General features: G+C 39.6%; 2 long non-coding RNA genes across 3 annotated transcripts; one reads left to right on the top strand and one right to left on the bottom strand.

Annotated features, from left to right (window-relative positions):
• Positions 1–15,257: 15,257 nt before the first annotated feature.
• On the top strand, positions 15,258–18,501 carry LOC124992418 (uncharacterized). The gene is made up of 3 exons (XR_007110122.1): positions 15,258–15,439; positions 17,159–17,688; positions 18,095–18,501. It is a non-coding gene; the product is annotated as an uncharacterized LOC124992418 (long non-coding RNA).
• Positions 18,502–138,877: 120,376 nt separating this feature from the next.
• LOC124992417 (uncharacterized) lies at positions 138,878–275,304 on the bottom strand. Of its 2 annotated transcripts, none has more exons than XR_007110120.1 (5): positions 275,193–275,304; positions 251,771–253,086; positions 244,973–245,093; positions 174,625–174,726; positions 138,878–138,964 (listed from the first exon to the last, which is right to left on the bottom strand). It is a non-coding gene; the product is annotated as an uncharacterized LOC124992417 (long non-coding RNA). The 2 variants fall into 2 exon arrangements; XR_007110121.1 differs by lacking the exon at positions 275,193–275,304 and adding an exon at positions 257,586–257,724.
• Between the last annotated feature and the right edge of the window lie 13,054 nt (positions 275,305–288,358).

Raw genomic sequence — 288,358 nt, 5'->3', positions numbered from 1 at the left:
TCAACTTAAAGGAGAAAAGATTTATTTTGGTTTATGGCTCAGAGGTTTCATAGTGGACCAAAACTGCTCACCTCATAGTGGTCAGGAAGCAGAGAAAATGAGAGGGGTACCAGGGACAAGACATAGCCTTCCAGAGCACTCAACCCCCACCCCATAACCTATGTACTCCAACTAGGCCCCACTTCCTACAGTTTTTGTCACCTCCCAATAGTCCATTCAGTTATAACTCCCTTGATGGATTGATCCAATAAGAAGGTCAGAGGCCTATGATCCAAACACTTCCCCAAAGTCTCACCTCTGAACATTGATGCTTTGGTAACCAAATCTTTAACCCATGAGTCTTTGTGGGGGGCATTTATGATCCAAACTATAACAGGATGTTTGGTGACTAAATAGAATCTCTAATTTGTAATATCAAGATTAAACTGATGGATTTCTCAAGTAATAATAACTGCAAGTTTCTAAACATATTCTTGGCTTCCCAAAAGGACTAGCTAATTCCACTAAAAAAATCCTCAGTGAATATTTCATAAACATTTTAGTTACTTAGAGCTCATTCATTTTTTAAACTACACTCTAATCCCACTTATCAACATATAAAAAATGTCATCAAAATGAATGGAGGGAGGCCATAACCATAGATTGGCAAGATATATACCAATTTTTCCCTCACATTTTATACTCGTGCATTTTAGTTGTACATACTGATGGGACTTGTTACATATTCATACATGCACATAATACACAATATAACAATATAATATGACCAATACACTCCCCCAGAAATCCTTCATCCCACCTCTTTTTCTGTCCCTTTCCTCTACTGATCTCCCTTTGATTTTCATGAGATCCACCAGCACCTTTCTTTTCCTTTTTTCTCTCTAGTTTCTGCACTTGAGAGAAAACATATGACCCTTAACCTTCTGAGTTTGACTTATTTTGCTTAACATAATGGTCTCTCTAGTTCCATCCATTTTCCTGCAAATGACAATATTTCATTTTTTTATGGCTAAATAAAACTCCAATGTGTATATATGCCATATTTTCTTTATCCATTCATCTGTTGATGGATACTTAGGCTGGTTCCATAATGTGTCTATTGTGAATGATAACTTTAATTTTTCCAGATAAATACCTAGGAGTTGTACAACTGGGTCATGTAGTGGTTCCATGCCTTATCTTTTGAGGAAACTCCATACTGATTTCCATAGAGATTATACCAATTTACAATTCCACCAACAGTATAAAAGTGTTCCTTTTCTCTACATCCCCTTCAACATTTATTTATTTGTACTTTTGACAATTGTCATTCTGACTGAAGTGAGATTAAATCTCAGTGTAGTTTTGATTTGCATTTCTCTAATCACTAATGATATTAAACATTTTTTCATGTATTTGTTGGCCTTTTTTATTTCTTCTTTTGAGAAGTATCCATTTAATTCATTTGTTCATTTATTAATTGAGTTACTTGATTTTTTGGTGTAAAGTTTTTGAGTTATTTATATATTCTAGATATTAATCTTCTGTGGGAAGAGTACCTACCAAAGACTTTCTCCCATTCTATTGGTTCTCACTTCACATACCTAATTGTTTCCTTTGCTGTGCAGAAGTTTTTAAATTTTATGTTATCCCACTTATTGACTCTTGGCATTATTTCCTAAGCATTAGGGACCCTATTGAGAAAGCTGTTGCCTGCGCCTATATGCTGGAGTGTTGACCCTACATTTTCTTCTAGGAGTTGCATAGTTTCTGATCTAATTCCTAGATCTTTGATCCATTTTGAGTTTATTTTTGTGCAGAGTAAGAGATCAAGGTCCAGTTTCATTCTTCTACCTATTGATACCCAGTTTTCCTGTTTAAAAGGCTGTCTTTTCTTCAATGTATAGATGTGTAGGCATGTGGGTTTGTCTCTGTCATCTCTTCTGTACCACTGGTCTATGCGTCTGTATTTACGCCAGTGCCATGTAGTTTTCGTTCCTATAGCTCTGTAGTATAATTTGAAACTGGGTATTAATGATGCCTCCAGCATTGCTTTTTTGGCTTAGTATTGCTTTGGCTATTCTGAGTCTTTTATTCTTCCAAATGAATTTTAGGACTTTTTTTTTCTAGTTCTGTGAAGAACGTTATTGGTATTTCGATGGGGATTGCATTGGATATTTACATTGCTGTTGGTAGTATGGCCATTTTAAAAATATTAATTCTACGTATCATGAGCGTGGGAAGTCTTTCCATCTTCTGGGGTCTTCGATTTCTTTCTTCAAAGTTCTGTAGTTTTCATAATAGAGATCTTTCACCTCCTTGGTTAGATTTATTCCTAGGTATTTTATTTTATTATTTTATTTTTGAAGCTATTGTGAATGGAATTGTTTTCCTGATTTCTTTCTCAGCAGATTCACTGTTGGTATACAGGAAAGTCGTTGATTTTTGTATGTTGATTTTGGAAACTGTTACTTTGCCAAATTTGTTTATTAGCTCTAGCAGTCTTTTGGTAGAATTTCTTGAATCTTCTAGGTATAGAATCTTATCATTTGCAAACAGTATAATTTGATTTCTTCCTTTCTTATTTTTATCCCTCTTATTTCCTTCTTTTGCCTAATATAGTGCTAGAATTTCCAGCACCATATTAAATAGGAGTGGAGAGAATGGACATCCTTGTTTTGTTCCAGATTTTCAAAGAAATGCTTACAATTTATCCCCATTTACTATGAGGTTGGCTTTGTATTTTTCATATATCGTCTTTATGATGTTAAGTTAGGTTCCTTCTATACCTTCTTCAGAGTTTTTCATGAATGGGTGCTGAATTTTGTCAAAGGCTTTCTCTGCATCTATTGAGATGTGTAAGTGATTTTTGTCACTAATTCTATTTATTAATTTGTATTTGTTAAATAATCCTTGCACCTCTGGAGTAAAACCAACTTGCCCATAGTGTACAATTTTCTTAACATGTTGTTGAATATTATTTGTTAATAATTTATTAAGTGTTTTTACATCTAAGTTTATAAGAAATATTGGTCTATAATTTTCTTTCCTCAATGTGTCCATATCTGATATTGGTATGACTGTGATGATGTTTTCACAGAATGAATTAGAAAGTGTTCCATCCCTTTGTATTTCATGTAATAATTTGTGAGGCATTGGCATTAATTCTTTAAAATTTTGGTAGAATTCAGCTGAGAATCCATCTGGTCCTGGGCATTTTTTTGTTGGAAGACATTTTATTACTACTTCTATCTTATTGCTAGTTATTGGTCTGTTTCAATTTTCTATGTCCTATTGATTCAGTGTTCAAGATCATATTTGTCTAGCAATGTATTCATTTCTTCTGAGTTTTACAATTTATCAAAATATAAAATTTCAATGTAACTCTTAATGATCCACTGGATTTCTGTGGAGTCTGCGGTGTCTGCGGTGATTTCTCCGTGTTCATCTAATTTGAGTTTTCTCTCTTTTTCTTATCTTTAGATTGGCTAAAAGCTTATGAATCTTGTTTATTCTTTCAAAGAACCAACTCTTTGTTTAATTGATCCTTTGTATTTTTTTTTTTCATTTTCATTGATTTCGGCTCCACACCTAATTATATCCTTCTACTGATTTTAGAATTGGTTTGTTCTTCTTTTACAAGGACTTTAAGATGCATCATTAGGTTGTTTATTTGGGATCTTTCTGATTTTCTTATGTAGGTACTCATAGCTAAAAACTTTCCTCTTAGAACTTCTTTTAATAGAGGTTCTGATATATTGTATCCTTCTTCTCATTTGAGTCTAAGAATTTTTAAATTTCCTCCTCAATTTCTTCTATCACCCATTCACCAAACATGTATTGTTCAATCTCCATATGTTTATATAGCTCCAATCTGTATGTTTATATAGCTTCCATAGTTTTGTCATGTTGATTTCTAATTTTATCCCATTATGACCTGATAAGATGCAAGAAATTGCATCACCTATTTTGTTAAGAGTTGCTTTGTGGCTTAAAATATGGTTTATTTTGAATAAGATTCCATAAGCTGCTGAGAAGAAAGAAACACCAAATCTTTACAGTGGTTATCTTTGGAAGGTGAGATGATGGGTAATTTTATTTCTTAATTGGGCTTTCCTGAATGTTCAAATGACCTACAATAAGCAAGTATGACTTCTGCAATTAGGAAGAAACATACTTTTTATTTACTATAAGAACAATGCCATGTTAGGTGATGAATGAAATATAAAATTGCAATTCAGACCTAGAGGTCATCATGCAAAGCAAGAAAGGAGAAAACATCTCTCTAGAACCCTTTTGCAAATCCCTTAAGGACTCTGCCTTCCAGATCATTCTTCAAGGTTACTGCAACAGAAGATTCTGAGGGAATCACACAGTCAAATGTTACTCCTTCCTCAACCCAGTGCAAACTTCAGTCTAACTTAAATAGACTTTTTAAAGTTGTTCTGTACTATTGCTTACTTAAACTCCGTATTTGAGAAACTTACTCTTAAGACAGAAATACAAGCAGGCTGATGTCAGATTTGGTGACAGGTACATTGTATGCCAGGAAGTTATGGAAATTCTGAAGAGGTGTAAATAGAGCAGGTACGGGGCAGTGAGATAGACTGATGCAGAAAGGAAGTAACAATGATATGGACTTTACCCAAAGCCTTCTGCATGCCTAACCTCTCAGGGCAAACCCACAGTCTTCCCAGGTCTCCTATCTCCCACCCTTCCTTCACTTTTCTCCATTCTTTTCAATCACCCTTTCTACTTCTGCCCTTTGTTTCTATCCTAGCTTCCCTTGTCAAGAATCGTAAATGAGGATTTATTGTGTCATCTCAAAGACTTTTAAGGGCCTATAGTGCTAAGATATAAATCCAACGAGAACAGACTTGTGTGCATAAAATATGTCTTTTCCCTCAGAAAAGGGAGTGGTATTAAAAAAAAAAAAAAAAAAAAAAAACTCTTTAATCAGCAGAACTGTTTCCAGCATCACTGCATTCTAGAAATCAGGCTAGAGGAAACAAGTTGGACACTTACTTAACAACCCTCACCAACAATGGCTTCAGAAACCAACAAGAAAGAGTGTTTTGTTTTATTTTGTTTCCAGTCTTCCTTGTCGTAACTACATGAGGTGGGTTTTCCAATATCCTTTCTGCCTCTACCCTGAGTCCTTACCTCATTTTTCCCTCACCTCTGCTTCTAAGTGTTGGTGTTAAGTCTCTCATGTGTGATTACTGGCAAGCTTTCTTGTATTCATTAGTGAAATACCATTTCCCATAATGCCCACATTTTGAATTATTTTACATATCTGATTGTAAAACAGATAGGTTTGAGCTTGTTTTAAAACACTGATGCTATACAATGGAACTATTTTGGATGGGATATGCAGTCTTTAGTACTACATGATGATGTCTTACCTAGCCAACTCAAATTTATATATATGAAAAAATTAAGCCAGACTCTAAGTTCCATGAGGACCATTTCTTTCCATCAACTCCAATGCCTACCTAAGCCAGGCCTGGCACAAGCAAGACATCAATAACATTTGAAGCATTGAAATGGAAGTTCAATGATACCTCCAACCTAGATAAGACTGTGGTATCACTAAAAGCTGAATCCCAAATCATCTAACAGGTTCAGAAAACCCTGTGGAATGGCGACTCATCTACACAGGGTACACAGATGAGTGCACTGACCAGAATGAGAACAGGAAAGGGTGGATTTGCCTCTGTGAAGACAACAGAGCTGGCACTCTCCACAGCTGGGTGTGAAACCTGGTGCAGTTTGGCAGTCTGTCCTAGCCAGGGGGAAAGAAGTCATTCTATCTTTGAGGGCAGGCTTTTTGGAGAGACCGTTCTCAAAAGCTCTCAAAGACTTGATCCGTCATCACAAATCTGTCCTTCGCTAAAGGAACTCCAAAGTGAAACCAGGCATAAGATGAAATACAGCCCAACTCAGGTGTGGAAATATTGCCACAGGATATTAGTAAAGGAATCAGGGTTTGCACCTCATGCCTGGAAAAAGTTCAGCCTCATCCTCTGCTTCAGGACTGAAGCACAGCAGTCTAGGTAAGTTAAGAGACTAGGAGCTGATTTACAAAAGTGTAAAGTTGGGGTAATTCCCTTATCTCAATTTCCAGCTGGGAGCACTTTAAATGCCCTCTGCCTCTTACGATAAAGGTAAAAGAGTTTACACCCCGAAGTTCTCAGGGTCAAGAGAGGTCCTGGGGAGACAGTTAATGCCTTTTAAAGGCAGGACAGGGTAGCCAGAAAAGAAGCTTCCCAACCCTGGAGCAAGGGACCCACCCTGCTGTGTCCTAAAAGCTTTTACATATTCAACAGTCTTTTTCAAACAGTAGCTCCAGAAAGACCTTTTTGTTTTGTTCTATTTTTTCCTCTCTCCCTCCCTCTTTCTCTCTCCCTCTCCCTCTCCCTCTCTTTCTTTCTCTCTCTTTATAAAGATCTTTTGCCTGGGCTGGCAAATGAAGTCATCCTTCATCATTTTAATGTGTAAAACATTTTCAGCCAAAATGCCATTGAGCAATGCCAGAACAAAGGTTCCAACAGGATTTTTCCAAGTCACTGAGAAAATAGAGGACTGAGCATGAGAGAGCAGAGGCAGGATGTGGTCCCCTATATGTGTACAGGGTAAGAGAAGAGGGTGAAAACCTAGGAAAAACAACTCCGGAAGGAAACAAGAACCTTCAAAGGCCCAGGGAAGAATAGTGAAGTGCTGGGGAAGCCCCAGAGAGCATCTTATTAATGATGAGTGGCAACTGAAGAAAAGCAAAAAACCTTTAAGGAAGTAGAGGACGCTAGAAGTCAACAGGAAATGGACTGTGGGTTATTGAAGGTCATCTGAGAGCTAAATGTGCCCTAAATGTGACCCCAGTAAGGGAGGAAAGGTCTCTATAGAGGATACTAAGAGATTGTCTGCCGGATGCATTACAATGGGTCCCGGAGTTTCTTGTCAATATCTAACCAGAATCAGACCTGAGAAGGTGCCTCATCCAACCCCATAAAGCAAAGCTGCACACTGGCCCACTGTTCGAAAGACCTGTAGATACACAGATCCTATCCCACGTCAGCCTGGGTGTGTTTCTAATGGACTTCTCACAAGCCTCAAATGGCAATGTTCCAGCCATGAAGCATGAGGCTGGAGAAGAGCTTTTTTGTCTTTAGAAACCAAACATCCATTTCCTGTGAAGCTAGATAGATAATTAAGGGGAAAACAAAACCACATTTCAGGGTCGTCAGTCCAGCTTTGCAGCTTCTAAACAGAAATCAACGTCGTGAGTCAAAAAAAGGCTTGTCTGGATGTGCCCCAGTGGGAGTGGCGAGATTCCACCTGGAGCGTTCAACAATGTCTGGGTCGCTTTTTGAAGCCATCACACAGGAAAGACCAAGGAAACCACTGTGTGTGGATTTTCACAAGAGTTAAATCACCAGGCTGTTGAGTTTAAAATGGGGTAGGTGAGCCAGAGTACCATTCTGAATTTGCCTAGGCAATACCAAATTCAGCTCCACTGTAACCCTCTATTGCCAAATTTCTGGAAACTGCTTAAATTTTCTCTTGTCAGAACACAAATGCATAAAGTCTTCTCCCACTTCCTGGGCAGGAACCAGTAAACTGGGATAGCTTGGAGCACATTGAAACACTGCAAACCACGATGTCTAATTTACCCTGCCAGGTGAGTCCATCCAGTTCTAATCTGAAATGTGCCCTGAAGCGATGCAGACAGAGAGAACAGAATTACCCTGGTGTACTTAGCAGCATGGAGATCCAGTGTGATTAAGACTAATGGATGTGCGTGTGAGAGATGTCTGTGTGGGCAGAGGAGGTGTGGCTTTTGATAGAATCTTGCTTCTTTGGTGTGGAACATTTACACCTCTGGTTCTTATTTGCACAAAGAAAAAAATCAAAAGAAGAAACAACAGAAAACATGCCTTTGGATGCTTCTGCCAACATCTTAGCCAAACTTTAAGGAGATTCCAGGCAATAGAACTTGGCATTGTGTTTCACAAGTTGCTATACAAATCTTGATGCCAAATGTTATCCCTATGGCTGTGTGGAAAAACTGGCAGAGTCCACTCCCTTGAAAAGGGGTCTTCCATAGTGCCTTTGCCTTGAAATTGGATGGCATTCCATGCCACTGAGGGCTGGCAACTTTTCCTGGCACAGCACCATGCTCTGTGCTATATGAATATATCCAAGTGTCTGTCCTTAATGAGCATGCACTCAAATTCTATCTGACTCTCCTAGATAATAGGGTTTGGGAAGTTGAGAATATGTTGGGGCAATCATAGCATGGTCTTAAGACAAAAGAAGAGTTTGTGTTTCCTGGAAGGACTCTGGCAGTTGAGTACTACATGAAAAACATCCCTGATGGGGCCAAGGTCTGAGTCAAAGCTAGTGGCCTATATTGGTTACCAGGCCCCCATAGCCCCTGGATGACTTCACTACAGTTTCCCTTGGCAAGTGAATTGCTCCTCTCCCACCTCAAGCAGGTTATTGACCCTAGCCAGCAAATCTGCCCTACATCCATGTGAGCATGCATGTTCATTTAAAAACCAAGAGGAGGGATAGTAGGGAAGAAAACCCCAAGATGATGCTAATAATTGGCTTTACATAAGGATGCAATTCAGGTGCAATTAAACTCCAAATTGGGGTTGGGGTGATAATTGGTTTTCATCTTCATAGAAACAGACAGTGTTACTGCTCATCCAATTAATCATTGATATAATATAGGAGTCCATCACCAAGGCTCATAGGAGAAACTATACTCCAGTGTCACTGATCTCAAGGAACTTTTGCAGTCATCACAGGACATAATACTTGCAGAGATATTTGGCATGTTACAAATGCTTTTGTATATATCAGCAAGGAGATAAACAAGAGAGGCGTCACCTAAATGAAAGTAAAGAACAGATCAAATGGGTAGTACTAACAATTACCACTGCAATGTCAGTGGGGAAAGAGCTGCTTAAGACCAAGAGGAATGGAAGATTTAATGGGACAGAGAAAACCTGAAGGAGGAAGGAGAGAGTGCATTCTTACTGGAGAATATAAGCATCTTTTCTTTTTTTTCAGTCAGATAATGAACTGTTTTTGAGTCTTTCTCTGTTCTAGGCACTGTGCCAGGTGCTGGCTTTGCAGCAGTAAGAGAGAGGCAAAGTCTCTGCATTTCCAGTGGGCAAGACAGACAATGTGCAAGTAAACAAGTAAATAAGCAAGATAATGAGATAATGTGATAAGGATTGGAAAGGGAAATAAGCGGTGCTGGGTGATGTGACAGGCTATTTTGTTTTAGTTCTCTTCTGTGTGACACTCTGGACATAGCAAGTGCTCAGTTAGTTCAAACTAATTACACACGTGATAACACCAAAGTGCATAGCCCTTCTTCAAAATAAAAGATTTAATGCCAAGTTCACCAACTCTTCTGCAGTCTGGAATCCACCAAGCATAAACTGACTTTGACCTGCTACTTCTCCTCAAAACTGAAATTGCACCTCTCCTCACCCAGTGTTCTGAACCAAATGTGCAATCAAATTAGAACAAAATAATGAGGGTGGAAGAGTCAAATGATGAATAAAAAATGAGTGAAACATCTTTCTATTCTTGTTAAGGGACAAAGTTATGATTTATATGGAAAATTCCTTATATGTTCTCTAGTCATGACTTTGAAAAGGCAGAAAATGATGTTGGAAAGACAACCAAAAGATTGTCTCCCTCGAGTCAGGGTGCAACTTCCTTCCTGAAAAATGGAAAAATTCAAATGAAATAGTAGTCATATAAGCAGGTACATAGTACCAAGAAAATAATTTGGCTGCTATCTTGTCATTAATTGATTGGATAAGATAATTTTATTTGCAGCATATGGTCACAGTCCTAGTGTTGACACAAGGGACCACATTTATTGAGATATACGAGACCTGGGAAAGAAGCAGGAATCAGTGAAAGGAGTCAAGGTGTGCTAACAGGGATCCCAGTAGGACACATACTGATGTGCTTCCTGTCCTGGCTGAGTGAGGCTTTCTTCCAAGGTAACGGTGAAGACCATTACAAACAGAAAGCAAAGAGAAAACAAAATCATGTTCAGCTTCTGACATTCAAAATAGGATTGTTTTTCACCAAGGCAATAAACTTGAAAGCAAACTACGTCAAGAAATAGAGAGAGCATATTCTATAATTTAATAGAATATCAAAAAGTAAGCCTGAAGGACTCAGGTCGAGTAGTATCTTCTACAGTCAGAAAATAGAATCCTTTGATCTATGGATAACTAGGCTTCAAGCCCAATACTTCATAGGGAGGAAAAAAATCTGCAACCCTTTCCTACTGTCCTGAAAGACCCTCAGAGGGCTCTCTTCTCCCTCACCAGCTACATGGAAATCAAGCAGGAGATTACTGCAAGGAAGCCCTGAGGCAGCACTGTCTGGTAGAACTCTCTGTAATGATCTGATGAAGATTCTTTGCTTGAGCAAACTTTAGTCAGGCACCTGCACAGTCTCCTAGGCCTATATATGCACTTTCCTGTAAAAATTAGTTTTAGCAAGAATTCTGCTAAACTAGTTTAGCAAGAATCCCACCTACCCCCTCAACATCTGATCTCTCTTGATATCTGACCAGGTTCCTCAGTCTCCACCATCCCTCAGGCGATTGATGTGTTGGCCTGGCCTGTCTTCAGCAAAAATTATTTTAGGTATGTTTAGACAGGATCTTCCTTAACCCTGATGTTACCTCTTAGAGAGTTTCCAGTCACCTACCCTCTACCCTACTCCTTATCTTGGAGTTCCTACTTGCCTTGCTATATTTGAAATTGAGTCCCTATATCTTTCTCAATAATCCCAAATAATATCTTCCTTACATTGCTTGAATAAGTGTCATTAAATTAATTTTTCTTTAATGGAAAGACACATGTTCTATGTGTGCTGTTCGATACAGTAATCACCAGACACATGTAACTCACAAGCAGTGGAGGTATAGCTGGTATAAGTGACTTTTAATATATATATTTTTTATTTAAGTTTCAAAAATTAAATGTGGCTCCTGGACTACTGGAGAGCACAACACTAGGTGGGGATGATGAGGTTCCACAATAGAAGAGGTCTAAGTCCTATCACTGCTTGGAACAGAGCCACCTAGAACCTTGTGATGCTTGTTGACTATGCTATAAGCAAGAAATGACCACTGTTCTAAGACTTGGGAGCAGATAGGGTTAATTACCTAAATAAAACTGGTAGGTGCTCTTACTCTAACCATTTTACAGAAAAGGAAACTGGGCACAGAGAAGTCAATTAACTTGCTCAAAGGCACACAACAACTGCATGACAGAATTAGGAGAGAGCCAGGCAGTCTGACTTGAGAGTTCACTCATTCTCTTAAAATCTTTGCTACAGCTACTCTGCAGTCTCAGTAGAGATGTGAGCAAAAGAAAAGGGAGAGTTTATGGTCCAGACATCATTGCTTTACATTTCTTAAAAAATACATTTGTAAGTTTGCTAAATTATCTAATCCCTTTTCCATGTGAGTCACAATAATCAAATCCTTAGACAGACTCACCAATTACAAAGACGGCGTGCACATTTCTCCAGCAAGCAAAACCTGCTGTCTGGTTTCTTTGGAAATGACAAGACACTCTGCCATAGGAACACAATGAAAAGTGAGTCAGTTGTGCCCAGACTGAAAGAACGAGAAGTTCTGTAAACGTGAAACAGATGGGGTTTCCGGAGCTGTTCTCATGTGTTTGGGCAGTTTTCAAATGAGCTAGGTTTTTCAATCCCATTTCTTTCTTTCTTTTTTTTTTTTTTTTTTTTTTTTACCAGGATCGGAGTTGATTTGAACCGATAACAATGATCCAGGTCTCTAAAGCTGCCCTCAGGCTTGCTTGTCCTTCCTGTCCTCCACACCATAGGTACACTCATCTCCCCTGGGAGGAACTATAATTTAGCCTGATGGCTCAATCAGAGCCCTAACTTATGCATTGTCCTTGAAGAAGTTTCAGATTTAGCTTCCTCTTCCCTGAGGTCTCTTCAGTACTTGTATAGTAAGTTTACAACATGATAATATCCTCCAGTTGCCAGTTCATCACAAAAACAAAGTTGGTCCTGGTTATTGAGCATCAGTTGTACCAGGTAAGTTACTGGTGTCATGTTATGTAAATCTGAGCCAAAATGAGGAAACAATATAATTATCCACTGTTTAATGTTAACAACAAATGCTTGTACAGTCTTTCAATGAATAAGTTACCTTTCCAAGTGAATTAAAATTATAAACTTGGTCTTCATAAAAGGGATTTGAAAAGAACTACAATCATCCTCCCTGTTCCCAGCTTGGAAACTGAGGTGAAAGGATGTTTAAAAAAAAAAAAAAAAAAAAAAAAAAACTTGTTTAATAATACAGGGTGAGAGAGCTGGACCACCTCTCAATTTTACAGTTAGGAAACACTTGCTAGAGCTGGTCACAGTGGCACATGCCTGTAATCCCAGCCACTCAGGAGGCTGAGGCAGGAGGATTCCAAGTTCAAAGCCAGCCTCAGCAATTTAGCAAGACCCTAAGCAACTTAGCAAGACCCTGTCTCAAAATTCAAAAATGTGGAGGGGAGACTGGGGATGAGAGTCATTGGTTAAGCACCGCTGGGTTCAAACCCCAGTACCACAAAAAAAAAAAAAAAAGAAGAGAAGAGAAAACACTTGCTTAAAAAAACAACGCTAATGCAGAATCAAGCTGGGTTCAAAACTCAAGTTCCAGTGAGTCCGAATCCCAGGTTCTTTTTTCCCAGCAGAGTTTCACCAAATGCCCCTTGTCCTAAGAATCCTTCCCATGGTTTCTTAATAGAGAGCCTAAGCCCTGTCAGGCTTTCTGCTGTGGGACACAGGAACTGCAGAAATTGCACATCAAAAATGAAGTGTGGGAGATCCCCAGGTTGGGGATCACTGCCCTCTTCCACAGGACTCCCTCCTTTAGTTGCTGAGCTCCTCACAGGGTTGCACAGTTTGACGCTGCACTAGCGTGGGAGTGGCAGTTTTTGTGGGCTTTCATCCCCAAAATGTGGGTGTGTCTGTACATGCCCGGTAAGCATGTCTCTCCATCTTCCTGCTGAGCCACTTCTCCTGTCCAGTTTCACTTTCCCGCCACAGGGCTTGTCTGTTCCCTCTTTGGCCTCCTACCCTTTGTTCTTCTCCATTACCAGATGTCGGGAACTTGCTCCATCAGTTACTACTAGTTAGTACCTGCCAATGTCTCAAGGGCCAGAGGTGGGGCCTTAAAACTGACAAACCCTCTGGTTCCAGGTGCCTGTGTGAGAGGGAAAAAGAGGAGACAGCTGGTCCACCACCCTGGGCCATCCCAAGGGTGAACTTGAAGTATTAAAATTCATCACCACCTTGACTTAGTCAATGAAACTGTTATGTGTTGAAATAAATTCTGTTCCCTCCCATCCCTGCCCTTCCAGAGGTTTTTGTCAAATCCGGAGCACTTTGAGATCCTTGTATGTAGAGAATGCCCCAGGATATGTATGCTGGGAACAACAGTGCTTATTTAGAAACAAACAGATGGATGTAGCCAACTGAGAGCATCAGAGGAGTCAAGGACAAACCTCACCAGCAGGAATCAGCATGGAAAGCGATTTTGAAAAATCAGTCAACTGGGAATCAGAAAATTGGGCCCTCAGACCTGACTCTTCCACGGACTGGTTCTGTGACCCTTGACAAGTCAAATGTGTATTCCCTCATTTCTTAAGAGGGACCTGGATTGTTTAATCTCCTGGTTCTCTTCCAGTGCTAATGTTCTATTTTTAAAAGGCAAATTCCATTAAATATGGAGTGCTAATAACAACCGAAAAAATTCAAGTGCAGCATAATTTAAATAAGACAAAAATTCTTGAACTTGAACTAAGAGCTCAGTAAGTTCTGCGCCAGAGTGCAGATAAGTACCAGGGAAGATTGTGGCAGCCAGGCATGATCTCAACATCTGCCCTCAAGCATAGCAACCTCAGTCTTGGCCTCTCTACCTTCCCACCCACTCCCAGGACAACATCTGACCTAGATTACAAGGAAGCCTTAGAATTTGCAACCTTATTACCTAGTAATGTGGCTAACCATTTCCAGAAATATAAATATCAAACACTGCATGACAGGTCAGAGTTGAGTCAGCCTACAAAAGAATCACACAATTGCTAGGGCGGGGAGGGTCACAGGAAACCCTGATTGAGAAACCTGAAACCTTTTGTCCACATCTCTCTCTCCTTCTCTGTGGATTCAGATCAGAATTGGTCAAGCCTGGCCTTGAAGTGGACAGGCAACTAATTCTCAGCAGCTGAGCTCAGTTAAAATGAGTCTGACTGGCCTGGCAGAAAACACAAAGCCCCAAAGAAATTGCCTAATAAAAAGGCCTGGCCCTGAAAGCATAGATTTAAAGAGTTAGAAGGGAACTTAGCAATGATTTAGGACAAATGCTTATGTCAGGGATGAGAAAGAGTCCCAAGCACCCAAAAATATACATAGAACTGCATCTTGCTAAGCCTTGAAATGTGAAATATCATTTTATATGAAATCCAGAATCTTCCTAATCCGTCACCTGGGTGCATCACGGGTGGACTTTGTTATGTATAGAAAAAAATGAAACTATTGAATCGTAAAACCTAATATCTCTATCACATTCTTCTCATTATAAAATAACCCCATGTAAAAATCTCTTTTGAAGCTGGATGTGGTGTTCACATTTGAACCCCAGCTACCTCCAGAAACTGAGGAAGGAGGATCTATTAAACCTGGGAGTTGGAGGTTAGGTTGGACCACCAGCAAGATTCCCATCTCTTCTAAAAATTTTTTTTTAAATCTCTTTAGAACTGGACTGAAAACAAACAAACCCTATGAAGTGAGTAGAACAATTTTCCTTTGGAGATGATAAATCTGAGATGGAGTTGAACAGCTTGGAAATGACAGAGTCAGAATATGAATGGAAGTTGCAATCCCAGATCTTTTCTATTACCCCATAGCTCCTACTACAACAATGAATTGCACAAGTAACAGAACAAAGAACACGAGGATCTGTTAAAATGATTTACCAAGATCAACAGAGCCAATATTCACTCTTTGGCCAGACCAGTTGTTTTCTGCTTGCATCCATTCTGATGAGGAAGAACCAGTTGCTAAATATTCTAGGTATCAACCCTGTTATTGCCAATCATCAAGGTAGACTCATGCCAGGTAAATGAGTAGGTAGGCAAGGTAAATGAATACCCATGTGCACTGGGTTTTATCTCACCCCACCCAGGTGCAGACAGCTGGAAACCCACTGCCTGCTAAAATGTTCTTTAGCATCTACTGGCTGTTGACACTATGTTGTGAAGGAAGGATTTGAAAGCTGAGCTTTGACAGGAAGGAAGGAAACACAAGTTTCCTGGGGACCCGCAGTGGGGAAGGAAGAACTGACAAAGCAAGGAGACAGGGAAGACTTGGAGGAGAAAGCCAGGTAGGTACTGATATTCACTGACTCCTTTCAGCTCTAAAGTTTTCAGAGGTGGATGCTTTCTCATTCATCATTGAAGATTTATTGTCATTATGACCCTGTGACATTGATATCATTCCCATATTACAAATAAGCAAACTGAGTCTCAAGTCTCTCCTATCTCACACCTGTGTCACAGATCAACCTTTCAATTTTCACTTCCTAAAAAGTATTACTTTTGATAGTCTTCATTAATCCCACAAGTCACCCCTACAGAACGTACTGAGTAAATTTAATGTCTTGCTTTATAGGTAGGAAGTGAGACAGTGAGACTATAAGATATAATCAAGTAAGGAGGATGAGCAGGCATCCTAAGAACCATACCTCATCTCGCTAATATTTCAAATTTTTCTGAGTGCTACGTAACCGTACGACAGTTAACTGTACGACAAATGCTGTGCTGTCATTAGAAATAATAAGGTGTACGTGAAATAAATCCTCTGAAAGAGAGCAATGGAAAAGTAAGGTATTTTAATGATGCCAAAAGGTCCTCTTGGGGTAAAGAGTCACAGTTTGACAATATGAAAATGTAACAAAAGTATATTTTGGCATCAATAATACAGGACTCTTCTCCTGGGCTGATGAGTTAGGAATAGTTCTGATTAGGTACTCATTCAAACAAATGTAAAGAAGCAAATTTATGCTTACCTCAAAAAACAAAACACAGAAACCCTGAAACCTTTCCAAATGTGTGTGCTTTTGTATTGCTTTATTAAAGAATCATCTTAGAGAAATGGCTTTGTATTGGAATGTCATAGAATTTCTGAATACGTCTCACTATGTAATAAGTTGATAGGCATTTATTAAATACTATTACTTACTTTGTTCTTCTCTGCTCTGATCCGATCATTCCTAAGGCATGTTCCCAGGACCATCTAACTTAACATGAGGGAGAAGAGGTAACTGGACACCTAACTCTGTCATCACCACCATGCTTTAGAAAAACAGCCTTGTAATGACCTGTTTTTATTCCTTAAACTTTTGAGAAAATAACTGGTCAGCTGCAATGTGCAAAAGAAAAATTTAAAGAATAAACAAGCAATGAGACAAAATGAAACAGAAACACTCTAATGAAAAGCTATAGCATTTGTACCATTTTTATAATTCCTAGAGGCTCAGGGTAATAGAGAAAAATGGGTAACTGAATTCAGAGAATCTTATTAAATTAAAATTCCTTGGAACCAAAAAGCTTTCTCTTGATTATGGTGTAAGTTACCATGAAAGATAAAGTCTAGGAGCCAGGTCTAGTCCACAGGTGGCTTGGAATCCAGAGGATTCTAGGAAAGTAAAAGTTATTACCCACTGCCTTTCATCTCCCCCTGGTCACATATTTCCAGTGAGTTAAATTTGGGCTCCATTTATATTTTTTTCCAGCAATGTACACCTGAGAGTTTTGCTACAAAATTATTTACAGTGGGAAGTCTCAAAATTACTTAGCTATTTAAAATTTGAATGTCTGTCTAAATGCATTCTTGATGAGAATGTCTTTCAGCATATAATACAATGCCTTAGGTTTAGTAGGTATTTGATAAACTTGTTGAAATTAAATGGAATTGTCGATTTGGTCAGACCCACCTCCAATTATTTACTCAGAGCTATGGCAGCTCAGTCATTGAAGGAAATAGAAATTAGAAATACATTTCTTAAATACACAATAACTGTTGATACTGTTTGATATGACAGGAGACTCCATTAAATTAATTGGATAAATGAGGAAATTATTCACACAAGAAGAATAAGGAACAATGAGAGGAGAAAACAACAACAACATGGAAAGATTGGGGATATCGCTGATTCTCAGCAACAACTGGAGCCAGAACGAGACCCTCAGACAATGCTAGTTCTCTCTCTCCAGCATTCAGTTCAGTTTCTCTGCCCTAGGTTCATTCTCTCAGCCCATGCTGACTTCCATCATAGGGAGAGAAACATGGATGCCACCAACAGAAAACCCTTCACCCCATGCCTTAGTCTTCAGCATAGATTTACTTCCCAGTCTTAGTAAGAAAATCCCAGAAATATTCTGAATGGATCATCCAGGTTCAAGGGCCCGCCCATCAGCCCAGCAACCACACCTAAAGGAGGGGCATTCCTCCAGTATCCTGGGTTAGAGGAGGAGAGAACAGTTACCAAAAGATGGAAAGTTCTTCCCCAGAAGATAGGAGGAAAATGGTGTGCCACTGGCAAAGTACGTGCTGAAGATAAAACCAAAACGGGTGATTCAGTGGTGGGGTACTTATCTTAATTATTACTATTAGAATAATAAAATGGCAATGTGAATGTAGGCCTGCCAGGCATTATAAATAGAACTATAACATGTTCATGTCTCTGATTTGTTTATTAAGGTATTATATTTCAGTTGAAATACAATAAACTACAGATATTTAACAACTGAAATACAACCCATGCAACCAATGATCTCCTTTCTGCCACTCTACTTAACCATTTCCAGAAAGTTGTATAAGTGGAGACATAGAGTATGCAGTCATTCTTGTCTGATTTGTTTTATTCAGCATAACTATAAGGTTCATTCATGTTGTAGCATGTAACAATTTTTTTCTGAGTAGAATTCCCATGACATAGTGTTATATAGACTGAATTATGTCCTTCCAAAATTTCTAGGTCAAAGCCCTAGAATCCAGTCTACCAGACCATATTTGGAGATAAAGGCCTTTAAAGAGAGAATGAAGTTAAAATGAGGCCATAATCCAATCTGATAGGAGTCCTTTGAAGAAGAGGAGTCTAGGACACATAGAGTCATTAAAGTCATAGGCACCAAGAAAAGACCACCATGCATGGGCACAGCAAGAAGGCAGCCAGCTTCAAGCCAAGGGGAGAAGCCCCAGAAAAAACCAAACCTGCCCACACCCTGTTGTAAGACCTTTAGCCTCCAGAACTGTGAGAATATAAATTTCCATTGTTTAAGCCACCTGCTCTGTGGTAATTTGTTTTACCACAATTTGTATATTCATTACTCTGGTGATAGACATTTGGGTTGCTTCTAGTTTTGGACTATTACAAATAAAGCTGCTACAAAAATCCATGTACAAATCTTTGTATGGATCCCAGCTATCACTTCACTTGAATAAGCATCTATAATTTGTGGCTTTATCCTATTGTAGGTGGTGTAAATGTTACAATGGTTTGTAAATGTTACAAACAGTTTTTGAAAGTGGTTGTACAATGTGGAGTTCCTGTTGCTCCATATCCTCACCAATATTTAGTATCAGCATTCTTTTTAAATCTTGATATTCTAATAGGTATGCTTTGGTATCTCATCGTAGTTTTAATTTGCATTTCTCTAATGACTAGCAAATTGGAACATCTTTTTTTAATTTACTTTTATTATAAACAAATGGGATACATGTTGTTTCTCTGTTTGTACATGGAGTAAAGGCATACCATTTGTGTAATCATACATTTACATAGGAACATCTTTCACAAACTTATTAACCATCCCTATATCTCCTTGGATGAGGTGACTGTTCAAGTCCTCCACCCAATTTTTTAATTGCCATGGTAATTTTTATCAGATGCCTCACATTGTAAATTTTACCTTTCTAGGAACTGAATTTTTTTTCCTACAAACTTCCTTGATTTTTATTTTTTGGGGGATGCAGGTAAATTATGTGGGAAAAGTTTAATCCTTTTGGAGCTTGCTTTTAAACTTTGTTAGGTCTGGGACTGTTCTGCCCTACTGCTAGGGCAAATCCCTCTGAGTACTCTAGCAGATGGCCCAGGCATTATGAGGTTCCTACTCTGGTGGAAATAGGCACTATTCCCAGTTCTTCCTGCATTAGCTACGGGGATTGTTTCCTTGCACTCTCTTGAATGGGTCGTTCCTCACAGTCAGCTAATTTCCTCATATAAATGTGCTAACCAGTGCTCAACAGGTTATTTGTGGGGGCTCTCCACCTCTCCAGAGTTCTAAATATGGCTCTCCCAAACTTGGACTCCTCAGGTACCTAGCTCTGTATCTCTCCTCCAGTTGGAGAGGCTGCCAGGCCCCAAGTGGGTCCCCTCAGATGCACCCATGTGCACATGCACACACAAGGCCTGGGCATTCTCCAGGCAATGGGCTGGGTGAGCACACAGCTCACCATTTGCTTCTCATCTCTCTGAGATCACTGTTCATTGACTAATGTTCAATATCTTGAAAACATATATTTAGAGGCTTGAGAGTTTGTAATTGTTTTAGATCAAAATGTAAAGCCAATCACCATGATTCCTTTTTTTTCTGGAAGTGGAAATCTATAGTCTTTTTTTTTTTTCAACATATTTAAATTCATTTGCATCTGAAAAGTTATTTGTCATATGATTAGAAGACTATATATCTGTCTAGGATTCAAGGTCTCTGTCATAGGAAATCTCTATATTGGTTTAAACAGGAATCAGCAAACTTTTTCTGCTAAGTGCACAATAGCAAATATTTTAGACATTGTGGGTCACCTATGGCCTCTGTCGCATATTCTTTTCTTCTTTAACACTTTTAAAGTGTAAAAAGATTTAAAAACCTCCTCATGGGGTTATACTAAAACAAGTCAAGGGCTAGATTTGACCCAGGGGTCATAGTTCGTTGAACTCTGGGTTTGGATAATAGTCTCTGAACAAACAAAATCAAAATCTTGGTAAGCTAAGACAACAGACATTTCCCACATGTGTTCAAAATAGGGTTTTTGTTTTGTTTGTTTGTTTTTTGGTACAAAGTACTGAACCCAGGGGTGCTTAATCACTGAGCCACATTCTCAGCCCAATTATTTTTTATTTTGACACAGGGTCTCATTAAGTTGCTTAGGGCCTTGCTAAGTTGTTGAGGCTGACTTTGAATTTTCAACCCTCTTGCCTCAACCTCCTGAGCTACTGGAATTGCAGGTATGCAACACTGTGCCCAGTTTAGCTCTTCTTGGTTATAGATTTTTATTCTCACTTTCCAAGTTATGATCCAAGCACACAGATTCCTTCTATCTCCTGCCTCCTTCGTTTTCACATAGAACTTCTAAGATGGTGTCCATGGGCGAAAGGATAGGGAGGATTTCCTGTGGAAGGTTCTTATAGGCAACTCCTCAAGGTTTGCATTACTTCTAATCACCTTTCATTATTCAGAAGTCATTTCCATCAGCACAACTAACTGTAAGAGACGCCAGGAACCCTAGTTTTGCTGTGTATCTGAGAAAAAGACGAAATAGACTTGGGGAGCAGCTAGTTACTAAGAGGCCAATGAATCAAGTAGTCATGCCCCAACTATCCGAAGCATGCACCTCTTCGCCAGGATATTATCCACCCTGTCTGTAGAGTGTGTACCATACCACATGAAGAGTTACAGGAGTCTCTGGGATAATTGTATCCTATTATCCTTTCAGCCTCCTCTATAGCTCCCAGCTCCTCAACACAAGATTCACATTCCTACAGAAGCAAACTTGACGCATTGTCTAGGAGGCCCCATCTCCCTTTCTCACTTCCCCATTCTTCTATCAAAGAACCCATTACAATGGGACTGCCAACCTCATTTCCTTATTTCATGCCAGGATTTCATTAAGAATTCAGACTTCCTGTGGCTCACTCCTGTAATCACAGTAGCTCAGAAGCTGAGGCAGAAGGATCACAAGTTCAAAGTCAGTCTCAGCAAAAACAAGGCACTAAGCAACTCAATAATACCCTATCTCTAAACAAAATACAAAATAGGGCTGGGGATGTGGCTCAGTGGTCGAGTGTCCCTGAGTTCAATCCCTGGTACCCCCACAAAAAAAGAAGAATTCAGACTTCCTTACCACAGTGATTTTTCTATACTATCCTGTTATTTCTCCCACAAATGTTAAGATGGCTCCTAACTGGTCTGTGATCTCTTTTAGGAGAGAATGTTTGCCTTATTCTTTCTAGGTGGTATCCAGCACATAGCTAGAAGCTCAAAAAAATTTCTGTTTAAATTAGTTTTGTACCTACAAATGATTGATCCACTAAATTCCTACCCATGAAAGATAAGTCATACTTCATTTTAAGAATCTGTTTTTATTAGCTCAGATTCATTTATAATCTTCCCATTTCCTCTAAAAATCTATAATGGCTCTCTTCCTCTATAAAGGCTATTGCTATCATCTCTGAATTTTTTAGGTGTCTAGATGTGTTAGTTTGCAAATTACCAAAACAATGAATATTTCAATTCGACTAAAGCATGGACTTCATGAAAATAAATAGTAACCATTTCATTTGTTAATTTATTTTTTTAAAAACCCTCTGATATAAGGTGTCTTCTGCCTTGGAGCGATAGGTAAGATTGACTCAATAAATAAGATTGACCCAATCCCCTAACACACACATCCCATTCAAATCTGGAAGGAGGTCCAAACCCTTCTCCAAACTATTAAATCATGAGAACTTGCCTTCTCATGCCAACTCCCTCACCCCCACTCTCGGTTCCCACATTCACATGTCAGTAACTGCCTCTGCCTTGCTTCTTCTCAACCCAGACGTTGTGTTCAGTCCCTTCACTATTTCACATACAATTTTTTTGTTATTCTTTGTTTTTAAATTTTTAAAATTTGTTCTAATTAGTTATACATGACAGTAGAACACACTTTAATACATCATGTATAGGGAGTATCATTTCTCATTCTTCTGGTTATACATGCTGTAGGACCCCACTGGTCGTATAGTTATATATGTACATAGGGTAATAAAGTCTGATTCATTCTCTTGTCCTTCCTACCCCTTTACCCCCTCCCCTCCCTTCACTCTCACATACACTTGTAACACACCAGATCCACAGATGTGAATGGACCATGAAGCTGATGAGCTCATGAAGCTTAAACTGCCAAGCCTTCCTTTCATTTGTGCAGGCCCTTCCAAGATTCTGTTCCTATTTGTTTCTCTTGGGACTTTATGTTCTTTTTCAGAAAGAAAGCCTCTCCCAAAACATATCTGAAAAAAAGTTCGTCATCTTTAGCAATTAGGGACATGCAAATCAAATAAAAACTACACTGAGATTTCTTGTCAGTCCAGTTACAATGGGAACCCTCAAAAGTACAAACAATAAGTAGTGCCGGAGAAGGTGTGGGGGGAAAGGAACAATTTTACACTGTTGGTGGGATTGTAAATTAGTGCAACCACTATGGAAATCACTATGGAGGTTCCTCAAAAGACTAGGAATGGAAGCACCATATGACCCAGCTACACTACTCCTCAGTATTTATCCAGAAGAATTAGAAATCATCATACTATAGTGATATACACATACCCAAGTTTAGAGCAACATAATTCTTAATAGCCAAACTATGGAACCAGACTAAGTGCACATCAACAGATAAATGGACTAAATACACACACACACACACACACACACACACACACACACAGAATTTTTGTAAGCCATAAAAGAGAATGAAATTATGTCATTTTTAGGAAAATGGTGGAGTTTGAGGACACATTTTTTTGCAGGGTGGAACTGGGGATCAAACCCAGGGCTTTAGGAATGTGAAGCAAGTGCTTTGCCACTGAGGTACAGCCCAGCCTGAGAACACTATTTTAAGTGAAATAAACCAAATTCAGAAAATCAAGGGTTGTGTGTTTTCTTTCCTATGTGGACGCTAGAGAGGAGAAAGGAAAAGAAAGGTGGGGGAAGTCTCATGAAAATCAAAGGGAGATCAGTAGAGGGAAGGGGCTGGAGGGAGGAGAGGAAGGAAAGGGGAAATACTGGGGAACCATATGAACCAAGTTACATTTTTATATCACGTGCATGTACAAATATGTAACAAGAAATCCCACTATATGTATAGTTATAATATACCAATAAAAAGATAAAATTTTAAAAATTAAAAGAAAAGAAACTTCTTGGTAAAATACATAGTGAAAAAAATGCTATGAAATTATTAACATTTAATTAAATTAGATGGTGAATATATGGATGTTTGTTGTACTATTGTGTATGCTTTCCATAATTAAAATATTTCATAAAAATACATTTTCAAAAATTCAGTGCCATTGCTTTCTGAGGTACCCAAATTCAAGAGGCTATCCACATTCCACAATCCGCCAGCCTTCCTCTTCCTCTTTCTATTCCTTCTGTACCAGGATTTAAGATCCATGACTCTTTACTCAACTACATTTCCCAATTTCTTTCTTCCCTCCTAGAATTATAATGGTATGGTATTGTTTTGTGTTCCTTTCAATGTAAATGCAAAGTCTTTAATAATGAATTAAATAGATATTTGTGAACTCATGAAAGGAAAGAAGGAAGGAAGGAAGGAGGAAACAAACCTCCCCATGTACACAGCCTCAGGCCCCACGCAACAGGGCTCTCCTCACACTCTTGGCTGTTCAGTGGACATTACTGGTAGCTTCAGGAGTTTGAAATCACCAAATTGGCTGAGAGTCTGCTGCACCCCTCCCTGTTGCCCCACCCTGTTCTCCTATTTCCTTTCACACCTTCTTTTTCATCTCTTCCTCTCTTCTTGGAAAGGGGTGGGAGAAGCCTTTCCTAATCAGATGGACGGAATCTTTTGTTTGAGCACATCCCTGACACCTCCATCTCCACCCTAAGCAGTTTAGAAAAATATATTTTTTTTCCAAGTCAACTCTTCACCACATCATCACCCACACATCTGCTGAGAAGCTACAGGCTGTACAATCTCACCCTGCTGTGTAAGGAAGAGCATGAGCCTCAGAGTCAGACCAGGTTCAGTCTTGGCTAGGACCTGACGAACCAGTTGACTGTGAACAGAACAAACTCTTGCAGCCTCGGTGTCTTCATCTCTAAAATGAGCAGTTGGTCTCACGTCGACTGAATGTAATTGAATTTTCTACTAAATGTAAGTTCCTTAAGGGCAGGACTCAATCATATTCACTCTCTGACATAAGCCAGATGGTCAATTAACATGGGTAGAGTGACTGGCTTTAAAGTTGAAAAAATAGTAATATCACAGACATTTTATAATGATTAAATGTAAAATGAGACACACTCACAAAACACAAAAGTTATCCAATTAATGAACCCAGTCCTCAGCCTCAAATATTTCATACACCAGCTGAAGAGAACGAAGTAATAAAGCTCTAAAAGAGAAGCAAGGACAATAAAGATGAGGGTTGAATTTTGCCTGCAAATCTCTTTTATTACAAAATAATATCTACCTCCTAAGAAACTCTAAAATAATTTAGTGTCATTGCCTGAAATGTCAATTGGGAGGTATAAACATAACTGAAACTAGGCAACACAATAAAAAGAATAAGATGAGGATTTTAAAACGGTATTCATGGCAGTTGGTATCCAAATAATAGTGTTCTTTTCTTAATTTATCCAAAAAATATTACTTTTTCAATTTAAAGTATAGATACCATATGTATGTTATGTAGTGTGCATATATATATGTGTGTGTGTGTATATATGTGTATATATAGTATGTTATGTAGCATACTATATATAGTACTGCTTATATTACATTTTAAATCTTCCAACAACTGGTTCCATCTCTCATGGTAGTATTTAATCTAACTCTGGGGAAAATCTGACATTTTGCATGGGAAAACTTTTTAAAGAGATTTCTGACCATGAAAGAATGGAGACAAGGCCGAGAAGGAAAGGTGAAGTCAGAGAGTGAAGCTGCCCATTGAGGAGGATTGCCTTTCTCAGGGACAAAGAGAGTCATGGTGCTGTTGTGTGGCCTACTCTGAGGGGTGTTAGAGGCAGGGGATCTAGAGTCCTGAGGACTTAAGGAGGAAATCTATAACAAAGTGAACTTCGATTTGAGGAGGGGGTCAGCCCCAGGAACAAAGCTTCAGTCTAAGGTTGAGGAAGGAGATGGTCCCGTAGGACCCTAAAACAAGTCATGATAGGCTTGGGGAGCAGAGACTCTGAGATCCACTTTCCAATTTTCTCATGCTGTTATGCTCCTTGGTCCCTGGAAACCATGAATTAAGTGTATATCCCACAAGGATAAGGGGTCCCTGGTATCCATACTTGGGACAGAAGGACAGGTGTAGATGAATAGCTCTATGAAATGGCAAGAGGCAACCATAAGCAGAACTTCTCAAAAGCTGGTATGGACGTGAGTTCTTGGGAAACTTGTTAAAATGTGATTCTGACTGAGAAGGTTGGGTGGTGCCAGGAAATGACCCTGAATAAAAAGAATCTGTAGAATTGAGTCTAGAGCAGCACAGAATATGAAGTGGGAGATAGGGGCCTGGGGACAGTGGCCCATGATGATCAAGAAAGGAAAGTTCTGTCCAGGAATCTTCAGACGGTCCACATGGAACTGAATTGCTCACAGAACAGACTCAATATAGAAAATCTAGACTGGGATTACATAAATCTTCACATTTTTTTTTAAATTCAGTGCCTGCTACAGCTTGTCTATGAGCAAATTAGCAGACATCAAAAAGGAAATAGGCAGCAAACACACATTAATAGAAAAAAAATACATATTTTGTTGCATAGCTTGGGTTATTTCCATACTCATGGTCATGGTTTTATAACACAAGCATATAAGATAGTCATATTTCTTGCCAGTAAAATTGTTTGTAGTCTGTGTAATGGAACCAAGTACATGCCCACATCACTGCATTCCACAAATAGCATCAAGCCTCCCAAATGCTCTGCACCCTGAAGGTGTTGTAGCATTTTAGGTCATGGTGGATATTTGTATTCCTAGGGAATAAAAGGTTTTAATGTTTCCACAATTTCTTTTCTGAGAGTTTGGGCAACATATGTCAATATATTTAATGTGGGTTTACTTAAGTAACATAACTAAGATGTTTAAAATCTCATCTGTTTACACATACCTCTTCCATCAGACATTTATCACTCTCTGCATAGACATAAAGCACTAAGCTCAACACACTAACACCACAAAAAAATCATTCTAATTCCATGTTATCCACTCCTGAGACCATTCCCAATCTCCTGGCTATGTCAGTAATCGATCCTCTGTAAAGTGAAACACAGACAAAAGAAAGAATGCCTGTTTCAGGAAGAAAGTGTGGACATTCACATCATTACTATACAGCATGCACTCCGGGGGTGGGGGGGGTAAACAGAAGAAGTCATACGATTTATTGTTTGCTAAGCAACTGGCAATTTTCTGACCAATTTTAAACTGGTGGACCAACTGTCCATCACTAAATTGATATATTTTGCATGGAATTAGCTAGTTTTAAAAAAGCAGAGAATATTGCTTGGCAAAACCTTCAAAGGTCACCTAATTTGAGAGCTCGGCTGATGTTATAGTACTCTTTTAACCAAGCAGCACGGAACCTGTGATCCACTACATCTAATAAAGGGTGGTCTAGTCCATTTGTTGGCACTTTCCTTAAGTAAGACCAAAATCTGTCCTCCTGTGCCTTCAGTGCATTGGTTCTAGTTCACCCCTTGGAAACAGTTAAAACAATCCAATTCACCCTCTTTTACATGATAGTGTTTCAGATGTTTTAAAATTTTATTTTTTCTGCTTATTAATTTTCCCTTCTACATTGTAAATAGTTCCTCCTAAAGTCATTCTCTGAGCCTCAAATGGCCCTGTGTTAAGTTCTTTGTAATTCCAGGTACAGAGATAACATTTTCTATGGTATGAGTAAGGCTAACCCAAACTCTAGTTCCATGAGATGTTAGCAGAGGGACCCTGAAAAACCAAGCCCCATGATCAGATAAACTCCACAGCAAACTGTTAAGTAAAGCCAAATAGATTTCTTTCTCCAGGAACTTTCGGTCTTTAATATTCGAATATGCCTTGTGAAACTTTAAAAGGAGGAAACAATGTAAAATTCTTCCCAAACATACAACTATATAACTTTCTTTAAACACAAATATTTGGAAAGAACATTGACTTTCATGTTGGTCAGTCTTGCATTCCCTACTTTTCTATTTCCTGACAATGTGACCTTAGGGAAATTCCTTAATCTCTTAGAGACTTATTTTTCCTCTCTTATGAAATGCATAATAATCCTTACCTCAATTGTGAAATGGATAATAATCATTACCTCACATGGTTGTTGAGAGAAATAGAGTTGCAGTGAGTAACGTACCTTACATGATGAAAGTTAGTCCTTAATTAGGGGTAGTAACTGCAGTATTTCATATGTTCCAATGAACCCAGGTGCTTCCCAAATTAATCATCATATCAAATATAACCATTTCCAAAAGTATAGAATAAAGAAGATTCCTCTAAGTATTTGCATTATATTCTTGCTTTATCCTTCCTTAAATGAAATATACACTCAAAAATCTTCCCCTTCTCAAAGCAAGAAAATAAACTTGTGTTGCAGAGCATGATGGGATTGACAGAAAAGAGAGAAGGAGGGATGTAAGAAGACTTTAGAGGGCTGTGTCTATTGGATCAGTACCAGAGTTAGACAGGTTGCCTCCCAAGGGCAGTATCTACCATCCCTTGGAAACAAGAAGCAAAAAGAGAAAACAGGATCAAGTTTGATAAGAATAAATATGTATTTCCCAAACTTGGTCTTTGTAATTTACTGTAAGTTATTTTTAAATGGATCCTTTTGTTCCTGGAGTATTTGGAGGAAGAGTAAAATTAGACTTAGTAGCATGAAAAACTGGTGGATCATCTTTAGCAATGAATAAGAGTTACTTTAATGGTTACTGTAATGATTAAAAGAAACATAAGCCTTTGCCAATTGATTTGGTTTTAGGTACTCTTGGTTCATCACCATAGTGCCTCACATTGCAGACAAATGGGAAGCTGGAAACTTGGCCCCATATCATTGTAAGGCAAGTCACCTGAGTTACAAAAGGTGCTGGCCAAGTATTAGATACTGTACCAGCTCTGCCCCCATCTAGCTGGGTGACTTTAACCAAGTGGTGTTTTGAGGTCCTCAACTTCCTTGCTTGTGAAAAGATCTCCACAACTCTTTCTACCTCTAACATGCTGACCTCAGAAACATCTGTACCCAGGTACTGATTGTGAAAGGCAGTGATTATTGTGTTTGGTATCAGGGAGGGAAACACTGATGACAGGGAGAGGGAAGAAGAGCCAAGTTATGGGTGGCTCCTCAGCTGGTGAGCTCAGAGCAGGAGACAGGAGTTGCTGGGAAAGACCAACCTGGGGCAAAACACCCACACAGGCCATCCTCCCCGGAAGTGCCCCAGCTGCCCAGGTGAACGTGCAATTCCTTTTAGTCTTAGCCAATAGCTTGGTTCGGTATCAGGCAAGAAAGCGAAGAATGTAAGCACATACTTCATAGTTACAGAATTGTCTAAGCAGGTTTGCCACATAAAACTCAAGATGCCTTAAAATTTGAATTCCAAACACTGAAATTCTTTTTAGTATAAGTATATCCCAAATATTACATAGGAGATACTTAAAATTACAAATTATTCATTGTTTCTCTGAAATTTAAATTTAGTGTGGCACTTTATAATTTTATTTGCTGTATCAGGTAGCCTGGAGGACAGAGTTAGCTGCTCACAAACACAATATGCATAGATTTTATACAGGGGGAAGAGGGAGATGAATCTCACCACTGAGAACTTCACACACTTGACTTGCATCTCTGGAAGCATCAACTTTATTTGACACTTGTCAGAGTCAGGGGTCCCAGGACAAAACATTTGAAGAAGATTGTGTGTGAGTCCAAAAATTGCTTGTCTTCCCTGCTCATGCAAACAGCATAGTTAGTAACTGAGTGAATGTTTTCAGCATTTAACTGACCTGAATGCAAATGTTTGGTGACTCAACATGTGTCTTTATCCAAGATACATATGTTTCATTAGCCTCATTTCCTTCATTTGTAAAATGGGGACAGTAGCATCTAGTTCACAGGGAAGTCTCACCTAGATAACCCAAGTTCTCAGTGTATAACAGGGAGTAAGGACCCAACAGGGTCATTAAGATTATTTTGTGTATGTATGCATTAAATCATCTGTCTCACATGAATGATTAATTTGGAAGAATAGAATAAATATGTTTGTTCCTTTCTATTGTTCATTTTAGATGTACATGATAGTAGAGTATATTTTGACATTACACATATATGGAGTATAACATTCTAATTAGGATCCCATTCTTGTGGTCGAACATGATGTGGAGTTATACTGGTGGTATATTCATATGTGAATATAGGAAAGTTAGGTCCAATTCATTCTACTGTCTTTCCTATTCCTATTTGCCTTCCCTTCCCTTCCTGCTCCTTTGTCTAATCCAGTGAACTTCTATTCCTCCACCCCACCATTGTGTGTTAGCATCTACATATCAGAAAGAACATTTGGGCTTTGGTTTTTCAGGATCAAACTTATTTCATTTAGCATGATAGCCTTCAGTTACATCCATTTACCAGAAAATGCCATAATTTCATTCTTCTTTATGACTGAGTAATATTCCATTGTGTGGTGTGTGTGTGTGTGTGTGTGTGTGTGTGTGTGTGTGCATGTGTATCACATTTCTTTATCCACTTAGTCGTTGAAGGGCACCTAGGTTGATTTTATAACTTAGCTATTGTGAATTGAGCTGCTATAAACATTGATGTGGTTGCATCACTGCAGTATGCTGATTTTGAGTCCTTCAGGTATATACCAAGGGGTGGGATAATTGAGAGTGTTTCTTTTTAACCCCATTCATTCTCAGACAGGATGATGCAAACAAAACATACGTGGCCAGGTGCAAGATGCAGGTGATCACAAGGTTAAAGAAACAACTGAAATGGTGGATGTAGCAAGGAGAATTTCCAACTGGGCAATTTGCTTCCACATGTGGAGAAAGTGAAGAAAATACCTGGGTTTCTAAGCTGTTTTTCAGCTTCAGGAACAGGAGAGGGAGAAAGACTAGCATCCAGCTCACTTCCCCTTTCATTCCTGTAGGGAAAGACCACCTTCTACTTCTTGACCTTCACAGTAAAAAGAGTTGGTGGATTTAGTAGACATCACTTCATTGTCCTCCATTATGACAACTATAATATGAATTCCTGTCCATAAACTTAATCTGAAAAAAAAAAAAATTGTAACTTTATTTTTTCTTAAATCTGCCTGTTTCTGCTCTTGAGCTCCTATGCAACTGTGCCAGAAATTTAATCTTTCACCCCAGAGTTTTGTTCTTATCTCCTCTATTCCCAGAGGCTGCCTCTAAGTTGCATCCAGGGAATGTAAAAGAAGCCAAGGGGCTGGGGGACAGGGAAGGTGCCATCAGGTTCTTGGTCTCCCTCTGAACATTTAGGCCCCTCTGAGACTGTCCTCACCTGCTCCTCCGCAGTCCTGTTCCACTTCAGCTTCTTGCTTCGCAGGTTATAAAACCACAGAGCATAGCAAAGAAGCGATTGAATGTTAATTGAATATTGATAAAGGAGGATGGGGAAAGTTAATTGAGTTAATTAGTTGCTAAGGTAACTTTTCCCCCAGTTGGAAAGAAATTGTTTCCGGATTTGAGCCAGCCTGGAGAGAAAGAGCTGTACTCTCAGCGATTCTTGTTCTGTGTTGGAGCAAGTTGGAAGAAGCAAAGCAAGGTGGAGTGGAAGGAAAGGTCCTGGGCAGAAGGGGCAGTGCAGAGCTGGGTGCCCAGAGCAAAGGGAGGTGAGCCCTAGAGAGCCATCAGCTGTCTCCAGGGGAGGGCGGAAAGTGAGGGAGGGGCCCTCCCATCCTGCTGGGCACTGGAGACTGGAGCAAGAGAAAGAGCTACAAACATCTTAAATACTGAAATGACATGCGCCTCCCAGGAAAGCCCAGGGGAAGGACCAAGAGAAAGTAGATGTTGTCAAGAGGACTGAGGGGCATAAAGTTGCACTGGGTTGAGAGGATGCTGGCAAGGTTAGAGAAAGTAGTACTTCATTAGCCTTTTAAAGTGTTTATGTAAATCTTGCTCCATGATGTAAAACAGAACAGCAATGAGAGATCGGGAACTACCCTGTTACTTTAGTGAATTTTTTAATGGAAAAATTAAAATCTGTTAAATTGTGTGCTATTTCTGTCCCCTCAGTTAATCATGTTTTCCCATCGCTGCAACAAAAATTAAATTAAATTTAAAAAATAAAGATAGAACTCAAAAACAACACCAAAAGGACTAGTAACCCAATCAATAAATGGGCAAAAAATCGAAAAAGATATTTCTCAAAATAAAAAAAAAAATACAAATGGCTAACAAATATGTGAAAAGAGTTTCAACATCCTTAGCAATCAAGGAGATACAAATCAATACTACACTGAGATTTCATCTCACTATAGTTAAAGTGGTAGTCATCAAAAATGCAAAGAATAATAATTGCTGGCAAGGATGTTGGGGGAAAGGTACACATAGGCATTATTGGTGGGACTGCAAATTAGTAGAACTCCTTTGGAAAGCAGTATGGAGATTCTTCTAAAAGACTACGATGGAACCAACATATGACCCAGCTATTTCACTCCTTGGTATTTATCCAAAAGAACTAAAATCAGCATATTCTAGTGATACATGCACATCAATGTTTATAGCAGCACAATTCACAATAACCAAGTTATGGAACCAACCTAGTCAACAGATGAATGAATAAAAAAATGTGATATAGATATATATCTCACACATATACATGCATATATACATATATACACATGTAATATATATAATGACTTTTACTCAGCCATAAAGAAGAATGAAATTATGTCATTTGCAGGTACATAGATGGAACTGGAGAGCATCAGGCCAAGTTAAATAACCCAGACTCAGAAAGAAATCAAGGGCTGAATGTTTTCTCTCATTCAAGCTAGAGAGAGAGAGAGAAGGAAAAAAAAAATTTTAAAGGAACATTTTTAAAAAGGGGGGGTCATGAAAATAGAAAAAATAGAGTAGAGGAAGGGGAATAAGAGGGAGGGAAGAGAGGAAGACCTGGGAAGCACTGGGGAATGAAATCTACCAAATTGTGCATGTCTATGTACAGATATGCCACAAGGAATCCTGTACATATATATATAAAACTATAACCACTAATTAAAATAGCAATAATAGAAGAGTGATTAGTGAACTAGAACAAGAAGATCAGAGGAGCAGGGAAGGGAGGGAAAGGAAAGGCACAGGGGAATTAGATTGATCAAATTATATTATGTGCATGTATGAACATGGCAAAATCAAGCTCACTATTAGGTGCACTTACAATGCACTAATAAAATAAAAATTAAAATTGAATAAAAGACTCCATTCTGGAGGCCAGTGTGCCAATTAGCAGGCTCCCCAGTCTTGTTCATTGGTGGCTACCACAACGATAATTAACACGGCTAGTAGGAAATGATCTGCTGTGTGTTGTAAAGCCTGCTTGGAACCCCCAAGGCCCCGAGACCCTACCCCAGACCTGGAAAGTAGAGACTGGACCCTCACCCAACCTCTTTGTTCAGTTTTACATTAAAGTGTTAGCAGCTTCCCACAGGGCCCTGTGTAGCCACCTGCCTGCTTGACCCCTCCTCTTGGATGTCTTAATGTCAATTCAAACACAACTTCTCTCTTAGTCTCCCGACCCCAAACCCATTGGTCCCCCAGGACTTCCTCACACAGCAGTCCTCACCAGCCTTCCCAGGCCAGGAGTCTTCGTGCCTACTCGGCAAAGTTCTCACCCTATCCCGTCAATCCCTAATTTCTATTTGTTTTTTTTTTTCCTCTAAATCTTTTTTGGAATCTTTCCTCTTCTATGATCTCCAAGCTCCACCCCCCCAGTCTGAGCTGTGTCATCTTGCATCTGCTGGAGCTTCCTGTCTGATTGATGTTTATGCCACCTGCATTGCCTGCCTGTCCACACTCCAGCTGGAGTAACAGTTGAGAGGTGCAGATCCAGTGAATGGCCCTCTGCATGAACCCTTCAGTCACTCCCTACTTCTCTTATGAGTAGGATACTACGCCTGGTGCTTCTCTCCAGGCTCCATGCTGTGATGATGGGGAACCTCTGGGGCATTAGTCACCCTATTCACACCCCTGGGCTCCTCCATTCCAGTCACACAAGTTTTTGATGTTCTAAGCCTTCCTCTCCCTTGGGACACTCACATGTGCTGATTGCTCTGCCTGAACCTGCTCCTCCCTCTAGTGCTCCTGCACCTATTTAATACCTATTCAGTCAAGCATTACTTCCCTGGAATCCTGACCAAGTCTCATCCCCACTATGTGATCTGCTCTCTCCTCTATGGTCTTTTTCCCTTTGTTATTTTGTGCCTGTTTCTTTAATTACTTAACTGTCTGGCTTAGTAGGGTAAAACCTTGGTTTGTTATGGGTTGCACTGAATTCCCACCCCCAGCCCAAAAGAAGAGATGCTGAAGTCCTAACCCCCAATTCCTATGAATGTCCTTATTTGGGACTATGGTCTTGGCAGATAAGCAAGTTGATGAGTCTTTAGGGTTCTTCCAAGAAGAGGGAAGTTTGAACACAGAAACTGATACACAGAGAAAGACTTTGGAGACACAAAGACACATCATTTTTTAAAATTTTTTTATTTGTTCTTAATAGTTATACATGACACTAGAACGTATTTTGGCTTCCCATTCTTAACTGAAAATCCATATGTAATAAAATAAAATTAGACCCATATCTCTCACCCTGCACAAAACAATTCAAAGTGGTTCCAGGACCTAGATGTTAGACCCTGTGCCTACTAGAAGAAAAAGTAGGCCCAAATCTCCATCATGTCACTTAGGAACCAACTTCCTCAACAAGACTCCTAAAGCACAAGAAGAAAAATCAAGAATCAGTAAATGAGATGATATCAAACTAAAAATCTTCTTCACAGCAAAGAAAACAATCAAGAACATGAAGAAAGAGCCTACAGAATGGGAGAGAATCTTTGCTACCTGCACTTTAGAAAAAAGCATCAATCTCCAGGACATAGAAAGAACTCAAAAAACTTAACACAATCATTGCGGGGGAGAGCTTCCCTGGATTGGACAGGAGGGAACAGGGGGAAGAGAAGGGAGATGGGAGTGGGAAAGACAGTAGAATGAATCGGATATAACTTTTCTATGTTTGTATATGAATATATGACCAGGGTAACTCCCATCATGCAAACCACACGAATGGGAATTTATACTCTGTGTATGGATGATATGTCAAAATAACATTCTACTGTCGTGTATAACTAAAAAAAATAAAATAAAATAAAAAATAACTTCCCATTCTTGTGGTTGTATATGCTGTGGAGCTACGCTGGTCATGTATTCATATATGCTCATAGGAAAGTTATGTTCAATTCATTCTACTGTCTTTCCTATCTATACCCAACTTCCCTCCCTTCCCTTCATTGCCCTCTATCTAATCCAATAGGTTAGAAAACTGGTGGAGCTATCACTGAGTATTCGTGCCTCTTCAGGAAGCCTATCCCACCTCCATGCACATGTCATGGAAACATTTTAATAAAAGAAAAAAAAATGTCCCCTTCTTTACAAGGTTTCTATAGCAATATCACCTGAGTTATTCAGACAGGCCTCCCTCCTCTCCCTGTGCAATTAGATGGGCATTATATAATTGTCTACTTTACTTCAGTTGTACAGATATTTGGCTCTGCACATGGGTATGGTCTAACTGGTTAGTGACCATGGAGCACAAAACATGTTGCAGAAAGGACTCCATTTAAATTAAACCGAACTTATGCCCTGCGTTGTTGGTTAGAAAAAAGCTCTAAATGGTCAGTGACTGAGTGCCGAGAACTGGGAGATAGTGCTGTAAACCTAGTTGGGGAGAGAAAACAAGAATACATAAAATAGGAGCAAATACAGGCCTTGACCATGGTCACAGGAGCCAGATTCATGGCAGAGAGCAGAAGTCCTGTGGGGCTCAGAAGGCAGGACTACTGAAGTCATCTGCTTTACATTTTTTGTTGTTGCTACTTTTTTTAAAGCATGCACAAGTTATGATACAGTGTGTTAATGTGAACCTCACATAAATAAACATTTCTAAGTCGAATGAAGTCAAAGTTCCTATACATGTGCTGTATATTTGTATAATCATCAAAGTTTAAAATTAGGAAAGTATATGAAGGCATGTGGGTGAGGGAAGAGAAAACTTGAGAAGACTTTGAATTATGTGACCTGTACCTATATCACCTGAACTGCTAAACAGAGATGACTTGTTTGCTTATTCAAGTAACTGAAATTTAAAAATCACAAACAACAATAAAATAGTAAAACAAATTAAAACATTTAATCCCACATTTAGTCTCTCAAAATGAGACTAGTCTAGGTGACATTTTGGGGGTCTATCAATCCTTCTATTATTTTCTCTCAGGTAAGGAGAATTAAGTCCAGGGGGAATCTCACTCATTCTGGGTGAGAGGCCCCAGCTGGCCACGTGGGGTGGAGAGAACCTCTCTGCAAATGAGGTGGGTTTCATCACACTGGCTGCACTCTCTGCTCCTCAAAAAATAAATACATAAATAATACATTTGGAGCCAAAAAGAAAATCCTATCTCTCCGATTCAGAAGTGTACATTTAGCAGAAGGCTGCCACGGTGTGCAGTATCTAGGTGGTTGGTGAGGGTGACTACAGTCTTAATGTATCTGATAATGCCACGTGTAAGGAATGAGTCAGAGCTAGGCTTGCAAGCAGAGCATTTTAATGATTTATTGAATTTCTCTTAAGGTCAGTAGTTTACGATTTGCCATTTTAAAAATGCACCAAAAAAAAAAAAAAGATGTATATTTTCTTTACAGGAACTGAACAGTTTTCTAAATGCATTTTTTAAGAGAAGAAAATTAGTACAAATAGCCACTGCCAGTATATCCCATGTCTAAAGTAATCATAGGAACTCCGGCCCAGATAAGAAGCTTTCTGAATGTTATTGGTGGAAATACAGTTTTGGGAGGGTAAAGAGAACATCCTTGCGTCAGGAAGTTAGTGTTATCAGCTGCAACATTATTCCTGTCGTATAATTTACCTTGGAGACCATTATTTCACTTCAAGAGGACTGGAAAGTCACTGTTAGACTAATCAGTCATCTCAGGGAACTTCAAATGCATTTTTTTCATATTCCAAGGTGCCTGTGTGACATTTACATTTTTTCCATAGTAGTTAGGGTCACAGGTAGAAAACATGAGAGTTAATCGCGAGTGGATGAGAGCTACCTCCAGAAGCCCAGTTCTCAGCCAGGATCCCCTGACGAAGGACCAGACTCCCATTAGGTGTGACCGCTCATCTAATATGGAAAAGTAACGTGAAGTCATCAGTAAAAATCAGACAAGGAGTAAGAAAAAAATTAAAAAGAAAAAGAAAAAAGAAAAAGGGAAGAAACTCACACCTCTTGACTGCCATTAGAAATTTCTGCCACAGACCAGCCCATCTTCTAATATTTTTTTTAATGTATTTACCATTTAAGTGAACATGTATTAGGTGCCCACCATGTACCAGGAGCTGTTCTAACTTCTGGGAACATGATGGTGCATAGGCAGATAAGGCCCGTGTTGATGAAGCTTGGTATCTTGACAGGAAAGCAATTTAAGAGCAGTGACATGTGCTGTGACATGACAGAGGAGAGGCAGGATCCACAGCAGGGACGGCAACACCATGCTAGGGAATATCAAGTCTGACCCTTAAGTAGGAGTGCACACACCGTAGAGGAGGGGGATTTCCAGAAAACAAAAGCCAAACCTGTGACAGGTCCAAAAGCCAGAGAGAGCCTGGAGCCCTAAGGAAATGTGAGGACTCTGGTATGGGTGGAACAAAGTCTATGAAAATAGAAATGGGGACAGGCCAGCCTGGAGAGGAGAGAAAGATGCTGGAAAGGTTCTGGAATCATGCCTAAAGACAACTGGGACAACCGTAGTCGTCACCAGTAATCTGTACAGGATCACATTTGCATTTTAGTAAATGCTGTCCTCAGTATGAACACCAGATTAGAATGATGCATCGTAGAAATTCAGAGGAGGCATTAAGAAAATTAGGAGAGATAGGGAGGGAAAGATGTGTACAGAATCAACTGATATTTAGGAAAGAGAAAGACTTTCTAATGGCTCCAACGCACTACAGAAATAAAAAGGAAAAGCCAAAACTAACTCCCATATTTCTGCCTTGGTCACCAGGGTAGAGAGATGGCATTCATTAACATGGGGAACATACCCAGAGGGGTTGAACTTGAGGCAGAAAACCAGGTTTACATTTGTGTTAACAGGATGCCCAAGGAGGAAGAATTTTAAAACAATTATGCTACTCTTACCATCTGGAAACAGAAGATCCCCTTGGGGAAGATTTTGTTGTTTTTCTTGGAAGAGTAGCTTGGCCTTCTATAAAACTTAAAGTTAAAAGGCACCCCCTTGTCCTCGGGAAAGGAGGGTTAAGAAATTTCCCCCTAGAAGAGACTTGGGGAAAGTAGTCCCTCCCCAACACACTCAATTTGTGTGATAAACCCAAGAATCCAGATGCCTTCTCAAAGAATCTTACTTAGATTTCTGTTGGGTATTAACCCAAAGATCCAGACACCACTGGGCACCAACTGGCAGCCATAACCAAGGGCTAGTAAAAATAAGAACTTGAGGATCCCAGAAGCAAACCCAGCAGGAATGGGGGCTGCAGTTTAACAATCCATCACGGTGACCCAAAGACCCCTTGAAGTGGCTTCCCCAAATAATGTTGAGCTGAAGTTGAAAATCACTCCATTCTGGCTTGAGTATTGGACAACAGTAACTGAGCATGTGAGCTGGAACCCTGGAGTCCAGGACAAGACCAACTGAAGGTGTCGGACACAGTAGGTCCATCACTGGGACAGTTCAGGACCAGCTTTCAATGTAGAATCCCTAAGGACATCAGGAATTGACTCTCTTTGGACCAAGTGAATTTTGGAATATTTGGACAAATAAGTGTTAAAAGAAGGTCCCAGAGAGATGTATTAGAATTTATTTTCATAAAGGTGAGTGAGTGTTCGAGCTACTAAATTACAAAGGAGGAGATTTGACTACATGCACTAAAAACTAGTGAAGCAGGGCACACTGCCTACATGTTTGCTGTATTTGTTAACACAATGGCTTTACTTTTTTATCAATATTTCAAATCTACAGCAGAAGGAGAGAAAGCAGTCAATGCTATACATTCATATATCGTTACATGATTTCTCAAAGCACTTTTGTAAATGTAGGAAACATTTACTATTTCTGCCAGCTCATTATCCCATCTCCTTTATTCTGATTACAAAACTGCTCTTTTCTTTTTGCAGCCCATTCAATGTCATTTAGATGGAACTGATCCTGCCCAGAGGGCTGAATCTGATACTTATTTGAGGAAAAGACAGGATATGTGACCCAAATCAATATGAATCTTCCCCATAACGTTTCTCACCTGAGTATGGGGGGGTGGGGCATATTAGTGAGTTTTTCATTGCTGTGACCAAAAAATACCTGGCAAGGACAACTTAAGAGGAGGAAGTTTATTTTGACTCACAGTTCCAGAGGATTAGTCTGTAGTGGGTTGACTCTATCACTCTGGGCTCAAGGTGAAGCAGAACATCATGACAGAAGGGCATGTTGGAAGAAAGTTGCTACATTCATGGTGACCAGAAAGCAGAGAGAGAGGGGGGTAGGTGCCACGGGAAAGACAAACCCTTCTAAGGCATGCCCTCCCCCAATGACCCCCATGCCCCACCTGCCTACAGTTATCACCAGTTAGTCCATTCAAACTAGGATGAACTGATAAGGTTATAGATCCATAATCCAATCATTTTACCTCTGAACTTTCCTGTGCTAACACAGGAGCTTTTGGTGAACACCCATGACAGTGGGTCTCTAGAATCATGACCTAATAGAATATAAAAATGTGGAGCCTGGTACCATGTGGGAGTTCACGAAAGGTTGTAGTTTGAAAGGTGCTATCATTCCTATCCCCAAACACTGGAAACTAGTAGATTAAGAAGAAAAGATCAGTTTTGGAGGGGACAGCACTGGGCTGAAATATCACCTGTTTCCCTCAGGGGAATTAGCTGGATGGTGAGAAAGGGAGGTGGAGGGATAGCATCCTCTCTTCTTTCCCCTTCTTCTTCAGGGGTATTACCTTCTTTCTGAGATTCTGGCCAAGTGGGAAGCCAGATCTCCTCCTGGAAGGAGAGTTCCCTTTCTCAAGTTTGAGAAAGAAAAACAGAATCCTGAGTAAATGATGCAATTAAAATGGCGTATGTCTTGGCAGAAGATCCTCCACCAGTGATGCGTCAGAGACAGACAAGGAAGCAAATGAGCTCATTCATTTCCTGATTTTATCTTATTATGAAAATTTCTTTTTTATTTTGTTAAAGTTTCTTGCAGATATTAATGCATTAAAACTCATTAGATAAATGAAAAAGTGCTTTCCACAAGTATGTTTTATTATACAAGTGACCACACATTTTAGAGAAGGACCAGAGACTAAAAGGACTCTCCAAGTGTAGAGCCTCAGACAAATAATAATCCTTTCCTATAGAAATAGAGACTGAAGCCTGATTATTTGACTTGCTTTTCCTCTGCTTTAATGGTGTGTTAGTCAGCTTTTCACTGCTGTGACAAAATACCTGAGATGAACTTAAAGGAAGAAAGATTTATTTTGGTTCCTAACTTCAGAGGTCCCAGTCCGCAGTCCCAGGGTCCCATGGCTTTGGACTTCTATGGTGGCAGAACAGCATGGCAGAGAGAACAAACAAAGCTTCTCCCCTCAAGGTGAAGGAAGCAGAAAGAAAAGATGGGACATGGGTCCCAATATCCTCTTCAAGGTCCCCAGTGACATAATTTCCTTCCACTAGGCTCCACCTTCTAAAGATTCTACCATCTTCCAATAGTGCCATAGGCTGGTGACCAAGCCTTAAATATACCAATTTTGAGGGATATGATATACAAATAATAATAAGCCATAGTAAAACAGAGATATTGTGCATACACATGTGCCATACCCACATTTACACATACCTTAGCATGTGGGGGATGTGTATTATATAAGTATTCGTGATATTCACATATTTGCATATATGAATATATGAACAGCAAGTGAATACATAAATGTTGTTTAGCTGGCAATAAGTATTAGACAACACACAAAAATCACCTAATCCATAACTCCTTTTTTTGCTCCAAACTACCTAGTTTTCCAAGTTTACTATGAAGCAGCAAATTAGCTTTTGTGTTTTGTCACCACTTATTTTTTCATCTTTCTCCCTGAGGAGGTAGAAGTGAGCTATAAAGTAGTAAGAGAAAAAAGAGCAATAAAGATCCTAGCTAATCCATACACTGGATAATCCCTTTCTTGGTAATTGACTTAATATCCGATATTTATGTAGCAATCAATAAACAAGTGCAACCAATTAATAGTAGATTATCTATTCCCTGAGAGCAGACCCTGCCCTTCCTCATCTTTGGTGAACAGTCCTACACCATGTCCTATACACAGTAGACACTTAATACTAGTATTTAATTAAATTCCACAAACGACGTGACCAATCTTGTTACTTCACAAGCAACTTGAGTATCTCAGTTGACACTACAGCTAACAACGTCTTTCTACCCACCTCCCTGGACTTCCAACATCCTCACTGTCAGCAAGAATTATATCTGAAAAGGTTCTACTCATTTGCAACCCTGAGGCCTAATGTCTCGATGATTCTTAAAATAGCATGCATAATGGAGCAACTGTGTCCATGATTGGTCATTGACAGAAACTTTAGCATGCTCAATAAAGCAGCAACTAGAGGCAAACCCTTGAAATTTACATTCATTGTTATAGCAGCTAAATTGTGTTAAACTCCAGCAAAATTAGAGTTAATTTTATTTAGTAAAAATAGTCTTAAAAATAGCCTCCCAAGTTAGCATAGGTCTGCAATTTTACCATCCCATAGTGATAATGAAAAAATACTGTTCGTGAATTTTCCTCTTTCATTTGGTTAAAACCCCCTCCTTCATGTAAAATTAGATTCTATACTGATAGTATAATTACTGTATAATAGAGTTTGCTCAACCACTCAACACAAAATGCTTTGCTTTCATAGCATTTTAATATGAGCAGCATAATGGGCACCAGCTTGAGAATCAGCATGCCGAGAAGGAATCTAGGACCCCAAACGAGCTGGAGTTTGTAAAATTTGGTTCAGCTGTTCAGTAAACTAGTTAATTCTAACTGACTTGACATGTAGATATCAAAAATTTTCTGTTCCCAATCATGTGTCTTGGTTAACGAGAAAACAGTTTGGCTTCAGACCCACCAAATATCAACATCTGCCCTATGGATTTTCCAGGGCAGGAAAGAGTGAGCCTCCCCAGTTCACATGCAGCAGGAGAATCTTATCAGCTCCACATTCACGTCTCCGAGGTGCTGAGATTGAAAAGTCAGAGCTCCCCACAATGCATCAATTTTAAATTAAATTAGAGTTTTCTATTTCTTCCACTAAATACTGCTTTTATGGACTTAATGGCTGTGTTGTACACTATACACTAAAATCATTTACTCCTTTGGGGATAAGAGATTAACACAAGTAATATAGTGAAACCCCCTATTTACATAATTGTAATTTTCTTCTGCATAATAGTCTTTTTTTTTTGACCTTTTAAATGTCCACTACTGCCAAAGTGAGCATAGTTCTCCCTACAATCTACTTCATTCACTAATTTCTCTGAAATACCTAGATCTCCTTATTGATTACTGAGACACTCATCCTAAAAGGCAACCAATTTCTTTTACATACTTCCAATAAGTACTATAGAAAGCCCCTGTCAGATTAAAACAATCTGTACATGAACCCAGGTAAAACCATAGGGAGTGGTGTGTATGTGCCAAACTGCCTGAATACATTCCTCTTTCTTTGCTGTTATTGTTTGATACATATTGATCTGGCCCAAAGAAACACTGCTGGGCTAACACAGTTCCTACTTCAGCACTTCCCCAAAAGAGAGTACTCCAAAATATAGACCATCACCTTTTAATATATTTTCTGAACTAAAGTGCAAAGGACAATAAAGTGCTAAACATAGGAAATCTCAGTATCTATCACTTGGGAATTTTGGTGTCTGGGATAAGGAAATTTCATGGAACTATCTTATTTTTAAATGTCTTATTGTTTGTGCTGACTTGAGATTACAAGAAACATCCTGGATAATTGAAGAATTTCTCTCTATCTGAATAACATATTTGCAATATTTCCTATCACCATTGTTCCCAAAAGAAATAGAAGGCATTTGTTGAATACACATATACAAGCATAAACGTGGAGCTCACAGGAATCCTCATCAAATATCTTCCTATACACACTTCTTCCCAGCCCCCTATGTCATTAGATAGGCCCATGTAACTGGCTCTGGTCCATCAGCTGTGACAGAAAGTGGCAGGTGCCTCTTCTGGGATGAGGCAGTGAAAAGTCTTGGAACAGTGTTCTAGTATCTTCCCCCATCCCTGGCAACAGAAAGGGGCAGATTGCTCCAGAAGTGCAGGTACAAGATGTTGAGATCTACAATAGTCAGGTTTTGTGAGCGACTGTGAAAACACATTTACTTCGTTTTTCATTGTCTTTTTGAAAAGACAATTTCAAGTTTGGGCTGCCATACCAGAATACCTGTGACTCGGTAATTTGTAATGAGCAGAAATGTATCGGCTCACAGTCTGAAGGCTGGGAAGTCCAATATCAAGGTGCTAGCATCTGGGGTACTTACTTACTTCTGTATCATCCCATGCCATGCCAGAAGACACCACAGGGTAAAAGGGCGAAGAGAAGGGAGAGAGAGCAAGAGGGAGGGATAAGGGTACCAGTTCATCCCTGAGGGAAGAGCCCTAATGGCCTCATCACCTCTTAAAGTTCCTACCTCTTCATTCTGTTATAATGGCACTTAAAATTCAAAAACTTTTGGAGGGGACAAATATTTGAACCACCCATAAAAGTCAGTAAGAAAGAAACTTCTACTATATGAAGCATTGAAATTGGGGTTTTTGGTTTGTTTTTTATCATTAAAATATACCTAGCCTAGCTGAATTAAAGCAATAATCACGCATCTTGGCAGTAGTAGACTCCTTGCCTAAACTTCATTGGGTCCCTTCTAAGCCCTGAAACTTCCTTGCCCTTGAAGATTATTTATTGGGCCTGCATCTCCCAGTTTGAGCAAGAATCCTGCTGAGTCAGTAGTCAGTCCTCTCCCTGATCAGCCTGGTCTGCCTTCAACAAGGATCCTGTTAGGTCTATTTTACCAAAATCCCTCCTTGCTCCTATTCCCTCTGGGTGTGGGGATTTTCCATTCATTGACTCCCACCCTGCTCCTTGGCCATAAATCCTCACTCATCCAGGCTGTATTTGGAACTAATCCCAGCTCTACAGTGAGATCTCTTTTCCCCTGTTACACTAGCTCCCGAATAGTCCTGTTTTGGCCACTCTATTATCAAGTTCTGTTTTTTCTTGAGCGGGGGTGATTCTCTACACAGTGTCTCTGTCCATTTGCCCATTGCACCCAGTTTCACTCAAAACATCTAAGCTGGATCAATACATAACCACAATTGCCCCAGCGATTCTGTGAAGGACAATTGTTATGAACCTTTCTGCTCTCCCAAATTTGTTTATCTATATTAAATCAAATACAGAAACCCAAAGTGAAGTTTAAAGAAAAATGTTGCTTGAAATTGACTTATGGGAAAGAAAGCAAATAGTTTTTCTCCTTAATATTCTACATATAGTTCTGAACTGCCAATCTTAATATACAATATTGCACCAGCACAGTAATGATTAATTATTACTTTATTAGGAGCACACATATGTTCATCATTGACACACTAACTACTAAGTGTGGAGGTTTGATTGATTTAAGAGATTAAGGGATAATTTTGTTTTCAAAATGCAATCTTCCATGGAGGCAGTGTCTGTGTGCTCAGGACACTATAGGTGTCTCCTGTCATTGTCTTGTGATGGATGAACACTCTATTCATAATTCAAACTGCCTCCCCATTTGTTCATAAGAGCTGGCGTTACAGACAGTTTTGCTGAAAGAGCCACAGAAAGTGAATTCCAGAGAAATATAGAACAATATGACAGTTCAGTATTTGGGCCAAAAATAAAGCAACCAAATTCAACAAATCTAGAAGGGAATATATTTTTTTTCTTTTTAGCCAAATACTACATTCAAATGTAGATTCTAACTGCAAGCTTGCTGGTTCTCCTGTCAGCAAAAAATGCTAAATAGGGGTTAAGTTGTCTTCCTGGAGGGTGGGGAGAATAGTCAAACTGAAAAGCTGCTTGAAGTTTGAACCAAAAGCCAATTTAGATCAAGCTGAGCAAACAGACAGGTCCACTGGCCAATTCAAAACCAAGTCATTAAAAAAGAAAAAAGTATAGAAGTACAAAAATACTTTATATGCCCAGGAAAACCCAGAGAGCAATTTCATAGACTAATAGCATACTTCCCATTCAGATCCAAGGCCCGGTGTGCAGCCTGGGGCAGTTCCCACTGTGTTTCCCAGCCCCCATCTTTGTTCTGTACTAGTAAATTCAGAGCAAAATGAAAGTCAAGGGCAGCTGAGGACTCCATGGGCTAGGGAGGAGGGGCAGTTCCACCCACTTGGCCCAGGTTAAAATGGAGGCTGTTACTTTCTGAGAACAGATTTGCACTCTCTCTCTTTTTTTTTTTTATAACCACCAGCTGAGCCTCTCTATTGCCCTCCGCATTGAGTTGCTAACCAGCCACTGGGTGTGGGATTCTGGCAGCAGTAGCTCTTATCTCTGACATTCCCTACCCCTGCCTCCACCTGCTCCTTCCTTTCCCTCCAATGACTTTCTTTGATAATGGAGAAAAAGAACTTTGAAATCCCTTTAGCAGTTCTGCACATTATTTACAAATGATTATTTCTGAAGGGGCAAGGAGTATTTGCAAAAGACAGTTAGCTATGTGAGATCTAAAGCTTTATTAAATGTATTTACTGCTGTACAAGATGCATGCATATGAGAAATGTAATTTTGCAGAAAGGGAAAGTGTGTTTTTCGTACTTCCATCATGTGTTTATTGGAAATGATAAATTGTGCTGCATTCGTGGACATGACAGTGGTATTTCTTCAAAATTTATCTTCTCCAGGTTGTTGCTATATGTTCAAATTTCTAATTCTAATGTTCCAGTGAAAATGCACTGTACTGTATAGGAACAAAATAATGTATTTTCTTTTTTGAAGACATGACTGCTATCAGGTAATTCAGCATTTCACAGCTTCCTTCCTCTGTAACTATGGCTCATAAGATGCAGCTAGATTTTTCTTACATTTGAGGGAAGGTGTACAACCTGCAAATGCAGTGAGGTCTCTAGATCTGAATGTCCTTATCTGCAAAAAGAAAGTTGAGCTCCAAGTACACAGCTCTGAAAGTCTACAGATGGAAAACACCATACAACAAAAAGAGAGCTAGGTAATTCAGTAGGGTCCAAAAAAAAAAAAAAAAAAAAGAAAATCACTAGATTTGGATTAATTTGGCAAGCAAAAGCAAACCTTAAATAGATTACTCAAAAGAACCATTCTACAACTATTGACTTCTTATATGATAATGAACAATTATGTATGCCTTTCTCCTTGAGCTAGATTGGAAGTTCCTTGAGGCTAGGACAGTGTTTTTTAAATAAGAATGAAATTTCCCAAAAGAAAATCAGAATGCATCTCTCATCCTACTGGACTAACAACACAGATGTTAGATCCACCAAAAAGGACTTAGTTCTCAGAGTTCCCTGCCCGGAGCTTGTTTCTTTATATTAAAATGTAAGAAGCCCCACAGGACACAATGTAGGAAACAAAAATAAAATTTAGGGGAAAGAGATATGACAGCATTGTAATAGACATGTAATGTAAGGATCCTAAAACTTTGGCACTGACTTTTTTTTAACCAGTTTTTTGAAAGAAAACACCCCTACCCACGCCTGCCCACAGGCCTCCTTGCACTTTAAGAGGTGGAGACCTGGCTGGTGGGGCGAGTTCCCTGATATTTGTGTTGAAATTCTTCCCTGACAGAGCCTGGTGCCTGGTGGTGCCCAGGTGAGCATGATCTGAGCCAACTGGGCTGGCTCAGCGCAGTAGGGCGACTCCGGGCATGGACAGCAGCACTTTGGAGAGGATGTATGCCCCTTCCCAGTTTGCCATTCTATTTTGTCAGAACCAAAGGGAAACAGCAGGTTCTGTCTTGGCCACTTTTCCAGATGATTTTACCCAGGCAAGATACAGAAGGATGAAAATTTGCTTGACAAATGCAACAAAGAGGGAGAAATACATTCTATTTTCCCATTACTTTTAGCTGGGATGTGGTCTATGAATTATTTTCAGAAAACTATGAGCATAGCATTTCTGTTTCCCTGTTATCTGCTAGCAGCTGCATCTAGTCTGAGAGTCTCAGACTGGCTGGAGGAAGGATTTTCATCCCATCACCACCATCTTGGCTCTGGACTTCCCAGTGCTTCACTGTGTCTATCTGTAATGTCATTTTTAATTCTTGTCCTTCCCTACCTCAAACGGATGCTGTGAGGACAAATGAGATGGCTCAGTGTTACCTCCTTCCCTATCCATCTGGCTCTCTGATTTGCAAGGACCACATTGGGCTCTGGACTAGAAAACAATAGGGCTGTGCCAGAAATGAAAGGAGCCAGAATGGAGCCAGGCGGAAGCCCCACAGGATGCAGAGGCAGAGGGCCAGGCCAGAGCTGGAACATTGGACTGGCCGCAGTTTCGCATATTAAGGTTATGCGCAGGTCCCTTAAATAAATACTTTTGTGGTCTTTCAGTCATTGAGTTACTGTTGGAATTCTGAAGTGCAAAACGATGGGACCTCTACAACCAGGATTTCCTTCCTTTTCCAATTGAGTATTCCTAACTAGTGTAGATCAGGCCTTGAGACCCTCCTTTGTTGTTGAAAGTCCCAAAAGTCCATTTGAGTCGAACTAATGCATTTTTGCAGCACTTCTTAGCTTCGAGACATCCAACAGATTTAGGCAGCCTGGCAACATAAATACAGTCGTCCGAAGGTCTGAACAGTGCAGGGTCCACCTCCCTTTACACCTGCTCCTCTCTCCCGACTTTCCAGACTAACTCATCTCCCCACAAGTTCCCAGACAACTTCTTTGCCCTGGACACCCACAGGGAAACAAATAGAAGGAGCAGGACCTGGAGTGATTCTGGTCTTTGTTAGTGTTAATTGTGAGCCAGTTATCTGATCTGCTCTGACCTGCTCTTTCTGGAAAGGTTTGCATAATTTGGCAATAGAATTCCAAGATTCTCATTTATTGCAAATTGTACGTTTGCCAATTGCTTTTGTCAGGACTCCCCATTTCACCTCACATCTCTGTTCTCCACTTTTGCAAATGCACTGATCTGTGAAAATGAATTAAACAGATTAAAAAGCAGCTTTTCTTATTCATTGGAATAAAAATGGCAAATGCAGACATGGTACATCTTCGTACATAACTCCATGAAAAAAAAAATTATTTCAGACAAGAGTATAGCCTGGCTCTAGGGGAAACAAGTCCACAAAATGCTCTGAGACCAAGTTAGACCACGCCTCTAATCCAGAGTGATGTTCTACTTAATGTCAGCCCACAATGATAATCCAATTATCAAGCTCTCAACAAACCAATGCCATAACGACATCATACTTTCTTATAATTAAAGTTGATCTTTTTATAAAACTGTTCCCCTTTTTAGAGGGAGAAACATTTATAATGTTAAGTAAATCTTGTCTTACAGACCTCTTCCAGCACATAAATGTGTAAAGAAAAGTCTACTCGAAAGAAGATAAGCATGCAGATGTGTGTTATCTGCAACACGTAAAGGGTCTAGGTAGTGATTTGACTCACCTGCCAAACCAGGGCTAAGCTAAAAGCAATCTCCATCGCAGGTCTGGACCATGAATGCCCCAAATCATCACCATGGTACATCATGGGGGTGGTGTAAGAGACTATCAGTTTCAGACAGGTGCTACAGTTGATTTCTGGGGCTACCACATTGCACTACTTCATTGGGCACCACTCACAAAATAGTCCTCATAATTGGTGACATCAGGAGGTGGAAGGTGCTGTGTGTGTGCAAACTAAATTGGTGGCCCTGAATGCCTTTACTAAAGGGGAGAAATTTTGGTTTTCCTGTTTTTTTGATGTTGTTTGTTTTGAGCAGAGGAAGGGCAAGTGGAGCAAAGTGAAGACAGGAAACACATTCTGTTACCCAAGCAGTAAACCACCCTCACACCACTTGCAGACTTTGACTCTTGATTCAATGTGAAATTGGCAAGGTCTAAGAACCAAGGTTTCTTCTTCTCTGCGTTGGATAACCCCAGTTTACTCCCAGGTTTGTTGGGAAGAATAAATGGGATGATACATGAAAACCTTGTGACTCTCTACCTAGAGAATAGAATGTTCTTTCTCAAGAGTAGTTACTAGTGTGGTGATTACCAGGATTGTTTTCTTAAATTGGTGTATGAAAATGAACTCATCTGCCTTTATTTTAGCAGGGAAAATTCTCCCACTTAGGGGCTAGGGGTGCAGCTTGGTGGTAGAGCATTTGCCTATTATGCCCAAGCTCCTGTGTTTAATTCCAAGCACTGGGGTAAAAAATAATATAAAAATAAAAATAATAATAATAATAATAATCCCTCTTACAAATGTAGGATAGCTGAAGCAAGCCTTATAGTAAAGAAACCACTCTCCAACAAACCAGCACAACACTCACCGTAACATTAACTCTGGGCTCCTTTTTGTTCATTTGCCATTTTAGACTTCACAGAATGTTCAGATGTTTGCAGTGTTTCTCATTGTGGATGGCACAAGTCATCATGGTATGGAATTATTCTGTGCTTTGCAGGACATTCCACGTCCCTGGCCTCTTCCGCTTAGTGGATGCTAAATGTCTTTAAACTCACAAACTAAGTAATACCCGGCTCATTTCCAATTGCTTCATGGGAGATAAGAACTGCCCCACTTGAGGGGTTTTAGCAGAGAAAGGATTGTTGTATCTACTTTATAATTGGGGAAACTGAGGCATGGAACAACTACCCAATTTAATCTGAAAGCACAGGCCATAAAAGCAAATAGCAGCTGACTTATAGGCCATAAACACTGATTATCACATGGGGAAGGGCAGTTACTCAGAAGGGTTTTCTAACTATATAAGAACCTCAGTGGACATTCACCTCAGTGAAAAAGCACTGTCATAGTAGAATAAGAAAGAAAAAGAGCTCTTTTGCATATTTTCTTTCTGTGTGTCTGGCTACCACACTGAGAAGTAAAGGGGAGAGGCAACTGGCACAGGAACGAAGCCCCAGGTCCAAAGCCCCTGAGTCCAGGGAAGGCCAGTCTCTGAAGGGACCCCCCCTCTAATACCATCCTCAGGGTTTTAATACCTTGCCCTGGTGATGACTTCACAAAACGATTCATATAGATTAGCATCCAGTTATAGTGCTTATAATTTGTAATTCTTTTAAGTAATACTAACATCCCTATTTCTTCTCATTTTATCAAGTGGTATTATGGCCATTTAGAGGGCTACTTTTTAGTTGGAAGGTATTTTCCACTGTTTATTGAAACCTATGAGAAAGTACAATTCTACATAATGAAATCACTATGCAGCCCACAAGTGTTCCTAAACATGTGTTTTGAATAGGGAGAGACATCTGTGTTCAGGTGCACACCTTCAACTTTGCCTGAAGAGGAGTCCTCGGGGACCATGGCGACTGCACAGAGAAGACAGCTGGTTTGGTCCAGTGCTTTATTTTAAGCCTCTGAATAAATTTTCTAGCTTGAAAGGAAACTGTGGCTTCCGCTGTGCTGCGAGCTCAGACTTTCTTTTGTGTAGGTCTTCAGAGCCAAAGCCAAGATTGACCTAAAGAGCTCAGAGCCTTGACTCTTTCCTGTGTATTTTGGATCCTACATATAAAAGAACACCTGAGTCCTTGCAAAGGCAAATAGAGGCTTCTGAATTCCTTTGTGTGCCAGAGAAGGTTCAGGGGTTCAACTTCCTATGCAGGCGCTTCTAATATTAGGCTAATTTTTCCTCCTCACCTCTTCCCTCCACTACCTATCCTTTTCATTGCTTAAGGGGAAAAGATTCAAAAATATCTAAAATTGTAGATGTAATACTTAGAATCATAGAAAACTCTTAGAATGATTTTCGGCTAATTTACTGCACACACATGCACACACACACATACACACACACACAGGAACAGAGGAAGAGAGGGCGGTAGTAATGCCTTCATTGAATTCTGAAATTTAAAAATAATGTTCTAAAATCACATGCCTCATTTTCAAGTCAAGAAATCTTTCTGGAATACTAACCATGTGCCAGTCACTGGGCTGGGAAAGGGAGCTGGAGGGTACAAAAAAGATCAAAGGCAATTAACACCTTTCCTGAAATAGGCAAGGCATGGTGCATCCCTGCCAGGAAGGGCCTAGAACCCCTCTCCTATTTCCTCAGGTCTCCAGGAACCTGCTGGCTAGCTGAAAGATAAGAAACAGAAGGAGAAGAAACTTCGAAAAACAAACAAAAAGCACCTCATAGACAACAAGGTATAAATGGGAGACCAGAGGAAGTCATTTAGGACATCTAATGTTCAGCAGCCCTTCAGGAGGACCTAATATTTAATGAGAAAGGAGTCAAATGATTTTTTAAAGCGGGAACATGCACCACTTTATTATAGAAAATCCTATATTCATTCATTTATCAGTTATGAGACACCTACCATGCCAGGCACTAGAGGGACACAGATACATCTGCTCAGGTCCTTGCACTCAAATTACTGACTTTATAGATTGTGTATCCTTCCCAGGCTTCACTCCTCTCTTGTGGAAGGAATACATATCCACATACTTCACCATATGACCAGTTATAATATGGCCTTAGAGTAAGTGGATTCTGTGTCTTCACTTCACTGATGTTCGGTTGGGCCTTATGACTTGCTTAAGCCAAATGTTAGTGCATGTGGCATGAGCAGAGACTTTAAATGTGTTTGCATAATTTACCATGCCCTCTTGTGCTTCCCATTTCTACAAGAAGAAATTGTCCCAGAAAACATGAATGAAGAATGAAGAAGCATATGGAGGAGGCTTGGATCCAATTTTCAAGTTAGAGTCCAGCTGAGTCTAGCTTTGATCAACCAAGCCACAACAGAACTGCAGAGCATAAAAGGAAAAATGTTTGTGGTTGGAAGCTGCTAAGATTTGGGAGTTGGTTTTACACCTTTATGATAACAAAGCTTTTTAACACACTGATCGAAGGTATGAGTCCTTAGCAAACAATGAAGCATGCAAAATTTTGTCAGTGCCTTCTTGGGTGACAATATTTCCAGTTTGTCCAAGTCTGTTCTGTTTTAAAACTGAAAGTTTTACATCCCAAGAAATCTGGGACATGGTCCTCCTAGGGCCTTCCCACCTCTGGTTTTAGAATTCTTTATCCTGTTAGTGGTAGGATTTCCAAGGACCTAGGTTACCTCTGATTCTTCCTGCTGGCCCAGAGCCCCACCACCATTTCTGTAGGTCCCTTATGTCTGCTTTCGGTGAGCAGTTTGCCAAGTGCCAGACTCATGTATCTTATCTCTCTTCAAAATCACCTATCTTCAGATGTTACTAATTGCTGGTAACATTTATTTACCTCGTGTTATTAATGGTGATGTAATATTCCAAAAGAACCTTGGAATAGCAATTCCTTAACCCAGGGGTCTCAGATATGGGTCCTCCTATCTCCAACCTATATCCACGAGCTACATCAGCAGTCAATTTTGACACTCTTTCTCATTCAGCCCAGACGTGGTTTCAAAATTCTGCTCTACACATGCCTTCAGTAACCACTTCCAACATGTAGAGTTGGATCATAAAATGAATCCTGTATGCCAAATGCACCTTGGAACAGAAAAAAATTGTAACTCTAATGGTGGGAATTTAACCTGACTTCTAAGAGGCAGGTATAGCACCAACAGTAAATTGGAGATCAGGCAACAAGGTACCATTCCTGACACTCTGATCAAGTTACTGAAATGTTCCTGGCCTCAGCTTCCTCATTTGTATAGTACACACACACATACATACACACACACACACACACACACACACACAAACACACACACACTAATTCCAGGTTAAGATTTTTCTCTCTGAAATGTTACAACTTAAAAGAAAAAACTTTCTCTGGCATCTTCCAGCTCTACAGGACTGTTTCTATGAACAGATATCAGAGGGTTTCCTTTAAATATGAAATATCAAAAATAGCAAAATCAAGAAAATCAAATGAGATCATGATTTTAAAATATTTTTGTTAGTTGAAATGTGTTCTAGAAAAGAGAAGGGAAGTGACTTTATGTTGCCATTTGTCATCATTATCGACTCCTCTTAGCTACATTCTTCCTATGATGGAGAGAGGGCAATTGACTGTCTTTGGGCCAGAGGCAGGGAAAGGTCATGAGGACGATTATTCTGTTGTTCCATGAAATAAATGGGAAAAACTTTGGAAAGTTCAATTGCTAGGGTATCAAAAAATAAGTTTGAAGGCAAAAAGGATATAGGAGCTTGGCAAATACCTTAAACACTTTAAATTTCTACTTATGAATCTTTAAAATTGCAAAATCACACCTCACTTTCAGTAAGACCTCAGAGAAGAAAAAGGCTAATTCATTATGCTATCATGGGGCTCACCAATACTTACCTCAAGCATTTATAATGTTGCCTGTCACATTATGAATGGTATACAAATTACTGTAGCAATTGATAGTATTAATACATAATCTCATCAATTGTCTTGTAAACTATCTTAAGACAAACCTCATTCTATAAGGAAGATGGCATCCATGGCCTCTAGGAATAGGACAGCCAAAGAGAATTGTCTACCCCTGTGTACTGGAGTTGTGTGCCCTTGTGAGAAGGCATGGCCACTGTGTTTTCCTCCTGGATCAGCACCAGCTAATCCACCTTGCCCAGCTACCTGATTGTGGCTGCTCCCACTCCCTTCTGCTTGTCTCCACCTGGGAAGGATGCTCGACACAGGGTAAGCCAGGGAGTGGGCCTGTGGTGGATGCAGCTGCTCCAGAGAGAGTGTATGTGTGTATCCAACTCCAAGGGCACTGGCAGTTTGGGAATTTTGGCCCGCCACTTCCATGTGAGTGGCCCTGTACTAGGTGGTCCCTGTACCAGGATGATCCCACTACTTCCAATGGCAAGCAGGCATCCCTCGGGACACCCCTGCAAGGTTTCATTTACAGGGCAGTCTGGGAAGCAAAACTACAGAAACAAATAAGAGAGATCAGTGTGACTAGAGGCTGGGACCAGGGAGGGGACTGAGAGATAATGGACACAAGGGAACTTTCTGGTGCTGATGGAAATTGTTATAGTCTTAAGTTTGTGTGCCCTTAAGTTCATGTGTGAAGCCCTAATCTCCAGTACCTCTGAATATGACTATTTGGAGATAGGACCTTCAAAGAGGCAATCAAGCTGGTTGTGCCCTAGTCCAATATGGCAGATTCCTTATAAGAAAATGAAATTTGTTCCTGCAGGAAGATACCAAGGGATGTCAATGCACAGAGGAAAGGTCAGGAGAAACTCAAAACAAATCTGCTGACATGTTGATCTTGAACTTCTAGCCTCTAGGATTATAGAAAAATAAATTTTTGTTGTATAAGTTGCACTATGACATTTTATTATGACAACCTTAGTAAACTAATATAGGATTTTTTTTATATTTTGATTGTGAAGGTGATTACATAATTGTTTATGTTTGTCAAAACTCATAGAACTAAACACCCACGAAGGCTGACTCTTTTGTTATTGTTGTTGCTGGGGTTGAACCCAGGGACTTTGACCACTTAGCTATATCCCCAAGCCCTTTTTTGAATTTTTTATTTTGAGACAGAGTATAATAAATTGCTCAGGGCCTCACTAAATTGCTGAGGCTGGCCACAAACATCTAATCCTGCTGCCTCCCGAGTTGATGGGATTATAGGTGAGCGCCATCATACCCAGCTCAAAGGTTGAATTTCCCTATTTGTAAATCATAGACATCTGATTTTAAGATATACTACTCATTAAAAATTTTAAGTTTGACATGATGGTAAACAACAACAGTATTAGTGATAACATGTCCTTGTGAAGAATTTCCTATTTCTTATTTTTTAAAAAATTTTACTTAAATAAAACTAAATAACTAAAAAATCAAATTATTCCTAAAGTTTTGTTTGACTTTGCAAATGCAAATGAATAGTTCTACAAAGATAGTAATTATGATACAATGCAATCTCTATTGTTATGGGTTTTTTGGTATTATTTATTTGTCTGTAAACATTTGTTAGCTCAAAAAAGAAATGATCATTCTTAAAGCTATATAGGTAATATACTATCACTAACTTGTCAATCTGTAGCCCTCAACTGAAAGATTCTTTATTGTTTTGTTTGAAAAATTAATAACACTCATAATCATTGATAACTACAATATTTTACTCTTAATAAACATACGTGTGTGTTTTAAATGGGCAGATGATTTCAAAATATAAAGCACATTACATGTAGAATGTTTATCTGTATTTTAATGTGATTATTCAGATGGGGATGATTTCCTTCTAAATTTATTATACCAATTAGACATGAAGGTATCGAAGGTAGCCACTAAGCTATTGATCAACTCAATTTTAGAAATGCCATCAATAATTTTAGAGTGGAATGTTTGTTTACTTATTCTTTAGAGACGCCAGTAAAAGCCAAATAGCCAATTTGGCTAAACACTGTACTGAAATTGAAGCAAAATAATTAGCATACTCCTATATGAACTGAATTGAAATCAACAGAATTGAATCACAGTATAAGTTAATCAGACTAAAAATCAAATGTGAATGTGTAAATACAAGAAAACAGACTCTATCATCTTGTTAGACGAGAAAAATCTCCAACATTATAAATGTGCATTTCTCATTCTTATAAACAAGCCGATGAACCTGCAAATATACATGAACCCAGAACCATCAATGCGGAAATCCTAAAGGTCTAGTCTTCTGATCCCAAAATTCAGCCTCCCACAAGTGACTGACCATTTCCTCTATAGGTTTCTGAAGATACAGATCAGAAACCACTGCAGCTAGAGTTGCTAGGGAGTGACTTTGCCCTTTCCTCTTTCATGCTGAGAGATTTCTTTTGGGAACTCCTGATGATTTACCAGACATTTTTGCAAGGCAGCTCTGCCTGTAGGACTGGCACCCTTCTTGGGCATGCCTGCGACTTCATGACAAACGCTTTAATAATCTGCCAGTATGCCGCCTCTCACCCTTCAGGCTTTGCTCTAAAGACTATGTTTTTAAAATCCAGTTGAGGAAAGAGCCCTGAACAGAACTGCTTTTCCCACGGTTCTGTCCATGGCCTGTCCGTGGGTCAGTATTCAGCAGTGCCAATACCTCCAAAGCATAATTACTAGATGAGATACTTCCTCCCGAGACAGCACAAGCTGTTTCCTTGTTTCGTCAGGTAAAATGTGTGGATTAATCCATAATCAAGTAAGTAGGGAAAATCACTACGTAGCATATGCACATCCCAGAACAAAAACCCTAGCCCCAATTAGGAACAATATGAATTTAAGTCAGAATGGCCAATTTGCCAGCATGAAAATCCCCATCAGGAAAATGTTTCTTCCTTTTCTACCATAACAGCCCCCTCATGCACAAATGATAGAGTGCCCAGGAGTTAGAGGTCTACTATTAATATTCATAACTGCTTCCGTGTATAGCTCTTGTCTCTCTAACAGTCACTATCTAAGGTGGTGCTGGGTAGAGAATGTGTGAAATTACCCCAGCTGGTCATGTAATGGGGACCATCACTGACACAGGGCCAGTTGGAGCAACCATAGAGCTAAGATAGTACTTGGGAAAAAAGCACTGAGGTTCATCAAGCTCTAGTCTAGCTTTTCTTTTTTTTCCTTTTCTTTTAAATTTTTGTTCTTTTGAGTTATATATGACAGAAGAGTACAATTTGACTTATTTGTACAAACATGGAGTGCATCTTATTCTAATTAGGTCCCAGTCCTGTGGTGGTACATGATGTAGAGATTCACTGTGCTGTATTCATATAGGTACATAGGAAAGTTAAGTCAGAATCATTCCACTGCCTTTCCTATTCCTTTCCCCGCTCCCTTCCCTTCATTCCCCTTTGTCTAATCTACTGAACTTCTAATCCCCCACCACTCCCCATTGTGTGTTAGCATCCACACAACAGAGAGAACATTAGACCTTTGGATTTGGGGGATTGGCCTGTTTCACTTAGCATAATAGTCTCCAGATCCATTCATTTACCAGCGAATGCCATCATTTCATTCTTCTTTATGGCTGAGTAATAGTTCATTGTATACATATATATATCACATTTTCTTTATCCATTCATCTGTTGAAGGGCACCTTAGGTGGGTTCCATAACTTAGCTATTGTGAATTGAGCAGCTGTGAACATTGATGTGGCTGTGTCACTGTAGTATGATGATTTTAAATCCTTTGGGTATATGCTGAGGAGTGAAATAACTGGGTCAAAGGTGGTTCCATTCCAAGTTTTCTGAGGAATCTCCATGCTGCTTTCCATACTAGGTGCATCAGTTTGCAGTTCTACCAGCAGTTTTGAGTGTATCCTTTTTCCCCATCCTCACCAATATTTATTGTTACTTGGATTCTTGATAATTGCCATTCTGATTTAAGATGAAATCTCAGTGTAGTTTTGATTTGCATTTCTCTAATTGCTAGAGATGTTGAACATTTTTTTCATATATTTGTTGACCATATTTCTTCCTCTGTGAGATGCTTGTTCTGTTCCTTTGCCCATTTATTAACCAGGTTTGTTTGTTTGTTTGTTTGTTTTTTGTGTTACATTTTTTAAGTTCTTTATATATTCTGGACATAATGCTCTATCCAAAGGTGCAGGTGGCAGAGATTTTCTCCCATTCTGTAGCCTCTCTCTTCATGTTCTTGATTGTTTCCTTTGCTGTAAAGAAGCTTTTTGTTTGATAACATCCCATTTATTGATTCTTGAAAATACATAAAAAATAGTGCACCATGATCAACATGGGTTCATCCCAGGGATGCAAGGTTGGTTCAACATCTGAAAATCAATAAACATAATTTACCACATCAATAGTCTTAAAGACAAGAATCACATGATTATTTTAATCGATGCAGAAAAAGAAGTTGACAACATACACTGTTGATTCATGTTCAAAACACTAGAAAAACTAGGGATAGTAGGAACATACCACAACATTATAAAGGCTATAAACACTAATCCCAAGGCCAACATCATTCTACACAGAGGAAAACTGAAAGCATTCCCTCTAAAAACTGGAACAAGATAGGGATGCCCTCTTTCACCACTTCTATTCAACATAGTCCTGGAAACTAACCAGAGCAATCAGGCAAAATAAAGAAATTAACAGGATATACATAGGAAAAGAAGAGTTCAAACAATCCCTATTTGCTGACAACATGATCCTATATTTAGAAGAACCAAAAAAAAAAAAAAAAAATCCACAGAAAACTACTAGAACTTATAAACAAATTCAGCAAAGTAGCAGGATATAAAATTAACACCAAGAAGTCAACTGCGATGAATCAACCAAAAGAGAAATTAAGAAGACTATCCCATTTACAACAGCCTCAAATAAAATAAAATAAAATATCTGCAAACCAAGTTAACAAAAGAGGTGAGAGACCTCCACAATGAAAACTACAGAACACTAAAGAAAGAAAATGAAGAAGACCTTAGAAGATGGAAAGATCTCCCATGCTCCTGGATAGGCAGAATTAACATTGTCAAAATGCCCATACTACCAAAAGCACCAAACAGATTTAATGCAATTCCTACTAAAATTCCAATGATCTTCATAGAAATTGAAATGGTAATCATGAAATTCATTTGGAAAAATAAGAGGCCCAGAATCACCAGAGCAATCCTTAGTGAGAAAAATCAAAGCAGGAGGCGATCACAATCCCAATAATTTAAATTATACTACAGGATTATAGTAACAAACACAGCATGGTATTAGCACCAAAACAGACATGAAGACCAATGGTACAGAACAGAGGACACAGAAACAAACCCACATAAATACAGTTATCTCATACTAGACAAAGGTTCCATAAACATACATTGGAGAAAAGATAGCCTCTTTAACAAATGGTACTGTTGTGTAAGCAAAAATAACTAAATCAGGAGCAGACCTCAAGGGATCAGCAAGCAGTCTTTATTTAGCAGTGGCAGAATGGCACATCTTCAGGGGAGAAAATGGCAACTGGTTATAAAGAGGGGTCTGTTTTTTACAGGTTTTTAATGAGAGTGAATCATAGCAGAATGCTTAGTTTTTAATTTAATCATCAGAGCATTGGGCAGTCAGGAAACTTGTGCAGGTTCAAAGTCTAATCAGGAAAACAGCTGTAAAAGCTCAAAACCCATCGATATTGGGATGAAAGTTCAGAGCCCAGATCCCATCATTTGCCTTTTCCACCCAAGACCCATCCTTTCTCCCTGGGGGTTGTTATTCCATATTCTTTACTGGGAAAACTGGAAATCTATACGTAGCAGAATGAAATTGAACCCTTATCTCTCACACTGCACAAAATTCAGCTCTTAAGTGGATCCAGGATCCTACATCTAGTAGGAGAAAAGATAGGCCCAACACTCCATCATGTGGGCCTAGGAACACAATTCCTCAACAAGACTCCTAAGTGCAAGTAGTCCATATTTTCATCAGTCTAGCTGTGAGATTGAACAACTTGCTTAGCTTCTCTGAGCTTCCACTTCCTCACTGTGAGGTAGGGGCCATGAGATGAAAGTTCTTTGGGAACTGAAGCGCTACCCAGTGTAGGAGATGATTAGAAACAGAATCACAGCACAGTTTCCCTTTGAACCTAAAGGTGATTTGTGTGGGAAAGGTTGAGAGTCCTATGGTAATAAGAGCCCTGATTGTTCTTCACTCCTTAGTCTTCATGATAGGCAGCAGATTGTAAGGCAGATACAAACGTAAGGAGACACAGTGCTGGCCCCATATTGTGTGCCCACATACACACACATACACACACACTTTCTTTGAAAAAAAGAACTTAGCTATGGCCACTCTGGCCCTACCCTGGCTTAACTCAATAGGTTTCCTAAGAACCCCCAAGCCCTTACTCCACCCCGCTTCTTCAGGTAAGACCTCTTCTCTTACAAACATTGAATTTAAGACCCAAGGCTCAGAAGAGGTGGGCATCTTCCTTGTACACTGTGGGGATCAACTAGGGGCATCCTTCCTGTCAAACCACTCTCTTCTTTGACTCCAGTTAGTATAAGATCCAGATTTATAAATTCATGTTGTAGTTCTTCCAATAAATGCATAGCAATATATAGTGGAGATTTATCAATTAAAGATTCTTTCAGAGCTTGCAAAAACTGAGTTTAAAGAGTAAAAGTTATATATAAAAATTAGACAAAAGTCAAGTGAAATAAAGCAAATTTGGAAACATTAATCAACAAAGAGAGAATATGAAATATAGAGGTGAAGAAAAGTAACTTGGGATGAACGTATAGAACAAAGAAAAATGTAGACTGCATTGAAAAAGATATACCGACACAAATGTTTGTTGAGTAAAGAATTAGTGAAAAAGTCAGAGGAATACTGGCATTTTGTCAAATTATTAAGACAATCAAGGATCCATAGGATTCACCTAACCAGGTCTTGTTGAAACTTATCATGGGTAGAGAGCTGTGCTCATAGATAACCCTAGGTTTAACTCCCAGTGAAGCAACTTAACTGCAGAAATTTCCACAAAGCACTTACACATTTCAAATTTTTCACATAAAATTCCAGACAATGAAATTGTCCTGAAATCTCAGAGTAGCCTATGCTGTTGGATCTTAGCCTTTTGTACGTCAGCAATCGGCTAGAGCTCATGATCTGTGCCAACAGATAGTAGCCTTCCCTAATGGTGCCTGGGCATTTACTTTGCCAGCCTGGGCCAGGACCACTTATATTTGCAACCCTAAATAGATGTCCCCTGTATCCCATTTGGTCTTCAGACTCCCTAATTCTTTAAAACTCTGCACCTGGAATGAAAAATCCAGCACAATATGTTCTCATCTTACTCTTCAATTTCAATCATTCCATGGGTTGGAAAAAGGCACTTAACAATTTGGATCTAGAAATTGAAACTAATCTACTGGTGATCTGAAAAACTAAAAATGAACTACCTCCCACCTCTCATGTGTTGCTGGGGTGCTTATTTTAGCTTCCTATTCATTCACTTTGTTTCCTGTCCAAATTGTTTTCTATTTTACATCAAATATACATAGACTTTCCACAGTAATTAATTTCAAAGCATAACATTAAATTGCTCCCTTTGAACTGAACACAAGAAACAAAAATGCTCACTCAATGAGAATGCCAAACATGAAATTCTTAAAGCTTTTTAGATAAATCTGAAGGATTTCCTGCTAACATTAAATCTTTGTCTTTTAGCCCCTTTTAAAACTATTTCCATAAAAGAAAATCCATTCTATTTTGACCAGACTGAGCACAAACACAAGGTTAAAAATGTTTGCCTGACACTTTTCAATACCCCTGCTTTGAAGGCAGTATTTTCGCTGCCATATTTCTTTCAAATGATGTGCTTTGTGAGATTTTAGAGTCATCAAAATACCTATGAGCAAGTTTTTTAGTAGAAAGTGTTAGCTAGCTGCTTGCATGCTTTTGAATGTGAGAGGTTTTACCATATGTTGCCATATCATTTAGATTATATCTAAGGGATGCCAAAAATCTGGAACAAAAAAAAGCGGGGGAGAATCTATTATCTACATGTTTTATTTGCAAGTCACCAACAAGCTAGCTCTTTCAGATCAACCAGCTGTGTGGCACCATATAGATAAAACATCTGGATGATCAGCTGCATTATTCATTTTCATCAAGACTTTTTGTTCTCCTATAGACTATATCTGACATGCACCATATATGTATCTGTTTACACATATACATGTGTTCCTAAGATGATAAATTCGAGTAATTGTTTCAGATACAAAATGTAAGGTCAAACCCTTCCATCATCCTCTGCTAGACATTTCTAACAACCAATGGCTCTTTTCCATCTGTGCCTACCAAACCTCAGAGTGAGGCCAAGGAGCACAGATGAGAGGCCAGCCTAGGAAAGCTTGAGGAAGAGGGCAGGCCTTCCCATTCCTTGCAATCTACAGCCAAGAATTGCTGACCCTGATTGTGTTCACAAATTGCTAGGAGATGAGGCACCTGTAGGGGAACGTAGCAGGGGCTGAAAGAATTGCAAAATAATACAAAACTCCCACTTAAGGAGTCTATATTATGCACTGTGCTAAAGACTTAATGTCTTTATCTGCATTGTCTCATTAATTCTCATAATAAATCTATGAAGCAAGAATTATTATCCGTGCCCCCACCCCTTAAAACAAATAAAAATTTGTAAAAGTAAAAGTAACAGCAGTAGTTTGCATTTAAAAACAAGACTTCAAAACACACCTCTTAATAATGCCTTTAGACTGGTTCGTCTGGGACATAACTGACCACTCTCCTCAAAACTGCTCTGGAACACTTTCAATGCGTGCCATCCTAGGCTGGAGGATGGTCCAGGTTAAATCCTCTCCTGCCAAGATTATAAAGCAGAGTAATGGTGACAGCCATCACTGTTCTGATCCAAATCTTATTTTACGGAACGCTTTGTTAATTCTTTATAATCACTGGGCAGGGTTAGGTAATGAGAAAGAGTCAGACTTACTTAGTTTTCACAATCAAAACATGCCATTTGAATCACTAAGGTGGGGTAGGTACAATTCATACTATTATATTTCAAGCGGATGTTTCCTAACAAGTTTATAATAAGTCCAATCTCCAATCTATCTCTCATTGTCTATTGATTTTCATTTGGAGTTCATACAATTAGGCTATGGACAACCATAGTAGATTATGACCTTGTCCACCATCTTGGTATATCTAAGCTATTTGAGTTACAAATAGCTGCAATTATTTTGAATGCTTAGTATGGTACTTTTAATATATCTCTATTAAACTCTATTTAAGGGACCCTTCTCCTAGGGAAAAAAAAAAAATGCATGTTTTTTTTGTTCTTGAAATCTGGGCAGGCATGATATATCACACCATGGTACCATGAGGCAGACAATAGACGAAATTAGACACAGAAAACTTTTGAAACCAAACAAGCAAATAATTGTCATCCCAATTATTTCATTATGGCTGACAACAGAATAACACAAAGACTAAGTGGCTCCCTGGATGGCACAACAATCATAAAAGACTCAAGACATAAAGAGTATTTCTAAGAGACAGCAGAATTCACACAATATGCAATGTACAGTAAAACCTTGTTATTCTGATCACAGGTCTTTTTCCCCCAAGTAGTATGTAATTCAAAACAATTCCCATTCCTCAACTGCCTACACTGTCTTATTGTTACTTTATTAAAATACAAGCTCCTTTTAACTAGGCTAATTCAAAGTCAAATTTTGCCAGCCCCTTTACATGGTAACCAACAAGGTTTTACTTCAACTCTGTTTTATCTCCTGGGCTCTAACTGCTCCCAAATTGGTTTCACAAATGCAAGCGTTCAGAGCAAAAGAAAATCACACATTGGATGTAATAACATATGTGGAAAAATATATGTTGATTATCTGCTCTTTTACAACATTCTGAATTCTCTTCCCTTTTTAAAATTTCCCTTATGTTTAGACATCAAACTACAATCTGAACCCATTCAAAGTATATGATTTAAAGAAAGGAAGAAGAGGATGGGGAGAAAGAGAAATTTTCAATTTTTTACTACTAACCAAATCCATTAACTTCTAATAATAATATCTCATATAATAATCCAATTTATTGGCACTGACTACATGCAAAAAATTTAAATATATTGTAGGGTCCTCACAGTAATTATGAATTAGCTATTATCAATCTCATTTTATTTAATTGGTAGAGAAAAAGAGGCACAGAAAGGTTAAGCAACTTGCCCCAGACCATAAAGTTATTAAGTAGCCAGAAAATGAACTCAACCTGAACAAAAATTTAGGCCTCTGTTTAGAAGGCCAAAGATGAAACTGGCCAGACCAGACTCTGAACTCCATCTTTCCTCCCGCCTCCAACTTATTCTCCCAGCACCATCAGAGTTCTTGGAAAAACTGAACCTCTACATTGCCCACTCCATCTTCCATTTCCCCTTCCCAAACATTTAAGAATTACCAAATCCCAAAACAATATGGATCCCTTTAGCAACTAAGCAGATTCCACAAGGGTCTTATAGACCATACCTCAAGAACAGGAGAAGAAGAGGCAAGTCTCCCTGAGTCCTGATTTCTACAAGCAGCTCAGGCCCTCACTGCCAGCACCTAGGGAATTTGTATCTTATCACAGGCTGGCTGATTCCAGCTGCTGCAGTCTGCTCTGAAGTCTATTTGCTTAGAATCTCCCCATAACCCTCTTCCACAGCATAATTTTGGTCAGACACAAACTCAACACCATGCAGCTAGGTTATTCCTGAGCATTGTGACTGCTCTGGTGTCTGCCCCTATTCCTTTTGCCAGGTTGATGTACCCAGCCCCCAGCTTCTGGGCTGTTGGCTGCAAAAGACACACAGCTGTGCACATTTTAATAGAATCGCCTTCTGCCCAACTGAAGCTGCTTCACCTTGGAAGGAGAGTGGCTAATGATTGACTACCCTGGGCACAAAAACTGACCCTGTGTTTTAAGGGACAGCCATCTCTGTGGTGCAATTGCCTGCCCAATGTTCCTCATAAGTCCAAACTGAAGCTTAACTCCAGCAGAAAGCACATCCTTCTTTGCTTGGTTCCCCCACGTTCTTGTGTCCCTTTTCTCAAGGATACCTTCTCAATAGGACATATACTCAGAATCCTTGTCTCTGCTTCCACAACCAAGACCATGATCTTAGCTGTCCCCAGACACAGGACTCTTCACATGCCCTATCCTACCATCCCCCTCCAGAACATTCTTTCTGAAACAATTTTCACTACACTCAATATCCTGCCACATCTTCCTCCTGTCTAGAAACTCAACTTTTATACATGGATTTTTTTCAGTCACTATATATTGTTTTTCCTACCAATAAAAATAGAAAACATTCATAACTTAGAGTCATTTGCCTGAGCAAGTGATGCCAAAAATATGAGATTTTGCTCTGCCAATGTAACTGTGGGTTGTACACTAGAAAGAATGAATCTTTGTTTCTTTAGGAGCCTCCTGTATCACTTCATCCTCTTGAAAAGCAGACCTACTCCTACTCCTGGTTTATGTCTAATAAGATTGCCTGGACCAAGACAATTACCCAGAGAGGGTTAGTAAGGTTAACTTCCAGGTTAGGCTGGATAAAATTTTGTAAGGTCATAAGCTTCACCCACGTTCTCAGCCCTGAGACCAGGGCACCTCTCCATGTGGGAACATGGACACTCCACATCTCTTTCAGAAGTTAGCTGTAGCTGTACATGCACATCTGTATGCATGCATATATGATTACACACTCATGCTTTTCTGGTTAAACAAACAAGTAGCTCAGCTTAGGAAGGGATAAATGTTGACAAAGGTTAGTCAACTTGGACACTGAGAATGTTTTATATTTAAGCAGAAGGGGTGGAAAGAAATGTGTGTCTCATGTAAGTAAGGTTTGAGTATTACACTGATTGGGATTTAAAAGTTAAACCAGAAATGGTGGCACACACCTGAAATTCCATTGACTGTGGAGGCTGAGGCAGGAGGATTGCATGTTTGAGGCCAATCTGAGCAACTTAGTGAAACTCTGTCTCAAAATAAAAAAACAAAAAAGCCCTAGGGATGTAGCTCAGTTGGGGCAGGTCCCTGGGTTCAATCCCCAGTACTAAAAAAGCAAAATAGAAGAAGTTTATGTGAAACCCACTGATTAGCTCCTGACTATTGCCATTAATGATTTTGGTCTGGCTAAGAGAAAGGAAATTGACTCTTATATGAGACTGACCCAAAAAAAGCAGATTTTTGGTTCTTATTATGCCTTCCTTGTTTTGCCATTCCCTTTAGGGGTGCACACAGTACCCAATTCCCTTTGTGGGTGGGCACTGTCTTGCTATTTCCTTGTTAAACCAAGAGAAAGCTGATGTGGATTCAGGAAAGACACCAGCCTGTATCTGACCTGGCCCAAGTCATTCTCTCTCCCTTGGTCTCATTTAATCTTATGTAGAAAGAAGACACTGAACCGGGTTGACCTAAGGTTCTCTTCCAATGCCCTCACAGGCTTTATTAGAAGCATAAGCCTGCGGACTTCAGTGCGTGGACTACGGAGATGAATTGATTCCAATTACAGATGTCCAGTTTACTGTTTATATCTTTGAGTAAGTCGATTGTTAAACTTCAGTTTCACCATTTGTAAAATGAGGATTTAAGGACATAATTTATAGCATGTGCTTAGCATTGTGCCTGATCCACAGGGAATATTCTAAAAATGTTAACTCTTGTTTTTCATCCTCACTTGCATACCAGTACCACAAAGGACTTAGATTGATTTTTCCACTAGAGGACATTGAACCTTGTTGGCCCCAAACATAATGTTAATTCTTACTTTTAAGAACCATAGGCTAAGCACTATTGAAAACATTAAATTATCTCATTATAAATTATATAAATTATTTCATCAAAAGCACCTGCGGCCAGATATTTTCCCTCCATTTTAGAGATGAGGAAACAGGAATAAAGACACTTAGCAAATTGCTAAGAGTCACAGAGTACATTTTTTTAAAACTTCACAACCTTTGGGGGTTGGGGCAAATTTGTGGCATGAGCCATTGTCTATGGTAGTTGGTGTAAATACTTCCACCAGGACCAATTCCAAACTTCCAATGGAGTAGCACTGAATGCAGTTGGAAAGGGCTGATCAACTCTCCGAGTCACACACCCTGAGTACAGTGAGAGTGTAGTCAAGTTAGCAGCCATCTCCGGGGCAACTCAGATCACAGCACATACCTGTCTTTCCCCTGCCTCTCAAAAACAAAACAGTACTCTAGAATGCAGAATACATGATAGACATATTCCTTAGAATAGGACATAATTTAAAAATTCAAAAGTTAGATGTTGCGTTCCAGTGTGTACAAGACTAGACTTTCTTTTCTTTCTTTTTGGTACCAGGGAATGAACCCAGGGGTGCTTAACCATTAAGCCACATCACCAGCCCTTTTGTATTTTTTATTTTTATTTTGACACAGGGTCTTTAGTTGCTCAGGGTCTTGATAGGTTGCAGAGGCTGGCTTTGAACTTGTGATCCTCTAGTCTCAGCCTCCCAAGTCACTAGGATTAGAGGCATGTACTACTGTGCCCAGATTCCCTTCTTTTCGTCAGTAGAAAAGAACAATTGTTTCACTTCAAAGAATTTAGAACTGATTTATTTCTGCTCTCTGCTTCTGTGTGTGCTACAGTTAATGGTATAATTTATTTGTAAGCTATACAAGACATAACACTTTTAAAAATTCTGAATTTTTCTTTTTGCTTATAAATTTAATCTAACCTTCAACAGTGTATAAATTTCCTGGTTAGTTGGTAAGTTTAAAAATGGTTAGATAGGAAAATTGCTATATGTGATGAAAAATATATATTATGCATTCTTTCTTATTGAGTATTTTATGCAAAGTACATTTCTCAATTGAAATTGTTGATTCATTTCTACTAGCTTATTAATAACACATTACCAGATGTTTCTAAATCTCCCCTTACAATTCCAATTCTTGATTGAGCCTGACATACAGAATTTCACCCTAATATCCTTTTCTTTCTATTCTTAATTTAGAATATGCATTGACTTAGCATTTTAAATTTTACTGTAAGAATAAATAAGCAAGAAGACTCTCCATTTCTAAACCTTTCTGGTGGCTAAAAGACCATTTTGTGCACCATAAAACAGTTATTTGAATTTATTCACAGATCACACGTTGTAGCAAGCAAGCAGTAAAAGTGGAACAGTGAGGGCTGGGGAGATAGCTCAGTCGGTAGAGTGTTGCCTTGCAAGCACAAGGCCCTGGGTTCAATCCCCAGCACTGCAAAAAAAAAAAAAAAAGGGGGGAACAGTGAGGGGACTGTTCTGCATCTCAGGCCCTCTGAGCTTCAGGAACAGCCACCATGTTCTCAACTGCATGGTGTTGACCAAGGTCTGAGTCAGGGAGCACCCCCTTCAGCAGTCGCTCAGCATGAAGCCAGGACAAGTCCAGGCCACGGGAGGCCTCTGGTGCCCTCATTGTCCCACTCTCAGCTCTGCAAGTCCAAGAAGATAAAAGGCAAAATTGAAATAGTAGTAAAGATCGACTTGGACCCTTCCTTTTTCTGTGTTCCTTTGGCACCAAATACTTGCCTCAGAGCCTTGGCTAAACTAATTCAGGCTTAGTGCTAATATGTTATTCACTTACTGTTATCCCCGACTCCAATGCCCAGCGTCTTCATGTTAAATAAGAACTGTACAGAGAGGGCCATGAATGGCCCAAAGAAGAATTTGTCCAAAAGACTTTAAGGACCATCACACCAGAACAGTTTTGATACAAAGACTTCTCCTCTGGTCTCTGAAAACACACCAGAGGTGCAGCCCACTTAACATACCAACCCCAGTCAATTCCTCCCATCTCCTCCTATCTTGGTCTGCACCTCCATGAAATACCCAAACTGCGATTCTCCAGGCATCAATGGTAACCCTACTTTCTTCTTTCAGTGGAGGATAATGTCTGTTATGGCCTGGATGTGAGGAGTCCCCCAAAAACTTACATGTGAGACAATGCAGGAAGGTTCAGAGGAGAAATGATTGGGTTGTAAGAATCTTATCCCAATCAGTGAATTAATCCCTGATGGGATTAATTGAAGTGGTAGGGTATGGCTTTGGAGTGTGTATTTTGTATCTGGAAAGTAGAGACACACTCTCTCTCTCTCTCTCTCTCTCTCTCTCTCTCTCTCTCTCTCTGCTTTCTGATGATGTGAGCTGCTTCCTTCCACCATACTCTTCTGCCATAAAGTTCAGCCTCACCTTGCGCCCCAAGGAATGGAGCAGACCTTCTATAGACTAGGACCTCTGAAATCATAAGCCCTCAAATAAACCTTTCCTTCTCTATAATTGTGCTGGTCAGATCATTTAGTCATAGCAGCAAAAAAGTGACTAAAACAGTGTGAGTGTATTTTCTAAACCACCATATTTTGAGAAGAAAGTTATTATGAATATATTACATTAAAGGAAAGTTTTTTGTTTGTTTGTTTTGGTTTTGGTTTGGTTTGGATTTTTGTTGTTCTTTAAATACCTGCCTGAAAAACTCCTTTCTTTTCTACCACTAAAATTAGCAGTTTCATTTACTGATAATCACTATGGGTTGGACTGATTCCTGCTTTATATACATAAAGTGATCTTGTGCCCACTCCACTCTTATGAGTTAAGTACACTTATCCCCATTTTACATGAAAAAGAAAAACTGAGGCACAGGATGGGCATGTCATTAACTGGTGCCCACAGCCAACTTGTGGCAGGGCTCCATCAGTCTGGCTTCCACCATGTCATATTGCCCTTTGCCAGAGGCAGATTATGTTAGTCCCTGAACCCCTCCTCATTTTTAAATGGAGGGATTGGATTGGTCCCCCTAAGCTCCTTCCCACTCTGATGCTGAGTCCCTGATTGGAGTTTGTTACATCGCCATCTCCATTATCAGCAGAAACTTTGGTTGTACCCATCAGACTTCCCCTGTGCTCACAGGACACAGAGGCAGATTTTTCCACCATTGGTGAAAATTGTTCAGTATTTTTCACAAGGCCTTCTTTTTTTTTTTTTTTTTTTTTTGGAACAAAAACAAATTGGAAGAAGGTGTTTGGGGCTCAGCTTCATCATGGGCCTAGGTTCCATCAAGAGACCTGTGTTTATTCTGCCTGAGTGGTAATTTCTCCAAAGTTGCAGAAGGGCCTTGCTCTTCCTAAGGCTGACTTCTCTCCCAGTAGAAAATTCAGGCAGAAGCAACTAGCTTCTTACAGAAATTCTAAGGAGATAACGGCTAGTTTTACTCATGTCATAGTCACTATTTGGCATTGCTGTTTTTACTGTTAATATCCAAACAAGGGTAACATGTAAGAAGGATACAGTCAGTCAACCTATTTAAAGAAGATACAAATGAAAAAAGAATCTGGTTTTTCAGATCATTCAACTTCCCAAACAATAATTTATAAATATAGATTAATATAGTAAGATTCATTTTTGCATCAACAGTACTTAAAGATGATTACTGAGCTGCTTAAGAGGCCAGTTGTCAATTCCATTATTTAACAAACATATTGAGAACCAGAAGTATGCAAAGAATGAGTAGGTGCTCTGTGTTCTAACTGTACATGTTACAACATTTACTGAACACTGATTTTGTGCTAGGCACAGTGGTAAGCACCATTACACAGATTATCTTATTTAATTTTCACAAACTTCTGAGATAAATCCAACTATCATTTCCATTTTACAGATGATGAGTAACTGATATCATGCATCCAATCAGTTTAGTAAAATCAACATTTAGGTCCAGATTTATCCAACCAATTTTTTTTTTCCAGTGTTGGGGATTGAGCTAGGGGTCTCATGGATGCTAGGCAAGTGCTCAACCACTGAGCTACATTCCCAACCCCAAATTTTTAATCATTGTGTTTTGCTATCCTCCAGGAAAGAAGAAAAGAAAGATAAATCAGAAGATGTCCTACTCTCAAAAAGTATACTGGTAATAGAGAGATTTTAATACATATTCAGAAATGACTCAAATGCAGGGCGTCAACCAAAACAGGAAGACACTAACATCTAAGACAACTTGGAAGAGAGAAACAATGCTTCCTGCTGGATGGTTCGCAGAGGAGTAGTATTCAAACTGTCTCAAGGGATTTTAATCAAGAGACTTGAAGAAACAGGATTGTAGCCATAAGGATTGCTGGGTGTCAGGGTTCAGAGACACAGAAACAGAGAGGGGGAGTGTCTTAAGTTTGATTCACAGAGACCTTAGAGAAACAGTTCTAAACAAGACTCAGTAGTACACATCACTGCCTGAGGTATGTATAACAGGTGCTCAAAAATATGTAAAATAGATGACTTAATTTGAGAGAGACTTTAGAAACCCTAGAATGTTACAACAAGAGACTGGATATTCTTTTCACAATGCAAAACTATCAAGAGGGACTCAGGTGAGCTTTACATTAATAGGAAGTTAATCCAAGGACAGATCAACTTATCAGAAAATTGGAGGTCAGGGCCCAATAAATAGTCCAGGCAAGAGGAGAGAAGTCCAGACAAAGGTGGTGGCCTTTGAGATGGGGAGAGGGGATGGACAGCCAAGGGATGTCCCAGAGGAAAAACTCCCTTTCTTTATAACCCCAAGTTTCCTACCTCACCTGGAGACAACAGAAATACCTTATAGTGGTTCAGATCCCATTGTAGTAAATAGTGTCTCTGCAGAAGAGAAAATAATCATCCCAACACTTTGCTTATATGATTAACAAGTGCATAATCCTAAACATCTGCCTAGAAGTTCCCAACATTCACCTGTTCAGCAATAAAACCAAACATCCCAATACTGGACTCAACTTTTTGCTAAGGGCTTTGTGACCTGATCAGAGCCAAGATCTCCATCTTCAATTACCACTAAAGTAGCTTTTCATAGGTCAGTGGCCATCTCTTCCAATTTTCTAACCTGACCAAGGGTTCACCTACCCGAGAGTCTAAATTTAAGAGTGTTGGTCATAGTCTCTGAATTTTGCAGGTGTGGAAAATGTCATATAGGGCCTGATACTGTGACCCACAGTCTCATAGTTAAGAAGGTCTTCACCACACTTGGCACTCCAATCCAAGTTGAAAGAAAGGAATCTCAGCAAAATATTGCATACAGGTTAGTAGCAACAGTGATGTGACTAAGTACTGGGGCTAGCAGGGACCAAGCAGTAAGAGCCTCCCTCTGTCATGTTCTTTCTGAAGAGAATCCAGAAGACCCTGAAACATCTGTCCGGTTCCTTCTCCTAGGCTCATCACTTAACCCACTTCACCACTACTTCACCTCCCACACTCTACCCCGTGGGAGGGATAGGAAGGTGGCTGAGTCTCCCCCTACCCAAAATTTCACATTCTGGGGAGAAAAAGCTCTCTGCCAATGGATATGTCCTCAGACCTAAGTTAGATGAACACTTATTGATAGAATTTGTCCACACTGCATTATTAAATCAAGACTATTTCAAAGTAGTACCAGGGGGCTGGGGAGATAGCTCAGTTGGTAGAGTGCTTGCCTCACAAGCACAAGGCCCTGGGTTCAATTCCCAGCACCACAAAAAAAGAAAACAAAACAAAGTAGTACCAGGGAAGAAAGTATATTCCACCCCAAAGAGTTGGCAGGGCTTAACTCTCATAACTGAAATGAGTGCTTTTCATTTTCTTTTTCTACCTGTACTTTCTAACATTTATAATTTAAAAGATGAAAAAATGCTTTTGTAACAAGGAGAAGCAATTTTAATTTTAAAAACCACGAAAGTTACAAGGAAAAACATGTTGACACAGCTGGCTGTCCTCAAGGCTTCAGGGCACAGTACTTTTATGACAAGGTCATGGTTTACCAAAAGGCAATGCCAAGCCACAGCTGGGTCTGTCTGGCACATTTCCATGGGCCCAAGGCCCCCCACTCCCAATGCCACCATTCTTCACCACCGTCATTACCCATAAATGTGTCACGAGGATCCTCAACAAACACCCCATTTTCCCTTAGCAGTAACAGCCAGAAAAACAGAGAGACTGTCTCCATCCTCCCTTCTCCCCACAGGTTTGTCTTCTTCCATCCAGACTTTCTGGAAACCATTCCCCACCACCACATAACCCCATCGGAGCCATGCCCATCTGCTGACCACAGAGGCTACCTCCTCAGTGCAGAGAGACTAAAACTTTTCCTTGACTGAGTTGCAAGGTTCCTTAGAAGTGAGCTTTCCTAACCATGATCTTTCTTTCGGTGATCCATCTGAATCTTGCCCGCCTCACCTCCTGTATTAGAGCTACAGACCAGACTAAGGCACCGAAAAGGACAGGAAACGCCCACCCTTCAACTTCCTGCCCTCCCCTTGCACTCCCGCCTCCAGCTCAGCTGGAAAGGACTAAACCAAAAACCTGTGAGTCTCTTTCAAGACCCTGTGTCCTTTGAAAGCAAGATAGTCACAAAGGGATGCATCTCAAATTTAATTTTCTGATGACATGCATTAGGATAAGGTCAGAATGGGATTTTTCAAAATGTTAAGTCATTTTGACCATTTTCCTACTAAAACCTCTTTTTAGCCTGTATGTCATTTAAAACTATTTCTTTATTCTCTTTCAATATTGAGGGTAATTACTGTAACTTAAATAAGAAGTAGAATATTGGCCGATAAGTCTTTTTCTCATAATAGTCCATTTCTAAAAGAGATCAAAGTGATTTGTATGTCATGCAGAAATAAAGTGTGTCTTTTAGGTTTCAGATAGAGCTGTAGAAACAAAACCCAGCATATCTGCTCCACTGATCCTTCTCTTTGTCTTCTTTCTTTGTGCCGGGAGGGGGTGAGTGAGGAGCAGCTAGGCAATAGATCAAGATAAACCTCTGTTCAAGACAGGACTGGGAGAATGAAAGCTTCCAAAAGAAGGTCCAGCGGACCCTTGACGTGACTTTGACAGACACCCGCCCCGAACACTGTGTTCAGTTCCATCTTCTCTATACCCGTAGCATTTATTTCTCTCTGCGGTTTTGGCTTTCATCAACAGTTAGGAAACTGCATCACCCTCACACATAGTCATAACCATAGATTCATTTTATCTTTCTTCTTTCTTTTGTGCCCGGGGATACTTAACCACGGAGCCACATCCTCAGCCCTTTTTATTTTTTATTTTGAGACAGGGGTCTTGCTAAGTTGCTGAGGCTGACTTTGAAATTTCAATCCTCCTGCCTCAGCCTCCTGAGCAGCTGGGGTTACAGGCATGGGTTACCCTGCCTGGCTTCCTCTTTATCTTATTTACTCCTTAAATAAAGAAAAACAATAAAAGAGTAGCACTTCCTGCCAAGCTTGACAAGAAGCACGATAACGGATTCTCTCACTTTCAGTATGATCACCTGAGGCATAAATATTATTTTATGAATGACAATCACCATCATATGGAAAGAATGTCAGACATAGAAGGCATGGACTGCTACCTACCTCAAATGCCTATAGGAATCCAGCAGGTGACTAGTGAGGCAAACTGAGATAGACCACAGGGAGGGATGACACAGAGGGACTAAGGTCAGGAGTCAACCTCGAAAAAGAGCAATGGTGATTGTAGCCCAGTGTGAATGATGCAGCGCTGTCAAATCTTCAGAATTCTCCTTAACTGAAAGGGCTGTTGGCAATCTTATTTACTTAAAGATAAGGACTAGATTAACATGGAGGTTCTCAGATTTTGGAATAAGGATTCAGTTGAAGCTGAGCATATAGCTCAGTTGGTAGAGCGCTTGCCTTGCAAGCACAAGGCCCTGGGTTCAGTCCCCAGCATCGCAAAAAGAAAAAAAAAAAAAAAAAATCAGTCCAGGATTCAATTGAAGGGTCTACACCCAGAAATCAGAATTGAGTGCTTGAAAGTGCTGAAAGAGTCAACTCCAAAGATAGTACCATATCCCAAAATTTCTATTTTCTGTATGTTACCATGAAGAGATGAGTTTTGGGAAATATTTCAGGGCAAGAGTATATTGCTATTCCTGCCCTTGGAGGCTACCGTGGTAACTGTCTACACTGCTGTTCTCAGACCCAACTTAAATATGGTTCACTTGCCTCCTCTTAGGGAGTGGACCAGCTGCAACAACTTAGAAAGGATACCCAAAATATTCAGGGAAACAGAGTTTCCCATGTTTAAAAAAATTTTCTTTTATACATCTCTTTGAGTCTAGAAAAGCTTCAACTGAAAAAGGAATCAATACAGGTACTGTGTACATTCCTAGGTTTGCATTACTACAGTAGATTCAGGCCAGATCTCTACTCCATCTTCTGTATGTGTATCCAGTTATCCTACCACTGAACCACTAAAATGGTTGCTAATAGGCTTAATCAGATCTTTCCCTTCTGTAACGAAGATGAAATTCTTAATATCCCAAGGCCAGAAGTCATATAAACTATTATTTCAGAAATGTTGATTGAGTTCCTTCTATGTATCAGGAAGAGACACTGGACATCAGAAAAACAGACAGAAAAAAGTTCTTGTTCCTTATGAAGACCAGTCTTAACAGGTGCCAATCATATAAACTAATATCTGAACATGTGAGAACAAGCATGTATATGAAAAAAAATGCAGTGATAATACAGTCACAGGAGTCCCTAATGCTATGTGGGAGGTGGAGAAAGGGACATTTGAGCTAGCCTTTAAATGACAGTGAAATATAGGAAGGCTTGTTCCAGTACATAATACTTTGTCTAGAATTTCATACGTATAAAACCCATTATCTGATTACTAAATGACTACCAAGTACATTTTTTCAGTTTGGTCTGATTTTGGATTTTCTTTTTGTTTTGGTTTGGTTTCCATTTTTATTAAAAAAATAAATTATAATTGTCTTTTACTCAGTTGTATGTTGCCCTTGAGTTTATTTGGGGTCAAATTATAAATGTTTCTCATCTCTTTCCCTAGCTACTGTCTTCAAACAGGATCCCATAAAGTGACACAATGACATTTAATAACAAACTCAATGCATAAAACTGCTGAAGTGTTTGAAAAATATAAAAGCTTTATGATAATTTATATCAAATGATACATAGTATGAAAAATCCTGGAACATTAGTGGAATTGGCTAGAAATAAACCATCATAAATTAAACTCAGATTTCTACAAGTGAAAATGGCAAATATAAAGAATCAGATGTTCAAAACCAATACTGTAATGTTATTAGACTGATATGCAGACATCATGTATGGTTGACTGTCATTTGCTAACTACACCAACCTATCCATTTTTAAGAACTTAATCATGGTACTTCCTCAAGAAATGAACTATGGGCAAAAATTCATGAGCTTTTTGTAAAAAAACCAATCAGCCAAAAATAAATAAATAATCACAAAAACTGAAACAGTAAAAAATGAGAAAATATCGTTGTGTCTTTAGATTTATCATACCACATGCCTCGAAGATAATTATCATTTATCATTTAGGTTTATACATGAAAAATCTGATAAAAGATAAGCAAAATTAAATCAAATGCTGTTAGCGGGCGCTAAATGAATTCCCCCTACTAATGTTTACATTGCCAGGTTATCTATTTGTAGATCATCTGTCATTTGTTTCCAAAGGGTTCTGTCTTCTGATATGATACTTAAAGTACATTATGAATCAACTAATTATACAATAACCTTTACCAGAAGCAAAGCCAGAATTACATGGATTTCAGAATAGTTATTTCTAATCCTCATTTTAAATTACATCTATCTCTTATGTCAGGAGAAGAGGAGAAAGGCAGTCAGTAAATAAGCTACCTTCAGTTAAAGCCAATTGATGGGTTTGCTTCGTTTGGACAATAAGTTAATAAGAGATGCAAATTAGGAAATTTATGTGTTTGTAAGCTAAATGCCACACGTACCACATCATTATCCTTCCTAGTTAAGGGTACAACTTGGCCCAGACATATTATCTTTACCCAGCAAGTCCTTTATGACATAGAGAACTCTAATGGGTTCCAGAACACTCTTAGTGAAAGGGACAGACAGGTACATGTGAATAAATAAGCCCTGCTTCAATTTTTGCCCTGTTCAACCAGGCAAGATTTTTAAAAAATCTTTCCTTGAATGATGGCCTCTGCAATTGGAAGTGTTCTGCCTTGGCTTATTCTGTGACCTTTGGTAAAATATGTTGGATGATAAAATGTCTCTTCACTCCTTTCCTCTTCCCCTCTTCTCTAGCATGCTACCATTATGATGTCTAGCTCATTCATGATTCCCAGAACTTCAGAAGAATGTAGGTCAATTGATGGCGACAAAAAGGGGGAGGGTTGGGACGATCGGCTCCCTTCTTCCCATCACTCATTAGCATATGGGGGAAAATATACTTTCTAATTTTTGGTGGACGGGCCATGTGGGTTGGCCCACAAGTCAGGTTGTGAACTGATTGTTCCCATCAGATGAGTCAGTAACGATGGGAATGTTAATTTCCTTGGGGGACATTTGTCAATGTGATTCGAAAAAGAAGGGTGCAGGGCTCTGCCAGCAAGCTGCATGAGAAGGAAAGCACTCCCTGTGATCTTCCTGGGGGCCGCCTGGCTTCTCACCATTACCCATCTCTATCATCTGACTCAATGTGTATGTGAGAGCTAATAATTCAATGGATGCTGGCCAGATACATCTGTGTGTTCCCGTCTCCCTGGAAGGGGCATTGAGGTACAGAGATCTACTTTTGGACATGGTCCTCATTCTCTTCACTGCGGTTCTGTCACGTCTTTCACTTGGTCACCTCGCAGCACAGAGCGTGCAGTGATGACAAGCCATTCCCACAAGTGCCACAAGCCTCACTCAAGAAAAGAAGTCCCTTTTTCTAAGCCCTTCCTTGATCTTTCATTCAATTTGATTTTTCCCCCTGATTTAAGGAGAAAAAACATTTGTTTTCTTTATATTTAGCAACCAGATTGCTAAACAGATTAGCTATCAGATCCACTAATTGCCAACACATTTTTTAAGTGATGAACAAACTATTTACAAAGTGGGAGGCAAAGACCAAATCCCTGGGTCTTCAAGAATTTGAAACAACCCTTTCCACCGATCACTGGGTAAGCCAAGGATGATACCCTCCCAAGGAGGACTCAGCTACTCATCAACCCAGAGGAGAAAAGAGCCAGCTTTTTGGGCATGCTGAGTGTCCATTGTGTCAGAAGCCTCAGGGAAAACTTTGGTTCTCTAACTACCTTTGCAGTTTATTTTATTTCCCTTCAGAGCTAAGTTTCTGAAAGGCCATTTTCACGTTTGCTATCTTCACCTTCCCGATTCGTCCTCTTCCTAAACTTCTTGTATCATCTTCATGCTCTCCCTACAACACTCTTCCCAACTCCAACAGAGACCTTTGGGTCCCTGTTAAGAAGTTGCCCTTTCTGAGTTGTCTTTGCCAATCCCCCAACCCTGCTGTGAGCATTCTAACAACACCTTGTCACAGCATTCGTGACAGTCCTTTGCTGTCACCCACCTCCAGAGATAGCAGTCGCCACTAAGAGTTTTGTGCAGACTAGAGTCTGGCCCTCAGCCTTACAAAGTCAAACACAGCTTGACAACGGATCAGGAATGGACTCATCTTTTAATGACAACCTCACAGTAACCAAGCTCACAGAGGCCAATGTATACATCAGAAAGTCAATTCATTAATTTTCAATTTAAAAAATACTTTTTTTTACAGAGAGGATGGTATATCCTGCATATATGAGAAGTTAGATCTTATTCAGAAGGTTGCCTGGAAGGCACGGAACCAGAGGAGGCCAGGGGAGAAAGTTCTACAATTCATATATTTCAGATTCAAATATTTCACTAAACAGGCCTTCACCTCCTCCAAAGTCCCAGACCAGAGTAAGACGCAAAGACTCCAAGTCTTTTGGATAAGATTTGTTCCCTTTTCCCTGGATGGTGTTTAGACAGTCACTCTAGACTCTGCCTTCTATTTTCTGTGCTTTACCAATAGCCATTTTAATTGATAGCTTTCCTTTAAAAATTTCAATGTAGAGAGTCAGGCAAGGCAAGTCTTACTGAGCTGACCTTGAACCTGTTCTCTTTTGCATACCTTTGATCCTTTCTGTGGTCCTCTTAATCCCTTCCCAAATTCTGGTCATTGTTCCCGCTTACCTCCTACAATGATCAGCCTGGCTCCCTGGTCCCCTCTGCTGATTTAAAGCCTCACATCAGAATGCATTCATGGTCTGGAGGACATGAAAGAATCCTGGCTTGACAGATTCTAGACTCAACATCTAATCAACCTTGTTGTTAATCCAGGTAGGGCTCTGTGCCCAATTCTAAAAGCAAGGCCCTCGCCTCAGTGGTCCATTTCAGTATCTGTGGATTTGTGTCATTCCCAAGTCCCTGCCTTGAGCAGTCCCTTTTGACTGGAGTCTTCCTGGCTCTCTTTATAGGTCTCTGCTCCTTGAAGCAGGCCTGCCCTCTCCCACCTCCACTTACATGTTATCTCCCTCTCTCCTACCTATAAACCCTTCTCAGGCACTAACTTGCTCTGACAGGTCATCTAATCTGCAGATCTGAGCCTCCTTCTCCCGCCTCATCTTCGGCTCAGCCCAACTTTTCCCGATTCTCATATCTGACAGCGATGGAAACACAAGAGATGAATTAACTTTTCATTTTTCAACTGCTCATGTTGACATTAGGTAGTCACATAATAAAGAAGGAAACATCAAGATATCACTTAGAAATTCATCTCTTCTCCTTTGAAATACACTGAAATGACACAAACTCATCCTTGGAAATGCACTGAAATGAAATGAACTCAATCTACATTAATAGGCATTCCCAAATTCTAACATGGGAAAGAATATAGGGTTAAGAATCAGAAAACATGACCTATTTAATAAATGTCTGCCATCAACAGAACATGTGCCTTTGTCCTCTAGATCCCTAACTTAAAATGATAGGGTTCATGCCTGGAAATTTGTGCTTGCCTAGCAAGCACATGACGCCCTGGGTTCAATCCTCAATACAGGATCACACACACACAAACACACACACACACACACACACACACAAATGCTTAACTTGGTGATTTCTAAAGTCTTTTCCAATTTTGAAAATTGTATGACCACAAAAAGGATCAATTATCTAGGTGCTGGGATGCGCCTTTATTTGCATGTTTACAACTCTCTGTATTTTCTCTGGCAAGGGAAAGGGTATTCTACAACCATTTATGAATGATTAATGATGTGGCTTGTGAACTTGAACCAGAGACTTCTCACCAGAAGCATTTAGTTTGAGAAATTCCTATGATTATGGCCAAAACCAATGCTATGAAACAAAAGAAATTAGATAGTGCCTCTCCTTGCAGCCTGCTGACCTGCAGCCTCAGGCTGAGGTTAGGCCTGGACCCCCAGGAAAGGGCGCAGCTGGGGCCTGCTGGGACAGCACAAGCCACATCTCACCAGCTCATGTTGCAGCTGATTCAAGGCTGCCCAGCAGCAATTTGGCTGCCCCCCAACTAGATTATAAATTCCTCAAGGGCAGGGAACACATCCTTTATACTTTTCCTGTATCCATATGGTGCAGGGAGAAAAAAGAAAAAAAAAAAAAAAGATTTTTGGGCTGCTAGCCCGGCCAGAAGCTGAAGAATGCTATCCACCCCCAGCTCCAGCCAGCCTCCTCCCTTATAATCACAAGAGGAAGACATTCAAGAATAGCTTTTGGGAAGTGCCTCCCTTCTTCAGGCTCAAGAAGATATGCAAGTCTTTCCTGCTCTCCCCCACTGGTAGGGGAGACAGCAGCCCATTGATGTATTGAATGAGACATTCCTGAGTCACAAGGATAATAGGGCTGCCAAAGCATTCTGTTGTGTTCCCGTCCCTTTTCAGTGATCTGCTGAGCTGGCAGTACCCTCCCATGTAAGGCCAGACCAGACACAGACCCTGTCCTAGCACACTGTGTAGCCAGAATCTGTGTGGCAAGTAACACCCCAGGCAGAATCAACAGGGCCCTGCCTAGGCGCCTGCTCGGCTAGGCTGCAGCAAGGGTAGCAGGTGACAGTTCAGCCAATAGCTCTGGGTGTGTTTCTGAGCAGTCTACTCAGGGCTTTGGAAAGAAAAGGATTTATGAGGGATGAAAATACTGTATATCATACTCAAGTTGTCTTCATACTTAATTTAGTCCCCCCTCGGGCACATTTCAATGAGTAGCACCCAGCTGGGTGAATTACTTGTCACTAAGCAATTGTTAAATCATTCTAGCTTCCTTTGATTAGCTAGAAACAAGGTTTCAACATACATGCTATTCTCTTCCTTTGCAATTTATTGTTGCCTTCATCATCATCATTGTTATCACAACTAAAGTAACACCTGCTCATGGGAAAAAAATGCTAACAGTATACAAAAAGATAAAGTTTAAAGTCCCATTTTCTTATTCTCTTCTATGCTTTCCCAGCCTGACCCTCTCTGACCTCCTAGGAGAAATTGCCACTCATGTATCTATGATCACTTCTGAAAATGTTTTATACATGGTACATATGTATATATGTATATAAAATATTACATTTAAATGCATATAAATATACACATGGTTGTACACATACCCACACACACATCCATCCTTTTTTTACAAATGGATCACAGCAGACTGTCTAGAACATAGTGCTTTCACCTAAGACATATCTGTCATTCATACAAAACAATCTATATATTCTTTTCAATTGCTTCATAATATTCTATAATATAGCTGTGCCATAATCTATTCTATGGCTCCCTCTGCATCGTCTTTTCTCTGGAGTCCATGTTTATAATGGTTACTTCTGAATTTATTTAAGCTCAGATTCCAGTGCATCCCCTGACCACTCTAGGTTTTCCTGACGCTGCTGTTCAATGGTGGTATTTTTTTGCATCTGTATCTCTTGGCCTTTGTGCTTTACATATTACTTCATACTGCTGGGACCCCCCCCCACACACACACACCTGATTTCCTCCCAAGGCAATTCATGCCTCCTTTGATGGTCTCTTGAACTTTGTGCACAGCATCCACCTGTAGTGGGCTCTTTCCAGAGAGATGCCCCATCTCCTAAGTCTTGCTGACCTTTGGTGCTCCCTTCCATAGCACTCTTGCTTTAGATTCTCCAGGTTACATTTTGTCTTTGGCCATATGTCCCTAAGAGATGGATCTCAGGTCTTAGTCATTCTCTAGGGAACTGTGCCCAGGCTGTATAGCTACAAAAAATTATGACCTTATAAGTTACAACCTTCTAATCCAAGGAGTACATCTGCTGGGCCCCAAATGACCTCATTCCACCAAATTTCTCCCAATATCTCTGCCTCCCTAGAATCATCACGTTCCAAAAGAAAGTAATTCATCTTGACTTAAGTTTCTAAGTGAAAAATTTCTAGACAAAGAGTCAAGAATGAGATTCTCACCCCACCTGCACTGCTTTTGCTCAGAAATAGAAATCTCTTGTAAAAAACCTTGTTGTCCCACATTGTGGGTATAAGAAACAAAATAAATTATGCTAATGCAAGAAATGTATCTCCTCTTCAAACTGCTGCTATCCTACCAGAAAAATCCCCTCAGGGTCCTAAATTTGGCTAGCACCTTCCTACCACATTATATTTTAATTACACCAGACCCAAACACAAGAGCATTTTTTTAACTTTTTTTCTTTTTAGTTATACATAACAATAGAGTATATTTTGACACATTTATACAAGCACACAGTATATCTTATTCTAATTAGGATCCCAGTCTTGCACAAGAGCATCTTTAAACAATAGACAATGACGTGAATAGGTTTTGTCTTTCATAGGCAACTGGGAAGGGTGGTAGAACTGAATACAAAGCGCCTCTTCGGCACCTCTGTTACAGCTATGCAAGCATATCATAATGACTTCACACACACACACACACACACACACACACAAAAGCCTGCAAGGTCTCCAAGAAGATGTCAATCACGGGAAAAAAATCAATCTGTAAATCTTTTGACCAACCAAGAAATCCTTTCCCTATTCCTTAAAGGCCCAAGAACCTTTTCTCCTGAGTGAGGTACCCCTTGCTTAGACACAGCTTGATGGCTGCAAGGATCCAGCTGTTTAAGTGAAGCCAGCCAACATCTATCAGGACGTTAGCCGATTGCCAGGAAAACGCTGCAACGCGCAGCTCATTTTTCATCTAAGAATTCGATTGAAATGCTATCTCCTTCACCCGTGCAGTTTAATTTAATCGATAGAACATTACACTATGTCACATTTAGTATTAAAAATAAATGATACAGACCAGATATTTGAAAACTGGGCATTTGTTTTTGCAGGCATTTTGATTTTCCAGTGGCAAACATCCCAGCTTGCAATGCTGGGAAAGCCAAACACAGAAAAGTGTCACTTCAAATTAAGCAGTTATGGCTTTACATTTGCTGGGGTTTAGTCCCATACTTGCCTCAGACTTCCAGTCTCTTCCAACCCAACCAAAGTTCTCATTAATGATAGACCTAGAGAGAAACGAGAACGCTTGAGGGAGCAGCTTTTCCCATTTATGGATTGCCACTAGGAAGGAGTTGGACATGACAGATGTCTTGGGTAGAAAAGAAATATTTGCTACTGATTATATCACCAGTGTTCATTCAGGTAAATTGAAGCAGCACTACAGCTCAGCATTTCAGAATGCAGTCATTATTTCAACTTCTTAGTGGACTTCTGAGTGATGATTTGTTGTCACAGACAATAATCCCAAAGCATGAATCTAAATATAGGCTAAACCCATGGTTGCACAATGGATAACCCTTCCCTCCTCTCACACCAAGAAACAGAGCCTTGTTTGTTTTCTTTTAAATAGAAGCGGAGAATTTCTGGGTTAGAAGGAACCTTAGAGACATATTAACAGAACTGTTAAATGCCCCCTCTTTTTTTTTTTTAATGAGGGAAGAAGCCAAGACCACACAGCCCTTGTGCCTTGCTCAGGGTCATGAACTATGCGGCCAAGCCATAACTCAAAACCAGCTCTGACTGGTTTGGATGGAAAGGTCATCTCTCCATGGTCTCTGAAACAGCATCCACATCCCACATGCTCAGGAACCCTGAGCCAACTCTGACTTTTAGTTCCCGTATGGGCTTTCTCCCAGACTTTCAATCTGTTTCCTTCATCCCTAGTCCTGCTCTTGATCTGCAGATGGTTGGTGTGTCTTGTCTTTTCTGTGGTTCCTCAGTCCTGGCCCTGACTGATATCTGTACTGATGTAGCATCTCTCCCTGGGCCTGAGGTGCTGTCACCACGATTACTGCCTTTACTGCCATGACACAGGTTCTAGGCTTCCTAGGGGCTGCCTCCTGTCTTCCACTCTTTTCCTGAAACCTGCCGACCCCAGCACTATATAGCTACACTTTCAGAAAATTTTAAACTAACCCTCCCCACACACACCCAGGTTCTAGCAATGTGAGGTCTTCGTGGGTGACTTCAGGGATGCACGGTTTTATCTTGATTTTTTTTTGTGGTTTTTAGACCTTAAATTGACAATTTTTTGACATGTATATAACAACACCTATTCTTAGCAAGCATTCAGAGAAATGGGAATTGTCATAAGCCACTGGTGAGAATATAAATTATTACAACTTTGTAATGTAATCTGAAGACCTTAAAAATGCATATCACCTTATGCCTGTGATTCTACAAACAGGAATCTATCCAATGAAGTCATCAGGGATGCGCACAAGGACATTCACTGTGGCAGTTTCTGTGGATGCAAAATATTGGAAGCCATATAAATGTCCAAAAATAAGCGTGGTCACATAAATTATGATACATTCTACCATCACTAAAAGCATTATAGTTCAAGAATATGTGATATGGAAAAATATTCACAATATAATAGCATTTTTAAAGCAGATTAGAAGATAGCATGTGTCATATAATACCATTTCTCTTTATCTCTCTTTTTGAATCTAGTCCCATATCTAGAAAAAAGCTCTCTACAACACATATCAAAAATCTTTGCAGTGGTCACCCTAGTAGTTGAGTGACAAGTGATTTTATTCGCTTCTTTCCAACTAAAATATCTATAATTAACCTATTGCATTGTAAATAAAATTGTAAATATTTTAAAGGGTTACTCTGGTACAATATTTTTTGAGTATTATTTTCACTGTTGATGGACCTTTATTTTATTTATTTATTCATATGCAGTGTTGAGAATCAAACCCAGTGACTTACACATGCTAAGCATGTGTGTGAGCTACAGCCCCAGCCCCCTGGAACAATATTATTAAAGCTGTAATCTATTCATTTATTTATACCAATAATGTGTTAAGTACTGCTAGACACCCCATGCATTTATTATTTATCCAAAGATAAATAAGAACAAAGTCTCTGATCCCAAGCAGTTCACGATCCAATAGCAAAGACAAGTGAAAAACCAATTGTGACTACTCAGTGTGGTAATGGGTCAGGAGCAGACAGGAAAGCAGGACCACCCTGGAGGACAAGGGGGGTGAAGGAAGAGCTTAATAGAGAAGAGTGTGATGCGAGAGTTTACAGGGCCAGGGGTGAGAGCAACCTGGCAAAACACGCCCCTCAAACTTCAGAATGTTTTGAAACATTTCTGTCATCATATTGAAGACAATCACTTAATGAATACAAGGGGAGACAGATACCTTTGTTTTTGGGATGACTAGAAATCTTTCCTGGAATCACACTCACAGATCACAACTCTCAGCCCTTTGGTTATCTAAAGAACCGCAGAGAAACCCCTTTTCATAAGACTGAATGGCGGTATTCAGCCAAGTAAGCACACCTGTTCCGGACTACTTGGAGAAGACCTCCAAGTCACTCGCAAATCACCACCCAACTCCTTGTCCCTTTCACCTCTTCCTTGGTAGGAACGTAACACGTGGTGGTAACTATTTTGAATCTTCCAACTGCCTACAATTATCCAGCTGTTTTCTTTATTTTTATAGTAGGGAAGGGGATGAAGGAGAGAGGGAGATATTTCTTGATTAGAATAATTAAAGCTTATTTTGCAGCTAGTGTTTGAGCAAACATCTATGCATCACGATCCACAGGAAGAAAAGACAGAGAATTAAAAATGTTGCCTCCCCTCAACTTCAAACTGAAACTTTCCTTGGAAGCCAGGACTTCTTAGACACATCACCCTCCCTTCAGGTGGTTCCAGATGCCACCTGTTATTTCACAATGAGCCCTGAGAATAATCCTGACCATGGCATTTGGGCCTCCACAGCCTTGTTATGTGAAGTGTACAGGCAACTCAGGTACCATGGAGCAAGGCCAAGCCACCACACCAACCTCAGAGGCCCTCAACGATCACTGACAAGAAGTTCACCACGGTCTGAAAGGAGCCAATGCTCAGTAGAAGTTAAGAACTTGAAGATCTTTACAGAATACAAAAAAAGCTTTGAATGCCTCTAACATTTCCAATAAAGCTACTAACTGGATCCAAGTGGTTAAGCTAGATAGTAACAAATTCCATTGCTCTATTATGAGTTCAGGGTATTTTTTTTTTACTCTGGGAATTAGCTTCCTCAACCACTTTATGTAAAAGTTCTAGTCTCTTAGGACCATTTAAGCTTTTCCCTCTAAAATTTAAAAATAACCTATTTCCAATTATTGTCATTCATTGCCATCATTGGTAAATGTCAGCAAAGGGCTGGGGCAACTTACTTGATTCGTAGTAACGGTGAAACATTATGTTCTCAGAGTTGTTTATAACAGAAGGAAAACTTGGAATTAGGTAATGTTAGTGATTTCTCAGTCCCCTGTGTTGCAAATACAGACAGACGTTGACGCTCACAATGTAATCTTTGAGTACACATAAAAAATACATGATAAAATCAGAGGTGCTGGTATTGTATTTTCCATGAACATCATCAGCATTTACATCTGATGATGCTTTTATGCCTTTTGATCATAGAAAAACATAAGGAGCGGTTTTGCTTAATCTTTAAAAAGCATCTAATAAAAGGAAAGCCTGCTAATAATTAACTGGAGCCTCTTGACTTCTCTGGAGGTGCTTTTAACTCTTTCAAAACTACATAACAGAGGGCACAGTGATGCAAGTCTATAATCCCAGTGTCTCGGGAGGCTGAGTCAGGAGGATTGTGAGTTCAAAGCTAGCCTCAGCAACTTAAAGGCCCCAAGCAACTTAATAAGACCCTGTCTCAAAATAAAATATAAAAGGAGGTGGGGATGTGGCTCAGTGGTTGAGCAGCCCTGGGTTCAATCCCTGGTACCAAAAAAAAAAAAAATCAAAACTACCTAACAGAATGGATATACGATGGTTTTATAGGGCACAAGGGATATATTGAACATGACATAATTTAAAAACAGAATAATGGAATAGCCCAGGTAAGTATTCTTTCCAGTATGTCAAAAATTTGTAACAGGATTTGTGTTTAAACATGTTTCACAAGATTAGACAATGTTCACATGTTTTCCCCCATTCTTTCTTTATTTTAATTACCAGTGGATTGACAAAATCTGCTGGTATCTTCAAGCATCCCCAGAATTCTAGAAGCTTAATGTATGAACTGGCATCCTAAGTTAATGCAAAATGAATATCTCCTATGCCACTAATTGTTGAATTTACACAGCTATGTTTTCAAAATGCATATTAAGGGGACTTTGAAGAAATTATGTAATATTCCACAAAATACTGAGAAAACTTTACCATTGAGTGTCTTCTTGTTCCTTTCCACCCTCTGGTTTCCAGGAGGTTAAAAATATGTCATTATCTTAGAATTCATGAAAACTTTGCCTCCAAACAAGCCCTTCAATTTGAACGTGCAAATTCTTTAAAATAAATTTTCCTGACAATGAAAATAATTGCCTCATATGTGATTAATGTAGTAACTTCATAATCTAATCATATTGATATTTTTTAAAATGATCGAAAAATATGAACAAGCATATATTTACAGGTTATTGGAACCTGTAAAAAAGTTAGTTAAATTTTTCTTCAAAAATTAACCTGACTGGGCATAGTGTCAGTGGCCTATAAGCCCACTGGCTGGGAATTGCAAGTTCAAAGCCAGCCTCAGGTTTGATAGGAAAATCAAATAAGAAAGGTTTTGTCTAATTGTTTTATAAGTGAATATTATCCTATGTAAGTCAGTTCAAGTTCAGTTCAGCTGATATGATAGACACACAAAGTGATAGCAACTTAAACAAGTTAGAACTGTATTATTTTCCAAATGAAGGAAATATGGAGGGAGGCTTTCCAGGATCAGTGAGATGGCTACAGCTTGCAGGGATCTGAACTCTCTCCCCTTTGAATGTGTTTTTCCCTTCAGATGTTTTGAAGCCCTTAGCACCTCATTTCCTAGTCAGGATGGGGCTTTGCTGCCTGAGCTCAGCCACTATGTCTGCATCCCAGACAGCAGGAAAGAGGAATAGAGGGGATGTTCTCCATCTCCTTGAGAACACTTCAGGAAATTTGTGCAACACTCCAGATGACATTAATCAGCAGAGCTCAGTTAAATGGTTACCTCTGGCTGTAAGGGAGGTGCAGCAAACATGTACCCAGATGAAAATCAGGCATTCTGTCAAAAAGAAAGACCATCATGACTACTGGTTTGGCTATTGTTTAAACATTTGTGCCCTCTCAAAAATACATGTTAAACTCGGTTGACATCCTGGTAGATGTAGCAATAAGGTGCCACCTTGGAAGCAGAGAGGGACCCTCACCAGTACCCAAAACTGCCAACACCTTGACTTCAGACTTTACAGCCCCCAGAACTATAAGAAATAAGTTTTTATTATTTATAAATTATCAAATCTCAGGTATTTTGAACAGCACCACAAACTAAAACAGAGATCAACTAGTAATCTCTAACAGAGACCATTTTTCTAAATTCCCTAAGACTCTATACTCCCACCTCACTTTGAAACCCTGTTAAAATGTTCTGTGTCCAGTGGAATATTATTCAGCAATAAAAAAGAATGACTTCATGACTTTTGCTGGTAAATGAATGGGTCTGGAGACTATCATGCTAAGTGAAATAAGCCAATACCAAAAAAAAAGGTTGAATGTTCTGATACTTGGATGCTAACACACAAAAAGTATGGTAAAGAATAGAAGTTCAGTGAATTAGACAAAGGGGAATGAAGGGAAGGGAGAAAGGATGGGAATAGGAAAGACAGTAGAATGAATCAGACATAACTTTACTATGTTCATAGTATGAATACACAACCAGTATAAATCCACATCATGTACAACCACAAGAATAGGATCCTAATTAGAATAAGTTATATTCCATGTATGTATAATATGTCAAAATACACTCTACTGTCATGTATATCTGCAAAGAACAAATTTAAAAACATGTTCCATGTACAAAGTCACATTTCTTTTGAAATGTTTGTAGGTGACACTGACCATAATTATGTTAAGGAATTTAAGAGTGGATGTTTATTGTTACCAAAATCTCTAAAATGATCCCCCTTTACAAATTGTTCCATCATAATCTGTACAGCTTATTAACATCAGCTTTTCAAATTTATCCCTATAAAGCATAAATTTAATTATCTGATTCCCTTGGCTAAAATCTGCCACAGTCCCCTGTGGTTAAGGGAGACCATATGCTCTAATTTGCCCAAAACAGTGGTTGATACCCCTTGTCCCTGTGTCCCATTTTATTTAGCATTTGCCCTGAATTTTTATGTCTTAAAAGTAATATTTTTGATATTGTTATTAAAATAAACCATGTGCATTTAATGGAAGTCTGCTTTAAACTTCCAGCTCCTGATGGTCTCTTCTATAGCTGTGTGAGAAGCATGTACAATGAATGGATTTCTTATTCTGACACTTGATTAAACCATCAGATGTGATGACTAATTTGCTCTCCACTGGTAACCCAACTCTCTTTTCCCAACTCCTTCAAGATTCAGCTTCAGTTATACTCCCCTTCCAAGTATGACAAGGGCTATTCCTTCATAATTCAGTCTTAAAGTGAAGGACACTTAGATAAGGTTGGGAAGGGTCAATTGACCCTGTCCAGCAGCTCTGCCTTCAAAGTACAGGAAGTCTGACAGTTGATGATTCAGGTGGAAGCATGAAAATTATAAGTCAAATATAAGTAAAACCTGTGCAAGATATAGAGACTGACCAATCCTGTCAGCACATGTAGAGAACGGTCTGAATATTTTTACTAAAATGGTATCATCTGTGTACAGTGTAAGTCTATATTTTCATTTATCAATGCATTTTGTTTTGTGATAACCTTTTCAGCTGCAATGAGCTAAAAAAATTCAAGTTTAATTAAAAAATTAAGACTAACTTTCCATTTCTCAAGGAAGTTGATGAAAAGTTATTAGAAGGGAAGTATTTGTTGAGAATCACTATCTATCAAGTGACCTACAAATATCACTAGCCAGGTGAAAACCAGAAGATACCAATTTTCTGAAGGAGCTCTTCTAAAGAGTTTTCAGAAATTCTTCTAAAAGTTTACAGAAAATTTTGCCCAAACATGGGAGTCTAACACATGCTGCTATAGACAGTACATCTCCATATCATATACACCTGAAGAGTATGACTCTGTCATTAAGTCAGATGACTCTTCTAAGTGAACATTGCTCATTTTCTTATTCCAAGTTCCTGTGAACCAGTATGGAAATAAAGTGATGATTGTCAGTGTGTTGTCTCCATTAACAGAACTTTTCAGTTAAATGGTGCAAGATTTTTATACATCAGTCTTCAGCTTCAAAGAGAAAATCAGCTCATTACAAAAATTGTTCAATTATTTTCCTCACTTTCTGAAATAAGAAAATAGTTCATACTGGCAGAGCTAAACCTCTGACATTTTTTGGATGTTATTGTGAATTTAGTTCACAGTGTTCAATATTGAAAGTAACAAGGTTCTTTTTGTATGTGTGATAAAGCAGAAATGTTAGTAGAGGCTACTATTGTGGTAGAAACAAAAATTTAATGAAATTAAGAAAAATAGGAACTATGGAGCAGATTTATACTTGGAATTGGTGTGGTACACACATGAAATTCCTGAGTTTGTCTCACAAGTTGTGATATTCTACTATTCAAAATAAAAGCTGTAGTTCTCAAATTTTACACATACATGTACACTTAGACATGAATGATTCAACTACATAAAGTCTGTGCTGAAGATAAAATTTTGTTCAGTCTGGTTATATATACATTCACCTTTTGCTGCCTGTGATCAGTTGGATGTGATCTTTTGAAGAATTTTTTTTTAAATAGCAACATAAGTGTCCCACAGTGGAATTGAGTATTTTTAAATAAACAAGTCCTCTAACATTTCATCATATTCTGTTCAAAATTACAAGTCTTTGATCAAAGTAATTGATGAAGAAATTGTTTTAATAAGTTTTTAATATATTTCGATTACTAAAAACAGGTTTTACAACAACAAAGGCATTGAAAATTATCCCTCCAAAAACAAGGAGAAACTGAAAAAATTCAATTAAATGATAAGAACTTAAGGGTATGTAATTTTCAATATCAGCATTCTATAATTGTCCTTCAGGATATATTATTTAAGAGAACCAATTGATAGAGCTACTATTTAAAGTGAATGAGTTTATATATACTCTGGAATGGAATAAAGAAAGTCTATTATTTTATGATACTTATATTTGGCAAAAATCACAATAAACAATTTATTTGATGAGTTTCATCTTGTTAAAATATTTGTGGTAGAAAGGTGCACTGAATAAATTGGAAAAGGGCCTGAGATGTTTACACATTCCAAAATGCAAAAAAGAAAATTGTACTGAGAATATTCTCCATTTAGCAGAATTTGTTTTGCATTTTCTTCTGACCCTGCAGGGAGTATATTTGCTCAATTAAGAAAAAAAGAATTCATTGTGGTTATCAAATATTATAATCTATGTATCATAAAATAGACCTTTGAATATTACTTGGTTTTATTAAAACATGAAAATACAATAATATTGAAAATATACATTATTCTTCAGAAAAAATACTAATGGCATGATATTAGAGATAGATGTAGAAGCAAATCAAAATGTGACATCACCAGAGTAATAATTTTGCTCATGCTATTTTTATTATTCACATAATAAAGAGGCTTTTTAGTTTTTTGCTTCAATATACAAGATAATTTTGTTTTGTTTTGTTTGCAGTACTAGTGATCAAATTCAGGGTCGTTCTACCACTGAGCTATATCCCTGTCCTTTCATTTTTTATTTTGAGCCAGAGTCTTGCTGAATTGCTGAAGCTGGCCTCAAAATTCGATCCTCCTGTCTTAGCCTCCCAAGTTGCTGTACCTGTGCTACTGTACCTGGCTCAAGGTAAATGTTTTTATATTTTGAGAAAAAATTATATTCAAAATGTTTTTAACAGAATCAACTTGATGGTTAATAAATATTCAAAAATTAAATTCCAGTTATTTTTGCACTTCCTTCTACCCTCAAAAGTGTCCCATTTAGGACAATAAATCTCACAGTCACCCTAACAATGGCCAATAGAATAAAGCCAACTTCCTTATGGCATGGCCCTCTGTACCTTTCAAGCCTCTTCCCCACCTCCACCCCGTCCCCATCTAAAGCCCGGGGGCTTCACACTGCCTGGGAGCAGAGTTGCCCTTGCTGCCCCCACCCACACTTTCCTCTGGTTGCAGTGCCCTGTGCCTGCCCTTGTACAGATCTGATGACTTCTTTTTCTTTCTTTTCTTTTTTTCTTTTTTTCATTGTAAAAAAAAAAGAAAATAAAATACTTTTAGTTAATTCCTGCTCTCATGGAATTTGGTAAAGAAAATTAAAAAGAAGACAACAAAAGCACTAGCCTAGCTCATCTTGGTCCATGAAGCCCCTGAGGTGGTGCTGGCTGGCCAGAGTGAGGTTAGAAAAACATCAGGACTCTCATGTACCTTTGCTTCCAAGCTGCAGTGACCAACAAGGCCTATTCCCTGTGGTCTGTAGCGGATGCCTCAGACTGTTTCACTCAGATGCCTTTCCAGCGTGCCTTCTTGTATTTCAGAAGCCAGAGAACTAAAGACCAGGTTTTGCAGACTTCCTTTCAGCTAAGCTTCCTGATCTACAACAGTTCCCACCATTGTGTATAATTGTATGAAACAAAGGTGGCATGAGACAGGGCAGTTGGGAATGGCCATCTTTCTGCCATTTTGGCAGTTTTCTGCTGCTAAGCGAGGTTGTTGAGGTCCAAGCCTTCTCCAAAGCAACATTTATTCCTGTGTCTGTTCCTCGGCTTCTTGGATGTTGACAGGAGGATTGCTGCTCAGTCGGAGGCTGGACTTCACATGTAGTGTCATTGATGAGTGGATTTGTGGATTTGGGGAGCAGTAGAAATTTGGTGATGCCAGTAGCAATCACCAATTCTCTAGACTACACTAAGTAGCATGTTCCTTTATTCAGTGGTTCCTGGCGTGATCTCAGGTTGGGGTTTCTTCAGCAGGTTAGTTCTGCAGCATTAAGGGAGTCAATCCCAAAGACCTAAGTTTAGTCTCCTAGTACTTCCAGAGGCTGTGTAAATACCCCATTCCCTGTATGACGTCTATTTCTGCTTAACATAGCTACAGTAGTTTTGGATTTCTATATTCATATGCTGCATACATTCCAGTGTGGCCCAAGAAATGATTTTAGGTAAATCACAAACTTGTCATAGTACTTAATTTAATACATAGCATAAAAATTATATGTTCATATATTTGAGTGTATAATTAGCAAAATTTGTGATTTCACAGATGTTAAATTTCTGGTTGTCTAAAATATACTAACTAAATAATATTATTGGTTTTTGTAGATATGGTAAAAATCAGAGGAGTCATTCACAAATCCTGAATACAGGATAACTCGGCTCTAGTGACAAAGGGCTCTTGCTTTACTAGTTGAAGGAATAGAGTATACAGTATATTATAAGGACAGGGTATTTAAGCACTAAAGCAATGCTCTCCAAATATTTTGAGGAGTAAGTACTTATGGCTGAATTCAGAATTGACTCCAGGACAGAGTTGAAGAAGGAAAAAGAACTCTCTTTCAGTTATATAGACATTATATATGTTATCCCACTGAATCTTCCTACCAACCTCTGATATCAATATTTCTACTTTGATTTTTCAGATAAGTAAACTCTGGCTTCAGAGAGGGCATTTACCTTGCTAAAAGTCACATAGCTACTAAGTGTCCAAGTAAGATAACCCTGGTGATTTCTATCCCAGCCACTAAGTTCAATCCACACATCTTATAGCTTCCCCTAGATTTTCCCTTCCCACTTCCCCACACCCCACTTTAGTTGTAGACAATGGATGTCCCCTAGGCTGTTCATGCAATGCTGATTGTGTTATAGCTTCACTGTTTTATTTCCTGTCCTGATTTGAATCAGAGAGCTGAGAAATCACAGACTTTGACTTCTTCACCTTTGTACACCTAGGGCCTGACGCATTTCCTGACACATAGTGGTCATTAGGTAAATATTTGTCTTATGAAATGTTTTATATTACAAAGGTGGCCTTTCAGAATCTCCTAGCACATATTGCCCAGACATCTCCCAACTCTAAGCAAAAAACCCTCTAGGTCCTGATCCACTAACTGTGGAGCCCCAACTTGGCCTGGTATTCTCTGGGGGAGTGATAGGTTACAATCATCTATTGGCATGCTCTTGCTAAGGCTCTAGGGTGAATAGATAATTAACCTCTGCTGCCCAGTGAATCATTTAGCTTCGCAGAATCTGAGATGGTGATTGTGAGAGTGTGTGTTGTGCATGCTTGTATGTGTGTAAAACTAACACTGGCTTATTCAAAATAGACCACGGACAATTCCCAGTGCTTATATCCAAAGCTTAATAAAACTAACTTCCAGAAAGGTCGTTGAGTAAATACTACCTATCCCTATTCCCTAAAGCTGGTCACAGACTCCCCTTTACTAGACAACAGACCCTTAAGTAAGAAAATGCTTCAGCAAAGTGAACCCATGGCATATAAAAAGGTAAGGGTGCATGTTGCATTATCTCATCCAAATACAGCTGTCTTTCATTATGGATATAATTTAAAAGTTCCTATATACCTACACATATATTTATATTATAAACATTTTGAAGAGATAACAGATGTTATCTGTTCAGGTGTTCATTGTCATCATTAATGCTGAAAATTTTATAAAATACAATAGAAAGACCTTGAAACTAGATGGGCCTGTCACAGAAGTTTGATTTCATTTTTCCTTGAGTCTTAGTTTCCTTATCAAGAAAATGTGGATACTGCCTCCTATTCAGAGGTGAGGAGTGGACTAAAGAGGAGGACAGGACCTGGACACTTAAGTAGTAATGTTATTATATTTCTTGTTACAGGGTCCATGGGTGTTTGACTATCATGGAACCTGCCAACATGGCGCAAACCTCAACTCTTCTCTAAAGTCAGGCAGAGCTAGTGGACACATCCCCATGCTGCCAAATTCTATTTTTAGAGGCACTTCACGAACAGCCAGCCTCCCCACACCTGCTGGAAATTGCCATGCCAGGGGCTTCCTACTATCTCTCAGTAGGCAGCTCCCTCAAGAAAGTAAGAGGTGAGCAGGTTCTGTGGTCCCCCAAGTTTTGGTGGAGATCTGCCTTCAGCCTGGTGGCTCACATCCATTGAGTTGTTGAACGAATTCAAAGTGTTGCCAAGGAATTTTGCAATTCCCAGCAGATGGATGCAGAAAATGACAGAATCATTTCCTCAAATTCATGACAACAGGTATTTGTGACCACAAGGATAAGGGCACTTTGGAAAACATTATAACCACATTTTCTTCATACTTCAGAACAGACATCAAAACAGCAATGTCATTTTATCATTTTCCAATGTATACAAATGCACAGAGCTAGAAAAATGGGTGGGGGAGGGGGAAAGAACCTATCCCACACGGAAGGTCTAACTTCACAGACACCAACAGATACTTTATAACCCTTTTTAGTGTGAATAGTATATTAACTAATATAAAACTAAATAGAAGTGATGAATGATTACATTATTTGTTGATTACTTCACTTTAGACATAATTTAAATCTTTCAAAAGACATTTCCCTTTCCTTATCAATCCAGCTGACTGCTTTATCTCTGTGCTGTTTCAGGGGCAATTTTCTTATATTTAGCTTCCAATTTACTAATTCTTGCTTTAGCTCTCTTTAACCAGCTGATTAAACTATGCAATGGATTTCAATTTCAATGACTATATTTGCCAATTCTCTAAGTTATTTTTGAATGTTTTTTAGTGTTCCAGTTAAGTTTATGTTTTGGCTATATCCATTGGTTTACTTTTCTCATGGTTGCCCTAGGGATAACAAAATGCATACCTTTTAGTTTATATGAATTTAATATTTTACCACTACAAGCAAAATATAGAGGTCCTGTCACCTCCTCTTCTATGGTACAACTATCACATGTCTTACATCTATGTACATTGAAATTCCACCAAAGGTGTAATTTTTACTCCAAATAATCATATGTATTTAAAAGAACTTAGAAGGAGAGAAATAGTTCATATTTACCCAGATATTTACCATTTTTATTGTTCTTCCTTCATTCCTGAAGTGCCAATTTCCTTTCAGTATCATTTCCTTCAGCCTAAGTAATTCCCTTTAGCATTTCTTTTAGCAAGTCAGCTGGCAACAAACCCTCTTAGTTTAGTTTCCCTCCTTAAATGATATTTTTAGTGAACATAAAATTCTGGGTTGACTGAATATTTTTTTTCTGTCAGCAATTGAAACCTATAGTTCCACCATCTTCTGACCTCCATGATCCCAGAACAAAAATCTAACATGACTTAAGTTGTTCCCCTCTGGGTAACCTGTTAATTTTTTTCTGGCTGCTTTTAAGATTTGCAGTCTTTATTCTTAGTTTTTAGCAGTCTGATTATGACGCGTCTGGGCTTAGTTTTGAATTATCCTGTTTTGGTTTTGTGAAGCTTCTTAAACCTATAAAGTTGTCTCTTTTACCAAGTTTGGTGAGTTTTTGGTTATTTCTTTAAATACTTTTTATTCCCTTTTATTTTAGAACTCAAATAACAAAATATTAGACATGGTGCTATTGTTTCTAGCTTCTCTGAGATTCTTTTTATTTTTAAACTTTTTCCCCATTGTTCAGATTGGATAATTAGTATTAATCTGTCCTCACATTCGCTACCTCTTTCCTAGTTCATCTGTAATCTGCTATGAGCCCATTCAGGGTTGTTTTTTTTTTTTTTTTTTTTTTATTACTAACATACTAACATGGGATTTTTCAGTTCTCAAATTTCTACTTGGTTCTTTATTATATTTTTCCACTTCTTTGTGTAGAATTATCAAATTTACATTCATTTCCAGTGTTCTTATCTTTATATGGAGCATAATTATAATGGTCAATTTAAATTCTTTGATAATTTCAAAATTGGGTTATCTTAGGGTCACTATGTATTATCTTTTCCTTTGAGAAGCACGCACATTTTCCTAGCGGCTTGTGATTTTTGGTTTGTTTTTGTTATGTTGTATAATTTTGAACCACATCTGAAGCAGTTTGAGTATTGGGATGTGAGACTCGATGACCTATTAAAGACTTCTGGAGAATTTTAGATTTTTGTTACTGGTGGTGTTTGTAACCAACACACCCCAGATGGATGTAGAATGTAAGCTCTGACTTACTTAGGGTGGGCAGTGGTCCTAATGTCATCAGTTGAGATTTCAAGGACTTTGTTATGCTGCTTTTGAGTCAGTCCTCTGCTTGCACATGTCCAGATGAGACAAAAAATTGTTCTAGTCCAAACACATAATTACAGAACCCCTTCTCTTACTCTCCCCTTTGGAATTCTCCACCTGCTTCTGGTGCCTTTTTCTCTGACCTAGTAGGCAGAAAGACAAGGCTGATCTTTGAGCTTTTAATGTCTGCACCGCCACTACAGCTGCAGTCAGCAGCTGAGGCCTAATCTCCAGGAAAGCCAGAGAATTTCAAAAGGGGAGGAGGGCAGTGTAGAGAATTCACTTCTGTGTGGGTCACTTCTTTACATTTTTACTTCCTTACCCAGTCTTGCTTTTGCTAAATCTTCAGAGAGCATAGGTCCTTACTTTTTGTACCTTGTCCAGTGTATTAGTTATAACCATGCAGAGAGATAGACTTCTCCATCTTGACCAATGGCAGAATTCAAATATTTGGTGGTCTTTTCAAATCTTCCTATACCTTTTTCATTTTGTCATATTATTATTATTCTATATGGATTCGATTTATTCTTCTGCCTTACCAATTATTCTAAGCAAATAGACATTTTATTGTCTCTATCATAGTATCCTATGATCTTAAATTTTGATCATGGTAAATTTCCACTTCATGTATTCTATAATTTTATATTCTGAACTCATACTCTGTCGATAATTCCTAGAATCTTTTGTAACCTATATTGTGAATGTGGAACTCCTGAGTAACTTTGAATTTGCTTCTCTAGAGGTCAGTGGTAATTCACTAACCCGGAGTTTGTTTATACATACATTTATTAGTATTGTGATTCCTGAACCATGCAAAGGGTAAATTTGGACTCAACATCTGTGTGATATGTAGTTGGACATTAATTTGTCAGGACAGCATTTTAGGTTTTGTCCCCAGCAAGAGATCAAGCAAAAACAAGTTTTCTTGCTGTCTCTCTGGACTATGAACTAGTTTGTCTAATGTCTCTTTCATAAAGGATGTTAATTAATAGAACAGTGAAAGGTTAGAGAAAGGATATGGAAGAAAGCAAATGAATGACCAGACCTTCTCTAACCCATAACAATTGCAACTAACCTGTCTTTATTCTTTTAAGCAGGGCTCAAGAACTCATCTTTTCTTACTATCCGTCTGCATCTGCCACTACCAACCCATCGGATGGGGTCTTCTCCCTCACACTAGCCATAGGGTAAATTTTATTTTCTATCAATAAATAATTATCTACTTCATAAAGTCATCGTGAATGACACTGCTCAGAGTCTCAGTATGAGCATCAGTGTAGCCATCAGATCCCCCAGGCAATATTGAAAGAAGACAGACTTGAACTGAAGGCAAATAGAATGTTTTAAGATGTCTTTGCTACCCAAGTGATAGAGATCACTCTGAAGTATAAAAATACGTAAATCACAATGTGGGACGCGTTGACCTCTACTTTCCATAATGTACACAGATGTCATTGAAACTTGATCACTGACCAAACTATAATAGTTATTTTAAAATTTATTTGAATCCTCTGATATTGGGGGTTATTGTTGGTAGACAATTTTCCATGGATCTCTTAGTATTTCTGACCATCTTGTAAGCAGAGATACTGACCTTTGCTCTGAAATATCTTTTCAAGGATATTTATACAGCAAACAACCTTGAAATATAGACATTGTATATGTCTCTGAGCAAAGGGCAGGCATCTTATCTAGTAAAAGAAAAAAAAATCCCCCCTAAGCAAAGGTTAAGAATGTTTTCTTCATATTATACAGAATTTGGGTTCCCTAAGTTCAGGGTTCTTTTACTGAAACAAACTTACTAAATCTGGTCCCTTTTTTGATACCTGGTAAGACTGGGGTTTAGGACTGATGCAAAAAGCCTGTTCTCTGGGCACTGCTCTTGCTATGAGTAATATACAATTCTTTGACTTTGTTCCAGAAGTCACAAGTCTTCTGACCTTGAAACTGTGGGAGGATACTCTGTCAGCCTGCAAGGACTCTCAGAGATCTGGGCAGTTATAATGCCTTTGTATGCCTGTCCAACTCTCCCATAGTATTTATTTCTTGTTCAGGAGTGGGACAGATGCCATGTATTTGCATAGAATCTGGGCAGATGCCAGTTTACCAGATCCTCTCAGGATTCTACCCCAGAACTTCCTTAATACACTCATACAGATGCCAAAAGTGATCAGTAGTTTCTTTGTTTTTTCCTCTTTCTCTTTGTATATTTTTCTCTTTGGTATGTACATACTGTATCATACATTTCAACAGCTGCAAGCATAAGCAAAGATACATCTGATGATTATATTCTATGGCCACCATATGCCTCTTTGTTAAGCCTGTACAAATGTGTTGAAAAACTTCACATGAGATTAAGGATGTAAAAAGCCCTATGTAAGACCATTTTATAAATATAAAAAGTTTTATTATTATGGGCTCCTATAATATAGGAGTTATGGTTGACCACCCCTGAACTACCTATTAGATTTCCTCATTCCTAAAGAGGGGAACATTAGCTGAGATTAGGTTAGTGAGCCCTCAGTTAAGATATTTGAAAGAAACTAGTAAAATAAAAATTTCCTTTGTCAAAAGCTGAAAGGGACCAGGGATCATGTTCTGTCTATTAATACAAAGTATCATTATCCCTCTAAATTTTGCTTACATTTTACTGACAATCTAGCTACTAAATGGTTAGATGTGAAATAAACTCCTGAGTAAATGGTTGATCTAGTGGTGGATATGAAATTAATGAACAAGAAATTAGTTACAAACATTTTCTGGCCATCTTAGTCTTTGTATTATTTACTTGGTATCAAAATATGCTCTAGTCACTATGGAAATATATTACCCCAAAACTCAGTAGCAATAAAATAGCAATGTGTCATGCTCACTGACTCTGATTTGAGAGAGAACTGTGGGGGACAAGCTTGTCTCTGATCCACAATATCTGGGGTTTCAGATGGAAGACTTAAAGGTTGAAGACAGACTCATCTGAGACCTTCATTCATGTGTAGTGTTTGATGATGGCAGTCAACTGAAGGCCTGTGGGCCTCTCCACTTTGGCTTCTCTGTGTCAGTTAGTTTGAACTTCTTCACAGCCTTGTAGCTTACTTCAATGGGCAAGTGTCCTAAGAGAGGGAATAGACAGAAGCTCTACTGTTTTTATGACCCAGCCTTAGAAGTCACTAAGCATTGCTTCTGCCACATCTGTGGGTCAGAGAAGTCACAAGTCTCTGCCCAGACCCAGAGAACATGTAGACCTCAGGTTATCAGTAGGATAAGGAGAGGAAAATTTGTCACAATTTGAGAAATGCATGTGGCACTGGGATTTGTATATTAGTGTGGCCATCTTTGGAAAATACAGTCTGCTACAAAATGCAATTGTGTTGAATTCTCAAAATAATCCTACAAAACATATGCCTTCATCCTCCTCATCTTACGGGTATAAACTAGAATTCAAACATGTTAAGCAACTTGGCCAGGGAAATGCAGCCATTGGTAAACCCAATGGCCATGCTTCACACACACAATGTCTAAACACTGGATTGGGAGAACAGCCATTGATAAACTTATCCACATTTGAGCATTGTTTATATAAAGAGTTTCTCCCATAATCAAAGGTGATTTCAGCTTCCACTGAGTCAGTTTTCTGCATGTGATCTGGCTCTCATTTACAAAGTATCACTGTCTAAGATCTGGCACACAACTTAAGATTGACCCTTTCAAAATTTCTCATTTCCTTGCTTCTGGGATTGAATTGGTTGGGAGCACAGGGGTGCTCGTACAACACAGGGTGACTTGCATGACCTCCGGAGGCGGGTAAATGTGGTTGAAATCCTTGCTCTGACAGTACTTATTTTGATTTGTAAACATTTTTTTTTAACTTTGCTAGTGAAATGAGGACAAAAAATTGCTTCCAGAAGCTGTTACAAAAGGGGCATATTAACAGAAACAAAACATCACTGACACCTGTGCCCAGATTCTTAGGCAACCCTCTAGGGACCTTCCTCTAATTGTAACTACAGGTTCTCAGGTGGTATCTCAGGAGCTCCTACAAATGAATCACACATGATGCTCACAGTTGGTCTCCTCTTCTGAGGCAGACCCCCTGCATGGTGGATGATCTCAGAAAGTCACCCAAGTGTAGTGTCTTGGCTACAGATGTTCCCCCAGGAAAAGGCTGTCTCCTAAAGAAACAACAGCAATCCCTCAGGAAACTGGAGAAGTATAACATTTGTGGAAGAATAACCCCTGTACCACTTCACTTGGGTTATGTAGAAAAACAGTTTTTTTCTAGCAACTTCTTTCTCTCAAAGACTTTTCCATTGGTCCTTGGAGCCAGGAGCTAACACACCCTCTGCACCCAGTATGTCTCCCATGACTATTCCTCCTCCTTACCCAAATTTGCCCTTATTTCTCTAACCAAAAGCAAAGCATAATGCAACTTATGTGGGTCTCTTCTTCTCAAATCTGTCCATACAGATTGACTGATGCTCCTATACCTGTTGTCATACCATCCTGCATGTGCTCTCTTCTGCATGTCCTCCTTGCCCTCTCAACTTATGTCCCATCAGCCTCTCTCATCTCCTGCCTTTCCCTCTTTCCCTTGCTTTTATAAATCAGGATGCATCTGGGAGGGAATTAGCTTCAATCAACTGCCTTCTCTAAGAGGTACTGTTGATCAGTTTGCCCACTCTCAACACCCCAACTTTATCATTTAGATCCTCCCAGTGAAAATAAACATATGTAACATCATCAGGAGGAGTCTTCACCTGCTGACTTCATGAGAAAAAGACTGCATTGAGAATAACTCAAACCCCATTGTGGAAAGAAAACCCCATGCATTTGCATGCCAACAACTGAAGTTGAATTAAATGCACAGCAAACTACAAACAGCATTCAGTGTGGAACCAAGGACAATTTACCATCCCTCCTACCTAAGAAGTTTTTTAAAAAAATTGGTGAGAGGTGGCTCAGGGGAGTATCTCTGCCCTAGTCCTATTTAGATGTCCTTCCTCCATCCTTCAGATCCCTGCCTATTGTGGAATCCTGCTCTGTCTGGATCTGACATCATCTGAATTGAAAGGGTCACTCTTTTGTGTCAAGACTTTTAATGCCAATTATTTGATGCCGTTTCTTCATCTGTAATTACTCAGAAATCACTTTTAATTCAAATTCCTCATCAATTCCATTTGTCAGGAGGCTGCTTTCTCCAAATATGCTCTGCAAACTGTCGTCTCTGGCTGCTTACTGCCATAAATAGAACTTAGTATCTATATCCTGTGCCATTGCAAAGAGAAGTGTTGTACAGCCCCAGGCTTTTTGGTGGGAAGACAGCTACTTCCAGTGTGGCTACTGTAAGAAAAGCTTCCCTTGTTGCCCAGCTCTCTGATACTTCCTGTGTTTCCATGGCAAACTTTCCTCTTGGACACAGCTGCTTCAGAGGGGCAGAGAGAGAACTGTTTAACCATTTACTTCCCATTACATACACTTGATACCTTATTTGTTTCCCCCTGCACACTAGCCATGACCTTCTTTGCTACCTTTTAGGTACCTTCCCCCACCTCCATATACAAACAACACACATCTTTTCAGTTCTTTCAGCATGTGGGGTTACCCATACAACCCCTCCAAGGAAGAAGCTATCCAACAAGCATGGAAATACAGGGTTCATGGTTGTACCACTAGAAAAATATTTTTTTCAAAATTTATTCCATTTCTAACCTATCTTGGTCCCAGCACAATGAGTAGGTCCTTGAACCCCAAAGTCAGGGATGTTTGTTACCCCAGGAAGTTTCACCTGTTACTGTAAAAACCAACGCATATGATGAGATAGTATTCTGGCATTTCAAATAAATATATTCTCACTTCCTCTTCAATCATGCTCCTTTGCAGCCTCAACATCCAAGCTTGGCCAAAAGGCTATTGCCACAAGGAATAAATGACCATCAATTGTCTTCAAGTCATAAATCTGACTTTTACAAGTCCACATCAAAACAATTGTCATGAAAGCCAAAGTTTGGTTAGACACAAAAAGACACTCCAAGTTTCCTGAGTCTCTGTTTCCCACAGTAGGAGCCAAGCCTGGAGAGCAGAGGGTGTCTTGGGTAGGAGGAAGTCAGGAGAGAGCAAGAACCAGCTGTCTTTTCAGCCCCATTGCACTTTGGGAAGCAACTGCAGACAAAACCAAGCATTGTGGCCTCCTCCCTGCCCTGCCCCAACCCTGCAAAATAGACTGCCTATTCTATTATAGAATGGGGGTTATGTAGGTTTAGAGGAAATGAAAATATATTTATTCAAAGCACCAGAAAAACTGTCTCATTACATGCATTTGTTTTTAGAGTAACAGGTGACTTCCTGGGGTAACAAACAGAGAGGGACTTTTTCTTCATTTCCCATTTGAGACTCACCAAAGGCTGTGGAATAGCTGACTCAGCGGTCATACAAGGTTACCATTCAGAGGGAGGGCCTGAATTTAGCCCACCAGAGGTTCCCTTGGCCTTTAAGCTTCAAAAATATCTGAAAATTTCCACAAGCTCTCAGAAAGGAGACCGGCTATGTCTGGGGTTATAAGTGGAGAGTTTACCAGAGGCTCCCTGTGGGGGACCTGCAGGGCTAGAGGGTAAGATGGGAGGAACTGCCATTCTCAGGGATGGACATGATATCCAATCAGCAGAGATGATGACCAAACCCAACTGGACGAGGATGTTACAGAGCACAAATTCACCAGAAGCCAACTTCAGCTACCAAGCAGCAGGACATCATGGCAGGGAGCAGAGGAGGCAGGAGCACAGGCAGGGTCAGAGGACTACTGTTTCCCACTGTCACAGTTCCTTCCACATAACTAGAAACCATCAGAGAAAAGGGAAAAAAAATCTGGAATTCTTTTTTAAATTTTATTGTGGCATGATTGACTAAGAAAAACTGCATACATTTAAAATATACAATTCAATGAGTTTGAGGATAAGTTGAGCCCATGAAACCATAAATCCACTTACTGCCTCCCAAAGTCTTTTCCCACTCATTTTGTTGTTATTTGTATGATAAGAAGGCTTACCATAAGCTCTACCCACTTAGCAGATGTTAAGTGTACAGCACAACATCGCTAGCTATGGACACAAAGTTCTGTAATAGGTTTCCAAACAATTTATCTTGCACAACTGAAACTCCATACCACATAACCATCATTCCATCCCCCTACCACCCTCCCACAGCCAGCATCTGAAGACCACCATTCTATTCTCCAATTCTATGAGTATGACTATCTTAGATCCCACATGTAAGTGAGATCGCAATGGTTACCCAAAAAGATGCTCTTGTCCACATTTGCCAAATTGGGTTAAATTTAGTCTTTTTCTTCCACTGGCTCCCAACAATCTCCACTTCCTGCTGTTTGTACCCTCATGTAATACGCTCCCCTTGAGGGCAACTAGATTCTTACTTTTAACCAATAGAAGACAACAAATGTGCTGGGATGGGACTTGGGAGATTAGGTTTGAAAAAGACAGGACTCCAATTTACTTACCTCTCTTCCCTCTCTTCCACACACTTTGATAAAGCAGCTACCATGCTCTGAGTTGCCTGCCCAGAGGTCCATGGGACAAGAAACTGAGGGAGGTTTCCAGCCAATAGTCAAAGATGAACTGAAGCAACTGACGGGCATCAGAACCATGTGACATGGTTGAGCTTGGAAGAAGACTGTCTCTCAATCTAGAATTCAGATGATATGCAGCCAAGAGAACTAATTCATGCCAGCTTGTCCCAGTCTTTCCCAGAGTTAGCACGGAAAGCCCTCCATCCCATGAAGCCACTCAGTCTTGAGCAATCTCTGACAACTGGTCACCCTAGACCCAACCCAAATGGCACCTTGAATGTGACCTCCTGGGAGACCCTGAGCCAGAGAGCCTAATGAAGCCACAACTAGATTTTTAATCTGCAGAAATTAGGAGATAATAAATGTTAACCTGCTCAACAGTGAGGTAATTTGTTACACATCAATTGATACCTAATATACTCCTCATTACCCAGTGGAGAGAAAAATCCAAGGGAACAATCAGATCAGTTACAGAAAAGTAAAAAAGACGCATTTTCTCTGTGCATATGCATGTAATATGAGTTCAGTTAACAAACTGTCTATAAGGGTGCCACCTCCTAAACAGCTGATCCCAGAACATTACCTATGTAAAGAATGAAGAATTGGGTATGTCTCTCATCTTTGAAGAGGTTCAAATCATAGCATGACATCCAGACACAATCACCTGACAGATCCAGGGACTCTCAACTGGGGTTCTTAAGTTGGTATCAAAAACTTCATCTCTCCTCTGGAGAATGTCTATACAGCTGGATTTTCTAGGAAGTAAGACTAGAACTAAGATTCCTCTTTACCTCAAGAAGCATATATCTATATATCATCAAACCATGACAGAAAATGGGAATGGGGACCCTTCACATTTTCTCCTGTCCCAGGAAATCTGGTTTCATTTATCCAGCTTACTATACAGAGGTCAGCTCTATACCATGCAGATGGGCTCTAAATAAATGCTGTTCAGATTACAAGGCCTAGAAAACAGCACATTAAGATCCTGAATATTTCCAGTTATAAGCTTCCTGCTGTCATAGACAGTGGCTGAATGATTAGTTACAGGCATGGAAAAAGATGCCATAAAGGTCAATACAAATGTTCCAGTCTCAACTAAGACAAAAATATCCCCCATAAATACTGGTATGGTGTTTTACGGCTCAGGAACACTTGCACACACTTTATGTCAGAGATTTTTACACCTCAATCTGAAAGGTATTTAGGGCTGGAAAAATTCTTATCATTCTCCTTTGATAAATGAAAACAAATTGAAGTTTTAAAGATTGAAATGATTTTTTTTTCCCCTGAGTTCTCAGAACTGGGATCCCAACTCACACATCTCCCAGCATCCAGTGCTACTTACGTTCCTCCCCATCGGTGAAAAGTGAAAATCTTCATAAATTATCCAGTTTTGTACTCTCACTAGGAAATTATGTCAGATTCTCTGTATAGACAGAGAAAATCTATAACGTATGTTTATGGCAACAATAGAAATATTATACATTGGGAGGGGGGCAATTTCCCCCAAATCTTGGAGTTCCTGAAACATAATGATGACAATTTGTGTTCATATTTAGAACATCATTTTGTTAAAGTGTCATATTCATAGAAAATTCAGAATTACTGAGAATAAAGCACACTGGAGAGTTGAAAACACATGCAAGTACCCTGAAGAATGGTAACATTCAAATTCAAATCAGCATAATATGATTACACCTCCCAGCATAGGCACATGGCAGTATTCTAGACCTGTGCATCAAACATGGTAGCCAGTGGCCACATGTAGCTATTTAACTATATTAAAAATAAATACATTAAAAATCCTGTTCCTGGTTACACCAGTAACACTTTAGCTATAGGCACATGAGGCTAGTAGTTAGAAACAAAACAATTCCACTATCACAGAAAGTTCTAGTGAACAGTACCATATTACTAGACTATTGAGAATAAATACCCAACTACCTCCAAAATGGCTCACGTTCTTCCAGAGAAAACATCCTGCCTCACAAGTACTTTAAAAATTTAGAAACATTAACTCTGATCAGGCTCCATAACAAGGTGTTATGAAAGGAAACATAACATGTTTAAAATCCCTCCAGTTAGACGCAAGCAAATTTAAGGTCTGGCCTCATCTCTTGAATGCATTATGACGTGTGTTAAAATGTCATGCTTTCCATTTTCCTTATCTTGCCAATATTTCATAGGGACCACCACACTGGAGTTTACACCAAGGACTGGAGTGTCTACAGTGTAGAGGTGTGCTTACTGGCCATGTCCATCTAAGAGCATTTCCCCAAAGGGCACAGAAACCAAAGGACAGGCTGCCCTTTACGCCCTGAGAAGGTCTGCCAGATACACAGAGTTTGCCTGTGGACCCAGTCATGGTTGGGCATACCTGAGACAGGAAGGGGAGCAGACGGCGAAGGACAAGTGGGAACATGACTAGGGAGCTGGCCATCTGGCTTGCTACATGTCACAGCAATGAGTCCCAGGACCCACCCTTCCTAACGCAGCACCCTGTCGATGAGCAAGTCCATTTGGCTCTCACATAGAAAGGAGGAGCAACCTCTCAAGCAGTCAAAGAGTTCTTTCTCCAGCCACTTTCACTGTTCAACAGAGTCCTGTCCTGGTTGTCACTGTCTTCAGGTCCAGTAGGAATCATAAAGGAAAAAGGAAGAAACATAGAAGTCACCTGTCCCTTACCTGGAACCTTTTAAATAAGGAAATCTGAGGGATGGAGAAGGGGAAGTGAGAGACACCAGGTCACAGAGCACACCGGTCACGGCACCTGTTTCCACGTCTGAAATGGGGATAATACTTGTTTCTACACAGAGAAGTCTTGGCAACAATCTCCCCAGCACACTGCCTAGTCACCAGCATTGTGCTCCTGGGCTGTCCTGGCTCCCAGTTCCCCGCAGGACCCCCCAGTGGGTGATGCCAGCCACCAGACAGTGAGTGCAGCATGACCATTTTCCTCTGGCGGTGTACCCCTAGTACCCTGCCCTGGTCTTGATCAAGGAACAGCCCTGATGTGTTCATGCTGGGCACTCTTCACTGGAAGCACATCAACAGCCTGCACGAGGTCTAAATCCCCTCAAGACCAATTCAATTTGGGGAATAAGAACAAGACTCATTTCTCCAAATGTTATGACTCTGACAAAAAATGCCGACACCATAAACCTTGATTTGTCCACGTCATCCTGCCATTACCATTTCACTTTTCAGGGTCTTAAAACACTTTCTAAATTTTAGTTGTACATGTTCCCGATATAAATAGCTTCATAAACTATGCCTTAAAAAGTGTTAGGGTATTACTACCCAGTTAAGAAAGGGACACCAGGTAAACTGAAGATTTAGAAAGAAAAATTTCCTATGGGTGGAAAGAGCTCTTCAAGGGGCAATTTTAAGGCCAAGGACTCAACTTTTCAACCTGCATTGAAATTTTGTGTAGGGCAGTTCTCAGATCTAATGGTGAAAAGATGCAAGTGTTTTCGATAGGTCACTGGCTCTTTAAATTGCAGTCCTGAAAACTTCAACCACTAAATTAGGTTATGGATCTGTGGGTGCAGCACAGTGAAATGCTTAATCAGAGAACAGAAGACTTTCTGGAACAAATAAGCCAAATGAATGCCTAGAAGTGGAAATGTTAACTAGCGACATAAGATCAGAGTACAGCTGTGTCTAAATGTACCAGGCTTCTGGCCCAGTGAGCAAAGTCTGTGAAAGATTAAAAAAAGGAGAATTATATTGCTTTTCCGAAATTCAAATAGTGGACTTTTGCCACATGAATTCAGATTTTCTGGGATGAGACATGAGAAATGAAGAAAGCAAACTGGAATGGTTTTAAGATAAATATTCCCCAGGTTATTGTGTTGAGAGGTGGCTGTTTTTCCTTCTTCTGGCAGGGAGACAGGCTGTAACGTCTTTCCAGAGAAATACCTCGGGTTTGTTTCAATGACCTTACAGTCTGGGTATGATGGCACCAGCACAGAGTTTATTGGTTAATAATGAATGAATCACATTTTATTTGTATGTTTAGGACAATTTATAAGCTCTTGTGGTTAATTCGGGCTGTAAGACACCACTGAACAAAATATGGTTTCAGTGTCTGCATGGGTTGTTCTTCCTTCAAGGTGAAAACAGGGTTCCAAAAACCATGTGAGGTATGGCTGCCAGTCAAACACATAATCACAATTACCCAGCACTGCACCCAAGACCTCCAAGTATCAGGTATTGCTTATGTATACTTTGGGTAGAAGACAAATCAATTTCAATGGACTGTGATTAACTTGTTGTTGTTGTTGTTGTTGTTGTTGTTATGAACCATAACATCATTTATCAGGCACAAAATGTTTCAAATGGGTTTTCTCTTTTATATTCTTTAAGAAAACAATATTATTTCAGTCATTTTACATTTGAGGTTTAGGTAGAGTTTTTTTGTTTTGTTTTGTTTTTTTAAACTTGCCCAGAAGTATATATCTGGTATAACAGAGCTGGGGCCTTCAGTGGAGACTCTGGAATACCTTTGTTAAAAACATGAAACTATAGTTGTTCTCAATTGAATTAAGCAGAAGAGATTTACCAAGTTAAATAATTATCAAATGGTTCCAAACTGTACACAATCCAATGCGGAATAGTGAAAAAAAGATTCTGAAGTCCTAGAGAGGATCAGCAGAAAGCAAACCTGGTATGAAAGGTCCAGGGAAGGTCTGCAGGAGACGGTGCCATGGAAGGCAGTCTTGGAAGTGACCTTGATTGTTCAGATGGCCAAACGAAAGCAAAGACAACAAGGTAGAAGAGATTTGGGGACATGGGGGCCAATGAAGGGGCCAGCCTGAGCAGGAGGGAAATAGTTGTCCACTGTCAGGTTTATTCCAGGTTTCAAGTTCATAAAGAACTCGGAGACATACAGATCAACCCATGTACTATGCAATGGGAATGGGGCTGGAAGCTCCCCATGAACTACCATGAAGAAAGCATGTTCTGTAATCCTATAATCAACATAACATCGACTGAGCATTCACCACGTGTGGATAATGCTAAATGTTGGGAACAGAAGGAAGGAGAAGATGTGATTCTGGTCCCCAGGGAATTTAGAACTGTATGAGCACACATGTGTTCATGGGACCAGTGAGCCTAGGGACAAGTATGACAATAATGACACACTAAATATTAGAGGAACAAAGGAAGGGTTATGCCACCTCTCCTGAGGCAGAAAGTCTTCTCAATAGTAACATTTGATATGGGCCTTGCAGGAGGAAGAAGCCATGAAGCTAGAGAAAGGAACGGAGTTGCAAGCAGAAGAGATGACAGGAACAATTGCCTACAAGGAGCTGACACGTGCTATGGTAAGGAAAGCAGCCCAGCAGAACTGGGTGGAGAAAATATCCAAGGTGCCTGAGTTGAGGCAGCAGAACCAACTGGAGAAGTGTCAGGAGACACTTGAGGTGAGGAATAAGACAAGAAGGAATTTGAACCCATTGGGGAGTCATACAAGAACTTGATCAGAGCAATGAGATTATTTGACCTGTGATATAGGATGAAATAGCTGGTAATAATAAAGGATGTATGCATAGGGATGAACTAAAAGGCCCCTTAGCTATTCAAAGATGAAGATGATGTCATTGAGGGAGCCTGAATTCAAGTGATGGTAATGGACAGGAAAAGAAGGATTCCCAAGGCATGAGAGGAGAGCAGCCACACTTCATATCTAAAAGATAATGACAACTTCCAATTTTAGTGACTTTGGGATAATGGTGTCACTAAATAGGACAGGGACAAGACCAAAAGCAATCAGAAATAAGTGCTACTTAAACTAGAAAAATACTCCTAATGCTGAACACATGCTGGTAGAGTCTCAAACAAAACTGGGTGATGCTATTTTCTTTAATGACTGTGTAGTCTGCCATGGCAGGTGGCCCAGAGGAGTGATAACAGGGACAGAGGATCCCCCAGGTCACTGGTTCATAGTCATAGTTCTGAAGCATCTGAAACTTATTCTCATATCTGACAGCTGTTCAATGACTCATGTGAGAGGAATTAGAGGCCTTAGTTGAGGTTCTAGCAAAACAGGTGTTCCTCTTTATAACTGACACCTTTGTTGATGGAGGAGAAATTATTTTTAAGAAACTAAAGCAATTCTAGTCCTTAGGTTGCCTGTGGACACGTTTTTGGACTAACTGGAGTCTTTTTTTTTTTTTTTTTCCCAAGAGCATTCAACCGTGGCACAGCTGATTTGTTTGAAATGTTTAAGATTTTTAAAAATCAAGGGTAGGTGTTGACTGAGGGCGCTAAAGCAACCATTTAATAGAGCTTTTCTGCTTCCATCTGTCCTTTGCTCTTTTGAGGTCACTTCCCTAAAGAGATTTGTCATATAACAGGTCTCTGTTCCTTTCATCTCCTTATCAACATCTGGATCTAAGGGAAACATTCAGCCTGAAGTAGTGGATTTCTCTCCCTTTGGAAAATAACATGTTTTTTGACACTATAGGTTTTTCAAATATACATAGAAAACATATATAGTACATGTATATATGTATATATATATATTATAAATATATATAATTTTTTAAAAATATTTCCTTCCCTTCAAATCTAGAGGGCCAAGCGGGTGGGTGTTTGTCCTGAGCATTAGGTAGGACACAAAGATTGTTCCCAAAGACCTGCACAGCAGAGGAGACCTTGTGCTCCATGACCATGTTTGCTTACCCTGCACCAGTGTGTGGACTGCCGGTGGCAAACCACTGTAAAAGAACGAAGCCTCAAAAGAATTGTGCTTGAGTCTGTGCATTCCTTGGTGTCAACTAAAGCCACAGGAACTCTGGCAGTATTTTCAAGTTACACCCATTCCCCCATTGCAATGCAGGTCTGTGAACTAAAGCCTCAGCCCTGCCAAAAACCACAGTGATTATCAACAGTGTAAGTAATCAAGTAAAAGCATTTTTTTTCCACAGCCCACTGACTGGATTGTCAAGAAAGCAAAAAGTAGCAGCAAAAATTGATTGCTGTCTGCAAAGATAATTTCTATCTGAATTCTATTATTGTATTGCAACGGTGATACATAATGTGTGCCCAACATCTTTGCCATAAACATTTTAGGTTTAATTTAGAAATCTCTGAGTCATTAGAAAAGTTCTTTCTCATGATAATGAAGGGGCCACTGTGAACTCAGCACTATCACAGTCTGAAGAAGGAAAGGAAATAACAGGCAAGATACCCATGTGAGAAGTACAAAAAATGACCACTGGGCCAAATAATAGGAAAAAATTCAAAATACACATAGCTGCTTACTACTGAATAATTAATACAAGCCTCGCTGTTTTCCATTATAAAGCAGCTTGGGTATTTTCAATGTTCCAATAAAATGTGCTCTGGTTGTTGATTTGCTGTTGTCATTTTGAAAGCTTCATTTCTGTGAGGAAAAGGAGACTCAAATTCTAGAAACAAGACCTAATAGATCAACTCAACAAGACCTGCCCACCCCTCACAGATAATCCATGCTGCTTGGTCAATAATTACTAGCATCCTTATTCAATAGCTGGCTGGCAAGATGTTTTTAGGACAACTTCTCAACCCTATGGCACTGGAAAATCTTATTTAAATTGAATTTTTCAATATTCAATTCTTAATTTCAAAGCCAGAAAGATGGCTGGTGAGAAGCATTGGACCCTACTGGAAATTAATGGAGCACAAACATAATAAACTTGTGCCTTAGGCCTCCTTCAAGATTAGTAGGTATGAATCAGTGTTTTGAAACCTGGTTGCATATTGGAGTGACCCAAGGGGCTTTTTAAAAGTACTGATGTCAAACAGACCCCTCCAGGGACCATTTAATAAAAAAATCGGGAGCAGGTAGGGTCAAGCATCAGTCTGGCTAAGCCTCACTCTCCCCTCAGGTAATTTTGATACACACCCTGTTTTTGAGAATCACAGTTTCATGTTCTGGCATGCCTGTGAAGAGAGATAATTTTGCATTTGCCTAGAAATACTTGCAACTGTTTATGCAAAGAGCAACTGGTGCATAAACTTGGATATGCACTAGAGACACCTGGAGCATTTTAAAATTGATACCTGGGGCTTACCCCCTCTAGAATTCTGAATTTTCAGTGACTGGACAATCACCTCCAGGTGGTCCCAAAGTATGAACTAGTTTGAGAACCATTGCTCTATGAAATTGATGAGGACTTTACTTGCTCACTTACCTCAAAGCCTGAGGAAGTCCATGGTAAGTATGGTCAACCCTTCCTATCTGCACATCCTCAGAATTAACCAACCTTGGATGAAAAATATTCACCTACATGCAATACTTACATCTGTACTAAACATGTACTGGCTTTTTTGATCATTCCCTTAAAAAAAAATAAGGTATAACAACTATTTACAAAACATTTACATTGTTGTATATGTAACCTAGAGATGATTTAAAGCATACAGAAAGATGTGCATGATTATATACAAATACTATGACATTTCATACCAGAGACTTGAGCATCTGCAGATTTTGATATCCACAGGAAGTTCTGCACCCAATCCCTCACAGACACCAAGGGACAACTATATTTACAGGTTAGCAGTCAATGTAACCAATAAATAGCCTGTAAAATAAAAGAAATTCCTCCTCTTGTCAGAACTGTCGGATACTCAAGTCTAGACTGCACAAATAACCACATAAATGAGTGTTTATTTTGAGTAATAAGACAGAGTTGTATCCATAGAAACAACTGACTAATAATTATAACAACTAATTAGGTAAGTGATTTCCAAAGTCTATTTTAATGATAACTAATGCAATAAATTTCAAACTTCTTACTCAGTGACATATTTTCCATACTTCTCTGAGCGGTTTGTCAAGGCCTGGCAATAGGTCAACAAAAGTCAAAATTTTAAACTCCAACCATGTTGATTTATCCGTCAGAACTACTCAGTGACAATTCAAGTAGCATTCAACAATAAGCTTGGGTTTTGGAGTCAAACAGACCAAAATCAGAGTCCCTTTTTCTCCATTCAGAAAGCAACCAACCTCAGGAGCATGTCTGAACCTCCCGCCCGCTTTCTCATCAGTAAGATGAGGCAGTGTTGTCTACCCACAGCGTAGTTATAAGGACTGGAGATGAATAACTTCCCTATTAAAATGCTTTGCACTTAGCTATTACTAGAAAAATTATAGTAACTACTATTTAACTCATTGCCCAAAATTGGGGGCTGTTCAGGATTAACATGATACCAGAATTTAATCACTCAGGAGAGGATGCCAGGTATAAAGATCAAATCTTTCCACCTTTCTGCCATCTCATGTGTGTCTGGCAATAATTGGGCCTAGCCATGCTATTCTGTCCTATTTTCCAGCTCATTTTGAGGTTCTTTTGGACAATGAACACAATATTTGGTGGTTTCACTGGTGTTATTGCCCTTCTAGGCTGCACTGGTTTTCTTCGATTATTCTTTGGGGTAGGGATGACTGGATAATCCTTGATAGTCTCTCATTCCCCTCTCTCCCATTTCTGCCTCAAGGTAATTACCAAATCCATCTCTCACAAGCATGTTGCTGAAGCTCAATAAAAAACAGAGAACTTTGCCATCAAAGGTATTTGCTCAGCTAACCAAACAAGCCCATGGGATATGCTCAGAACCTCTGTCCCTCTCCCTCCTTGCCAGAGTCCTAGTGTCCTAGAGCTTGGAACAGCCCCAAATTCATCACTCAGATCCCCTGATTTACATAGAGCTTCATTACAGTAAATATTTCAGCAGAACAATTCTGACAACTTATTTTTGCAAAGTGGATCCTAGCTAGACCTGTAAGAGAGGTATGGTTATACATGAGTAAGCAGAGGCCCAAAGAATAGATAACCTTCCTGGAATCACACAGCTAGAGGAAAGCTAAGGCCTGCCGACTCCCAGTTTGGTATTTAGTTTGTGAGACAACTTTGCTGCTTTCCAGGTTTTTCTCAGACATCTGTACGTAGCACCAAAGTGAAAGTGTCCTCCAATTTCAACACAGTGGAGAGTGATATTAATTTTTCCCTGAGAGACTCTCTACTGGATGAATGTTTTATGGCCAAATGCATGACTGACAGCATTCAGCAGTCTAGCCAGGTCCCACACTGTAAAGCAAAATAAAATGATCTTAAGAGGTTCCCAGATCTCCAGAACACTGACACTGCAAATTAGGTGACAGGGAGTTCTGTGAGCTACTCGTGGAAAAGTCCACCCTACTTTTGTTGTCCCCACAAGCCAGAGGTGTTTGATCCAAGCTGAGGAGTCCTGTGCAGTACTGGAGGAGAAGATGGCCTTCCTGTGAACAACAATTTGTCTTGGAATAGATACGGCAAAAAGAAGTATTTTGAGCCAGTTAGATTATACCAAAGTCACAAAGAGCACTAGTGAATAGCAACTGGTTAGTAGCCTGTTAGTTCCACCACTGTAAAGGAGATACTATAGAAAAAATGAAAATACATGAACAGTCTATGGAAGTTATGGACACAATAGTATGAGCATCCGTCAATTATTAGCCCCCATAATCTCCATTGTTCATGGAGACTATGGAGTCAGAGAAGAATCCTAGCATTGGAAAGAATGCAGTATGAATAGATTATTGACATCTTGTCATCCTTAAAGATCAGTAGGGAAATTCCTTCCCCAATGCAGGAATTGCTATAACAGTAGCCCTACCAAGTGATAACAGTCCAAGCGACCCTTTTTGACCCAGTCTGAAGAAGGCAGAATAATAGAATTTCCCAAAATGCAAAATACATCCTTTAGATAGACATCCTTTCATGTAGCATGTATTTTAGAAAGTTCAAGGACAGAACTCCTTTTTAAATTATGCAGGTTTAAAAAAAAATTACACATTAGAAAAAATATAACTAGCACCTTAAGCTCATGTCCATTATTGCTTAGGATGAAGACAATTTATTTAAATTTAAATTTAAATTTACTTATTTAAATTTATTTATTTAAATGGGGTAAAAAGGGCTGGGGAGATAGCTCAGCTGGTAGAGTGTTTGCCTCATAAGCACAAGGCCCTGAGTTTGATCCCCAGTACCACAAAAAAAAAAAAAAAAAAAAAAAAAAAAAAAAAATTAAATGGGGAAAAAAATAAGTTAGCTTAAAGAAAATTTTTGACCAAATGGGCTATAGATGGTGCATGGCAGAGTGAAGTTGGTGATAAAAAAATTAAATTTTGGAAAATATTAGCTACTGGAATAGGCTCCATGGGCTTTGGAATTAGAGACTTCAGTTAGAATCCTGAATCTACTCCCCTGTAACTGCATGAGATTTAAATAAGTTTTCTCACTTATAAACAAGGATTGTGGTGCTGACCTCAAAGGATATTAGCGAAGACTCAATTAAATAAGATACTGTAGGTAAAGGGCCTGTCATAGGTGGTAAGTGACTATTATTACAACTTCCTAGACTTAACAGATGGAATAAAACCAGAACTATCATGCAAACTTAGCTTACACCACTTAGAAATGCACCACGCTCAGACACCCGTCTGACAGGTCAGTCAGTCTACAGTGGGCTTGTTATCATGCCACAGCTCCAAGACCATCACCAACTTCCCCAGGGTTGCAGCTGCTCACAGCTATCCTGAAGTTTGCCATTTGGTGGGCACCATGACTGTCACACTGAGGTGCTAATGCCCTCCAGATGTGGGTGCCAATACTCAGCAAACTTGTCTTCTTGAATAGCATAGAGACCTCACAGAAACATTTGTATTCTGAGCACACAGCTGACAGTTCTGCTTCATCACTAGGCCAGCGGGGACAGCCTGCATCCTGACCACAGTGGGAATCTCCATGGGGCTGCCATGGGCTGTCTTGTCTTGCCCTTCACATACTGCAATCCTGGGAGGATTTCTTCAACAACCCTGCACTGGCAGAGAACCAGGTGACTTGAAGCAGCCTTTATCCCCTGCAAGAACGTTTCTTCACAGGACCATGGAGCTCAGGGTTGTCTTCCACCCACAAGGCTTAGCTTCAAGGCCGGTTATTTCTGAGAGACGAAACCAAGAGCATCCAGTCTCACCAAGAAGATTCAGGGGCCATGCTTATTAGCATTCTTCTTAGCACAAACATCACACGTACTCAATTTTAAACTTTTAAATGGTAAAAAAAAAGTATAAAAACAAAAAAAATTCCAAATGTCACAACCCAACAAAAAGTGTTACCATTTGACATTTCCTTCTGATATTTTCCTATGAAATCTTTTTTCACAGAGGTAATTGTGCTGTTTACATGCATGCCTAATACATTAGATTTTCTACATATCATTGGGGTTTCCAAACATTTTTTATAATGACTAGATCATTGCATCATATAGCTATACCATAATGTGCTTAACTAATGCCCTATTATGGGATGTTTAAATTTTCATGTTTTTATTATTATACCTAATTCCATATTAATATCTTTGTCCCTGTATCTTTGCCCACATTTCAGATTATTTGCTCAGGGGAGTTTCTAGATGTGGAATCACTGGATTAAACAGTATAAATATTTTTTTGTTTCTTGATATATGCTATTAAATTGTTTCCCAGAAAGAATATATCACTTTGCAATCCTATGATAGACCTATGAAATTGCCATCTCACCAAATTTTTGTCAGTGGATTTATCCTTTTTTAATTCTTTGCTTAACAGACAAAATAAAATATTTCTTTGTTCAGCATTTTATTGCTTTCAAGTTTTATCTGCCTGCCATCATTTGATTTTTCCTCTTCTGTGAACATTCTGACCACACCCTTTGTCCTTTTTATCTTTCAATTTCTTTTGCTAAAATCTATAATTAAAAGTATTCTCATTTCATTTCCACTTGAGTTCATCAAAGCTCATTTTTCTCCCACTATAAGAATAGTATATTACGTTCCCTTTTGTGTCAGGGTAAAAAATGGCCCCTCTGTCATTTTATCCTTTGTAATTAGAATATAAAAACTTTTCTTTATAGTGCAACCTGACACTTCCACCTGTTTAGGAAAATATATAATGGGCTGTGCTTACTTTAAACTGCCTTGTGTTTATTACTGTTTGGGAATGTTTTACTTCATGCATGTTAATTTGATAGACTAGGTATAATTTTGGGTTAAAGTACAAGATTATGCCTTTTATGGGGATATTAAAATAAGAAAATATGCTCAGTTGATTTACTTTCAAAGACTACATCTCCGCATTAATTTTGGCATGCCTCAGATGACCCAGAATATAATACGTTAAACTTAAAGCAGGTCTAATCAAACAAAAACAATACATCACAATATATACAAAAAAAAAAGAAAAACATATACCTACTTGGTCCAGATAAATCGCTCCTCTCAGAATTCCCTATACCCACAACTTATTTTTTGTTTTTTAATGATGTTACCCATAACCTCTACCAAATTGGTGGTATATGTGCACATCTTTCTTTCCATGAAGGTGATTCTTTGCTCTGGGCAGGAATAATGTTTTGTTCATCTGTGTATCTGTTTGTGACCCCAAAGGGTGAACCGAACTGAATTTTGGGAATTTGAGAAGGGGACTATTTGAAATAGTGAAACCTATGTCAGCTTCAGAATCAGATTGAATCAATTTGGAATCCACCTCTGACCCTTAGCTGAGACCCCAAGGGGTTTAACTTAGTCTCCTGAAGGGTTTTGTTATTTACTGTGGGAATAAGAATGCCTACCATGGCAGATTCTCTAGACTGGCTAACCCAACACACATTTCTTATCCACTTCACACTTGCCTCCCCCAACTCTGGAGACTGGAAAACAAATCCTCAATTTCTCAGATTTACTCCACTTGGAAAATTTGTGGGTCGTAGCTCTTGCCAATAAGACAAATACAGAAATAGCTGAGGGCTGCTAGGAGCGCTCTGTAGGTAAAGTGACTGACACACTCTAGATAAAGTGCAATGTCAACATGATGTTTGGAGGTACAGCATTCACTTTGCAACCATGAGGTCAAAATATACAATCAGTGTAAGATAGAAGAATGAAATGGAAAGCCAGAGTCTGGGATATTGAGTGGCATCACTGAGTGAATTTGACCACTGCTTCCCTGTGGACTTCTTTTCTTCTGGGAGAATTATCCATACCTCTTGAAACCACTGCTAGTAGAATATTCTACTACCCCAAAATACACTCCAGCAATACCTCTATCTCATAGACTGTCAACAATGAATGCAAGTCACTGTGTTAAGCGTTTGGTGCAGAACCTAATGCATCATAGACCCAGTGAGTGGAAGCTTTTAACAACACTAGATAGGGTGTGGCATGCTGACAGAAGGCAGGGACCTCCGGAACACAGAGTGAGCATTGGGAACAAAACACTGAAGTAGGCAGCAGGGAATCGAAAGGAAGAACCCCCTAGGCACGTGGACAGGACAGAAATATGTCCTGAGGGCAATGAACTCAGAGCCCATCAACGGTAAACGAGACAGTATGGTACATACTGGTCTCCTATTCACCTTCCATTTCCTCTCTCTGTCCCCAGCTGACAGAGTTGGACAAGCTTGGGAATCTGTGTCTGGTTCAGATACTTTGTAAGAACATAACATGTCTCATGTAAATTGTTTCCAAGCTCGGTTTTTCTTACTAGTTAGTTCACTCTTACTTTAGGGGATCAGTCTCTGACATCATTGTCTTGTGCCTCTGTGGCTGTGTGCATCCTCCTAAAAACCTCCTGTGGTAGCATCCTTAACATTGCCCCTGATGCTAAAGACTTTTCTCTATTTCTTATAGATATCTGCTTTCAATGTCTTTGCTGATAAACTCTTCAGGGCTTTGCAGAGCTTTGGGGGTCTTGCTAATAGAACATATGTCTGACCTATCTTCCTCCCCTTTTTCCACCTACTTTCTGAGTTTACATATCTTTAGAATAGCATTTCCCAGATGTGAAATATGGGATGTTACTTCTCTGAGATAGTTATAAGTATCTCATACTGCCAAATTATCTCATGGTCAAATAAGTCAGAAAAGCTTTAGGTTAAACCAAGTTTAACAGATTTCTTGCCCACATGACCTATCAGAGCTTCCGTACTATTTCTGTATACAAGTGAATATATATATAACATGGTGCTTCCCACACTTGTTTGTCTGCAAATCTTTCTTGGTCCAGGAATATCTCAAGGGCTAGTGTTCTGAGAGATATGCTTTGGAACACCCTGTTTTACAAAAACAGACTTGTAATTTCCCAGAGGTTGGCTGTCCCCTCCCTGGTCCCTGACCATTCCCTTCCCCCTACAGATTTTTCCTACATTCCAGTCACAGATGGGGGCGCTTACTCTGCTTTTCTTCTTAACTCACCACTCCTCCTCCCCAGCCTCAAACCTAGTGTCCCCTCCACTGGCCTCTGCCTCTCCCTAACCCACCACCTTCCTCCCACCTCCAGGGAACCCCAGCTATGCTCCAGGCTCACAGCCTGTCCTCTGCTCCTCCACCAGAAGGCTCTTGTTCACATTTCAAGCCCTAACTTGACTAGCGTATCCACTGTGAATTTTCTCCAATTATTTAGAACCAAGTTAATTACTCCAGCCCTCTCCTCTATATTCAAAAGAACCTTGTAGTCACACAGTCGCAGCATTTATCACATTGGTTACAGTTGCGGGCTCACCTTCCTTTCTCAATGAGCAGACTATTAATTCCTCCAGTAGGGTTTGTCCATAAATCTGCTGCATGTAATCTGCAGATCTTGAGTAAGTGCAGGTTTTATGAATGAACAAAAGGCTCTCTAGAAGTCCATAGGGACTCATCTCTATATCTTTATCAAAGGCATTATGGATTAAGGTCAGGTTTCAACTGCAGCCACCAAGCCGCTACTTATCACCAAGGTGCAAGCCCAGGAAACAAGATCAGGATGCCAAGTAACTTTCTATAGCCTCCAATTGCATTTTTGACTAAAGGGGAGAAACAAATAAATTTTATATTTAATGGTTAACTAAAATAGAAGCAGTTCTAGTTTTGATATAAAATGTTAACATCAACAGTCTGTCAATATTTTGAGTACAACATGTACTGTAGGGGTTAGCCTGGCTGTGGTCATTCCCTACGGCTGACTTCCAGAAAGGGAGGCAGGCCTCCTGCACACAGTCATGGAAATGAGCCTCTGCCAAGTACTTGAGGCAGTCAATTCCAGCCAACTGCAAGGTTTAGACCCTAGCCTCATCCATCCCCAAATTTGAAAACCATGGTGGGGAGTCAAGTCATCAGCTCACCATATCATACCAACCACAGTCTCACAGCTTAGATCCCAGCCCCCTAATCCTGCCAAGGAAGTCACTAAGGCTTCTCAATCAGAAACACTCTGTTGGCATGACAATAATGGAGGCCAAGTTATGCCAGGTCAGACCCTTTTGCTATTAAATCCCAACCTTTGATCATGCCAGAAGAGAGGCTGCTGCTTCCTATTTGTGTTACTTAAAAGCTCCATAGTCCCAGAATCTGGTTCCCCTCACAGAAATGGATTCCCAATATGCTAGATGGAAGCATGCTGTCCTGGGATGCTGTTGGTAAGCAGGGCTAAACACCTGCTCTAGCACCTGGCCGCCATCTGGACTTTTGACCTTGCACACCCAACAAAATGTTCTGACCATGTATTTTATGTTTACTGAGGAGAAAAATTGGGTTTAGCTGACTGGTTGGCCTTCTTTTAGCTTTGGTGAGAGAAGCACCTGGGACACTGAGGAATTGACAGCCTCCCCTCCCCCAACAAATGAGTGTGGTGGGTGCAGGGCCAGTACCATCCAGCAGCCCCCACGCCTAGGATCGGGAACATCATGTGCTCTCACAGGTCACAGCCAATTTCTTCCCACTAGCTTCACCAACATCCATAACCACCAGGGCGAGAATAGGCCAGAGGGCAGAGCTGGCGGCCTTACACCCGAGAAACAAATGAACCCAGAAAACATCTGGATACAGAAGAGGGAAGGACTTGAATCATCATGGAAAACATGCTGGACTTTTGGACTTTCTACTCTTCCTGTCACAGAGAGGGACTTGAGCTTTTGTACTTTCAGTCACTCTGGCGACTAATTTTTACTTCAAACTGTGAGCATGGACATTCTCAGTGTCAGGAATTTGACACTTAAGAATATGATAATGTTGAGAACATGCTGGTAGCTCAATTATATTAATTATTATTTATTCAATGTCTACATTCTAGGTACTGCTCTTTAACATCACTCAATGCTAAATGTTACTTATTTAATTCCAAAGGAGCACTTAGATATTTCTGTCCCATTCTATGAATTTAGGAAACCAAACCTCAGAAAAGTTTAGGGACTAATTCAAAGTTAAAACAGCAATTAGACCAGTCCTAGCGGTGCAAGCCTGTAATCCCAGCTGCTCAGGAAACAGAGGCAGGAGGCTTGAAGTTCAAAGCCAGCCTTAGGAACTAAACAAAGCCATAAGTAAGGAACTTAGTGAGTCCCTGTCTCAAAATAAAAAGGGCTGAGAATGTGGCTTAGTGATTAGCTCCCCTGGGATTCAATCCCCAGTACCAAAACTAAAAATAAATAAATAAAAAGTTTTTTAAAAAGCAGCAGGGAATTAAAACTGATTAAAACTCACACCTGTCTATATCTAAAATCCTTGAGTCTCCCTAAAATTGTAGTTGCACAATTTTATTATAATTAACAATTGTATCAAGAGAGTCATGGTCAACTCAACTTAAGGAATATGAGGTTTGGGGAAATGGGCAAGTCCCAAAATAAAAACAGCTAAAATACCAGAAGCAAAACTCCAACTTAATCATTTTTCTGTTTGACTTTCTATGTTGGAGACTGTTTTACATCATTTCCATGCATCACATTCACATACATCTGTAAACCAAACTGCTTACTTAAGTATCTTTTTCAGGATGAAATTTTCATCAATGTTACCTTTTTTTTTTTTTTTTTTTCAGTTGAAATCCTGCCCTTGCTATTCATAGAAATGGATGGTGCACATCTAAGTGTGAACAGCAGAAGTGAAGAAAAGGAAAGATGAAGGTCAATAGCAAAGACTACCAGGAGTCTAAACATGGGGAAAACTGTCATCACAAAGATGTGAAATATATAATTAGAAATGAATGAAAACTTCTAGTTCAAGATATATAAAATATCTCTGATGTAAATTTGATTGAAAACTCATGTTAACATAACAACTGTTAATAGCTCACTGTACTTATCCGTAAAATATGCTTTTTGCCTTCCTTTCCTCAACTAACTCTTGCACATCCTTCAAGACATATCACATAATTACCAGATTTCTAGGTTGGCCTAATTCCACTTCCAGCTACAGAACAAAACAGAAGGGTTGGCCACAAAAATACATAAATTAAGTTCATTTATGTTAAGCCAACTATACCTCAAAATCTTGCCCAAGAGAAAGTTAATTCTGTATGTCCTCAAACAAAAGTTTCCTTTCTGTAATTCATCAAACAAAAATTCTAAGGTCCCAAACTATTCCAGTGTCATGATATCATTAAGCATCAGCTAAGCAACAGATGTGCAGGCTCTTGCCTTAGTTTTAAGTGGTTCTAAATAATTCTAACCTCACCATTTCCTAAAGTCTCCCTTTCACTAAATTCTGTTGAAATATGTTTGTAAGATTTAGGGCTCTCTTCTAGAGTTGTATGGACCTCATGCAATCATTTAGCAACACTGACCCTCAGCTTTCCATTTGAACTTTTGTAAACTCTGCCTCTGTGGTTTCATGGAAGAATATGCAGAACTCGAGAGCATGCCAAGCCAGTGGGAGCAGGGCTTGTGCTGGGGTGACCCAGGCAACAGCAATCCAGCCTTGGAGTTTCCAAACACGATTCCTACAAATCAAAGAACATTTCACTCTTGAATTACAAGTCCTTAAAAGATGGCTGAAAATATTGGATGTCAAATGCAAGCCAATTGTAAAAGAACAAATTCACTATTGAATAAAATTAGAGTGGTAAATATAAGCTCTAGATTCTATTCTAGATGTTATATGAGTTGCAGAATGTACTGGCAACTATGGGTAACACAGGAAGCAGAAGAGAACAGAGTGCAAGGAAATCTGTCTCAGAACCAGGGTTGGGGCGCTGGGCAAGGCAATAGGCCAGGATCCTTTCTGAAGCCTGTTTTGCTGCATCACTATTAGTTATTTCAGAGAATGTCCAAGAAGAGTTTCTTTCCCATTAGTTCCATTTATTTTCCCAAAGTTATAGAACATCAAAACACCAGCAATTAACTGGACGCGGTGGCACACACCTGAAATCCCAGTGGTTCCAGAGGTTGAGGCAGGAGGATTCCAAGTTCAAAACCAGCCTCAGCAAAAGCAAGTCACTAAGCAACTCAGTGAGACCCTGTCTCTAAATAAGATACAAAACAGAGCTGGGATTGTGACTCAGTGGTCAAGTGTCCTTGAGTTCAATTCCCAGTACCCACCCCCACCCCCCACCCCCCAAAAAAAACCAGCAATTATTCCAAGGCCCCAGAGTTTCAAATAACAGATCTTGCTGCCACATTTTTTCTCTTGAAACATGAATCTCATCATGTCAGCCTGGCTCAAGGACTTATAGCACCTCTCCCCTGCTCTGAGATCAATCAGTCAGTTAGAGCTACTGAGCATCCTCTATAGGGCAAAGTCCCTCTGCTACATACAGGAACAACAGAGTCACTCATTTTTAAGTCATTCAAAAAATGTTTACTGAGCACCAACTCAAGAGGCAGAAGCCATGCTGGGTACCAGAGGGGAGGTACAGATGAAAGAGACCTGGCCTCTGCTTTCAGAAAGCTCAAGTTTTCCTGAAGTTTGCAAGTATGTGAACAATAACTAGATATACTATGATAAGTCAACAAAAACATACATTCACAGAATCCTGTGAAGTCCAAGAGAAGTCACAGAGAAGAACCACAGGTGAGCAGGTACTCCCCAGAGAAGAGGGGACCGGCTTCTCCAGGCCAAGGATGTGGCATGTGCTGTGTTAACCTAAGTCAAACACAGAAATAATGAGGAAAGCAGAATATCACTATATAAAAATTAGAATTTCCATAGATCAGTAAAGATTTAGAAAAGTTTTAGGATAGTAGAGATGGAGAAGGCAGGACCTGGGATAGCCAAAGAAAGATCATCAGTCTTTGCCACTGCTTTAGCCAGGTGGGAGAGAGAGTAGATTTCAGACAGATATTTCAGTCAGAAGCTCCACTAAGAAGAAACTAGGTCACAACTAAATAATGCAAGAAATTCCACAGCCTTTCTCTAGCTCACCCACTAAAGCAGATCATAGCTGGTCTTCTTTCCCTGTATATCTAAGGAAAGTCTTTCTCTTCAAGATCTATTAATTTGGACTTTGGAACACAGAATCAGGACAAAGACAGGGAAGGTAGACAAAGAAGCCCTCAAGCCTTGGATGGAAGCCATGAGATGCGTGGAATGGAAGCTGAGCAGCCCTGTTCAGAATGAGACAGAAGTAGATGGGATCCTAAACACAGTGACATTCTAGACACCCAACCAATGAAAGTCACTTCTTTGAAACTTATTTTTGAAATTATAAATGAATGTGTTTTGTTGTTTTTTGTTCTGTTTTGCTTTTTACCCAAAACAAGATCTGAGACTGGACTACCTACAGTGTAAGGAAGGACATTAATTCAACCTCATCACCTTCCTTACCTGCAAAACGTGAACACGAACATCTGAGAAGTTTGATGGAAATTAAATGATTGATAGAGAAATCCAGCAATCTAGGAGGGTACTTTCCTCACTGTTCATAGCCACGCCCCTTCACTCAATTGCTTGTTCATTCCATTCATATACTCTGATCACCTGCTAGGCTACTGGCAAATCCCCAGCTAAACTCCTTTTCTGTCTGTATAAATCTAGTCCATCTTAAGCACTTATTGTCTGTGCAGCACCTCTTTCCTCTTCCTAAGGAAATGTCCCCAACCACTGGCTACAGGAGGGTGCTAGCACAAGCTGCCAGTCATGGTTTCTCTTGGTGACCAGCAGCTACTCCATGTGGCAGGCCCTCATCCTGGCCAGGACCTCTGGGGGATTCATTTGGATTTCTCAAACTGTAGCTGGGAGAATGAATGACTCTTTCCCTCTGGTTGTTTTAAAGGTTTTAAAGCTGTAAGCACAAGCAGCTAGCAGCCCTCGTTCCAGCCATGAGCTTAGAATACTCTGAGGGCATGAAGCTAACCCACAGAAAGAAGAAAACAGGAGGCAAAAAAGAGAGCTTCTGCTCCTGTCAAGCCCTTCCTATGGCCTGAGTCAATAAATGCATTTACTACGTTAATTTGATGTGGTTTTCTCTCCATGCTAATCAAAGGGTTCTGACCAATACAGCATCTAAGACCTTATTTGATTCCTTTTCTCCTTATTCTACAGCTCATCCAGACTTCTGGTGCCCACAGCACCACTGCCAGGGCCTCCCAACTCACCCCCGACAATGTGTGCTTGACATCACTGTGTGACTCTGTCCCTGACACTGCTCCTGGATGCCAAAGACTTCACTATGAAGCATGCAGTAGAAGCTCGATGCTTCACTAATTTTGAAATAACTTGAATATTATCAAACTATGAGAGCTAGAAAAGGTCTTAGAGAACCAGTTTGAAAGTCTCTGGAAACTTAGAAATGCATAAGTGTTGGGTTTTTTGGTTTTGTTTTGTTTTGTTTTTCTTTCTTCAATAACATTCCCTGAGAAAGTGGGAAAATGGTCACATAAATGTACACTGCAATTCTTTCCAAATAATCGTAAAATGGCATAAAATCAAAACTGCATGTATAAACCTGTATGTATGTAAATGCACCCAGTCATATCTTATCATAAAGGAGTGTTTGTGTGCATGATTCCTGAATCCAGTTGGAGACCAAATTAATGGCCTCCAAAGACAACAACATATTATATAATTTAAATTTTATGTGAATTTAGTAATAAATACTAAACCCTTAACAACCATGCATGCTTTTCAACCCAGAAATTCTACTTCCATCAATTTACATTAAGAACCTGGAAATGTTTACAGAGATTTTGACATGTGAGTTTTCATTACAACATTGTGAAAAATTGCAAGAGATTGAAAAGACACCAAATGACCCATCCATAGGGAAATGATGAGAAAATATGATAGCCTATTTGTACAATGGAATTCCAGTTTTTAAAACCTATATTGTTAAGAAAATTTTTCACACTATTGTTAAGTGAGGGAAAGTAGGTAACAAAATGTGTGTATAGAGAATGATCCCATTTAGGGTGTGTATATGTAAATGCACATGAGTATATATATATGAACATAGAAGAAATTAGATCAAAATGTTAACCAAGTATATCTTGGGGTTGTAGCATTATATGTGATTTTTACTTTCTCTTTTTCTGCTTATGCTTGTCTTGGGAGTTCTCCAATAAGAAATATATATATACATATATATTTTTTATATGTATATTATATATGTATATATATAATTTTTATGTACTTAGAAATAAGAATCGTTTTTTTAATTAGAGGCAAAGTATTCTTAAAGAACATCTAATCCAAAATCCCTCATGTTGCAGAGTAAGAAACTAAGGTCCAAAGAAGTTATATCACTTGCCTGAGGTCCTATAGTGAGCAAATGACAAAATTAGTATCCTGTGTCATGGCAGCTTTCTTTCTACCAGACCATTCAACCACCACCCTACTGTGGGTATTGTGCTTAGAAATTCTAGCTAACTTTACTTCACTCTTTATTTGGAAAGGACCATCCTAAAATGGGCACAGTCCTATACGTGAGCAGCAACAAACAGATTTAATAACACCCTTGGATTTCATCTCATGCTTTGGTTTCAGTACTTAGAAAAAAATAGTGCTGACATGACCTCCTGGCATTGTACCAAAGGATGGGATTTATTATGGACTGGGACCAAATTCCTCAGTTTGGAACAATTAATAGGCATAACGTAGGTTTAAAATTAGTGAAGTCATATTTTTGCAGCTGTTCGATTTCTCAATTCTTCCACAGTTTAATTTGCTACCTTTGTGATTTTAACAAATAGGACGATGTGTGCTCATTTATAATAATTAGCTATATCCTTCCACTAACTTACAAAATTTGATGATTTTCAGGAATCATAACAGACCACGACCTATAAATTCAATTTCCAATGATAAAAATCCCTTGACCAAAGTGGATGTTGATGACGAACTAATGTGTTCTGTAACAATCTGTTTTGAGCACTGAATTGACCTGTAAGTGTTCCAGATACTGCCTGACGAAAATGGGTTTTATTATTTTCCATTAGCAGCTGCTACAGCAAAATGAACGGTCAGTCCACAAGGGAAATAAGAGTGTTTCCCACTTCTCCGTAGCCTCTGCTGCGGATGTACACCAAGCTACCTTCCTCCCTCACCTCCTCCCACCTGAAGCCACCCTGAAATTCCCATTCAAGGACCATGACTGGTAAATCCTGCCTGAGTCTACGGTGTCTAATGAGAAGTAATGGCATTTAATTAAGTACTTATGAAGCACCTACTATGTGCTCAGCATTTTGCTGAGGTTAGTATTGATAGTGAAGGAAAAGTAAATCATTGGAAAGCGTCTTTGCCCTTTAATACATCATCAAGTCTTCCAATTGGTTCTTTTTAAAAATTAAGGTAATAATAGCATCTTTTACCCTTGTTGTGGTCTGCTCTATCCTTTATCATTTCTTATATTTATATCCAGTGGTGCCTTTTCTTCCTTGAGTTAATCACTAGGGCTTTTGCAATCTTTCCACTTTTGGCATTTGCATCCTGTAAAATTATCTTCTTTTTGGCAAATACACACACGCATGTGAGATAGACAACCATCTAAAGAAATCATTTCTCATGCTGACGATATAGCCCATCTTGTAGCGTGCTTGACTAGTATGCGCAAGGGCTGGGGTTGGAATCCCCAGCACCTCGCAGGGGAAAAAAAAAAAAAAAAGAAATCATTTCTATAAGGACTTACTCAGTTTCTCTCCAGAGACGCAAAAATCTGTCCAAGGAGTTATACAAAAACAAAACAGAACAAACCAACATAGCCTCCTCCCCTAGCTTTGTTCCTTCTTTCCTGCTAAATGAAGGCTTGACCCCAGGTTCTTTCCCCTGCCCTCTTTTCTCTCACTACTGTCTCCCTGGGTGATCTCATCTAATTCCACAGCTTCAAAACTCACCTAATAATGTGATTCCTAAATCTCTCTCTCACACACACCTCGACCTCTCTTCCCAGATTCTCATCTGCATTCTCAGCTGTCTGCCAACCAGCTCTACCCAGGCTCACCCTGACTCCCCAAGCTGAGAATTAACTACAAATCCTGACCTGTGCATTCACCTCTGTTCCCCAGCCCTGAGTGAAATGCTACCAGCTTCCCAAATAGGATCAAAACAGACAGGCATCTGTACCTCCTTCTTCCCTCAGGCCCTGGACTCAACCCATCCCTTATCTGTCTGTCCCCTTACTATATATCCCCTTCTTTCTGTCACGTCTACTGCTGTCCCAGTTATATGCTTATTATAGCTGTGGGACTTTTACACGGCTCCTGATTGAATTCCCTGTTTCAGTCTCTCTCTACTCCACCGCACTCTGTACACTGCTGACAGATCAGAGCAGTTCCTAAACTCACTTCTGATCACATCTTATGGCTACTCACAGATGATCAACAGCACTGCTCACTTACAGAAGAAAGCATGGAGCCAGAAGAGGCCTTTGTGGCTTGGTGGCTCTACCCTGTTAGCCTCACATCCTACTCCTCCTCTGAGCATTCCCATATTTGAACTAAACAAAACTGCTTGTAACTAACAACATGAGTTCTTTATTCTTCTTCTCCTATTTGTTGTTTTTTTTTTTTTTTCTTTCCCCTGTGTTATTCCCTCACACTGAAGGTCCTTCTTCCTTAACAGTGAAATTTTTAAATCCACCTTCCACTTAGGCCAATTATAATGTCAGTCCATACCTACAACGCCATCTCCCTTGCTCATGCTCTTATTGAACTGTCACATTGTGACAGTGAACCAATTCTGACTTCAAGTGATGCTATTCCATAGCACATATGGTAAAAGAACCTGACAACAGTATACTTCCATTTCTTCTTCCCAGCCTTTATGCTATTATGTCAGATATTTGCTATAAACCCCACAATACATGGGGATAGTTTTGCTGTAAGCATTCAATTATCTTTCCTCATATTGCCATTTCTGATGCATTTGATTTTGGGCTAATTTTGCTCTACCACTAAGAAAAATCCCCCTGAGTACTCTACTGAATGCCCCATGAATGAGATTTTTCCAGTCTGGCAGTAGGAACAGGAATGATGCCAGCCCTTTGTGAGCTTGGAGTGTTTCTTTCCCTTTAGGGGGTTCTTTTCCCAGCCTGAAGGTATTTTTCACACATGCATGCATGCACTGCTTCCTGCTCAGCTGCAGCCTCCAGGGGAGCCCTGGGCGATATTCAGCATCCTCTCTGTTCAGCTCTCTCCTTTCCAGGGAGCTGCCCTGCAAATTTTCTCTCTCTAGCCTACCAGACTACTGGTTCCACCTCCTCAACCCAAGGTGACAGCCAGGCTCTGCTGAGCTTCCATGCCCTTCTAGATCCCCCACTTTTTGGAAACTCTCTCCAGGAGGTAAGCTGGGCATTCTGGGGACTCACTTGCCTCCTTTGTTCCCCATATCTCTGGGGCCTGATGTCCTAAGTCTTGAAAACTTTTTTTTTTTTTTTTTTTTTTTTTACATATGTGATCCATATTTTCAGTTTTTTCATGCAGGAGGGTTTCCTTTGGGAAAAAAGATTGCAACTGATAATTTAACTGTGGAATCCTCGGATAGAACTAGACTTTGATGCTATCTGCAAAGTATGCCACTTGTACCCAGCCACAGAATCCTCTTTATAATCACCAATCAGGTCCAACTGGAACTTCCACAGGAACTTCCTCCAAGGAACAGCTGAAAGGGTGCCTTAAATTTAGGATACTGCCAAACTTCCGCTGCAGATTAATGGGGACTACATTAAATCTGTAGATTCTTTCAGTAATGTGGTCATTTTAACATATGAATTCCACCAATCCATGAATATGGGAGGTCTTTTGATCTTCTGGTATCTTCTTTCTTGAGTGTTGTGGAATTTCTGTAGTAGAGGTCTTTCACCTCCTTGGTTAGATTTATTCCTAGGTTTTTTGGTTTTTTTGATTGGTTGTTTGGTCTTTGAATGGAACTAATTTCCAGACTTCTGTGTCAGTGGGTTCATTGTTTGTGTATAGAAAAACTATTGATTTTTGTATGTTGATTTTGTATCCTGCTACTTTGCTGAATTGTTTACTGGAGGAGTCTTCTCAGGTCTTCTAAGTAGAGGACTGTATCATCTACAAAAAGCAATAATTTAACTTCTTCCTTTTCTACTTGTATCCCCTTTATTTTGTTTTCTTGCTTAATTGCCTGAGCCTCCCTTCTTGTCCAGAGCCTAATTCATTTCCCACGTACCCCACCCCTGCCATGCTGGGGATTGAATCCAAGGCCTTGAGTATGCTAGGCAAGTTCTCTGCCACTGAGTTTCAGCCCCAGCCCCCAAATTTCTCATTCCTCACCCTTTTCTCTAAGCACATGTGGGGCTGTCATGTAAGAGACTTGTATTCCAAATCACCTCTCAGATTCCATCCCTCTCTCTCTACACTTATCCATCATTGGCTTAGAAGCAGAAGATACAATCTCCAGTGAATGAGCCAAGGATGAAAGAAAGTATGGCATTGGGCTGCCCTTTTCTATTTCTTCTTAACTGAAAGGGGCAAATTCACCTGAACTCAGAGGGAATTGTCTGTAGAAATCTTGGAACCTTTTCCAAACATAGAACAAAGAAAAAATGTAGGCTAGCTTTACATGAGCATGAGGGGTTGGAGGGAAATTTTGGACTGCGAAGAAGATATCAGATGTATTTCCACTTTGAGTGCTATAATAGACTTGAACTGTCTCTGGTAACTGCTGATAAACCCCCAATAGAGAGGTTACTTAGTTGGGTCTCTGCCACATCATGGCCAAACCCAGACTGTGGTACACAGATGTGAACTGGGGAAATCCTTAAACAGCATTAAATAAGACTGAATGACATAGTGAGAACATTGCTCCCTTTTAATTCATTCTCTTTCATTCCTCTGATTACATCAAGATGAGTGCTTGGTGGTTGTTAGTGTATCATAACCTCTCCAACACTTGTTGGGTTTTTGTTTTTGTTTTTTTCTTCCAATTAGAAAAAAAAAAAAGCCTCAGGGCATTAGAAAGCAAGACTTAACTAGAATTTAATGTTTTTAAAAATATCCTTTGGATATATTTTTGATCATCTTTTTTCAATCCTTTGTGATTGATGACATAAAAGCTTTTTAATGCATATAGTATGCTAATTTAAAGAAAACTCTATCCATAAGTTTCTTTCCTGAAATGGCAACATATAGTTGAATTTCAATTAATGCTAAAAATTGCTTTCCATAGAGGTAGATACAGAGTTGAGGACGCAAAAAGTTCATTAAGGATCAACACCCATGAAGGGAAGAAGTAGGAAGGAAGATCACTGCAGTGCGGGTCTGAGAGGAGTTTGGCAAAATTTTTAGGAGACAATGGAGCAAGTATTGTCCACCAATCTGTCCTACAGTGGTTCATGTGGCCAGACCTTTTTACTGGCACTTCACTCAGTCACCGGAAGCTGGCTTCTACAGAAGGGAAAGACCTTGGATAGTTCTGATGCAGACAGTGAAGGAGCTAACAGCTGCAGACGGCTGCTGCATGCACACACATGCACACACACTCAGCCAGAAGTCCTTCCTTGGGAGGCAACATGTCTCTATATCTCCCACAGTTAACCAGGAAGTTTTTTCAAATCTTTTTTGAGTCTCAGTTTCCTCATTTGTAAAGAGGACTAGTCTGGATTACAAACTTCAATTCCTATTTCAAAAAACTACATGTATTAATCTTCCACAAACTTGGATTATGGCTTCTTTTTTAAATATAATTTTTAACCTTTTAAAACTAGGAGCTAGGAGTGAAGGCAACATGTTTCCCCCAGAAAGCTATTGCAGTGACTACACCTTCAGACACACCCGAACAGGTCCATCCATACTTCCATTTTACTATCTAGTTTGCTGAAGATTGCAAGGCAAAGGCACATTGTAGAGCGAAAGAAAGAAAGAAGAGAGGAAGGGAGGGAGGAAGAGTGGGAAGGAGGGAGGGGAGAGAAAAGATATATTCCTAGTCAAGGTTTCAGAGTAAAAGGGAAAATCCCTAGGATCATAGCCAATTGTCTTGGGAGAAACTTTTCTTCCTGATCTATTTTTGGCAGTCAGTTCAACTCCGTACATCATTGTTTTACTTATGGCGTGTACAGTAGCCAGAGAGAACCCCATAATCTCTTTTCTGTCTGGTGGGAATCTTATATTCCTATTCACAGTGACAAATGGCCTGATCACAACAATTTTTTTTTTCTCTCCAGGCATCATAGTGTTTTAAATATCTCTGAATCTGTGGAACACATTTAAAAGGAATAGGACTCTTACAACATACCAAACACAGTAACCATGGTACAAATTAGCACAGACCATCAAACAGTTGGGTAGCATCATTTTTAGAAGCTGTCAATGAATACAAAGCCCCAGAGGGTGAGGAATGTAAAAGAACAAAGGCTTTGCAGACTAGAGAAGCATCCATTTTGAGGAATAGATTTTTTTTTTCCTCTTAAAGTAAGTACTACTCAAATATTTGAGCAAGGGCAAAAAATTAGATTTCATCGTGGGAAAAATAATTACAAATGGCTTTAGTCAGCTTAAGATTTTCACCACTTTATTCTTCATTTTCATTTTAGCCTTCTGGAAAAGGCAGTGTTTTGGTAGTAGCTTTTGCATCACACTAATTCAACGCTTCAGTTGTTTTTATCCTTTAGTGGAGTTTTTTTTTTTTTTTTTTTTTTTCCCAAAAACGTGAACTCTTCACAGGAAAATATCTGTGACATTAGAAACTGACTCACGTTTCCTAGTTTTTCATGAAACAATGACATTTTCTCCCTTTGATGCTCTCATCTAACTCCACAGGAAATTTTACTACTGAGCCACTTTCATCTCTTTCCTGGTTTGAAGATAAATGATTCTTGGTCTCCTTTAGACCTGCATAAATCACAAAGCAATCTACTAAGGGATGCCTGTGACAGGCAGCTTCAACTAGAATCAAAAGGACAGTCAGGAATATCCATACTGCTTACAACAAGGAGTAACAGAGGCAGAGTAATCCAAACACTGCATTCCCCTTTCTTATAAATACAAAGCATGGCACACAGAGGTGTTGAGAATCTTGAATTAGCCTCATCTCCGGCACTACTATGAGAGTCTGTTATAGGCAACAAGTTCTCTGCCCCTGCTTAGAAGAACTTGGCCTGCTAGAAACCAAATTCTTGTAAGGAGTACATCAACAGAGAAATACTTTTCCTTGGGGTTTTTATAATTACCATTTATTTTTCTTCTTATTACAGACAGCATTAATGGAATACCAAGTAGAACAGAAAAAAAAAAAAAGTTAGCACCCATAATCTTGCCATCCCATGTATGTTTCCTTTTGAGCTTGCATCATTTCTCTAAAGGACCTAACAGAGTAGAGATTTCAATTTCCATCACTCTCTTTATTTGCCTCACAAAAACATTTTCTTCTTTGCTCCCAATATTCTTTATATTTCCCATTTTCAAGGGATAAAATGGCAGCAGGTGATTGTACCAATATCTATTTAACTTGCCTCCTGTTTAAAAGACAGAATTAAGAAGCAGTTAATAACCCAGGATCTGCAATGGAACTGGGTCTGAATCTGGGTTCTGTCACTACTGGATCAGACTGGGCCCTCTAGTTGGTTACTCTCTAAATCTCCAATTTTATCTATATTTGAAAATGGGAACCATGCTAGCACCTTCTGCCAAGGGCTATTATGAAAACTAAATGGGAACGTGCAAGAAAACCCTTAGTGACACACCCAGTTCATAACAACCACTTGATACATATTGACTGTTCTTATTATTTATAATAAAGAAATTCACTTTTTAGTGATAGCATTATACAAGATTTTTTAAATTCCTTCAATTTACTTAGAGAGGTGAAAACTGACCTATGCTTTTTCCATTGCTATGTAATGTCCACATCCATGTCTTCTCATAGCCAAAAGGCATACTATAGCAGGTGACACTGTGGGGCCCTGAACCTGAATTTCACAAAATAGAAATGGTATCTATTATTGACCTAATCACCCAAAACCAAAGCATTGAGAGGAAAAACTCAGACATCAGCTAAGTCCAACAGTCATGTGGCATCAAAAGAAAACTGAAGTTCTGAGAAGTTACATGATTTGTCCTAATTTGCAGTAAACAGATCTCAACGTCTGTCCCCATCCAATTTGCCTTTGTCCATTGCTTCTGTTCTGCTGCAAGTCTGGCCCTGTTCACAGAATATTGTGCACCTCTACAGGAATTCATTCCATGAATTTAGCTTCCTACCCTGAAGGCTTTCTCAGTCTCCTTGCTTCTGAGTGAGGTCACCTTTTCTGGAAATCCCTATGATTTCTTTCTGTAAGCCCTCAGCTGTGCATGCCGCAATGAGATCAGAGCCCAAACTAATGACAATGTGTTAAGTAAAAATAATGAAATCTTTGAGCTCATACAAAGCACATTCAAATCTAGAATGTCATCCTTCAAAAATACAAAAGGGGATCATCACGTTCTCGGTTTACTCTTTTCTTTTTTCTTCCTAGTTGCCTGGTATATCTGTGAGTGTTTAAATATTCATCCCTTTCCTCTGGCACTAGAAGAAGCCCAGTATTTCTAATAGAGGAGTTCAAGATAGTTACCATCTGACTTAAAACAGGAAGCATTCAGTATCTCAGTAAGAAAATCTATTCTCAAGAAGACAATCATAATATACCAGAGTTTTATTAAAGTATGAATAAGCATCTAAATTACAGTTTATCTACAAACCTATCACTACTGTTAATCAGAGGAGAAAACCCCACATTTCTCCTAAATTTGTCACCTATCTTCAACTTTACAAAAACTTGAAAAATGGACTGGCCTGTCTTTTTTCCCATCAAACCCAGTTGATTGAATTTATCCTAAAGGAATCTATAGCTTTGTTTTTACCCATCAGCTTGATAAAATCGCAGGCTTCAGACTAGCTCTATCTGTTTTTTGACATGGATTCCCCGAACTATGTGAACCTAATTTTCTTTTAAGGTTTTAAAAAAAATCTGGCTTTAGAAGTTTCCAATATCCTACATCCACTAACTCCAATTAGCTTAGTTGAGTGTTGTCAAACAGAGAGAAATGAATAAAAATGATATGCAATTAACCCAGCTCCACTATGGAAATGGGCACTTTTGAAAATGGCAGGAAATTCTTGGTTCTCCCAAAGAGGCTAAATGTTAGCAAAATGCACTATGGTTCAACCCAGATCAGATTTCCACAAGTTTCAAATTAGTGTTAATTGAATTAATAAGATGTTTACTGGGTTTGCTTTTGTTCTTTTTATAACAGCATTACGTTTGTAGGAAAGTCTTATTTCTTATTTTCCCTCTCAGAAAGACTCATTCTTCCCTATCCCCTTTTCCATATGCCCCATCTTCTCTGCCATATAGACTTACCTATCTATTTACATTCCTAATTCACAGCCAGGGGAAAAAGTTCTACCCTGCCCTTCACATTATAAATAAAATCAATACACATTTACCATGCAACTTCTTCATGTGCAATATTATACAAGTTGCTATGAAAAATAAGAGCTGTTCCTGTCTCACAGGACTTACCATCTGCATGGTATTTCTTAGGACTCTGCTAAGTGTGGCCCAAGCAATGAGTCGGGGAGGGGAACAACCTGAGAACAATGGTGGGCCTTTGCCAGGCTCTTCCACCTACCAGGGGCTGGGGCAAGTCCTCACTTTGAGAAGCCAGTTTCCAAACCTTTTATACGAATACCTCCAAAGAGTAAATACCCTATTGTCCAAGCTTAGCACATTTGATCCTTGCAAAAACCTTCTGAGATATTATGATCCCCATTTCACAGATGTGAAAACTGCAGCACAGACAGGTTAAATTGTTCAAGGTTAAATAGCTTTAAAAGGTGGCAGAGCAAGAATCTGAACTAGGACCAACTTCAATGTTAAACACTCCATAAGATTCTAGTTACCTGCTTCACTAGAACCTCACTCCCTCCTCCACCCTTGGGGGTGCCCCCAAATCTTTCCATCTAGGAAGATCAGGCTCATTATAAAGAAATAGAAAGAAAGAAAAAGCTTTAAGCCACGATATAAACCTTAGTAATAACCATCAACAACCTCTCTTTCACTATTATTATTGCATGAAGCTATATAACATGAAATACTGTTGCCCAGAGTTGTACTAAAGATATATTGACTAAATATAAAACTAGCCCATTAACTTTTAAGAATTTTCTTCTCCAAATTCCGTATGGAATGTGCAAATTAATTAAGCTCCAGTGCTATAAACTGGAGATAATCAGTCTTAACCAACCAAAGAGCCACTATGTTATCTGATAGTCAGAAAGCCACCAAATAATTAAGCACATTTCTGATATAAAAAGGCACATAAACGTTTTATTATAAAATAACAGTACATTCATCCAAATGGCTAAATAAAGGTTGCTGCCTGGTTCTCAATATTTTGTAACTCAGTATGAGGTCTAGAATTAATATTGGGTTTCCAGGCCCATCAATTCCTCTGCTAGCAACTAAGCTGGTGATCGAATGTCAGGGAAAACACTCCCTCACTCAGTTTTAAAATTGACTGTTCATGTTAGGCTGGGCAATATAGCAAACCCCATTTAAAAAAAAAAAGTTGATGATTTGTAAAGGATAATAACAATAATTGTGAAAATGCTGTTTTTCATTTGTTTTGGTGTTAAAAGAATGATCTCATTTTCCATCGAATCTGGGTTTACATGCTAGCTCTCTAATGTAGAAGCACTTTATTTAACCTCTCCAAGCATCATCTGTAAAATGGGGGTAGCAGTACTCTTCCCAAGGTCATTGCAAAAATCACTCAAGGTCCTTGGCAGCATCTAGCATACAGTGGGGGCTAGTCAGTGAAGGGTGCCTATTATAAGGTGGTGTTTATGGGAAAAGAGAAAAGAATTCAGGGAGTGTTTTAAGGTTTGGACTTCTGAGGAGGAGGAAATTGACTTGGTTTTTTCATCTTATTTTTGTCAGAAGAATGTGAATACAGCATCTCCTCCATCATAACCCCATACCCACGTTGTAGGGCATTAACACATATGGTTCCGGCTCTGCTGTGTGAGTAGGGATGGATTGCTCAATAGGAATTGCTGTGTTTTATATTTTAAGTGCTATTTTTCCCTGAGGCTTTCAGCATGTTGCTGTATTTCAAAAACAAGTGGCTCACGTGTCTCAAAAACCACGTGCTGAGGATCGCTGTCAGAGATTCTGTTTGTTCATGAAAAGGTCATCAACGTGGAGAGCACCTTATTTCTACCCCAGGCGGGTGCACATAACTACAAAGAGTTTGGGTGCTTAATGGTGCTTGCTGCTGAGCTGTCCTGAGGTCAGCCATCCTTTCGCGGTTAGTTCCTGGGATTGGGGGGCATTATTGTGATATGTGGCATAGGAAAATCCTCATAGTTCCCTAAATAAATTATATTCATATGGTGCCACAAGGCGTGCACATTGAAATACCAAGAGAAAGATTTTTGTTATTGCTTCAGGAAGGACTTGCGATTTTGCTCTTTGGTCTCTTGCTTACAATTAATTGCTCTTTGGTCCAGAGTCAGCCTAGGCTACTTCTTCCACTGAATAACGACTTACTGAGAAGCTTGCCAACCTGGCACAAGGAGACCCCACCTCCTCATGCTTACACTCTGCCCACTGCCTTTCTGTGTGAGCTGCATGCACCAGCCAAGCTCTTCCAGCCACTGTCTCCCTCCCCATAGAAACACCACAGCAATAACACATCCGCTACCTTTAAGATGTCATGTTCTGGTTCCAAAGGGCTATAATTCTATCACCATCTTTCCTTTTTAAATATGTACCTCTTTGTCATGTATTTTGATTCTCTAATAATGAATAGTATAGAATGGAATTAAAAATAGTTACCTAGAAGAAGTAATTAAATTTATATATTATTTTCTACAACCAATGTGCAGTGGATTTTAATTTGATTCATAATTACTAACTTCAGGCTTAAAAAATCTGTGTATTAAGTGGAAATATTGCACCACTTTTATAGCCTCTTCTTCTCATGTTAATAAAATAATAAAACACCTCCCACACAGATGATAAGCCTCACTCCATCACCAGGAAGCATAATTAGTAAATTAAAGATTTGGACTCACATTTACACTAATATTACTGAGGTTTTGTTTTCATTTAAGTAAAGCCTGTGGCCTAAATCACAGTGATTATAATATGGTACTAAGTAAATAAAAGCATGTCTGCTTTTCACAGTTATGTTTTAATTTCCCATTTTGCATTTTCCAACATGACAGCTAGGTTTTGTTTACATTTTTATTTGATTTGCTAAAGATTTTTCTTCAATGCAGTTCAGTATCTTCTGAAAAGAGAAGTGCAAACATAAAGATAACCTACGGATTTTCGCCCCTAATCAACATTAATTTATATCCAGTCTTTGCTGGTGGCCTGTTCATACAAATAATGATGCTTCTGATTTACAGAATTTTAACCTTTCTCTGTATCTTCAGGAAACATTCTTGCAAAAAAAAGTTACCTTGAGTCTGGTTTCTCTGCACGTCTCTGGAAGAACAGGATATAAAAATCTGCCCCAGCAGTCATTCTCCAGAAAACACAGGAGCTTCTGCAATGAGAGAGATACAACCTCTTGAAGAAGAGTCCTTCAGAGCTCAGGGTCATTTGGTCATTTCCATAAAACTTAAAATGACTGTGGTTGCTGTTCATGGTGGAGCAAGCACATTGAGTCCAAATCCCAACATTGCCACTTATTAGTTAGTTGTAGGACCTTGCACAAATCCTTTAATCTCCGCAATTCCCACTTCCTCATTTTCAAAATGGGCAAAATATTTCCTATTTCATAGGGCTCCTGCAAAAATTAAATGAGATAAGATATATAATATGGTAGTACATAATCACCAAGAAATCATAGTGTTGTTATTTTTATCATTGCAGTTTCTGTTATTATTATTAAATCAGGAAAAAAAAATGTGACCCTAGGGGTGTGTGCATACCAGGTTTGGGTCATGACCTTCAGTCAGTAGTATTAGTTTTCCCTCAGATGGCTCTGTTGGGCCCAGGGTAAGGAAATTGCAACTGCAAGACACACAAAAAAGACAGCATTGATGATTGCTAATGATGCTCAGAACACTCTCTCCAGCCCTGCCTGAGGCTGCATTACTGCCTACCACCCCTGGTCTCTGCCCTCAGGCACTTACTCCATTTCTCTGTTTCTGTCCAGCCTTCCTTCCTTGCTTTGTGTGCCTCCCACTTCAGTCATCTTAACACCCCAGTTCAATGAAAGAAGAGTTGGGTAACTCCCATCAGGTCCCTGCTCTTAGAATTCGGAGAAGGAGGATTAAGAAATGGGACTCGAGCAGAGAGGATGAGGTAGTGACCTCAGAAAGTCGCGTACACCATTAGTTGATTGTAAAATGAATTAATGGACTAGTGGTATATAGTGTTTTTTCATAAAACAGAAAATATCAGGTTGGTGTGGTGTTGCATGCCTATAATCCCAGCAGCTTGGGAGGTTGAGGCAGGAAGTTGGCAAACATCCCAGCCTCAGCAACTAAGCAAGGCCTTGTCTCAAACTAAATATAAAATGGGCAGGGGATATGGCTCCCCTGGGTTCCAACTCTAGTACCAAAAAACAAAAAAAGAATAGAAAATATCAGTATAAACCCCATGCGTAGGCAAAGTATTCAAAGTAAGTAATCTTTCATTACCCTTTCATGTCAGTTTTATATGTTTTAATATCTGTCTATATGTCTGTGTGTATAAAGTCAGCTGCAACATATAATGCTTTTTCTTTTTATACTCAATTGTACTAGAAGACTTTTAAGGTCCCTTTTAACTATGAAGTCTATGATGATGATAATTCAGTAATTTGCTAGAATCAGTAGAACTGGGAACCAAAATGGCAGTAGTTACCAATGCTTTCTTTGGTTTTTATTGAATTGGTCCATATTTCTTTTCTGATAAGAAAATAAATAAGATTTCTCCTCATCAACAAGTAAGTGTGTTAAAGAACATAACTAGGTCTACAATCAATTGTCTAGGAAGACGAGAGGTCTGCTGGGAATTAGATTCTACAGTAAAATGCGCACAGCATTTGGTGCTTGGAGCATCTGCTCAGTGCAGCAGCCGACTTTTGAACACAGTGTTCCATCCGGGGAAATGTGCTGACTCAGGAAGACCTGAGGCAGGAGGACGGGGAGTCACTGGGGAGGAGAAAATGTGGGATTGTCTCCCAGCATGCACACATGCATGAGCTCATGCACTTTTGAAAGTGCACACCAAAAAGCCAGAGGATGTAAGATGTGTCTGAGCTTCTGTCCAGCTTCTGTGGCCAATAGAAATGTGTTTGACAGAGTACTCTTGGGATTCTGAGCATCTGAAGTCTGCTCTTCACTCTGCTTCTTTCTGACACAAAATCAGTCACTTCATTCTCCCTTCACCTAGTCTGTTAATTCCTTTACCTTGAAACTATAACTGCCAAGGTGATCAGATACTCCAAACATTGGTCAGTGTAGATTGCCCTATTTGAAAACTTAAATAGGAAGCTTTTATTACCAGAAAGTGCTTGATGAACACAAAATCAGAGCAAGAACTATTTGGAGGATCTTACCTATTGGTTCTCCAAGCAGGCAGAGCCCAGTCTGCCAAGAGCCCCTAATGCTCATTCATGCTGAGGTCCGGGTCTCTCTCCCTTTCCAGTCTCCTCAGTGCACTGCACTCCCATTGACACTTTTGCTCTTCAGAAGGCTAAATGCAATCAAGTTGAGTTAAGCTACCAGGTTCCACTGGCTATAGTGAGGCTACACCCAAAACTGGGCTACACCCAAACTTTAACTGTCCTCACAGATCATGACACACACTCTCTATAGATAGATCCACTCCAGTCTCTTCCATTACTACTAAAGATGATTAGTCTCCATCAACCTTCATGGGAGTACCATAAAAAAGTTCTGACCATGCCTTACCTTTTCTTTCTTTCTTTTTTTTTTTTATTGTAAACAAATGGGATACATGTTGTTTCTCTGTTTGTACATGGCATAAAGGCATACCATTTGTGCAATCATAAATTTACATAGGGTAATGTTGTTTGACTCACCCTGTTATTTTTTACCTTCCCCCCCACCGCTCCCACCCCTCTTTTCCCTCTATACAGTCCTTCCTTCCTCCATTCTTGCCCCCCTCCCTAAACCTAACTCTAACCCTAACACTAACCCCTCCCACCCCCCATTATGTGTCATCATCCACTTATTAGCGATATCATTTGTCCTTTGATTTTTTGAGATTGGCTTATCTCACTTAGCATGATATTCTCCAATTTCATCCATTTGCCTGCAAATGCCATAATTTTATCATTCTTTATGGCTGAGTAATATTCCATTGTATATATATACCACAATTTCTTTATCCATTCATCAATTGAAGGACATCTAGGTTGGTTCCACAATCTGGCTATTGTGAACTGAGCAGCTATGAACATTGATGTGGCTATATCTTTGACTTTGATTTTAAGTCCTTTGGGTATAGGCCAAGGAGTGGGATAGCTGGGTCAAATGGTGGTTCCATTCCAAGTTTTCTAAGGAGTCTCCACACTGCTTTCCAGAGTGGCTGCACTAATTTGCAGCCCCACCAGCAATGTATGAGTGCACCTTTCTCCCCACATCCTCACCAACACCTGTTGTTGCTTGTATTCTTGATAATTGCCATTCTAATTGGCGTGAGATGGAATCTTAGGGTGGTTTTGATTTGCATTTCTCTTATTACTAGAGATGTTGAACATTTTTCCATATGTTTGTTGATTGCTTGTAGATCTTCTTCTGTGAAGTGCCTATTCATTTCCTTAGCCCATTTGTCGATTGGATTATTTGCATTCTTGGTGTAGAGTTTTTTGAGTTCTTTATAGATTCTGGAGATTAGTGCTCTATCTGAAGTATGATTGGCAAAGATTTTCTCCCACTCTGTAGGCTCTTTCTTCGCATTGCTGATAGTTTCCTTTGCTGAGAGAAAGCTTTTTAGTTTGAATCTATCCCAGTTATTAATTCTTGCTTTTATTTCTTGTGCTATGGGACTCCTGTTGAGGAAGTCTAGTCCTAAGCAGACATGTTGAAGCTCTGGACCTACTTTTTCTTCTATAAGATGCAAGGTCTCTGGTCTGATTCCGAGGTCCTTAATCCATTTTGAGTTTAGTTTCGTGCATGGTGAGAGATATGGTTTAGTTTCATTCTGTTGCATATGGATTTCCAATTCTCCCAGCACCATTTGTTGAAGAGGCTATCTTTTCTCCATTGCATATTTTTGGCCCTTTCTATAGATGACAAAATTGTATTTATTTGGGTTTGTATCCATGTCTTCTATTCTGTACCATTGATCCACCTTTCTATTTTGGTACCAATACCATGCCATTTTTGTTACTATTGCTTTGTAGTAGAGTTGAAGATCTGGTATTGCGATACCCCCTGCTTCACTCTTTCTGCGAAGGATTGCTTTAGCTATTCTGGGTTTTTTTATTCTTCCAGATGAATTTCATAATTGCTTGCTCTATTTCTGTAAGGTACATCATTGGGATTTTAATTGGAATTGCATTGAATCGGTATAGCACTTTTGGTAGTATGGCCATTTTGACAATATTAATTCTTCCTATCCAAGAACGTGGGAGATCTTTCCATCTTCTAAGGTTTTCTTGAATTTCTTTCTTTAGTGTTCTGTAGTTCTCATTGTAGAGATCTTTCACCTCTTTTGTGAGATTGATTCCCAAGTATTTTATTTTTTTCGATGCTATTGTGAATGGGGTAGTTTTCCTAATTTCTCTTTCTGAAGATTCATCACTTATGTATAAAAATGCCTTAGATTTATGTGCATTGATCTTATATCCCGCTACTTTACTGAATTCACTTATGAGATCTAAAAGTTTTCTGGTGGAATTTCCTGGTTCCTCTAAGTATATAATCATATCATCAGCAAATAGGGATAGTTTGAGTTCTTCTTTTCCTATTCGTATCCCTTTAATTTCTTTGGTCTGGTCTAATTGCTCTGGCTAGAGTTTCAAGGACGATATTGAAAAGAAGTGGTGAAAGAGGGCATCCCTGCCTTGTTCCAGTTTTTAGGGGGAATGCTTTCAGTTTTTCACCATTTAGAATAATATTAGCTATGGGCTTAGCATAGATGGCCTTTACAATGTTAAGGAATGTTCCCACTACCCCTATTTTTTCTAGTGTTTTGAGCATGAAGGGGTGCTGTTTTTTTTATCAAATGCTTTTTCTGCATCTATTGAAATAATCATGTGATTCTTGACTTTAAGTCTATTGATATGGTGAATTACATTTATTGATTTCCTGATGTTGAACCAACCTTGCATCCCTGGGATGAAACCCACTTGATCATGGTGCACTATCTTTTTAATATGTTTTTGTATGCAATTTGCTAAAATTTTGTTTAGAATTTTTGCATCAATGTTCATTAAGGATATTGGTCTGAAATTTTCTTTCCTCAATGTGTCTCTGTCTGGTTTAGGTATCAGGGTAATATTGGCTTCATAGAATGAGTTTGGTAGGGTTCCCTCCTCTTCTATTTTATGGAATACTTTGAGAAGTATTGGAATGAGCTCTTCTTTAAAGGTTTTGTAGAACTCGGCTGAGAACCCATCTGGTCCTGGACTTTTCTTTGTTGGTAGGCTTTTGATGACTTCTTCTATTTCATTACTTGAAATTGGTCTACTTAAATTGTGTATGTCCTCCTCGTTCAGTTTAGGCAATTCATATGTCTCTAGAAACCTGTTGATGTCTTCGAAATTTTCTATTTCGTTGGAGTATAGATTTTCAAAATAGCTTCTAATTATGTTTTGTATTTCAGTCGTGTCTGTTGTGGTATTTCCTTGTTCATTCTGAATTTTAGTGATTTGGGTTTTCTCTCGTCTTCTCTTTGTTAGTGTGGCTAAAGGTTTATCAATTTTGTTTATTTTTTCGAAGAACCAACTATTTATTTTGTCAATTTTTTGTATTGTTTCTTTTGTTTCAATTTTGTTGATTTCAGCTCTGAGTTTAACTATTTCCTGTCTTCTACTACTTTTGGTCTTGGTCTGTTCTTCTTTTTCTAGGGCTTTGAGCTGTAGTGTTAGGTCATTGATTTGTTGAGTTTTACTTCTTTTATTAAATGCGCTCCATGAAATAAATTTTCCTCTAAGTACTGCTTTCATAGTGTCCCAGAGATTTTGATATGATGTTTCTTTGTTCTCATTTACCTCAAAGAATTTTTTTAATTTCCTTCCTAATATCTTCTGTTATCCATTCATCATATAATAGCATATTGTTTAATCTCCAGGTGTTGGAGTAGTTTCTGTATTTTACTCTTTCATTTATTTCTAACTTCAATCCATTATGATCTGATAGAATATAAGGTAGTGTCTCTATCTTCTTGTATTTGCTAACATTAGCTTTGTGGCATAATATATGGTCTATTTTAGAGAAGGATCCATGTGCTGCTGAAAAGAAAGTATATTCGCTCTTGGTTGGATGGTATATTCTATAAATGTCTGTGAAGGGGCGATCCAAGATGGCGGCCTAGAGGGAGACTGCACCCCCGGTCGCTCCAGAACCCAGGAGTTAAGAAGGGGAGGCATTGAGAGACTCGGACTGAAGTGGAGCCACGGGTGAGTCTGCCCACTGGGTAAAGCTCGGCCCGGGTGGCAGGCCCAGATAGAGGTGGCTTATCGGAGCCGGGCAGGGCAGCTAGAGTCATCCACAGGCAGTCCTGCGCACTCCGGCGGTGGGCCCCGCCCACACAGCCAGCTTCTCCAGGTTCTCGGAACGGAACTGGCCCGCTAGTGAGAGCCTGTCTGAACAGAGCACGCTCCGAGTCCCGGAGCCCCTGCAGTGCAGTGTACTCCTGCAAAGAACCAGCGGAGAGCCTCGATCTGCAGTCAGCCTCAGGGATAAGGGCAGGGCAGCCGGAGACCTCTTCAGGCGGCACTGCCCACTCCGGCTGCGGGCTCTCTTCACGGGGCGATCCAAGATGGCGGCCTAGAGGGAGACTGCACCTCCGGTCGCTCCAGAACCCAGGAGTTAAGAAGGGGAGGCATTGAGAGACTCGGACTGAAGTGGAGCCACGGGTGAGTCTGCCCACTGGGTAAAGCTCAGCCCGGGTGGCAGGCCCAGATAGAGGTGGCTTATCGGAGCCGGGCAGGGCAGCTAGAGTCATCCACAGGCAGTCCTGCGCACTCCGGCGGTGGGCCCCGCCCACACAGCCAGCTTCTCCAGGTTCTCGGAACGGAACTGGCTCGCTAGTGAGAGCCTGTCTGAACAGAGCACGCTCCGAGTCCCGGAGCCCCTGCAGTGCAGTGTACTCCTGCAAAGAACCAGCGGAGAGCCTCGATCTGCAGTCAGCCTCAGGGATAAGGGCAGGGCAGCCGGAGACCTCTTCAGGCGGCACTGCCCACTCCGGCTGCGGGCTCTCTTCACGGGGCGATCCAAGATGGCGGCCTAGAGGGAGACTGCACCCCCGGTCGCTCCAGAACCCAGGAGTTAAGAAGGGGAGGCATTGAGAGACTCGGACTGAAGTGGAGCCACGGGTGAGTCTGCCCACTGGGTAAAGCTCAGCCGGGTGGCAGGCCCAGATAGAGGTGGCTTAGCAGAGCCGGGCAGGGCAGCTTGAGTCTTCCCAAGGTAGTCTTCCACACTCCGGCAGTGGGCTCTTCCCACACGGCCAGCTGCACGGTGCAGGCCCACAGTGAGAGCATTTCCGCACAGAGCCAGTTCCAAAACGTGGAACCAGTAGGGGGCTAGGGGCAGTTTTCTTTGGATACGCTGCTTTATCAGATTCCTCCAAGACATCAGGCTACTGAAGGCTGGGAGGTGATACACTGGAAATCTACTGGGACACTATAAGCCAATAGTGGAAAACTGCAATATCTCAGGGTCCCACTGACAACTGACCATTATGAGAAAACAAGGGAAGAAAATGTCCCAAACAAACCTAGATACTACATCAATAAAACCCAATGACAGCAGAGCAGAAGAAATGTCAGAAAGGGAGTTCAGAATGTACGTAATTAAAACGATCAGGGAAGCTAATGAGGAGATGAAAGAGCAAATGCAGGCATTGAAGGAGGAGATGAAAGAGCAAATGCAGGCATTAAATGATCGCACCAATCAACAGTTAAAAGACCAAATACGGGAAGCAAGAGATCATTTCAATAAAGAGTTAGAGATACTGAAAAAAAACCAAACTGAAATCCTTGAAATGAAGGAAACAATAAACCAAGTTAAAAACTCCATAGAAAGCATAACCAATAGGATAGAACACCTGGAAGACAGAACCTCAGACATTGAAGACAAAATATTTAACCTTGAAAACAAAGTGGAACAAACAGAGAAGATGGTAAGAAATCATGAACAGAATCTCCAAGAACTATGGGATATCATGAAAAGGCCAAATTTGAGAATTATTGGGATTGAGGAAGGCTTAGAGAAACAAACCAAAGGAATGAACAATCTATTCAATGAAATAATAACAGAAAATTTCCCAAATCTGAAGAACGAAATGGAAAACCAAGTACAAGAGGCTTATAGAACTCCAAACATACAAAATTACAACAGACCCACACCAAGGCACATTATTATGAAAATACCTAACATACAAAATAAAGACAGAATTTTAAAGGCCGCGAGAGAAAAGAATCAAATTACATTCAGAGGGAAACCAATAAGAATATCAGCAGATTTTTCAATCCAGACCCTAAAAGCTAGAAGGGCCTGGAACAACAAGCCCTGAAAGAAAATGGATGCCAACCAAGAATCTTATACCCAGCAAAACTTACCTTCAAATTTGACGATGAAATAAGATCCTTCCATGATAAACAAAAGCTAAAGGAATTTACAAAAAGAAAGCCAGCATTACAGAACATTCTCAGCAAAATATTCCATGAGGAAGAGATGAAAAACAACGATGCAAATCAGCAACAGGAGGCGCTAGCCTAAAGGAATAGCCAAATAAAGGAGAAACCGAATCATGTCAAAAACAAATATGAGTCAATTGACTGGGAATACAAATCATATCACAATAATAACCCTGAATGTTAATGGCCTGAATTCATCAATCAAAAGACACAGACTGGCAGATTGGATTAAAAAGAAAAATCCAACAATATGCTGCCTGCAAGAGACACATCTCATAGAAAGAGACACCCATAGACTAAAGGTGAAAGGATGGGGAAAAACATACCATGCACACGGACACAGCAAAAAAGCTGGAGTATCCATCCTCATCTCAGATAATGTGGACTTCAAACCAAAACTAGTCAGAAGGGATAAAGAAGGACACTACATGCTGCTTAAGGGAAGCATAAATCAGCAAGACATAACAATCATAAATATCTATGCCCCGAACATTGGCTCATCCACGTACGTCAAACAAATCCTTCTCAATTCCAGAAATCAAATAGACCACAACACAATAATACTAGGCGATTTTAACACACCTCTCTCACCACTGGATAGATCATCCAAACAAAAATTGAATAAAGAAACTATAGATCTCAACAACACAATCAGCAATTTAGACTTAACGGACATATAGAATATACCATCCAACAAAGAATGGATACACTTTCTTCTCAGCAGCACATGGATCCTTCTCTAAAATAGACCATATTTTATGCCACAAAGCTACTGTTAGTAAATACAAGAAGATAGAGATACTACCTTGCACTCTATCAGATCATAATGGATTGAAATTAGAAATAAATGACAGAATAAAAAACAGAAACTTCTCCAATACCTGGAGACTAAATAATACACTATTATATGATGAATGGATAACAGAAGACATCAGGAGGGAAATAAAAAAATTCTTAGAAGTAAACGAGAACAAAGACACATCATATCAAAATCTCTGGGACACTATGAAAGCAGTACTTAGAGGAAGATTTATTTCATGGGGTGCATTCAAAAAAAGAAGTAGAAATCAACAAATAAACGAGTTAACACTACAGCTCAAAGCACTAGAAAAAGAAGAGCAGACCAATACCAAAAGTAGTAGAAGACAGGAAATAGTTAAAATCAGAGCCGAAATCAACGAAATCGAAACAAAAGAAACAATCGGAAAAATTAATAAAATAAATAGTTGGTTCTTTGAAAAAATAAATAAAATTGATAAACCCTTAGCCACACTAACAAAGAGAAAGAGGGAGAAAACTCAAATTACTAAAATTCGGAATGAACAAGGAAACATCACAACAGACACGAGTGAAATACAAAACATAATTAGAAGCTATTTCGAAAATCTATACTCCAACAAAACAGAAAACCTTGAAGACATCAACAAATTTCTAGAGACATATGAACTACCTAAACTGAACGAGGAGGACATACACAACTTAAATAAACCAATTTCAAACAATGAAATAGAAGAGGTCATCAAAAGCCTACCAACAAAGAAAAGTCCAGGACCAGATGGGTTCTCAGCCGAGTTCTATAAAACCTTTAAAGAAGAGCTCATTCCAATACTCCTCAAACTATTCCATGAAATAGAAGAGGAGGGAACCCTACCAAACTCGTTCTATGAAGCCAATATCACCCTGATACCTAAACCAGACAGAGACACATCAAGGAAAGAAAATTTCAGACCAATATCCTTAATGAACATCGATGCAAAAATTCTCAACAAAATTTTAGCAAATCGCATACAAATATATATTAAAAAGATAGTGCACCACGATCAAGTGGGTTTTATCCCAGGGATGCAAGGTTGGTTCAACATTCGGAAATCAATAAATGTCATTCACCATATCAACAGACTTAAAGTTAAGAATCACATGATTATTTCAATAGATGCAGAAAAAGCATTTGATAAAATACAGCATCCCTTCATGCTCAAAACACTAGAAAAAATTGGGGTAATGGGAACATTCCTAAACATTATAAAGGCCATCTACGCTAAGCCCATGGCTAATATCATTCTAAATGGTGAAAAACTGAAAGCGTTCCCCCTAAAAACTGGAACAAGGCAGGGATGCCCTCTTTCACCGCTTCTATTCAACATCGTCCTTGAGACTCTAGCCAGAGCAATCAGACAAACCAAAGAAATTAAAGGGATACGAATAGGAAAAGAAGAACTCAAACTATCCCTGTTCGCTGATGACATGATTATATATTTAGAGGAACCTGGAAATTCCACCAGAAAACTTTTAGAACTCATAAGTGAATTCAGTAAAGTAGCAGGTTACAAGATCAATGCTCATAAATCCAATGCTTTTTTATACATAAGTGATGAATCTTCAGAAAGAGAAATTAGGAAAACTACTCCATTCACAATAGCATCGAAAAAAATAAAATACTTGGGAATCAATCTCACAAAAGAGGTGAAAGACCTCTACAATGAGAACTACAGAACACTAAAGAAAGAAATTCAAGAAAACCTTAGAAGATGGAAAGATCTCCCATGTTCCTGGATAGGCAGAATTAATATCGTCAAAATGGCTATACTACCTAAAGTTCTATACAGATTCAATGCAATTCCAATTAAAATCCCAATGATGTACCTCGCAGAAATAGAGCAAGCAATTATGAAATTCATCTGGAAGAATAAAAAACCTAGAATAGCTAAAGCAATCCTCAGTAGCAAGAGCGAAGCAGGGGGTATTGCAATACCAGATCTTCAACTCTACTACAAAGCAATAGTAACAAAAACGGCATGGTATTGGTACCAAAATAGACAGGTAGATCAATGGTACAGAATAGAGGACATGGACACAAACCCAAATAAATACAATTTTCTCATACTAGACAAAGGTTCCAACAATATGCAATGGAGAAAAGATAGCCTCTTCAACAAATGGTGCTGGGAAAACTGGAAAACTATATGCAATAGAATGAAACTAAACCCCTATCTCTCACCCTACACAAAACTCAACTCAAAATGGATCAAGGACCTCGGAATCAGACCAGAGACCCTGCATCTTATAGAAGAAAAAGTAGGTCCAAATCTTCAACTTGTTGGCTCAGGATCAGATTTCCTTAACAGGACTCCCATAGCACAAGAAATAAAAGCAAGAATAAACAACTGGGATAGATTCAAACTAAAAAGCTTTCTCTCAGCAAAGGAAACTATCAGAAATGTGAAGAGAGAGCCTACAGAGTGGGAGAATATCTTTGCCAACCATACCTCAGATAGAGCGCTAATTTCCAGAATCTATAAAGAACTCAAAAAACTCTACACGAAGAATACAAATAATCCAATCAACAAATGGGCTAAGGAAATGAACAGACACTTCACAGAAGAAGATGTACAAGTAATCACCAGATATATGAAAAAATGTTCAACATCCCTAGTAATAAGGGAAATGCAAATCAAAACTACCCTAAGATTTCATCTCACCCCAATTAGAATGGCGATTATCAAGAATACAAGCAACAATAGGTTTTGGCGAGGATGTGGTGAAAAAGGAACACTCATACATTGCTGGTGGGGTTGCAAATTAGTGCAACCACTCTGGAAAGCAGTGTGGAGATTCCTCAGAAAGCTTGGAATGGAAACACCATTTGACCCAGCTATCCCACTCCTTGGCCTATACCCAAAGGACTTAAAATCAGCATACTACAGAGATACAGCCACATCAATGTTCATTGCTGCTCAATTCACCATAGCCAGATTGTGGAACCAACCTAGATGTCCTTCAGTTGATGAATGGATAAAGAAACTGTGGCATATTTATACAATGGAATATTACTCCGCAATGAAGAATGATAAAATTATGACATTTGTAGGCAAATGGTCGAAATTGGAGAATATCATGCTAAGTGAGATAAGCCAATCTCAAAAAACTAAAGGACGAATGATCTCGCTGATAAGCGGATGAGGACATATAATGGGGGGTGGGAGGGGCTAGCATTAGGTTTAGGGTTAGGTTTAGAGTTAGGCTAAGGAGAGCAGTAAGAATGAAGGAAAGAAGGACTGTGTAGAGGGAAAAGAGGGGTGGGAGGGGTGGGAGGGGTGGGAGGGGTGGGGGGAGGGGAAAAATATAATAAACATCATTACCCTATGTAAACGTAAAAAAAAATAAATAAATAAATAAATAAAAATAAATAAATAAATGTCTGTGAAGTCTAAATTATTGATTGTGTTATTGAGATCTATGGTTTCCTTGATCAATTTTTATTTGGAAGATCTGTCCAGTGGTGAGAGAGGTGTGTTAAAATCACCTAGTATTATTGTGTTATGGTCTATTTGGTTTCTAAAATTGAGAAGGATTTGTTTGACATACATGGATGAGTCACTGTTTGGGGCGTAGATGTTTATGATTGTTATATCTTGCTGATTTATGCTTCCCTTAAGCAGTATGAAATGTCCTTCTTTATCCCTTCTGACTAACTTTGGCTTGAAGTCCACATTATCTGAAATGAGGATGGATACTCCAGCTTTTTTGCTGAGTCCATGTGCATGGTATGTTTTTCCCCATCCTTTCACCTTTAGTCTATGGGTATCTCTTTCTATGAGGTGAGTCTATTGCAGGCAACATATTGTTGGATCTTTCTTTTTAATCCAATCTGCCAGTCTATGTCTTTTGATTGATGAATTCAGGCCATTAACATTCAGGGTTATTATAGAGATATGATTTGTATTCCCGGTCATTTGGTTCATTTTTTAAATTTTATTTATTTGTTTATTTTTTTGACACATCTTGGTTCCTCCTTTATTTGACAGTTTCTTTAGGATAATACTCCCTTTGCTGATTTGCTTCTTTGTTTTTCATCTCTTCCTCATGGAATATTTTACTGAGAATGTTCTGTAATGCTGGCTTTCTTTTTGTAAATTCTTTTAGCTTTTGTTTATCATGGAATGATTTTATTTCATCGTCAAATTTGAAGGTAAGTTTTGCTGGGTATAAGATTCTTGGTTGGCATCTATTTTCTTTCAGAGCTTGAAAAATGTTGTTCCAGGCCCTTCTAGCTTTTAGGGTCTGCATTGAAAAATCTGCTGATATCCGTATTGGCTTCCCCCTGAATGTAATTTGGTTCTTTTCTCTCACAGTCTTTAAAATTCTGTCTTTATTTTGTATGTTAGGTATTTTTATTATAATGTGCCTTGGTGTGGGTCTGTTGTAATTTTGTGTATTTGGAATCCTATAAGCCTCTTAACTTGATTTCCCCATTTCATTCTTCAGATTTGGGAAATTTTCTGATATTATTTCATTGAATAGATTGTTCATTCCTTTGGTTTGTTTCTCTAAGCCTTCCTCAATCCCAATAATTCTTAAATTTGGCCTTTTCATGATATCCCATAGTTCTTGGAGATTCTGTTCATGATTTCTTACCATCTTCTCTGTTTGTTCAGCTTTGTTTTCAAGGTTAAATATTTTGTCTTCAATATCTGAGGTTCTTCCAGGTGTTCTATCCTATTGGTTATGCTTTCTATGGAGTTCTTAATTTGGTTTATTGTTTCCTTCATTTCAAGGATTTCTGTTTGGTTTTTTTTCAATATCTCTAACTCTTTATTGAAATGATCTTTTGCTTCCTGTATTTGCTCTTTTAACTGTCGATTGGTGCGATCATTCAATGCCTGCATTTGCTCTTTCATCTCATCATTCAATGCCTGCATTTGCTCTTTCATCTCATCGTTTGCTTCTCTGATCATTTTAATTATGTACATTCTGAACTCCCTTTCTGTCATTTCTTCTGCCATGTTGTCATTGGATTTTATTGATGTAACATCTAGATTTGTTTGGGGCATTTTCTTCCCTTGTTTTCTCATATTGTTCAGGAATCAGTGGGTCATTAAGATATTGCAGATTTCCTCTACTGACTTATAATGTCCCTGAAGATTGCTAGTATATCTCCTCTTATCCTTCAGTAGCCTGAAGTCTTGGAGGAAGTTGATAATGCGGTACTCCACAAGGAAGCTGCCTCTCTAGGGATGGTGACCCTCAGGTGGGGTATATTCCCTGATAGTGGGCAGAGGTGCCTCCACTTGTTGACCAATGGTCATCCAAAGGGGAACTAGGCTGCAGGCTGAGGCAAGGCCTGTTTGTGCCTGTGTCTCTGTTTTTACCGTCCTTGTGGGAAAACCTCACCCAGCAGGGAAGACTCACCCAGTGGGGAGGTCTCGCTGGTCAGTTCCCCTCCTAGAGGTTCCCCTCAATCTACAACTACCGCCTGGGCTGGGCTGTCTTCCTCTGCAACGTTCCCAGGGGCCCAGACCTACCTCCTGGGCCTGGGAGCCTCACCCTTCGCAGGCGAGTCTCCTTAGGCTGCCTCTCCTCAGAGGATCTGCCCGCAGTCCTGGAAACTTCGCTCCACCCCTAGGCGTGTCTCTGTGCGGCTCTTCCACCAAGAAGCTGCCTAGGTCCTGCTCTGCACCTAATCGCCTGGCTATGCGGCCCCTCCTCTGAGCCGCCACCTGGAGCCCCGTACAATAGCTCCGAGTCCCAGAGACCCGCCACACACCTCTTCCTCCGGACAGCCGCCCGGTGTTCCGACGCAGTCACTAGGAGTCCAAGCAACTCACTTCGCGTCTCCTCCTCCCGCCAACCGCCTGTAGCCCTAGACAGTCACTCCAAGTCCAAGTGACCCGCCCTGTTCCTCCTCCTCCTCCTCGGGGTAGCCCCCCCAGGTGTTCAGGAGCGGCCGCTCAGAGACCAAGTGACCCACCGCGCTCCTCCTCCAGGCAGGCCACCGGTGTTCAGGAGCGGTCGCTTTGAGTCCAAACAACTCACCACTCGCCTCCTCCTCTGGCAACCGCCTGTGGCTCTGATGCAGTCACTCCTAGACCAAGCGACCCACCACGCTTCTCCTCTTTCTCTGGGCAGCCCCCCAGTGTTCAGAAGTGGTCGTTCTGAGTCCAAACAACTCCCCACGCAGCTCCTCCTCAGGCAGCCGCCCGGAGCCCCAGTGGTTGCTCCAAGTCCAAGCGCTGTGCTGAGCCGCCTCCTCTACAATGTTCCCAGAGGTCTGTGTTTACCGCTCCAGTGGTGGGAGGGGCGTCTCGCCAGGCGACTCTACTTCACAAAGTTCCCTGCCTTCCAGGGCTACTGCCCCATCCGGGATGCCTCCCCAACGGGAGAGACTCACCCGGTGGCTTTGAGTTGGTCCCAAGTCTCTCACTATCTCCTCTTTTGAATCCTGCGTCCTGGAGCAGCGTGAAATGCAGCCGCCCTCTAGTCCGCCATCTTGAAAACATCCGCCTTACCTTTTCTATCATGTACAAACATAAGGCCAAGAAAAATAACCCAAGATCAGCATCTTCTCTTTATTCTAATTGCTCTTGTGCAGTGGTTTGATATTAAGGCAGCTATTTTGCTTTTAATATTATTTCAATTGTTTTTCTGTATTAGTTCCATATAAATAATGTATTAATAATTTGAGCATGTGCCTTGGGAAAGTTTTGCAGTTGGAACAATTTTAAATCAAAGAAATACATGTTATATACAAACCCAGTTTTTCAAGGAAATTGCTATGGCTTTCTGAAATTAGTCAGGAGCTTAAGACTACTACTACATTATCACTCAATCAAACATGAGTCACCAAGGCTTTGTGGTCATCATCTCAGGAATAAAAAAAAAAATTGTACCTTCCTTTGTCAAACTTCTGTATTGAGAGTCTTCTGCTTCAGGAATTTTGATTTAATACTATATTAACAATAATTTCCAAATAAAAATTCCAAATACCGTTTTGAGATTAAATATAGTCTGATTTTTTTTTTATTTCTTCTAAAATGTTTTGTACACACAAATTTTAGCCATATCTTCACATTTATTTTGATAGTAAAATAAAAATTTTAAAGAAAATAATTCTGGGCTTCAAAAAAATTTAAACTCATTTCAAAAAAACTTAAGTACCTTCAGTAGTACTTGGGAAGATTCACTATCTCTTATCTCCTAGAAAGGCTATTACCTCTTCATTGCTCCAAACTTACAATTAAAACAGCAGCACACACACACATAGCTGCATCAAATGTGGGCTGGTGTGCACACGTATCCTTGTTAACCCCCAAATCCTTCAGCGTGAGATTCATTTTTGGGAAACATATTTGTATTATTCTACTGACCTGAGTCAGTTACTATTTATCCAATACTGCAATTTCTCAGATATTTCCCTTATTTGTGGAGACAATGGGTCAGACTATTAGAAGCTGAAGCTGTCTCAGAAAAGGAGACATATGGTCCAGGGAAGAAGCAGGCATTCCGCTGCAGGAGAGAAGGCATGACAGAAGGCATGCCCAGGGCACTGAGTCCTGAGCATCAGGGAAGGAGGGGGACAACTGTCAATTAAAGGAGAGAAGGAGGGGATTCCAACGATCATCACCATTGTAGCTACATTTTTTGAAGATTTACTATGTGCAAGTATCACATGGAATGCTTTCTGTGAATGATATCATTCATCATTAGAAGCCCTTTGTCAAGGAAGGCTTATTAGCCATTTTAAACATGAGGAAATGAGCTTAGAGAGATCACTTAGAACCGCTAGCATCCAGATCTGAACCCAAACCCAAGACAGTGCTTTGGTATTTGAACCTGCTCTGGGATAAAACATAATCCCCATGACGGAATTAGAATGCTCCCTACCTTCCTACAGCCTCCAGGCTACCTATGTCACTCTTTTATGATGTTCACACCCATTTTAAAGTGAAGTGTGGCCTCTGTCTAAAACCAGGCAAAAGCCTGCAGTGGGATGGGCGGCCCCTCTCTTCATTTATTCCTCCAAATAATTCTCCTAACTAATGCAATTTGCCATTCCTGGCTCCTCACACTTTCCCCTTCAACATGTTCCTTTTCTGATTATTTATTATCATAATTAACATTTATTGGACACATCACTGTGCAAAATATGGAGGAAGACAGACACCCCCACCCTTTTGGCTTATGATCCAAATATTTAGATTATAAACACAATGTTTTTGGCAGGTTAATTCTGTATTAAGAAATAGAGCATTTGCAGGAAATGTCAGATGCTTATTTTATGATCAGTGTAAGGAGTAACTTATCCCACACAAAGATTTGGACTTGGCAAGAAAGCCCCTGGGCCACCTACCCATATGTGAGGAAGGCAGGGACAATGTTACTTCCTCACCACAACTGGTAAGCAATGGACATTTTTAACCTGCAGCAAAATGCAGTGGCAGGAAGAGGTAGGGCTGGTGGTCATGGGTGGCCATCAGGGCAGCTAGGCCAGAAATGTTAATAGAATTCCGTTTATTACTCTGTCTAGTAATAGATAAACCCAGGTTGACTCTCTTCTGCTAAATGATTTTTAAGAGGCACAAGAAGAGCAACACAATTAATCTACTTATTCTTCTTTCACAATATTCAGAATAAGACCAGAAGCACAGAAAGGAGTCAACAACTCACTCCAGAATACTTGCTTCAAAACTCTGCCCATGCTGCACTTCTCCTTTAAGGCATCATCTGGAGCCCAGGTTTCCCATGTTTCTCATTGAAGAAATGACCAATGTCATGAGACATGATCTCAGAGACTATAAGATGAAAGAAAACAATAAATATCTGACAACATATTTTTAGTTAAAAATTCTTGACCACCAAAAACTGTGACTCCCCTGAGGGTAGGAGCAAGTCCCATCTCTGGGGTGGCACTGCATAACTATCACAAATTTCCCACTGAAAGGAGTCTGCACTTTCACGATTCAGAACGCTGGAAGGTTTTAATAAAGATCCACCATCAGGCCTAAGTGTTAGGTCTGAATGAACCACGGAGCCAGAAGACCATTGTAGTCCAGGGTTTTCACATTATAGTCAAGTGGAAGATCATTTGCATTTCCCATGCTCATGCCACGGGTGAGTAGCAGACAGGGATGCAGATTTCTCGGTCATTTCATCCACTTGCTAACATGCCATGCTTTTTAAACCCATAACACAAAAATGTGCACAAATGAATACACAACTATGGAGCCACCCCCAGATTCAGAATCATTTGCGTATCCTCCCAAAGTTGGTTGACCCAGTGATGAGACCCTAAACCACTGATCGTGGAGAGTCCTCCATGAAAACCTGAATAGAAAACACCTGCAACAGGGCTCACAGTCAACATTCTGTATAGCATCCCAGGTAGGCTCCAATTCGATCCATCAGAACCTGTAGCTAGCTTACTAGCTGTTAAATATTTTGAATATCCCTCTACTTCTTGAGGGATCCTGAAAGTAGAAGAGCATCATTGAAGTTATATGCAAAATCAACTTTAATTATACTTACAGGAGACAATGTTTGTATCTTGTTAAGGGCAAATTGTTTAGGTAGTATGCAGAAAATGTTAAAAATCTCTGAAGAAAGCAACAGTGTCACCCCCTGATAGCTGCCTTAATTTAGTTTTTCCATAGCTATAAATTCTGGCCACGCAAGCGCAGGAAATCTTGACCAAGGTAGTTTTTTTAATGTTTGCTTTATACTCACAAGTAACTAGCTAAACCACTATTGGAAGCCGTTTAAAGGGCACGCTCTTTCAATCCTGTCCGCTTAATTCTGGCACCTTGTTTACTACACTAACTGGGCAGATAAAAAGAAAAAGCCCTGGATTGCTCCACACCTGATGGAGAATTCCATTATTGTAAACCAGTTATTCAATTGAAAAAAATCATCCAATCTCTCGGCCTATTGATGAAATAATGAACTCCCACTGCTCTGTAATAAATATTGTATGTGTCAATTGGATTATAAGAGAACTTGGAATTTTTCCCCTTGGCATCTGACATAGTACTTAAATTTCCCCACCTAATTTGCTATAGCAAAGCTGTGTTGTAATCTAAGGACCAAAAATTTTTAATTAGACTTTAAGGACACACCCACAATATTGGCAAGTGTCTGTAATAGCAGGGGCTTTTAGAGATGATGTCATATTTTGCTTGGGGAAAGATTAGTTTATGCTGTGACATTTAGATGACTTTTTTTAAAATGGCTAACTACATAAATTTAGCAACCTGCGACTTTTAACATCGTTTGCTTCGAACACGAAGTTCTCTTTTACTTTATAGCTGTGGAGTTTCCTTAGTATTTTTAAATGATACATTATTAATTATTATTTTTGTTGATTGATAAAAATATGATATATTATGTGAGAATGCCCTGTCCCTTCCAAATCAGCCACCATGTGGCCTTGGGAAAGGATGGACAAGGCTGAAATATACCAGTTCCCTAAAAGGTAATTTTTAGGGAAGTTTTTATACCATTTATACCATTGCATTCTCTGATACAAAGTTTATAAATGTTCTTACCCACTTCGGTTAATTCTATTTGCAAACTCTCCACTTGTGAGTTGACTTGCTCAAAGATGTGATGGCACTTTAATCCATCTTCTATTTAAAATTAGTAGCACTGTACCTTTTTTTCCCCATATAACTGTCAAGGCAATCCTTGAGAGAATGACTCAGGAAAAGACTCTAAAATTCATTTCAGAATGGTTAAATGGTAGGTCTCAGCTCCTGACTAATGTGGAGTATAGCCCCTGACCGCCCCCTGACCATGTTTCCTCATGTTTCAGACTTTGGTGGTAAAAGATGTGTGTTTGCCCTGGTGGAGAGAGAGATGAAGGTAAGAAGTCAACCATAGAGATATACACCTTGGGCTGGTTCTAAAACAGGCACTTCCTGAGTCATATCAAGAGGTGAGATTCCTCTGATCTGGAAGTTTGGTATCCTTGCTAACTCTCTGGCCAGAACACTGCATAATTTCCTTGGGCTATTTTCTAGCTGAACACTTGCCTGACTTCCCCAAACAATTTGGGTTTACAGATCCAATTGAGATCACAGAGCAACTTAAATAGATTCCCTAAGTAAGGGGAAAAAGGGGAAAGAAAGCCTGGCTAGTTTCATATCCTTCAAGGAAATGTTAGTGTTCTCTAGTAAAAAAGGATTTATAATGTGTTAAAGAAAATAAAAGAAGTGAATGATGTCAACGTGAAGTAATGGGGTGCGGCATATTTGCAGGGGGGTTCCATGACATGCCCCTCCACTAACTAGCTCTGAGATATTGAGCAAATTACTTCCCCTTCTAAGGCTCAGTTTTTTCTTATGTGAAATGATGGAGCTAGCCTCATTCCCTAAGGCCCCATTCAGCTCCACTGTGTTGAGGCTGAGTCTATTAAAGACCTGAGATGGCTAAACTAGGAGGAGGAGGCAGATGACCAACTGGGCTCAAGTCCTCTGGCCAGAAGTGCTGACTACTTCTCAAGAGTAGTGGGTCAAGAAGTGGAAAAAGAAAAGCAACTTTGTTTAGGCAGATACAATTTTGTTAAAAACAATTAAAAATTTGAGAAGACTAGGAAAGGTTACCAAAGAAGGTAATAGGTAATGGCAACCCATTTTCATAGTAGAGAAAGTAGGAAAATGAAAGAGAATTCCAAGGAGAATTCAGGCCATCACACATTCGTACTGCCACATTCTTAAAAACAAAAAACAAAAGAACTATGCCTCATGGTAAATGCATTTATAGAAATGTAAACTCATACCATCCTTTATTTGTTTACTTGTCTGTGATTTGAGTCAGGCTGAGAAGTTTGGTCTTTATGATATACAAGAGGGAATCTCTACCACATAATGAAGGGACAAACTGAAGCTGTATCTAGAAGATAATCTGAGCAGAAGGGAGAGTAAGTAGAAGACTCAGGGGAGCCAGGCCAGAGGACAGCTGGATTCTCAGTTACCCAGGCATAAGGTGATACAGGCTGCACTGAGAGATAACTCTAGAAACACAAAGGAACAGCAGAGTTCACAATTAGAGAAAGAGTTGCTGACCTTAGTAATAAGAGTGGAAAAGAAGATTCCAAGACTGCAGTTCAAGAAATTCTGATATCAAAGTCCTGAGGAATTCATAAGGGCTGATGTGGGAAGAAGACACTGTTTCTGACACAGGTTTCTAGGTTTGCTTTCTCCTGTCTGATCTTAATAGAACCTGAGTCTGTCTCAGTTGTTAAATGGGAAAACAGCATTTGGTTTCTTCACTGAAAGTATGTAAGAATCAATGAATTAATACTTTAAAGCGTTTTAAGAATATGGAGTAGCACCGACAATTTTTAGGGAGTGAAACTACTTCATGCAATTCTACTGTGACAGACACATGTCATTACACATTTTTCAAAATCTGTAGAATGAACACCAAGAGTGAACCCTTATGTAAACTATGGACTCAGTTGATAATGATCTGTTGATGTTGGTTCAACTGCAATGTCTATTTGTTTTCTTAAAGTTTGGTCATAGGATATGGTACAAGGTGTAGATTGTACTATTTCTTCTGTACAATACATCAACAAACTTATAGAGAGGGGAAAGTAAGATATGCAAAAGCAAGAGGTGATGTCTTTAAAGATATTAAAGATACATTTGTATAAAAAATTTGAGGGTAAAACTAATACTAAGATCAGATTAAGTTTGCAACCTTGGACAGCTTATTGTCAAGATTTGCTCTGAAAATTTAATTCTTTGACTTCTAGAAGTCCAGGGATCCAGGAAAGTGTGGGAAAAAAGTGTTTCTTTCAGTGGGCATTTGGTCAATCAATAAACAACTAGTGGGCTTCAGCCCTGCAGAGACAGGCAAGACAATCACAAAGCTATTCTCATGGAACTTCAGTTTGTTAGGAAGAAGGACATTCTTATAGCTTACACTTATTAGCTTTAAATAAAGGCCATTGTATCTATTATTACATGCATATACCTAAAATAGCTTTAAGTGCACAGTTCTCAAAAATTATTTTAGTAATCCCAATGGAGTACAGAATTATCTTTTTATGTAAATTCAAGATTAGACAACCAATTCTATCTAGGCTACACTACAAAATTCTTCCAGGTGCCAGGCTCTATGCAAATCCTTAAGTGTATTTTCTCATTTACTCCTTACAACAACTCTACAGGTAAATAATATTATTATCACACTATACATGTATGAAAGTGAGATACAGAAAAGCAAAATAAATCACCCAATGTTGCAAAGCATGCAATTGACAGAGCTACAATTCAGACATGGCCCACATGATTCTGCAATCACTTTGTGGCTTCTTTGACACAAATACATCTTTAATAATAATTAAGATAAGTTTCAGCTGGGCATGATGGTGCACACCTGTAATCACAGCTACTGGGGTGAATGAGGAAGAAGGTCTCAAGTTGGAGGACAGCCTGAGCAACTTAGCAAGACCATGTCTCAAAAAATAAAAAGGACTAGGAATGTAGCTCAGTGATAGAGTGCCATTGGGTTCAACCCCTCATACAAAAAGAGAGAGAGAGAGATAAGTGCTACAAAGTGAAATCACCTAGTCCAATGCATGAGGATGGGAAGGCCTCCTGAGGAAGGCACCAGAAAATGAGCCAGAATTAACCTGGCACAAAAGGGTGAGAAGCCTGAGGTGGACATCTGCTCTACGTTATTAGCAAATAATGACACTTTTATTCACAAAGACCATCATAGCACGATCCTATACACATGTCTAATATAGCTTTAGGGAAAGGTTATTGTACCTATTAATACATGCATATGCCTAAAATAGCCTTAAGTGCACAGTTCTCAAAAAATATTTTAGTAATCCCAATGGAGTCCCAATTTTATGTAAATTTGAGATTAGACAACCAGTTCTATCTACAGAAATATTCACTGAGAATCGTTCCTAGATGGCAGTCCCAGAAACCTAAAGATTCTTGTAATCGAACCTTCACCTCCAAATGACAAGTGTCTTCTATGTGCTTGACTATTCAGTTATAAAGAGGGTCTAAATTCCCTATAAATGAAGAACCAGAAGCCACGGTCCTCTGACCTAAGCTGGGCACTCACTAAGCAGGGACAGGTAGGATTCTCAGTCTTGGGTCAAGGAGGTGCTCCATGAGCTAGGATAGAGCTGTTCTTGATCATGATAGGGCAGAGCCAGCAGAGGAGGTGCTTGGTTTTGACCAGGGCTCATGGGTGAGCATCTCAAAGCGGTTGCCACTGGTGGGAAGCATGGGTGTGCATGGAAGCACTTGGCTGTGACAAGCCTGAGTCTGGGATGTCTGAGGATTTTGTGTGTGAAGAGAGGGAACAAAGATGACACTCCATTTGTCTCTAAATGTGAAGCGAGAGTTAGACCAGTTCTAAAATATATTTTACAAGTCTGGGTCCAGGACAGTTTTTATACATTATGCTGTTTCTTCCAGAAACTATTCTGATTCTCAAAGGTCATGTCCATATCTCTAGACTTGGGTTGCTTTTTTAAAAGGATAAGATAGCCATCTTAGCCCACACATTCCTAGAAAACTTTTGCAAGTTATTTTTAAATCATGACTTCCATTTCCAACGATGAATCTAGCAGGGACCAATTTAGCTTCATGTAGCAACATGTCACATATAAAAACTCTACACATACTTTCCACTGGCCTTCACTGGAGAAACAATTTGAGGTTGAAATACCTCTGGGGGAGGAAGGAAAGGGAATTTAGATCTACTGAAGCCTGTTTTGTGACTGGCACTTTCATACACCCCCATCCCAAGGATCAGAGCCCCCATTTTACACAGAAGGACACCAAGGCTCAACAGCCCTCCGTCTTGGTCTGACACCCTCTTGCAGAAAACACTAAGGAATTCATCAGTTCTTCCGTGTGTAGACACATCTACCCAGGTTAACCTACAGAGCCTGCCCTCCCTGGGGCAGTGCGGGCTGTTGAGTATACTGTGCAGTGTTGGAGCACACAGAGATCTTCCAGGGCAACCCACAAATCTGCCTTTTAAGGTGGTAGCACTCACATCGCACTCACCATTTTACAATGGAAAATCCTAAAACAAGAGAGGTAGAGGCACAACGACAGAGGCTGAGGAGGACGGCTCCACATGGGACCAAGGTCATCACTCAGGTCCCATCTGCAATGAGGCATGTTTGGGGAGAAGGTCAATGAACTTAAGATGCAAAAGTATGAGCGAAGGTGGAGCTCTGAATCACTCAAATAAAACAGATTTTAACTGTCCTGTTATTCAGTAAAGAGAAAATATGTATTTATTTCACTTCCCAAAGATAAATAAGCAAAGAACTGACCCATCAGAACCTGTGAAGCTAAAATTGGCCTCTTAGTCCCCTTTGCCTCTAGATCCAGTCTTTCATTTCTTTTTTACTAACTTTAATATTTGTTATTAAAATATAACCCAAATTAAACCTAGCTCATGAACATTAAAAGTTTAAGCAAGCAATGAATGTTAGTTTAGATTAGTTTTTTAAGTGTATTCATAGGCAACATTTTTCTTACTTTACCATTTTATTTCCTAGTGAAGAATACAGCTTTTTTCTTTTAAGAAGAAATTCATACTCACTTTGAACGCCTGCCTATTTCTTATCTTCCTAAGCATGGGTGGCCAGGCAAACAATGGAAATCAGCATTAGGAACATGTGACTCCCCTCTTCTATGGGTCATAAATACATTACAAATAAAGCTGAAACAATGGCTTTCTTTGGACATCTATTTCAATAAGGGCTAAAAGAGTTGAGAAAAAATAATAACCACCTGGCAAACCAACTCCTCTTTGAAAGATGAATTAAAATCAAATGAGAGAAATAATTAGGACAGCTGGAAATAATAAAAACAATAGATACCAGACACATCTTTGACAAAACACAACAAGCCAAAGAGACATTACAATGTAAAATATTAATTGTGTCATAGCTCAATAAATCTCTCTCCTTTTTCTCCTTGGGTTCCTGATCACAATGAAAAACATGGTATTTCATTATGTAAAACCTAAAAGCAGTAACACTGTTATAGCCTGAATGGGCATGAGAATAAACAGAGGCAGTTGTTGCAGAATATTGCATCTATTTAGGTACAATACTAAAATTTGAATGAAGTATTGTTTCTTTTCACTGTCCCTCATTTAGAGTGCAATTTTACCCCTTGCATGTTGTTTGTGGGCTAATAATTACAGTTTGATGTATGAATCAAGTCTGAAATTTGCTTTTTCAAATACAGGGCTTTTTTGGATTCTGTTATCCAGATTTAGACTTGCTCCTAAGATGAATTATGCCACTCCTCTAGAAAAAAGATGCCTCTGCTGTTCTAAAGAGCATTTTCTTCTTTTATTTTGCAGGGAGATGAAAAGGCTCCATGCCAAAACACAAACAGTCGTTTTCTTTAGAAGTAGGATTATTGGAAATTTTGGGGTTTTATGTCATTTTCTGAATTGACTAAATTTTTCATAATTTAAAGCCAACATAATGTCAAGTAAGTTCTTCAATCCCATCAATGCATCTAAGGGGGAGAAATGACCCAGAAACACATTAATGACATCAACACTGGCAGGCAGCAGGAATGGAACGCGTGGGAATGAGGTTCCCTGACTTTGCGACTCCATCAAAGTGCAAATCACTTGCCCTGAAACTTAATGGTAATGTGGGGAAGGGTCGCAGAGTAAATTGCCCCATCACCGACTGCACAGAGTGGAGCATAGAGCTGGTGTGATTCTGAAAATCAGGCTATCTAGATATTCAGTGAATGACATTCTACATGGTGCTATGAAAGCCACTTAATCTCCTCACATCACCTTGCCATCAGAATATCTTCTTTTCCACAGGCAAAGCTTCCGCTTAAAGTTAATGGAAACTCAGAGAATGGGGACATCTCTGCCTTTACTTTTTCTCTGTCAAACAAAGATAAAGGTTTTATTCAAACTTTTTTATCTGAAGAGAAGCAGCACCTGAATGAAATGTGGTCATGATCAGAAATCTTAAGAACTAGAAATTTTCCAGACACTCGCTCAAAGAATACAATGCCTGGAAGAATGAGGGGAAATTATTCTGAACAAAAACATAGCTATATAAGTACTCTTCCTTGAAATAAAGAGAACTTCCACATTTTTCCACAATTTATGTGCATTTCTATAAATAGAGTCTACCAAGGAGAAAAATTAATTTATATTAAAGATTTCATTTAACCAGAATGATTTTGGTTTTAAGATTTTAGTACACCAGCAAATGCAGTTCTTTAAATGTGAATAGCAATGGATAATTCAACCTTTCTTCTCTTTTCTTCCCCCACACTTACCTGTCACCCCAAGGTTTAATTTGGAGATGACCCCTATTGGAAAAAAGTTTTGCTTCAGGATGCATAGTAATTGTATTTAATCTCCCAAATTTTGTTCAACTTGAAAGGCATAAGTGGAAAGATTATTGATTTTTTATCCAATTTTGCAATTAGCTAATAAAGATTATTAGCAATCTCGGGTGAGTTATTTAATATTTATGAACCACATAGTGGTGCCGAGCAAATGTTTGGTCAAGAAGTGACTGAATGAATGATCAGAGAAGGTGCTCAGTTTTCTCATCCTGCCACTGGACAACCTTGTTCTGCCCTTCTATGATCTATGACCTCTCCTTTTATACTACATTGACGTTTCCCAAGCACAAAAAAACCAATGAGCACCAACCTATCAACTGGTGTCTGCTGTGTGGAATGAGAGAAAATAAATAAGGACAATACAGTTGATTTCTCAAAGGTTAAACTAAACTCGATTTAGAGAACTATAGTCTGAGAGTACCTGCTTTATATTTATTTGGAAATATCTTTTTTTATGAAATGATTTTTAAAAGTAGTCATTGTTAGAGGTCTTGGGATTTTCACTCTGCAAAATATAAAATCCACAATCAATGTCAGTTCCCAATTTTTTTCTAATTTTACTACTCTTTAAACATTCAAAGTATAAAAACTACTGATTTAGAAAATGTACATTACTTCAGGTAGGAGAAAATCCCCATCCTCAGATATGTGTGTCTTGGAAGAATCTTCAATTACCTTCTCTACATTAACCTTCCGAAGCTCTTCTATCCTCCACCATGCAGAGGTGGCCAGATAACTTTCCACACACTCTCCATTTATTATAAGATGAAATCATGTACTAGATGCAATTTCATTAACTGTCTCCCTCAGAATCCCTTCTAGAAAACTGCCACGCTGCCAGGTCTAGGGTGGATATCTAACATCGGGCCAGCCAATTCATTTTCTTATATATGGCAAATAAAATCTCTCTCTCCAAATCTGAGCTATCAAGTCATAAATATAGTCTGTAGTGGGTACTGAGCCTCAGAGGCACAAATGCAAAGTTGAGGATAATAGAATCATGTTGAGACATATGAAAGACAAGCAATCAGAAAAAGGTGGTCAAGAAAACATTGGAAGGGCTAGCTCAGTTTGTAGAGTGCTTGTCTTGCAAGCACAAGGTCCTGGGTTCAAATCCCCAGCACCACACCAAAAAAAAAAAAAAAAAAAATATATATATATATATATATATATATCAGAAATGATTTAAAAAAAGAAACAAACTCCTCTAGACAGTAAAAGTAGCCTCATCTTTGATTTCCAATTGCCAGCTCCAACTGAATTCTATGAGTTCCTTATTCAACCCCATCCTCTGTCACCTCCCTTTTAGTTCTTGAACTATTAGATATGTGTTCCTTGTCATGAAAGGACATTGTCTGGGAAGGAACACATGAGCAAAAGTTCATGTATTCTTAGAAAAGAGATTTGCAACACTTTTTGGTCTAAGTTTTTTTTTTTTTTTTAAACTAGACATTTTCTCTTATTTTTGCAGCATCAAAAATATACAAACCATCAATCATCTTCCTTCTTATGTTCCCCTTAAGCACTGTGCAAAAATGTTCTCCAGGAACAAGGAAAAGCACAGGTCTCAGCCCCCCGCTTACCCTGCATCTACCCATCCTCATCTTCTCCATAATCCAGGTTTGATCGTATGCCCAGTGCCAGCCTGGGCCCCTGCTCAGATTGCATAACCAGACAGGTAAGGAATATCTTGGAACTGCTGTGCCTGGGTCCCCAGAAGAGCACATCAGTGACCTCAATGGGTAAAAATCCTCCTCACTATCTCGTTTAAGACACAATCCAGAGAAGGGAAATGACAATTTAATGTCACACCGGTAAAGAGCAAGGGAATAGCATTTTATTTAATTTGTTCAACCAGGTAAAATATCACTCATTTCTACACAAAGATACTGAGCCTCCCAGGCTTGCTTATGACTTTCCAAAGATAACACCACCAGTAAGAGCTCAGCCTGGCCTTCAGTGAAACATTAAAACTTCGTCATCCATTCTGTATTCATTTAAGAAAACATCTCTCTGCCTCCAAGTTTTAATAGTTTAGCCACCTTTAAACCTAGTTCTCATGACTCCTGAGCCCTACAAGTACTTTCTTGTGTAATTATTTTAAAGTTCTCCAAAGGCAGTTCAGAGAAAAAAAGTATAGAGTCAAGGATAGAAAGGAATGACAGTTGAAAGCCCTCTCATTGCCTCAACCTTCTCCTCCTCCTCTGACCTTCTTCAAACAAGGACATGACTCATAAGTAATCTCCAGGTCGTGGTCCTGAATCATGACCCCTATGCAGTGACTAGCCCTGGAAAAGGTGGCTTCTAAGAAGGCTTTTGATGATTCCCAACCACTTGCATTCACAACCACATGTGGTACACTCCTTCAATGTCCCTGGGTTGCTCTGAGTGATCTCATCTGTATATGACAAGAGTGATTACACATCACTTCTAAGAGTAGCACCTTCTGTTATGCAGTCTTTCTTTCTGTCTTGAGCCATGTCATGAGGAGATTTAAGCCACTCAGAAACTTACCCAGTGAAGATCTGAAACAGTCAGCAAGGAACTAAAACCTGTCAACAGCCACATGAGTGAACTTAGAAAAGAATCATTCCCCAGTTGAGTGTTCAAATGAGACTGCAGCCCTGACAAACAGCCTCAGTAGAACATGAGATTTTAAAGCAGAACGACTTGCCTAAACTGCTCCCAGATTCCTGACCCACCAAAAAAAAAAAAAAAAAAAAAAAAATATATATATATATATATATATATATATATATATATATTTGTTGTCTTGAACTGCTAAATTGTAGTGTCATTTGTTCTGTAGCAATAGATAACTCAAGTCCTAAAACTCTTCTCTGAGTACAAAACATTTCCTTTACTTTACCCCACTCAGATGGTTCTGTTGAGAGAACCATCATTAGGAGAACTTTGCTCTCCTAAGTGTATCATTGGTATCAATGCACTGATTCACCTCCGTGGGTAAGGAATAAGATCTGTAACTATTTCGCCAAAAATTTCATTTGAAATCTGCACATCATTCTCGATGGTGAAGTCTTCAGAAAGCCACTACTTTCTGCATTCTTGGTTCCGTCATTCTTATATCCCCCTTGGTTTTCTCGATCTTTTCCTCACAATTAGTTATTCAATAGATATCAGAGAATTTAAGGAAGGGTCCGACTCCTCTCCTGTGTAGAATATTTAAGTCATACATTGTTTGTTTTCAGGAAAACCAGTACAATTATGCAACATAAATTCTTTTAAAGCATCTGGGACTTCAGTTCAATTTAAAATCCTGTGGGTTTTATTACCAGAATGAATGATTATAAAATATATGCATGCAAATGAAGAGATAAAAAAATTAAAGGGCATATGAAATTTAACGCATGCTACTTGTAATTCCATGCCAAATTGTTGCAAAACATAGTAGCTATGCAGTACCATGTAAAAATGTGACTTATAATATTTATAACTTGAGAATGTGGTTTTTATTCCATTGTCTTGGGTATATATTATAAAACAGAGAATTCATTTCTGGTGTTAATATGAGGGGGAGGGGAAGATGAGTTTCCCCGAGGCTGTCATCAGTTTTACTGCCAAAATAAAGAGCCCTGTTTTGACTAAGGTGATTCACTCCAATAATACACCACAGTGAAAACCTTATGAAAATGGAGATTCTCTATTTTTGAGTGTTTTTATTCTAAGAGCTCATTTGGGACAAATCTAATTCAGTCAATATTTATTAAGTGTCAAAAATGTGAAAACTAATATACTAAAGGCTCTGGGGGCTAGAGGTGGAAGAAAATAAAATTGAAGCTTACAGTCCTGCTCTCGAGTAGGCACAACCTGGAGAAAGACAGTCAGGCATGTTCATAAAGAGTCTGAGCCAGGATGGTGGAAACCATTGCAGCAGCCAAGTAACAGGTTCCAGATTATTCTCCTTTGCTCCATCCTCCACAATGCTGCCTGAATTTTCCCTCAAATAAAAATCCAGTTGTGGTGCTTTCCTCCAGAAAGCTCTCTGGTGCTTACAAAATAGTCTAGATTCCTTACTATCAGGCCCTTCCACATTTGGTCTGGATCTGAATCTACCTTTTCATATTCATGTAACACTAAGGCAAAAATCAATTCCCCTTGGAAAGACTAAGGACTCCAGTTTGGTTTCTCAAATAAGTTATGTACATCGACTGTTTCTGTAGAATTCATTTCTTTCTAACTTTTGCCTCCTATCAGAATGAACTCCTAAGGAATGAGTGGGTCATGTCAGCCAGGAAGTAATTGGGCATTTCCTTGCAGGGATTGGTGCAGGAGAAGGAAACAAAAATGTTTTGTTATAAAAGAAATTAACAGATATCAGTGTTATGGTTGGGATAACCTTAAGGCTTGGTTCCCAGTGCAGCAATATCCAGAGGTGGGGCTCCTGGGAGGTGACAAGATCATGAGGGCTCTTACATCACTGATGGATGAACCTGGGGTGGATTAATAATCTGAAGGCATCCATTATTGAGGTAGAAACTGTAGGGGGCTGGGTACTAGTAGGAGGAAGTAGGTCACTGGGGGCATCACTCTGAAGAGTAAATCTTGTCCCTGGCCCCTTCCTCCCTTCCTCTCTCTGCTTGTGGCTGCTACAAGGTAAAAAGCTTCCTCCGCCACACCCCTCTGCCATGATGTTTTTGCTTGGAGCCAGCAGACCATGGACTAAAAGCTCCAAAACCATAAGCAAAAATAAATCTTTCCCCCTGTAAGTTGATTTTCTTAGACATTCATCACAGCAACAAAAAGCCGACTTAAATATAATTAGCAACTCCTTTCCTAACATATTACTCTCCAGTCCCAGCTCCCCAAAGAAGAGAGCATTGTACCCCTCAGGCTCTCGAGTTTGGGCATATTTCACCCAAGAAAAGCTTTGGGATTGGCGCTGGGGTTTTGGCTCAGTGGGAGTACTCACCTAGCATGTGTGAGGCCCTGGGTTTGATCCTCAGTACCACATAAAAATAAAATAAAGATATTGTGTCCAATAACAACTAAAACAAAATATTAAAAAAAAAAAAAAAAAAAAAAAAAAAAAGCTCTGGGATCATCCCTAAATACAGAGGGATAGTGAGACTCAAAAACAGAAAAAAGTGCTTGGAACACCTTAGGCTGAGTCAGCAAGACCTAGCACAGTGGAGATGAGTTGAGAAGGCTCAGGATGGGAAGGCTTGGGGGTTTTTTTGTTTTGTTTTGAATTTTTCAGCCAATGCTATAGACAGGCTCCTCTTTCAAGTGTCACTCCAGATCCCACAAAATGCCCATTGATGGGAACACCAGGAGCACGGCAGTTGGTGGGGTCCAGAGTAGCCCGTTGGGAGCAAAATGCCTGCTTGAACTCCTGATGTAGCCAAGGAGATCTACCCCAATGCCAACACTAAGTAGAACGAGTGATAATAATGACCACAGGTGACACCATGGCCTAGAAATAGACATTTCCTCCACTGTGTCCCATCAACCCGTAATAAATGCAGTTCCTTGTGTAATCCCAAAGAGCTTCTACCAGTCAAATGGATGGGGACTCAGAGCCATTTATATTTGATTGACAGGTACAGAGGAATCCATCCAACATTATGTTCTAAAATCTTTAGATACTAAACATAGTTTAGGAGTTGTTTTCAGATTTTAAAAAATGCTCAAACCAATGTGTTTCCAGATTCCTGAGACCCTGTCCATGCTGAACACCATATTCATGGGTCTGTAGACACAATGCTCTACTACACTTTTTGGAAAAAGTTTTTCTTCATTCCATCTTCTTGATTTCTCTCTTTTAAAGGCACCATTAAAAGGATTCCTATACGGTTGACCACAGGCTAAATTCAGCCTGCTGCCTCTTTTTATTTGGCCTTTGAGCTGTTTTAAATGGTTGGAAAATCAAAAGCGTATTATTTTGTGACACATTAAAATTGCATGAAATTCAAATTTCCAGTCATAAACAAAGTTTTATTAGAATGCCTGAGACAATTTACCTATGTATTACCTATGGTTGCTTTGCCATAATGACAGTTGGGTGGTAGCAACACAGACCATATAATTTTCAACATCTAAAGCATTTGTTATTTGACCCTGTACAGAGTTTGCTGACCCCTTTCTTTGTACATGTGGAGAAAGCAGTGGTTGACAATACTTAGGAAAGAGTGTCACATCCTATATTAGTAAACTCAGTGCCCATCTGAGGGCAGGAAGCAGACTAAGTCCCAGTCTCCAGCTGCCCGCCCCGTACTATGCTAGGTGGGGAGAGGACAACAGCCCCCTCCCCAAAATTGTCCTGCTTGGAGAGCTTCCATCCCCATGTAAGTACCTGGAAATAAGGGAACAGTAGAACAGAAAGGGGAAAGGTATGCAGAGAAGCCAGAGAGGGCCTAGACAATTCCCAGGCTGCAGCTGAGCTGTTTCATAGTAACCTCATATCTAAAGAACAGAGTTCAGAGGGGAGGAAGCAGACCTCCTAGACTAGGGAAGGAGTCCCCAGCTATCTGCCCCACAAAGCCCACCTCCCTCCTTGAAAATAAAGAAGGGAAGAGTTTCAGAAGGCCAAAATGACATCTTCACTGGAAAGTTGGGGAGGATGACAATAGTCACACAACCTGTTCTGCTGGTTTCAAAGTGTGCTTTCCAGAGCCAAAATGAGACCACAGAGAAGAGCACTAACCAAGCATGCCTTCAGAGTTGAGCGAATTCTGTGTCCTGAGCTTATTGATGTTTCTCAGGAATTATATTCTCCAGAGAGAACAACTAGTTTAAATATTTAGGGGGCAGGGAAAAAGAAAATGATTTGGCAATTAAAATATATGCCTCAAGGAACTGTTTCAAAACATTTTTTAAAGATTCTCCTTTTAACTGAAAATTTTAGAAGCTGATACGCATTCACAGTAATGCCATTTCGCCATACTTCTCTCATGACCATGTTTTGTTTTAAATTGAGTTAGGCAGGCTGCTGATTCAGAACAATAGTTAATTGCTTTCTGTGTTCCTTTCATTCTACAAACATTTATTAAGCACCTATTATTTGCAAGACACTATGCCAAGTACATAGATGGGTAAAAATAAAATGAATAGTCCCAGCCCTAGAGAGATCTGCAGTTCAGTAGGAGATATAATGTGATTAAAAATAACAAATATTGAATAATGAGTAGAAACTATATGGGTATGGCATGCATCATTAAGTGTAAAGCCGCTGAGATATTCGGGTTGTGCAAAGTGAAAGGCTGAGCCTGGGTGAAAAGGAATTCAGCCCTCCGTGTGTTCTGTAGAAGGAGGCTTTAGATGCAATTGCTTACATCAGGGATTTTCAGAGCCTAGCTGGAGAAGCACCCCCATCAGAATAACTGACGAAGTTGGCTGAAAGGCACAGCAGCTTGTCCTCAGTCCTGCCAAAGCAGGATCGCAGAGACAGACCCACGCTTGTGGGTCCACAGGTGGTCCCTTTGAGACAAGACTGGATGAGTCGTGCATAAACTTTGCTGTTCATTAGAATCACACGGATGCCAACCAATCTGGGGATGGGATTCAGGCCTCAGTATCTGTATACTATTGATACTAATGTGCTTCTAGGCCTGAGAACCCCTGTTCTAACATCCCTGCCCCCATAAATTTATACAAAGAGTAGAAGGCTCTATTTCAAGAGAAATAAATATACTCTTCTCCTTTTCATTTATCTAAGTGAACACCTTCATTTATCTTTTGTTTTTTTTTGCAGTGCTGGGATCAAACCCAGAGTGTCACACATGCTAGGCAAGCGCTCTACCACTGAGATACATGTCAGCCCTATTATTCATTTATTCATTCATTCAGTCAGTCAGTCAGTCAGTCAGTCCTTTATTGTGCTGGAGATTGAACCTAGGGACATTGTCCCACTGAACCACATCCCCAGCCCTTTTTATTTTTTATTTTGAGATAGGGTCTCAAAAGTTGCCCAGACTGGTCTCAAATTTGGAATCCTCCTGCCTCAGTTCCTGAGTTGCTGGGATCACAGGTGTGCACTCCTGGCCTTCATTTAACTTTTGAGTAGCCCATGTTTCCCTTTTGCCCAACACATCCTCCAAGGCCTTGGACTTTAAAATAATCCAAACTCAGTCCATTCACATAGTGACAGCATGAATATATATGTGTGTGGATATGTGTGTGGACCCATGCATACATGTGCCAGGCACCACGTGAAGAGCTAGAGGAGAGGAAATGAAAACTTCAGTCCAATAAGGCCCATAGATGAGCAGCAATGTGAAAAGTGCTAACACTTAGTGTGTCCAATAGGCTTGGGGGACATGGAAGTGCCTAACCAGCTAGGAATTGGGGTGCCATGGTAGGCTGGGAGGGAAGCCCATTGCAGTCTTTTCAGAGAAGGAGACACTTAGGCTGAGGATTAAAGGATAAATAGAAATCAGCATCATGGAGAGGGTTAGGCACCTAAGTTGACACCACAGTGAAGTCACCCTCATGTCTGAGTCCTCTGCAGTCTCTGCAGCCTGGCACGGTTGAGAAGTGCTGTGAAGCGTCACACAGACCATGCTACCCATCCCATACCATTATTCTGGCCTAGAGACTCTCGGGCACAGCACAGATTACAATCTCTTGGGATATTTCAAATAATAGTAAAGTCCATACCTCACCCTCAAGATCCTGATTTAATGACACTCAGACATCTCTATTTTTTAACAAGCTCCCTTGTGATTCCAGGAAGCAGGACTGAGAGCCACATGTGGAGTCTCAGCAAATGGCACAGCTGGCTTTGACCACTGGCTGCAGGATGCTCCTGGTTGGCTGAAATCTGTCAGCAGCCCACCCATTCCCTTCCTGCCCAGGCATGTGGTCACTGTTTTGCCTTCAGAAGGGAGAAGCCTGGGCAGCAGAGTTGCCAGGCCGGCCACTAGTCTGGCACTAAAAGAGTTGGGTGATCTCTGGTCACTCCCAGCAGCCCAATGTACCACTTCTGTAACACCCTCATTCCTTGGATGGGGGTGGGGGTTGTGGGGAGAAGCCATGGAGTGCAGATCCTAGATGTATCCCCAAGGAATACATTGGATACATGTCAATGACCACTTTATGAATTCTACCGAAGCACATATTAGAATTTCTCCCATTAAATGTAGTGAAATGAACTAAAGCACTATAATCAGATGCTTAATGAAAATAATGGAAATATAAAGAGAAATAGAAATTGAGAACCAACACAGCAGGGAGGTTGGGCAGTTAACTAAGTGTACATACCAGCTAAGTGATGTCCAGGCCCTGCATCCAGACAGTGTGTGATTCAGATCTGTGCCTGAGCCGACGAACAAATTGCTACACATCATAAATCTTCTAGGTCATCTGCAAACAGTTGAAACCAGGAATGTTAAATCCGTGAATGCCAAGGCTGTATTCATATATCAAAATGAACATTTATACAGATGACATGAGTCCAGGCAAGAGAAATGTGCAGTTGCATTTATGGGTAAACGGGCTCGATAAGAATCTATTCATTGAATCTTTGAAACAATATCTCTCCAAACTTCACTCTCCCCCTCCCCTATTTCAAAGTCAGTTGTAGGTGGAATAAACAGATTTTTCTGACTCAAAATCAGAACATGTGATTGGAGAAAGTATTTTTTCCAGTCTTGTAAGTGTATTTATAAAGAAGAGTTGCTTGGGTTCCTAAGAGGACAGGAAAGCAGTGCTGAAGGAGACCCTCGTATGTGGGGAGGTGGGAGGCTTGGTTCACAGTGCACATGGGCCTGAGGAGCCTGCGTCTGAGCAGGTTTCCTACCTTGAGGAGCCCTGGAAAGCCCTACAGCCTGCACAGGTGGCCATTGGAGGGTGGATCTGGAGTGGCAGGGGAAGGTCAAAAGGAAGAGGTCCTCTGAGGACAAGCAGACAGTTGCACACACATCTAAGAGATTAGAAGACACCCCAGGGTGGAGCTGGGGGAGGAAGCAAACAATATTGAAGGGAGGAATTTTAATGTGAATGTGACTGAATTATAAACCTGAACTTGCTGAGAAAATTCAGAAGTGGATTGCATTTACCTGGAAATGACTAAATTCAAAACTTTCTGCTGAGTCAGAAATCACATTTACTGTAAGAAGATAAAGATTTCAAGTTTTGCACATCTGACTGTGATCAAAAAAAGTCAAACCACCCCAGGCTTTTGTTTACTCTCTCCTGCAAAATCAGGCAGGGTCCCTCCTTTCAAGGAGGCCTGTGTGGGACCAGAGGCTGCTGCTCCCTGGGATCCCCTACCAGAGCCCAGGCCATCAGCAGACAGAATTCCTTCAGCCATTCACTTCTTTAGCAACTGTCTTCTTTGTGCTCTACTCCCTAGAGATATGAAATTCTGTATCAGGTAGCCAAGAGGAGTTCGGGAAGCCAAAAAGAGCCACACCAGATTCTCCTCTATGTTAAATAAATAAATAAGTAAATAAAATTTTTAAAAATCCCTTTCAAATACCTTCCTTAACAGAGAGACGTTTTGTAGAATTAGAATACTCAGGATTAGCATTCGTTCTGGAAACCAGCACATCCATCTCCCACCTGACATTGGGAGTAGAACATACACTTGATCTGCTTTTCTGGAAGGTGGTTTTATATATGTCCACAAATCTTAAAATGTGCCTGCCTCCTGCTGTGGTTTGGATATGGTTTGTCCCCCAGTGTTTCATATGCAGGAAGCTTGGTCCCCAATATAATGGTATTAAAGGAGGTAGGACCTTTAAGAGGCAGGACCTAGTAGGAGGTGATTGGGCCTTGACCTCTCTAGAAAAGAGACTAATGCTGGTCTCTCTGAGTGGGTTAGGTCTCCTAGGAGTAGATTCATTCCCCTGAAGTAAGCTGCTATAAAAGAGCAAACCTCATTCCTCGCCTCTCTTTTGCTTCCTGTCTTGCTGTGTGGTTCCTCTCACACAGGCTCCCTTCATGTGATGTCATTCATCACATTATGATACCACCAAAGGCTGTTAACAGAGACCAACCGATGGGGCAGGCTGCTCTTCAACTTTCAGCCTGCGAAATTGTGAATGAAATAAGCCTCTAACTTTGTAAAGTAGCCAGACACAGGTATTTTGTTATAGTTACACAAAACAGACTAAGATGTCTTTTTTTCAGAGATTCCAGTTTTACAGTTTTGCTTGAGGCAGTAATTAAGAAGATCATTAGGCTCTTAGCCTAGTGGTTATAAACCAGTCCGTAACAACAAAAGAATCTGCTTACATGTCTGGATTCCACCAATTAGATGAATGAAACTCCACAAGTTACTGAAAATGAATGTTAATATTTCATATGTGAAATATGAATAGTACTGCCCACCTCACAAGACTATTATGAGGATAAAATGAGACTGAGCATGTGAATGTGTAGCAGTAAGTCCAGCAAGATGTGCAAATGTGATAAATATCACTGCTGTTCTTGATTCCTATCATTTTGTATAAAGATGATGGTCCAAGTTTGGTCATAACACTACTATAAAAACAAAAGTCTAAAATAAAACCAAAATAAATGATTCACCAAACAAATCATAATACTTCCATGAAATGGCAACTGGGCCTTAATAATGATGTTATGGAAATGTACCTATTGCATGGAAAACTGCTCACAATACACTGCTAAGGGAAAGAAGAAGTTTACAAACTAGCATGCATATCATGATCTGATTTTTGTTTATATGTGTATATGAATGCATAGAAACATGTGCAAAGATAGACTCTAATATACTAAGATGACTGTCAAAGACGATGGATATTTTTAAACCTCTTAATTTTGGCCTTTTTTTATTGGGTATGTATTGCATTTTTAATCAACAAAAAAAATATTTCATGGAAGTGTCCTTTATAAAGTATAATTGTTCCTTGGGAAGACAATAAAAATTGTTGTCAAGCAATTATTATCAAAACTCAGGACTGTCCCCTGCAAAAGAATTCCAATTAATAATGTAGAGACTTAGTAGTACAGCATATATTTAGCAAGCACAAAGCCCTGGGTTCAATTCCCAGCACCAAACAAGAAAATAAACAATGTAGAAGGAGTGAGGAAAATAGAAAAATGACCATCAGAACACCTCAGGGATAACACCACATTGACAAGATTTACCTATGGATGCTCAAAGGAGGGTGAATGCTAGAGATTTACCTGTGAATGCTCAGAAGAGAGGGAGAATATTTTCATGTCAGAGTATCTCTCCTTTATTTGTGGCCAAGGGAAAGACAGATGCCTGATGGACAGCATCTTAATGAAGTTATCAAGAAGAAGTTCACCAGCAATGAGCCACATCAACATCATGGGCCCCTGATCAAATGCCTGGCATAAGAAACACATGTCACTTCTGTGATATTCTTGCCAAACGGGCAGGACTTTAGTCAAAATATGAGACGAAATCACACAAATCTAAACTGAGAGACAGTCTCTAAAATACCTCACCACTGCTCTTCAAGAGTGACAAAGTCACGAGAGAAAAGGGAAAGCCAGGGAGTACTCACATATGGGCAGAGACTGAGGACCATGACACCCAAGTGTAATGTTGGTTCCTGGAATAACTAAAGGAACTTGTGGAGAAACAGGGGAAATCCAAATAAAATCAACAGTTTAGCATAATAGCATTGTTCTAATATTAATTTTTTGGTTTTTAGAATTGTTCTATGGTTATTAAGATATTAACACTAGAAAAAATTAGGAGAAAAAATATAGGAACTGTTATCACCATTTTATAATTTTCTGTAAATGTAAAATTATTTCAAAACAAAAATTTTAAATATAATGCAAAACTGGGTAAACATAGGTCCTTGGTAGGAGGGACTAGGCCAAGACATAAACGATGTTGGGGAAATTCCCGAAGGCCCAGGCAGAAAACATCACAACCCTAGGCCTTCTCAGACTTGAATAGAAAATGTTATTTTATACTTTGTTAGGTTAAAATTTGATTAAAACAAATATAAGGGAAGGTATCATCTTAGTTTTCAACACAAACCACAGAGAATATACACAGATACTATCAAAACTCAACATTTCTCTTTTGAATTGTCACTTTTTATAATTTCCCAACTTCAGTTTCATTAGTTCAATTCTGTTCTTTAATCTCAAGGATTTCTTTTTCTCATGTTATATCTGTGATTCAAGAATAAATTAAAGATCAAGGAGTTTTGAGTTTTAACTACTCCAAAAAGCATCTTTATTATTGCCTATTTCTCTAATTTTCCCTTTTAAAATCAGATATGAAATGTTTGTTTCCTCAGTGCCTACCAAATTGGAATCTGATGCAGAAAGAAAATCACCAACCTAGATAGGCCATAGACACAATAGACCTTGTGTCTCCTAAGGAAACAGATGTTCAATGTCTCATTTCAAGCTTCTTGGTAATTAAAATAGGTTGCAACTACGAACACAACTAAATTTATTAGTGTTTACTATGTGTTTACATCTCCTATTATCTCACGAGTGTTTGTGTGTTAGTCAGCTTTTTGTCACTGTGACTAAAATACCTGACAAGAACAACTTGGAGGAAAGAAAGTTTATTTCGGGTTTATAGTTTTAGAAATCTAAATACATGTTCAACTAACTTTATTGTTTTGGGCCTGAGGTGAGGCAGAATATCATCGTGGAAGGGTGTGGTACAGAACTGTTTAGTTCATGGTAGCCAGGAAGCAGAGATTAAGAGTGATAAAGAGATAAAATAAAAACCCCAAAGACATACCTCCAGTGACCTACTTCATCTAGTCATACTCCATCTGCCTATAGTTACCACCGAGCTTATCCATTTAAACTATTAATCCAGGAAATGTATTAATCCACTAGTTAGGTTACAGCTCTCATAATCTACTAATTTTACCTCTTGCACTAAAACAGTTTTGGGGGGATACGTTACATCTGAACTATAACATTCTGTCCCTGGCCTCCCAAAACTCATGCCCATCTTACAATGTATTCAGCCATCTCTTATGTCCCCATAGTCAACAGTTCTAGCATTGTCCCCAAAATCCACATCCAAAGTCTCCTCTGAGCCTCAGGGTAAATTCTTGGCTATGAAACCATGTAAAGATTAAAAGCAAGTTATACACCTTTAAATACATAGTGGCACAAAATAAATATTTCCATTCCAGAAGGGGGAAATAGGAACATAGAAAGAAGCGATGGGGCTAAAGTAAGACTGAAATCCAGCTGGGCAAATGTTAGGTCTGTAGCACCACAACCAGCATCTAAGGCACATGATAGTGAGATGTGATCTCCAAATGTGTTAGGCCCACATGGCCTCTCTCTGAGGTTCTGTCCACAGCCAGCAGCTTTCCTTAGCAGATATCTCATGTTACTGGCATCTCTTAATCCTGGTAACTTCACTTTAACCTTGGTTTTTATTTTGTTTTTGTCTTTATGCATCACCTTTTCATAGGCTGTCCATGGGAAATTTGACCCTGCTACACTTTGCCTGGCCTTCTAGGCCTTTCTTTGAAATCTCAATGGAAACTTCCATGATCCCCCTAACTCTATCATCCAGATTTTTTGTAATACCAGCACTACATGAATGATGTCAAGGTCTGCCACCAGTTTAAGAAATAGCCAGGCCTTCTTGAACTGACTGCAGCAGCTGTTGAGTGCCTGGCAGCTGAGTGTGGTAAAATAAATCCTAGGGAAACAATTCTTTAGCCTTCCTAGTAAAACAGGACGCCCCAAAGTCTTCTAAATGAGTTTTTACTTTTACACCCTTCAGCCTGCACGGTGTATGGTCTTACTAATTTCTGAGATGCCCTCAAGCCATTTTTTTCTATTGTAACTTGTGCAAAGTACTTGGCTTCTCTTTAGTGCAGAAGTCTCTTTGATAACTACAACTTTCTTGGCCCCAGTTTTATATGTGCTGGCCAAACTGCAAGTTGTTAAAGTGTTTTCTCTCTGTTTTCTGCTCCTGATCTTTTCATAGTAAACCTCAATAAAAACCATCAGCAATACCCATGCCACTGCCTGAATGCCTTGAAATTTTCTCCACCAGCTTAATTACTCTATTGCTTTTAAGACTGACCTCATACAAAGTTTCAGGATGTGAGTAAAATGTAGACAAGTTCTTTGGCATGATATAACATGAATGGCCTCTAGTTCACTTCCCAAGAGATCCATAGTACTCCTCTGAAGCCTCATAAGTACAATCTTTACTGTCTGCATTCCTATCAACATTTTGGTCTTCTAAGATTCCCCCCTAAATCACCTATTAACTTCTGCTTACAATATTTTAAAGCTTTTTTAGACTGTATCTCCAAATTTTTCCAAATTTCTCCCACAAACCAGGTCCAAAGATTTCTAAACCACATGGTCAAGTTAGTCATAGCAACAACCCCATTCATGATACCAATTTTTGTGTTAGTAAGCTTTCTTAACTGTGACTAAAGTACCTGACCAAAAAATAATAATTTAGAGGAGGGAAAGTTTATTTTGAGCTCACAGGTTGAGAGGTCTCAGTCCATGGTTTGCCTATTCTATTACTCTGAACCTAAAGTGATGCAGAAGAACACAGTGGAAGGACATGGTAGAGAAAAGATGTTTAGTTCATAATAACTTGGACGCAGAGAGAAAGAGGGAGGAGGAAATAAAAACCCCAAAGACATGTGTCCAGTGACCTACTTCCTCCAGCAATGCTCTACTTGCCTATAGTTACCACCCAGTTAGTCCATTCAAATCATTAACCATCCTGCGTGCATCTGCCTGATGAATCTCCTTAAAGTTTTAATCACTTTACTCTTTAGTTGAAAAATCTTATATGGTTCCACATGCCTTTAAAATATTGTCTCAATTTCTCAACAGTCTGGCTCCAAACCTCTCTTACCAATAAAATTTTATCTTCACTTAGGGAAATCTCTGTAAGAAATAACCAAAACCCCAACTTAAACTGGCCTAAACAGAAGGAAACTTATTTTCTTATATAACTGGAAAGACAGAAATAGAGTAGACTTTGAGGTGACTCAATCTAGTAGTTCTGGTTCCAAGTCCCTAAATGTCAGGTACCTTTTTTTTTCCTCCTCCTCCTTCTCCTTTTCCTCCTCCTCCTTCTCCTTTTCCTCCTCCTTTCTTCCTCTTCCTTTCCCCTTCTCCTCCTCCTTCTCCTTCTCCTTCTTCTTCTTCCCTCTCCCTTTGTCAAGCATTCTATACTTCAGCAAAATAAAAACATGAATTCTTACTTTTCACATTTTGTCCATGGAATAACATTCGCACCTTTTCTCTCCATCCTTCAAGGTCCACATCTTCCATCCCAGTTCTCCCCAACAGAGAGCCTTTAACTCTGTGTGGACTTTACACCTGTGTCACTGCTCCTTGCTATGAACTGTCATACAAGATAGCCATTTACATCTATGCCTCAACTGCTATACTAAACAATAAGCTCCTTGGAGGCTAAGCCCAAGTCCAACTTTCTCCATATCCTCATTTACGGATTAGTACTTTAAGCATAGGTACTCAATAAATGAGCCAATCAGTCAACAAAAAAAATCAACCTTTTGAGAAAATCTGCATGCTTATTAGTCCTAAACCACAATTTTCTCCCTCCTTAATGGTCTTCAGGGCCTAACACAAACTATTCTCATCAAACAATGAAGAGATTTTCCCTTTAAAAAGTATCATGTTTCACAAAAACTCCTAAAACTTGAATTGAAAACAATTAGTAGACACTGAATTTGAAGGGAAACAATCAGCGGGCACTCAGATTTGAAGAAGTTTTCCATAAAAAATAGAATTCTAAGCAGAAAAGTGGTTCCAAATCTAAGCATTCTGGGAGCCAGGACAAGCTTGCCTGGTGTTAGTGATTTTTCCTGTGTTCTCTACTTAACCTGCATATTACACTTATTAAAGGGAAACACCAAACAAAAGAACAGTCAACTCTTGGCATCACTCACTGTCTAAACTCAAAGACCTGAAGCTAACTTGCTCCAAAGTTGACTGATCCAGACAGGAGTTCAAGAGAAATCCTCAAGGGATGGGGGTCTAGGGGAAATTGCATGGTACGTTAGCCTTTTGTCCTGTATTAGTATGTTAGTCAGCATTTTGTCACTGTGACCAGATTAGAAGAGAAAAAGTTCATTTGGGGGTCATGATTTTAAGGTTTTCAGCCCATAGCTTGCTGACTCCATTGCTCTGGGCCTGAGGTGAAGTAGAACATCATGGCAGAAGGACCTGGTGGAGAATAGCTGCTCAGCAGAGAGAGACAGGGAAAGGGTCTAGAGAAGATGAGGCCCCTATCAAGGAGTACCCCCAGTGACCAACCTCCTCTCCCCATGCCTGCCTGCCTATACCCAGTTAGTCCAATCAAACTAAGATGTATTGATTAGGTTACAGCTCTCATAATCTAATCAGTTCACCTCCTGCATAAACAGGAGTTTGGGGGGGTCACGTCCTCGTGGTTTTTATTTTGTCCCTGAACCCCAAAAGTGCATGTCAGTTTCACAATGAAAAAACACATTTAGTCCATCTCCAAGAGTCCCCATAGTCTAACAGTTCCATCACTGCCCAAAAGTCTAAGTCCAATGTCTCCTCTGAGACTCAAGGCAAACTCTTAGCTGTCAACCCTTACAAAAATTAAAAGAAAATTAAATATATCCAATATACAATGACATGGAATAAATATTCTTATTCCAAAAGGGAGGAATAGAGACTTAGAGAGAAGGGATGGGACCAAAGCAAGACTGAAACCTAGTTGGGCAAACGTTCTCTGCACCTTCTCCTCTGACATCTGGGGCATGCAGTGGCAAGATATGATCTCCAAAGGATTTGGGAAGCCCTGTCCTTTTGATCTTACTAGTATCAGCTCATATGGTCTCTGTTTTAGGCTGGTATTGTCCATAATCAGCAGCTTTCCTCAACAGAAGTTAAAAGTTACTGGTATCTCTTAATCCAGAGGGATCTCCATTCCAGCTTTGATTTTGACTTCAACTTCACAACTTCATGTATCACCCTCCCAGGAGCAGCCCACAACAGCTACAACTCTACCATACCTTGTCTGGTCTCCCAGACCTTCCTTTGAAATCTTGGTGGAAGCCTCCATGACCCCAGCATCCTGAATCTCTGCAGAATCAGCACCAAGTGGATGAACCCAAGATCCACTGTCTTCTCAAGTAATAATGGGGTCTCCTTGGAAATGTTCATGGTAGATTCTGAGTGCCTGGGAAACTGAGTATGGTGAAATGGATCCTAGGAAAACAGTTTCTAAACACCCCTATGAAAATAGGGTGCCCCCAAAGTCTCTTAAATGAGTTTTCACTTCTTTACCCTAGGGTCTGAAATGGGTAAGAGCTTGCTGATTTTCCCACCTGCCTCAACTTTTTTTTAGTGGTGGTAATTTCCTCAATGGCCACACCTTCCTTGGTATCAATTTTCTGGTCAAACTGCAAGTTTTTAAAATCCTTATGCTCTCTCTCTCCTCCTGATTCTAACAGTAAACCTGATCGAAATGTGTCAGCAATATTCGTGCCATCACCTGAATACTGTGCTGTCTTGAAATGTCTCCACCAGTCTAATCATCCCATCACCTTTAAATTCAGTCTCACCAAAAGCCTCAGGACATAGGCAGAATGTAAACAAGTCCTTTGCCATAATATAACAAGAATGGCCTCTAGTCCGATTCCCAAGAGAGCTCTACAGTTCTCCTCTGAAACTTCATGAATGCAGTCTTTACTGTCTCCATTCCTATCAGCATACTGATCTGAGATCCCATTGAAATCACCCATTAAGATCTCTTATAGTATTCGAAGATTTCTCCAGCCTGCATCTCCAAACTTTTCCAAACTCTTCCTATTCCAAAGACATCTGAACCATGTGATTGGATTAATCATAGCAATGACCCCACTTCTTGGTATCAATTTCCATATTAGTCAGTTTTTTGTTGCTGTGACAAAAGTACCTGATAAGACCAACTTAAAGTAGGAAAAGTTTATTTGGGGCTCATGATATTAGTGGTCTCAGTCCATGGTTAACCAACTCCACTGTTCTGGACCAGAGAGACAAGGCAGAATATTGTGGCAAAAAGTCATGGGAAAGGAAGTTGCTCAGTTTATTGTGACTGAGAAGCAGAGAGAAGGGAAGAGGCCATAGGAAAAATGAGCCTTTCCAGGACATATACCTAGTGACCAGCCTCCTCCAGCCATGCCCACCTGCCTACAGTTACCACTTGGTGGGTCCATTCAAACAAGAATGGACTGGTTAGGTTACAGCTCTTGTAATCTAATCATTTCACCACCTGCATTAACGAAAGAGCTTTTAGGGGACACCTTATATACAAATCATAACACATGGTTATATCAGGTCCCTCCCCAACTACCTCTGTACCCTTCAATATCATTAACCATGTGACTCCACATTGTAAACCATACTATCCCAGAACAAACAGGAAACTGACAACAATAGCAAAGAAGTCAGAAAAGGCTCAAACCCATGAAGCCTGAGGGTTTGTGGAAGGAGAATGAAATTTTACTCTGGGCAAGATGAGGTAAGTTGTTGACACTGGAATGCATCCAATCATTCACTCATCCTAAAATATTTAATAAGTTTCTGTCAGGCATTAGGGGCTACATTAGTAATAAGCTTCAAACTTCCTTGGGCCTAACTGGAAAAGGTAACTCTTCCTTTCCCCCAAAGTTACCTGCCTCCTTCACAGCCCAGCAGCACAAGTTCTCCCCAAGATGTAGAGTTCTGATTAAAGAGCTTCTGCCCAAAGTCACATTGCAGATGTGACTGGGGCTCACCAAAGTCTGTGGCTATGACAAACCAGCAGGCCATGCACCATGAATTGCTAATGAGAAGAGGAAATTAACTCTATCCTACCTTATGAAAAAGGCTATACAATCACCTCTTCAGCATTTCCAGTCTAACATAGAGCCGTCATCCATCCAAACAAGCACAAAGATGTAAAATTTTGAAAAATCAACAATTCTTCTTAGATTTTCCAGAGAAGTGAGGTCAGAGGGCAAACCACTGGCCCAAAATTGGAAACAGGGCAGGTGAAGAAAGAGAATTACAACTTACCAGAGCTAAAGACCAGGGGCAGAACCCTCTGCAGGAAGCAGTACTAGTGTAAGGAAACCTCAACTGTAACCTACAGATTGCTGGAGGCCCAGTGTAGACAAGTCTGAGAGATAGAAACTCCAGGGCACCCAGGCTTAGGAAGCCCCACACTTTAGTGAGTTTTACCTCTAGGAACTAGTCAACCTGGTTCTCTCAACAAACATCAGAGAAAAATCCCCTAGTGTTTCCAGAAGAAAGATGGGAGAAGGAACCATTTTTTAAGACACAAGAGCATTTTCTTCTTCTCTAAAAGTCTGCTTTTTAGAAGAAACTATTTAATGATACCCTAACCTGCTGGAGTTTCATTAAACTCTAACTTACCTGAGGGGCAGGTAAATACTCAACTCCAGCTCCCTTTAGCCATCCTGTTGTACCTAAAAGGAAAAAAAATCAATACGACTGGGAAGCACTTGTGAAATTCACAGTTCAGAGGCTCCAACTCAATAATAGAGGTCACCTAAGCAAAGATTGTAGAACTCTTTCCCTCTGCCATGCCTTATCACCACATTACCAAAGTCCAATTTATAGCAGTTCCAGTACATCATATCTGCCTATCAAGAAAAAAATTACAAAGTATACAAAAAGGCAAAACACATAGTTTGAAGTGACAGTGTAAGCATCATAACCAGTCTCAGATATGGCAGAATATTGGAATTATCAGACCAGGAATTTAAACCAGCTTCACTAATTCCTTATTAATACACGAAGGAGCTAATAGAGTAGGCATCAGGCAAGAACAGATAGACACTATGAGAAGAGAGATGGAAATCCTAAGAAAGAAACAAAAAGAAATGCTAGAGATCTTCATTTCTGTAACAGAAATGAAGAATAGCTTTAATGGACTCATGAGGATACTAGACATGGCCAAGAAAAGAATCTCTAAGTTTTAACATATCTCAGTCCCTCTGACACTAAACAGAAGAGGAAAACACAAAGTTGAATAAAATATTCAAGAACTGTGGGAAAACCACAAAGGTATTACATATGCATAATAGAACTGTAGAAGGACAAGAAAAAGAGAAAGGAACAGAAAAAAATTTGAACCAATAATTACTGAAAATTTCTTCAAATTAAACCACAGATCCAGGAAGCTTAGAGAATATATGCTTGTAACATACACACACATAACCCTAGGTATATTATATTCAAACCATATAAAATATAGATAAAGAAAAAAATCCTGAAAGAAATCAGAGCTCAGAACACATCTTACCTATAGAAGAACAAAGGTAAGAATTATATTCATCTTCTCAAAAACCAGGCAAGCAAGAAGAGAGTACAGTGAAATATTTAAAGAAAAAAAAAAAAAAAAAAAAAAACCTTTACAAACTTAAGAGAAAACTCTATTCCTTCCTCTCAAATTTGCTGCTCTAAAAATTAAAGTCTATTATGAATGTGGAAAAACAAACAAATATATCACATAGGAGCTGAAAATAAAACCTCACTATAAACAGTAGGTTAGAGCATTCATCTGACTATGATGAACCAGGGAAAACACCCTAGTAACGAATTTCAGTGGTCCCCAGCCTGATAAACAGATGTCTTAGAAAGGTAACCGGAGCTGCTAACAAAGGGACACCAGCTCTTCATCATTCATTCTTGTATTGATTTGTGCATCCAACAAATACTTGTTGAGGACCTTCCATTTTTCCAGGTCCTCTTTCCTGGAAGAGCTACAGTCAGGGAGAGAGACACATAAGCAAATAATTATCACCTAGTAAAGATCAGTGCTGTGACAGAAATAAGCACAGAGTCGGGGGAGAACAGGGTGGAAGTGACAAACCCCACTGCAGAGTCAGAGAGCAGTCAGAGAAGTATCCTTGGATGAACGCAGGATGGAAACATCCAACCCACAAGCTATTCCCAGCATGCAGAGTAAATGCAAGAATGAGCAGAGGAGTAAGTGATTCCACTTCAAAAATAGGAAGAGTTGGAAAAGGACAGGTCAGGACATTTCAGCTAAATATGGGAATAAACTCGCTGCATGAAAACAACCCAAGCTGCTAATCATTGTTTTATTGACAACTGCAACTTCTTTTCTGGCACCCTTCTCTGTCTCTTCAGTTCCCTGTTGTTTGTGGGTAAATATCCACCTGCTATTTTACAGTATTCCTGCTTAATTGGCAACCAGCTGCCTCTAAGAAATAAGAGTATGTTCAAGTGTAACTATTTTTTCCACCCCCATCTTATCACAGAAAAAGACTGAGTGGAGGGGAAATATGTTCTTAAAATAGTTCGCTACTTTAAAAACAAAACCAGCAATGTGACATAAAGTTAGTGCTGAAAATTCTCTCTAAGGTATCAGCTCAAGGTAGGAAAGATCACAATTTGATGAATTTCATTGCTTTTCACAAAGCAACAGGGCTGGTCCTAGTCAAATCCTAGGACCATACAGTTCTCAAAAAGTCTGTGTTTGGAGATTAAAGAATTAGCCACTCCTTGAATGGTCACTCTCAAAGGTGTTTTTATTTGAAAATTTTACAGCCCTTGGAATTTTGAGGATTTTCAATAGAAAATTTCTATAGTCTGAGAGTTGATGTTCAGGGCCCAGGGATGCTACCTCCCTGCTCAGTGTTGTGCTGGTCAGACATGTCAGAGAATAAGAGCATTCTGGAAGAGGACCATGCAAATGTGCTTGGATGCAGCCTTGAGTAAGACCACCATGACTATGAAAGGAAGCAAAACAAAAACATTCAGACTCCTCTAGTCAAAGGGCAGCTGGAAGAGGGAAATCCCTGAAGCAACAGAATGAATAATGAAATTCCAGGCACCTGCTCCATGAAATAGAAGAGATTGTTCACAGAGGACAGGATGCAGGGTAGAGGACCATTGTCTACCACCTGCTAAGTGAACCCCACTTCATGAAGTCTTTGTCACTCACAGTCAGGTTAACAAATAAATAGTTAATTCTTTCATCCAGAAAACATCAAGACTGTGATATAGGTATAACAACACAGTGTCTTACAGATGTAGCTGATTAAGATTCAGTTAAATTCACTATCCTTATGGTCCCTAAGAACTTAATAATATAAAAAGTGGCACAGTAAACACACCCAGAATGAAGGTGGAAAGTTCCCTACAGGGAGCTCTGACCCAGGCCAGTTTTCTAAACTGGAAAGGGAGCACCAAGAAGTGGAAGAGCATATGAGTTCCATTTAGAGCATCGAAAAAGAAAGAAAGAAAACATAACATAACACTTTGGGATTTTAAAAAATCTACTGAAGTTCAACATTTTACAGATAAAGAAGACAAGGCCTGAGGGAATATGTGTGACCTCCCCGACTCTGTGCTCAGTCTCTGAAATGGTCTCTGAAAAAGCCAACACAGAGGCTCCATTCCTCTGCGTCTAACTTCAAGCTATCTCCAACTCCAAGAAATGATAATGGGCAACAAGAAAAATAAAATCACGAGTTTGTTTTTTTAAAGATAGGAAACATTCTGACAAACATCTGATATTTCCTAGGAATATTAACCTTGGATTTGTCTCTTGAATTTATCTGCATTCCCAGGCTATCACTGTCTTTGGTGAGGACCATTTATCTGCTCCCTGTTATGTAAAGTTAATGCTTTCAATGAATCTAACGGGGCCTGTAGCGCCAACTTTCCAGGAATTGTTTCATATTCAATGTATCCATATCTTTCTTAGCTTTATAAATTCACTAGATACACGAGAAAATATATTTCTTCTCCTCAAAAAAAAAAAAAAATCTGTCTGAGGTTGTAGCTTAGTGCATTTAAAGCACCATGAAGAAAGAGCAGGAAGAAAGCCAGCTGGAAAACAGGCAGGCCTCTAGCAGAATTCTTAGAGCCCCTGGGCACGTGCACACAAGCCCCACCTCCCGCGGCACTTCAATATTTGCTCTGGGTTTGACCTGTTTTCACTTCCTGACACCTGCTTCAGTCCTGTCTCTCCTTAAGAGCCCATCCCTGGTTAAACACACCAGAGGCTGTCACCCATCATTCATCTGTTATCCCTGCCCTGTGTCCCATTTCCTCTCAGCCCGCTTCCCAATGGCTCACCCTGTGCCACAGACTTCAGCTTCTGCTCCCTTGTTGAGGTTCTCATACACGTAGGATTACTTGGAGTGGTTAAGTCTTGTTAAATTTAATCACTGCACTTTTATTTTGCCCAACAAATACACCTTTAAAAAACTACACCATCTATCATTACTTTGTTTATTATAAATAATATTTTTGTAGATGCTAGTATTTTATAAATAAATTGTATTTTAACTCAAAAGAGTAAGATGCTATCTGGTTATTTAAAATTGACTTGACAAAAAAAAACTTACTATTTGTCCTTTGTTTTCTTATTTCTGCTCAGCTGGATAAAAATTTTGCCCCAAGATCTGTATTTGTGAACAACTGCCCAAGGGCTGGAATTCAAATGCCTTCAAGGGTCAGGTCAGTACAAATTACTAAATCTGCACTCAAGACAAAGACTCAAGTACAGCGAGACATTAACCTCAAACGCAAAACTTAAGAACTGCCAACAAATTTAATAATTGAGATAAATAACATTTTAGTAAAAGAAAATGGATGCAAACATCCATCCGTTTTGAACAAAATATCCAAATTTTAAATAAAGACAAGATTGATATTTAGTCAGCTTTTTCATTTCTGTGATTGAAAGACATGACCAGAACAACTGTAGAGCTCTTATTAAGGGCTCACCATCTCAGAGGTCTCAGTCCGTATGGCAGAAGAGTATGAGAGAGGGAAGCAGCTCACATGATGATCAGAAAGTAGAGAAAGACTCCACTCTCTATATACAAAATATATCCCCCATAGCCACGCCCCCAATGAACCACTTCCTCCAGCCACACCCCACCTGCCTCCAGTTACCACTCAGCTAATCCCATTAGGTGATTAACTCACTGAGTTAAGGTTCTTGTAATCCAATCATTTCTTCTCTGAACCTTCTTGCACTGTCTCACACATGAGCTTTTGGGGCACATCTCACATCCAAAACATTAAAAATGTTATGCTGATTTGCCTGCACTCACTGCATGAATGCAACCCACAGTGGCAAAAGCAGAAATTGAGAGAGGCTGTCCTGAAAGCACTTGAACTCATTAAGAAATGCACGGGGGCCAAATGTGCAAAGTCCAGCCCTGCACAGTCTACCAGAGTGTGAATAACAAGGCTTCCATAGAAGACTTCCTCCTGAGGCCTCCCTAAGGAATGTAGGCAGCCCAAGGTAGACTAGCCAGAGCTCTCAGCATAAAAGGAGTTGACGCAGTTTGTGTAGAAAAATGCATGAGGAACTGAGGTCTGAAAATTCTCCAGCAAGGAGGAACAGAGACCTAGACTTTCAACACCTGTCATGAGTGCTAAAGGGCAATAGTGTCCACTCTAAAGGGATCAAAGGCCAAGGCCATGAGCTCCATCCAGTGACCCTATGTGGATGTCAGCAGAAAGAGTCAATGCCTTTTGTTGGCACTTCAATTGTCTTCCTACCTCTGAGCGAAAAAGAGAAAAGGCCAGTAAAAAGGAGCCATGTCTGTGTCTCCCAGTAAGGCACTGAGACTGTAGAGCCACTCTGTTTGTGGTCTAATAACAATGGTTTGGATTATTTGCGCTCTCTCAGTGCTCAGCACTCTACACCCATTATCTCATTTCAGAGTTATAATATCTGTTCGACTTATGTATTATTCTTTTTTCATGATAAAGAAACCGAGGGTCATAGTAATAGAACTGGGACTTGAACCGAGGCAGTCTGCTTCCAAAGCCTGCATGCTTAACCACTTGATATACTGTCTTTTGGGAGTTAAGACAAGCAGGAAGCACTTGCCCAAAATAATATCAATGGAAAGGTGTCTAGAGAATACACAGTCTGTCAATTTCCCTAGACATTTCAAATTTAAGCTTTGGATCCAGCAAGAGAACTAGCAAGCTGTCTAGTCATCAGCTTGGTGCTGAAGGACATTATAATCTAGCACTAAAGGACAAAAGGAATCTGGCACAAAGAGGCTGTTGAAGGTCCCATCCACTACACTGACACTGTGGCCCTACCAAGACCCATGAGGAAACATTTCTTGTTGCTCTCAGTATTATGAAAAGCTGTATTCTCTAAAAGTTACTTTATAGGTATGAACATAGTGAATTCTGAACCCATTATGCATCCAAATGCTAGGAAGTTATAAGCCAAATATATATTCCGCATCTAGAAACTCTATGGGATCCTAGGCCTGTAATACGCCTTTCGATACACTGTGCTCATCCCTCACTCGTTGGTTTCCTACCCATATACTAATTTGATCCTGATCTCCGCAGACATTTGTTTTATTCTTTCCTTCATTTATTATGCTATCTCTGTCTCTTGGATGAGGGATTAAGTGACTGGGCCCAAACAATAAGCTATCCTTTTTATGCATTGAAGAGACTCACAACACTCATTCAAGTCCCTGAACCCAAAAAGGCCACACTCAATTAACAAGGCAGAGCTGTTGCGAATCCTATCATCAATAAATGTGGTAGCAACACAGCAACTAGCAAAGCCATGCCATGACCAGAAAGAATGAGGACCTCATGCTTGCAAAGAGAAGAACTGTCATGGTCATTTTAGAGAGCTCTTAAACCACCTTGGGACCTTGCCAATGAGAGAATTTTTGAAGGCTGCTGAAGCATGTCGGGTTTGAACCTCAGATCTCTGACAGCAGGACCCAAACATTCACAGGCCCATCTTTCTGTCCTGTGAGTCACGATCATATACATGCATGATTGGGCTGTTTTTGCATTGGTGTCCACCCTGGCTTCCAATGTGTAGCTATGAATCATAATTAAAATTTACATACCTAGTATATCCCATGTCTACAAGTTATTAAGTGATTTCACTTCTCAGGGCCTCTTAAATGCTCCCAAAGCTACCCCTGTTCAAGTCATTCTACTCTGTAGTTGTTGACTCAGTAATAGAACTAGCAAAGCAGGTTAAGGTAATCACATAGATCTGGCAAAGCTCCTGTTCCAAGTGGTCAACAAGCAAAGAGACACAGAAGAAGATAGTCATATGAGAAGAGCTCCCATACACTGAGGAAGCAAATTCACTCTAAATTCTCTGTCCTGCTTGGATTCTGACTGATTCACCAATAGATATTTTATCCCATACCTAGGTAGACATCTGAAGCTTCATGATACATGATGCTTCTAGCACTTTTATTCAACGATCACATCTGACATTAAAAAAAAAACAAAAACAAAGGCGGTCCTATGCTAAACTGGAAATATCTGGAGACCTTCATGCTTCTGAATTAATTAATCATCCCACAACTAGTATTGAACAGTCATTATTCATGTGTTCATCACTGTGGTAAGCTTATGAGTGAAGCCACACAACATGACTGCTGCCCTCAAAACACTTACTCTCCAGCTGTAAAGACAAGCAACTTATTAAAAATCAAAGCATCTTTATGAGCAAAGCATTTGGCCTTAGCAAAAAGCTCAAAGAAGGAAGGAAACACTGGGAGGAGTTTTGTTGAAGCAAAAAGAGAATTTGAGCCACACTTAAAGATGAGATAAAATTTAATTAAGAACAGAAAATGAGAAATTTATTCCAGTCTGCAGAGAAAAGGCAAGTTGTGGCCACAACTATGCATAGTAGTGTTGAGTTGAAACTGGAGTTCTCACCTCCCTCTGGTTGGCTTAGGAGACAGTAATACTCCAGGGAAGGAAGAGCAGTTCCCCTCAGGACACTCAACTCAACCAGTTTTGCAGAAACAACTCTAGGTTTCCTTTCTTTGTTTACCAACTGGACTTCATTTGATTCTTGCCCCTTCTAAGTCTTGCTATCCTGGTTATACTCTGTGTTATAATTTTATTATTTTTTTTTAATGTGGTGCTGAGGTTTGAACAAGTGCCTTACACATGATAGGCAAGTACTCTGCCACTGAGCCACAATGCCAGCCCCTTTATGCTGTAATTTTGAAAGCACACCTATTGAGTTTTATAAAGAGTGTTCTAAACTCATTACTACGTATTTTTCAGCGTATGGCGCTTCCTGATAGTTGTACTGTAAGAACTGCCGTTTATCGTCCTCTGCACTGAGATGAGGGTACACTCTCTAATTATAAAGTAATGTGATACAACTCCATTTTCCCCATTGTGCTTCTAGCTACTTAGGAAATCTTCATCTGTCTTGGATCTGAGGAGGGAATTATCTAAGGAATGGGGGAATACAGCTTATCCTTGGGGATGGGGTAGGGAGATAATTGATTCATAGCCAGTAGACATTTAGTCTCAAAGCAGCTGGGGATGCTCTGGAAGCAACTAGAGCTAACTGGAGCCTCCGTTGCCCTGTCAAGCTAAGGGCCTTAGAAACACCAGGGAGAGGGAAACAGCACATTTTGTTTCTTCATAATAAATCTCCCATCTTATTGTCTCTGACATTTTGCTCTCCTGAGGACTCAGGCCTCGCTTCTTAGCCTTTTCCAATTGAGCTCTTCCTTGCCCAACGCCCATTTCCATTAAAATGGTTTGCTGGGATCCAAAAGAGTCAACCTGCCACATCAAGCTTTCTATTTTCTCTGAACCCCCTCCCCCCTCCCCTGCAATCTCATTTAGACCTTTTTTGTCTTCCCCTTTCCCACCTCCCCATGCTGGTCTTCCTCAGTCATCCATTATTACCCCTGGGATCTCTTTCTATAGGTCTTCAGAGAGAAACAATTCCTGGATTGGATTTGAAGCAAAGCATTACGAGACTCTAACTCAATCTCAATTACTATTTGGCACTACATTTTATGAGTGAGAAATGCAATAAAATACCAATTTCTAAATTTAACTAGCATTATATAATGCAGTTATTTATTACAGAAGGCTCTTGTTTATATATCGCCAGAGCTATTGATTAGTATGAAAAAATCAGTGTACAGGAAGCCATATAAATCGATCAATATTTAAAGTGATTAATCAAATATCTAATTTGTTTCTTTGAATTTTCTTCCAATAACAGTGTTGTATCACCCAATGTACCAACGGACTATAATTCAAATCCACATATCAAAAGCAGAACAGAATCTAGCAAGAGAGACAAAGAAATGTCTTTCTCATTCTGTTGTTTGAAATGCTAAAAAAGACCATTAAAGCAGAGTAAACTATATTTTTCTTCCACATACCCATCCTCACTTTGCTCCCTCCTCTAATAACCATAAGCTGAAACCACTTAAGAATTACAATTATCCCTCATCGTTATTGCCCCTGTTATGACGAGGCTGCTATCCATTGCAAATGGTGTCTCCGAAAATGAAAGATGCTCTTCAGAGAGATTTTTTGTTTGTTTGTTTTTTGCTTTATGGGCTCCTTCAGGCAGAATTGTGGGTGGGGGCTGAGATGGAAATTCAGTCAGGAAAACAATTAACTAGCACAGCTTCACTGCACAGTAACATCAAATCATACAGCAATTAGAGCTCTGCAAAACTCCCGGTTTGCTTTCATGCACATTTAAGGATGAAAACTGATATGTACACTGAGTTGATACTGGACTGCAAATGAAAAAATCAAAGAGGTAAACACTGTAATATGTCATTCTCTGCCTAATCACATCTCAAGAAGGGCAATTTGGGCCAAGAGTATTTTTAGTCTGTACAAAAGAAAATTCACCTCTCTTCTCAAGATTGCTAGAGAATTATCTACCATTCCTTTTTTTTTTTCTCCACATTGAATATTTTTTTAAAAATTAACATTTGCTGAAAAATACATAACATTTGTTAGTGAACACAGGGATTAATTAACCCATCATCCTCAAAGATTACCAAAGCCTTAATTGTTAAATCCAGGAAAGAAATAACTGAAGCTTCAAAAATAGCAAAGCAATCATGCTTTTAAAAGTGGAAAAGAGCTGGGTGGGCACAAGGGCACTCACCTGTAATTCCAGCAATTCCGGAGGCTGAGGCAGGAGGATTGCAAATTAGAGGCCAGCCTGGGCAACTTAGTGAGACCCTGCCTTAAAATAAAAATACAGAGGGCTGGAGATGTAGCTCAGTGGTAGAGCACTTGCCCAGCATGTATATGGCCCTGGGTTCTGTTCCCAGCACCACAAGAAATAAAAGGAAAAAAGGGGGAAAAAAAATCTACCAATCTTTGCATTGTTGAGCTTTGTTGTGCAAAATGCCAGTATAGGTTATATAACCAGCAACATGTTCAATTTTTCTTTCCCAATTGAGTGCTTTTCCCTTGGATAGTCTTTGCTACACTAGGACTTCATTTCCAAGGCAGCAGGAGTTTCCCAGTACGAGTCATCCACCAAGGCTCATTTTCCCTGCCTACCTCTGAAGGTTTTTCCATCGTTAGCCTTATGGGTTCAACAAAGAAATAAAGGGTAAGGTATCTGCTCCCTTATTATTTTTTTTAAATAAACTATCTTGGAATAATTATAGATTTACAGAAAAGTTGCAAAGGGAGTATGGGGAGTTCTCAAATACCCCTCATGCCGTCTGCCCTTTTTTAACATCTAATATGACCATGGCACAATTGCCAAAACTAAGAAAATGACATGGATAGCTGGCTACTAACCAGACTCAGACTTTATTTGAATTCCATAAGCTTTTGCATTACAGACATCTTACGGTTCCAGGATCCACACTATGGGACAAGGTTGCACTGTGTTGCATGTCACCTGACCCCCGGTCTGTGACAGTTTGTCTTTCCTTGTTCTTCATGACCTTGACCGTCTTGAGTACTGGTCAGGTATGCTGTAGAACCTCCTCCAATCTGTCTGTCACTTTTCTCATGATGACACTGAGGTGATAGGGTTTCAGAATGAGTAACAGACAAAAGTGCTCTTCTTGTCACTTCCTATCAGAGGGCACTTGATACCTCTGTGACGTCACCAGTGACATTAACCTTCCTCCTTAATTAAGGAGGAAGTGTTTGCTGAGTTTCTTTAGCACAAGTTGACTGTTTTCCCATTTCCTTTGTTTATTCTTTTGATGAGAGTCACTGAGTCCAGCCCATACTCAAGAGGAGGGAGGGTCTAGATCTTCCCTGAAGGGAGAATATGCCCAGGTCCTGGGGGAGGGAGAGTCTCCAGGAATTATACTGGGAGAAACACTTGTGTTGTTTCCAAGGTCTTTTTAATAAACTAAATTCAATATCCATGAAAATATGCCAAGAGAAAATTGTAGGCCCAAAGTCAGACACCCACTCACCAGCCCCTACCAGGACTTGGTGTGTTATGAAGACTATGTTGATTCATCCCAATTTATGAACAGAGCAGACATTAGAAGGTGTGGCTGAAGCATTTTGGTGTTCTACCAAATATTTCAGTCAGTCCCCAACCTTACTCAGTCAAATGATTACCAAAAACTAAGGAAGTGAGCCAGGTGTGGTGGCCCACACCTGCAACCCTAGCGACTTGGGAGGCTGAGGCAGGAGGACCATGAGTTCAAAGCTAGCCTCAGCAAAAGCGAGGCACTAAGCAACTCAGTGAGACCCTGTTTCTAAACAAAATACAGAATAGGGCTGGGGATGTGGCTTAGTGGCCCAGTGCTTCTGAGTTCAATCTCCCTTGTACACCCTCAACCACCCGCCAAAAAAAAAAAAAAAAAAAAAAAAGAAAGAAAGGAGAGAACGTGAACAAAGGATAATCCAGGATAAAGGTTAGCTTAGAAAAAAGACACTAAGAGGTGAGGTCACAAGGCACACACCTTCTGTGACATGATTAGGGATCAACTGTTTCTTATTTAATAAGACCCTTGGAAAAGTCACATCCCCTGGAAGAGTCCCCAGTTTGTTTGCTTCTCCCCATAGTTTGTAGGACAGAATAATTTACCAAATGACACAAGGGAAATACTTTACAACGGTTTAGTGTTCTGTGAACATGCCAAAAGATTATAGCTGAAATCTCACCCAATGTAGAAGAGAAGGAAACAGAGTACAATACACACGAAACCAGTAAGTATCAAGCTTCTGGCATCTCCAAACACTGCGCGAGGTACCCTGCAAACATCCTCTTGGTTTGGTTTTTGTTTGTTTGTTTGTTTGTTTATTATTATTTTCACAGTTTATGGATGAGAAGACTCAGTCCTAAAGGTTGCAAAGCAGGTAAGAAGGATTTGAATCTAATGCTTTCTTATTCCAAGACTCTTCCCACAGTAGCGTTCCATCTTCCTATAGATGATGAATTTAAAATAATATGGAATACACTGTGCTTTGTTATTTTGTGATACTAGAGATTGAACCCAGGGGTGCCCTACCACTGAGCTACATCCCCAGTCCTTTGTTGTTCTAATTAGTTATAAATGAAAGTAGAATGCATTTTGACACATTGTACACAAATGGAGCATAATTTCTCATTCCTCTGACTGTACATGGTGCTGAGTCACCCGGGTCATGTTTTTATACATGTATATGGGGTAATAATGTCTGTCTCCTTCTACCATCATTCCCATCCCCACCACCTCACCCCTCCCCTCACTCCCCTCTACACAATCCAAAGTTCTTTCATTCTTCCCTACCTACCCGCCCCCACTATGGACCAGCATCCACTTATCAGAGAAAACATTCAACCTTTGATTTTTGGGGATTGGATTATTTCACTTAGCATGATATTCTCTAGTTTCACCCATTTACCTGCAAATGCCATAAATTCATTCTTCTTTAAGGTTGAGTAACATTCCATTGCGTATATGTACCACAATTTCTTTATCCATTCATCTGTCAAAGGGCATCCAGGTTGGTTCCATAGTTTAGCTATTGGGAATTGAGCTGCTATAAACATTGATGTGGCTACCACACTGTAGTATGCTGATTTTAAATCTTTTGGGTATAAACTGAGGAGTGGGATAGATAGGTCAAATGGTGGTTCCATTCCGAGTTTTCTGAGGAATCTCCATACTGCTTTTCATAGTGGTTACACCAATATGCAGCCCCACCAGCAATGTATGAGTGTACCTTTTCCCCACATCCTCACCAACACTTATTTTCACTTGTATTCTTTTTTTTTTTTTTTATTGTATACAAATGGGATACATGTTGTTTCTCTATTTGTACATAGAGTCAAGGCATACCATTTGTGTAATCATACGTTTACATAAGGCAATGATGTTTATTTTTTTTCCTTCCCCCCACCCCTCCCACCCCTCTTTTCCCTCTATACAGTCCTTCTTTCCTTCATTCTTACCGCTCTCCTTATCCCTAACCCTAAACCTAACCCTAAACCTAATGCTAACCCCTCCCACCCCCCATTATATGTCCTCATCCGCTTATCAGCGCGCTTGTATTCTTGATAATTGCCATTCTGACTGGAGTGAGATGAAATCTTAGTTTTTATTTGCATTTCTCTAATTGCTAGAGATGATGAACATTTTTCCTATGTTTGTTGATCGATTGTATATCTTCTTCTGTGAAGTGTCTGTTCAGTTCCTTAGTCCATTTTTTGACTGGTTATTTGTTTTCTTGGTGTTAAGTTTTTGAGTTTTTTATATATCCTGGAGATTAGTGCTCTATCTGAGGTACAGGTGGAACAGATTTTTTCCCACTCTATAGGCTCTCTCTTCACATTATTGTTTCCTTTGCCACCCTTTTTTATTCTTTACTTTGAAACAGGGTCTCAGCAAGTTGCTGAGGCTGGTCTTGAACTTGTAATCCTTTGCCTTAGCATTTCAAGTCACTGGGATTACAGGTGTGCACCATCATGCTCAATTGTATCCCCAAGTTCTTAAACCCAGGAGTATACACTGTGTTTGTTGATAGACATGATTGCTGAGAGATGCATGATACTGACAAGGCCATGGTGACACTGGGTTTACCTGTCCTATTTATTTCCTGCAAGGCCATGGTGCAACAGCTGCTGCCACCCAGCACACAGAAAGCACCCGATGACAGTATTTAGGGGGAAAAGTCAATTGGAAGTTAGTAGGATCTTAGGAATCAGATCTGGAGCTGCAAGCCTAAGTCTGAAGAGAGTCACTACAGGTTAGCTCAAATCTGAATCAAACTCCAAAGGTCTCAGAGTTATCGATGCAGGAAAGAATAGGCGGGAACAGATTTTTCAAAGAATGGAGTCTGTGAGACTAAGAAACAGTGGCATGTCAAAAGAGACTGGGGGTTAAGCAGTTCAAGAGTCAAGATTAAAAATGGTATCTGATAAGAAGTCAAGGTAAGTGAGAGTGGTAGCTATGAGCCTCTGACCCAGACAACAACAGGGCTTTGTCAATCAGTCAACACACAACCTTGTTTTATGTGTGTTTCTGTTTAATGGCACCTTATTTAATACACTGATTCATTAACACTGAACTCATGGCCAGTTGCACTCTCTCACGCCTTAACAAAGTTTTTCTGACACACATTTTCTCTGTAAGGTGCATCGCAGATCATATGCTCAGGAACACTGGGCAGCCCTTCCACACTGCACTCAGGTACAGAAAGCACCAAAATGTGAGAAGTGTGCAATGTGTAGACCTGAGAAAGACACTGCTCATAGCATGAGAAACAAAACAAGAAAGTAGCATGTCCCTTCGTTCCACCTCGGCTGGGGACGTGCATGTCAGATGACTCAGATTTTTCACACCTCTGCACACTGACTCTTCTGATCGAGGGGGGCGGAAAAAGCAACTAAATATTGATTTGGAGTTACAAATAAATTTAGTGAGTAGGCATATTTGCAAATACAGAATGATGAATAATGAGAATCGACTGCATGCATGCACATACACATATTTCAAAGACAAATGATAAAATGAGAATAATTCCTTCATGTAAGTCAGATGAAAGATGTATTCATTACTATGTAAGGAGATTTTGTAAATTAAAAAGGCAAACAGCCCAATAAGGGGTGGGGGAAGTGAAAGGTCTTATTTAGGCAATTCATGCTTGGAGAAACACTTTTTTAAAAAAGCTCATGTGACTGGGCACAGTGGTTCATGCCTATAATCCCAGCCCTCAGGAGGCTGAGGTAGGAGGATCACAAGTTCAAAGCCAGCCTCAGCAATTCAGAGAGACCCTAAGTAACTCAGTGAGACCCTGTCTCTAAATAAAAAATAAAAATGACCGGGGACCTGTCTCAGAAGTTAAGCACTCCTGGGTTCAATCCCAGTACCAAAAATTAAAATCTCATGTCTAGGCTGGCGAGTAGCTTAGTGGTAGGGTGCTTACCTAGTATACACAAGGCCCTGGGTTCCATTTTTATCACAACAACAAAAGTTCATCTCATTTAACCAGTAATTCCAATTTTAATAATTAATGCTAAAGACATATATTAAGGATATATGCAAACATATGTCTCTTGACATTGTTTTGTACATTTTCATAATAGTGTGTGGGGGGGAAATGTGAGGAAATCTTATATTAGTAAAAACAAAACATTGGTTAATTATTTTGCGATACACCCAAAGGATGAAATGCGATACAGACATTCAAAATGATGTTAAATTATGCCTTGATATGATACACTATGTATACTTTTCTGTATGCTAATTTATTTTTATAAATTAAAAATTACATGTTGGGGGAAGGAGAAGGGAAGGGAAGGAAAAAGGGAAATACTAGGGAATGATATTGGCCAAATTATATTATTATATTATGTGCATGTATTATTACACAATAACAAAGTCCACCATTATATATAATTATAATGTACCTATAAAAATGTGGAAAAATAAAAATTAAAAATTACATATCATGTATAATTTGGCACTATAGATCTGTAAGTGAAAAAAGTTTTTAAACAATATTTACAACATGAACCCATTTTTAATGGATTCATCCATAAAAACAATCATCAACATGCTAAGAGTAATTCTTTTTTCTTGGTACTGGGGATTAAACTCAGAGATACTCTACTGCCGAGCTATATCCCCAGTCCTTTTTATTTTTTATTTTGACACAGGGTATTGCTAAATTGCTGAGGCAGTCTCAAACTTGGCAATCCTCCTGCCTCAGCCTCCCAAATTGCTGGAATTACAAGCATGTTTGGCTAAATATCAGCATTTCTTAAAACCTCTTATCTCTATTTTTATTCCTATAATTACCAAATACAGCTTTTGAAATAAAAAATAGCATTTTAATGTGAATGTCACATAGCTGCAATGATCTCAGCATTCTTGATTTAAGAATTCTTGATTTCCTCAGCACTTCTAAGATACTTAAGCCTTTTTACTGTCTTGAAGAATTGGTTGAGCTAAATAGATTAATTGGTTTGATAAGGAAAATGACCTTTTATGGCTGATTTATGAGAAATCCTTATACTTCCTTTCCCTGCCTTCGGGCATATGCCCAGCTGTCTTCCAGTTCTGTGAAATCTCAGGCTGCAGGCCGAGCCTCACACTCGGGACAACCCGTGTGTAAGATGGCATAAGGGGGATTTGCCCGCTCTGTGTGCAGAGAATAATGCCATCCAGCAGTTCAGTGTGCTGTGGGGTTTTGTCGTGTTGCACTGTGCCACTGGCACCTGCAAGGTTCTTAGCTGAGCTGTGGGTGGAGGTGTGGTAATAAAAGGTGAAGGCTTCTGCTCTGGCCGCGTGGAGCTCCTCTGCGGAGTGCATGCCTGCCATTGCACTCACTGTCGATAAAGTCAGGCTGCATTTTCCTCCATGGTGTTAGAGTTCCTGTGAAAGATGTCTAGATGTTTATGCAGATATTCTGATTCCCAGGGTTCCTCTTCTCCCTCCAGCTCGTGGGAGAGAATCCATACCTTAATACTCTTATCTCGAGAATCTGTGTTTTTGACAATGTATCCCATTGAGATAGGGCCCCAGGTGATTTGCAGGACAATGGATAGCACTTCAACAGCAAACATTGAGCAGCTCCAGCGATCAGGATGTGCTATGAGCCAGGTAGGCCAGAAAGCCTTGTCACCTCCACCTGAAGAAAACCTGATTTAGAGGGGAGTTCGTGATCTCCCTGGGTTACTATTCTCCCCACAGGGCATTCCATCATCCATGTGGACCTTTCAGGCTGCATTTCTCTTTCTATTGAGAGACTGAGAACTTACCACAGATTTTTCAGTTTTGTCTTTTTGGAATGAAGATGCTAGATCTGCCTATCATAAATGCCAGACACCGGGACATTTTCCTGGACTCTCTTGAACCTAAACTCTCAAGACCTAAAGACATTTCAGAGCTTAAGTGTGCTCCCCTTAGGATGCTCAAAAGTTTGATGAATGCTGAGTGTATTGATTATTATCCCATGGAAAGATGCTGAGACTTTCTCTCTCCAGTTGAATACTAACAGGTGGCATACCCAGGTCTGGGGAAGTTAGTGTTTTTGTAATTAACGTGGTAACTGGGAGGTTGCTACAATACTCTGTTGCTGGGCGGGGAAGGGGTGGGGTGGGGTGTAAAAGCAAGCAGATAATGACCATGTAAGATGTAGGTTATCTTTATATTTGAGATTCAGGATTCAGTGTAACTTAGTGGAGTAAACAACTTCAGACAAACTAGGTTTCATTTCCTGCTCCACCACTTACTAGGTCAAGGATATTCAGCTTCCTACATAATATCTCTGAGCAGTTTTATAAGTGAAGAGGCTAATGAAGTAATACCAACCTAGTAGGGTTGCAGTGAGATTAAATTAAATTATGTATTGAGTGTGCAGTAGCAGGTACTCACTTAATCATACCTCTTAAAATTTTAAATGACTTTGAAGAACTTTCTGCTTTACCTAGAATTGTTTGTATAAAGTAAACCATATACTGAGGAAGCTTTATTGAACTGCTACTAAGAGCCAGGCTGACAAAACCACTGGGTAGTTTGGTGGGGGGTGTGGGGGGGCGGGGGGGGGAAGGACCCAGCCCCTGGGGCATGGAGTTCAGTGTCATTCTAGAAGGAGGGAATAGCATATTACCCAAATAAACATGGTCAGTGAGACAAGACTATAATAGATGTATGACAGACAAATTTACAGCAGGGGTTGATTAATGCCTGATTGAGGTGTTGGGGTTGGGCTTCCAAGAGGCCCTGAGGGGTGAGCTGCTGCTCAAAGAGTAAATGAGAGAATTCCCAGGAAGGCAGAAAGAGAAAGATCCTCAAAATCATTTGATCATGAACAATTAATGGGAGCCCCACTGTAGCCAAATGCCATGCACATGAGAAGTCATCAGGAAGTATTTAATGAGCTTATCACATAAGCAAGGTAAAGACACATAGTGGAACACACAAAGCAGACACTGATTTCATAAGTCGCAGCCACTTAAACCTTTTTTCCCCTCCCAAACTCATCTTTGTTTCTTTGTCAAGCCCCATACCGCTTGAGGCAGGAAGTTTAATCTATTCGCATTCTAGTTCACCAGTTCCAGTTAATTCAGTAATATTTTCCCCAGTCGTTTTTAAAAAGGACTTTTCACATTCAAGATCATATCTCTTCCCCATCCCTTTCCAGGGATCCTCATCTGGGTCTATAAAACTGAACTCATCATGCCCACACTGGTATAAATTTTAGAATCAATGTTTGCAAGTCTCCAAATGCTAGGCACAGAGGGTGCCTTCTGCCACAACAGACTTCACCTCCTTTACCATTGTCTGAGTCAACAATATTCTTGGCACCCTCTTATCTGACTAAAAAGAATGTCCCCTTTTATACAAGGAAAATAAGTTGTAACAGGTTATAGAATAGCATGGAGAAACCCAAGTTTCCTCCTACCCCTGATAACTGGATGTCCAAATCCCTCAGTTCCACTGCCAACAATTGTGCATTCGCTTCAGCCAGAGTCCATTCACTGTCCACCTTAGAAAAGGGCTCAGGCTTCAGCCAGCTCCGGTGAAGAATTCTCTCTTCAAGTACGGCACAATGACACACAAATGTGCTTGAAATTTCTCTGGATAATTATGAAGTCGACAGCCATACAATTTTAACCATGGAAATTTTATCCCATCAATTGTACTTGATCCATTTAATAGTTTTAAAGAATACACCATTAGTCAAGAAAGCTTTGGGGAGTCCCTAATAAGTTACTTAGAACTTTAGGATTCAAAAGGTTTGAATGTGTCAGCACGAGGTCACTTGGCTATAATTTCGGTCACACTTTTAAGATAATGGTATCGGATTCACCTTAAAATTTAGTAAAACAGTAGCAACTCTAGGTTATATGAATAAGCAACTAAGTAAACCATTTCCTTACATCAACGGTGAGGTTAAGGAGTCTAGACTAGTGTAAGAACCTGGCACGGTCTTCACAGTCACGGTCTTCAAATGACCCAGCTGTAATCTATTCATTGTGTAATTAGGTGGTAGAAGATCTCGACATCTCTGGTTAAGTAATAGTGATGAATGAGAAGACTGGAAAACAGAAAATGAGCCGCAGCTGAGAAACCCAGGAAACTCTTCCACATTCACTTTTTGTTTGGTCATATAGTAGAGGGAGGAATGGGGAGTGACGGAAAGAATCTCAGAACTTTAGGATTTTCTCCAGGATCCACAGAAATAAGGACTTCCAGGCCCTAGGCATGAGAAATCTTGGGTTACATAAGTCTTCGTGGTTTCATAGAGGGTATGTTGAAACAAAATTAAGCAGTAGGATGAGATCTTTATTTGCACGATCTGTCCTGCCTCATTTTTCCTTGCCCAGATTCTTTCTCTCCTTTCTCATGATTAAGAAGTCAACATGGAGGACCAGATGGTGAACAAGACCAGTGCCTAACTGGAGAGCTGAGCCTGTTAAAGACCTGCCTGTCCTTCCGCCCTTTTACCCCAACACCCTAACAAGAGGATCCCTTCACATGGGCCACAGTTCTTCCAACCCTTCCCTCCCCATCTGTTTGAGGGACAACAAACACTTAGTCCTAGAAAAACCAAACTTTCTCAAGTCTGGTAACTTGAATCTTTAGAAAAACACAATATCTTTCATAAACTCCCATGTTTTTTTTCAAGGATGTGCAAAAGGAAACAATTAGTTCTTCTTTGTTCTTCCAGATTTATGAAGAGTATTTTTAAGTAGAAAAGAAAGATAAAAAACAAGGTCCAAGCTATGACCCATTTGTAACTTCTTACCATGAGAGGTAAAGGAACCTACCTTCATTTGCTCTTGCCTGTTAAATTTGTTACCAGAAAGGCTAGGGGGGTGATACTGGCCAATTTATATTGTCATATTGTGTGCACATACGAATATGTAACAACAAATACCATCAATGCGCACAAATACAATACGCCAATAAAAAATGTGGGAAAAAATATTTGGAATGTGGAATTTAGATTAGAATTGTGCCACCCACAAACATATACACACAGTTCTGTGGTAACGACCTGTGAAAAAATAAAATGGCTAAAATTTCTCCTTAAATAAGAATTGTGACAGCAGTACAGTTATTTGCAAGCACTGAACACCTAGATGTTCCTGTACTTAAAATGTGACTCTAGAAAAGTCATCGTTACCATATGTACAGATTATTCTCCACTCCAAATTAAACTATTAAATATTGACTTATTTATAGTGTTACCTTCTAAATCTTCATCACTCTCCTATTGATTAGGGGTTCATTTGCTATAAAATAGAAACAACTGAACCTAAAAATAAAAAGAAGTACTGACTGAAGTCAAACTAAAGTCAATTCTTGGATGTCATATTTCAAAACTGCCTCAGAATCTAATCTCCAAATACTTTTCTGACCTGGACAAATAGCAAAGAATAATGGGAATGTTTTCAGGAAAATGCTGTACAAGCTTGTCGGCATTACTTTTAAATACCAAGAATGTGAGTTTTGGCTATAAGACATTCAAATTCAAGCTTCCATTTGTGTGACAGAAAGATAAAATACTTCAGATATGTCTACATTATGCTACAAAAATCATTTGCTAAATTAGATGCATGGAAGTTGAAAATAAATTTTCTCATTGAAATAATATTTTTAAATGGCAGTTCCCTCAGACTGGCCTTCAGACATCAATTGCTTTTAAGATGTTGCTGAACTATTTGATTTTAGAAAAGTATTAGCTCATGCCATTACATTTATCTTTGCAATAGAATGGTTACTACAATATTACCCAATCTTATGATATAATGGGCATAGAAAGTTTCACTTCTAATAGAACAAGACAAAATACAAATAATACCTAGAATCATTTTAATTTCCGGGCGCCATATGTGAGTAATAGAAATGCAAGAACCCAAATAATATTTCTCTCACAATGATAATTTGACTAGGTATTAACATTTTATTTTAAGATACTCCCTCAAATTCCATGGATATTGTTCTACTTTTTTTAATTTTTACCACTTGTATATTGGAAAGATAATGCAGTTTAATTTTTAATCTATTGAAGATAAAATATTGTCATTGTTATAGGTATTTAAAGGGGCAGGAGGAAAGCAAGAGGGGCCAGTAGGATGCCTATAAGAAAATGTTAAGAATATACTCAGGTGCTACAGTTACAATTTTCAAATCCACAAATTCATGGTTTTCTTCAGTTGAAAAATGTATTAATAGTATTATATCTTTAACTGTTTTAGATTTATTTTACCAAAGAAATTTAAGCAGAAAATGAGCATGGTTAGAATTTATTTTGTGAGCATTCTTGTGGCAGTACAGGGAACCAGTTTTGAGCAGGCTGAAAATGGATATGGAGAATTCATTAGAAGTCGCCTACAAAACATCAAGATACAGAGGGCACTGCCACAAAGCAATGTAGAAGAGGAAAAATAAATACAGAAGAAGTCAAGTCTGAAACTCTATAACAGCGATTTACTGGGTATGAGGGAATAGGAAAAATTTAGAACGAATGCTCACATAATGTATGGGTGACAGCATCACTAGACCATCATGAATTTTGACTAGGCATTAGGGAAAAGAGTCAGTTGACTGGTGTCTGTGTGGCCTAGCTACCAAGTGCAATGTAACAAATTCCCCCAAAGCTCAAGGGTTTAAAATGACATCATATTTATATCACCCATCTGCACACTGGGCAGAGCTCAGTAGGGAACTCTCTGCCCTGCCCCATGTGGTGTCAGCGAGGGCTGGAGGCTGAAGTCTCTCCTTCCAAGATGGCTCACTCATGTAATTGCCAAGTGGGTGCTGGCTCCCTGCTGTGACCTCTCTTGGGGCTGTCAACTCAAACACCCATATGTGGGCTCTTTATGCAGCTGCTTGGTTTTTTTGGCAGCAGGAAATCTAGGGTCCAAAAGCAAACATTCTAATACCTAAGAAGCAGAAGCTGCCAGTTACTTGGGGCTTGAACTTTGCAACTTTGTTTTTCCCATGTATTCTTCTGATCAAGCAATCATAAAGCTCAGACTCAAAAAAGAAGGTCATACACATCTATACCACTCCTCAGTATTTACCCTAAAGAATTAAAGTCATCATACATGCATATCCATGTTTATAGTAACACAATTCACAACTGACCCAGTGTCTATCAAAGGATGAATAGATAAAGAAAATGTGGTATATATAAACAATGGAGTTTTATTCAGCTATAAAGAAAAATGAAATTATGTCATTTGCAGGAAAATGGTTGGAACTAGAGACTGTTATGTTAAGCAAAATAAGCCAAACTCAGAAGGTCAAGGGTCATTTGTCTTCTTTCATATGTAGAAGCCTGAAAGGAATAAAGAAAAGAAAGGTGGGGTGGACCCCTGAATTCCAAGGTGAAGCACTGCGCCTAACTTTATATTCTATTCCTAAAAGAAAGTCAGAAATTACATAAACGTCAGACCCCACAAAATCTGATCTACCCTTTGGTGAAGTTTAAATCTAAGAGTAGATAAAATTATGGAAAGAAAACTTACAAATGTCAATATTCACACCATTGGAGAGAAAGAGAAGGGAGATCAAAAGTGAGACATTTTGAATGCAATCAAAGAGGTCAACTAAGCAGTAGAAAGTTTCAGAAAGGAGGGGCTCGAAAACGTTCTCAAAACAAAGCAGGAACATCAAAAAAAAAAAAAAAAAAAAAAGCCTTAAAATAATCCTTTTGAGTTTGCATCATGGAGATCCATTAGCAATCTTGTCAAAGTGTCTTCAAAGAAAGCAGAAGTGATCTTCCAGAGGATTGAGAGTAAATGTTAATTGAAAAAAAATGAAGACAGCAAGAAATATGACTGAAAAGCATTAGAAATGAATACAGAAATAAGGGAGATTGGGAGTTAGAAAAATACAACTTCCTGAGATTGTTTTCGGCAAAAATACAAAGCCTAAATTATTATAACTATTAAAGAAACTGAAGTAGTATTTTAAAACATTCCCACAATGAAAACATCAGACTCAGATGGCTTTACACAAAAATTCTCCCCATCTTTCAAGGAAAAAAAAAAAAAAAAATCTGTCTTATACAATTTCTTCCAGGAAAGAAAACAAAGAGAAAATAGGCCCCTTGAGTCATTTTATACAACAGCATAACCCTGACACCAAATCAATGCAGATACAAGAAGGATCTTTTTCAGGCCTTTTTCATTCATGAAAAAAAGATGCAAAAATATTAACTGAAATTCTAGCAAAGTTCAATAGTAGATCATATAGATAAAAAATAAAGTAAAACAGACATTATTACCTCATGTACATATATGACTGCATGACTGATGTGATACTATAATATGTATAATCCAAAGAATGAGAGATTACACTCCATTTATGTATGATCTATCAAAATGTATGAATGCATTCTACTGTCATGTACAAATTAGAATTAAAAAATTAATAAAAAATAAATAAAACACCATGATCAAAGCGCTTTTATCCCAGAAATACAGAGATGGTTTACTATTAGAAAAATCAAAATGAATTTCAACACATTAATGAATTAATCTGTAATCCCAGCAACTCGAGAGGCTGAGGCAAGAAGATCACAAGTTCAAGGCCAGCCTCAGTAACTTAGCGAGATTGTCTCAAAATAAAAATATAAAACGGCTGGGGATGTAGCTCAGTGGTAAAAGAGAGGTGGAGTGGAATCATGTGAACATTTTAATAAATGCAGAAAAGGGATCTGACAAAATTTAACATAAGAAAAATTCATCATACAGGAAGCCTAGAAGGAACCTTCCCTGGCATGGGGTCATTAGAAATTGCTAATCATTCGGAAGCATCCTCTTCAAGGTCAGGAAAGGGACGCTATCATTATTTGTCCTCACGCTGCATTGAAGGGCCACTGATACCAAATGCCTGACTTTCTCTGATTTGGTTTGTTTTGTTTGTTTTGAATTTCCACAATCCAACAGTGCCGGGGACTCGAACCTGGGTCTCCAGCTTGAGAGGCAAGCAGTCTACGTGATGGGCTATATCGCAAGCACTGACTTTCTCAATTCTTGTGCTCATCCTACCTCTCAGGTAGCTTTGCTAACTCAGTCTCCACCTGCTCCCACAGAACATCTGGTTCCTCTGGCTCTTCTCAGGGCTGCACAATGGAGTCACCTGGTCTTTAAAAATTGACAGATATCTGAGTTCCTACCCCTGTTGGATTGGTCTGGAATGTAGCATGGGCACCTGGGTTTTCAAAATCTTCCTGGGCAATTTTAGTAAGTAACTCAACTTGAGGACCACTAGATTAGAGTAGGATGAGGGAGGAAAGGAGAGAAAAGAGGGCAGGGAAGAGGAGAGCAGTGATTCTCGAATTTTGCTGCACATTAAAGTCACCTAAAGGAGCTTTCTAAAATCCCAATGCCCAGGTTGCATCCCTAGCTAATCAATAATAATTGATTGATTTTAAAACCAGAATCTATGGAGGTTGGCTCTGGACCTAGTATGTTTTAAAAGATTCCCCCAAAACCTTCTTATATGCAGCCAAAATTGAGAACCACTGCCATTGTCTCCTTAGAAGACGTCATCAGAGCCCTTGGACTCAAATTCCAAACAAATATCAGTGGCTTCGAAAAGCTGTATATGTTGCCTATTGTACCTTCCAAGCATAAACACTTAATTCTGCCGTCAACTCTGCAAACTCTCTTGGAAGTCCCATGTCACTCAAATGCCCAGAGCTCCCCTCCATCGCTGTGTACCCATGTACTCACCTCTGCCCCGGGGCAGCAGGCTCCACAGGTGGGAGCTGTGGCTGCCCCATGCATTGTATGTGAAGCAGAGTTTCTCAAATCTCCCTTAGCTAGAAGTAGGACTGTTTCCACATTACTGGTATATCCTGGGAGGATAAATTAAGAGTTGTAGCTAGTAAGAAGAGGAGAGTATGGGAGTAAGGGGCCAGAAATGTTGATATTACAGATTTTAAAAGATTTATGGGAGAAATGACACAGGAAAGGTAAAGGTCAGACTGCAATGAAACATGCAGTCCCACCAACCTCTGAACCACACTCTCCCCATGTTTCCTTTCCCCCGTTTTCCATCAGTATTAAAGAGGTCAAAGTGGACTGCCCTAACCCTACTGCCACAAAAGTGAGAAATCTTCCCACATCCTGTAACCCACAGAGTAAGAAGGGACTTTCCTGCCTAAGTGACAAGATGGGAATCCCCTGCCACAGAGGCATCTAGAAGGTAAGGCATGTCCTTCCATAAATAGAGTATGTACCTTTCAGTCAAGGAAACCCATCTTCCCCCAGACCAGCTCCATCTGATTTTTAGAAACTGTCTCCTTGGGTCTGCATTGTTATTCCTACAGCACAGGTGAGGAAACTGAAGTTGTCCCCAGTTACACAACCAGAAAGCAGCAGACCCCAGTCGTCAGCCAACACATGTCAGAATAATCCCCAAATCATTTTTTCCCTTGTAAAATGTACTCACCTGTCCTTGTTGACAACTAATTTAGTTGTTCTTTTATCTTCTTCTCCTTCCTATAGCTCCGGCAAGTTAAAGAAGGTAGTTTTACAGGGAACCTCAAACAAGATGGTAAAGGATGAAAATTGTTTCTCAAAATATTTCTGAAATATACCCCTTGCCTTCTTGAGAGAGAAGACAATTCATCTTTGATATCATGTCAAAACAACACAGAATAACACTATGCATGTTTTCCATCTACCACCATCAAGATAAGGGGACCTGGGATTTACTTTTTAAAATAATCTGTTACCACCTAACTTCATCCAGAGCAGCAAGGGAAAGTCCTGCATCACTACCCTGAGCAACAGTTAACCCAGGCCATGTACCCCAGCATTTTAGGGTTGCTGAAATCCAACTTTCACCAGGCAAAAGGTGAAGGTGTGTGGGAGGTTCAAGCCCCTTTGGGAAATTGCCAGAAGAAGTTGCCTTCTCCAGAGTACTAAGGCCACTAAGGCCAAAGGCAAACAGAGCGTCACTGGAAACAAGCGGAAAGGCTCTGCGTGTCCCGGCATGATAGTGCCAACTCTGCAGTTGCTTCCATTGGAATCACTCCTGACTCATTGCTATGCCAATTTATTTTGTTACTTATATTCATTAGATTAAAATGATTTAATTAGGCTGTGAAGTGTGGACTTGCTTGGTGTGCAGCATCACTTCTGCTATTTTTGGTCATGTCCATGTATTCAAACCTCAAGGGAAAGGAGAATATTCTTATTCCCACAGCATCCTTCTAGAACAAATTAAATATTGTTTTCTCTTGCTGCCTACCTCATGATCTCACTGCTCTCTGGCTGCATAATGGGAAAGAAACCATTTCAGTAATTGCCGTATTATGAAGAGCTATAGGGAGTGTTGTAGCTAGCTTATCATAGCACTTAATTTTAGTTTATAAGAAAAAAATAGTAACGGAAGAGAGTTCATAAATTCATTGTTCTTCAAGGATGGCGCAGTCTTTAGCAATCTGCACCCCATTGTATAAAGAAAAAATTGCCAAATATTCAGAGATGTAGTTCAACTCTGCATTTCTCATCCATGCACATTTAGAAAAAAGGGAATTATGAACATGTAACAATGAAAAAATGCACAGAATATTCCAGACCCCTGCATACAATTCAAACACATACTTGTTGCTCAAAATACACTTGTTGATTTGATCTTTAATATGATATGTAACCCAATCTTTTCAAATCTGCTTATCATTAAAGACTAAGGCTTCTTAAGAGAAGTTCTCCCGTCTCCCCTCTGTACCTTTCAAGGTACCCTTCCTTTCCTTCAATCCTTCCCCAACATTCTCAGGTCAATCCTGTAGCTACAGGACCATCCCTCTGACTAAGATCTCATACGTCATTATTTAGCAATTCCTGAATCCTCTTCCTTCTGTGACATGCCTTTAATCTGTCTTCCCTGCACACCCACAATCATGCAATCCCTCTGATCCCTACAATTCATAACACCCCATAAAATAAATATTTCTTCACCAATAAGTAAGAAAGACTTTATTTTATATGTTTCTTGTATAGTTAGTTCTCCCCATTACTAGATAGTAAGAAAGAGGAATCTGCCTGCTATGTTGGAAACCATCTCCATTGCCAGTTTCACTCTCTGTCAAGTGTTACTTGGTGGCATTTAAGAGTCTAGGGAGAAAACTTGCTATTTTAGTGACTACCAGCAAGAACAGTGTGTCCTGCCTGCCTGCCTGTCCTCGTTGGCATTATAAGTCTAGGTTACAGTCATCTGTGCCATAAGAAAATACCAGATAATGACTGAAGAAAACCTTTTAAAACTGTAATTCACACATTATACTCATCATATCAGGGGCCCCATTAAAGGACTCCTTGCATATGGTAGCAAGGTTCTAGGGCTTCTACTTTGTTGTCGTTGTTGAATTATATTGAGTGTTTATAAAACTCTCTGAATTCTTTCCTAAATGAGTTAGCTTCTCTTATTCTCCTAATGAATTTTGCAGTTCATTGAAATCTAGCTCTGGGAACTACAAGAACAGTCTCCTACACATGTCCTTTACATGCATGGAACAGCATCTGTCTGGAGCAGCCTGCCATCTCTCCAACAATTCATTCATTCAAAATTTTTTATTAATGGTCTACCATGCATTACACTGGGCATTGCAATTGCTACCCTAAGCAAGGCAGACATAAACTTTCATACTATGAAAATTACCCTGTAGAGCATAAGCCCCCTTACCTGACCTATAGATGAAGAATTTTGATAGTAATAAAAGGTTTAGCAAGGGCCACTGTTGACTCTCTATTACCTCCTGCTGCATGGAAGAATCAGGCGGGGTAATAGTCACTGGTTTGTACACACTGCCCACTTCCACAGTTTATTTAATAAACCCATAACCAATTCACATCTGGTACCAGAATGTGCTAAGCCATTGTGACCACAATGCATACAAAGCCAAAAGACATGTCCCTAAATCAACTGGTTAATATTTTAGTAATATGAGATTATGGGTTTTCTGGATTAAAAAAAAAAAAAAGTATCAGAAGAAGATATGATTCTTCCCAGTTGAAAGGTTGTTAAAGTTACAAGCAAAGACTTAGGATTTAATATTGAAGATCTTAAGATTTATATATTTTTAAGAGTCAAAGTAATGAAAAGTCCAATTCAACACAGTTGCTACCCAAGTCTTTCCTTAGATTAGCACAAGTCAGTGCTACAGATGACATATCCAAACCAGTTAATAACAGACTCCTCTCATGACAAAGCTAGGAAAAATTTTAGTTGAGTCTAGTGAACAGTGGGTCACTCCAAATGGAGGCCATTTACCCAGCAACTAGGAAAACAGGTTCTGCTAGTCCACTGCATGAGGGTTTACTCCTGCCCAAGCTCACATCTCCATATTAAGAAAATTACTTTGTGGACATAAGCCCATTTGGGAGGTGGGGCCTTGGGAGGTAATTGTCACACCAGTGAAGACTTCATAAATGGGATTCCTGCCTTTATAAGAAGAAACAGAGATGATCTCTCTCTCTGCCTGGTGAGGATGCAATGGGAAGACTTTCCTCTGTAAACCAGGACAAGGGCCTTCACCCAGAATCTGACTATGTGAGCACCCAAGTCTTCCATTTCCAGCCTCCAGAACTGTGAGACATAAATTTCTCTCATTTAAGCTGCCTCAGCTACAGTCATTTTTTACAACAGCCTGAACTAACAGGGAAGGCAAACCCAAAATGTATCAGAATAACACATTTTTTTCCCATAATGGATAAGCATTTTTTAATTCCTAGAAATTTTTAAATTTAAGTTCATAAATGCTTAATAACACCAAAATTGTAATGTTTGTAATTTTATATTAAGGGATATACTTGGCATTTTAAGTATTCATATGAGAATTTGGCCTCCTTGTATGATGGTTCAGACTTGCAATTCCAATTTAACATATATAATTGAGTTATTGATTTAGAGTTGTGATTTTTAAAATATAATGTCAGAAAACTTAAGAGATTTTAGTATTCCCATACCTGTGAATTTAATTTATTAGATTTATAACAGTTATTTAAGTTCTTAGGAAAGGTTTTATTCATTAAAACAAAGAATCATAGTCTATGAAAGGAATATCAAGCACATTTAAATCATAAGTGAAAGCTAAAATGTTCCAGGCTACTTAGTCAAGTTTGTAAAAGGAACCAGGTATTAGTCAATGTCCCCTTAAAAATAATTGTTAAAGTTTGCTGGATTTATAAGTAGAAAAATAAGATTTGTACATTGAACTTAAAAATCTTAAGAAAGAACTATATATTTTTATTTATAACATAAATCTGAGAAATCTATTCTGCACACAAAACTTCCTTAAAGAATAATTATTAAAGCCACATTTAACCACATCCTTGAGAGCTTAGGGAGTGAATGAAGAAAAAGAATTATACTCACCAAGAAAAGGCAGGGGAAAATTTGTATTTTATGTGACCCAGAGTATGTTTTCTCTAACCCTCTTCTATCTCCCAGTAAAGGCAAGAGAAATGCTACAAGATAATGTGGATGAAGCAAAGATCAGAAATAATTAACAATTATTTATTATTGATTGCCTACTCTGTTTTACATTATGTGGAAACACAAAAAGCATGTGAAGTTTATAATCCAGTGAGGCAGGAAAGATGCACAAATCTGAAACAATTAGAGAACAGAATGATTCAGTTCAATAAACATTTATTGGAAACCAACCTTGCAAGAGATACAGTGATTGGCTCCAGGGATGGGGAGAGGGTAGGCTCAAAAACAAACAATAAGCTTTATAATTAAGTGCTAAATTGTGTGTTGCAGAAATCAAGTGAGAAGCATTCAAAGAGAGACAACAAAGTATATTGGAATAGCTGAGATTTATGGACAAGGCAAGAATTGATCTGCACTTTGAAGGATGGAAAGGACTTCAATACACAAAGTGGGGTAGGGCAGATGGGGGGAGGAACTATGAAACCACGTGTGCAAAGGGAACAACACAGAAACCAGCAGAGGAAAGATGCTTCTCTGTGAGGGTGGAATTAGACTATGGTGAGCTTTCTACATTACACACGATTATAGATTATAATAACATTAGTTACTAATCTAAGTTACTGAAGGCTACAACTGCAAACAGTGATAATTACTACCAAACATTAAGAGAAAGTAGCATAAGATAAATCATCATTTGTCATAGAAAGGAGCCAATAGATACTATTTAAATTCAATTAATAATTTAAAAATGTATAAGAATTTATTATTAGACCTTTTAAAGTAAATACCAGGGGAAAGATAAAGTCAAAATAACATGTCTCTGTAAATGGAAACAAAGGATGTAAAGGATGGGGGACCACAGAATGTTACTTTTTGTCCAAAGTTTTTCTGCTCTATTTGAGTTGATACCATTTTCATTCAAATCTGAAAATTCAAGACCAATAAACTCAGTTATTAGACCCTGTTTGTTTGACCCTGAGGCAAATTTACTATGGAGCTATTAAAGCTTAAGTTTGGAAGTCCCTAACTGCACTGTTCCCCTCTAGGCCTATATAGTAGTCCCTCTTTATTTGAGGTTTTGATATCCATAATTTTAGTTACCTGCAGTTTCAGTTACCCATAGACAACTGATTCTGAAAACTTTAAATGGAAATTTTCAGAAAGAAATAATTTATAAATTTTAAATTGAAAACCATTATGAATAATGTAATAAAATCTTGCACCGTCTTGTTTCATCGTGTCCAGGATATGAATCAATCCTTTGTCCAGTGTATCCACACTGTATATCCTACCTCCCTGTTACTTAGTAATTATCAGATCAACTGCCACAATATCACTGAGCTTGTATTCAAGGAACTCTTATTTTACTTAATAATGGCCCAAAACAGGATGGGAAGCAAAGGAAAAAACAAGACATAAAACATGGAAGAATAAACAAACTCTGGTACTATGTAGCAATGCTGCAGGGCATTTAGGAAATAAAGATAGTATATAATAATAGGATTCAATATTATCCACAGTTTCAGGCATCCACTGGGAATCTTAGAAAATATCCCTGTAAGAAAGGAAGACTACTGTTTCTAATTTTGTATTTATATATATATTCTATTCTTTTTTCCTAAAGTGTTCCTAAAGTTCCCCAAGTGTTCTAGTCTGTTTTTTTTTTTTTTTTTTTTTTTCCACTGCTGTGACTTAAAGACCTGACCAAAACAACTGTAGAGCAGGAAAAGTTCATTTAAGGGCTCACGGTTTCAGAGGTCTCAGTTCAAAGTCAGCTCCATTCCCCAGGGATTCAGGTGAGGATGAACATCAGAGTGGGACAATGGCAGAGGGAAGCAGCTCACACAACACTCAGGAAGCAGGGAGGGAGGGGGAGGGAGGGGGAGAGAGGGGGAGAGAGGGGGAGAGACAGAGAGAGACAGAGTGAGACAGAGAGAGGGGGAGGGGAGGGGGGAGGGGAGGGGAGGGGAGGAGAGGGGGAGGGGAGGAGAGGGGGAGGGGAGGAGAGGGGGAGGGGAGGGGAGAGGGAGGGGAGGGGGAGGGGAGGGGAGAACACTCTCACTCTACAAAATACATCCCCCATAGCCATACCCCCAATGAACCACTTCCTCCAGCCACACCCCACCTGCCTCCAGTTACCTCTCTGTTAATCCCATCAGGGATTAATTCACTGATTAGGTCAAGGCTATAACCCAATCATTTCTCTTCCTAACTTTTTGCATTGTCTCACACAGGAGCTTTTGGGGGACACCTCACATCCCAACCATAATACCAAGCCACGTGAATTTCAGGCTCTGGATGACCTTAATTTGAACTAATATGTTTTACAACTTTTAAACGCTTTTTAAAAATATTTCCTAGAAAGAATCCACTCTCTACTTCAAGGCACACAGTCTGAGTTATGTTATTAAATATTTTTTACTCAAAATAAAACATCAAGTCCCTTAGATTGTTAAACAAGGAAATAATCAAAGAAGACTAGTGACTTGCAAAACATTCCCTTGACATAATTGAATTGAAGTTATGAGAGTCTGGAAGCAAAGGGACCAGTTGGAAGCTGTTGTGCTAATTGACAGGTGAGCTGTGAAGGCTTGGACCAGTGGTAACAGAAGGAATGAAGAAAATGCAAATAGATACAAAAGACATTTTAAAATAGAACTGATCAGGCCTGGTTACAAGCTGAAGAACACCCCACAAACAATGATGGTCAGTTATGATACTTCCAAATTACATGTGGGGGCAGAACCTGATTTGTTACTCTTCAATTTCTCATAGACTTCTACTGAAGATTTGATGTAAAACCAATCTGAATGAATGCATCCTGCCAGTCCTTCTGCAACAATCCAAACATTTATGGCTAGAATCCAACCAATAAACTTTAAAATAGTTAACTTTCTTTTACTAACAAAATCATGAATTTTCTGGCCCTGGATATGTATTAGTATTCTTGTGCTTAGTCTTAGAAGCATGTGCTATGAGAGTCTAATGAATGGATTCAATTAAAGCACCGACAGCCTTTTGGACCAAGGGAGTTCTCCCTTGGACACAGTTTATATAATGGACAATGCTCCTTCCATGGCAGAGAGATAATCCACATTCTGTAGGAGAAGGCATGTAAAAATTTGCTCTGTGATCATAAGGCCACTTGGCAAACAACAAACACCTAGCTGAAGAATTTTGGGAAGGACTTCTAAATATTTCTTATTACTCTTGTGAGCTGGAATTTCTTAATACAACCTCCACAGTGTATTTTGGGTTGTGCATGTATAACATAGGAATTCTGTATATATAAATTGTTGGTCTGTGAATTTCTCTGTGGAAATAGGAAATTTAAAATCATGTCTGTATGCAGTCAAGCCAGCACAGCTGACCTGGAAAGTGAAGTCAGTTAATGATGCACTTGGGTTGTTTCCTGATTGATTGATTTGACTGTGATGCATCTGGATGGATTAATAGCCAGGCTTAAAACCTGGTAGGGATTGCTTTCCTTCATCCTCCATTTCCTAGTTTGGACTGTTTTATTGTTTGCTTGTTTATTCCCTAAAAAAGGGAGCCTAATGTCCTCCTCTTTTGTTTAAAAAAAATTAGCTTTTTTGACTGCACTATAAGTACTAAAATCATTATGCCTACTGGGTTCAGAAAGTGATTTGAGAAGTGAAAATACAGAGCTAAATATGTGTAGTGCCCTTCTGCAACAGATCCCAAACTAGGGAGTAAATTAGACCATGACCCTGTGAGTGTGATGACAGAGACATAGCAGTTTGCATGTTCAATTATTTCCCAGTATATAAAAAGAGGGGGAGACCTTCAACGCATCATAAATTTTACTGCCTTCTAGATCACAACCTTTCTGATATTTTCTTGCACCTCCATCTATTATTTGTCCTTACATTCTTTATATCTTCAATCTGTCTCTCTCTCTCTCTCTCTCTCTCTCTCTCTCTCTCTCTCTCTCTCTCTCTCTCTCTTTCTCCTGGTTCCCTGCCATTGTCAGCATTATAAACATTGAAGTAGTACCCCTGGGGGGGTATACATATTTTCCTCCTTCACAAGTCAAATGTCATGAAAAAGTTTTTTAATCACTGCCTCCTCAGCCTCACCACCCAACCTCTCCTCATCCACTGTACCTGCAACTTCTCTCCAGGAATTGCCAAGATTACTACAGATCTCCTTAGGCCAAATCCATTGACCTTTATTTCTGGGATCTCTTAGTTGCTTTTCATACTATTGAACTTTCCCATTACCCTTCATTTCCTTACACAAACAAAAAAGCAAACCAAAATGGGGGAAATGATTGTTTTTACTCTTCTTATCTACCAATTTCTTCTCAATCTCTTTTTGCAGGCTTATTCTTTTAAGGAGTGATTTTGCATGATCCTGGGTTTTACATTCTTTTTTCTTCTAGAACATGCCCTCCACTGATCTCAACCTCTCAGATAGATTCAATCACCACCTGTATATGAATGACTGCCATTGTCCAGCTCTCCTCTAAGTTTCAGAATCATAGATCCAGTCGGCATCACCAGAAGTCAATGCATCCAAAGACAACTATATTCTTTCTGCCCCATATGTTCCCTGTCCTGAGCTTACCATCTTGTTGAATAATGACACCATTCAGCCAACTTTACTGCTCTGAAGGACATTAGTGCCAGGATAGGCAAAGCATTTCAATATATTAAGAGTTCACAATAAGGAGAGGGGGATAGGGAAGAATAGAGTTACTTTATATTAGGTAGAGGGGAGTGAAGGAAGGGGTAGGAATGATAGTAGAGTGAAACAGACATTATTACCTCATGTACATGTATGACTGCATGATCAATGTGATCCTGCAATATATACAACCAAAAAAATGAGAGATTATACTCTATTTATGTATGATCTATCAAAATGTATAAATGCATTCCACTGTCATGTACAAGTAATTAGAACAAATAAAATTTAAAAATGTTTTAAAAAGTTCATACTTCATTTTGAAGATTACATAATCATTGCAAAATAGAATTACATTTTGCAACCCCCAAAAGTAAACAGAGTTGTGCTTCATTATTTATTTTTGTGCTGATCTAAGCAGTCCAGATTCATTCTTTTCATTCTATTGGTTGTATAACTTGGAAAGTCAATGATGTCAGAAAAACAAATTGTCTCATTAACTACTTTGAAAGCTATGTGACAAATCTACATGATTTAGAAAATATTAACTAAATAGTTTAAGAAAAATCATTCAGTCTTCAACACTTTGCTAAAGTACAACTAGCAAATCTAAATCAGTGTCTTCTAGAAACAAGAAGGATTTGATGAACTCCTGTTCAAGACCTTAAAATTATCCTAGAAAAAAATATTTGCATATAAAAAAATTTGCATGTAAAGTAGATCTATACCTAATTTCTGATCTCCCTATATATTAGGAAATTGAGATTGAGTAACAAGTATTGCAATGGTCAATCAGGCAAACACAGGGCAAAGGGTTTAACAAGTATTTAGCTTCCTTGCTTTCTGAGAGTCTCTTTATCTGTGAACGAGTCTCTTCTATTGTCTTAGACTTCTATAACAAACAACAACAACAAAACTTAAACAACTTGTAAATAATTGAAATTTATTCCTCTCAATTCTGGAAGTTCAAGATCAAGGTGTCAGCAGATTTGGTGGCTGATGAGAGCCCATTCCTTATAGATGATGACTTCGAAGTGTCTTTACATCACAGACTGTGAAAATGCTACCTCAGGCCTCTTCTATAAGGGCACTAATCCCAATGGTAAGGGCAAAGCCCCCACAACCTAATCACCCCTGAAGTTCCCACATTTCAATATGATTGTATAGGATATTAGGTTTTAACATAAGACTTGGGGGGGTGGGACACAAACATTCAGGCCATGGTAGACATCTACTTTACATGCATATTGTGAAGATTCAGTGAGATTGTGAACAAAATGTTCAGCATATGCTGGGTACTCAAGTTTTCAATAAAAATGTTATTTTCAAGTTTTTCCCCATTATTCTTCTTCCTTTCCCTTCATTATGAGACAATTTAAGTTTTCTGATATAGAATGAAAAATACCTGGAAAAATCCAATATAATTCCAGATCAGTAGTCTTCCAACAGACCTGTAGGGAGGTTAAATTCCATTTAAAATTATTTCAAGAGTCCTAGACTGATTTTCTGAGGTGTTCCCTATAATGGACCCAAATCCAAAATGTAGTTGTCTCTAGAATGGTTTCTCCAGAATACAGCTGGCTACTTGAGGTTTTCAATATTCTCATGAATAGATTCAACAGCCAGAAGTGAGGAAGCCTGACTTACCCCTAGAAGCCATGTTTAGCTCACATATGAAAGTCTTGCAAAGCTTCAAAACTAAAAAGAAGAGAAAGAAAGTGGAGAACAAATGGGCACTGTTTAAATATTATTGGCTATCTTCTCTGGAAATACTTAAAGGTACTTTCTTGAAAACAGCAACAACAAGCCCAGGAGATGGTTTATACAATCAGGAAGGGGGTGGGGGCAGCTGATCATCTCTAGGAAGGAAAAGGAATCCTTACAGCAGTGTATAGTGAGGTGTGAGGGGGATGGAGAACAGCACAATCATGCCCAGATTGTTACTAGAATCCCTGTGAAAAGGAAGAATCAAGCTAATGACATCCTGAGCTGAGTTACAATCGTGTGAAAAGCCCATGTTGCAGATGCTAGTCCAGCTACCCACCACCAGCATCTTCCCAAGGAGCCAGAGAGTCCCAGTCAACATCCCCTTCACAGTTTCCCTTAGTGGAGAGCTGACAGGGAGCACCCACAGAATGGGCCCCCAAATATACTTGACCTACAAATCAAACATAATCAATAAGTTGTTAGTATAATCACTGGCCATATAGACTTCCCAGTATTTCACTGCAAGAACCCAGGTCATACTTTTTTCTGGGGCAGCTGCCTTCAATCGGATACACATACACCCTTGTGGATCCATTAAGACTTTCCAAGAGGTACCCAGAAAAGGTTAGTTTTAAGGGAGTCAGCTGTGACTTCTGAGAGGTCTACTTTTCTGAGAAAGAGCTATGTTAAGGTAACCTCTGTATCTTTTCTCTCACCACACTGAAGAGATGCACACAAATCACACCTTTTCCAAATCTTACTGCAGAGCATGACTCCAGTCCTGAGCACCTGCAGGGCACCAGCAAAGCATGAATCAAGTCTTAGACTAGGTGATAAGAAAGCAAAGCACTCTCAACCCTTGACATAAATACATTGACTAATCAGATGATTTGCTTTCCTCAAAATTGAATAAAGTAAAATCTAATCACAAATGGATTTTTGGCAAGCCATAAGATCTTTGGCAAATGTTTCAGAAGAAGTTTGAAGAATTTGGGGATGATATTGCTATTAAAATCTATTGCCATCACCTATTTATGGAATAACATTTTTTATGTGTATATATGTGTATACATGTGTGTGTGCATTTGTGAAAAAAAATTACGAAACAGAATTGATGCCAACCTGTCTCATCCAGGTAATAAGTAGGATAGTCATCCATGGGTGCATAAGCTAATTGGAAGAAAGGCCATATCCATCTCATTAAGATATATGTTGTCAATAAAAGATAACACAGCCATATAATCCTACATAATTTTAAAATTAAAATTTATATTTATTTTCCTGATGAGATGTAAGTAAAGCTACATAAATTCAAGGAGAAAAGATGATGTAAAACCTGCGAGTGTTCAAGAAGAGCTTGTTCATGAATTTTTTAAGTGAATGATGATGGGTATCCGATTGCTGTAGCATTTGGATCCCATTAGATACATTTTAAAAAGTGATGTAACAGTTTTATTCTAAAATATCAATTTTTGCAATACACTGGATATTATATCCTTTGCAAGAACTTCCACTTATGATGCCAAACTGTAGCTGTCATTTCTAAAAAGAGCTTAGGATACATTGTTTTTCAAGATTCTTCCAGAGGCTACATGCACCAAAGAGTTTGAAGATGACAACTATTATAGAATAGCAGTACCCTCACCTTTTCATAAGGAAGCCATCACCTAAACCTTATTTTAAGGCAGTTATAGTTATAGTGTGTGTCCAAGTTAATATATATGTGTGTATACACACACACACACACACACACACACACACATATATATATATATAATAACCCATATAGACTCATCTAGAGAGTTTTGGGGACACGCAGTGAGTGACAACAGCTCTGTGCTAACACCTCAGCCTCTGGTCTCAGAGCTGCACTGCTCTGGATAGATTTCCTGGACCTTTGGAGGGTGATCTTTCCCTCTGGGAAGGACAGGAAAATGACCTGAAATTCCACTGCAAGGGATATTCTGCATATAAACACACAGATTTAAATGCCTTTTACAGCCAAGTTGGTCTCAAATGAGTGAACCTGCTTAGGAGTAAGAAAAGGGGAAGAGGTGGGATCTGAGGCCCACAGAAGGTTGAGCATGGGGCTTAAAAGGGCAGCTAATTTGGATGTGGCTTGCATTGTCTGCAGCTTTTTACTTTTTGGAAAAAGCTGCATTTTTTTCTTCTTGTGAAACCTATGGATTTTTAATCCAATTTTTAAAAAATTGATCAGGTCATCCTAAACATAAATATGAACTAAATTCAGCCCTTAAAACTCCAGTTTCGAGTCTGTACCAGTGCTTCTCGAGTAAAGTCCCAGGTTCAAGAACTATTTGTTACATTCCACAATGAAATGTGCATAGCAACTGAGAATAACATTTAGAAACATCCATAACAGTTTGACAGAGTAATTTTCTGAATCTAATTTTCTAAATCTAATAATAAAAAATTGGCCTGAATCTTGTGTATCTGTTTTTTTTAATTTATTTCTCTAATTTTTTATAAACAAAAAATATCAGTGGGCAATGCATTGAAATCATACCCACATATAATTCAAAAAGCACTGTCAAGAGTCAGGCACAATGACACATACCTATAGTCCCAGCTACTTGGGAGACTGGGGTGGGAGATTGCTGGAGCTCAGCAGTGCGAGGCTAGACGAGGCAGCACAGTGAGACCATCTCAAGGGGAAAAGCAGCTTCGCCCTGGTCTTCAGCAAAGCAAAGTGTCTATTTGAATATGCTCTTTCTAAACTATGATTAGGGCTTGATAATTTGAATGTCAGTCTCTGGAATCTTCACATGAGCCACCTAAAAGATAGAAGACTATGCCTCTGAATTGACCCAGATCTACGCAGTTATAACCAGCTGACATATATTTGTCAGTAAAGGCCCAGAAGGTGACCTCTGTTCCCCAGAGGAATGGGAGAAATATCAGTATCACTGCTACAGGATTGCTGTAGAGGCCCATTAGGTCAAGAAGGTTCCTCCAGGGCCAACAGTAGGAGGAGCGGCCTAACACTGTGGATCTTCCTCCACCTACACAAAAAGGCCTATCCCCATGAAGTCCTTGCCAAGGGGCAGAGGGCCTGCTTTCAGGCGCTGTATGTGTCTACTTATTCCAAGAGTGAGGTCCTCCAAGGTCTGCACTCCTACTTCCCCACCTCCACAACATGGCTCCTTTCCACTGAATCCTGTCCTCCCACTTAGTATAGGGCAAAGGTGTCAGCCAGCAACTCTGGGTGCTGAATTCACTACCTAGTAACCAACTTTTTTTAATCCTAGAGGCTCTATCCAAGCCAACCTCTATCTGGTGTTCTTCCCTGCTTAGGCAGAAACTCCAAGATGGGAATTGTTGCCAGGTATCAAAGTTCAGCACCCAGAAGAAGGTGGCCAATGCCCTTGCCACACAAGGAGCCCTATTTTGGGCAGCTATGTGCAGGAGGGGCTTGAGCAAAGGCCAGAGGATCAGCTGGGCTAGAAAAACAGAAGTGCTTTGAGACTTAAGAGCCTCTTCATCTTGAGAACCAAAGAGACAGACTCTCAGGTTCTCCTACTCCCCTCTAATGAGCGAGGGAAACCCCCTTAAGTATTGTCTAAGGCTGGGGTAAGGGCCCCCACCCTTCCCACTTCAGTGCCTTCACAGACTGAACACACACTGAGCCATCTTGGAGGGCTGGTGCACTGGCCTCCCCAGCTGTGTATAACTCCCCAAAGGGGAAATTTCTCCAAGGGGTTGGGGAAGGCCTGGGGAAGTGATTTTAGAAGTGTAAGCCTGGTGGGAGAGTTTCTCCTCCAGACCATCTGGAGGGAAGTAGTCATAATCTACTACAAATTCTCCTGAAATGATTGCTGTACACAGAGGGGAATTGTTACATTGTTGAGAAACATGTCTGCTTTGCTTCCTCCTGGGGAGTTCTAAAGACTTCTATATCAATCAGCAGTCACTCCCTGCCCCAGGTACAGAGGGAGAAGAGGTCAGTGAGGATCAGCTCTCCCCTTGCAGTTCTCCAGGTCACCAGGTTTAGGCTGGCTGCCATTTTTTGTAATTCAAGATACCAAGAGAATTTAAGTAAGATCATCCTTGTGTGTATAAAGAAAGAAACAGCCTGTTTGACCAAACAGAAAAGATACCATGTTTGTATGAGTGAGCTTTATGTTTTTTAATGTGTGTGTGTGTGTGTGTGTGTGTGTTAACAAAACAAAAATACAGTAACCTATACCCCTAATTAGTTACTTAAGCTATTTCAAGTACTATTACAGCAAGGGGGAGGGAGAACTTCAAAATACATAAAATTATTTTTAAAAACTCATTCTAGGAAAAGGAAATGCCAGAGTAGTAAGATAAAGGAGTCTTAATTAACAACAAATCCATCTATTTCCCTCCTCCAAAACGGAGACACTCTTCTAAGGCAATTTGCTTGGAGAGCAGTTTTGCACCATAAATCTGGGACATGTTTTTATGTGTGTGTTTGCCCTGCGTGAGGCTTAAAGAAAAACACAGCAACCAACCCATCCAGTTTAGCCTTGGAGGGAAAGAGACCTAATCACCCGTGATGGCGATTACATAATAGAGAATGGCTCACACATACCCTAAGTCTCAAAAGAATCAGCCTTTGGCTTCTTGTCATAAAAGATGCCTTTCTTTTTTCCTTTATGGAGATCACTAAAAATGCTTCTTAAAGACCAAGTGGATGTCTTTGGAAGGAATAGGTCACTTAAGGCTGATTTATAAGTGCACCCCCAAGCCAAAATGAAGCCTGTATCGATATCTAAAGTGCATCTGCATTTAGCACAAAACCTCATAATCTGTTTCTAATTGGTGCCCTGAAAATGTTCCCCACTGCTGCAAAGGCCTTGCTCCGAGCAGCCGCCCCTCCCGGAGGCCGCCGAGCTCCAGGTTCAGGGCCCTTTCTCGAGCAACCAGAGTGCTCCTCTCTTAGATAATGCCAGGTACTCTGGAAAGTAGCCGTGTAATAATACACAAACCCCTGATGATGTCAGCGTGTTATTGACTTTCCAAGTCTGAATGACTGAGCAGAGGAGCGGGGGTGGGGCGCAATCCATCCGGCAGCGCGGGGACCGGCCAAGCGAAAATGGGCTCGCGGACCAGGCGGGGGAGGGGCGGCTCGCAGCCGAGCGGCTCAGGCTCGGCCGCCGCGGCGTCTAGGTAGCTGCAGCGGAGCCCGGGTGGGGCTCGGGTCTCCGATGTTTACGTTTGGTCAAAAACTCCTCGGGCAGAAATAACTGATGCGGCCCCTCGCCCCCCGGAAGCTCTTACCACGTGGCAGAGCGAGGCTACAAAGCGGGGGTGGGGTTGGGGGCAGAGGCACTAGAGGCTAGGGTAAAAGGCCGTCCTGTTCCTGCTCCCTCCCCCGACCCCACACTGAGCCCTCCTCCTGTGTTGCAGAGCGCAGGGTCCCTTTTCCGGGTAGATTTCCCTCTGAAGACCCTCTTGGAAATTGCACCTCAGCAGTGGTGACATTTTATGGGCCATGATTTGCTTCATTTATGAAGCTGGCGGTGCAGGTGCAGAGTCGTAGGCTCCCGTTCTCACCCTGCAAATTGACCACAGGGCAATCTGTCATCTTCAAGGCTAGGTGTGAACCAGGCTGGGGTGCCCTTAAATGGAATTGCATTTAAAGGCCGGGATCCTGAGGCAATCGCTCCAAACTGGGGCGTGGTCTCCCACACACACACACACTGGGCCTGGGCCTCTCTTGGGAGCCTACAACGCACACCCACCCGGCTTGGCTGGGAGTGCTCAGGGGATGGAGCGCCCACCCTTGTGAGCTCCCGGTCCAGGCCTGTAGAAAAGCTACCAGAAGTCTAGGCCTAGTGCAGGGCTTCGCCCCACCCCCACTGGTAGGGCTGCTCCTCCCGGGAGTCTTGTCGTTTTCTCCCTGCAGAGCTGGGTGGGTGGGAGCGCGGAGTGGCGCACACAGCACAGAGGCTCTGCAAACGCAGCCTGCGGCTTATTAGCTGTGTGAGTGTGCACAGGTGCTTAACCTCTCTAGCCGCATCCATGAAATGGGAGTAGCAACAGGCCTTAATAATTGTTGTGAAGATTAAGTGAAATCCAGATTTCGTAAGGGCCTCCCTTTTTCAAGCTGTCAAGTCCATCACCTTCATTAGTAACCTTCTATTTGTCAGGCCAGAGCCCTGCGGTTGTTTCTGAAGGCAGCAGAAGTGCCAGACCCCTAGTTCCCTAACCTCGGCCCTTCCCCCAGCCTCCTGGCTTTGCAGAGTCCTCAGTCTCTGCGGATCCACCCACACCCACACCCACACCCACACCCACAGGGTTACCGGAAGAGCCATTTTGTTAATGAGGTAGGGGTTGAGGGGTGGGGAAAGTGCCTCTGACCTAGGCTGGGCCATTCATAGCCTTTCTCAAAAACCACTTCCTCAACTTACCACAAGGGATTGGTCCCGAAGTGAAGAGGTGGCACATTTTACTCCAATTGGAAGCCTTCTTGGGGAATTTTGAAACTGGAAGTGAAAAAAGACAATTTCTCCCTAGGGGCAGGGTTGCAGGGGGACGGTGAGTGGCGGGGGACACTGCAATACATGAAGTTGGAAGCCTTTCATGTGATCATGTGTTCCATCATGTGAAGCAAAGCCCAATATGAAGACAGAGGTAGAGTTAGCGGCAGAGACAGAAACAGCCAGAGTCACAGCCTGAGATAGTCTGGGAGAGCAGAGCTGAGATGCCAAGCGGGGTCTAGTTATTGGCAACACTGATTCCTGCCTCCCTGATTCAGCCCTGCCTGCCCTAGATTTCTTGTGACAACCTGGTGGTTTTTACAATGAATTCTCCTTATTGCTTGACTTAGTTTGTTTTTGTTACTTGCAACCAAAAAGGCTTAACGTGACAATTATTAGTCTGTTGTAGATGGCTCAGTCCAGTTCAAGACTAACTTCCCAGTCCAGAGGTGAACCCCCAGAAAGCAGAGCTGTGCCCCTCCCTGCACACAGTATGCGTACCAGTACCCCCATAACAAGGTCCTTTGTAAGTACTCTTCAGATTCCACTGAGGGAGTTTTGAGTGGAGTGGGAAGTGCCCTGGTGGCTGCTGGAACAGGAGGCTTGGGTTAATGTAAAGGGGAAGTCTTCTGCATTGCTGCAGACTTGTAGAAGCCCCTCCTGTTCTGCTCTAGTGGTAATTAGGGTTTATTAGAGTGAATAGAAAGAAGAGAGAAAGAAACTTTATCCCCTTCAAATTGCTTTTAATAAAAATCTTGGAGAAAGTGAGTGAACTGTCAAGCTTAATAATCCCCTGGGTTTGGTTGGAAGGAGGCTGAGGTAATGTACAATATTCAACATTTATGGGATAGCAGATCCACGTTTCATCTGAGAACAAAAGGCAGTGGTTCCTTAACCTCCTTTATTTTAACCTCCCTCATTTGTTTCCAAAAGGATTTTCCCCCCAGCCCCTGAGTCACTTCCAGTCAGATTCAAAGACAAAAGCTGGCTAATTGTGTGTCCATGAGTCAGGTTTCCACCCTCACTCAAGGAGAATACCCTGCTAGCTCCAAGAAGGCAGAGAATTCCCAGCCAGTCATTTAGGCAGGGGAGTGAACCTGTCCCTCACAGCTCTGATAAGGCTCCTGGGCCTGTAGTGCTGGGCCCTCCTCTATCCCAGGGGAAGCTGATTTCAACTGATAGCACCTTGGGCAGTTCCTTCCCAGTGTTATTTTCTTTCAGAACTGTTGGAAATATCTCCCTAGTTCTGAAAGCACACTGTTGAACTCAGGGAAATAAAGGTGAATGCAAAAGGAGGACAAACCCTCCAGCAACAACTCAGCACATCATGAAGGAGAAAGAAAAGAATCACTGTTAGACCGGCTTTGAGGGCTCCGGAGGAGTGAGTGCTAAGACTGATTTCTCAGTCTCAATCCTTTGCATTTTATCTGGTTGGCTGTTTCCAAATTCTTGAAACACTTTTTTATCGCAAAGTTTCCTTGACTCTGCTCTCTTATTTTCCGACCAGTTCTTTGCTCTCCACCCCCACTTCCTCCCCACCCCTCCCTAAGGCTCCCTCTTCCCCAGATCTTTCCCTCCTAGTTAATAGTACCATGTCTACCAATTCTTGATTTGTTCTTTTCTTAAATTCTATCAGCTGATTTACCTCCAAAGGACATCTAGCCATGCACTTCTCACCATCTATATCACCACCACTGAGCAAAGCTACTCTTCTCTCTGCATTGCTCTTGGATAACATCCCATGTTAAAACCTCACCACACTAAGGAAACCATGCTAATTGCTGCCTGGGCCTCCTAAGCCTCACATCATCTGCTGTCTGTGTGCACACGCCTTCCCTTCCCTGCTCAGGCCCCTCCAACTGCATAAGACCCCTTCTTCCTCCGTTCTACCCCTTCCTACCCTCAGGCCTCTGTTGTTGAAGGTAGTTTCCTCTGCTGGAAGATTCTTCTGCCTTTCCTGAGACAGGCTCCTCCTTATCAGTCTCAGTTAGTTCAAACTGCTATAACAAAATTACCACAGACTAGGTGGTTTAAACAACAAATGATTTCTCTCAGTTCTGAAGGTTGGAAAGTCCAACACCAAGGGGACAGATTGATGATTCTTGGTGAGAGCCCTCTTCCTAGTTTATACTTTGCTGTATCTTCATGTAGCACTTCCCACTGGAACATAACCTCCAGAAAGGCCCAGATCTTATCAGGTTTGCTCATTGCTCATTGATGAGTTCATTAGCTAGCAGCTACTTCATAATAGGCACGAATCCATACAGACAGGACACAGTTCAGCATAGATATACCCCTCTAGGTGGACTCCAGGAGCAGGTCATCTCAGGGAATCTTGAACCTCAGAGACTGCCGGGTATGTTCATAGAACCCTCCATTGACCTCACTCACACCTCCAGCTGCTGCCTTATTCCTCTGTTCCCTTCAAAGCAAAACAGGCTCAGAAGGGCTGTCTGGACTCACAATCTTCATTCTTCTCTCCCATTTTCTCCTCTTTATCACCAATCAGTCCTCAAGCACTCCACCCAAACTGTTCTCAGCGTTCCCAAAGACCTCCACATTGCTAAATCCAACTCCAACTCAACCTAGTTAATGTATTGGTAGCATCTAATAAAATAGATCACTGAATCCTTTTAGAAGCACTTTCTTCCCATGGGATTTGGGAGGCTGCCCTCTATTGAGTTTTCTCCTTCCTGTGACTGTATCTTCCTGATCTCTTTGCTGATTTCTTTGCTATACCCATCTTCTTTCTTTTGGAGATTGGAACACTCTGCATTCAAATCCCATAGGCTGTGTTTTTAAAATAGATCCCTAATCCGGCTGCCTCTTACACCTGCAGTGCTGCTACCCTGATCCAAACCACAATCCCCTCTCCTGATGATTGTAGTGGCTTTCAAACTGATCACCCCACTTCTCCTCATCAGCCTGTCTATGGCACAGCAGTCACAGTGATCCCTTAAAAACACAAGTCAGAGCCTGTCACTTCCCTGAACAAAACCCTCCAGTTGCTGTCCATTTCACTCAGAGACAAAGCCAAAGCCCTGGACCCACGGCCCACCCTCTCCCAAGCTCCTGTGCGCTTTGATGTTTTGATGCATCCAAGCAGGTCAGCCTTTTAGCTGTTTCTTAAACACAATAACCACTTCCTGTCTCAAGACCTTTGAGATAGCCATTGTCTCTGCTTAGAAAGCTATTCTCCAAGATGTTGGCAAGCTTGCTCCCTATATCAGATAGCTATTGTTGCAATAATGCTGCAGAACTGAAACATTCCCTTACCCTCTCAGAGAGGCCTATGCTATACACAATGCAGTCTCCATTCTCATTCCCAGAACAGTGAAGTCTCCCTGTCTCACTGTCATTTTCCCCATAATTCTCATCAATTTCTACTATGCTATAATAATGTTTATCATGTGTTTCCCACTGCAATGTACGCTCTATCTTAATTACCCATGTATCCCAGGTACTGAGAACAAACAGTGCCTGACACTTATGAATCAGCATGCATTAAGTAGGTACTGAATAAATGTGGAAATTGGGAATGAAAGTCTACAAACAAGAGCCTAGAATTTTGCTATGGAAGAGTGGGCAATAATCACAGCAGAGATGAAACTGCAGAAATAAGTAGAAGCTGTATTTTTCAAAGGCCTTATATGCTACGCTGAGATTTTTGGATTTTATCCTACAGGTAATGAAATAGCATTGAATCTTTTAAGCAGTGGACTGTAATGGATGTGAATGTGCCTCAGATGGCTCTGGGAACATCGTGGAATAGAGTAGGTACAGCCTGGTGGCCCTGAGCCCAGGTGGCAGACTGTGGGCAGTTGGACTGATGAGCAGGAAGCCCAATCTGAGCCTCTCGGTTCAAGCTGTGTGAGCAGTTGCTAACTTTGCTCATTGGCCTACCTGACAAGGGCCCCCAGTGTGTGCCAGAAAGAAAATATGAAACTCAAATGTTGGGAAGGAGGCCCTCATAGCCAGACTTCTTTCAATTGAGCTTTGAACTACGGGGATCACTTGAGTGTGTATTGTAAGAGTAATAATCGCTTACCCCTTTGGAGTACCACAGAGCTTACAAAGGATTTTCCCAACTATTTCATCTACAGACTCAAAGATGCCAAGTACTCTAGCCAGTATGTTTAAGTATGTAGCCACTTCACTGGTTGAGAAAGGAAACAACACTTACATCCTGAAATAACACTAGGAAGCTTTCCCAGCAAACTGCTGAAAATAAAGTTGAAATATAATCTGGGCCCTACTTTTCTCCTAACAAATACCATTTTGGACCTTAGATTTTCAGAGATCAAAGGTTCGTGGTGGTATTCAGCCTCATGCCAGGGGTTCTTTAGAATCTGTGAAATGACTCTCCTCTCCACAGTTGAGTCACTTAAGTATATGCACAGAGTCACACATACAGGCACTAGCAGGTAAAGTGGGTACTTTCCCCATTTACTTCTGCATAGAACTAAGAGATTGTGCCCTGCTTCCCCTAACCACCAAGAAAGCATTCAGGCTTGTACGAATATTTATAGGGCTACCAGGAGTTCCCCATTAGTCCCCCTGTCCCTTTACATACCCCTGAAAAGATTTGTTTCTACATAAATAGCTTTTATATACCCCACATGTCTTCTTCCTTGGCAGAAGCCCAATTTGACCATGCCTGTATTTGAATGTGACAGCCCAAGCAGTTCATTTCCTATAGATACACAGACTTTCATAGCTGGAAGTGGCTTCAGAAATTACCGAGTGTCTCTAACCTCTTCATTTTCTGTATGAGCAACCTGGCCCAACAAACAAAGGGAGGGAGAAGGGAAGAAAACCCACGCTTACTGAGCTGCTGTCATGGTCCAGGCCTGTGGTAGGCAGTGTCCCTGCCATACACGACTTCCTTTATCCCTCCCTGGGGCAAAACACCTTGAAGGTCAATGTATTCATGAGAGTTTTCCACATAAACAAAAACCAGTGGAATATGTATGCATATATAGATTTATTTTAAGGAATTGTACAGGCAGTTATGAAGCTGGCAAGTCCTAAATCTGCAGGATGATCATTAAGCTGGAGGCCCAGAAAGAGCCAATGTCACAATGCAAGTCCAGAGACCATCTGCTAGCAGAACTCCTTTTTGCTCAGGGAGGGAGGGCAATCTTTTGTTCTATTCAGACCCTCAACTAGTTGGATGAGGCCCTCTCACCTTATGGAATAGCAGTTTGCTTTACTCAAAATCTATATGATTAGGACTGGGGATATAGCTTAGTGGTAGACTGCTTGCCAGCCAGGTAGGAAACTGAATTCAATGCCCAGCATTGAAAAAAAATTTAAATGTTAAATTCATTAAAATATTAACTTCATCAAAAATATCCTCTCAGAAACATCCAGAATCACATTTCACCAAATATTTGAGTATTGATGGGACAAGTTGAGACATAAAATTAATTGTCACAATAGATATTATCATAACTTTTAAAGTGTAATTTGAAAACTAGGTCCCAGAAAATATGACAGACTTAGTCAAGGTCACCTAGCTGATTAGCTGGGGCTAGAACTTGGGATATTTACATCCAGATGGTTCTCTTTCTATTAAATTATGTTTTTTTCTCTAAGAAAAACTACATATTTGAAGGTCTGACATCCTACGATTTGTCATGCTCTGTGTTAAATTATTTATGTATGTGTCCATTTAACAGATTACCATTGGATAGACCAATAAATCAAATGTTGTAAGTGTTAAATAATAAACCCAAAGTAGGAAACAAGTACTAAGACTTAATCTAGCTCTATATTGTCTAATACTTCCTACCACTGGCATTTTTTAACGGTATTACTCTGCTATTTCTCTTTCTCTTAGTTTGGCAAGATATAATTTCTCCCCAACATTTAAAATAATGACCCAGAGTCTTCATTCCACTAAGACTATTTTCTCAGTTCGAAGTGAGTTTTCAAATATCAGGCATGAATATATAATGAGGAAACTGAATTTTTAAAAATCTATGAACTCTTCCACATCAAAATATGAATATTACCCCCCCCCAAAAAAAAGCCAACTCCCCCAAGTGACAATGCACTCACTCCATTACTTAAGATCTTATGTAGCTCCTCTTTTGAAATTGCCTTAAGGGCTTGTATCACTTGATTTCCTGAGTAGTTTTAATGTTAGCAAATGTTCATTGTTTGATTTATTTTTAGAAAACAGCCCAAAGTCGTGTGGTGCCAAATCTGGTGAAAAAGGTCCATGATCGAGCTAATACAATTTAGATTAAGAGTAAAAACTGAGGTGTGATTAGCAAAGAATGAGTGGTTTTCTTTATATGGCTAAAAAAGGAACTTCAGCAGTAACCCAGTCTCATTTCAAGCAATGACAGCAAAGTTTAAATAAATGCCGGAGCTGGGGAAAGCTGCCTCTCAAGGACAACTCCTTTTGGTCTATCCTGTGGCCATTCCACATGTCAATATTTTGTTTTGTTTTGTTTTTTTAATCGTCAATATTTGTAAAAATGTTCTGGAATGAGATAATCTTACATACTCATTTGGGTCAGATAAAGATCTAAACAAACAACCACATCAGGAGCTGTAATACCTTATGAGTTGTGATCCAGAGAAAATGATTGAGAATCTTTCATAATTTTTCTGGGTTCTGATTAATGCAAAGAGATGATCAGACAAAAGTTTTTTCTTGGAAGTTAAGTATTTTCTCCTGTTTTGATAAACACAAAGGAAATGTGTGGGAGAAAAAGATCCTTTCTCCAAGAGCAAATTAGAAACTGCAGACAGGTCTTAAAGTTTAGGAAAGAATGTCTTCCTCAGGCACAGCTGTCTCTCTTAATGTCCCCTCGTAATACCCCTTATAATCCATACATGGAAGTCCCCTTAGATTCCGCACATAATTAACACTTGGCAGAAATAAGCAGCGTCAGCCTGAGGCTCTCTTAAATTTCATTTAAGAAATCCAGATTTCCATGGGGGTGATTAGAGGAGGGGGAACCAAGGCCCCACTGCTCTCGCAATATTCCCAGTTGCTGAATTTTACATGAATTTATAGAGCTGTCCTCAGCCAGTCAGAAGGTATTTATTGAGCAGCTGCTATGTATAAGACTATGTAGGGATGGAAGAGCTGCCAAGTAGTGTAAACAAAGTTCCCCCAACTCTTGTTCATTTTATTGGGGTCCCTACAGGTCCTAAATGAGCTTTGTGTGTGAAAAGGGGACAAATAATTGAGCAGGGACAAAAAGGAGGGGGGAGATGAGCTGTACTAAAGATTAGTTAGAGTGCAGATGGCTAGCGTCCGGTGAGGGTGTCTCAGGCCATGAGAACAGCAAGATATCAGCAGTGGAAACAGACAACGCCTCGTCAGATCAGCACATGGAAACTGAGTGGGGAGGATGTGCAAGACAGGCTAAGGATGGAATCCCAGGAGGCGGTAGAAAGCCTGGGCGTCATTTGCAAAAAGTTGAGAGAATCAACTACTAAGTCTCCGAGGACTGTTTTTGGCATTGGCTATCCATGGGAATCTATATATTTAAAGTGTCCAATGTGACATTTTCATATACTTACATAAAGAAATGGTTACTATAGTCAAGCAAATTAACATATCCATCTTTTACATACTCTTTATGTATATGTGTATATGTAGTAAGAGCACAAAAATCTACTCTTGGCGTATTTCCAATATAAAATTCAATACTGTAACCAAACCTCATCTTGTACCTTAGATCTCTAGATTTATTCATCTTATGTATCTGCAATTTTGTACCATTTGACCTACATCTCCCCATTTCCTACTCCCTCCTCACTCATGGTAACCACAGTTTTATTCTCTATGTATTTGAGGGGTGTTTTTTTTTTTTAAGACTCTACATAAAGATGAGATTTTGCCATATTTTTCTTTCTCCACCTGACTTATTTCACTTAGCATAATATCCTGCAGCTTCATCCATGTTGGCTTTTGATTATTCAGTTTTCTCATTAAAGTAAAAACAAGGTTATCAGCTGAGAAGAGGGATTAGGGAATACTTTGAATATGTAATACTTGTATATGACACAAAGTACAAGTGGCACAAAAGGAGAAAGAGACAGATCTCTCTTCTACCTCTGTCCACCAGTCACCACTTCCCCTTCCTGGAGAAAACCAAGCCTGCACTGTGAGGAAGAAATCTGTGTGGAGAGTGGCAAGGAGAAACCATAAGTTAAGAAGAAACAAAAGAATCATGGGGTATCTCATTTTTTTTGATCCAGAGCAGTCAACTGACTTTTGCCTAGAGCAGCAATTAAGAGAGTGTTTAAACCTGTTATTGTCTTAATCTTTGCAGAATTTTACTTCTCCATAAGTGGTTATCATATGTTTATTCTGCTTTTTTGTAATATTGAAAATATTTTTCAGGACCACTTCACCCTGTACCTTTTTGGTCTCCTGTCAGTCCCTACTAGCATACCCTGAGCCTAGCCACTATGGGGTATGTCATCCCCTGGGCTGTGTGCAGGGAGCCCAGTGTCCTGGAAGCACATGAGTGTAAACTGGTCTCTTCAGGCTGAACCCTAGTCCCCTCTCACCAAGAAAGGCTGGGAGAGGCAGTAGGAGCTCACAAGGAAAATGTTAGACTACTTCAAGTATAAATTTCCCATCATGGTTCTGGAACTTGCTGCAGAACTAGGGAAAAAAATCAGGGTCCCCTAAACACACACTTATATCTTGTACTTTTATCTTCCCTTATTAAAGATTTTGAGAAGTGACTGAGAAGACCATAGGAGGAAGCTCCTATTGCATGCCCTTTATCAACTCACGACTTTAAAAAAAGAAAATCTATATAACTTTTTGCTGCATGACAGGCAGCAGAACAGATGTTCTGCAGATTAAAAATAAATAAATAAATAAAAGACCCCTCTGAATAATTTAAACAGGAAGGATTAAAAAGATTATTGAAAATGTTGGAGGTAAGGCTGTAAGCCAGATGTTGTTGAACTTTGGTGACTGAAAACCAAAGATAGAAATACATGTTATATTGTGACTCAGAACACAGAGCCACATACAGAACTGAAATGCAGGTTCCATAAACCATGTTAGCCATTCCTAGATGCAATGTTCTCAGATATTTTTTTCTATTTCATTTTATTTTATTCTATATTTTTTAAAGTTTGTCACAATAGACTAAATATATTTCATTACCTATAGTTTGAAAAACACCACTGCTCTAGGCTAGGGTCTTAGGCACAACTTCCAAACCTAAAACCCCACTGCCCGCCCCTGCTCTCTGGTGCAGCCATCCTCCTTGGGTGCAGGCTGCTGGGTCACAAGGTCTCCGACCCAAACAGGAAGCCAAAGCTCTCCTGCTGGCTCCAGAACATGCCATCTTGACCACATCTCTCACTTCCATATTAAAGTCTAGCAGAAGTGTATCAGATTGGTGGGACCCTCCCTGGAAGAGATGCCAAGAAATATAGTTTTTAGCTTTCTAGCTTCAGCATACAATCCAGGTTCTAGGAGAGTGGTTGAATGATATTGAGCAGGTCAATCCTTCTCCAAGGTTGAGGTAATTACTACATACTGCAGACATCCCTGGACCTAAGGCCACCTCCTTTACAGGTCTTTACAGTGAGAATTCTTTTTTCTTTTTTTGTGGGGGATGGATACTGGGTTTGTGCCCAGGGGCACCACTTCACTGCTGAGCTACATTCCCAGCCCTTTTTATTTTGAGACAGGGTCTCCCTACATTGCCCATGCTCGGCTTGAATATGGGACAGGCAATCCATGTGCCTCAGCCTCATGAGTTGCTAGGATTACAAATGTGTGCCACCATGCCTGACTAGAGTGAGAAATAAGGGTATGCCCATTTTGCTTGCAATTCTGGGAATCCCAAGAACTTATTATGACTCCTCTTTTACTTAGCATGCACTGAACACTCTGACATAAAATTTATCAGAAAATCGTAGCCAGTTTGACATTGTAAATGATGGTCATTATTGAAACTATGCTCATCGGTAATCTTCCCCATGTGCCTGTGCCCATGCACGTGTGTGTGTGTGTGTGTGTGTGTGTGTGTGTGTAGTAAAAATGTTTAGGATTGAATTTTATGTTTAATTTGAAAATGGTGGCATCCCATAAACTTGGCCTTTCAAAGAGTTGCATTTTACATTCACAAATCATTTGGGAAACTATTCTGTGTCAAATATTGTTATAGATGCTGCAATTCACAGTTTGCAAACTCGTGATTTCCACCCTTAAGGAACGTAAAGTCTGATGGAATGATAAACCAGTAAATCACATTTATAATCCTGTGTGACAAAGGCTAAGTGGGCTTAGTCACAGGCTGCTCAGAGGAACACTTGAAGGAGACTGTGGAATCATGAAGGAACTTGGGATGCGGGGACCATGAGCTGAGTTTTAAAGAATGAGCAGTTGTTACAAGGTGAAAAAGCAGAAGGCAGGCATTCCTGAGTGCCGAAAGAGCCAGACCAGCAGCACAGGGGCTCCAAGCAGGCTGGTAGGTGCGAGGCACTCTGGACTGTTCCAAATGGTTGAACAAACATTATATGAAGGAGTAAATAGCTTGAGAAATGGGCAGAAGGACCCCAGACCATACCTACTCTGCTATATAAATAGCAAACAAATAATAATGATTTACTCGAAAACTGGATATTTACTGCCTTCTTTGCCTTTGTTTCATGAGGTTTTCAAGGTAGAACACATGGATTTAGTAATCTATTTCATCCTCATTTATCAAAGTTCTTGTGCTCAGCATTGTTAACTATATTGTAGAGGTGGGAGTGGATCATGACAATATATCACCATGCAAATGCCATGTTGAATAATCATCTGGAAATAGGTCATCTATAATAGTGCTATTATAGGTAAGTGAATGCTTTTAGGGTATTCCAGGGGATATAGCTTCTAAAATATACTCTTAAAATCATCAACAAATGATGCACTTTTTTTTCCCCCTTTGGGTGCTGGGGATCGAACCCAGGGCCTTGTGCTTACAAGACAAGCACTCTACCGACTGAGCTGTATCCCTAGCCCCCAAATGATGTACTTTTAATTTTATTCTTGTTATTACTAACGAACCCTCTTCATGTGACTTAACAGTTGCCACCCAAAAATGCTCTAAGGCTGGACTTTTTTTTTATATTAGCATTATCATTTTAGGCTGACCCCTGAGCTCCAAACCACTTAGAAACTTCTTGCCAGTTCTAGAACAGATAGCAGGGTAATGCTCATTTAATTCCTTTGCTTGGTAATCTGATAGCTGAATATGCTTCAGAGATTCTTTTAGGACTAGCTGGGGAATGAAATCAATCAGAGTGCATAAATTACAAGAAAAGTACTGTTGGTGTCAATTACCTAAGCTCTGTGAAAATAAGTCTTCTAATTTCCTGTTAAATCAGTAATGTTACCAATCTCACCCTATTATTTTAAATAGGACTGTAACTGCAGTTGCTAGGCCTTGAATGAGGGCAGACAAATGTGAATAGCTAATGAGTCTCACCAACTAATAGCAAGTTGAAGGTGTCAATAACAGGGATATTATAACACGACTCTCAACGCTCCACCCTGGTGTCTGCAATAGGCTTCTTTCTGGCTTTTTTTTTTTTTTTTTTTTTTTTTTCTTGTTATCCTGTTCTTTGCGCCGCTAAATCGTTCTTGTGTACCACAAACACCAGGTGAGTGTAGGCGTCCTTACTGCCACGGTGAGTTCCCACCTTCCCCCCAGATAATGACCCCGCTGGTACAGGAAGTCTTTGCTACACTTTCCCTAGTAATCTACCCACCCCCACTGCTCGTGGCTACATTCCACTGACTCATAATTTCCAAGTATGATCAGCATGCTAACAGGAAAGATACAGTCACCGGGCACAGCAGCAGCCCTGCAGAGCTGGCCAAGACCTATCCAATAACGGCCACCATTGATGGCGAAAGGGAAACGAGGACGACAACAATAACAAGAGCAGTACAAAAACCTGGAGTACGAGAACATTCAAGAACCAAACCCCTGCTGTTGTGTGGCTTCCTCCGCGCGCCAAGCATGTCCCAATTCACACCAAACTGAACTGCGCAGTGCGGCTTATTTAGCATTAGGCCTTCCGTTTGCTTCCTAGTCTCTAAAAATAATAAAATTAGCCAAGGGCAAATCACACAGCGTAGGGTTATGGGAATCAAACTGGCTGGAAGCCACCGTGACAACTGACGTTTAGATGGACCTGGATCGAGTCCGGGGGTATCCTGCTGCGTGGACAGACAGGGTCTCACCGTGGGCCATAGGCCCCCATTAGGAAATCTCTCAAATAGCACAAAGGTTTCACTGTTCAACCAGCACTTGAACCGGAAACAACCCCACCCTTCTACTTTCCTTGGTAAAGCCTCAATTTCTTTAAGGGAAAAAAAAAAAAAAAAAAAAAAAAAAAAAGCTACTTTCCTTGGTAAAGGCTCATTTTTTGAAAGGAAAAAGAAAAGCTACTTTCTAAATCACCCCATTCTTTTAAAATTTATATTCTTTTGTTTGTTGGCATCTTGCAAATTTGAAGGTAATGCCAGTTCCCTAAACCCATTCTTCTAGTGCCCCTTCATCTCCAATTACAGTCACAGAATCCTTGATGAATGAAAGGGAATCCTATGACAAAAGATAACTGTTATCAAGTGATTGCCAACCTGACAGATGAATCTAAGTAGCTAACCTCTAAATAGATTTAAAGAACTGATGATGAGCTCAAGCAAAGTCAGTTCTTAGAGTTATATTTAGTCATTTGGTCAGCTCTCTAATTGCTTAATAGACATTCTCAGAAGAGAAGTTTCCTTTAGTGCTATGGGATTTAATGGTGAAAATACATAAATAAAGGAATGGGAAGAAAGCACCTAGGTCAACTCCTGTCCAACTTGTCACTGTGAGAGTATTTGATAGAATTGAAGAAGATTAAGGCCAAGGAAACTGGCAGATCTCCCAGCACAGAATTTCCTAGGATCAAAAAGTGCCCCTACAACCCTATATGTGGCCTTGGTCCATCTTTCACCATGGGTAAGGACAATGTAAATTAGGCTGAAATCCTTAGAAGCACAGTGCTGTTCAGCTATATGAGGAATGGAGAGACAGAGAAACAAACCCAGTTTGCACATATGGAAACTGAGTCACAGAGAGATCAAGGAAGTTACAAGACTCCTTAATGGCTGATTGGAATTGGGCTGACCTGGCCAGAGTTCCTGCCAATGTAATGCACTGCTGCCAGGGTAGCTGTAACTGGCTTACTCTACAGATTGTAAGGTACTTACATGCTGATTAATTATCTATTTTCAACCTCTGTGACTGTAAATGAGATTAAAAAGTTTGAATGATGGGAAATTCAATGGTACATCATGTGTTACCAAGAGAAGAAATGTACTTATGATAAAATCCTTCCTGACACAAATAACTCCACAGAGCTATTGAGGAATGCCAGGGATGTACACATTGTGATGTTATTATTAGCCAAGACTCTAGCTGTGTTTATATCACCAGTCAGGTGCAAGGAAAAAAGACACTAAATTCTTCAAGAAAGCTTTACTGAGTGCATAGTCTTTCACTCAGAAAGTGAGTTATTTCCTGTTTCATACAAAGATGTCTATTTTTGTGAAATGATCTTTCCAAAAACATGCCTTATCAGGGAATGTTGCAAGATTTTTCCAACATCAAAAAAAAAAAAAAAATGTGCTGCTAGAACAATCACAGGCTTTTGAAGTGGGGGGAAAAATAAAGCAAAAATTCTTCATACATTAGAGAGCCCTGTACTTAGTTAGCATCAGGAGCTGTTCCTGTTGTTGCTCTTATTTCAACCTTTTTTTCTAGAAGGATCATATGAGGGTTAATCAAGCTTTCCAAGTAGAGTGAACAGGTCTCAGATGGTGGTAGCCTGACTCAAATTCTGGGTTATTGCTTGAATTAACAAAAGAAGGAAGGGGAAAGAATGGGGTGAGGGAAACAAGGACAGAGCCTAGTTTCTCTGAACTTTGTTAGAGACTTGAACTGCTTGACAGATTCAGCTCATTCAGCCTCAGACCTTCCCCATAAGGAATGAGAGATATGAGAATAAGTTAAAAGAATTACTAGCACTGGGGCTAGGGATGCATCTTAGTGATAGAACACTCACATGCAGAAGGCCCTAGTTCCATCTCCAGCATTGTCAAAAAAAAAAAAAAAAAAAAAAAAAAAGAATTACTAAATAACATTTAGCATGTCCATATGCCAAATCCTAGGCTGAGCAACCTATATAGAATATCATTTTTCCTCTTCCAACAACTTTTAAGAGTAGGTCCTATTATTATTCCCATCTTATAGATGGAGTGTCTGAGGCTTAAAGATTTGAGGTAACTTGCCCTGGGCACAAGGATAGTTAAGTTTAGAGCCCAGGAAGTTGGATCATTATACTAATCAGTCTCCCAGAGACTAGTGGAAGTCAGAGGATATAGCCTTGAAACAGTTGTCATTTGGGATGTGGTTTTTTTCTACGTTGAGAGTAGGGATTATATTATGTAGTCATCGAGGACTTCTGCTCCATCAATGTGACCTACAGTTTGAAAAGTCAGATGACATAATTTAACATAATGCTAGTTGCCATAACAAACCTCTGAACTTCAAGGAATAAAACGGAAGTTTTTCCTTGTTCATGTCATGGTTCATCCACATGGACTCTGCTCTTTATAGTATTTCAGGGACCCAGGATCCTTCCACTCTGTCCTCAGAGGCATGAACAAGAGTGGGAAGAGCACTGGGGGTTTGATGGACCAGGCCTGTTCTTATTCCAGTGGCCCAAGTTTAGTCACGTGGTCACACTGCAGGGGTGACTAAGAATGGATGCTAGCTGTGACCTCCAAAGGATCAGAGAACAGGGATAGCAGGGAGCTTCTGCAGCCTTTGCTTCAGAACCAATATCTTCATTGACTCTTCATTTAATCCCTTATTTCTGTATGCCCCAACAATGATTTTTAAAAATGGTTTTTAGGAATGATATCTAAAGAAGATTGCATTATGAAAGATACATGATGCAGTTATTTCTAAACATTATGGTGTGTAGGTGGACATTGTTTTGGTGCCACACTCAATATCCTGGAAATACCTTTCTTGGTGTGCATTAGATGAGCCTCTGACTTCCATGGAGGAGTAAATGAGACATAGTGATATAAAATCACTGTCATACCAGGATGTCATCAAGATAGAAATTTTACTCAGGCCTTGGTGTAAGTAAAAACTAAGCTTCTCTTTATTATTTTTTTGATCTTTGAAACATTCTGACTCTTAAAATACAGGATATTTCCCACTTTGCTTAGGCTACTAGGAAACTCAAAAAACTGACATTTGTTTCTCCAGGAGCAGAATAGGTGTTTTATAATGTTAATTCTATGTACAAATTTTACCTGTTTTTATTATTTTCTTATGAAAAACAAAACAATTTTCCCTTCACCCTAATTGTTCCTGATGTATATTTCATATGTAGAGAGAGAACCTGAAGATCATTGTGGTTTAAGATGAGTTAAAATAAATAATCTCATGTGCTTTAGAGTACTGCATGTGAATTTGATCATATTTGTGATTTGGAATCTGTGCTACATTCCATCTCAGTTATGGGGGTTACTCAGAAAGACAAATGTGATAGATACGCCCCAGCTGTCACGCTGCCTCCATGTACAGAAAACCCTGTGAGCAGCTGAACCTCCAAGCTAATCCCAGGACAATGGTATTCTGTTTTCCTCTTTTTCCAGCACTGGTGGCTGAACTCAAGATTCTCTCCTGCTAAAGGTCAATGGTATTCTCAGTGGCATCCTCACAACATCTTAGAGGTGAAAGCAGGTAGGTGTTGCACGCATGATAAAACTGCTCTTATTTAGGGCCTTTGCTTAATGAGGAGTTGTAAATACATGGGACTTGTGGGAATAGTTTAGAAATTAACCATGTGCTTTCATTGCAAATCTACCGGGGCTAACTAGCTGAGTGACCTTGAACAAGACACTTAACCTCTCTGGGCCCCTTTTATGTACAAGAAAAGCATTGGACCATTGGTCTACATAATCTCCTAGAACAGCATAGGTCTGTGATAAATTTTTCATACGAATGAAAATAATTATAAGTTCAAAAATTCCCCTTAACCTTTTAGTTGTAAATGATGATGTCTAGAGAAAAAGAGAGAGAACTGTCCACACATGGGTGAACCAAACTAGTGTTGAAGGTATTCAGGAACCACCAAGATCAAATATTGCTGCTCATCTTCCCACTTGGAACAACGGGAGGGCACTGTTTTGCTCTATAAAGGTGAAAGGCTGTATTAATATGAGCTGGAATTTGGCTGGGGCACCTGAACACTTAATCCATCTCTTGGCTTCAAGAATCTGATACTACCCCAGGAACGCTGTTGCAGGATTTATAGGACATGCTGGACTTGGGGATCAGCTTGCTCCACTGGTGGGGTATTGAGAGCTTCATGTCAGCCCAGCCCAGGACCATCTCAGTTTCCTGATTGCCCAAGTCATCAGGAAGAACACAAAGCATCTTCCAACTGTCATCCAGGAGGATGGGGAGCTGGCCGTGCATTGTCTTTGTTAGTAGTTCAAGACGTCTTTGCTAGTAGTTCAAGACCTAGTGCTAAAAATTCATCTTATGGTGAAACAAAGGATTAGCTAATCCTTGGGACTAACGGAGGGCCATCTACAAATGTTTCCTGTGTCTATTGCGAAACCCTGAGATGACAGAGAAGTTCCTCATTGCTCTTTGAATTTCCCCTCCCCCACTACTTCCATGGGTCACCCGAACTATTATCTCAGGCGAGCTGAGATGTTGGTCATTTTCTTGATTATTTCCAAATTAAATCTGCTTTGGGTGGGGGGGGGAGACGAAATACTTAAATCTCGTGTTGAATCTTGGAAGAATGTGTTTCCTTTTCTTCATCTATTGATTAGTTTTATTTTCCTATGAAAAACTCATTCTCTGGATACTCTAGAGACAAAAACAAAAACAACAAAAGACCCTAGAAACTGGGCACTTAAGCAATAAGAACTCAGGCAGCCGTGATCTGATACAAAACCACTGACAGAGCACAGCCGCTACCCTTAAGTTTCACACTTGCAGCCAAAACCAGGGATTCACTTTGATGAATAAATGTTAATATTGTTTTCTTTGACTCATAGTGTATGCATTTGAAATTCTCTTTGGCCTTACTTACAAGAGAGTTTCTTTTTTTCTTTTCCTTTTTTAAGGGTAGAGGCATGGGAATTTCCCAACCACACTGTTCCACTTCGAACTTCATATCTTCTTTCTCTTCTCATTTTATTTTTGCTGCAGACCTGAGTGAAGGCAAATGTGCATTATTTCATAGACTATGGGCACCAAGGAAAAACTGACTAACAATGACCACAGAAAGGCATGCATCTGAACCACTGTGACTCTCACATTTACATGTTACCAACTAGCAAAAGGCCAGGCCTAAAACACCTACCCCCTGGTAGAGCTGTGTTCTATTATTATTTAAGCACAGCTACAAGATTTCTGACATAAAAGAGTGGATGACTGAGTGTTTCTCTATGATAAATGGCTGCTTTTGCCTGACCTCTTTCTTTATTTCTTGGGTAATAAATCTATTGTCATGCATTTAAATAGAGAAGAATGAAAGCACCCACAACTGAGAGCTGGAGATACATTCCCTTCCTCTAACAGCATAAGGTTGTTTCTCATTAGTTTCATTTGTGCCATGAAAATTCCAACATGATACCAAACGAGAATAATATTTTAAGTTTTGTCACACTGCTAGCTAAGAGATCTCAAGGCACATCGTTAAGTCACATATTTATCACACAACAAAGCAAACAGCCTTTCAAAACTGAGAAAGTTAAAGCCTCACATGAGAAGTCTGTAGCCACAGTTTCCTGATTCCTGTTTACACATCTCATTTGTTAAATCAGATTCCTCCAGAGCACACCTCTCACCAAGGTTCCTGTTATGATTCCACTCTGGTTTGTGTCTTTGGGAAGCACGTTCATGGATGTTTATGGACAAGGCACAGAAGGTGGGGCTGGCTAAAACACAAATCAATTCAGGAATTCCTCTCTACAGCTGCCTGGGGAGGTAACAGTTAATTTGGGTGCTGGAGTCTGTGTAGAATGCAGACTAAAGGTTAAGAGGCAAGGTTTCAGTAAAAATGTTTGGAAGCTGCATACCACACAGTTGGAAGTGAAGGGCTGAGCTATTTTCTAGGGAATTTGAATTATGCGTGCATCTGATCAAGAACAATAACTGAATTTGTGTCCAGTAATAATAACTCCTCAGTTATACATATGCTTAGAATTTACACTGCATTTCTCATGTGTTCTGTCTCATTGAACCTCAAAACAACTCTGTGCAAGTCAGGCACAGTGGTGCATGCCTGTAATCCCAGCAACTATGGAGGTTGAGGTAGGAAGATGGGGAGTTTGAGGTCAGCCTCAGCAATTTAGTGAGAGCCTTAGGCTCTAAGCAGCTTAGTGAGACCCCATCTCAAAATTAAAAGAGCTATGAATGTAGCTTAGTGTTAAAGTCCCCTTGGGTTCAATCCCCAGTACCAAAAAAAAAAAAAAAAAAAAAAAAGATAGTGCAAACAAGACTGCTATTTTCAATGCCACTTTGGAGATAAGAACTAGAAGTTTCCAGAAGGAACGGTTGACTCCCTGTGAACCAGATGTGAGTGGCAAGCTGGGGCTCACACTCAGGTTTCACTGAACAGACTGCCTCCAGCCTCAAATCCAGTCACGTGCTTAAAGGAATTCACCCATTTTGCCAACTTTCCATTTGACAAACATGAAGGTCCTGTTAATCTAATATTGCACTTCTATTAGTTATTTTGCATTGTACTGAAAACACAAAAGACAAGTTCTCATCACTTAAAAAAGTCGTCACGATGAAATTTACGTCTTCCTCCTCACTCTCCACTTGGCATTCTCTTTTAATTTTTTGTTGTTGCTTTTGCCATTTAGGTTATATTAGAAATTAGAGGAAGGTCAAAATTGTATGGCGAAAGCATACAGTGATCAAAGTGTGCTAGGCGCCACCACCCCTATCTTTTTCTCCAGGCTTTTTGAGTGGAAGTTCTGACAACAGGAGCTGTTGTGTTGCTGTGTTCCACACAGTGTCATTTTATTTTCCTGAAAACATTTGTCCTTGCTACAAGTGGCTTAGAGGTTAGAATTCAGGATTGGCAGGCAGGATTTGTGGTTTCTATTATTAGCCCTGCCACCGTTTTATCGCACAAGGGTGAGCCCTAAGCAGTGTGGTTTATTGGAGAGAGAACTTGATTAGAAGTGACCTTTCTGTGAATGAGCGATGGTGAATACCACGGCTATGCATCAGCTGAGCTAAGGGTCCAGACTCCAGCCTGAGAGTCCCTCTGTCACTTGAGGGTTGATGCGACTGAGGGATCCAATCCATCCTCTGCAGGGAGATTTGCAGAAGAATCCTATTGCACCTTTCTACCACTTTCTACAGTGGAAACAGAAGCCACACTTCAAGAGTACTAACCAAGAAAGATGAAGGAATTTGAGCATTACCTTCCAAATACACTTCAGGGTCCATACACAAACCCATAGGTCTTCACTCTGTGTGTGTGTGTGTGTGTGTGTTCAGATGAACTTTTGGGTGACCTAAGCTGTTTGCAGAAGTAGGGATGGGGTAGGGGGCGTGTTTTCAGATGATCACTGGATCACTGATCCTTGAATTTGGATATCACAATCCAGTCTAGACCAAAGAATTTCAAAAAAGGGAGGAAGACTCCTAGAAAGATCTGTTACAGCCTTCTAAACTATAGCCAAACAATGAAAGCAGATTGGGTTGGCCCCACACTTCCCCCAGATGCAGACCCAAAACCTCTTCATGCTCTTCAGAGTTCCTATGAATACCTATGCTCCACTGTCATTCCAAATATTCCAGATGCTGATCTCTTCCTCTCCAGGACTTCTGAACATTGCCCATGCCCAGTGTCTCCAGGTCCAGAGTTCTCTCAGAGGAATTCTCACTAGCCTACCCTTGGAACTCAACCTGGGCTCTCCCACAGAAATGCTCTGCTCTTTGTTACATCCCACCCGGAAGACATAGAACCACAATGACCTTGACTGACCTTGCCTCACTGAATTCAATTATGATACTTTAACAATTAGGCTCTTAGCAATTGGCCCTAATACAAGGAAAAATTTTTGTTGGTTTTCAAAGAAAAATTCTAGAGCAAAACTAAACTGATGTAAATGGAAGAGATCTATCTGAGGGCAGGTGGTGCTGATGCTTGGAAGGCTCCTCCTTTCTGCTGTCCTCTGAGAAGAGCACAGGACAGACGGACAGCACTGCTCTCCTGGTCAGGAAAGCTGGGCTGACTCATCCACCAGCCTTGTCACCTGTGTCAGTCTCTAGCTGTCACTGAGAAGGTTTGAATTGCTCAGCTGTGGAGTTAGTATGTCTGTTGAACACATTCACTAGTTCTTTTTTAAAAGCTGAAAGTTTAAGGGTTTATTTTTTAGGCTGTATCAAAATGTCACTTTGTCAAAACCACTACTTCTAAATGCCATGTACACTTGGTGCATTATCTGTGACAGCCCAGCATCTTGCCACTCTAAGTCATCGACACTAGTTCTTGGTTAACAAGCAGAAAAACCCAATAGGATAGGCCTAAACATGGAAGGGGATGGGTTTGGAAAAGGGGAGAGCCTGAAAATATATTTTTGTGACTGTGAATACTTTTTTCTTGATTTTTCTTTTTTTGCATTAATAACGTTCTATTCCATTGAATTACTATTTAGTGAATGATAGTCCTGAGCTAGGCACTTGGCTAGGATCTGGAAATGAAATGATAAATAAGATTGCCAAGGTTCCAACTATCAAAAAAAACTTAAAACCTCCCAGGGAAAATATAGTTAAGTATATATTGTAATAGGGCATATCAATCTCAAAGGCAGAATCTAGGAGGGGCATCCAACCCAGATACAGGTAATAAGGAAAGGCCCAGCTAGAGGAAAAGATATGTTTGTTGAAGTTCTTGCTACCTATTTTCCTTTTTTTTTAATTTTTTTTTATTTTAATGGCAGTTGAATAGTGTCTCTCTCTCATTTTAAATAATACTGTCATTAGCCAGCCTTATCAGGTCATTTGTCACAATAGTAGACCTCACTGTTACCTGTCCAATCAGCAGGTTTGATGTGGTTTATCTAGAACCCTCTACCTCTAAAATTTTATAACATGTGACCCAGTGCAGGTGATGTCAGTTGGCAGATGGTAGAAAGGCAAAAATACACGTGTGGAGCATTTCTACCAACACATAGGCATGATTTTATGTATTTTGCCCTTCTAATAATCAGTATATGTATAAGGAGAATCAATTAATTAACCCCAGTTTTCATTCCAATAAAGCATAATTATTATGGTAAATCTTTGTATGGTTTCATTTTTAAAAATCAAAAATGCATTCTAAGATCAAATATAAAGTATTTTGGATTAGCTACATTTTTAAAAGTATCTGTGCCATTGTTCATTGAGTAGAAATGCTTTGGTTAAAATGTGTGGTTTGTATGATCTGTGCTTTTTCTCCACTGGGACATAGAGTAATTGAAAGTTGAGTGCAGACTTCACGACTGTGTTTTTTGAATTGATAAAATCATCTTAGGATTGCTTTGTAAAGCTTAATTAATGCTTTTTAAATGCTTTAAGATATTATTAAAGGCATGGAAAGAAAGTTTTATTCTGAATTCTAAAATATTAGCCTTCCAAATTATCTCTACAAAGAATATGAGATTTCTTTTATGTCAAAAAACTGCAGAAGCAAAGTGGGGAAGGAAAGAACTGAGGAGATGATCTTTCCCGAAAGGAAACATAAGCGATGACATTTCCACTGCGTTCCTTTATGTGACGCATCGCCTGGGAGCACCATTCTGATCTCCAAAGCTCCTGTAATTTACATCTTAGAATTCATAATGCCTAGAATCATTGTGTGCCATGCTTACCAAAAGATGACCTCCAACATTCAATCAAAGAAGTTTCTCATGCAATTTACTCAATGCCTGTGAGCATAAAGGGAGGGGGGAAAAACACTAAAGTACTCTATTCCTGAATTCTTACTTAAGATTTCTACTTGTTTGATAAATGTGAAATAAAGAGATTCTAGTTTCTTTGTTAATAATATGCTTTTTTGAAATCAGTGGAATGCATATTCCTCAACAATAAATGGGATTAGCTGGAGCTGATTATCAATCATGAAGAGAAAACCATTTAATTTTTAATTATTTAAAATGTAGATCATTCTTCTACCTGGAATGACTAAAAATCATAATAATAACAATTCCCTTTATTCATTCTATTCAGAATAAAAGTCTTTGTTGAAATGTTAGACAACTATTTTGTTTTTGTCATATTCTTCTTTTGTATTTAAAGCATTCAGTGAATAATTGCTTAAAGAAGTGACAAGAACATAATCATTTTTAAGAAAAAAATCGTTTAGGATCATTTTGCTGTGTAGACATGTGTGAAGTAAGGACTTCTAAAAAGTTAATTAAAAGCCAAATTGCTGAAAATGATTCAAACTCATGATGGTGTTTTAGGAATGTCAAATGGAAAGAACTTTCAGGACAAAAAAGAATCAGTATCCCCAAAACTGCCACAGATCAAAATGTTCCTTGTTATTTGGAATACTATCACTCAGATGTCCTCTCCAAGACCCATCCAAAATGTCCTTTCTCTAATGCAATTTTCCTTGGTAAACATAGAGTGAGTCTCTCCCATCTGAGTACATGTAATGGGCAGGCTACTAATGATACAAAGATTAATAGGAAAGAGTCTCAGTTCTGTCCCTGAAATGGGGGAGTAAACCATAATCAGACAATTTACAGTCCAACAGGCAAAGTGCCATTAGGACTACTTGACCATGTGAGTTCTAGGAAAAACAAGAAGAGATAATTACAGGCCTCACATTCCACAAAGCTTTCTCCAAACTTCTACCAGGGCAGTTTATTTGGAGTCAGTTCAATCTCCACACTAAACTGAAGCAACACCATTCATTCCTGTAGTGTTCTGTATATACTGGGCATTGTGCTAGACACTGTCTGGAGTTCTGATACACATGTGACCCATGCCACTGTTGATACAGAGCCCAACAGAAGCCCAAAAACATGAAAGACAAACTGGATGATTTTTGTTGAGTAAACAAATTAATATTAAATGAACTCATTGACCCAGAGAAGAGACTTTAGAAAGTAGAATTCAAAAACACACCCAGTGGCCATGGTTCAGGAAGCTGAACTTGATGCATGATCATGAGGCATGGGGAAATGGTTTTTTTGTTTTGTATTTCCCAATACTGTACTTATAACTTATGGTCACTTGGGAAAGAAGCTTAACTTTCTCAACTCCTGAATCTTAACAATTAAAGAAAATCAAAACAAAGTGAAGTAATCAGGAAACCATTATCAGGAGTTACTATAAAGAATTTTCTCTGCTTTCAATAATCTTATGAAAAAGATTTAAGCATGAATTTCAATACTTTTAGGAAAATGTTGGTCATAATATTGTAAAATAAGAAACAACACAAATATTCATTAGCAGGATGATGGAGAAACATATCTTCATAGTAAAATAAAAAGAAATTAACTACTTACAAAGTGACAACAACATTCTTGAAACTCAAAATTTATGTTGAGTGAAAAAAGCCAGACACAAAAGAATACATATTATCTAATTCCATCTATGTAAAGTTCAAGAAAAGGCAAAACTCATTTGTGAGATAGAACACTGGTCGTCTGGGGAGACAGAGAGAGAATTACTGGGAAACAGCAAGAGAGAACTTTCCAGAATGATAGAAATATTCTATATCTTATTTTGAATGGTGGTTATATGGTTGTATACAATTGTCAAAATTCCTTGAATTGAACCTCAAAGACTCATGCATTGTACATAATTTGCACCACAATTTTTTAAAATCTTAGAAACATTGTGTACGTCTTAATTGTCATTGCTTTACCAGAATTTTCATTTAAAATGTAATCTTAGAGGCCTCATCTTCACTTTGCAGATATGCTTCTTAAACTCTGAATTCATTTTGGGTGCTACAGGTGTAGTTCAGTGGTAGAGCGCTGACCTCACATGCACAAGGTCCTGGGTTTCATCTCAGCACCACAAGAATGAACAAACAACAACCTGTATTAGTCATTTTGTAAATGATACCATAACACGAGTAAATTATGGGTAAAATGTTGGGTACAGATACAGTGTTAGGCCAACTAAGTACAGGCCCTTTGCCCTCTATCAGACTCCCTTCAGAAATCATTGCATTGATATATTTCTGTTTGGTGAGCGTGTCCACTTGGCAGTTCCTTTAAACCCTCACACAGCTCACAGGGATATCAACCCAAAGTCTGAGTGTTTGCCCCTGGAGAGGCGGAGGCTTTGGGCTGACTCATTCACACCCTCTCACCTGGCCTCCCAACCCAGCACTTGCATTTGTGAAGCAGTTGGTCTGGTTAGGGATTTAATCTGTGGCAACAGAAGCTGAAGGCCTGCCTCTCTCAGGCAGCATGCATGGAAATGAGAACCTGACCTTGGCCTTGTTAGCACTCTCTTCCAAACAGCTGAGTGAACCAGCCACTGGCACAGGCCAGTATTACATGAAAATATGCTGAGTCGATAGAGATCTTTGGGCGCACAAAACACCACTCTTTTCCCCTTAAGTCCTGGGTGATAAGAAGCAAGTTCTCAAATTTTCTAGTACCCAGACTCATACTTCGATTCACCCTGCTGCCCTGCTAGTCCCTTCTGTGCCCCCAATCAAATATTCAAGTAGCAGGTAGGATTTTTTACAAACATGGGTTTATGAAAAATGTCACAATATTTTGTTCCAAAATCAAAATATATCTGAGTATAAGTCCTCATCATGCTGGGCCTCACCTCATAGCATTGTGCAAAAGCCCCTGGGAACTTACCCAGAGCACGTCACTTGGACCTGAGTCCTCTTGTCTTCAGTCCATACCCATCAGCACCTTGTGCTCATCACCCAGGCTCTCATGATCACTTAAGGTCAGACAGCTCCACAGACTCCTGCCAAGCTTGGCACAGAAGTCTTTGCCAGGGCCGAAAGCTCCAGGGTCTAATATCCAGCCTCTCTAGGTACGCCACGAAGTCCTTCCTCTCCAAGTTCTTCCCTGAGGTGTTTACAGGAGCTGGGCCTGGGGCTCTACTACTTGATGAAAAACCCCAAGATCACCATCTTTCTCAGTTTCAGGGAGTCTCCTTTTCTCTCTGTTTCTGTTCTCCTTCCAAAGTATTCCCTTTGGGATAGGACTTGGGAAGGAGGGAGGAAGAGAGAAAAATATGACAAGAAAACACAAATTAAAATTTCAATTCCACACTCATATGCACACATCTTAACAATACCATCCATGTGGCAGTCAGGATACCTGGGTTTTATTTGAAACTTTATTACTGATCAACCGTGAGAATTTAGGCAAGTTCCTAAATACAGAAAGTCTCACTTTCCTTATCTACACAATGGAAATAAGTTTTAGCCCAACTCTTTTACATTTCTATTTTGAGGACTAAAGTAAACAGCAATAACCTTGTACCTTTGACAAAATCTGTTTTCCATTTATTAATTCATATACTCTCTTACACAATCCTTAAAAGATGTAACAGTGTTTTATAATGAGCAAAGAAGGGCATGAAAATTATATAATGTGGTGCTTTTTAAATGAAGATTCAGCAATCACATGTTGATGTATTTTTTGTCTCTTCCATGCCTGTCCCTGTGTTAGTCAGCTTTTCATCACTGTGACCAAAATATCAGACAAGAAAAACTTAGAGAAGGAAAATAGTATTTTGGGATCATAGCTTCAGAGGTTCAGTCCCTGATCAGCTAACTTCATTGCCCTGGGCCCAAGGTGAGGGTGTAGTGAAGGGAAGCTGTTCCCCTTATGGCAGCCAGGAAGCAGAGAGGGAAGGAGGAAGGGGCCCACAGGGAAGAAGCACCCTTCCAGAGTTCATCCTCAGTGACCCACCCCTTGTAGCCACAGCCCACTTTTGCCTACAGTTACTAGCTAGTCAGTCCATTCAAACTGATGGACTGATTAGTTTAGAACTCAGGTGATCTAATCATTCACCTCATTATCTCTGCGTTAACAGGAGCTTTTGGAGGACTCCTCATATCCAAACTATAACATATAGTAAAAAGGGATGCTGGAAGAGCCCATGGCACTCCCAAAAGAATGACCAAGTGCCTATCTGTAGGGTTTGAAGTAAAGTCCTGCCCTCTTGTTGAGATAGCACTTCTCCTTTTGAAAAACTTCAGTATTGTTATTGGACCTTATAGAAACAACACTAGCCATGTGACCTGAGCTACTGGTAATTGACTGGCTGCTATCTGATGCATTAGGCCACACGATGACACATGCATAGCAACACTTCATCACCAAGGGGAAATGGTATACACAATCAGGCTCAAGAAGATCCTGAAGGAATGATAAAGTCAAGTGCTGATGGCTTAGGCACCTTTGGGACAGTCTTCTTCTGTACTGCCATCTTCTCTTCATCCCATGCTGGGTTTTTATGGAACTCTCCCTGTGAACCAGTGACTGAGGAAGGATCTGGCTTACAGATGGCTTTCCTCAATAGCAGGGCAAACTAGAAATAGAACATTATAACCATCCTCAGAAGTATGCTAAAATAAACAAATAAGAACCAGTGAGGAAGAAGGTTCTTCTCACTGGGGAAAACTTGAAGCAAAAAAAAAAAAAAAAAAAAAAAAAACCAGCAAAAAAGTTGCCTACTTTGGCCGGACTGAGATGGCTCAGGATATGAATGGAGCTACGCTGCTTCATGGGTAGTGACTAATGGTTTGGCTGGACAATCAGGGATTTGGAAAGACAGGATTAGAAGATCACATTGTTTCAAAGCCATATGTAAATGAACTTCTTAACTTTTCACAGAGCATAAGATATTTCAGTGTCATTTGAATGCTCACAGACATCTGCTGCAGATAAAGTTCTCAATAATTGGGTAGAAAAGACAAGTCTAATCAATGGATGTCTGTCAGCTTCTTTCTTCAGATACCCAAGTACCTGCTGAATAGGTTCATGTACAAAAGATCATGACAGCAGGGACAAAGGCTACAAATGGGCTCAACCACATAGACTTGTAGCCATGATCTGCTTACTGCTAAGAACTGAAGCTAACAACAGCAGGGGCAAATGCTAGGCTCCCATTATGTCACCGGTGGTGAGAAAGGAGACAAGCCAACCTCCAGCTATTCCAAACCCTGCCATCACAGAAGAGCTGCAGTTTCTTTACTGGAATTGATACTTCATTTTGGATATTAATTTATCTTCTCCACCTGCAATACTTTTCTGCCAACACACACTCTGTGGACTTTTGGATTGCCTTAGTCACCTTCACAATGTTGCTTCAAATTAAGGGACTCACTTCACAGCAAATATATATAGCAACAGGCTCATTCATTGAACTCTCACTGGCTTCCCACGAACACCTAGAACTGGCCTGAGACAAAGGTGGAATTGCTGCCGAAAGATTCAGCTGTGGTTCTAGTTGACAGAACATTCTATAGGACAGTGTGGGACCAGCCAGTGGCCAATATATGATGCCCCCCACCCCCACCCCAACACACCTCCAGGCAGAATCTATGGGTCTGGAAAAAAAATGGCAAGAGTTCCTCCATAGTGAATCCTAATAGCCCACGCATAGAATTTTTGCTTCCTGTTCTCACAGCTTTCTACTCCACCTGCTAGAGAGCTTAGTTCTCAAAGGAAGAATGATTCTACCAGGGAAACAATAAGTGTTCCATTGAATTGGAAGTTGAAATTACCATCCGGCAATCTGAGTTCCTCATGTCACTAAATGTGATAAAGGAGGGGCGGCTGCCGGTTGCTGTGATTCATTCTGTTTACCTGCATCCCTTGCTGCACAGTGCTGCAGGGTAGAGAAGATCTGAGCTGAAGAGTCTCTCCAAGGCATCTCATAGTAATTTATTCTGTCTAATAAAGACACGACTGAAAAAGCACCCAGATCCTTCAAGAATAAAGCTTTGAACCATCTCAACAGACAAAGAACACTGACCAGCTGACAGAGGCAAGGGGAATGTAGAAGAGGAAAGGAGTTTATAAATATCAACAGTGATTTTCCAACCAGTCTCAGAAATAAAGTAGAAGATATGAATAATAGTTTTTTTTTTTTTTTTTTTTTTTTTTTTTTTTTTTTACGATATCAGGGATTGAACCCAGGCACACTTAACAATGAGTCACATCCTCAGTCCTTTTTTATATTTTATTTTGAGACAGGGTCTCACCAAGTTGCTTAGGGCCTTGCTAAGTTGCTGTGACTGGCCTCACACTTACAATCCTCCTGCCTCAGCCTCGCACATTGCTGGGATTACAGGGATGCACCACTACACTCAGGCAATAGTTTCTTATCTATTAGTCTGCATTTTATTCTCCCCAATTACATTAGTTTGCATAACCAATGTTGTTTAGCAATTAACTATACACTATGTACACTTCAGTGAATAAACAGTAATAATAAGTAGTGTCATTCAGATATGGATATGAAGAATGTCAAGAGATTTGTGTTTCCATTTTAGGGATAAAATGTGAAAGCCCGTTTTCATAAAGGGAAGTTACAACTTGCTAGAGAAATATTGTTGTAGAAGAGAAGTTCAAAAATGTATTGAAGAGAGTGAGGGTCCGGGAGGGGGGTGATGCTTGGCCGTCACAGGGAAGCATCTAGTCAGTTAGTCACCTACTGTCTCTGTGTCCTGGTCTCACCTTCTCTGTGATGCTGGGACCAAGAATATGAAAACCACAATTTAAAAACTCTTTTTACCAGCTTATTCCAAGTAGATTCTGTCAGGGAGAGGCATCAAGGGGAGATTGGAAGGGAGAAGAAGAAAAGAAGAAATCTTTCTCCTGCCTTGGCTGGTGTCAGAATCTCTGCAGCATAGAGAGAGCAAAGACTCTATCACCTTTTGGCACCCTGAGGACAGCCAGGCTAAACCCCGTCAGGGGTCTGGACAGCAGCCGTGCAGTGCCCTGTCAGAGCCCCAGCACCCCAGCATGGCTGCCAGGTGCTTCCTCAACATTTGATCCAGCAGAGCAGAGCGAGTGCCCTCAGTGTCTGTACTCAGCACATGCACCCTCCTTAGAGGTCTCAGTAACCACCCACAGTGATCCCTCCCCCAAAGCCATCTCTGAGTCAGTGACTCCTTCTCTGAGCCCCCAGGTTCTGGTGCATCTATTTCTCTTGTTCTGCCAGCCCCGCTGGGTGACAGCTACTTTGGATTTTAATTATCTCTGGGTTAGCGCCCTATCCTTTTCTTCTTTTCCAGGATACTAATTCCTTATATTAACCCCTTCTGTTTAAAATGCCTAATATGGTCTCTCCTTTCCTCCCTGGATCACAGCAGATACCGGCATATATTTTTGAAGTTGATAATAAAGATTTGAAAACACACATAGCTGAAATAAAAATATTTCATATTTATATGTATCTTTTGTTCTTTGGAGTTTTAACCTCCAAAATTTAACCTCTTTCTGTTGTTGGATACTGTGAGCCCTCCATGATCATTGAGGTCACATAATTCTCTGCCAATCTAAGTGGCATTTTGCCCAGCCTCTACTATTCTTCCCCCAAACACAGGAACAGGATATATAGTCCCTTAAAGAGTGCCAACAACAGAGGTACAAAGACTTATTTAGATGTGAATGTGGGGAAATCAAAACAATGACTTCAAAAATTGCAGTCTCAGCAAGTAACAAATTACGGAATGTTTTCCACACCTCAGTTCATATGCCACAAACCGGAGTGATCCACTTCCTGTCATTGGGTAGAGAGGTCATGTGGGTCATCTGAAGACTGACATGAACTTCCAAGTCCCACCAATTATAACGATGACAGCATGACCAACAGGTGTGCCCGTGCTACCTGGAAGAAACTTTAAAGCACTTGCTTCTCAGAAAAACAATCTTCCCTGAGCATATGACAACATTCGCAGGCTTCCTACAAGCTCTGTACCATTTAAGTAGTTTCAAAGTGATATTTGGCAGAACAATAGCCTGTATCTATCCTTTGCTTACTATTTTATTTCTGTATCTCCGCACTCCCAACTAGTGTCTGTACACAAGGACATAAAGTAGTTTCCCACTGGAGGGTACTTTGTCATCTGAGATGAGAGAATTTATCTAGAACAAAATGGGGGATTCCCCCCACCACAGGTATTAGAATTCTTGCTGTGGATAAACAAGTAAGAACCGACATTCTAGAAATGTCTTCACTTTCACTTACATGATTCATCCCACAGAGAGAAAGACATTTCCATTGCACCATGGGACCAGGGATGTGGGCTGAATATCATCCCTGCTTCTGCCGACCAGCATTGTACACACATAAGATAACATGATCAGGTGGCTGTGACGAGCATCCCCTTAGCACATTTCCATGGCATAGTATTTTAAAAGAGGCTCGTGACTTTAAAGGAGGTCTCCTCTAACTTGAGTCATGTTACCAATCACACCAGCTTCAGTAATTATTAGGCTACAGAAAGAAGAGTGGAGAGGGAGAAACACCAGTCATTTAGAACATTTCGAAGTACAAAAGACGACGACCAAGACAGATTATGCAGTCGTTTGGGCTGGGGTTGTGGCTCAGTGGTAGAGCACTTACCTAGCATATGCGAGGCACTGGGTTCGATTCTTTGCACCACATATAAATAAATGAATAAAATAAAGGTCTATCAAAATCTAAAACAAATTTTTAAAAACTAAGAACAGTTGTTTTATCCATTGCTCTGCAGAGGAGGTAGAAGAGGGAAACAGATTTTGCATGTGAAAACAGCACAGGAACATTAAGAAGGTGTTCTCTTGTTTCGTAGGGAACCAGTCTTTCTAGAGTTATTTGCCAAGGTCCTCTTCTTCTCGACCCAAACTACAGATAGATGGCTCCAGTGAGAACAAGGGTGGAGATGGAAGATTTGAGAGGATCTGGAGAACCATTAGCACCCAGAAAAAAATATCACTGCCTCCAAGGAGAGTGATCTTCCCCTTACTCTGAGCTTCCGCATTCACGTTTGCTGTAATAATTTGCTTAGACTCTATCTCTGCTGGAAGGCAGGAAACGTGTCCTAATCTACTTTGGTACATGCCCAGCATCAGCCAGTGCCCAGCACAAGAGGATTCAGTAAGCACATATTGAATAATAACTAAACAAAGGAAGACACACCAGGGAACTTAGTCTTAAGCTACCCTCAGTAACGAATCCACCCTGGATAGCCAGGATAAAGTTATTAGCAGAGGTTGTTTCAGAACATTCTATAAAACACATTACCCAAACCATCAGCAGTTTGGCAATAAGGTAAGGACTGATAAAGAATTTATGAAAAAAGGGAAGGTAGTGGGAAGGACTTCCCTTTGACACTGTGTCCCGTAGCCCCGAAGACCATAGCTCCGAAAGCCACCTCACAGCTTTAAGATGACAGCTGCTGAAATCATCCCAAGAGCAGGATTGTGCTCACGTGCACGTGCGCATGCGCCCACACATACATACTCACGTTCATACAAAATTGAATGTTTTTCCTGTCAAGGAGACAGCCTTCTGGCAATGAGAACTATTTCTCAAATTACCTACCAGGAAACTAAAAAACAAAACTCCAGGCAGCAAACAGTGAGAAAAAAATGTCAAACTGTTGAATTTCTTACACAACCACCAAGTCAACATAATTAACCACTTGGTATCTAGAAAGAAAGAAACTTTTCTTTATTTTTCCAGATTTGGTAAGGGTCATCAGGCTGGAGATTGGTCTCCTGTTTTGCTCCCCTCAGAATCTCATGATACTCAACAGATCTGGAAACCCAGACCCCAGTGGCGAGCAGGAGCCTGAAGTGCTGTCCGCATACTAGAAATCACTCCAAATTACGCACCATTTTCTCAGGATGGACAGCTACTCTAATTTTGATCAGTACTAGCCAATTTCTCCCTGAGGGACTGAAATTCTGCACCTATCTCAAACAGGTGACGAGAGCCTTCTGAAATGTAGCCAGGTTGCCTAGAGGCAAAGCACCATCTTCTTCAGAATCCCACCTCTTTCACTCCCTTGCTAGTACTTGTCAAAGTAATGCACAGAGGTTGGACCTGGTAGTGCTTGCCTATAATCCCAGCTACTTGAGAGGCTAAGGCAGGAGGATCACAAGTTCAAGGCCAGCCTCAGTAATTTAGCAAGGCCCTAAGCAACTCAGTGAGACCATTTCAAAATGAAAAAAAATTTAAAAGGGCTGGAGATGTGGCTCAGTGATTAAGTGTAGAAGATGTAACAAATGACCTGGTTTCTTCAACAATGGATAATAATAAAAATAATAATAATAATAATAATAAAAATAATAATAAAAGGTAGAATGTATTAGGCATGGTGGTGCATGCCTGTAATCATAGCTACTCCAGAGGTTGAAGCAGGAGGATCATAAATTGGAGGTCAGTCATGACAACTTAGTGAGATCCTGTGTCAAAACAACAACAAAAAAAAAAAAAAAAAAAAAAAAAACAGAAAAGGCTGGTGATGTAGCTCAGTGGCAGAGTGCCCTAGGTAGAACCCCAACCCCCAGTACCACACACAAACAAAATAAGATAGTAATAATAATAATAATAATAATAATAATAAAGTGGTTGCAGATTTAGAGATTTCTTCAAATAAACAACTCAAGAAACAAAACAAAGGGGCTGGGGTTGTAGCTCAGTGGTGGAGCACTTGCCTAGCACATGTGAGGCACTTGGTTCGATCCTCAGCACCACATAGAAATAGATAAAATAAAGGTCCATTGACAACTAAAAAATTAAAAGAAAAAAAAAAAAGAGACAAAACAATATTCAAGTTGATTGGAGAATATTGAACTAGGTTACTAGATGACCCTAAGAAATTATTATTAATTGTACTTTTATTGAATATGAAAATGACATTGTGCTTATGTTTTAAAAGTCCTACTTGTGGGGGTAAAATGATGGATGGCCTAGAATTTGCTTTAAAACATTCCACCAAAAGGAAGAGGAAAAGAATACATGAAACAAGAGTGGTGATAATTACTGAATTTGGGTGTAGTTATGCAAGTTATATTTTTCGCTAGACTTTGGAACACATTGGAAAAATTTCACAACTAGACAAAATAAAAATCAACACCATGACCAAATGAGGGAGTTTCCAGAAATGCAAAAATGATTTAATGTCATATATATTTTATCACCACCAAAGGTTAAAGGAGAAAAACATTTGATCAATGTAATAGATGTTGAAAAGGCCTTTGAATAATGCAATATGTAGCCTGAATTTAGTGACCAAAAAAACTGGAAACAATAAGAGAAGTTGTTAAACATATTTAGGGTGACTTTTTTTTTTTTTTTTTTTTTTTTTTTTTTGTACCAGCAATTGAACCCAGGGACATGCTACCACTCAGCCACATCCCCAGCCTTTCTATTTATTTTAAGACAGGGTCTCACTTGCTTAGGTCCTCACTAAATTGCTGAGGCTGGCATTGAACTTGTGATCCTCCTGCCTCAGCCTCCCCAGTTGCTAGGATTACAGCCATATGCAATAAATACCATGCATTTGTTTAAAATGATGTTTAGAAAACTAACCAGTAATGTAGAAACATGTTTGTGATATACAAAATGAAATAGATTTTCACCCAAAAGAGTACGGCATGATTTCATATTATAGTAATACATCTATCAAAATGGTCACAGTGCTCAGAGGTGGATTTGGGTTTGGGTATGTTCATGATTTTTATTTTCTTCTTTGTACTTAACTGTATTTTCCAAAATGTCTACAGAGAACATACATTATGTTTTTCATCAAGGGAAAGTACCCAATATTATTTTAATTTTTAAATTTCAGACTCTTGTGGTTTATTTCTTTAGTCATAAATACACCTGAATAAACTCTCATTTTATCAGAATTTCTGCATTTTGTCCAAAAGACCATCTCAAGAGACCTGTCAAATGCCCTTTTAGAATCAAAATTCATAGTGTTTGTCATATTCTGGATGTAATAATGTAATCATAATAAAAACCAGAGGCCCTGTTGAAAAACAGTATTCATATTTAACACCTGGAACCACTCTGAGATAATTAAATTACATCAAATATATTATAAAACAATTCCTATTTTACAACTGTATGCATATGGCACAAAGTTTGAGAAAATACAGAAATAGAACCTGTTTTTATGTGGCACAGGGTTCTGGCATTCTTTTTCATTTTTGTAATGATGTTATAAAGGACAAGAAACTATGTGTGCATTTTAGAATGATTTTATCCAAAGTGAAAGTGAATTAAATTGTTAATTTCAGTGAAAAGGGCAATATCAGTTATTAAAAAAAAAGTAGTACTTCATGAGATAGTAGTTTGCTACAAATGTATGAGACATAAAATCATAATTTTCTTAATCAAATAATAAATGAATTATTAGGAGACAGAATTAAGTTTTACTGTGAACTTTGTTGCTAAAAATCTAATTATTTTATGTCTCATATACTGATAATTTTGAACTACTGAAAAGACAAAACAAGAAATAAACTAATATAAATATCCTTCCAAACATCCATCTAAATTCCATGTTTTCCAAAATCCCATTATTGAGCCTGACACTGTGGTTTTATTTGTAAATCACATGGAATTTCTCTCTGAGTGAAGTTGGTTTACTTTCACTCTAATTATTAAATTTGCATGGTAGATATAAACTTATTTGCAAAAGGGCATTCCATAAGAAAAGTTAAAGTTTTACAATTAACCTTTAAAAATAAACTCCAGAGAGATTATTGAACTAAAGGAGCAATTACAAGCTTCTGTCCTCATTCAATAACTGAAACCCCCCAATTAGCACAGAGAGTATTGTGATTTTGAGGGGAACTTGATCTGACCGAGGTCAGTTGGACTGCAAGTTAAATTAAATGCTGGGATGGTTTTTAGCACTGACTACCAACCTTTCTCCTGTATTCAATTTTTACATCCCTGAAAATACAAAACAGTCTTAAAAATGTTCATTTTCCACATAACCAAGATAGACTTGATGTGAGATGATCCTTTCTGGTATGGCTTAGCAGCTGTTATGATACTAAGCTCTGCATTTCTCTTCCAATAATAAAAATATACTGATCCATGTTCTCATATAATCTAAATTAAATATATCTAGTCTCTGCATAACTTGTTGAACCACTATTTTAGATGAATATGTTTTATCCTATGTTTTCTCATTTTTTGACACATGTTCCAAACCACTGACTAGAGAAATACATAATACTGAAAGCAAAAATTTATAATACTGAAAGTTTCAACTTGAACCAAGTTCTGATTAATACCGAAAGACATATTAATAATAGTATAATTTATTCATTTGATTCCAGTGACTTCAAGAGCTACATGGGATATGAAAGAATTTAACAAAATGCCAGTTTGGGGTTTTTTTTTTTTTGTTTTTTTTTTTAGTATTTTAATCAAATGTTTGATATATGTTAGATGGTGTGCAAACGGGCAATTTTAGATACTGGGAGAAAAGTAGAATATTTAGCCTACTTTTATTTATTGTAATAAATTCTAAGGCAGAGTCAGAGATGCCAGTCCATTTAATACATTATACAGCATTAATCGTTAGAGTTTACAGTTTTGTATTTTTGTTTCTTGTCACTTTAAACTTTGTTAGAGTAAAATAAAATGAACACGCACACATATATACCTCAAAATGAAGAAACTCAACATCAAAAATTTTCAATAACAAACTTTAGAATATGTAGAAGAAAATGAGAGGGAGGGGGGTATGAAAAATGGTGGAATGAGACAGACATCATTGCCCTATGTACATGTATGATTACGCAAATGATACGAATCTGCATTGTGTACAACTATAGAAACGAAATTGTGTACCCCATTTGTGTACAATGAATCAAAATGCAGTCTGTAAAAAATTAAAACCTAAATAAAAAGAAAAAAAAGAAAAAAATTTCAGTAACATCAATAATTTCTTCTAGAGTAGAATGATTGGTTCCATTTTGAAGTTATTTATATTCAATTTATTCACAAAACTTGAGGTAAATGGTTCTTTCCAATAGGGCACTATCCCTTCTAGGAGAATTTTTCTAGAATTTATAGTTTCAGCTGCCCTCTCTGTCTTGTACTCCAGATTCATATTTCTACTTGCCTCCTGGTCCTCTCCATCTGGTTGACCTACAGGTCGTGTTACAAACCTGGAACTCATTTAGCCAACCCTCCTCTTCCCTGAGGACTCCTAAACTCAGCAAATGGCATTGCCTTTCACAGAGTCATGTGGTCATGAGAGTTGGAAACATTCTCTCCTGGTCCATGCTTAATTAGGCACCAAGTCCCACAGAGCCTGTGAAACATCCCTCAAATTTATATACTCCATATATTACCAATGGCTTTGTCCTATTCAGGTCACCTTTTCCTCTCAAGAATAATATTTTAAAATACTCTGAACAGACTTCTGTTTCTGGTCAAAATGAAATAATAGTTAACTAAATTTATTCTTCCTCCTGAAACAACTATAAAACTGAACAGATATCTGAAACAATGGTTCTCAAAGTCTTGGACATCAAGCAACAAAGGACAGTAATCCCTAAGAGATGGGAATCAAGGTGAACCCTGAGGTTGCCCCAGGTTAGTGTCTAGAAAAAGTCTTCAGGCTTGGCATGGAGAGGGAAAAACTGAGGGGACATTGGCAGTCTGCTGAGGTAAGAAGACAGAATTGTGAGTGCGAGAAAGTCAAAGAAACTAGGGAAGATTACCAAAAGGAAAAGAGTTGGGTCTCCAGAAATCTTCAGAGATAAACTTGATGCTCAGTTGAGTACTGATCACTGCACACATGTATAAAATTACCAATGACAGGTGAAAAACAAAAGAAAAGGTATAAGTAAAACTATCTTTGCTGATCATCTATGCAGAAAATACAATGGAAGCTGTACAAAAGCTGTAAGAAATTATGAGTTTAGCAAGATTATAGGACACAAAATCAATACATAAAATTCAATTGCATAGCCACATGCTAGCAACAAAAATTAAAAGTTGAAATGACATTGAAGAACAATATAATTAACAACATAAAAATAAACTTAACCAAAGATGTATAAGACTGCCGGGCACGGTGGTGCATGACTGTAATCCCAGTCACTCAGGAGACTGACGCAGCAGGATCACAAGTTTGAGGCCAGCCTTAGCAACTTTAGCGAGGCCCCAAGCAACTTAGTGAGACCCTGTCTCAAATTAAAAATATAGAAAGGGCTGGGGATGTGGCCTAGTGGTTAAGCACTTCTTTGTTCAAGGCAGGAAAGAAAAGAAAAAGATGCACAAGACCTGTATGTCAAAACTATAAAGCACTGCTGAGAAAAATTAAAGCACACTTGGAAAAGGGAGAAATATTTCATGTTCATGTCAGAACTTGGAAAATTCAATAATAAGAAAACAATGAGTTAAAAAGTGCTCAAAAGATTGGCACACATATTTGACCAAAGAATGACAGTCATTAGTCATTAGGGAAAGGCAGATTAAAACCATGATGTCATACCACTTCACACCACAAGGCTGGCTAAAATGGAAAAAACATGAATCCAACTGTTGGCAAGGGTATGGAGCAACTGGAATGCTCGTGCACTGCTGGTTGGAACGTAAAATTGTACCTTGGAAAATAACGTGACATATTTGTAAAACATTCAATGTACAGGCACCAGTCATTCTGCTTCTAGGTTTTTTCCCCAAGAAAATGAAAGCATATGTCCATATAAAGTCCATGCATATGAATGTTTATAATAGCTTTATTTGTAATAGCCCCAAATCTGGCTACCGCACCTTAAATGTCCCTCAACAGGTGAATGGAAAAACAAATTGTGGCATACGCATGCAATGGAATACTACTCAGCAATAAAAGGAAATGAACAGTTGACACATGCAACAACATGGGTGAATATTAAATCATTACATTGAGTGATACAAGCCAGATCCAAAACAAACAAACAAGCAAAATAAACAGGACTTTCACTATTTGATTCTACTTATATAAATTCCAGAAAATACAATCTGATCTATAGTGATGGGAGGCAGATCAGTTGTTGCTGGGTGGGGGGTGGGGGAGGGGAAGGGTGCAGAATATTGGGGGTGGGAGGAAGGAAGCATTACAAAAGAGCATAAGGAAACTTTCTGGGATGATGCTGGCTTCACTTTCTTGATTTTGGTGATGATTATTATGTGAGTACATATATATACAAAACTTATCAAAATATACACTTTAAATATATGCAATTTTAAATATATGCAGTTCACTGTAGGTAAATTATAAGGCAGGGGTTTGTTTTTTTGTTTTGTTTTGTTTTCAAAAAAGGGTCCTAACTGATCTCCATGACTCCTATATCTTGAATTGCCAACATGTTAAACTTTTGAGTGGATAAACGATCTTGGACAATCATCCCGTCCAGCCTTCAGATGACTCCTGCCCCAGTCACCGTCTGATCTCCATGCAGCTTTAGGAGAGACCTCACGTAAGAACCACCCATAGGAGCCCAGTCAACCCCCATAACTATACCCCAGTAAGGCTTTATGTTTTAAGCCGCTAAATTTGGGGATGATTTGTCATAGTGCAATATATAATTAAAACAGTAGGTTTCAAAGTTTTGTTAATTTTTGAAAATTTTCTTTCACATGCAGACTCTTGTGGTTAAGCTGAATGTAATAAACAAACATAAAACTGCTTTGTTAAAGGGGGAGTGGGACAGCCTAGGTCCCTTTTTGCCCAGCCCCCAGAGGGGTTCCTGGGACAAGAGTGGTTCTGGGAGCCACTCTGCGTGACCTGCCCCCACCCAGAACTTCTCCTTCCTCAGATGGAGAACTGAAGACAAGAAGACTGAGTGGCACACACAAATGAGTGGCCAGACCCTAAGTTTCTTTGCTGACAATTAACTCCACCATGCTATTGAGAATAGAAAACTGTGTTAAGTGCATGCAAAGTTTCAACTGTTAAATCAGAATAAAAGAATGAAGGAAAAAAAGCAAAAGTCAAAAAAGCACAAACCTAACCATGAATCTAATTTTTCCCATAGATGAAAAGAAATATGGGGTATTTGAGCTACTATTTCCACTTATATTCATTATTATTGGTTTTCCCCAGTGTGTACTGACCATTTTTGTGTTTGTGATACATGGAGACAACCCAGAGAATGAACTTCAGATATGCTAAATCCGAAATAAACACAACTTACTAGTATGGTGGGGGGGCACCACCCTACATATCCTGCCAAATCAACTGAAGGCTGCAGGAATATCTGATTCTTCTGAAGAGGCCACTTTCCCCCTTTTCTCTTTTTTTTTTGTCCTAATGGTGCAAAAATGGCATAATAAATTCTGTGATAATGGCCTTTCTTATGGTATTTTGAAATCTAATGCTCCATTTTCAATCTCTGCTTCAGATGTGAAATGATTATGTTGATAAGTAGTAAAGAAACCAGACCTATAACAGACACACTTCCAAATAATAAGACGAATTTATTTCAAAATAACCTAAGTCCTAAAAACAAATTCAGCCAATATATACTGCAGAGCGTGGCTATTAATTTGAGTGGATGGTTCCCTGAACGACAGCAGTAGGAATAATGTCAATGTGGTAAAAATTTTAGTGTTTTTTTAACATTGAGTTAGGAGGACCATTTCATTAACACAGGTGTGACTTAGGATGGCAGCAGAGCCAAACCTGTGTGCACTGGAGTTGCCATTCCTATGTGTGAATACAATATTGGGCTCTGTACTAACATTTCATCTCAAGCTGGTATTTACAGTTGCTTGGTACCCTGCTTGGCATCTTCCTGCTCCATTTTTGCAGCTGCAATTAAGTTCCAAAGTTATATAACAAGAATTTTTTTAAGGTTTTTTTTTTTTAATTAGGATAGAATTAAATGAATGTCAAAGCACAATTATTAACTTTCTGAACTAAAATTTAAAAATTATAAACATTAAAGCCAAATGCAATAGCATGTACCTATAGTGCCAACTACTTGGGAGACTGAGGCAGGAGGACCATGTGAGCCCAGGAGTTTGAGGCCAACATAGCAAGATCCAGTCTTTTAAAAGGGGGACAATCAGATAAAAAGTTTTTCAAAATTCTCTAACCAAATACTGCTTCTACCTAGACCAAGAATATTTTGAAAGTATGAATGAAATGGAATGCAAAATTAATTCTGTCAACAAATATTTAACCTTCCAGGATGTGTGAGGGTATGAAACTTAGTTCTGTGTATCAACTGCTTTTTTAAAATATGCATATTTGAAAAGGAAGTATAAAAATTCAGTAATGCTATAAGTTGAATAAATAAAATTTTAGTTTTCAAAATAAAACTCATAAGCAAATCATTTTGTTTGAATGTTTCAGGTTTAGTACTATTATAAACAAGCTTCATTGCTCAGCCTCGTGGTCAAAGCTTTCACATCCCTCCTCTTTCAAGTCAGTAGAGAACATATTTTTCATGCCTATGTTTAAAAAGAATCTTAATCAAAACTAAAAACAACAGTTCGAATCTCTTGAAATCCAAAAGGAACTATAAAAATATTAAAGTATGGTTGATACTATTAACTATGCTGTAATGTTAAAGAGTTGCCTGGGCATCTTACCAGTATTTACCACAACCTGGAGCTATAAGAGAAATCTAATCACCTGTTCGCAGGTGTGTAAATGTCTAAACCTATTCATTCTCAGTGGAAATGAAAGATGCAATATATAATAAGCAAAAAAAAAAAAAAAAAAAAAAAAAAACAACGTGTTAAACTAGGCACATTCACTTTCCCTATCAGAATAGGGACAAGGGAAATTTGACTACTTGAAAATACTCCCCAGCTTAATCAAATACTTAACCCTTCTTGCCTGTTCAACCGCCTTCCTAAGAACCTCTCATCTATTTTTATGATGATCTCTGTAAATAAAGATTCAATAACCATAATGGCAATAATAATAAAATGACAACCCCTTATGTTAAGTGCCACTTTGCTAATTACAAGGTTCTTTAATTTAGTCATCTCATTTGAGCCTTAAAACAGTTTCTACAAAGTCCTCGTGGTGGATATTATTATTCCATTTTACAGCTGAAGAAAATGAATGTCAAAGATGTAAATGGTTTCCCCCTGTCTCAGCTATATATGCTAGAGTTGGAGGGATACAATAGAAGGTTACCTTATGCTCCATCCATTTCTCCTTCCCTTATAAAATATAGTCTACTTGTATCATAATGAGATGGTCCTCCTTAAATTAAAAAATAAAAATAAAAAGTTGTTTTGACTTAAATGCTAGTCAATTTCTTTATTTAGTTCCTTCTCATACAATTTCAATTTCTGGGTTAAGATTTCTAAAAACATGAAAAGAAATGAAATACAGAATTCCTCTTCCCTCAATGCATAAAATTTGAGCAAAATACAGATTTAAGAACATCCTTAGGCACACGGTCACCAAAGGCAGTCAAACAAGAAGAGGGATATAACCTAACACCACATTTCAAAAATTAATGGTTGGGGAAAGAAAGAAAGATTTAAAGAAAAACAAGTTGGTTTAACTTGGCTATTAACCCTAAATCCAGGGCCCCCCAAATCATAATAGTCTCAGAAAATAAAAAGAAGTAAAAATGCTGAGATTCAGACCCTTGATCAGAGAGGAAATCACATTGAATGCAGTAGTAATCTAGCCAAGAACTCTTCTACAGCTACAGTCAAGTCTGAGTAGAACTGAGCAAACGAGAAGAAAATGAAAATAAATGTAATGGAATCTCTGAAGACATACTTCAGAAAAAGGAGGGAGGAAAGAGAAGAGGAAGAAAAATCAACTTGAACACCAGAAGGAAATGATTAACAGTTATTTGATGCCATAGAATAAGTGAGAATATAAACTCAACAAAGGATGAGCTCAAAGAGAAAATGATAAAACCCCATAATGAGGCTGAAAGGAAGATTTGAAACTATATCACCACAGAATTAATAATGAACTAGAGGATGGCAAGGAAGAATAGACACCTTTGAATGCAAATTTTTAAAAGACACAATATGAATTCAATTAGAATAACACCAATTAATGGTGGTGGGGGGGTAAAGATTAAAATCCCAAATAATGATCATGGCTAGATCTGTGCTCAAGAAACTAAAGATGAAACAGGCTGCAGCAAAAGATAGAATAGCAAAAAAAATTTCCATACTGTCACTCCAAATGAAGGGAAAAATTAGATATACAAATCAGTTCCAAGAATTCAATACAGAGGCTCAATATAAATACTACCTTACCTTGAACATCAAAACAAAGAAAACATTCTTTGGATGGCCAGGAAAGCATATTACTTACCACGAAGGTTAATTCTATGTGTCAACTTCTCAGGGCCACAAGGTGCGGCCAAATTTGGGCAAACATTATTCTTGATGTGTCTGTGAGTGTTTTTGAATGAGATTAATGTTGAAATTCAGATGGAGTAAAGAAGACTGCCCTCCCCAATGTGGGTGAATCTCATCCAATCAATTGAAGACATAAATAGAACAAAAATGCTGAGTGAGAGGGAACTCCTCCTGTCTGATTACTTGAGTGAAACATTGGCCTTTTCCAGCTGTCAGATGTCAGCTGTATTGTTGATTCTCTTTGGGTCTCAAGCCTGATGGTCTTTGGACAGAATTCACACCATAGCTTCTCTTGGTTTTCAGGCCTTTAGACTCAGACCAAATTAGAACAACCCATTGTCTCACCTGGGTCTCCAACTTGCTGACTGCAAATCTTAGACCTTTTCAGCCTTTGTAGTCAAATGAGTCAATTTCTTATGATAAATCATACACACACACAAACTCACTGCACACACACACACACACACACACACACACACATACACACAGATCCTACTGGCTCTATTTCTTTGGAGAACACTGATTAACACACCTACAAAGATTTTATAAAAATCAAATTGGTCTCATATGTCTCCACAGTAACATAGAATGATTGAAGACCATAAAAATATCCAAAAAATTTTAATGAAAAGAAACTGTGACTCAGGAGCATTCAGTCATGACATCTTTCTTGTATAAAGACAATGACAGGTATTTTAAAAAATAAGAGAACTGGGGAATGACACTAATGTGCCTTTCTGGGAAAAAATATCTGGCAATGAAATCTAAGTAAAGAAAAGATAAATCAAAGGAAAGATCAAAGGAGTTAGAGTATATAGATCAGTGGGGAAAACTTCCACTTGAAGAAATTATACCAAAACAAGGGAAATTGTAATTGCAGAATATAAACATTATAAATCTGGATACTTTGAAAATAATAATCGCTGTAGTTTGCATCTTCAAAGTGCCCAAGTGCTTGTGTGTTGAAGGCTTGGTCCCCAGCTTGGTGCTCTTGGGAGATGGTGGGAACCTTTAAGAGATGGAGCCTAATGGGAGGTCTTCAGGTCCTTGTGGACTTGCCCTTGAAGGGAGCAGCAGGACCTGAGCCCCTTTCTCTTTCCGTCTTTTGCTTCCTAGCAAAGGCAACTTTGCTATGCCACGTGTTCCCACATGATGTGCTACCACCCTACCATACAGAGACCTAAAAGCAATGGATCCACCTGATCATGGACTGGAACATCCAAAACTAGGAGCCAAAATAAATCTTGTCTCTTATGAAGTTGATTTTCTCTGGCATTTGTTATAGTGACAGAAAACTGATGGTCACAATAGTATGACCAACAGCAAAAGAGAAATAATGAGCAAAGGGAAGGGGAAGAGTGACAGTTTTGATTTTCTTATTTTATATTTAAGAAATATGCTTACATTTAGGAAATGTTGAATTTTCACTATTTTCCTTTAAAAATTATTTAATTATAGTATATTAAAATATGTATGTTTATAATTCATAATGTAATGATTACAATTAAAAATAAACTGAACTCAATTTAAATGTTGGTTAAAATGTAAATAATACAAATTGAATTAAATTTATTTTTTTAATACTTTTAAATGTTCTTCACAACCTGTTACAAATATAAAGGGCTATTTTAGGAAATATTCCTAATGGAGAAAAGATGCTAATTTTTAACATAATTGAACATAGTTATGGAGTAAGTGATACAATATTTAATGATCAAATCAGGATAATTAGCATATCCATCACCTCAAGAGAAGAAAACAATTTTTGAAACTCAACAACTCCTCTAGTTATGTTTCATTTGATTTTTCTTCTATTAAGTTTGATGGTTTCTGTTGAGAAATAGCACTTATATCACAATGTCATGTTTATAAGATATGTATATTTGAGTGTATATATAGGAAGATACAAGTCCATCCAGTCTTAACTGTTAGCAATTTCTGGGTGATAGTGTTCTAAATGATTTACTCTTATTCTTCATTTTTTTTATTTTTTATTTTTTATTTTTTATTTTTTTTTGCGGTGCTGGGGATTGAACCCAGGTCTTTGTTCTTGTGAGGCAAGCACTCTACCAACTGAGCTATCTCCCCAGTCCTATTATTCATTTTTAATCTCCTAAATAACTTACTTATTTTTAAAAACAGTAAAGCAGTTTTTCTTTTTAAAAAAATATCAGAGGTTAATCAGCAAAGATTTTGATGGTAATGAAAATATGCCTCATTATTCTTATTTGTTTTTTCAAATAAATTTTCAATTTCTAAAAATATCAAGTTGCTCCCTATCTTCTTGCTATTAAAATTTTAATACAGTATATACAAAGGATGACTCAAAATTCTTTCATGAGCCCTTCCCTGACTCTCTCTCAAAGAAGAAAGCTACAGAATCTTTTGAAAGGAGGACGCTAGACCTTCCTTCCCTCCTACCTGAAACACGCATGAGTACAGCCTGCATTTTATGTCCACAGTAAATCTGGAAAAATGACCCAGACTTTGCCTTCAATAAAGCAGAATTCATGTGTGTGGACTGTGATCGCTAGAAGACCTGGTTTTAAATAATGACTTTCATTTTCTAGCTGTATGACTTCTTTTTTTCTGATCCTCCGAGGACAAGACCACTGAACATTATTGATAGGTAGTAGTAAGATTTAAACAATGTGTAAACAAAGTGGCACAGATTAGGTCCCCAGTAAGTGGTAGCTATTATTATTTTCAAAATAATTACAGATGCTTCTCAACTTGTTCTGAGGTAACAGCCTGATAAACTCATAACAAACAGAATATATTGCAAGTCAAAAATGCATTTAATACACTAACCTACCAAACACTATGGCTTAGCAACACAGTACTGGACAGGGTTGGTAGTTTACCCTCACAATCCCATGGCTGACTGTAAGCTGCAGCTTGGTGCCTCTGCTCAAGATCTGGAGAATTTTGTATTGCAGGGCTGACCCAAGAAAAGATCAAAATTCCAAACCTGAAGTACAATTTCTACTGAATGCATATTACATTTGTGACATTTTATAGTCAAAAAAATCATAACTCAAACTTCATAAACTGGTGACCCTCTGTAATCATTTCACTAATTGGAAAGGAGAGAACTGGAGGGAGGACCAAATTGGCGAACACTCTAGAAATTCTCCAAAAACCAGTTTTTCTGTGAAGGTGGTTTTTCTGTTTGTTTTTTTGTTTTTGTTTGTGTTGTTTTGTTTTGTTTTGCTTTGCTTTGCTTTGCTTTTTGTTTGTTTTTTGTTTTTTAAGGTGGTTGTTTTGTTTGGGTTTTTTATTGTTTTATTTTTTGATGTCTGTGGTAGGAGATTGAGGGCCCTCTCCAGGGAGCTGAGAATGGCTGGTTCCAACAGTGAAAAGGAGTAGGTCTCTTTCCTCCTTGCCACGTTGTATCATATACACAGCTTGGCCCATTCTGGACTCAAAAGAAAAGAGGTCTCTGCTCATTATTTCATGGTATCAGCTTTGTAGCATGTGTCTGCATTAATTTTTATGAGCCCTTAGAGTATATCATTTACCAAGTTGTAAAGGGCAATCAGGTTGTTTGACTTCCCAGAAACTAGGTTCATGAGATAGTGTTGAGCTTTTCTGGGTGAATGAATGACCAAAATGAAAACCCCTCCTAGCCTTCGCTGAACCGTGGTGCTCAAGGGTGGAACCCTGCGTGTATCATGAGGCCACAGAAATGCTTTCGGTCCGCCCACAAAGCTGTGCACATTCCTCATCCCTACTGGGGAGGGTGTTTATAGGGCACACACAGCTGTCCAAAGAGGAACAATTCCTTAAGCAGTGCACCTTACTAAGTCTTGGCTTTTGTGAGAGAAGAATAAACACAAGCTTTGTTAAGATTAAAGATAAGGAAATACTGTGCCTTGGCTACAGGTTCAAGTCTGATTTCTCAGGCCCTCAGAGCCCATCCTCTGAGTCACCAGCTCTGAGTTCACCAGGCGAGGTGTAAGTGTGTTCCCTGGGGCCCTGGGCCTGATCCTGGGTTAGCCTGGGGAGCAAACACTCCTGCCTTAGGAGCTGATGGGCCATATAAATATCAATCCATAATTGCCCGGGGAACTTTCCCACTTCATCGTGGATCTTTTTATCTCCTGTTCTTTTGAGAGGATGCAGGAACAGGGTACAAACACACTTTGTACCATTCTGCTAAGTCCCCTGCAAAAAATTTGAATTCTCTGTTCAAACTCAGATGTGAGTCAGGCCCCAGGCTGAGTTTGGTTGGGAAATGCTTCCATGAGCATTCGCTTACCTTTCTTCCACTGCACACATCTCCCCCCTAGAATGAACTCTTCAAAGCTGGAGTCACCACTTTATTCCTCTTTAAGCTGTAGAATGTCTGCTCTAACAGAGGCACCATATGTGTTCAGTGAATAGAAGATTAAAGCAAAGAATATGAAGATAATTACAACATCATTCAAAATGGACTTCTTAGTCCTCATCCGCTGCTTCTATTCCACACTATGTTGACAATTGTCAACTTCCTCCTCTACAAATATTTTAGTCACTCTTTCAAAATTCCTCGTTGGCTTCTATTAGCCTATAAAGAAAAGGCCTCACTCTTTATTTGGCAATCATGGCCATTTTGCATTTTCCAATATATTTTTATAATTCTCTTCATGTTTTCTGGATACTTACCAGAAATTCCCCCATTCCCTTCTCACTTCCCTTCTCCCTTACATGCTCCCCCAATGAGTTGTTCTGCTCATTTGTAGCCCTTTTCACCCAATCTTTATATATCCGAATTTTGCGTTGGATAAGTATGCCTTGGTTATATCATTGTTTGAGGGCCTCAATGATAATATTTGGGAAATTAATTTCTTTTCTTTTGTTTTACTCTTCAAGTACAGCAATAGCTTCTATCATTTAAGAGCTCTGACAGGGCAGTCTCTATATAATGTTTGATTATAGGAATAACTTCCATATTAGTCAGGGTTCTCTGGAGAGAGATGGACAGAGAGGAGAGAGAGAATGAGATTTACCTTAAGGAATCGGTGCATGCAATTATGAAGGCTTGGCAAGTCCAAAACCTGCAGGGTAGGCTGGTGGACTGGAGACCCAAGGATGTGTCCAAAGGCAGTTAAATTCCATCTTACTAGGGGGAGATCAGTCTTCATATGGGACACACCCTATATTACAGAGAGTAATCTGCTTTACTCGAAGTCCACTGTTTAACCGCTTATCTCATCCAAAAGACCCCTTCACAGAAATACTTACAATATGGCCTAGTCAAGTTGACAAACAAAATTAACCATCACAGTTTCTAAATGCTCATCATGATCTCCTCCTGCCACCTCCCTACCAACCACAAAAGGGGGGTTTCTCCAGCCCTTAGAGTTCTCTCACTTTCACTCTAGAATAATCACCAAGATGAGCACATAAATATGAGGCTCCCACCATAAAATATGGGCATAGAGAAGCAGAAGGTTCAAGGGCATGAGTGGGCTGAAGTACCCCCTTAGCACAGCTGAAATATGCCCTTGCTTTCAAGAATAATATTAAGAAAAATAAAAGGAAATGAGAGAGTTCAAGCAGCACACGTCATCAAAGTCCTAAAGAACAAAGGGTGTCATGTGAAGACCTGCTCTACCCTACGCCTGCCTGGGAACCACAATTCCTCCTTGTAATTCCTAGAGAAGTGGCTTTTCTTTCCCAAACCTTCCTGCTTCCTCTTGGAAGAGGGTTGAAGCTTCTGCAGTCGGAGGACATTCCTAGGGAGGTAGCAGATTAGGCAGGTGGGGTTTAAAGTCCAGTCCAACCCTCAGCCTTATCTCATTGCCAATTGTCATAAAAGGAAATAGTCCAGGCACAGAAAGACCTTTTTCTCCAGGTCATGAGTTATTTCCTTATAGTTCCTTCCTAAGCAGTTGCACCCTTAAAGTAAAAGGCCCAGAGCAAAGCTCTGCCATGTTCACCCCAGGCCTACACAGACCACAATTTACATTCTTGATGGTGTGAGCTGAGAAGATATGGCTACCTTGAAGATAATGGCTTGTAGAGTTTCCATTAAGGTACGATCATTCTCTGGATATGGATAAGCATTTTAGTTATTGTGGGCCTGGGGGTTCTGCTCAGAGGCCACTATAATATAAGCATAAAAGGTATATTCTAGTACACAATATGGAGTACATAACTACGAAATTATCCGTCTAGCACTAATTTCCTAACTCATTTTCTCCTACCCCAACTCTTGAAATCCCTCTCACCTCATTTTTACTATAGAAGTCATTCCCTCATATGATGGATTCATCCATAGGTTAGCCCTGGACTTAAGCTGTTCCTTGGCCTTTCTTTGTGACTCCTGGCCTTGGGATAAAGTGTTATCTAAAACAATCTCTCCAGCGGTTCCACACTTAGATGTAAAACTGGTAAGCATGTCTCTCTCTAAATGGAGAAAGCCATTGAAATGAGAGAGAGAGAATAAAGCCAACATTGAGAGAAGAACATGAGATTGAGAAGAATTCTTACAACCATTTAGCCCTTGGCTGTGTGTCTTCATTACCCAGTTGCATCTTTGCTCTTTCTGTGTCTTGGTTATTCAGTGCTTCCCGAGACTCTATGAAAAAAACAAAATGCTAGTATTTCTAGTATTCTTCCAATAAATTGCCCTTTTTACATAAGTTAGTTTTTGTTAAATTTCTAGCATCTGCCAAAAAAAAAAAAAAAAAAAATGTAAAGGTTATATAATATGGCACATGTCAATGCTCAGACTATGTCCAGATGACAGCATCACCTGATTGCTGGGAGAATTCAGCAAGATAATTAAAATAGAAGAATTCTGTCATCTGTAAAACATGATTCAAGGATGGATTCCTCTGAAGTCCTTAACTGGAAATGAAAATTTCTACTTAAATACCGAAGCATTTGTCACACTTCATAATTTTCTTCCTTTTCCATACTTTTTGTAATATATCTTTTTTTGCAATCTTCATATGAATCCATCTTTAGATTAATAGAGCCTCAAATACAAAAAACAATATAAATTATATAAGAACAAAAATAACCTGGTAGAATGATTTATTTTGGTACTTCTCTACCTATAGTGTGCACACCCTTAGGAATCTATAAAGCTAGCAAGATATCCTGGGGCTGTTTTTAATATTTTTAAACCTCTAAAGACAATTGCACTTGTACCATGTATCTATTTACACAAGTTAATTATAACATTATATTTCTTTGCTTTGGGCTAGAATTAGATCAGTTCAGTCTGGCAACTGACTAGCTTACGTTGCTCAAAAGTTCTGATTGGCTGTTGATGATAGCTTGGGCTTTGTCTGAGGAAACTCAGAGATAATGGGTTAGGCCATTATCAGATGGTAACATCCAAACTGAACACCCATAGCAGAATGGACCTGCAGATAAGCACAGGCTGACAGCCAAAAATAAGGAATCTGTAACTGAATATTGCCTATACTTTGTGACATTTATATAACTTGTTTGATACAACTGTAAGTGAGATAAATATGGTCTTATACTAGGAAAAAGTGTTCCAAACATGAGATAAAAAGGAAGGACAACAAATATAATCCTGGGTGTTGCAAAGATGGGTAACTTTGGTTAACATTATCCAGTCTGAGGATTCCCAAGGCATATTCCCCAGAGTATTAATTATGAAGTAGAGTTATTTTAAAAGTTATATTAATAAAAGAACCCACTAGACTTGGGTAACACTGAATCAAGCAAATTTGTTTTGCTGCATTTCTCAGAGCCTTTAATGTCACTGTTCTTCGTGTGTCTCCAAGAAGAGGTTAGAGTGCATCTCAAGTTATTTGACCAAGGAACACTTCTTTTCTGATGCATTTTACAGGGTTAGTAGTCCATGAAACATACTTTAGGAAATGCTAGTCTAATAAACTCTCATTGAATGCTTCCCATTTTGGTTACCTGGCCTACATTTAACAGAGCAGGCCTTGCCAATTGACAGAATATATAAAATTAGAGTCACTTCACACACCCATCAAGAGATCTCTTCCATCTCCCATTAAATTGCCTTCATTTCTATCATTAAAGTGTCATTTCTTTAGTTCTTGAACACTCTGCTAATCTAGTGCCCAATATAGATGCTCCTGAGAAGAAAAACAAATTAGACCAAATTTCCTCAAGTACTTCCAAGAAAATACCTCTAATAGCAGAGCAGGATGAACCAATAACCCTGAGGACTGAGTCAGCTGAACTTGAAGCAGCTGAAAACTGAACCTGATTTATATCGAGTTAGATTTAACATTCATATGAATTTAACAATCTACATGATGCTTTAATATAAAACTGCTTTAAATGACTTGGCAGCAAATAAACCAATGAAGATGCTGCGAAGGTGGCTGTAGGCAGCCCTTTGACACCTTGTCCAGCAGGATGAGGAGCAAGCCTGGGGGAGGGGCATTGGCAAGACGCCCAGGAGGAGGTCAGGGTTGGTGTCGCTGGGAGAGGACAGACCCTGAAAGAGGTGGTAGGTACAAAGCCAGAAGACAGGTCTGCAGTTGTGGGTAGCCTCATGCAAGTGTGGTGTTTCCCATGTCCCTGAGAAAGTGGGACAAAGGGACAGAACTGAGGTGTCACGCCGTGGGGTTCTTCGTCTGCAGCCCCCATTTCCTTTACCTCCTGATCACCAAGACTGTACTATGCCCACAGTACCCTCCCCCTCCACTTCCTCTTTCCTTTTCTGTTCCCTAACCTCATTTCTGTTACCCACCCCCTAGCTTCTTTATTTCCTCTTCTCCTCAATGGCCTAATCCAAATGTAAGCTTTATCATCATATGTGGGGAAGATGGGCACATGGGGGTGCCTGGACCAAAGTTCTGCCATCACTTTGTGAAGAAGGAAACAGTTCCAGTCCCTTGAATTTCATGCCCTAAGATCTAAATGAACATGAACACAGTGCTGAACGGGAATAAAAGAACATCCTGCTATTTTCCCCCCACTCTGTAATGGCTGGCACTGATGCCAACCTCTGCAGTGACTTTCGACATCATCAAGTTTTAGTGGTTTTTAAGCTTTTGAAATTGAGGAACTTCACCAAATCAACTTATTTGGAACCAAGAAAAATAGTAGATAGTGCAGATGCAATATTATGATCGGTATTCAGAACCCATAAAATACAACTGAAAATAACTCTGGTCATTCCACCTACTGCCCAGAATGCCCATTCTTTGGGTTGGCATTCTCCAACTTTGGATACAAAGTGGCTTCATCCTTTTCTGTTCCCATTAGATCTAAAGTAAATAACAACAAAAAAGTCCTCTGCTCACTGTACTCCTCCAAACAGCTTCAGTTTCATTACTAACCGGGTAAGACCAGGGAATGAAAACTATGAGCTCCTTCCAAAGCCTGCGCTTCTCCCAACTGTCCCCAGTCAGAACAGCTTCCTGCTAGATTCTAGCTCTGGGAAAGGGGTTTAAGGTTGGCCAATTCTTTGGTTTTCTACAAGCTTCTACCTGTTTTGCCCCCACTAATTAATGGAGAGACCTGCAGAATAGAAAGGTCAGGAGATTAAGTGCAGACAAAGGGCAGGAATATCCTTACTAGGGAGGTGCTGCCATGGGTGGCACTGCACTGGCCCTTTCTGGGTCTAGGAGGTATATAAAGTTGACTCTCTCCATGGGTTCTTGGCGAACCTCTCACTTCTATGGACTTCCACCTGCTGTTGTTGTGACAGTCATAAGTGAATGTCTTTAGACTGGTGAAGACGATTAGCATGACCTTTTTCTATCTAGGTCTTCTTGCTATCCCAGGTAGCACCCTGAGATAAAATCTAATGTCACCCCAGATCCCAGTGGGCCACAGAAGTATGCACCTTTGGCCTTTCATTCACTGGGGTGTGGTTACTCCCTGAAGCATAGACCCTGTTCTTGCTCTGAGCTCTCAGAGTAGAGTCAGATACTGGCCCACCAGTTCCCCTCAAACCGCAGGGGACACAATCAAGGTCTCCAAGTGGTGTCCCCGAAGATCTTTTCACTGGTCATGGTAAGAGAAAAGCAACCCCTTTCCCTCCACTGTGGGTAAAGGGTGCTAACAGCACACTAACAACTCTATCAAAGATCTAAACATCTTTAACTTTCTAACTATTCTTGGACTCTTCAGCTTTAATCTTGTTACATTCCAAAGTGGGTGAAGGATAAAGGTTGCAAAACTAGTTTTCAACATCTTTTGTTTGGTTCTGCCCAGTATGATATTCCTACCATATATTTTGAGTTCACTTTTGTAACACTGAACTTAGACACTATTTACAGGAACTCGGGAATTTGAGAACAGGAGGTAAGAATGATCAAGCATCAGCCTCCTCCTCCACAAAATCAGAGTCAGGTGTTTGTAGAACCTTTGACACACCTACTTAGAGCCATTCCTGCGGACAAATGCTTGTCTTGTTCAAGCTCTTGCTCTCAGGAAGCAGGAGCCTGAGGCCTAGATGAGTTAAGAGACTTACTCAAGATCTCGTAATTATAGACAGCAAAATGATGACCAAATCATGGTCCCTTGATACCTACTTATGTGGATGTATTGACACATGGTATTGGCCAGATCCCATGATCTTGGAGAAAGTATGAACTTTGTGTAACTTGGGCAGTCCTTGTGGCTCTACAGAGTCTTGGCTTCAAACCCTGGCTCCATGAGTGACTCCAGACACATCTCTTGTCCCAAACCTGAACATGGATAATGGTATAAAAAACAAAATGGTAATTTATAGGAAAGTACTTTTTAACTGTCTATGCCTTAGGCAAATGCTAGTTGTCGTTATTATTATTATGGTGTGTGTGGGAATGGTCCTGATTTTTTCCAGGATAACCTTATTCTTCGAATTATGAGATTTATCATGAAATCGCTAATTTGAGATGGTCTTTGGTTATAAGAAATGCATGACCTAAACAATACAAACATTTTTCACATACCCCTTAGGCAACTGGAAGTCTATTATCTTGCTTATTAAAAACAAAACAAAACAAACAAAAACCCAGGATTTTAAAGAGAGTGGTTTTTATGTTATACTAATATAATGTTAGAGAACAGCAAAACATCTCATCTAGATCCAAGAACTGAGAAAAACAGCTAGTTAAAAGAACAGGCCCAGGTTGCAAAGCACTATGAAACAAAGACACAAGCCTTACCACTGGCCTGGGCAAAACAGTGTCCAGAGCACAACCCCCCGGGGCTGTGAAAGGGGACACAGTCATTCTCTGCAGAGTCTGTCTGTACCAGACCACAAGGCGCACACTTCAATGCCACATGGAGCCTGAAAATCTGACACAACGAGGAAGAATACACACCAGGTGGCTCCCCCCAAAGAGTCACTGGAACTAATCAATGCCAAAGGCACAGAGAAACTCAGGGAAGGTCAAGGCGCCTCTGACTGAGGCTCATAGGGAAGGCCATTGGCACAATCTTCTTCCCCAGGCAGGAAACCCCGCCCTTTATCCTTGCTTGATCTCTTTAGATTGCAAAATACATGAAATGTGTTAGTCTGACCTAAGAGCCCTCCAGAAGAAGAAAAAAGTGGGGGGAAGGAGGAGCGCTCAATAGGGGAAAAACTTTAATCTTCATTGTCACCATTTTCTGAGAGAAGTGTGAGAGATCAAAGGAAAGGGCTTTACTTAGCCTGGAAAACTCTAGTTACTATCCAGTTCAGCTTGACTCTAGGGGAGTGTGTGACCAAACTTGTATTTGTTCTTCTTTATGTTTATTTTATTTTTTATTTATTTATTTTGATACCAGCGATTGGACCCAGGGATGCTTAACCACTGAGCCACATTTCCAACCCTCTTTATGTTTTATTTTGAGACAGGGTCTCACTAAGTTACTTAGGGCCTTCCTAAGTTGCTAAGGCTGGTTTTAAACTTGTAATCCCCCTGCCTCAGCCTCCAAAGTTCCTGAGACTACAGACATATACCACCACACTGAATGATTTATTTTAAAAGGAGAAGCAAGTTTGCAATTGGCCATGAACTCTGACCTAAATGATCCATACATGGGAGACCTATGTCCTGTACAGGTTGATGTAACATGATACAGGTAAGCCAGAGGGTGTGGCGGTCCAGTGAACTCTGCGACCAGTAACCCAGATCATTTATTTCTGCTGCTCAAGTATTTCATTTAGCATATTTTCTCAGTATAATCATATATTACACATTAAATCATTTGTGTTTTCTACTATGATTTATAGAACATGTTCAAAGGAGGCACACCAACATTCCCTTATTTTTTATTTGAAAAATCATTTTTCAGCCAGTCAGGGAGGCCCACAGCTGTAATCCCCCAGCAACGCAGGAGGCTGAGTCAGGAGCATCACAAGTTCAAGGCCAGCCTTGGTGGATGAAAAAGGGCTAGGGATGTAGGTCAATGGTAAAGTGTCCCTGAGCCCTGGGTTCAGTCTCCAATACAAAAAAAAAAAAAAAGTCATTTTCCTTTCAGTACTAGGTTAGAGGCTTTCAGGGTCATCGCTAGGACTCCCAAGTCTTGTGTATTATCCTAGTGGTTCTACTCTGAAGGGCCAAATGGCTCCATCCAGGCACTGTGAAATTTATTCAGAGCATTTGGGAGACTCTGAGACAGGCAGGTAAGATGAAAATGGGGATGAAGAGAGCAGCATTCTGAAAAGTGACCCCCGGGGGGTTAAATCTGTGTTAAGTTGGTGTCCATTTGCCAAGTTGAGGGCCAACTCTGAATATCCTCCCTCTGCGTTTATCAGACTTACTGAGCCACCTGCTCCATCCTGTGACTGTGAGTCCTTGCACTGGCAGGGGGTCTGATCACCCTGTGTTCTCCCAAGGAGTAACCTAGTTCTTGGAACACAGCACTGGCTCAGTAGACATTGAACTGCTTGATCATTAAACCTTGAGAGTAGTCTTTTTTAATCTAACCATTCTCTCTTCATTTACTTCTTATCTCCCCAGGGGCTAATGCTGTACAGGCAGGAACTAGTGAGTGAATGAACAAATAAATAGATATGTTAATAAATGCATTGTCTGATTATATATAAAAGCATTTGTATAGCTTGTGAATGTAATAGTGTTTTTTCTAATGTTGTTTGCTTGAATATGGTACCATTATTCATTATGATAAACACCTTAATATTTATAAGCCTCTGTACTATTTACAAAATGCTTTCACATGCATTATCTGATTTAATCCTCACAGCAGTCTTGCAAAATAGATATTAGTATCCCCCACTTAAGATAAGACATGTGATTTGTCCAAAGTACACACTAAGCACAGAGCTGAACTTGAACCCAAGTTTTGCCACACATGGCTACACTAATCTTTTCCCCAGGTTGAATGGCAAGTAGGAAGGCAAAGGTTATATTCATTTGTAAACAGATGCTTGTTTCTGAAGATGTAGTTGTGTACAAATAGGGGACTTGCCATCTCTAAACTCCTGGCAGGCTCTCCCACAAGGCACCTGGCTTATTGCACCTGCTTTTGAGTCCACAGTTGATCTTATGCCAGGTCACCAGGCAGAGCCCATATTTGACTATAAACTACTTCATACCAAAACAGGTAGTGAGACTGGGAAAAATTCTAACTAACCAGTGACTATTTTTTCCTACACAATGACAAACAACCTTTGGGGTTGGTTTATTTATTTATTTTTCTTCAAATTGAGTTACTATATTCATGGAGATTCCACAATTATTCTTCTCTGCTTAAATGTCACCCCATGACAAGAAAGCCAGCAGGCTTAAACAGCAGGATTCAATATTTTAAAACTATGCTCAAAATGTGGCCTGCATCCTAAGGCCCCTGGTGCTCTTTTCTGTGCTGATGATCTGTGGTGTTGGCGTTGCTACAGCAGACACACTTGGTACCCTAGAGCTATAAGACCTTAGAAATCATTTAATGCATTTAATGCACTAGTTTTAAATATTTGTAAAAAAAAAAAAAGGGGGGGGGTACTAAATATTTTATCTAAATGAAACATCATATAGAAGCCCAATAAGCAGAGCAAATCCAAGCAGGTCTGGTTGGAAAGGAGATTGTGATAAGTCTGAGCTGACCCTTCTCCAAGTGACCTTGGAAATATACAACAGTGCCCTAAATGTAGGGTAACCCCATCATTTTACATGAGAGGACCTGAAAATAAAAAACTAAGGTAAAGAACTTAGAAATCCACTAACTTGGTTCTGCTATTCTTTGAATCTCTATGATCCTCATCTCTGATCAATTTCTGCCTGGGTTCTAGCTCCTCCTGTGTCCCATCCAAAGTTCTTTCACTTACTTCTGTTTCTGGTACACAGAACCACCTCAGCAGTCTTGAGATCATATATCCCTTAAGCCTTTGGTCAACAGAGTTATCTAGAGCCCTTGTTAAAGATGAAGATTCCTAGATTCCTTTCTCTTGCAGTTCTGGTACCATCTGCTTGAGATGAAACCCAGGTGATTCTTGTGACCAGTGAAGTTTGGGTGGAACTGCCACAGACAACCTCTTATAAAGAAGGCGGAGTAGACCTAGGTGGGCCATTCATCACTGCAAAAACAGAGAAGATCTAAGTATTGCCAGAAGAGTGTCCCTCTTCCCCATAATTGAGGAATATCGGTTCTCTGGCCTAAAGGGAAAGCTTCAGTCAATCATTTGTCTATTCACTGTTGAGCCCACGAGGTGCTGAAGGTCTGCCACTCTTAACATCCCATTTGACTTGCTTCAGTAGGAAGGCAAGCTTCAAGAAGTGGTTTCTACTCTCTTGCTGACCACCAACTCCTGACTGTCCACTTCTGCTCAGGCACTCTGAGCTACTTGTTGCTACAGTTGACTCCAGATCTTTCCTCCTTCCAAGATGGAAAGTGTCCTCATCCAACAGGCTATTCCTAGCCTCCCAAAGCAAACTGGACTCCAGGATCAGAGTGGTCACAGTTCACTCACTTGTCCATTCCAGACATGCCCTCTAAGCCATGTTTACCTGCTTTATGACACAGGTGTCTGCTCCCTGGAAGCATCTTCCAGTCTACTGATATCACCCCTTCCTCTAATAATCGCCTTAAATGGCTTGAGCCCATCCCTTCTTATGAGAGTCCCTCACACCATTTGTTTTAGGAAAAACAAATATTTAAATGTTTACCTTTCAATATCTGGGCTTGTCTTATTTCCAATTCAGAGACAATCTGACTGTAACCTATCTCCTCACTGCACTTGATTCCAAGTCTGCTTGACTCCGCTTTGGCCCTGGTTTGATTTTTTGCTGGTTGGAGAAGGTAAGAACACTTGTTCCTTTGGTGTAATGCTGTCATTTGCGATGCTGGCCTTAACTGTCAGAGAAAATACCGGGCACCCCAACATCACATCATCCAGGGATTAATAAGCACAACTATTTGCTGAATTTGATTGTTTCCAGGGTCCAAGGAAAGGAGATTTTAAACCTATGATAGGTGTTTCCTTAGGGACGAATTCTTGTTCCCAACCTTTTTTCTGTCCCTTGAAATCTTCAGGGACAGTCCCTTCGCAATCCTTTACTAATGAATAAGTACTCTTTACCCCATAGATTAAATATATTTACCCTACACTTTGTCCCAACTACATCCTCATGGCTTTCCAATATGTGTACACAAAAATATACATGTGCATATGTGCACACATCAGGAGAATCCAGAGGACAAATGATCTGTAGGAGCACTATGAAAATGTCACCAATTTTGGGGAGCATATGGAGATGAGGGCAGTTTTGGGTAGGTGCCAGTGTTCCATAGCTTTTCAATTCCAGAATGAATTCACAAATATAAGGTGAAGTCACACCTCCTTATTCTCTTTATCTACTGCTGCTTATCTCTGGGTCGCTTTTACTTAATTTTTATTGGTTCTTTTTAGTTATACATGACAGTAGAATCCATTTTGACATAATTATAAAAGCATGGAATAGGTCTTGTTCTAATTCAGACCCCAGTACCTCTCTTTCCCTCCCCTTCCCTCTCCCCACTCCTTGCTCCTTTCCCTCTATTGATCTTTCTGCCATTTACCCAAAGTATGGAGATTCCTCAAAAAATGAAGAGTGGAATCACCACTTGACCCAGTTATCCCACTCCTCGGCATATGCCCAAAGGACTTAAAATCAGCATAGTGACATGGCCACATCAATGTTTATAGCAGCTCAATTCACAATAGCTAAGCTATGGAGCCAGCCTAGGTGCCCTTCAACAGACGACTGGATGAAGCAAATGTGGCATATATACACAATAGATATTCTCAGTCATAAAAATGAATGATTTTATGACATTAACCAGTAAATGGATGTATCTGGAGACTATCATGCTAAGTGAAATAAACCAATCCCAAAAAACCAAAGGTTGAATGTTCTCTCTGATACGTGGATGCTAACACACAATAAGCAGGGGGGTGATAAAAGTTTAGTGGATTAGACAAAGGGGAATGAAAGGAAGGGAGGGGGAATGGGAGAAGGAAAGACAGTGGAATGATCTGACACAACTTGCCTATGTACATACATGAATATACCATGGTGAATCTCACCATCATGTACATCCACAAGATATGAATTTTTGAAAAAGTAACTCTGGGTCACTTTTAAACAACACACACATGCAGTCACACACATATTCCCAAGAAGAAACAAAAATTCATTCTCCTAAAGCAATCTAATATTTAAAAATTTTCCAAACCAAAGGGAAAAATACATTTTTATACAATTATATAGAGGAGTTACACACCCTGTTAGCCAAATTCCCATGCTGCAGTCAATGTCTTCCTACCCACGACAATCGGACTGAGTGGGTCCTGAGCTTTTCCTACTGGCCTATTATTTTATCCTTTCCCAAATACCAAAAGGTAGATGGGACAGATAAAACATTTTGAGGGTTATCTTTCAATATTTCTCCCCTCCTCCATAGTAATAGAATTTTGGTTGGCCACGTGGCTACCTAGCTGAACTGCTATTTTGTCCACTCCTGCAGCTGGAGGGGTTCTATGACTGCTTGCAGGCTAATGCACAGTGAGAACATGATACATGCCGTTTTTCTTTGCTTTGCCTTTAGAAAGATTGAGTGCATATGTTTTACCCTTTACCTCCTTTCTACTGTCATGAGATGGCCAGAACAAAAGCAGGCATCCTAAGATACAGGGATGGACTACCTGTCTTTCAACTTCTTCAGAGAAAGAAATAAGCACCTACTTTGTAAAGCCTATGTATTTTGGGCACTGTTTGTTACAGAAGCTCAGGTGAATCTCTGTCAAAGACAGTGATGTGACTTGTCCTCATGAATGCCATGTTCCTTGCAGATACACAATCAGTAAGAGGCAGAGCTGGGCTTGGACCCGGCTCTCTTTCCATGGTGCTTCCTTAACTTTCCTAAGGATGTCTTGGTCAAAACTTGTTTACTTTTCAACCATCATATAACAATATCTGACATTTCATTCCAAGTCATTTTGTAGTTTCTGCATAAATAATTAGAAATTTTTCTCCAGTTAAGATACTGTTGTCCAATAATCTTTCAACATCTATTTCCACAGCAGCATCGACTTGGCCTGGGAGCTCAAGAGTACATGTGCTTTCTGGAAGCGAAGCTTTCTTTCTCTTTAATAGACTCCTCAGATAATTTATAGTCTTGGAACGTAAAGCCGAAAACTTATAACCAACAAGAATAAAAGAGGTTTTACAAATAAGTACATAGAAAATAGAGTCCAGGTAATGAGCACTAATTGCTCTCGACTTGGTGAATGGTACTCTCTCCCTCAGTGCTCTCCAATAGCCTTGCTGAGGTCCACAAGAGAATGAAAGTGAAGTAATCTTTCCATTGCCAACAAAAACATGGGAGGCAGAACTTTAATTTCAAACCATCATTCTTCATCCTCACCAGGAAGAATAAATCACTATTTGACAACCTGAGACTAATTCCATCCAGAGAATGGATGTTATTAAGCTTATTTCCTGATTGGCTTAAATAACCAATAATAGTAAAGTCTTACAGCATTTATTATGAACCAAACAACATTCGATGTCATTTTCACATATTAACTCATATTAACTCTATGGGGTACATACAATTATCTTACCCATTTTATGGACAAGGAAACCAAAGCTACATATTTTATATGCTTGTTAGTAGACTAAATATACTTTGGTAGGTGTAGAGATTTTCTGCTGCTGGTGTGCTGACTGAGCTGCTGGTGCCGTGGGCGTGCTCATATTTTCTTCAGTAGCCTCCCACCCCAAATCACACT

This window comes from Sciurus carolinensis, chromosome 9, assembly GCF_902686445.1.
Source record: "Sciurus carolinensis chromosome 9, mSciCar1.2, whole genome shotgun sequence".
Classification (NCBI taxonomy): domain Eukaryota; kingdom Metazoa; phylum Chordata; class Mammalia; order Rodentia; family Sciuridae; genus Sciurus; species Sciurus carolinensis.
The sequence above is the reverse complement of the archived record's forward strand: the minus strand, read 5'-3'. Positions and strand labels throughout refer to the sequence as shown.